The sequence below is a fragment of the Coregonus clupeaformis genome, chromosome 2 (assembly GCF_020615455.1).
Source record: "Coregonus clupeaformis isolate EN_2021a chromosome 2, ASM2061545v1, whole genome shotgun sequence".
Taxonomy (NCBI): Eukaryota; Metazoa; Chordata; class Actinopteri; order Salmoniformes; family Salmonidae; genus Coregonus; species Coregonus clupeaformis.
In genome coordinates, this window is record NC_059193.1 from 16,269,574 (window position 1) to 16,541,400 (window position 271,827).

A 271,827-nucleotide genomic window follows, 5' to 3' on the forward strand; every position below is an offset into this window, starting at 1 on the left:
AAGGTAAGGTTAGAGTTATTAAAGTCATATACAGCTCTGTACATTAGACATTGATATGACCTTTTTTTATCATCAGTACAAATAGTTTTATCGAAGAAAGTAAATGTCTTCTACGGAAGTTCAAGTAGTTTTGTTATTGGTGTGATTCTCATGAATCCCCAATGACATGATAATGATGCAATCAAAATGCATAGCTTGTAATATTTTGTCATACATACATTTGTCATACTATTTACACTGTTCTGTACCCGAAGTGAAATGTTGATTGGCTGTCAACAACATTCCACTCACTTCTTTTCTCCAAAACAATTCTGAATAGTCTAATTAACTCAATGTGCTACGAGGCTAACTCAGAACACGTTGAAATATTTGAATACATGAACTATAAATTACCATAAACAATACACTAATAAAACACACGTTAAAGTGTGACAGAGTCCCGGGGTGCATCCCAAATGGCACCCTATTCCCTACGTAGTGCACTACTTTTGACCATAGCCCTGTGAATATGGTGCCATTTGGGGACGCAAAATCCCGGGTTGGCTCATTATGTACAGTCAAAACTAGAGACTCTAACAGGGTTCAGTAGTGTCGGGTGAGGACAGGCACTGTCACAGAGCATATGTTATTACTGAGACTTTCTGAACAGAACTGGTGAAGAAACCTAGAATCACAACTGATACTCCGTTAATTAAGGAATCAGTGTCAATAACACCTGAGAAAAAACATATTGGAGTTTTAGGCTACTGATACATGTATTCTCAAAGTCGTGTTTGATCGCTGCCAATCAACACCTCACTATGGCTATAAATGATGCATTTCCATACTGCACCCTAATAAAAACAACAGGGCTAAGAAGTAAAGCATTATAATTATATTTTCTACAGGCCTATACCTGACACATACTGCAGTCTTCTTGAACAGGCTAAGCATATAAAAGTACAGACTAGACAAGCGTGTAATTGCTCACATACCATCTCATCATACATCCTTACATTACTATCAACAGATGACAAACTGTAGGTTAGAATGACAAGCGACACGTCTGTCTCCCCTCCGAGAGTGGGACAAGAAGTCTGAGGAGAAGGGGTAGGGAGATAGAAGAGAGACTTGTCTTTGCATGCCATCTGTCCGTGACTCCATCGTCTCTGACGCTTGGTCTAATTACTGCTTCTCTCTGGCTAATGCTGCCTCATTAGACGGGGGGAGCATGTGCAATCCACACAACGCGCTGAGAGAATCAGCACTGAGAACGTTAGCTGGAACCATAATGGGGAGACGGAAATCTGTCTGGTGCGAAAGGCAGTTCACACTAGCGCCTAAACGCTCATTTCGCTTTTCTTCTTACTGTGGCGCTCTGAAATCTGAGCATTGAGCATCATCCAACCACAACGGACCAGTGTTCTTCCGGTGTCCTGGCTTGGCAGGGTTCTGCTCCAAGATTAGGACTGGGACAGGAGGGGAGGGGGTGGGGGGTGGGTGGGTTTGGTCACACATACAGAGCCAACTACTACTAGAAGATCACACTGACAAAGACACATTTATACGGGAGGATTGGGAAGGGCATCAGGTGTGCAATATTGCAGTGCCTGGCCAGCATAGGTGTTTATTAACACATAAACACAACCACTGAACTATTATCAAATCTACAGTAGATTTTCAAACAATGTGACACAGGATGGAAGGTTTTCTGCTCTTTCCCGTCTGTTGTATCCAAAATGCCTTGTTCTTTCAACAGCTTCACTAGCAACCAATTAGTGCAGGGTTCTTCAATTCCGGTCCTGGAGGGCCGAAACACTTCTGTTTTTTTATTTCTACTGTTTTTTTTATTTCTACCTGGTAGTTAATTGCACTCACCTGGTGTCCCTGGTCTGAATTAGCCCCTGATTAGAAGGAGAGGATGAAAAACAGAGGTGTTTCGGCCCTCCAGGACCGGAATTGAAGAACCCTGAATTAGTGTATTCATGTGATGCAGTGTGAGGTTTAACTTTCTACTTTGTGGCTACATCATTTAGCTAAGAGACAGATGGACATGAAACTGGTATGACTAATTACTGTTTACACGTTACAACCTAATTTCTTGAAATCATATTTCAATCAGCAGGTGATTTTGAAGTGATGTTTTCAGAGGTTGTTCAAGACAATGTTGTGGCAACTGGTTAACCAAAACTCACAAGAGCTGGAGATTGTTATCTATCGATTAAAAATATATCAGGCTTGGGATGGTGTGTGTGAGAACAGACAGCTATTAATATCCCTATTACACACTGAACACAGAATGTTAAACCTCGGGTAGAACCATAGAGAATCTTCCTTCTTAAGAACATCCATTATGACATCACTAACTCCTGATAATTACTGATAATTATAGTTCCAGAGTCATTCAGCATCGGCTGATGTGGGAGCCAAACACAGGAATGAAAACAGAACTAAGACTAGACAGAATAATAACACAGATTGATTCACAATTTGGAATGATGTGTTATAAGATACTGTCCACACAGTAGGGTTACTGAGCCTAACTCTAACCCTCATCCCCTGCAGGATGTCATCAGGCCCTGTGGTGGAGAGTGAGGATAGTAGTGCACAGGCCAATCTGGCAGTGACTTCAGGGTACAGTGAAGGTCCCCCCTCCCACCTGGCAGTGACTGTGTTGAGGGCCACTGGCCTCAGAGCTAAGACCTTCCGTGGGGGCAGCAACCCTTACGCTATCCTCCAGCTGGGGAAAAAGGAGAATCACCACCCCTGTCATCCACGGTACCCGGACCCCCCGCTGGAACTGTGAGCTCACCTTCCCCCTGCCCTCCTCGGCCCCCCGGGATGGCACCACCGAAGCCCTGACCCTGACCATCCGCCACCGACGCACACTGCTGGCCCTGCCTGATAGGTTCCTGGGTACTGTGAGATTCAGGCTGGAGGATGTTATCAAGAAGCAGGACGGGAACAAAGAGTGAGTTGAGGAAAACTGATTTCCACTAATGTCATGTAAATACAGTGGGCTCCAAAATTACTGGCACCCCTGACTGGCAAAGCACAAACAATACTTTAAACAATATAATTATAGAGATAAACTCAAAATACCAACATGTGAGAAATACTGTACTATATTAATGTTTCAATGGAACCAACCAAAATCATACAATTATTTAATACAAAATAAATGTCACCAAAATCAAGGTTTCATAATTATTGGCACTCCTCATTTACATTTACATTTTAGTCATTTAGCAGACGCTCTTAACCAGAGCGACTTACAGTTTTAGTGAGTGCATACATTTTCATAATGGCCCCCCGTGGGAATCGAACCCACAACCCTGGCGTTGCAAACGCCATGCTCTACCAACTGAGCTACAGGGTATTTAGTACTTAGTGCAACCACCTCTGGCAGGGATAACAGCATGGAGTCTTTTCCTGTAATGTTTGACAAGGTTAAGGAACACATTTGGAGGGATTTTGGACCATTCCTCTATGCAGATCCTTTCAAGATCCTTCACATTCTTGGGTTTGCGCTTATCAACTGCCCTCTTCAACTCAGCCCACAGATTTTCGATTGGATTGAGGTCCGGTGACTGAGATGGCCATGGCAGAACATTGATTTTGTAGTCACAGAACCATTTCTGTGTGGATCTTGAGGTATGTTTTGGGTCATTATCTTGTTGGAAAGTCCACCTACGGCCAAGTCCCAGCCTTCTGGCAGAGGCAACCAGATTGTCAGCCAAAATTGCCTGATACTTGGTGGAATTCATTATGCCATCAATCTTAACCAGTGCCCCTGGACCTCTGGAATTAAAACAGCCCCAAAACATCACTGACCCACCACCATATTTAACCGTGGGTATGAGGTGCCTCTCTTTGTATGCATCTCTGTTTCGACGCCAAACATGCCGATGCTGTATCTGACCAAAACATTCAATTGTGGTCTCATCTGACCAGAGCACCTTCTTCCAGTCATAATTTAAATGACGTTTGGCAAACTCCAAGCACTTGCATCTGTGTCTTGGGGTCAGAAAGGGCTTTTTTCTGGCAACCCTTCCAAAGAGCCTGTGGTTGTGGAGGTGGCGTCTGATGGTGCTTTTTGAAACCTGGTGACCCCAAGACGCCACCAAGGCCTGCAATTCTTTCACAGTGATTCTTGGGGATTCTGTTGCTTCTCTCACCATCCTCCTCCCTATCCTGGGGGGGCAAAATGCATTTGCGTCCTCTACCTGTGAGGTTTCCAACTGTTCCATATCTTATACATTTTTTAAATAACTGCCCTGACAGTGCTATATTCAATCGTTTGTGGATCTTCTTGTAGCCATTACCAGATTTATGAAGGTCTACAATCATCTATCTCTTTTGAACTGCCAGTTCTTTTGTTTTCTTCATGGTGTTGGATGACAAAGGGATATTTTTATTTATTTATTTTACCTTTATTTAACTAGGCAAGTCAGTTAAGAACAAATTCTTATTTACAATGACAGCCTACACCGGCCAAACCCGGACGACGCTGGGCCAATTGTGCACCGCCCTATGGGACTCCCAATCACGGCCGGTTGTGATACAGCCTGGAATCGAACCAGGGGGTCTGTAGTGACGCCTCAAGCACTGAGATGCAGTGCCTTAGACCGCTGCGCCACTCGGTCTGTAGTGACGCCTCAAGCACTGAGATGCAGTGCCTTAGACCACTGCGCCACTCGGGAGCCCGAGTCCATATTGCATGCGTGTTACCTCATTTTTATACCCTAGTGAAACAGGAAGTGATGTAATGGCTCAATACAGTTCCTTAAGACTTAGATCAACTTAAATAAGTGGAATTTAATTCCTGGTTTAATTTTGGTAGATGTTATTTACAATAATCTTTAAGGGTGCCATTAATTGTGAAACCTTGATTTGGAGGACATTGATTTTTTATTAAATCAATAAATGATTTTGGTGGGTTCCATTGGAACATTAATATAGTACAGTATTTCTCACATGTTGGTATTTTCAGTTTATCTCTATAATTATATTGTTTAAAGTATTGTTTGTGCATTGCCAGTCAGGGGTGCCAGTAATTTTGGAGCCCACTGTACATGCCATTTAGCAGACTCTTTTATCCAAAGCAACTTACAGTCATGCGTGAATACATTGTTTACGTATGGGTTGTCCTGGTAATCGAACCCACTATCCTGAGAGCCATGCTCTACCAACTGAGCTACAGAGCACCAGTAATGTATCAAATGTAATGTACATGATGTAATGTATATGATGTACCCCATCTGGTGGCGTATTGTATACTGTAGAGATCATATTTCTATAGCTCATGCAAACATACATTTAAAGCTGTGATCTGTGAACTACTCACAAATGAAGAGCAGGAAACGCGTGTGTTTTTTTGCAGATGGTTTGTCCTCAATTCTGTGCCGAGGAAGAAGCCAAAGAAGCGTGGGCATGTGGAAGTGTCTTTCAGGCTGTACAGAGAGCATAGCAGCCTTCCCTCCCAGACCCACTCCCAACCCCTCACCCAGACCCACTCCCAACCTCTCACCCAGACCCACTCCCAACCCCTCACCCAGACCCACTCCCAACCCCTCACCCAGAACCACTCCCAACCCCTCACCCAGATCCACTCCCAATCCCTCTCCCAGACCCAATCCCTCTCCCACTCCCAACCTTGCACCCAGATCCACTCCAAATCACTCTCCCTCTCCCTCTCCCACTCACAACCCTGCACCCTTCTCTCCCACTCCACAAGCCTCTCCCAGCCCTCCAACCTTCCCTCCCACTCCCCAAGCCTCTCCCAGCCCTCCAACCTTCCCTCCTACTCCACAAGCCTCTCCCAGCCCTCCAACCTTCCCTCCTACTCCCCAAGCCTCTCCCAGCCCTCCAACCTTCCCTCCTACTCCCCAAGCCTCTCCAAACCCTCCAACCTTCCCCCCCCCACTCCCTCATCCAGCCTCACTCCCAATCCCACTTCCACTTCCAACCCTCCTCCATCTGCACCAAGAGTGACACACACTGCTCACCACCTTCTGTTCAGGGCAGTCCTTTCAGGCAGGAACATGACAGCAGTTCTAGGATAGAATAGAATGGTGTTGGGGGTTGGTGTGTTGAGTAGTGAGTGTCTGGCCCTCTCCATGGTGTTGGGGGTTGGTGTGTTGAGTAGTGAGTCCATTGTGTGTGCAGCCGGTGGTGGAGCGTCAGGAGCCAAACCATTCATCTTGTGGAGAGGAGAATTCTGGAGTGCTGGACTCAGTTCCACCGCCATCTGCACCAGCAAGCCCTCAGGAGCCAGCAGAAAGCCCAGACTGCATCAGCATCACTACTGCTGACAGCCCAGACTGCATCAGCATCACTACTGCCTGTATGATGTCCTTGTAATGGTTTTGTCTCTTTAGAAAGTATTTTTGTAAAAAATGGATTTGCTTGATCACTTCCGTAATTGTATACCTTCATATCATTTGATGGGGTTAAGGAGGGACAGTAGTGTAGTGTGTCTTGCATTAAATATATGTATTGAGCTCTGATGGAGGACAGAAAACAGAGCGCAGATCACCAGAATTACATCCAGACAATAAACAAGTGGAAAACTCTCTCTTTCCCACCTTCTCTCTCTTTCCCTTCAACCTTCTCTCTCTCTCTCCTCTTTCCCCCTCTCTCTTTCCCTTCAACCTTCTCTCTCTCCTCTTTCCCCCTCTCTCTTTCCCTTCAACCTTCTCTCTCTCTCTCCTCTTTCCCCCTCTCTCTTTCCCTTCAACCTTCTCTCTCTCCCTCCTCTTTCCCCATCTCTCTTTCCCTTCAACCTTCTCTCTCTCTCTCTCCTCTTTCCCCCTCTCTTTTTCCCTTCCATCTACCCAACCCAGATTGCAGCAATACTTTCAGAGCAGTATCCTATTTCCCTGCATCCATCGTCACCTGTGAGACTGGAGACCTGGAGGATGGCCAGGAGGCCAGTCTGCTGGACCCAGGAGGAGGACACAGCTCCCATCAGGGTCCACTGGAGGAGACATCTACAGCAGGGAGCACCATCGGGACTCAGACTTCCAGTAACTTCCAAATGTTCCCATTCCAACATTCCCAATCCCAAGGGAGGGTGAGGAGGGTCTCTTTCAGGTCCTCCTTCCGTTCCAGACTGAGGCGTCTCCGCTACAGGTTGGACAGCGGGGAGAGGCGGACTCTGAGACTCCCGGTCTGCTCCAGGGTGTTCTCCCGGTTGACCTCCCCACCTTATGACAGGTTCCCCAAGACAGATGTGTCAGAGAGGCCACAGGGTTTCTTGGCACGGCTCTTCCCCTGTCTAGGTAAAAGATAATGACAGTAAAGAAAGACAAGCCTTGACAGAAGGTATCCTGCTCCTTATAATACAACATTTCAGATGTACGGTGTCCATATTAGGACAGAGTCACACATCCATGAACGTTGGAAGAACTTTCAATTTTCTACCAAACTTCAGTTCTTCTTGTTGTAATTCACAGTTTGTTTACAGAACACTCGTGTTGTTTTGGAAAAGGGGGGGGTGGGGGGTGACAGAAAAGAAGCGACAATGTCTCCACACCTGAGGTGGCGAAGCTCTCACCTCCAGAGCGGCGCCAGGTGTGCCGGAGGGAGAGACAACAGACTGGTTTCAGCTCTAAAGCCAATCAGGGGAGTTTCAATAATAGTTAAAGAGTTATATATTTCTCTCTACATTATACACCACCCACGTCTATGCAGGTGAAGGTACAGTTAGGCAGGTAGAGGTAATTATACATACCAATAAGTAGGAATGGCAGATAGAGATGAACTTTTTGATAGTAGGTTTCTGAAGATGTGTTATTTTCAGAGGGGAAATGGGTGTAATAAAGTTTTTAACCGCACTCTGTCTGCTGTGGGGGGAGATACAGCACAACACCAAGGTCCCAATACAGACAACAGGAGGCACATGCAACGTCCTTCCAGACAGACAGGTGTTGTGTCCCAAATGGAACCCTATTCCCTTTTAAAGTGCACTACTTTTTTGACCAGAGCCTATCGGGCTAAATAAGCACTAAATAAGGAAAAGGGTGCCATTTGTGACAGGCTGTGTCCCACAGTCCATGTGGTGTGTGATGCATCTGAAGGTACCAGGAGAGCACAGTGAGGTTTATGCCTTTTCACACGTCTGATGAGTGATACGTAATTGAGGGTGGAAGCGGAATAATTGATTTGGACGACTGCCACCGTGCACCACACCTTCTGATGACATAGTACACACACTATAAATCAGGGGCCATATGCACATTAAATCTGGAATGTAAATAGCCTACATCTAAATCTTCAACAATTATAATATTGAAAGTGTCACAGGTGCAGTGGCGATTTTTATTATGTATATCTTGGTGGGGCAAAGTCAACAAAATAATGTTTTGATGCATGCCAGCAAAGCCACTACACAACACTAAAAAATACATTAATCGGACTATAACGGTGATAAACGGTGCCCTCAAACTGTTAGGGCCTACATAAAGCTGTCCCCAACAGCAGTCCCAACACCTTACCACCACTACACCTGGCTATCAGCGGAGCCTTGTCTGGCAGCGAAACAGTTCATTCAGCCTCATTTACTGCCTTTTAATAAAACATAGCTGATATGGCTGACTTGCTTAAACAAATGTGGTTTCTACTGACAATTGAGATGTACAAACTATGGCATAAGGGAACGACGAGCGGATAAGAGGCAATCCGTCATTTCGATGAAGACATTAATGAGCGAGCTAACGACAGAATTCAGAACATGGGCCGTTCTTACAGTATTCTCCCTGTACACCATGTCAGAACCGTAGGATAAATAAAGGGGGAATATAAGCAGACAATGAAAGCTCTTACAATATTCAATGATTACATTTCTCTAAAACAGGCTATAGGCTACATGTGCACCACCAAGTCAGAACAGTAGACTAAGTTATGAGGGGGAAAGGGACCGAATTATTAGGGTGAGGCACATGGGCTACTAACAGCTTACTACACAACATACACTTAGTATTACTTTCTTAGCTGCAGTATACATATCTCCCTGGCATATTACATCATTTATGCAGCAGCATACAATACATTTTTGGACTCACCTTGTTGTGCTGTGCTCACTTGAACAGGAAAGTGGCGCGGCAGTCCTTCGTGGGCAAATTTTGTCATGAAACTTTGTCATCAAAGTCTGGCATTCTCTGGATTTATGGTGCTTTCAAGACAACTGGGAACTCTGAAAAAAACAAGGTGATCTTCAGGTCGGAGCTCTAGAAAGAGGCCTGAGTTCCCGACTTGGAATTCGTAGTTGGATGACCGTTCAAAACGTATTTTCCCAGTCTGAGCTATTTTTTCCCCGAGTTCCCAGTTGTATTGAACTCACTGAAGTCTGAGATTTCCCAGTTCCGAGTTTCCAGTTGTTTTGAAAGCTGGATTGACAGCATGTTGAATGTTTATCATTTTAAGCTTGGAAAAGGGGGTATACTGAAGATAGCCCTATTTGGTAAAAGACCAAGTCCATATTATGGCAAGAACAGCTCAAATAAGCAAAGAGAAACGACAGTCCATCATTACTTTAAGACATGAAGGTCAGTCAATACGGAACATTTCAATAACTTTCAAAGTTTCTTCAAGTGCTGTCTCAAAAACCATCAAGCGCTATGATGAAACTGGCTCTCATGAGGACCGCCACAGGAATGGAAGACCCAGAGTTACCTTTGCTGCAGAGGATAAGTTCATTAGAGTTACCAGCCTCAGAAATTGCAGCCCAAATAAATGATTCACAGAGTTCAAGTAACAGACACATCTCAACATCAACTGTTCAGAGGAGACTGTGTGAATCAGGCCTTCACGGTCAAATTGCTGCAAAGAAACCACTACTAAAGGACACCAATAGGAAGAAGAGACTTGCTTGGGCCAAGAAACACGAGCAATGGACATTAGACCTGTGGAAATTTGTCCTTTGGTCTGAAGTCCAAATTGGAGATTTTTGGTTCCAACCGCTGTGTCTTTGTGAGACGCGGTGTGGGTGAATGGATGATCTCTGCATGTGTAGTTCCCACGTAAAAAATGGAGGAGGAGGTGTTATGGTGTGGGGGTGCTTTTCTAGTGACACTGTCTGTGATTTATTTAGAATTCAAGGCACACTTAACCAGCATGGCTGCCACAGCATTCTGCAGCGATACGCCATCCCATCTGGTTTAGCCTTTGTGGGACTATCATTCGTTTTTCAACAGGACAATGACCCAACACACCTCCAGGCTGTATAAGGGCTATTTTACCAAGAAGGAGAGTGATGGAGTGCTGCATCAGATGACCTGGCCTCCAAAGACCTCAACCAAATTGAGATGGTTTGGGATAAGTTGGACCGCAGAGTGAAGGAAAAGAAGCCAACAAGTGCTCAGCATATGTGGGAACTCCTTCAAGACTGTTGGAAAAGCATTCCAGGTGAAGCTGATTGAGAGAATGCCATGAGTGTGCAAAGCTGTAATCAAGGCAAAGGGTGGCTATTTGAAGAATATCAAATTAAAAATATATTTTGATTTCTTTAACACTTTTTGGTTACTAAATGATTCCATATGTGTTATTTCATTTTTGATGTCTTCACTATTTTTCAACAATGTAGAAAATAGTAAAAATAAAGAAAAACCCTTGAATGAGTAGGTGTTCTAAAACTTTTGACAGGTAGTGTATGCTTCAGAATACTCAATACCACACCTAGAACCTCTGTTTCACATTGATCAATACCACACCTAGAACATCTCACCTCTGATTCACACTGCTCAATACCACACCTAGAACCTCTGACCTCGCCTTCACAATGCTCAATACCACACCTAGAACCTCTGTTTCACATTGATCAATACCACACCTAGAACATCTCACCTCTGATTCACACTGCTCAATACCACACCTAGAACCTCTGACCTCGCCTTCACAATGCTCAATACCACACCTAGAACCTATCACCCCTGCTTCCTAATGCCTGCTCATTATCACACGTGGAACCTGTCACCTCTGCTTCCTGCTATCTGCTCAATCGCACACCTAGAACATGTCACCTCTGCTTCACGCTGCTTGCTCAATACCACACCTAGAACCTGTAACCTCTGCTTCACGCTGCTTGCTCAATACCACACCTAGAACCTGTAACCTCTGCTTCCTGCTGCTCAATACCACACGTAGAACCTGTCACCTCTACTTCCGGTTGCCTGCTCAATACCACACCTAGAACCTGTCACCTCTTCTTCACGCTGCATGCTCAATACCTCACCTAGAACCTGTCACCTCAGCTTCATGCTGCATGCTCAATACCACACCTAGAACCTGTCACCTCTTCTTCACGCTGCATGCTCAATACCCTCACCTAGAACCTGTCATCTCTTCTTCACGCTGCATGCTCAATGCCTCACCTAGAACCTGTCACCTCAGCTTCACGCTGCATGCTCAATACCACACCTAGAACCTGTCACCTCTGCTTCACGCTGCATGCTCAATACCACACCTAGAACCTGTCACCTCTGCTTCCTGCTGCCTGCTCAATACCACACCTAGAACCTGTCACCTCTGCTTCACGCTGCCCTCTCAATACCCCACCTAGAACCTGTCACCTTTCCACCTTGTGACAAAAGTATAACTTTAATACTACACAATCGAAAGAGAAGTAGCTGAAACAATATCATCCTGATCATTACTGAGCCATCCACAGCACATAGGAAGAGGCATGGCCATGTGCATGCCAATGGAAGCTCCTCAACAGCAAAGAGACACTGGCTGTGGCCCAATACCCATAGAGTACCACATTATGAGTCATAATTCCCATAAAACCTTGCTGTCAAACAAGGAAATGGTTCCAATCGTTTTTCCACCATTCATTTATCCCATAGGTGATTTTAGAAACACTTAAAATAAGGGCTGTGTTTGGTGTTGGCGTAACCCTGGCGTGACGTTTCGATAACCGTGTAAATCTCTCTAGGAAAAGGTGACATCAATATATTCATCTGTATTTTCCCCCAAAAAATGAAATGCTAAACTGGCTATCTCTTAGGGTTACCTGAACTGTACTCATATCCTTCCATATCCTTTTCTGTACATAATGCCCTGAATCTTTTCTACAACGCCCGGAGAACTGCCCCCTTTATTCTATGTACCCAACGCACTAGAAGACCAGTTCTTAAAGCCTTTAGTCGTATCCTTATTCTAGTCCTCCTCTGTTCCTCTGGTGATGTAGAGGCTAACCCAGGCCCTGCAGCCCCCAGTATCACTCCTACTCCCCAGGAGCTATCATTTGTTGACTTCTGTAACCGTAAAAGTCTTGGTTTTCTGCACGTAAATATCAGAAGCCTCCTTCCTAAGTTTGAGTTATTCACTGCGTTAGCACACTCCGCCAACCCTGATGTTCTAGCAGTGTCTGAATCCTGGCTTAGGAAGGCCACCAAAAATTCTGAAATTTCCATCCCCAACTATAACATTTTCCGTCTAGATAGAACTGCCAAAGGGGGTGGAGTTGCAATCTACTGTAGAGATAGCCTGCAGAGCTCTATCACACTATCCAGGTCTGTGCCCAAACAGTTTGAGCTTCTACTTCTAAAAATCCACCTTTCCAGAAATAAATCTCTCACTGTTGCCGCTTGCTACAGACCCCCCTCAGCCCCAGCTGTGCCCTGGACACCATATGTGAATTGATTGCCCCCCATCTATCCTCAGAGTTCGTACTGCTTGGTGACCTAAATTGGGATATGCTTAACACCCCGGCCATCCTACAATCTAAACTAGATGCCCTCAATCTCACACAAATTATCAACGAACCTACCAGGTACAACCCTAAATCCGTAAACATGGGTACCCTCATAGATATCATCCTGACTAACTTACCCTCTAAATACACCTCTGCTGTCTTCAACCAGGATCTCAGCGATCACTGCCTTATTGCCTGCGTCCGTAACGGGTCCGCGGTCAAACGACCACCCTCATCACTGTCAAACGCTCCCAAAAACACTTCAGCGAGCAGGCCTTCCTAATTGACCTGGCCCAGGTATCCTGGATGGATATAGATCTCATTCCGTCAGTAGAGGATGCCTGGTTGTTCTTTAAAAGTAATTTCCTCTCAATCTTAAATAAACATGCCCCATTCAAAAAATACAGAACTAAGAACAGATATAGCCCCTTGTTCTCCTCAGACTTGACTGCCCTTGACCAGCACAAAAACATCCTGTGGCGTACTGCATTAGCATCAAATAGCCCCCGCGATATGCAACTTTTCAGGGAAGTTAGGAACCAATATACACAAGCAGTTAGGAAAGCAAAGGCTAACTTTTTCAAACAGAAAATTGCATCCTGTAGCACTAACTCCAAAAGGTTTTGGGACACTGTAAAGTCCATGGAAAATAAGAGCACTTCCTCCCAGCTGCCCACTGCACTGAGGCTAGGAAACACTATCACCACCGATAAATCTACAATAATCGAGAATTTCAACAAGCATTTTGCTACGGCTGGCCATGCTTTCCACCTGGCTACCACTACCCCGGCCACCAGCTCTGCACCCTCCGCTGCAACTTGCCCATGCCCCCCCGCTTCTCCTTCACACAAATCCAGACAGCTGATGTTCTGAAAGAGCTGCAAAATCTGGACCCTTACAAATCATCTGGGCTAGACAATCTGGACCCTTTCTTTCTAAAACTAGCCGCCCGAAATTGTCGCAACCCCTATTACTAGCCTGTTCAACCTCTCTTTCGTAACGTCTGAGATCCCCAGAGATTGGAAAGCTGCCGCGGTCATCCCCCTCTTCAAAGGGGGTGACACTCTAGATCCAAACTGTTACAGACCCATATCCATCCTGCCCTGCCTTTCAAAAGTTTTTGAAAGCCAAGTCAACAAACAGATCACCGACCATTTCGAATCCCACCGTACCTTCTCCGCTATGCAATCCGGTTTCCGAGCTGGTCATGGGTGCACTTCAGCCACACTCAAGGTCCTAAACGACATTATAACCGCGATCGATAATAGACAGTACTGTGCAGCCGTTTTCATTGACCTGGCCAAGGCTTTCGACTCTGTCAACCACCGCATTCTTATTGGCAGACTAAATAGCCTTGGTTTCTCAAATGACTGCCTCGCCTGGTTCACCAACTACTTCTCAGATAGAGTTCAATGTGTCAAATCGGAGGGCCTGTTGTCTGGACCTATGGCAGTCTCTATGGGGATGCCACAGGGTTCAATTCTTGGGCCGACTCTTTTCTCTGTGTATATCAATGACGTCGCTCTTGCTGCTGGTGACTCTCAGATCCACCTCTATGCAGACGACACCATTTTGTATACATCTGGCCCTTCATTGGACACTGTGTTAACAAACCTCCAAACGAGCTTCAATGCTGCTTGCACCCGCCCACCCGACTAGAATCACTACTCTCGACGGGTCTGACCTAGAGTATGTGGACAACTACAAATATCTAGGTGTCTGGTTAGACTGTAAACTCTCCTTCCAGACTCACATTAAGAATCTCCAATCCAAAGTTAAATCTAGAATCGGTTTCCTATTTCGCAACAAAGCCTCCTTCACTCATGCTGCCAAACATGCCCTCGTAAAACGGACTATCCTACCGATCCTTGACTTCGGCGATGTCATTTACAAAATAGCCTCCAACACTCTACTCAGCAAATTGGATGTAGTCTATCACAGTGCCATCCGTTTTGTCTCCAAAGCCCCATATACTACCCACCACTGTGACCTGTACGCTCTTGTTGGCTGGTCCTCACTACATATTCGCCGCCAAACCCACTGGCTCCAGGCCATCTATAAATCACTGCTAGGCAAATCCCCGCCTTATCTTAGCTCATTGGTCACCATAGCAACACCCACCCGTAGTCTGCGCTCCAGCAGGTATATCTCACTGGTCATCCCCAAAGCCAACACCTCCTTTGGCCGCCATTCCTTCCAGTTCTCTGCTGCCAATGACTGGAACAAATTGCAAAAATCTCTGAAGCTGGAGACACTTATCTCCCTCACTAACTTTAAGCATCAGTTGTCAGAGCACCTTACCGATCACTGCACCTGTACACAGCCCATCTGAAATTAGCCCGCCCAACTACCTCATCCCTATATTGTTATTTATTTTGCTCATTTGTACCCCAGTATCTCTATTTGCACATCATCTCTTGCACATCTATCATTCCAGTGTTAATACTAATTGTAATTATTTTGCACTATAGCCTATTTATTGCCTTACCTCCATAACTTGCTACATTTGCACACACTGTATATATATTTATTTCTGTTGTATTTTTGATTTTGTTTTGTTTTACCCCATATGTAACTCTGTGTTGTTGTTTTTATCACACTGCTTTGCTTTATCTTGGCCAGGTCGCAGTTGTAAATGAGAACTTGTTCTCAACTGGTTTACCTGGTTAAATAAAGGTGAAATAAAAAATTAAAAAATCATAAAGAACTAAAAATGCCATGATCTGGACGAGACAGCGGAATCGAGGCAAAGGTAAGAAACTCTGGATGAACTATCTGTTAGCTAAATTGAGTGATTAATATTTTATTTAAATTGACAATTCTGTGAACTGTCTTCTGCAAGTTTTAAATTGACACAATACCGGTTAGTAAAGGTGTCAGCTAGAGATGACATGCAGGAGATTTCAGGGATTTGTAGTCTTGCATGATGTCTACTTTGTTGCTAATTAGTATTTTTGAATCTTAGAGTAAATAGAGCCAAATATATTGAGAAAAGTTACCTTGTCCGAGAGAGATTTAAATGGTTATCGAAACGTCACGCCAGGGTAAGCCTACACAAAACACAGCCCTTATTGTAAGTGTTTCTAAAATCCCCTATGGGATAAATGAATTGTGGAAAAACAATTAGAACCATTTCCCTGTTTGACCGCTAGGTTTTATGGGTATTATGACACCTGTGGGGCTCTGTATTTGTGTCCTGAATAGCCTTTTGAGTGAAAACAGATAGTTTAATAGCGAAATTTTGAAAATCAAGAATACTTTAAGTGCCGGGATGTCATACTCATTTTGGCTTTGACAACAGCTGATCAATTAGCTACCGAAATCAACAAGTAGATGGGAAAAAACTTAATAATTGTTATAACATTGGGAATTTTCTATTTTTTGTATGGTTTAAGTGGCAGGATGTTATACTCAATTAGATGCACACTTTTCCCACAATGCTTTGGAAGAGGTGGGGGCTGTGAGTGATAGGGCCCTAATTATTTTCAAGTAGCCAAACATCAAAACAATGCTACTTACAGTAATTGGGAAGATGCCGACTAGTGAAGCTTTTGCGGTGGTGTTCAAATATAAGTTAAGTATATATATATATAATATATGTATAATATAATATAATATAAGTACATAATATACAGGCTAAGTCGTTTTTATTCTCCTTAAACAATATAATATAATATATAACGAGTATCGATACATCTTTGAAAACAAGTATTTTTTACTTTTTTAAAGTGGATTTCTGTTCTCATTGAAAAGTGTTTCCTGTTCTCTTGGCCTTCGTCAGAGCTTTTAAACAAAAACACTAAACCATCTTTTGATTTCTTAACTTGTCGGCACCGGGGACTCGGGATGTGGCTGTGTTATTGATGTCATGTTAATCAGGCCTTTTGATTTTGAACATATGGACTGTTTTAGTTTTGTAGGCTAGGCTACCTATTTAATTATTTAAAGCAGTATCCAGATCCATCGGATGTAGTGATCACAATATACACTGCTCAAAAAAATAAAGGGAACACTTAAACAACACATCCTAGATCTGAATGAATGAAATAATCTTATTAAATACTTTTTTACATTACATAGTTGAATGTGCTGACAACAAAATCACACAAAAATTATCAATGGAAATCAAATTTATCAACCCATGGAGGTCTGGATTTGGAGTCACCCTCAAAATTAAAGTGGAAAACCACACAACAGGCTGATCCAACTTTGATGTAATGTCCTTAAAACAAGTCAAAATGAGGCTAGGTAGTGTGTGTGGCCTCCACGTGCCTGTATGACCTCCCTACAACGCCTGGGCATGCTCCTGATGAGGTGGCGGATGGTCTCCTGAGGGATCTCCTCCCAGACCTGGACTAAAGCATCTGCCAATTCCTGGACAGTCTGTGGTGCAACGTGGCGTTAGTGGATGGAGCGAGAAATGATGTCCCAGATGTGCTCAATTGGATTCAGGTCTGGGGAACGGGCGGGCCAGTCCATAGCATCAATGCCTTCCTCTTGCAGGAACTGCTGACACACTCCAGCCACATGAGGTCTAGCATTGTCTTGCATTAGGAGGAACCCAGGGCCAACCGCACCAGCATATGGTCTCACAAGGGGTCTGAGGATCTCATCTCGGTACCTAATGGCAGTCAGGCTACCTCTGGCGAGCACATGGAGGGCTGTGCGGCCCCCAAAGAAATGCCACCCCACACCATGACTGACCCACCGCCAAACCGGTCATGCTGGAGGATGTTGCAGGCAGCAGAACGTTCTCCACGGCGTCTCCAGACTCTGTCACGTCTGTCACGTGCTCAGTGTGAACCTGTGAAGAGCACAGGGCGCCAGTGGCGAATTTGCCAATCTTGGTGTTCTCTGGCAAATGCCAAACGTCCTGCACGGTGTTGGGCTGTAAGCACAACCCCCACCTGTGGACGTCGGGCCCTCATACCACCCTCATGGAGTCTGTTTCTGACCGTTTGAGCAGACACATGCACATTTGTGGCCTGCTGGATGTCATTTTGCAGGGCTCTGGCAGTGCTCCTCCTGCTCCTCCTTGCACAAAGGCGGAGGTAGCGGTCCTGCTGCTGGGTTGTTGCCCTCCTACGGCCTCCTCCACGTCTCCTGATGTACTGGCCTGTCTCCTGGTAGCGCCTCCATGCTCTGGACACTATGCTGACAGACACAGCAAACCTTCTTGCCACAGCTCGCATTGATGTGCCATCCTGGATGAGCTGCACTACCTGAGCCACTTGTGTGGGTTGTAGACTCCGTCTCATGCTACCACTAGAGTGAAAGCACCGCCAGGATTCAAAAGTGACCAAAACATCAACCAGGAAGCATGGGAACTGAGAAGTGGTCTGTGGTCACAACCTGCAGAACCACTTCTTTATTGGGGGTGTCTCGCTAATTGCCTATAATTTCCACCTGTTGTCTATTCCATTTGCACAACAGCATGTGAAATGTATTGTCAATCAGTGTTGCTTCCTAAGTGGACAGTTTGATTTCACAGAAGTGTGATTGACTTGGAGTTACATTGTGTTGTTTAAGTGTTCCCTTTATTTTTTTGAGCAGTGTAGTTGCCAGATCTAGAAAAACCAAAGTTCAAAAGGCTGGGACTAATATAGTGTATAAGAGGTCATGCAATAAGTTTTGTAGTAATTCTTATGTTGATGTAAAGAATATGTGTTGGTCCGTGGTGTGTAATGAGGAGCAACCAGACGCTACACGTGACACATTTATGAAATAGCTTATTCCAGTTACTAATAAGCACGCACCCATTAAGAAAATGACTGTAAAAACGGTTAAACCCCTTGGATTGATGAGGAATTGAACAATTCTATGGTTGAGAGGGATGAGGCAAAAGGTAGGGCAAATAAGTATGGCAGCACAAGCGATTGGCAAACGCACTGCAAACTGAGAAATCATGTGACCAAACCAAAAAGAAACTACAGTGCATTGGGAAAGTATACAGACTCCTTGACTTTTTCCCCATTTCGTTACATTACAGCCTTATTCTAAAATTAATTAAATTAAAACAATTCCTCAATCTACACACAATACCCCATAATGACTAAACAAAAACAGGTTTAGGGGTCTGAATACTTTCCGAATGCAATGTATACTATGAAACAGAAATAAAATATAAAGAATGATAGTAAAAAGCTTTGGAGCACCTTAAATGAAATTGAGCAAAAAGGCAAACTCAGCTCCTTCATTCATTAAATCAGATGGCTCATTCATCACAAAACCAACTGATATTGCCAACTACTTTAATGATTATTTCATTGGCAAGATTAGCAAACTCAGGCATAACATGCCAGCAACAAACGCTGACACACATCGAAGTATATCTGACCAAAATGAAAGACAAGCATTGTACTTTTCATAAAGTCATTGAATTCCATGAAGTCAGTTTGGAAGAGGTGACAAAAATAATTGTCTATCAACAATGACAAGCCACCGGGGTCTGACAACCTGGATGGAAAATTACTGAGGATAATAGTGGACGATATTGCCACTCCCATATCTTCAATTTAAGCCTACTAGAAAGTGTGTGCCCTCAGGCCTGGAGGGAAGCAAAAGTCATTCCGCTACCCAAGAATAGTAAATCCCCCTTTACTGGCTCAAATAGCTGACCAATCAGCCTGTTACCAAAAGTTTACTTAGTAAACTTTTGGGGAAAATGGTGTTTGAGCAGAAACAATGCTATTTTACAGTAAACAAAGTAACAGACTTTCAGCACACTTCTAGGGAAGGACATTCAATAAGCACAGCAATTACACAAATGACTGATTGGCTGAAAGAAATTGATGATAAAAAGATTGTGGGGGCTGTTTTGTTAGACTTCAGTGCGGCTTTTGACATTATTGAACATAGTCTGCTGCTGGAAAAACTTGTGTTATGGCTTTACACCCCCTGCTATAATGTGGATAAAGAGTTACCTGTCTAACAGAACACAGAGGGTGTTCTTTAATGGAAGCCTGTCCAACATAATATGGACATATGGTCCCATGTAGCTCAGTTGGTAGAGCATGGTGCTTGCAACGCCAGGGTTGTGGGTTTGATTCCCACGGGGGACCAGTACGAAAAAATGTATTAAAATGTATGAGCTCACTACTGTAAGTCGCTCTGGATAAGAGCGTCTGCTAAATAACAAAAATGTAAATGTAATAATCCAGGTAGAATCAGGAATTCCCCAGGGCAGCTGTCTAGGCCCCTTACCTTTTTCAATCTTTACTAAAGACATGCCACCGGCTTTGAGTAAAGCCAGTGTGTCTATGTATGCAGATGACTCAACACTATACACATCAGCTACTACAGCGACTGAAATGAATGCAACACTTAAAGAGCTGCAGTTTGTTCCAGAATGGGTGACAAGGAATAAGTTAATCCTAAATATTTCTAAAACTAAAAGCATTGTATTTGGGACAAATCATTCACTGAACCTAACTAAATCTTGTAATGAATAAAGTGGAAATTGATCAAGGTAACTAAACTGCTTGGAGTAACCCTGGATTGTAAACTGACATGGTCAAAACATATTGATACAACAGTCGCTAAAATGGGGAGAAGTCTGTCCATAATAAAGCGCTGCTCTGCCTTAACACTATCAACAAGGCAGGTCCTACAGGCCCTAGTTTTGTCACACCTGGACTATGTTCAGTAGTGTGGTCAGGTGCCACAAAGAGGAACTTAGGAAAATTACAATTGGCACAGAACAGGGCAGCGCGGCTGGCCCTTAAATGTACACGGAGAGCTAACATTAACAATATTCATGTCAATCTCTCCTGGCTCAAAGTGGAGGAGAGATTGACTTCATCACTACTTGTTTTTGTAAGAGGTGTTGACAAGCTGAATGTACCGATCTGTATGTTTAAACTACTAGCACACAGCTCGGACACCCATGCATACCACACAAGACATGCCAGAGGTCTCTTCACAATACCCAAGTCCAGAACAGACTATGGGAGGCACACAGTACTACAGTGCATTGCAAAAGTATTCATCCCCCTTGGCGTTTTTCTTATTTTGTTTCATTACAACCTGTAATTTAAATTGATTTTTATTTGGATTTCATGTAATGGAAAGATAACCCTGAAGGAGCTGCAAAGCTCCACAGCGGAGATTGGAGTATCTGTCCATAGGACCACTTTAAGCCGTACACTCCACAGAGCTGGGCTTTATGGAAGAGTGGCCAGAAAAAAGCCATTGCTTATAGAAAAAAATAAGCAAACACATTTGGATGATAAAAGGGGAAGCAACAGGTTACCAAACAAATGGACCAAACCAACGAAGGATGCACTGTCAAACCTGACATTACAAATGGACCAAACCAACCACTATCAAACCTGACATTACAAAAGGACCAAACCAACCACTATCAAACCTGACATTACAAATGGACCAAACCAACGAAGGATGCACTGTCAAACCTGACATTACAAATGGACCAAACCAACCAAGGATGCACTATCAAACCTGACATTACAAATGGACCAAACCAACCAAGGATGCACTATCAAACCTGACATTACAAATGGACCAAACCAACCAAGGATGCACTATCAAACCTGACATTACAAATGGACCAAACCAACCACTATCAAATCTGACATTACAAAAGGACCAAACCAACCAAGGAAGCACTATCAAACCTGACATTACAAAAGGACCAAACCAACCACTATCAAACCTGACATTAAAAAAGGACCAAACCAACCACTATCAAACCTGACATTACAAATGGACCAAACCAACCAAGGATGCACTATCAAACCTGACATTACACACGAGCTAATACAGTGTAGTGCTTTTACATCAAATGAAATAACAGCAACCCAGCTGTGATAAATCGATACACATGCAAGGGAATGTAAATTACAAAATAAATTAATCACCTCTTGAGGTGACCAATTGACCCAATCCTCTCTGCTCTATCAAAATAAAAGTCCTCTGCACAACTCCTTCAAAATAAAATAGCTGTGCATAATCTAGGGTAACAGCATCACTCTGCTACATTAGGAATCTATTTTACTTCAACTGATCAACTTCTAAAACAATAAACGTTTGCTCTGTTCAGGCCTTGTATTCTTGAGCTTTTCTTGTCTGGGAAACACAACCTAGCTTGTTTTCTCACCCTCCCATCCCTTTTTTACTTTAGAATCTGTTTCACCCAATAAATTGGCTCCAGCTCGGCTAGACACCCGTCCTCCTCCTCTCTACCCGGCTCTGTGGTGCTCTCATTTAAAACGTGAGAAATTATAATTATCAGAATTATGCTTTTAATGATGCGTTAATTAGACTACTAGAGTGAGATTAGCAAGCGCTTATGCATTATTAGCTGTGAAATCCTTCCAGATTCATAAGTTTTTTACAGACGAGACCACATAAATGTTGCTTTCCGCTTGGTGATTTGCGCGCCTCGACATAACAGAACAGATTTTGGTACATATGCTTATGATTACAACTTTTATAAATGCATCGATTTAACTCTGTGTTGTACAGGCAGTCTGGTAGCCTACTGAGGTTAAGTGACTATACAATTATACTCCTTGATGGCCTGGTTCACAGTCAGCTTTTGACACAACAGATGTTTGAGTTGAGTTTGATGTGTCTGCACAAAAATGTTTACACAACTAGCTGTTACGTCAAACCAGTATCCAGGTCCTTAGACATATTGTGTCTGTGTTAAACTAGGTCAGAATATCCTGGTATAGGAATGAGTCACATTGACCTAGTACACTCAGTTGTACAACCTGTAAAAGGCCATATTGAGAGCACTTCTCTGACTGTCACGACTCGAGAGACGACAAAAGGGAAAAGTTAACAGAGCATGCAGGGAGAATTTGGGTAATCCTTGCTTGTAATAACCACCTCTAGGTTGTTTTGAATCTGAGGCGGCCCCGGACGGCCATCCTTGTTCAACCACTGCGTCCGTGGCCATTCTCTTTAGGCCCTGGCGTTCCGCTCTGTCATCTGCTGTCCAAACTACGGGAGGGAAATGGATGGTAATGGAGCTGCTAATTTGCAGGATGTGGGGCTGGGAACATCCTACCTCCTCCTGCTGTTTAATATGCACGGTGGGGGAAGCTGGAGCTATAGAGTTAAAGGACTGGAGCAGCTTTGGAAGGGAAAAAAGGATCTCTGGACCTGTATTAACATAGAGTCCCAGAGTAAGAGCAGATCTAGGATCAGTTTGGCCTTTTAGATCGTAATGAATACAATTAAATGGAGATGTTGGACCTGATCCTAGATAAGCACCTACTCTGAGATGTTTGTTGAATACAAGCCCTGGATTTTAATGTGTCAATGGACAAGCACTAGACATCTTCACCTACTTTCGTCTCTAAACAAATAACTATCACCCCACCACCACCCCCACCCCCCACCATCCCCACCTCCACCAATATCACCACCACCACCATCTCCACCCCCACCCCCCACTATCCCCACCACCCCCCCACCCCCCACCATCCCCACCACCACCCCCCACCATCCCCACCACCACCCCCCACCATCCCCACCACCCCCCCACCCCCACCATCCCCACCACCATCTCCACCACCATCACCACCATCCCCACCACCCCCACAATCACCATCCCCACCACCACCACTAATTTAAGGGGTGTCCACATACTTTTGTGTACATAGTGTATGTGATCTACTATTGCCCTGAGGTGAATAGTACAGGATCAACCTTAATCTGATACCATAGTGTTCAAGTTTTTAATAGGTGCTCATAATAATACACCCATGAGGGATTCAATCCACAAAAAAATGTCATTTACACTTTCAGAAGAGCATAGGCATTAAAATCAACATACCATTGATACCAAATTTAGTCTTAATTTGCAGGTTGGTTTTTGTTGAGCGTGAATTATATAATGAGATTATTGTTTTCTCAATATCTCCTGCTGTATGCCTTGCCACCAAGGAGAGCTCCTAGTGGTGTTAGAAAGGCCTCAGTGTACAACACAACAACAGAGCACTGCTCAGCTTATATTACCCAGAGAGCCCTCCGACAAGGATATTGGATAGATGCTCACCAGACCTGGGTCCAAATACTATCTGAAATCCTTTCAATATTTCAATTACTTTATCTGTGCTTGATTGAGCTTGCCTGGCTTGACGGACAAATAGAATAGTGGCTCCAAGCAGGCTAGAGCTCAAAGTGTTGAGTGTTTGAACCCAGCCTGTATTAGAGACTCACAGCCAGGTAGGGGTTTGTGTTGTTGCACTTTATGCTAATGAGCTGACGTTGAACCCGTTGTCTCCTCTCGTTATAACATTAATTAACACACTGCTACCTTGCTCAATATTTGGTAACAGAATCGCTGTCTGCTTGCGGATGTAAACATTTACAGGATTCCACTTTTAATTAGGAAGCTCGTGCAGCACAGGTGTGTGCTAAGGAGGAAGCTTACCTCATTTGAATAAAAATCTTCCTGTTTAGAGGGAAAATTAATTAGCGATGCTGCTCGGAGTATAAACAATGTACATTATATTTCTGGGAAAGAATAGTGAAATAATGCCGAAATGCTAATTGAGATCCCAATAGGATTCTGGGTATTTGTTCTCCGCTTATTTAATGAGGTTTGTTTTTGATCTTATTATAACTTTTTTACATTACATTTTAGTCATTTAGCAGACGCTCTTATCCAGAGCGACTTACAGTTAGTGAATACATCTTTTTTTATACTGGCCACCCGTGGGAATCGAACCCGCAACCCTGGCGTTGCAAACGCCATGCTCTATCAACTGAGCTACATCCCTGCCGGCCATTCCCTCCCCTACCCTGGGCCAATTGTGCGCCGCCCATGAGTCTCCTGGTCGCGGCCGGCTGCGACAGAGCCTGGATTCGAACCAGGATCTCTAGTGGCACAGTTAGCACTGCGATGCAGTGCCTTAGACCACTGCGCCACTCAGGAGCCAACTTCAATTCGTTCTTCGTTTTACTCACCAACTAAATAATGTATATATAGTATATATATATATGTAGCCGGCCGCGACCGGGAGACCCATGGGGCGGCGCACAATTGGCCCAGCGTCGTCCAGGGAAAGGGAGGAAATGGCCGGCAGGGGATGTAGCTCAGTTGGTAGAGCATGGCGTTTGCAACGCCAGGGTTGTGGGTTCGATAAAATAATGTATGCGCTAACTGTAAGTCGCTCTGGATAAGAGCGTCTGCTAAAATGACTAAAATGTAAATGTAAATATATCAAAGAAGCTCTGGAAATCGCTCCACTTGGGATGTGTTATTGTGGAGCTCTCTTTACACTGTTTCACCACCGTAATTCCAAAGTGGAGTTGAAAATGAGCCCTTTAAACCCTTGTAATCTCTGAAGGTAAATTGACACGGTAAAACTGGGCTTCGAATAAATTATCCCTAATATTATGAATAGCTATATTGACTCCCAATGGTTTCTATTCTATTCCAGTCTGCTGTGTATCATGGTTCATCCATCAGTCTAAAGGATAATTTACTCAAAGCCCAGCTTTACCGTGTTAATTTACCTTCAGAGATTACAATGTTTAAGGGCTCATTTTCATCAGACATCGTTATACAAAATGACAGAATAATAACACTGTATTAAGTCTCATCGTGACGTGGAATTCACAGAGCTGCTGGTAAGGTAGCTTACTGTGGACAGGTTAGAAGGGGGAATACCAGGCTCTCCTCTTTTGGAACGATAGCTGCCTCCCAAATAGGTCCTGGTCAAAAGTTGTGTCCTATAAAGAGAATAGGGGACCATTTGGGACGCTGAGAGTGTTGAACGTTGGTTTAACCTGCATGCCTGACAATAAAATGTTCTCCTCGCCTGCTTAAAGCAGCAATTAGTGAGCGTTGTGAAACAAGTGTTAGACACAAAAAAACTGTCTCACACCATATCTCATGATCTCTCTACTTTGTAAATTCTAAGTCAATACCCACTTCGGGCAAATGCAAATGCTTTCCATATCTTAGATAGCTAGGTGCTTTTACCCCCTCCTCACATTTTAACATTGATAAAAAGAAACCACAAAGTTATGATGAGGTGGTGTTTTATCCCAATCATACAAACTCAAAAGACCAAAGACTTCTTCCCGACAAAGGCCTGACTAGACAGCAGTGGAACAAGCCTCTGCCTACAGCCATGAATAACTTACAGTAGCCTGTGTGTGTGGCATGTCTGTGAATTAATAACACAGTAGAGAACCTTGCCTTCAGAACTTTAACAGAGCTCACATCATCAAACTTCAACTGCAGTGAAACAACCAAGAACCCTCTTTCCTGTCTCACCCTCTCACCTGTCTCACCCTCTCACCTGTCTCACCCTCTTTCCTGTCTCACCCTCTCTCCTGTCTTACCCTCTCTCCTGTCTCCCCTCTCACCTGTCTCACCCTCTCTCCTGTCTAACCCTCTCTCATGTCTTACCCTCTCACCTGTCTCACCCTCTCACCTGTCTCACCCTCTCTCCTGTCTTACCCTCTCACCTGTCTCACCCTCTCACCTGTCTCACCCTCTCTCCTGTCTAACCCTCTCTCCTGTCTTACCCACTCACCTGTCTCACCCTCTCACCTGTCTTACCCTCTCACCTGTCTCACCCTCTCTCCTGTCTCACCCTCTCTCCTGTCTCACCCTCTCTCCTGTCGCACCCTCTCACCTGTCGCACCCTCTCACCTGTCTCACCCTCTCACCTGTCTCAGCCTCTCTCCTGTCTAACCCTCTCTCCTGTCTCACCCTCTCTCCTGTCTCACCCTCTCTCCTGTCTCACCCACTCACCTGTACACTGAGTCCACATCCTGGCTCAACTCTAACCCTGAATCTTCATCCTGGGTAGGCCTATACCCTCCCTAACCCTGAATCTCCATCATGGGTAGGCCTATACCCTCCCTAACCCTGAATCTCCATCATGGGTGGGCCTATACCCTCCCTAACCCTGAATCTCCATCATGGGTAGGCCTATACCCTCCCTAACCCTGAATCTCCATCATGGGTGGGCCTATACCCTCCCTAACCCTGAATCTCCATCATGGGTAGGCCTATACCCTCCCTAACCCTGAATCTCCATCATGGGTGGGCCTATACCCTCCCTAACCCTGAATCTCCATCATGGGTAGGCCTATACCCTCCCTAACCCTGAATCGCCATCATGGGTGGGCCTATACCCTCCCTAACCCTGAATCTCCATCATGGGTAGGCCTATACCCTCCCTAACCCTGAATCTCCATCATGGGTGGGCCTATACCCCCCCTAACCCTGAATCTCCATCATGGGTGGGCCTATACAGTCTATGGGTCATCTGAGGGGAGTACATGTAGTTCTTTTCCATCTGTCTTGATTTCCTGTTTTAGATAATGGTCAGATCATCAAAAAATTACCAAAGATTTAGACTTCCGTCTTACACATCCATGAAAGGATGAGCATCATCGTCAGTAGTTTCTATATACAAGCTATATAATATAACAAGGCCCTTCTAGGCCAGAGGAATGGAAAGGAGAGAAACTGAGAAACAGGCCGGTCCCTTTAAATACTAATGCGACAACAGAACACAAACAAGAGATGCGTGATCACATCGGACGAAACCTGCTGTCGAGTGTTGATTCTCGCTGTCTGTCTTTCTGTCTGCCTGTCTGTCTGTCTGTCTGTCTTTCTGTCTGCCTGTCTGTCTGTGAGAGAGGGAAGAAGTGCTAATGGGGAAGCGTGTCAGTTTAAAGGGGCAATCCGGGATTGGTACATCCATTTTTTGAGTTTTAAATTAATGCTATATAGCCATTGATTCCTGAATAATATAACTTATAAAGCCTCATGAGCTTAATTTAAATGTCCTACCCCCATCAGAACCCCAAATACTGTATATAATAATAATAATAATAATAATAATAATAATAATAATAATAATAATAATAATAATAATCGATCGCATGGATGGTCAGTCCTTGCAACCATGGCTCTGTCTATGAATTTGTGAGTGGTTACAGACCCATCCCTCAGCTGATTACAAAGAAAAGTGGTTGCTTTGTTTTTTTTTCAAATCCCAGATTACCCCTTTAACGGTGGAGTCTGCAGGAGAGGCGTTGGCAGGGGAAGAGAAGGCTCTCATCAATGTTTATTAATCATCAGCTAGATATGATACAGTAATAGCTGTGGTATTTTTACACCCCACCACAGCGAACATAACGCACAAAGTGGCTTTGGCTAAAAGTCTTGTAGCATTGACTTAATTAGTGGTAAGTCTGCGTAAAAGCCACGCAAAACTGTTGCTGGTATAACAGACAACATCCTTAATTAATCAACTGTCAGTCAAGGTCTGAGCCAAAAGTGAGAATGTCTGTTTCTCAGAGTTGTGATTGCAAACAAGTATTTGGTCTGGCATTGGTCAATAGTAGGCTACTGTATGAGAAACACTAGGACCCAGTCTGACCTAGACCATGAATAAATGAGCAACAGATAACATTGTGTTACTGTAATAAGAGTATAGAATTGGAGCAAAGTAAGAATATAAAGTACTCCTGAGTGGCGCAGTGGTCTAAGGCACTGCATCGCAGTGCTAACTGTGCCACTAGAGATCCTGGTTCGAATCCAGGCTCTGTCGCAGCCGGCCGCGACCAGGAGACTCATGGGCGGCGCACAATTGGCCCAGCGTCGTCCAGGGTAGGGGAGGGAATGGCCGGCAGGGATGTAGCTCAGTTGATAGAGCATGGCGTTTGCAACGCCAGGGTTGTGGGTTTGATTCCCACGGGGGGCCAGTATAAAAAGATATGTATTCACTAACTGTAAGTTGCTCTGGATAAGAGCGTCTGCTAAATGACTAAAATGTAAATGTAATAAAGTATTTACTTAAAACTGTGGCTTTCCATTTGAAGGAACCGCAGGTCCGGTTCTACAGAGTTTTCCAGCAGCAGGTGTTACTAAGGGTTGCTAAAGGTGATTCATTCTAGTCCAATCAGTGTTACTTCAATGATAGTAAACACACCTTTATTATGTCTGAAAGCGTTATAAGACATGTTTGTCAGGGTGATAAATAGCTAGGTGTTTTGTATTCTACATAATTGATGTTTATATCTCTTCCTTACGTTAAGATAGCACTTAAGTACACTTGTCTATCCGGTTGTGACATTCTGGGTCAATCCAAAATGTCAGTTACATACGGTACTGTATGCTTATCGATAGCTAAGATGACTGTCAGTCAGTGTGTTGTGTGTAGTGTAGACAGGTCGTGGTTGTTTCAATGGCAGTGATGAACATGTTTTGATAAGTCTGAATGGTGTTAGTCTGATCACAACTATACTCTATAGTAGAGCTTATTGCCAACGTAACACCCTGCTCCTGTGGAGATGGAAGACTCATCAACACACACACACAATCAAATCCAATGCTTATTTTGCTGACCATTTAGAATAGATTTTTCCGGATTTTTCCAAAGTGGCAAATTTATTTTTTATTTCCAACATTCATTACACTTTAATTAAAGATGCACCCCAAGACCTTAAGTACAACAAATGCGTAACGTATAGGACGAATTGCAAAATTAAAATAACCAAATGTAAAGTTTGCAGGACATAACATATCATACAAAATGGATGACGTGGTGCGCAATTTGATGACATAGTACACAAAAAACAGGGACCACTTTCAAAACTACTGGCTGAAATTAAACAAAAGTTAGATAGTGCGTCTTTAAAGCCTTTTCTTCTGATTCATGAAACCAATCAATTACGATCTGGGTCTGACTGGCAGCACCCTATAATTGGTTAAAGCTGCTGTCCTTTTCTCTAGTATCCTGCAGCCTATGACTGCAGACCAAACAGGTGTCAGGCGAGGAAACAGGCCCTTCCAGTCTGTAAAGCAGCTAACTAGCTCCCCGGGTCGTGCCAACCTGTAATTATCACATCATTTTGGTTTTAAATCACTCCCGCTCGTCATGGTATCATCACAGCAGCAATTTCTGAGCTACAAATCTAGCTTGTCATCTGGTCACAGACAGACAGAATGGAGGTGTCTGTCTCACGTGATGCTATGCCACAAGGTATAAAGACAGGCAGGATGGAGGTGTCTGTCTCACGTGATGCTATGCCACAAGGTATAAAGACAGGCAGGATGGAGGTGTCTGTCTCACGTGATGCTATGCCACAAGGTATAAAGACAGGCAGGATGGAGGTGTCTGTCTCACGTGATGCTATGCCACAAGGTATAAAGACAGGCAGGATGGAGGTGTCTGTCTCACGTGATGCTATGCCACAAGGTATAAAGACAGGCAGGATGGAGGTGTCTGTCTCACGTGATGCTATGCCACAAGGTATAAAGACAGGCAGGATGGAGGTGTCTGTCTCACGTGATGCTATGCCACAAGGTATAAAGACAGGCAGGATGGAGGTGTCTGTCTCACGTGATGCTATGCCACAAGGTATAAAGACAGGCAGGATGGAGGTGTCTGTCTCACGTGATGCTATGCCACAAGGTATAAAGACAGGCAGGATGGAGGTGTCTGTCTCACGTGATGCTATGCCACAAGGTATAAAGACAGACAGGATGGAGGTGTCTGTCTCACGTGATGCTATGCCACAAGGTATAAAGACAGACAGGATGGAGGTGTCTGTCTCACGTGATGCTATGCCACAAGGTATAAAGACAGGCAGGATGGAGGTGTCTGTCTCACGTGATGCTATGCCACAAGGTATAAAGACAGGCAGGATGGAGGTGTCTGTCTCACGTGATGCTATGCCACAAGGTATAAAGACAGGCAGGATGGAGGTGTCTGTCTCACGTGATGCTATGCCACAAGGTATAAAGACAGGCAGGATTGATGGGATGGTATGGAAGCTGCCAGGGGGATTTAGCATAAATAACTAATATCTTTTGTCCTATATCTAAAATTGGTTTTGCATGATCATGCCACTTCTCTTGATCAAATCATATTGTATTTTTTTTTAAAGGTTGAACTTATCAAAATGCATGTTATGTGCATTAAATATAATAAATGTTATCTCTAGCTTTCTGAGGGTCCAAATCTCCAAAACAAATGAGGTCATACTGTCTGTATTCAACTCCAGTATATCTATCCTCATCCGTGTCTATGTGGTCTGTGATTGAGGTTGGCCAATAGAAGACCCACCACTGCTCCAAGGTTAGACATTTGATCGCACTAGAAGAAATCCAACTATTCTGGAAGTTCCCTGCGTCAAGTCTTGACACCCTCGGTTACATGGTGCCCACCCATCTCCACTCTCCTGTCTCAACATAACTCTAGACACCCATCATTACACTCCCCTTCCTCATCAGCCCTATCAATCACAGAAACATTCCCTGGATTACTTCAGTCAATGTCAGACATCACAGAGCATGATTCTACTCTTACAGTCTAATCAAATCCATAATATATTGTTTTATACACTAACAAAATGATTACATTAACCTTTACTGTATACCGTATGCAAATGTACATTTTGTGCAATTCCTCCCAGACAAAAGACGTACCAAAAGAAAAAAGATGATATATACAGGGATGATACATACAGTGATGATACATACAGGGATGATACATACAGGGATGATACATACAGGGATGATACATACAGGGATGATACATACAGTGATGATACATACAGTGATGATACATACAGTGATGATACATACAGTGATGATACATACAGTGATGATACATACAGGGATGATACATACAGGGATGATACATACAGTGATGATACATACAGGGATGTTACATACAGGGATGATACATACAGTGATGATACATACAGGGATGATACATACAGGGATGATACATACAGGGATGATACATACAGTGATGATACATACAGGGCTGATACATACAGGGATGATACATACAGTGATGATATATACAGGGATGATACATACAGGGATGATATATACAGGGATGATACATACAGGGATGATACATACAGGGATGATACATACAGGGATGATACATACAGGGATGATACATACAGGGATGATACATACAGGGATGATACATACAGTGATGATACATACAGTGATGATACATACAGGGATGATACATACAGGGATGATACATACAGGGATGATACATACAGTGATGATACATACAGTGATGATACATACAGGGATGATACATACAGTGATGATATATACAGGGATGATACATACAGTGATGATACATACAGTGATGATATATACAGGGATGATACATACAGTGATGATACATACAGTGATGATACATACAGGGATGATACATACAGGGATGATACATACAGGGATGATACATACAGGGATGATACATACAGTGATGATATATACAGGGATGATACATACAGGGATGATATATACAGGGATGATACATACAGGGATGATACATACAGGGATGATACATACAGGGATGATACATACAGTGATGATACATACAGGGATGATACATACAGTGATGATACATACAGGGATGATACATACAGGGATGATACATACAGTGATGATACATACAGGGATGATACATACAGGGATGATACATACAGGGATGATACATACAGTGATGATATATACAGGGATGATACATACAGGGATGATACATACAGGGATGATACATACAGGGATGATACATACAGTGATGATATATACAGGGATGCTATATACAGGGATGATACATACAGTGATGATACATACAGGGATGATACATACAGTGATGATATATACAGTGATGATACATACAGTGATGATACATACAGTGATGATACATACAGTGATGATACATACAGGGATGATACATACAGTGATGATACATACAGTGATGATACAGACAGGGATGATACATACAGGGATGATAAATACAGGGATGATACATACAGGGATGATACATACAGGGATGATACATACAGGGATGATACATACAGGGATGATACATACAGTGATGATACATACAGTGTATATTCATACAATACATCAAATATGGATCAAGGCAGTAAGAATGACGTGTCAGTGGTAGAACTGTCACGTGTCAGGGAAACTTTCCACTCATTAACACGGTGGGGAAGATTTGGGGCTGATCATTTATTGGGTTGCAGGGTTTACATTTACATTTACATTTACATTTTAGTAATTTAGCAGACGCTCTTAACCAGAGCGACTTACAGTTAGTGAGTGCATACATTTTCTTTTTTTTATACCCCTGTGGGTTAACCTATCTTAACCTATCTTAACGATTTACCCTGCTGACCTATCTTAACCCTTTACCCTGTTAATCTATTTTAACCCTTTACCTGCTGACCTATCTTAACCCTGCTAACATATCTTAACCATGCTGACCTATCTTAACCCTGTTAACCTATCTTAACCCTTTACCCTGCTAACCTATCTTAACCCTGCTAACCTATCTTAACCCTTTACCATGGTAATCTATCTTAACTCTTTACCCTGCTAACCTTTCTTAACCCTTTACCCTGCTAACCTATCTTAACCCTGCTAACCTATCTTAAAACTGCTAACCAATCTTAACCCTTTACCATGTGAACCTATCTTAAACTGCTAACCTATCTTAACCCTTTACCAATCTAACCTATCTTAACCCATTACCCTGCCAGATCTCTATAGCATATCATGCTACATGATCCAAACACAACTAGCTTCATGCTCCCTTGTCTCTACTGCAGGCTGGTTGTATCTGAAGGACTTGAATAATCATAACAGCATTAATCATGTGTATATAAGTGTATAACTACTAGGTCTTCGGAGGAATTATATTGATTTGATTAATTTTAATTGTTGCACTTCAATATTTGCTAGATTATAAAATCACTACTAAAAGAGGAACACAGGAAACTCATTAAAGCAACTGAGTTGTGGTTACTCAAACATCTCCAACTGCCTGTAGATCTCAAATCATATAAGTGATACTCACTAGTCAATCAGATGTTCTATCACTTAATGTTTTGAGTTCTTAACAAATATTAGGTTATTGAGTAAATATAACTTTATTTATGTGTGTTCTGCTAATCTAAAGCTATAGATTTTAACAAGTTATGATTCTTTTTATTATTATTATTATTATTATTATTATTATTATTATTATTATTATTATTTTAAAGTCAATTTAACATATATTAAATAAGTTATTCTTACTTGATTCTATTATGTAATACCTCTTTAGTTGAAATAATACAATAGCAGTCAGACATATTGTTATTGGAGTAAGAAAATACCTGATTTATTGTGCTGTGTTGTGCTCATATAGAATTATTACGTTTTTGCAAGTTATGAATACTTAATAGTGCCACTTGTCTCTGTTTTTAGAGGATTGTGGGTAATTCCCAAAATTTGGACTTTTACACATTGATGTATGCATGTTTAAGGAAAGTAAAATTCTATTCTAAAATAGTATTAAACAGTTTGTTGTGCTATGAGGTGCAATTGATCATGATGAACGGATATCAAAACCGTCAAGCAAATTGACATTCAATAATGAGACAAGCCATTCCCACCATCAACAAGGTCATGTGCACCAATCTTAATGACAGAGGCTAATTCAGTATCCTGTAATGCTTGCAGCTTACTGGAATGAGTGTCAATCGAATCAAATGTTATTTGTCACATGCGCATGTCAAGCCCTTTGCTATGGCAAGCCTAAATAATTTCAGGAGTAAACATGTGCTCAATAAGTCACATAATAAGTTGCATGGACTCACTCTGTGTGCAATAGTATTGTTTAACATGATTTATTAATGACTACCTCATCTCTGTACCCCACACATACAATTATCTGTAAGGTCCCTCAGTCAAGCAGTGAATTTCAAACACAGACTCAACCACAAAGACCAGAGAGGTTTTCCAATGCCTTGCAAAGAAGGGCACCTATTGGTAGATTTGTTTTTTAAAAAGCAGACATTGAACATCCCTTTGAGCATGGTGAAGTTATTAAATACACTTTGGATGGTGTATCAATAGACCCAGTCACTACAAAGATACAGGCGTCCTTCCTAACTCAGTTGCTGGAGAGGAAGGAACCTACTCAGGGATTTCACCATGAGGCCAATGGTGACTTTAAAACAGTTACAGAGTTTAATGGCTTTGATAAGAAAAACAGGATGGATGAACAACATTGTAGTTACTCCGCAATACTAACCTAATTGACAGAGTGAAAAGAAGGAAGCCTGTACAGAATAAAAAATATTCCAAAACATGCATCCTGTTTGCAACAACGCACTAAAGTAATACTGCAAAAAATGTGGCAACGCAATTAACTTTTTGTCCTGAATACAAAGTGTTATGTTTGGGGCAAATCCAATACAACACATTACTGAGTACCACTCTCCATATTTTCAAGCGTAGTGGTGGCTGCATCATGTTATGGGTATGCTTGTAATCGTTAAGGACTGGGGAGTTTTTCAGGATGAAAAAGAAACGGAATGGAGCTAAGCACAGGCAAAATCCTAGAGGAAAATCTGGTTCAGTCTGCTATCCACCAGACACTGGGAGATGAATTCACCTTTCAGCAGGACAATAACATAAAACACAAGGCCAAATATACAGTGCAGCTGCTTACCCAGATGACAGTGAATGTTCCTCAGTGGCCGAGTTACAGTTTTGACTTAAATCTGCTTGAAAATCTATGGCAAGACTTGAAAATGGTTGTCTAGCAACGATCAACAACCAATTTGACAGAGCTTGAAGAATGATGAAAAGAATAATGGGCAAATATTGTACAATCCAGGTATGGAAAGCTCTCAGAGACTTACCAAGAAAGACTCACAGCTGTAATCGCTGCCGAAGGTGATTCTAACATGTATTGACTCAGGGTGTGATACTTATGTAAATGAGATATTTGCAAAAATGTCCAAAAACATGTTTTCAATTTGTCATTATTGGGGTGAGAAGAAAAATCAATTTAATCCATTTTGAATTCAGGCTGCAACACAAGAAAATGTGGAATAAGTCAAAGGGTATGAGGACTTTCTGAAGGCTCTGTACTTTGAATTGGGTTACTTGAATGGTTCTAGGCACCAAAACAAATTAGTAGGCAGAACTAATTACTTTTTACAGTGCACTAACGCACACACACACACACACTAAATCACACACACAGACACACACATACACACATAAACACACACAGAGGTACTGGAAGATGTGTAGTTGTCTGATTAATGCAATCACTCAGGTCATTATAACGACTGCTACTAATAGCCTACACTTCCGCCAGGTTTCAAAACACCATTACACTGTAATGTAAGGCATATTCATTTTCACACAACTCTTGTCTGCCTTTCAACAAAGGAACCAGACTTCTTCTCACTTTATGGTGTTCACCTCAAGCCTAACGGTTGAGAAAACTATTGATTAAGAAAGAACAGTTGTTTTTACTTGAGAAAAGCAAAAGGGAACTTTTCCATCCATCTATCGATGTCATGTCAGTGTGAGCTGTGTGTCTTTGTCTTTGACATTCAGACGTAATGGATGGCCTCATAATGGAGCCTTGTGGGACTGTCAGTCACTAATTAGTAATAGAGATGAATTACATCTTTCAATCAGCAGTAAGAAGATGAACACTCACAGCTCATATAACACGCAACTGAATCCTATATGACACGTACTATAAATGCTATGGATTTGATTGTTGCAATGCATGATGTCTGTTAGCTTGACAGTAAATATCCCCTTTTACGTCTTCTATTAGGGTCTCTGATTATCAGTCCTATGTCATTCTCTGGTTCTATCACTATCATTTTAGTCTCTAGTTCTAGAGTTCTAATATATCATTCTATAGTTCTTGAGTTCTAATATTTAATTACTTAGGTCTCAACTCTAGTTCTAGAGTTCTAATATTTAATTATATACAGTAGTTATATACTTCTTGATCAGCTGCTGCATACAACTACTCTGTTGTGTGCGTAATTTAAACCTACATAAAATTACATGTAAAATGGGATATGAACATAAGGAATCCAGAGATATGAAATACTTTAGCAGTCTAAATTATCATTGGAAATATCAACAGCATAACATCATCACAATAATAAAATATCTCTCTTTATTTTTCTTGAGATATGGTGGCTGCTGAATAAAGCTGATCATTTTGTGCACCTACATGCATTCTACCATCTGGTATTTTATTTGTGCATCTAAATGTCCAATTTCCATGGCAACACCAAGGAGGCAGGTAGCAGGAAGTGTCTAAATGTTTTCCCCTGAATATAAGAGGACCACTCACAGGGTTCATAAGGCTACAACTGAACTGAGGACATTTGGTACAGTACAGGACAGACCAGAGCCATATATTTAGACAGTTGGGACATTGAGGTTTCTGCATTATTATTTACATGACACTACAACATTGTGTGGCGGCCATGTTGGCTCCCCATTAATATAACAATTGAGGTTTCTGCATTATTATTTACATGACACTACAACAATGTGATTTTCTGGATTTTTGTTTTAGATTCCGTCTTTCACAGTTGAAGTGTACCTATGATAGAAATTACAGACCTCTACATGCTTTGTAAGTAGGAAAACCTGCAAAATCGGCAGTGTATCAAATACTTGTTCTCCCCACTGTATTGGTTATTACTTCCCCCTTATTACCGTATTAACCCCTCGTTTCATGTGTCTCTCCTCAGGCCGGTGGTAGCTGGTCCACTCCAGGAGGCTTCACCTCCTCTGGACATCGAGGGGGCCCCGGCGTACTCTGTCCGTTCCATCCTGGATTTGAGGCGTCGGGTGGGGGGCCTTCAGTACCTCGTGGAGTGGAAGGGGTACGGTCCGGAAGAACGGTGCTGGGTTCCGGTGAGGGATATCCTCGATCCCTCCATGTTACGGGATTTCCACCGTCGCCATTCGGCTCGCCCTGCTCCGCATCCTCCTGGCCGTCCCCGAGGCCGGGGTCAGCGCGCTGCTGGAGCCCTGCATCAAGGGGGGGGGGTTACTGTCACGACTTCCGCCGAGGCTGCCTCCCCTTCTTGTTCGGGCAGGTTTCAGCGTTCGGCGTCACCGGCTTACTAGCTACTGCCGATCCATTTATCATCACTCCATTTGTCTTGTCTTCAATCACACACACCTGGTCCTTATTCCCTCATTAGTCATGGTATAAGTGTTCCCTCTGTTTCCTTTTCTGTGTGGGTGATTGTTTATTGTGGAGGTTTGTGAAGCTCGGTGGAGCTCGTGTATTGTGTATCGACGGGAGTATTTTCCCGTGTGCCTGTTTTGTGCCCTGGAGTGTGTTTGACACATTTCTGCGTAAACCTGTATTTTGCGGATTAAAGCTTGTTATTCTGTGATTTACTCTCCTGCGCCTGACTTCTTCAACGCCCCCTCATCACAATTATACTGTACTGTACTATACTATATTGTACTGTACTGTAGTGTACTACTATACTATACAATATTATACTGTACTGTACTGTACTGTACTGTACTGTACTGTACTCTACTCTACTCTACTCTACTCTACTCTACTCTACTCTACTATAATATACTATCCTGTACTACACTATACTATAATATAATAAACTATACTATATAGGCTACTATACTATATACTAAATATACTATAGATTAATCCCCATTCCAACAGTACAAATAAGATTATTTAGGATTACTAAAAAAGAGCTGGTTTGCATTCCACTTATGCATCAAGCAGAACAGAAACAGTGGTATCAATTTAACAACAAACTCCTGGCAATCATGTAGCCTATAGGCCTTGGCTGTTTTTACCATACCTATTTCAGTGCTCATATCATTGAATGTGTCTGAAAGTATGTAATTGAGTATGTAATTGAACCCTGAAAAAATATTCAGCCCCAATTACGGAGAATATGAATAGGTTGCTCCTACATTTTGTTCACAGTTTATGTGCATATCTGCCGATAATGAGGCTGTCTATTGTAAAAAGGTGATGAAAATGACGCAATACTAACACCTCTCAATTGCTCGGGGCTTGAAGAATTAGCAGGTGTAAAATCACAACGCATAAAGGTGATTTGAATTAATTTTCCAGCTGGTAAAACCCAGAACCGAAGGCCCAGCAGAGGCCCTTCAAGCAATGTTTCGTCAATCTACATTAGTACAATGCTGAATATCAAACACACCAATGGTGATAACGTAGAATTAAATTCGGGACAGTTTGAGTATGAAGAACAATGGCCCTAAATGATTGACCACTCGGGGGGCCATGCTCCATATATCACTGATTATACTATATTGATATACGTGTTACAGAATAAGTACAGAATAAGCAAGCTATGTACTATTCCATGTTCTATTATATTCTGTTCTGTTACAGGGTAGGCTAATCGTCACCTATTGTCCAAGTTAAACACATATTGTAGGCCTATAAGCTGTTTGATTAGGCTACAGCATGACTCGAAATAAACGAATAACTATTAACGGCTCTCGCAAGACTTGTCTCTATTACTCAAAGAAAGTCGTTTTAGTAAGGAGGAAATGTCGTGTTAGTAGTAATAGCAGGGACGGGTTTTGACCTGGTTGATCATGTCCGTTTGGCCCGACACATCTCTCGCTATGATTGATTGTCTCTATCAGAGCTGTATTGACGGTGTTTTGACTTCATTCCCAAACAAGGTTCCTTAAGTGTGTGTCGGCATATCGGAAAAGTGAAGTTCTTTGCACATAGCAGCATATCCTCATCTCATGTATGTCAAAAGTCGGATTTAAAAAATGCTTTTGGTTCTGACATATCTTTTCTGAAACTATTTCGGCTGAAAGTATGATTTTAAATATTTTCCGAACGATTAGCGAAGGCTAATCAATTATATCTGTCGTTCTCTATTTTTGCGGTTGTAAGTGTTGCGTATGTCCTTCGGTGTGTCCGGAAAGAAAAGCATATCTGGCACAGTAAGATTTCTGGTGAAAGGTTCCTTTGAACAGAGTGTGTAGTGACACGGAGTTACGTTAAACTTGTTTTCATGTCGCTTTGAACGGATCATCGCATTTGGCCATGCACCCATGGCAACCTATCCAGTGTCTCATTGAGTTACAGATGTTTAGGCCCATAGGCACAAGTCCAGACGGAGAATACATTGAAAAACGTAATAGGCCTACTGCAGTCTAAAGAACCTCCTTGTGTTTTATGTTTTCGTCAAAAAGTAATCTAGGCTAATTGTTAATAACCCTATTATAGCCTATGTATAATTTAGAATAGTCCTAATAATAAAGACTATCCGCAGACTGAATAAAGATCAGTAAAACAGACGGTTGGGGTTTCTTATGGATAATATATATATATTTTTTTTACAAATAACAACATAAGATAAGATTTATAAACTATAACCTAGGCCTTCTGTTTTTATTTTTATTTAAAACAAATAAATGTTATTAATTTCACCAACATACGCTGATGCCTTGACGTGTAGCTAAGACTATTCAACTGCAGCTCGCAAAAAAAATATTAACAGATGTTCTACAAAGATGTAGACCAAAATAACAAATACCAAATCGTCCTGTATCAAATTACTTTCAGTTCTGTGTTATTGTCATTTAACCGATATGTGTTTGTAGTTTGAAGTGATGACATGTCGACATTTATAGATGTTGAAAATAGGTTAGAAAATTAACGCTTAGAAATACTCGCACATAATAAATATCAGTAGTAGATGTTTTTATTTTCCAAAGTCATCTGACCACACACAGAAAGTACAAAAACGTTCACTCTGGGGGCATAGGTTCAGAGAAAATCAAAGTGTAGGCCTACTAATAGTGCATTATTTCTAATCTACTTAAAACAAATACAAATATATATTTCACTACGAAGTGCTACATAACATTATATGTCAGGAATGGTAATGGTTGCTGAAATAAATGTAGTATTGAGGTACATTTCTTTTTTTTTGTCATTCTTGTGGACAAGTTGTAATGTGCCTGCACTGTACATTCTACATGGTCTCAATAGAATTTATCAAATATTTGTCAAAGGCAAAAACAAACGTGGAATGAATTTAAAGAGTAACAAACTAGACAAAAACAGTTTTTTTAAATCCAGAGGAAACAAAACAAGGACAAAAGATGCATAGAATACCTTTTTTAGATTTGCATAAATACTTTCAATTTAAATTGCCCAAACTATTCCAATGTGAGACTCAAAAACATATTTCAGGGGTAACATGGCATCTGTATGATTTAATGTCTGTAGTGGTGGTTGCCTACTTTTCAGTGAGACTGGTCTAAAGACAAACAAAATCCTAAACAGAATCAGCAGGTTCTAGAAGGTTCCTCTATAGCTATCATACCAATGGCTTATTTTTTACCACAAACATATTGTGCATTTTTAGCATTGTACAATTACACATCAACAAACTGAAAACGCTAAAACAATAATGATGTTTTGTTAAATGTGAGTAAGGACAATCTCAAGTTCGGGTAGACAATAGAGTAACAAACTGTATTGAACAATTCCTCCTAGTCAAACAGTCTCTCTTCAGTAGTTTGTGCTGCTACGGCAAGCAACATAGACCAAATGCAGATGTCCACCATGTTTACAGCAGTCAGAGCTGTGTAATAACTTGGCCAAAAACCCTTCAGCTACAAAATGTAAGATCTGTCTCTTTATTGATCAAACAAGAGTTCTTCTGTCCAACATAAAAGCAGTGATTGTGATCGTTTTCATTAAAAGTTGTTTCTCCGTTTGTTTGATCAACAACAGGTGGTGTCAAAGGTCAAACCAGGTGTTCAGAGGAGCACACGGACTGCCGATATTCAGTCAGCAGTCAGTCAGGCTGCGTTCATGTTGAAAGATTTATGATGGTTTTAATCAAGGTGACAACGACGTAACGTCAGTCCTCTGAGATGACGTCGATGTCCTCGGGGCCACTGCCCTGCTGAGTAGCCACCCTCCAGCGGCTGACGTGCTGGCTTCCTTTCCTCTTCTGCTGAGCCTCCGGTGACTCTTCCTCCAGCTTCTGTCTCTTGTGCTTCGTCCTCCTGTTCTGGAACCAAACCTTCACCTGGGAGAGAGTAAGGAGAGACGTCGTTTAGTACTGGAAGAAACAATGTCTATATGTGCTTGCTGTAAAAACTACCACCTACTCGCTCTTCCACTTCCATGAAATACTTTGAGACAGCTAAAGCAAGCAGACATATTTTCTTCAGTAAATCTACCTTTTCTAGTATAGAATAATTACATTTACATTTACGTCATTTAGCAGGCGCTCTTATCCAGAGCGACTTACAAATTGGTGCATTCGCCTTATAGCCAGTGGGATAACCACTTTACAATATGTTTTTTTTTTTTGGGGGTAAGGGGAGATAGAAGGATTACTTTATCCTATTCCAGGTATTCCTTAAAGAGGTGGGGTTTCAAGTGTCTCCGGAAGGTGGTGATCTCCCCTATGATTTTTTTCCCAAAGTGTAATAGCAACACTGATTTTGCCAAGACAATATTTCACAGCGTGTAAAACTGTTATCGCTTCCATATTCTTTCTGTAACACTGCCAAACATTGCGATGCCTAAGGATTCACACACTGTCGTTCTTTACAGCTTTTTGCCGTGCGAATAGCGTCACATTTCTATTTTATTTCTCAGGCTGGTTGTCATTTTTATGTCTTGTTTACAAGCGTGATTCAATTATTGGTCTAATTCCTTTTAAATTAAAAGTTCAGCACATCGCAATCCTCTATTCCCAATGTATGCTATATTGCGTGAGATGATTGCGAAAAGACTGAATTGCTGTTGATTAGCAGCGTGTTTCTGATGATGATTAGAGAAATTAGGTCATAAATAATAATTGTGAAATGAACTACATTATTTATTGGCATCATCTTGCCCATCCCCATAGCTACTGTAGGACAAAACAACTTGTGGTTGAGAAACCTGGTTTTGCCATACGTTGGTTGAGTGGGTGTTGTGGAGTTCTGACTAAGAGTCTACTCATATCCTGTTTCAGTGCTCTGGAATGCAGCCATGCCTTAAAGGCTCTGCATGGTAAATCCGCCTTCTGCAGTCTCCATACAGCGTTTACTGTGATACGGCCTCTGAAGTCAGGGCATTTAGACTTCTTGCGCTTCGCTGAGCAGAGCAGAGCTGTTTTGAAGGATGTTGTCAAGGAAGTGAGTTTGTGTTTATACAGGACCTCCAGCCCTCACCTACCGTCAACCAATCATGTCAATGCGGAGCTATACAGAGCCCTTCGTATTGTTCCAAATTTGGGAGGCGCACGGCGATGTGGTACGGAGCTCAATTTGGCCTCCGCAAGCCTATAGAGGCTCCGCAATTGCGTCACACCCTCCGACCATATTTTCGGATCAAGCATAAATTGGCTTTTAAGCCCTAGGGGTTTATGGGTGCGTTCAAAATCTTAAGGAGTTTAGGGTGCGTTAAAAAATATGTTACGGGTGTGTTCAAGATCACTGAGTCCCCTCACACTCACCTGCGTCTCGGTGAGGCAGAGGCCGCTGGCGAGCTGCTTCCGCTCTGCTCCCACCACATAGTGATTCTTCTCAAATGCCCTCTCCAGCCTGAGGAGCTGTGAGGGGGAGAAGGCTGTCCGGATGCGCTTCGGCTTGCGGGAGAAAGGTCCATGAAGGAGCAGGTTCTCTGGGCTGCTGTCCTCACCTGGAGAGAGGAGAGGAAGCGGAGAGGAAGCGGAGAGGAAGCGGAGAGGAAGCGGAGAGGAAGCGGAGAGGAAGCGGAGAGGAAGCGGAGAGGAAGCGGAGAGGAGGCGGAGGGTTAGACTGACAGGAACGACACCGTAGCAGCTCTTGTTGTGTGTGTAAAAAGAGAAACTATAGTATACTAACGGTTGTCAAACTCAGCAAACTGATACTAATGGTTTTTACTAAGTATTTTTGTTTGTAGGCCATGATGTTGTTTGTGATTAATAGCGTGATTAATAGCTGGTCCAATTATACCTCAAAAAGAGGGCAAAGCACTGACTAAGGAGGACATCAGTGTTGATACGTACACACACACACACACACACACACACAAACACACACACACACACACACACACACACACACACACACACACACACACACGCAGAGAGAGAGAGAGGTACATTTGAAAGAAAAAACACCTCCTTGATTTATCATGGTCATGCCCAATGTTCCCTCTACTAGCTCCCCCTGGGACTACCTATCAGCCTGCGCAGAGAAGCACAAGATTGAACTTCACTCAACTTTCTAGAGTTTTCCCCTTTAGTTAACACTATCAACGTTTCCCTTTACTGTGGGAATTGTGATCGAATCAACACAATATCAGCCACTTTCAATGCAACATACTGAAACAAAACGAACTATGCAAGACTTAGTATGTAAAACTAACTTTTTGTTGTAGGCAGAACGCATCTGAGTAGGATTTTATTGCAGTGACACACATGACTCAGCCAGTACTCTACACAGACAGGTCAGAGCCAATCAGAGCTACAATAGGCCTATATGCAAATAGCCATTGCCATATATGGATCTGTGCCATTCACTTTGAACTGGACTGTGTTTACAGTATAAGCGGTCGTGAGTAGATGTGCTTGTTCTGAGATCAAAGTGAGAGGTGCATGTAGCCACGTTTGCACATTTGTTCATATCCTTTGCTAGTTAGTGAGTTATTATCCCAGTTACAGATCATTTGTAGTCAGCAATGGGAGAGTGATTGCTTCCTACAAAACATGTACATTTCTAGACATCTTTGAAAAGTAAGTCAGGTAAAAAGCTTTTTTTTGTCTTAAAGGGGCAGTGTTGTATTTTGAGACAGGCTTGAATAAACTAAGTAGCCAATAGGCAGAGGGGAGCATAATTTGTCTGATTCTCTGTAATAATGGTATGGGAATAATAATGATTTTTATTTTGTAAAGTGTTTTTTTGCATCAAACAACAACAACCTTTTCAGTCACCTGCTTGTCTGAAGGACAAGTTGATAAACAGGTTAATGTCAAGCCCTTCATGTTTTTTTTTCAAAAGTGTCATGAATGTAGGCCTAGGTTGAACACCACACATTAGCTGCTACTGTACAGTCGTGGTCAAAAGTTTTGAGAATGACACAAATATTAATTTTCACAAAGTCTGCTGCCTCAGTTTTTATGACGGCAATTTGCATATACTCCAGAATGTTATGAAGAGTGATCAGATGAATTGCAATTAATTGCAAAGTCCCTCTTTGCCATGAAAATGAACTTAATCCCCCAAAAACATTTCCACTGCATTTCAGCCCTGCCACAAAAGGACCAGCTGACATTATGTCAGTGATTCTCTCGTTAACACAGGTGAGAGTGTTGACGAGGACAAGGCTGGAGATCACTCTGTCATGCTGATTGAGTTAGAATAACAGACTGGAAGCTGTAAAAGGAGGCTGGTGCTTGAAATCATTGTTCTTCCTCTGTTAACCATGGTTACCTGCAAGGAAACACGTGCCGTCATCATTGCTTTGTACAACAAGGTCTTCACAGACAAGGATATTGCTGCTAGTAAGATTGCACCTAAATCAACAATTTATCGGATCATCAAGAACTTCAAGGAGAGAGGTTCAATTGTTGTGAAGAAGGCGTCAGGGCGCCCAAGAAAGTCCAGCAAGCACCAGGACCGTCTCCTAAAGTTGATTCAGCTGCGGGATCGGGGCACCACCAGTGCAGAGCTTGCTCACGAATGGCAGCAGGCAGGTGCGAGTGCATCTGCATGCACAGTGAGGCGAAGACTTTTGGAGGATGGCCTGGTGTCAAGAAGGGCAGCGAGGAAGCCACTTCTCTCCAGGAAAAACATCAGGGACAGACTGATATTCTGCAAAAGGTACAGGGATTTGACTGCTGAGGACTGGGGTAAAGTCATTTTCTCTGATGAATCCCCTTTCCAATTGTTTGGGGCATCCGGAAAAATGCTTGTCCGGAGAAGACAAGGTGAGCGCTACCATCAGTGCTGTGTCATGCCAACAGTAAAGCATCCTGAGACCATTCCTTTGTGGGGTTGCTTCTCAACCAAGGGAGTGGGCTCACTCACAATTTTGCCTAAGAACTCAGCCATGAATAAAGAATGGTACCAACACATCCTCCGAGAGCAACTTCTCCCAACCATCCAAGAACAGTTTGGTGACGAACAATGCCTTTTCCAGCATGATGGAGCACCTTGCCATAAGGCAAAAGTGATAACTAAGTGGCTCGGGGAACAAAACATCAACATTTTGGGTCCATGGCCAGGAAACTTCCCAGACCTTAATCCCATTGAGAACTTGTGGTCAATCCTCAAGAGGCGGGTGGAAAAACAAAAACCCACAAATTCTGACAAACTCTAAGCATTGATTATGCATGAATGGGCTGCCATCAGTCAGGATGTGGCCCAGAAGTTAATTGACAGCATGCCAGGGCGGATTACAGAGGTCTTGAAAAAGAAGGGTCAACACTGCAAATATTTACTCTTTGCATAAACTTAATGTAATTGTCAATAAAAGCCTTTGACACTTATGGAATGCTTGTAATTATACTTCAGTATACCATAGTAACATCTGACAAAAATATCTAAAAACACTGAAGCAGCAAACTTTGAGAAGACCAATACTTGTGTAATTCTCAAAACTTATGACCACGACTGTATGCTGAATGATAGAACAACTATTTCCATGTTAAAATGTTATGGGATGCATTTTCTCCATTGTTTTTGATGGTAGGCCACTCTGACAGGCCTACATTATGATCAAATAGCCACAGTAGACTACTTGGCCACTGTTAAAACTGTAACTTAAAGCGGGTACAGCCTCAGTGTTCACAGTAAACGCGTGCCGGAAGTTGCACAGAATTTTCACAATGTTCAAGTTTGCGCTCAGCAGACCTGAAATTTGCTCAGTGCCAAAACAACATTTGAGAGAACATTTGTCATGACCCAACGAGAACACACAGAGGACCTATATAAGCATTTGTTTATTGTGAGAGAAACGTATCTTTGCTATTCAGATCAAAGTGTTTCAAAATAAGACACTTTAATTAGGACATTGCTTCGTTGCGCAAAATGTAACAAAGAGATGAATCACATGTTTTACTTTTTAATAGTACTGTAATTTAAAGTGAGTTATTATTCCATAAAGCTTTGTGAACACTTCTCTTAGGCTAGACTCAATAAAAACCTCTAGAATAGATTGTCTAGTTTCAATCCTGAATCCCATTTCATTCAGAAGCTATGGAAGGCAGGTTCCTTCAGAAGCTATGGAAGGCAGGTTCATTCAGAAGCTATGGAAGGCAGGTTCATTCAGAAGCTATGGAAGGCAGGTTCATTCAGAAGCTATGGAAGGCAGGTTCATTCAGAAGCTATGGAAGGCAGGTTCATTCAGAAGCTATGGAAGGCAGGTTCATTCAGAAGCTATGGAAGGCAGGTTCATTCAGAAGCTATGGAAGGCAGGTCCATTCAGAAGCTATGGAAGGCAGGTCCATTCAGAAGCTATGGAAGGCAGGTTCATTCAGAAGCTATGGAAGGCAGGTTCATTCAGAAGCTATGGAAGGCAGGTTCATTCAGAAGCTATGGAAGGCAGGTTCATTCAGAAGCTATGGAAGGCAGGTTCATTCAGAAGCTATGGGAGGCAGGTTCATTCAGAAGCTATGGAAGGCAGGTTCATTCAGAAGCTATGGAAGGCAGGTTCATTCAGAAGCTATGGAAGGCAGGTTCATTCAGAAGCTATGGAAGGCAGGTTCCTTCAGAAGCTATGGAAGGCAGGTTCATTCAGAAGCTATGGAAGGCAGGTTCATTCAGAAGCTATGGAAGGCAGGTTCATTCAGAAGCTATGGAAGGCAGGTTCATTCAGAAGCTATGGAAGGCAGGTTCATTCAGAAGCTATGGAAGGCAGGTTCATTCAGAAGCTATGGAAGGCAGGTTCATTCAGAAGCTATGGAAGGCAGGTTCATTCAGAAGCTATGGAAGGCAGGTTCATTCAGAAGCTATGGAAGGCAGGTTCATTCAGAAGCTATGGAAGGCAGGTTCCTTCAGAAGCTATGGAAGGCAGGTTCATTCAGAAGCTATGGAAGGCAGGTTCATTCAGAAGCTATGGAAGGCAGGTTCATTCAAAAGCTATGGAAGGCAGGTTCATTCAGAAGCTATGGAAGGCAGGTTCATTCAGAAGCTATGGAAGGCAGGTTCATTCAGAAGCTATGGAAGGCAGGTTCATTCAGAAGCTATGGAAGGCAGGTTCCTTCAGAAGCTATGGAAGGCTTTACTCTTATCCAGAGCAACTTACAGTTAGTGAGTGCATACATTATACTGGCCCCCCCCGTGGGAATCGAACCCACAACCCTGGCATTGCAAACGCCATGCTCTACCAACTGAGCTACATCCCTGAACATTCAGAACTAGACGTTTATTCTACCACTATCGATGGCAGGTTCAGTGACTTCTCTCTATATTGTGACATTAAGCTCATTTATATCCATGTAGGGCCTTAAGTGTATTCAACGCTGAGAATGAAACCTAAGCGTTTAGTAACGCCTCATATGACATCATACGTAAATATCTTGGGCTGGAAAATGCAAAAAAACAATTGTTGTGAAGACGAAGTGTTGTGCAATTAAGCAAATTGAATCAAATGCATATGCCTGATTTCATTCAACACAGGGCAATAGTAAAATGTCCTCTTTCAGTTTCATGTGTACGTGACTTTCTTCTCGCCACAGGCCCAACATCTGCACTTCTGGGATTAGGGTTTGTTTATTAAAATGACACATAAAAACGTAATATTTTACATAAGCAAATCCATCAATAAATTATTTGACCGCCGCATGAAAAGGTTGTGCCTGGCTTGAAAAGAACCTTGCAGCACAAATATAACCTCAAACACGTGTACGCAAAAGTCGGTTACAGCTCGGCAGTTGAGGGACAATATGTGGGATGCACCGAAGCTGTGAGCAATGACAGGTCGGTCAAACCAAATTAATTACATCAACGACAGTAGGGCTACAGTGTCCAGCCATATTCATTCACATGCAAAACATGGACCGAAGATGGAGCATCTCTGAAAGGAGATGGATACAGAGAAGCCATCAAACTGACCATGACCTTACTAGCAAATACTGTAGCAATGGTACACAAGCTGGAAAGCATCCAAAAGGTGTCCTGAATATAGGACTAATGTACTATGGAAATACTTTGTTGGTGATATTGCTATGATGAAACATTTTGTCTACAATATTTTTGAGATAATGTCATGCTAATATAAACATAGTTTGAAACTGACCTGATGCTCTCTGCTACAGACAGTTAAATTAGTTAAATGATAGCACTGTCTGTGGAAACAATTACAGTACCAGTCAAAAGTTTGGACACACCTACTCATTCAAGGGTTTTTCTTTATTTTTACTATTTTCTACATTGTAGAATATTAGTGAAGACATCAAAACTATGAAATAACACAAACGGAATGATGTAGTAACCAAAAAAGTGTTAAACAAATATATTTTAGATTTTAGATTCTTCAAAATAGCCTCCCTTTGCCTTGATGACAGCTTTGCACACTCTTGGCATTCTCTCAACCAGCTTCATGAGGTAGTCACCTGGAATGCATTTCAATTAACAGGTGTGCCTTGTTAAAAGTAAATTTGTGGAATTTCTTTCCTTCTTAATGCGTTCGAGCCAATCAGTTGTGTTGTGACAAGGTAGGGGTGGTATACAGAAGATAGCCCTATTTGGTAAAAGACCAAGTCCATATTATGGCAAGAACAGCTCAAATAAGCAAAGAGAAACTACAGTCCATCATTACTTTAAGACATGAAGGTCAGTCAATGCGGAACATTTCAATAACTTTTAAAGTTTCTTAGAGTGCAGTTGCAAAAACCATCACATGAAGCGTTGCCTGTATTGCGGGACTACAGGTCATTTTGTGTCCACCTGTCCACTAAAAGACCAGGCTCACCGGCAGGAGCGAGTACTCTGGTGGGCCATACGGATAACTTTTCCTCTGCCCTTACCCCTTAATTATGTTGTCTTGCCCATTCACCCTCTGAATGGCACGCATACACAATCCATGTCTCAATTGTCTAAAAGACTTCAAAATCCTTCTTTAACCCGTCTCCTCCCCTTCATCTACGCTGATTGAAGCGGATTTAAGTGACATGAATAAGGGATCATAGCTTTCACCTGGTCAGTCTGTCAGTGGTCTCCAACAGCTAGCAGCCTACCTATGAGTAGCTCGCCAAACAATTCTGAAAGTACATGCAATTTTTGTGTGTTCCACCGCAAACTGTCATTAACAAATCTCACAAACATCAGACACTGCAAGCTCCCAGCTACTATCTAATCAATGCAACTTTGACATTACACCCCTGGTTAGCCACTATTGGCTTAAAAAGCCAAACCTAACACAATATCTGCCAATTAATTTCCAGCAATATTGCCCCAGTCTGCCTGTGTGGTGCGCGCGTTTGTCTATCACTCCGTGAGTGGCCGTTTAATGTGATAACATTCTAGTGGGTTTACAGAAATACTTTCTCCAAAATGTTCTCAATGAAATGTTAACTGCAACTGGCAGAAGTATATCATGAGTAAATATATAATTTGTACCTATTATTTGTTATTTGCTAACTTTGGCATTAGAACCATCGCTAGACCTGCACATTAGATCGCACATTCCTCACTCGCTAGATGCGCAATTAAAGGGCCAGACGCGCAATTAAAGGGCCAGACGTGCAATTAAAGGGCCAGATGCGCAATTAAAGGGCCAGACGCGCAATTAAAGGGCCAGACGTGCAATTAAAGGGCCAGATGTGCAATTAAAGGGCCAGACGCGCAATTAAAGGGCCAGACGCGCAATTAAAGGGCTAGACATGTAATTAAAGGGCCAGATACGTAATTAAAGGGCCAGACGCGCAATTAAAGGGCCAGACGCGCAATTAAAGGGCCAGACGTGCAATTAAAGGGCCAGATGTGCAATTAAAGGGCCAGACGCGCAATTAAAGGGCCAGACGCGCAATTAAAGGGCTAGACATGTAATTAAAGGGCCAGATACGTAATTAAAGGGCCAGACGCGCAATTAAAGGGCCAGACGTGCAATTAAAGGGCCAGACGTGCAATTAAAGGGCCAGACGCGCAATTAAAGGGCCAGACGCGCAATTAAAGGGCTAGACACGTAATTAAAGGGCCAGATACGTAATTAAAGGGCCAGATGCACAATTAAAGGGCCAGATACGTAATTAAAGGGCCAGACGCGCAATTAAAGGGCCAGATACTTAATTAAAGGGGAATTACACTCATAAATCCGAATGTGTTCTTCAGGGCCTAAAAAATATTGTCTTCTGATGTGATTTCAGCATTGACATGGACTCAGAACATCGAATTTCGTTGTTTCTCTATGAACAATTGTAATTTTGATAGTGAAAAACCATAGCAATCAAAAACCAGGAAAAATGAATTTGGGAAAATATAAAGCAGAATTTGGGGGGGTCACAGATTTTATAGGGCCCCCTTAGAGTTGTTTACTAACCCCATTTTACCAGGTATATTGGCAGAAAACATAGTGCACTACTTTCTCTTGTACACTAAGGACCTGGGAAAGAGTTGCAGGGAGGAGGAGAAGATTGATTTAATGGCTAGAAAAAAAGGTGTAGCTCGCAACATGTTTCATTTTTTAGCAGTAGCTCTCATGCTAGAAAAGGTTGGAGACCCCTGCTCTATGTCATGGAAAGAACAGGTGTTCATAATGTTTTGTACACTCAGTGCCTTCAGAAAGTATTCATACCCTTTGACTTATTCCACATTTTGTTGTGTTACAGCCTGAATTCAAAATTGATTAAATATATATTTTTCTCATACCCCATAATGACGAAGTGAAAACATGTTTTTTGACATTTTTGCAAATGTATTGAAAATGAAATACAGAAATATCTCATTTACATAAGTATTCACACCCCTGAGTCAATACATGTTAGAATCACCTTTGGCAGTGATTACAGCTGTGAGTCTTTCTGGGTAAGACTCTAAGAGCTTTGCACACCTGGAATGTACAATAAAAATTCTTCAAGGTATGTCAAGTTGGTTGTTGATCATTGCTAGGCAGCCATTTTCAAGTCTTGCCATAGATTTTCAAGCCGATTTAAGTCAAAACTGTAACTAGGCCACTCAGGAACATTCAATATCGTCGTGTTAAGCAACTCCAGTGTATATTTTGCCTTGTGTTTTAGGTTATTGTCCTGCTGAAAGGTGAATTTGTCTCCCAGTGTCTGTTGGAAAGCAGACTGAACCAGGTTTTCCTCTAGGATTTTGCCTGTGCTTGGCTCCATTCCGTTTCTTTTTCATCCTGAAAAACTCCCTAGTTCTTGCTGATGACAAGCATACCCATAACATGATGCAACCGCCACCATGCTTGAAAAAATGAAGAGTGGTACTCAGTGATGTTTTGTGTTGGATTTGCCCCAAACATAACACTTTGTATTCAAGACATTTCTTAGCCAACGTTTTTTCTAGTTTTACTTTAGTGGCTTGTTGCAAACAGGATGCATGTTTTGGGATATTTTTATTCTGTACAGGCTTCCTTCTTTTCACTCTGTCATTTAGGTTAGTATTGTGGTGACTGGGTGTATTGATACACCATCCAAAGTATAATTAATAACTTCACCATGCTCAAAGGGATATTCAATGTCTGCTTTTTTTTTTACCCATCTACCAGGTGCAAGGCATTGAAAAACCTCCCTGGTCTTTGTGGTTGATTCTGTTTTTGAACTTCACTGCTCGACCGAGGGACCTTACAGATAATTGTACGTGTGGGGTACAGAGATGAGGTAGTCATTCAAAAATAATTTTAAACACTATTATTGCACACAGAGTGAATCCACTTATAATGTGACTTATTAAGCAAATGTTTACTCCTGAACTTATTTAGGCTTGCTATAACAAAGAGGTTAAATACTTATTGACTGAAGACATTTCAGCTTTTCATTTTTAATTAATTTATCAAAATGTCTAAAAACATAATTCCACTTTGACATTATGGGTTATTGTATGTTGGCCAGTGTCACAAAATCTATATGTAATCCATTTTAAATTCAGACTGTAACACAACAAAATGTGAAAAAAAGTCAAGGGGTGTGAATACTTTCTGAAAGTACTGTAGCACTCCTTACTGCCACAGTAAATAGGCTATAGCACTACAGTAGAGTATATTGGTGTCCACTCCAAATAGGGTATGCTCTTCAACACTTCAGCTGTGTTAGCTAACTAAAGTAATGTAAGAAATGTGTATTTTCTGTCACGGGACTGTCATTGACAACCATCTACAGCTGGCGCGCTGAAAACGCTTTGAACATCAGAGGGGCAAACGACAGAGACACCTCTGAAGAGAGGGAATGTGAGGAGCACAGCTCTGGTAGAACAGAAGAATGTCAATAGAGGTCCACTACAGCTGCAGGTGATGAAAGCTTTAGTCTTAATGCGTCTCAAGGGGCACTGAACACCAGCAAGCCACACTGTCCAGAAGTTATAGGATTTCCTGGTTTTAGGGTCCATGCCCTAAAATAATAACTAAATAGTGTCTCCATTTTGTGGTATATTTTCTAAATCTCAGCATCAGGATGAATGAAATAAATTGAGGAAATATGATGTAATATATCTCATGTTAAAATCTAAATTTTTTATCAGGAGTAACTATTGTAGTTTTCACCTAATGTAGTAATTTATTGATAAGGAAGAAAAAAAAACAATATGATTTTCCCTGAGAATTTTCCCTCCTATCGTACACTGGTGAGCACCATGCTAGTTCTGGCTGGTGGTTTAGCCGCTCAGATAGGCAGACAGTCTGGCAGCATCTGTCGTATGGCGTTAGTGGTGTCACCTCCACTAAGGTGGAGAAGACTGAGACTGGCGAGGAACTCACCAGGCTGAACACTAGGCCTGAACTCTGCTTCTGCTCAGTCCTCCGCTCAGTAAGAGTGCTGATCTAGGATCAGCCTTATAGATCTAGGATCAGCCTTATAGATCTAGGATCAGCCTTATAGATCATAATAAATATAATGATGTAGACTTGACTCTGAGACTCTTTGTGAATACTAACCCTAAACTGTCATGGTGGCTCAGCCCCAGCCACGGAGGGAATACCCTCCAGGGGATGAGCCTTCAACACTCTGGCCTGTACTCAGCGGGTGGCGGGAACATGGGGGGAACATGCCTCCAACACGACTACCAGGGAGCAGATGGCAGCGCCAGCCAGAGAGCTGTGTTCATCACCAGTAACACCAGTCCCCTGGCACCAACAAGACTGGTCTTGTCAGCAGTCAGCTACACACTGGGTGGTGGTGGTGGGGGCCAATCTCTCATTCTAACCCTGGATGGATGAATATGGAGGGGGTTGGATGGCGGTAAATAAGGGGGGAGGATGGTCTATTTCCGTATAAAGTATACCTATAGAGAAATAATAGCTTTTTCTTTCTCTTGAATATGAAAAGGAAACTATCAATTCCAGCATAAAGTATTATTTACATAAAAAAATTATTATCTACTATATTAGGATTTTACATGCAAGTAATGATGATGTTTTATCCTCCTCATGTAGTCCGTCTTTGTCTCTCTCTCTCTCTCTCTCTCTCTCTCTCTCTCTCTCTGTCTCTCTCTCTCTCTCTCTCTCTCTCTCTCTCTCTCGCTCTCTCTCTCTCTCTCTCTCTCTCCTCAACCCCTCTCTCTCTCTCTCTCTCATCCTCTCTCTCTCTCTCTCTCTCTCTCTCAACCTCTCTCTCTCTCTCTCTCTCTCTCAACCTCTCAGAAAGTGGGGGAGTAAGAAAATACATCTCCCATCCATCCATCTCTAACAGTAAGTGACAGTCATGATGGCTAATCCTCTCCTCTCAATCCTCCTGTCAGTAGTTAGCCTTGTCTAAACACTCGTTTTCATGGTTATTGGACACCATCAGTGAGTGGATCCGCTGTGTCTGTAAACAAATACACTTTTATCTGAGCTCCTGATCTGAGCAACAGTGACAACAATCTCTGACTCCAACTGATTCCCTGACTGAAGGTTACCTGGACAGGACCGTAAAGAGGAGGAGTGCTGATCTGGGATCAGATCCCCCCTTGTCCACATAATCTTATGCATTAATGATCTAAAATGCCTAACTGATCCTAGATCAGCACTAATACACCCGAGACACTGTGAATACGGCCCTGGGCTGGCTGGTCAGAGAGTAACGTACCTGAGAGCACACCTGATGTGGCTAACCACTGCTGTCCACTGAGTCAACGAGATGAGCGTTGAAAGTTATTGATCTGTCTGCTTTAACAAATTGCTTAGTTTTTGAGGACCGCCCAGCATCAGTTAGTAAGGATGTTAACCATGTATTGCATGTATGCACTGCAAATAGCTTGAGTGAGAAGATTTAAGGTTTTGGTCACCTGAATACTGAGATTTTCCAATATTACGTTTCTCTCGTGGCTTTATTTGGTTGCTAAAGACCTTTATATCTGGTCCATTTTCAAATAGTTATTGTCTTATCAGAAATGAGCAGCCTTTAAATCTAAAGTTGAACACAAAGCAAATGAATTGAATTAAATATTATTATTATTATTGTTATTATTTGTTTATTGTTTATTATTGCTGTTATTATTTGTTATATTACTATAATATTATTATAACCAACAATTTTACAATATTCCTGTCTTTTGTTACTTTTAATTAAAATTCCTTTCATGTTAAATAATTATTAGTTAATTATATCTACATATTTGAGAAACAAAAATCCTTATAATCTACTTAAGTAAAGATACTTTAAAGTACTATTTAAATATTTTTTTGGAGGGGCATTTGTACTTTACTATTTATATTTTTGACAACTTTTACTTTTACTCCACTACATTCCTAAAGAAAATAATGTACTTTTTACTCCATACATTTTCCCTGACACCAGAAGTACTAGTTATATTTCAAATGCTTAGCAGGACAGGGAAATGGTGCAATTTACTTACTTATCAAGGTAACAGCCCTGATCATCCCTGGCGGACTCACTAAACACAAATGTACCCCTGGCTAACCATACATCTGTTAAGGTATCTTTACTTTTACTCAAGTATGTCAATTGGGTACTTTTTCCACCACTGCTTATAATTAACTTTCTGAATAATGCAAAACCTAAAACGAACGGGTAGGCAAATGGGAAAGAAATCTTGATTATAAGCCTATTTGTTAGATAAATATTGTTCTTATTTTATATTATTTTATTTGTATAATTGCATACAGCTTACACATTTAAATCACAATTAATTTACCCTAGTATTATTATTATTCAATATATTAGACTATTGATCTCCTAACAACTTTTTGGGAACATACTTTATAAGAAAGTGCAATGCTTTCGATGTGCATTAAATAAATGAATAAAAATAAACAATATAGTCTACTTTAATTGATTTAAAACATATATTAATGTTCCAAAATTAAACTACTGAAAATGGGCGAAAAGTATGCATTTATGTTAATAAAATGTTACCGTTTTTTACAGGTTTTTTAGGCTACCGTCGGGTGCAAACCTGGGTGCGATGTTTTATGTTTGCTCGAATGTTCCAATGGAATTAATTTAAATTCCAATCTCTGAAAAATGTACCAATAATGCATAGACTGAAAAAGTAAAAATACTTTTTTTTTTTATTATAAAAGCTATAGTTGGATATTGAAACTTTTCCCTCTCCAAACAGATTTCAGTAGTTTTAATAATTTTTTTGGTCCTGTTTTTGTTGCTTTGTTTACTACCCTTTTTAGACATGATTTGTTTCCTGAATAAAATACCATCATGGGTCATAAGGACATTTCTTCCATCAGTGAACTATAGAGTAAGTTCTCATTTCTGATGCATACAGTCATTGTCATTTAGCTCGTGCGTAATATGTCCCTATATGTGTCTTCATCAAGCATGCAAGGATATGCAAGGATATGCCAAAACATCTGATATTATTGAAAATGACTTTGCAATATTCATTCAATTAAAGAACTTGTTCGCTTACCTTGGAACCTGTGTCCGAGATATCTGTTTCGAAGAACCCACGGGTAGAAATTCAACGTGTCTCTCTGATGCGGGTTGAAGAAAGGCTGCGATGGAAGCTGGAGAGGATGCAGGGGAAGACCGGAGTTCCCTGTGTGTGTACCCGGGTCAGGGAACATCATGTCTGGACTGCTGTATAAAGTCCTGCCGGAGTTCTGGAAACAACTCCCAAAGGGCGCCGGGTGAATTGATTCCGTGAACCTCAGCGCTGTGGGTCTGATCGGTTCGTCCCCGGTAGTCGAAGAGTTCACGTCTTTCCCAACCAGGGATTCGATGGTAAAACATTTCTTACTATGTTGGTACATGATCACAAATAGGCTATAGTTTATATATTTCTAATAATATATTCAATAACACTGTTATAAAACAGGGGATGCAAAAGAAAACCTCACAACAGTAGTAGTAGAAGAGTTCCCGGGAAATCCATAACTCGCAGTCCCTTGCGCGTGCAAACCTTGTTGCCAATATCCGTGGACCTCTGGAAGCGGATTGCCTGTAGAGCCAGTTCAGTTGTCTCCGACCCTTGTCTTCAATGGGTTATCGACCGGATTTCTCCGCTGTAACGATCTGCCCAAAATCAAGTTTCGGTTCCAGCTACCACTGCAGCGTCAGATTTATTAGTCTGTGATTACTTTATGTTTATGACAGTCTGGCTCTTGTTTCAGTCTCATCACTCCTGGAAACCATTTTTGGACTGTGCTGCATTAGGAGCGAGGATCAGTAGCCTAAGCCTTTGAGAAAGAGCCTGTCACTCGTCAGACTCAATACCTGCCCTCAACTGTCGCTGCCAGAGGTGTGGTGGGCATGCGCAGATAGGACGGTGTAGCCTAGCATAACAGCCATTTTCTAGTCTAAATGAGTTGCTTCTGCTTTATTGAATTGATTTGTGACTAATAGCCTATCCATATGCGTTTATTTCAATGTTACAAAGTGATATCATATTAAATCAGAAGCACCATAATTTGAAGAATGTTGTTGTTAATTATTTACTAATTATAACTTACTTATAACAAGTGTATTATGCCCCAAGTCCCCCCCCCCCCCGCCCCCCAATAGAAAATAATAAAAAAGGTTCTCACACAAATAAGTTATTCTGCTTTTTCCTATTTGCAAAGGAAATGTATCCTATAGCCCATAGCTGACAGTAGCACCTATAGGTTGATTGCACAACTGAATTCTAGGTCAAAGATCAGACTAGTCCTAACCTTTAAACCTTTAAAGCCACTTCTAACAATTTGAACATGATAATTCTCGGGATTAACTACAAAATATCTCTGAGGTTTACTATTATTTTTTATTTTTTTATCAAGGCATCCAAAACCACTGTGGACTGAAACTCCGTTACATAGGTCTGCAAAATGAAACACCTTTACAGAATAGGCCTATAGGTCTGCTAAATGAAAGTCCTTTACAGAATAGGCCTATAGGTCTGCTAAATGAAACTCCTTTCCAGAATAGGCCTATAGGTCTGCTAAATGAAACTCCTTTCCAGAATAGGCCTCTAGGTCTGCTAAATGAAACTCCTTTCCAGAATAGGCCTATAGGTCTGCTAAATGAAACTCCTTTTGAGAATAGTTCAGCTAAATAGGTATTTTTTTACTAAGGTCAAAGGTCTGGGAAATATGTCCTCTTTATGTTATGTCCAGGGTGCCTTCCCTCCCTCTTGGGTAGTTACCATCTTAGATGTTGTTGAGGGAGAGGAGGGGGAGGGGGGGGGGGTACCAGTAGATCAGAGACCCAGCCAGTCCCAGGAACCCAGGACAGATGTCAGTCCTTTCAGGGGAGAAATAATCAGGACGAACCACAAAAGCCCCCCTGCTTCCATCTTTCATGATCTGCTCTGTGGAAGCTGATGTGAACGACCAAGGGTCAAAGAGCCCTTTGAGTCCCAAAGGAGTTGTCTCCACCCCTCTTGTCCCCTATACCAATCCTATGCCGCCCAGTCCCCCTGTATAGAATTAATAGGTTTTACTGGCAGATCTAGCCCCGGAGCCTTTGATTCAGGCGGCCATTAACAACTATTAATTTTGCCTCTGGCAATTAATGACAGATTTTGCGGATCTGAAAGGAGGTATTAAGCAGTTGGAGTTTTTGTAGGTACACAGGGGTGTGAAGCTGAGTTAAAATGTGATTATTGTCCCCCTGCATGGTCTGTCTTGAATCAGCTAACTGGAGTTAAGTCCCTTTTACATGGAATGAGGTTACTCTATTCAGAAAGGAACAGACATAGGATGTGTTATAGTAAATGGCAGCCATTTACTTTATTCTATATAGTAAGCTATAAAGGACATGTAAAACATGAGCAGTTTTACAGAACTCTGTTGAATGGAACATTCATCTACACATCAGGTCATTACAGATTACCTTTATAGTTTCAGTACATTGAATGAGGAATGAAAACAGTCCCCTTAAATATACATCTTCGTTGATTATATTAATTCAGTATTTTAATAACAACTGTATTAATTCGAAGTTACAGTACAGGCATAGTTAAGTACATCTGTCAAAGGTAAAGCATCGTTTTGCCAACTCTTCTGCTGGCTTAATTATTTATTTATTTTAATTTACATTTAATTTTGGTGGTAAATTAATGATGTCAAGTGAATTAATTGGTTATCTGGGGAGCTCTATTTATGTGGTCAATGCCCTCTAGTGGATGTTGATGGTCTCAGTATAGGTCAGCGCCGGGATAGAATTCATGATATATCTATTTTAATAAAAAAATACAAGGCCTTCTATTTTTCATAATTACCTATTAGCAACATTTTTATTTTATTCAATTCAATACTATTCTTTTAAAAATGTACCCCGAATTACAATAAATGTATTAATTTCACGTGTATACTTTATTAATATCTACATAATGGAAACTTCTATATACTACCTAATTGAAATTGAACCGTAAAGCATATTTAGGCTCAAATTGTGGAACGTTTTGTGCGACTATAATTGCTGTCTCCCTCTCGGAGCTGTCTTGATTTATTTACTCTCGCGCACAAACATTTCCTGTCTCTGTCAGCTCGAGTCCATAAAGGTCAATTAGGAAGAAGAAGAATGTCAGTGTTGGGTCTGACTTTAAGCTTTTACCTCCACACACCTGGCTTCTAGGAACATAATACCTGGTTAAGTGAGGGCCAGTTTGCCTGGAGGGACTTCTTTACTCATTGAAGACGAATAAACAGACTGTAGTGGCCCATAATGCATCAGTCGCTCAGTTTGGGGCTATACCTGGAGTCTTGTGTCCATCACACTATTGTCATCCGAGTATATTAGAATGAGTCGATTTGGTATATATATATATTTATGTATAGTTATTTGCAGCAAATACATTTACATTTTAGTCATTTAGCAGACGCTCTTATCCAGAGCGACTAACAGGAGCAATTAGGGTTAAGTGCCTTGCTCAAGGGCACATCGACAGATTTTTTACTTAGTCGGCTTGGGGATTAGAACCAGCGACCTTTCGGTTACTGGCACAACGCTCTTAACCACTAAGCTACCTGCCGCCCCAAATAGCGTGTTCTTTAATAAATACACACTTTCTGTTTTGGACACGGCATTTTCTATATGAAAATGATTATACACCATTTCTCATCTATAGGCCAAAGTTTTATTATAAAAATTACAAGTGAATTGCATATCAAGTAGGTAAAAAAATAAGTCAAAACAAAAATATAGAGACAGTAATCAGTAGAAAATATTCCACATTAAAGAACAGAAAAAACAGCAGTATAGGAGGCCTATATCCTGGGTTCGGTACGTGGATAAATGCAACCACATAAACTGAAAATAAATCCAATAAAAAGTCCGTGTGAAAAGGAAGGGGTGAAAAAACTAAATCACATAAGGGATGTTGTGAAACAGGAATATAAAATACATTACAAAAATGACATGGCTAAATCTTCAGTGAATCATAGCCTAGTTGATAGCTGATTGATGAGCTAAAGCATCTCATGCCAGGCCACACAGTGGTAAAATACAGGCAAGTCTCTTGTTTGACAAGAACAAGAATTCAAGAATCATCGTGAATGTGTGTGATGGCCTCAAGGCATTTACTAATATAACTTTAAATCAAAAATACACCCATGACTCGTCATTGTCCACGGAAATCAACTCATCCTCCTCCCTGCTCGATGTTTCATTGTGCGCGTGCTTCTCCGGTACATCCGCCATGTCACCGTGGGCCTTCCTCCACCGCGTTCTCCTGTTCTGGAACCAGACTTTGACCTGTGTCTCGGTCAGTCTCAGCGCTGAGGCCAGAAGCATCTTCTCCGTCCCGGTCATGTACCGCTGCTTACTGAACACCTCTTCTAGTTTAGTCAGCTGGTCGTCGGTGTAGATGGTGCGGATTCTCCTGCCGGATCTCTGCACGAAGGTTCCCCTGGATAGACTGCCCGGTTGCCCTGCAGAGAAAACAAATATTAATTTCCAAACAATATTCTTCAATATACATCATCACAATGACACCTATTCCATATTCCATTTGGAATTAAGAGGAGTCAGATCATCAGTTTTACAAGACAATTCAACGCGAGACCTATAATGTAGGCCAGGGTTCTTCAATTCCGGTCCTGGAGGGCCGAACCACCTCTGTTTTTCATCCTCTCCTTCTAATCAGGGGCTAATTCAGACCTGGGACACCAGGTGAGTGCAATTAACTACCAGGTAGAAATAAAAAACAGAAGTGTTTCGGCCCTCCAGGACCGGAATTGAAGAACCCTGATGTAGGCTAATATCACTTGGGCCAAAACAATAAAAGTCGGAAACATTGACGACATAAATTGAACTCTTACGGTTATACAGACCTTGATTATAACCACTTAGTTGCTGGTAGTAAACTGGGTGAAGTGAATTTGTGTCTCCAAGATGCGCCCAAGTCAGCATCGCCGCAGGATGGTTCCTTGCGCCTCCGCCTGGTTGCTGGATGTGCATGGCTTGTTGTGCGGCTGCTTCCCGGGAAGGACCCACGGAAAGGATAACTTCAACACCGAAGCAGCACGCGTTCTTTGTCTTTGATAGAACCTTGTTTGGCAACCATGAAGAGATGTCCGTTGCTCCACCATAAAAGGGAAAGTATGATGGTGATGAGAAAGAAGATGTCCGGTTGAGGGAACTCGCGTTAAGGCTTCCTCTCGTCATGGTGCACCGTTGAGTGTGGCTCATTCTCCAGGCGGGAGGCAAGGACTTTATACCCCGCCTCAACAGATAGATCATAGGGCCTGAAAGGTCTTGTCCCATCGAGTCAGAAACTACTTTGAGGAGATTAGTGTAAACCTGTCCTGATAGGGCCGTCTTCTGGTCGACCGAGAGCCGATGACTCAATTATGACCTGACAAAGACTTCAGACTGGAGCTTTGCATGCGGGGCTGAAGTGACAAATCACCACAAAGGTAATCATTATTCAGTAGACAGGCCTAAAGGTTTTCATTGTGATATTCAAATGAAATAATGATATAATCGAAAACGAATTCCATTGGGTTTCGGCAAACGCCCGCCCCCAAAATAAGGCAAAATTGCCACTGAGTGCGACTCAGTTTGTGCTTATGAAATAAATGTGTTATAGTCTATTCTATCATTATTAGGCTATGAAGGCACACAACCATGATCGCATATGGACAGCGCATTACATATGATAGCTTGCTTCCTATGGTATTTAAATGCAATAATGACACTTCTCATTGTCATGAAGCAGAAATAGGCCTAACTGCTGCAGTCTTGAGCAGACTTTAAATGCATAACGAGTTATGACTGATTTTATAAACTTACCATGTCATATGCTAAATTACAGACACCGTCTATTGTACACTTCTTGGTAGTGGTACACTTATCTGTTGTTTGCATTTCTAGTGGATTCAAAAATCGGGCTTGTCTATAACCAGTGGGACAATGCAGGGTTGACTTCAAAGGTGTGTAAAAGCCCTCATTAATGGCCGTTTACAGGACCAGTAAGATTAAAGTCACACCTTGAATGACAGGCTAGTTATGCACCTTAATTTACACTCTCAAGCAAAGTGCCATCAGTTAACAATCCCTATATGCATTTCCTGAGTAGGTTTCAACTGCAACAAGTACTGTAGCATTTTCAATTATAGTGAGGGACATGAACATAACAAAGCTTAGGTACAACTGTCTTCTGTCAGACAGAACTTCAAATGGATCAAATAGATCATGTTAAGTACTGAAAATACAATACGTGTTAATCATATTATGTACAATGAAGACCTTTATAACGAGAAAAAGACTATGCATGTTTTTCCCAGGTTTGAGTCATAACTTCATATACATACTGAATATTGTACAAATACATCTACGGTACCATTGACTTGTCTAGTCATTCAAAAATACATTACAGCAGTATGGTATATGGCCACACTGTTGTAAACACAGCATCATTTACCCAAACATACTTTCATAACGTCTAGTCGGTCTCTGAAAACATTCTAAAGCGCAACTGTAAACCTTAAAAGCTGTTTTACCATCAACAACAAACCCAAAATGGTACCCTGATACTCAACTCACTACTAGTTGATCACATGATGGGTCACAGTGGATACCGGATGAGAATACAGCGCTATGGATCATGGAAATGCCAATGCAGTGCATTACAACGTCAGAAAGAAAACCCTTTCATCGTAAACTAACTCTGATGATAATACATTAAGACAGACAGTATAGCAGACTTAAATTGAAGGACAGAGAAGGGATTTCCTGAAAAGTGCAAATGGTCCATTGGGATCACACCCAGCAGCAGACAATCCCTGCGTCCCACTGCTGGCGTGCCTCTGAAGCTAGGCAGGGTTGGTCCTGGTCTGTCCCTGGATGGGAGACCAGATGCTGCTGGAAGTGGTGATGGAGGGCCAGTAGGAGGTACTCTTTCCTCTGGTCAAAAAAAAATATCCCAATGCCCCAGGGCAGTGATTGGGGACATTGCCCTGTGTAGGGTGCCGTCTTTCGGATGGGACGTTAAACAGGGGTCCTGACACTCTGTGTTCACTAAAGAGCCCATGGCACTTATCGTAAGAGTGGGGGTGTTAACCCCAGTGTCCAGGCTAAATTCTCAATCTGGCCCTCATACCATCATGGCCACCTAATCATCCCCAGCTTCCAATTGGCTCATTCATCACCCTGTAACTATTCCCCAGGTCATTGCTGTAAATGAGAATATTTTCTCAGTCAACTTACCTGGTAAAATAAGGGTAAATATTAATAAATAAACAGATACAAAGGCCATTGCTTATTATTTCAGTATACCCTTCCTTTCATGTATCCTCAATATTGGCAAAGTGTCTGTAGTTTAAAGCCCCTGCATGAGATCCAGTCACTCACAGTTCTGAACGCAAGTCAGACAGCTACGCTGCAGTTCTAAAGGATAACTTAATGTAGCTAGTTCAATATAAATACATTCCATCTCTCCAATGAGGGAAGGCGTTGCTGGGGTCAAAGGCCAAAGCCTCTTCTCTGGGTCGATTGTATGAATAAAAAAAATCAACATTTTATTTTTTTTGCCATGTCTTCCGGACCAGAAACTGTCCTGGCTAGCACAAGCAGGGGAAACATCGCCCTCTGTAGCACCTGGGTCATGTTCATAAAAGGCGCACAAAAACAAGTGTCTCATTGGAGAAGTTCAGGTAGTCCCTCCCTGTTTTAGTCTTGTTTTCTTCTGTTTGGAGGAGAATGAACATAACCCAGATGAGAGGCAGCAATGGGTCTATCATGGGGGGCCATCTTAGTTCAGCAGACACCAGGGAGTCTTGTCCGTGTCACACTCCAGTTTGGTGTTGAGGACAGTGACAGGGGCTCCGCTAATAGTCAGCTCATGTCTCGACTCCACCTTGTACTGCAAGTTAGTCAGCCCGCCCTCGGGGTCAACCTTGAATTGTTCCTTCCAAAAACGAGGAGAGAATGCAATAATGTCAGTACTGTGATTTAAAAATACAACCAAAGAGATGAATACAGTATCTGTCTATCTCTGAATGCAACACATAACAATCCAACATGGTAGTAGTTTCCAGTGAAAGCATCTCTACCTGTTTCTGTGCAGCCACTCTCTTCTGGTCTCTCTTCCTCCAGGCAGGGTCGTGGATGTGGCGAAAGGTTTCATACCCTGTTTTTATCCCACTGGGTCTGAAGAGCTGGCAAACAGAAAATGAGAGATTGATTATATTATTAATAGTATTTAGAGACGTGGCAGCAGCTTTTTTTGCTGGTCTACATGCAAACGTACTATGAGTTTTTCTAATATGTAGGTAGATGTGTCAGATACCAATGCTTATCATTCATTGGCTTGTCATTATTTTGGAGTAACTTGAGGGATTAGCCAAACTTCCTAGCTATCTCTGTCGCTTTGTGACACGCAAGGACAGTCCTGGTTTACCTGTAATCCAGCAGTTCTTAGTCTCCTGTAGAATTCATCGTCCTCTCTCCCCCACCCCCAGAACCGGTTGGACATGCCGTTGCACTTCCGGAACACAGAACATGACAGTTAAAACAGCACTTCAAGAACACAGAACATGACAGTTAAAACAGCACTTCCGGAACACAGAACATGACAGTTAAAACAGCACTTCCGGAACACAGAACATGACAGTTAAAACAGCACACCACCACCATGAACAATCGTGCAATTATTATTATCTATCCTGATGGCTAGTCACTTTACCCTGCCTTCATGTACATATCTACCTCAAATACCTTATTATTATCTATCCTGATGCCTAGTCACTTTACCCTGCCTTCATGTACAAAGATCGTACTTTTTGGAGAAATGTCCTCTGGTCTGATGAAACCAAAATAGAACTGTTTGGCCATAATGACCATTGTTATGTTTGGAGGAAAAAGGGGGATGTTTGCAAGCTGAAGAACACCATCCCAACCGTGAAGCACAGGGTGGCAGCATCATGCTGTGGGGGTGCTTTGCTGCAGGAGGGACTGGTGCACTTCACAAAATAGATGGCATCATGAGGAAGGAAAATGATGTGGATATATTGAAGCAACATCTCAAGACATCAGTCAGGAAGTTAAAGCTTGGTCGCAAATGGGTCTTCCAAATGGACAATGACCCCAAGCATACTTCCAAAGTTGTGGCAAAATGGCTTAAGGACAACAAAGTCAAGGTGTAGGCCGTCATTGTAAATAAGAATTTGTTCTTAACTGACTTGCCTAGTTAAATAAAGGTAAAATAAAAAATAAAATACAAGTATTGGAGTGGCCATCACAAAGCCCTGACCTCAATCCTATAGAAAATGTGTGGGCAGAACTGAAAAAGCGTGTGCGAGCAAGGAGGCCTACAAACCTGACTCAGTTACACCAGCTCTGTCAGGAGGAATGGGCCAAAATTCACCCAACTTATTGTGGGACGCTTGTGGAAGGCTACCCGAAACGTTTGACCCAAGTTAAACAATTTAAAGGCAATGCTACCAAATACTAATTGAGTGTATGTAAACTTCTGATCCACTGGGAATGTGATGAAAGAAATAAAAGCTGAAATAAATCATTCTCTCTACTATAATTCTGACATTTCACATTCTTAAAATAAAGTGGTGATCCTAACTGACCTAAGACAGGGAATTTTTACTAGGATTAAATGTCAGGAATTGTGAAAAACTGAGTTTAAATGTATTTGGCTAAGGTGTATGTAAACTTCCGACTTCAACTGTACCTCAAATACCCTGCACATTGATCTGGTACTGGTACTCCCTGTATATAGCTCCATTCTTGTGTATTTTATTTTATTCCTCATGTGTTACTATTTTTAAACGCTGCATCGTTGGGAAGAGCTCATAAGCAAGCATTTCACGGTAAAGTCTACACCAGTTGTATTTGGCACGTGACAAATCAAATTTGATTAGAATATGTGTATGGGTAAATAATGAATTTAATGTATTGGAGCTCTGAAATGCTGTCTTATTATTATTATTATTATTATGGATAATGAATGATTAACTTAACAATAGGCTAACCTACCATGTGATAATGCTGTTTGGTGAGCAGCAGGATTCCTCCCACGTATGTCTTGTAGTGATAGAGGGGGTGTAGTTCTGGTGAGGCCACGTGGAAAGGGCCCTCCTCTGGGAATCCATAGTCCAGCGCTTCATTCAGAGGTAACAAGTCCACATCGTGCATGGCGATGTAATCAGTGTCGTTACCACTCTCCATGTAACCAACGTTAATGAGAGAGGCTCTGTTGAACCTGTGGTGAGATATGGATGGAACTAATTATTTACTTCCAGTAGGAGACAATATTTATTTGGTAAGGCGCAAATCAACTAGGCACACATCCAGACTATAGTTCCCCTGTGCCAATCAGAATTCATCAACACCCACTGGACTGAAATAGAACAGAACATAACAGAATAGAACAGAACAGAACAGAACAGAACCGAATAGAATAATAGAACAGAACAGAACAGAACAGAACAGAATAGAACAGAATAGAACAGAACATAGTATAATATGTTGTGGCCTTCGGATTAGACAGTAACAGGACTTCTGTTGTAGGCCTAATGACTAACAAGGCAACATAACGTCTTGCATCACTTACCGATAGTGATCCATCTGGTTAATTACGAAGATCTTATGCAGTATTTTCTTGTTGTTTAAGAAGGTGTGCATGAAGGGGACAAACACCAGCAGCTCCTCAAACCTCTCCCTGAACGGTATCAGGAGGGCCAGCTTGTGAGGACCCCAGGAAGGGTTGTCCGCAGCAGATGCCTGTCTCTCCAGCGGACAGGGCTGAGGAGGGAGGCGTCCGTCATCCACTACAACCCGGCTCATGTCTCCTGTACAGCTGAGTTGGAGCCATAGGAGGGAGACCAGTACCAGCACCATACACATACCAAATAGTTTGTAGACTGTGCATTTCCCAGACCAGAATCTGAAAGTATAAGTAATAGCAAGTCTCATATTCAGCAATGTAGTGAAGTCAATCAATGTTATGTTGTACACCTTAACCATAAACTGACCAAGTGTCATGCATGTCAAAGTGAGAGCTTTAGTAGCAGTAACTCAGTTAGGCATTAGTATTGTACACTAAACGCTTGCACAACCAAACCCATACACACAGTATGCAATGGCTACGTCTAGAATATAAGGAATGGCTGCCTTAAAATACTATCATTAATTTTACCAGCAAACAAACAAAAATCAATCCACCAACATTATTTCACACAACAAAATCTGAGAACAACACACTTCTATTGTAGTCAACTACTCACTGATTACTCTCTTCTGGACGAGGTACTTTTGGTTTCTCATTTCTTTGAGGTTGTACAATACTAAGAAATTATGTGAAATATTTGAACAAGCTTAGTCATCTGACTGCAATCCATTTACACCAGCTGCATTCTTAAACGTTTTAGAGAGCTAGGTTTGTGTCCCAATGTAAGAGCCAGAGATAGAGGCTTTAGTGTATCTACAGTAGTAGTGTATTGGTATTATTAAATAGGCCTCGCTAGTAGTTCAAAATGAAACACATTTACTAGCTTGCTAATGTCTTGAAATGCATAGGTCTGTTCCCTCATCTAGACTAATCAATCTAGGATAGGATCATTGTGAACATCAGGGCTGCCGACTACCGTTACGTTTTACCTTCTGTCTTCTTTGAAATAGAGGACTGGTTTCCTTCTTGATGAATACATCATTTTCGAAGTTGCAAAGGACAACAGCTTGAAGATTGCACAGAAAAATACAGTATTGCTATTCCCCAGATTTGGACAGTAGCTACTCATGAAACAGATAATGTCGTCGTTATTCTACAATCGAACTTCTCCATTCTTCCCGGCTCTCTCCTTTTGCAGTCGGATTATTTTGATGTCCAACTGATGTTCTTGTCATATTCTTCCTGGAAATGTCACATTACGCCTTTGGTTACTGAACGTGAAATGCCGTGCCAATGTTTGGCAAAGCTTTGGCTTGACGCCGGCTAATAACAGAGCAACATTGATGCTCACTGCTAGATGTCTAGCAGGGGTGTAATCATTAGTCCAAACTGCTGCAAAACGTTTGCAACTAAAACGAGAGTTTCTATTTAACAAATTAAGGTAGGTCCCGCCTCGTTTCATTTCGTTTAAGAAACGTTTTGCAACAGAATCGGCGTAATGAAGACGCCCCGGGTGTACACGTAGCAACAAGGCAGAGCAAGGGAAATGTTGTTCCTATCCATGTCCTACTGCACAATGAGACCAAATATTGTTCTATCTGTGGTGAGACGCGTGGATTTCGGGAAACAAAAAAGTCTAGCAACATAAACTATACAAATATAATTTGTTTCAATAATTAAGTGTGTTTCACACACTACCATACGAAAGTTACATTGCCATAATTCGTTATTTCGCTAAATAGCTTCTACTCAAGAAAAGATCATCCGTTTTAATAAGGTCTGCCTACGATATTGCTCCGGGGGAAACACGTTATCAAGCACTGAACGTTCCTATGCATTTGCGGAACTATAGAATGCATTCCCTATGGATGGACCCACATCTGATCTAATATTTTTGTTTGGCAAAGTGTCGGTGGAAAATAGTAATTCAAGATGGCTAGCCAAAGGTGACAAAACTTTATTTTTTAGTGCAATTTAGACAGGTTTTTACATTTACAGAATCTAAACTTAACATCCCCCCACCAAAAACAAACCATCCCCAATTGATTCAAATCATACTCGAAATCTCTGATACTGTATCTAACCATATAAATGCAAAAAACCCGCCAATGATGAACTAATTGAATAAGGAACAGTTTTGGGAATATTAAGGAGAAACACACAAAAAACTGATTAACTGAACAAAAATATTTTTTTTGCAACAATGATCCAGTATAGTTCAAATTGTTTTATGAATGTCAAGAAGCAAGGACTGCTTTCTGGCTAAGTACTTTCCAAGTGTACAATTGATTTGATTTTGATTTGGATGTTTACCCAAGAATCAACTCCTTGTACATGATGAGAACTGGAGCAAACTGTTAACCTGGACAGCAGTTCTTTATTTAATTGAATTAAATCTGTGTCTTCAAAACTCTACCTGAGTATTTGCAGAAAGGAAATTGACAAAACAGATCCCCAAAACAGCATCTCTCTAGGTTCACTTAGATATGCAGTACAGATGAAAAAACAACCAATGTTCACTTGACCACATTCAAGCCAATGGATTGTGATAAGGGAACATCTTTGGCAGTGTATTCAGCAAGTTAGGGAGAAACTGTGTGAACTGATTTCGTACTTCAGCAAATGCATAGCTAGTATTTCACAACTGTTTTCCATAAAACTACCATATTAACAACAGACACTCTAGCACCACCCTTTAACCAAAATGTCATGTTTCTTGTCTCACTTTCCAGCTTTATAAATTGACCATTAAATAAAACACAGACAGAGCCCGTATTGAGAAAGTGTCTCAGAGTCCAAGTGCTGATCTAGGATAAATTTTGCCTTTTATTAACAAGGGGTAACAGATACTAGATCAGCACGCCTACTCCGAGGTGCTTTGGGAATACAGATACTGGTTAACAAGACAGGAGAAGGTTCCCAATTTTCAAGATCTTCATTTTAAAATTCTGCATATTCTGGATGTCTTTCTGTTTCTAAACACACAGACCACGACCAACACTGAATACATCAGGGGTTGAAATGTACATTCATTTTAAGCTAAATCAAAACGTAAAGATTAGTACGCACACATTACCAAAAATAAGTTTCATAAATCAAATCACATTTTCTGCTGTATGGCTCTAAACCAAAATAGATGATCTCTCTCGGCCAGTAAAAAAAACCCCATTACGATGCAAGTAGAGTGAGAACATTGTCTAATCAGTTTGAAAACACACCTGTTATTTTGAGAGAAGAGATGTGGCCTGTAATATGACTGACAGGTATTCTAGTCACAAAAAGTGCTACAGAAATATCTTATGGGTTGTCAAGGTGGTTTTAACCTTCGAAGAACAATGTTTGATATCATCAATAGCATAACCATGTTTGATATCATCAATAGTACAAGACAATTTTTTCCCAGCCAAAAATAAAACATATAGCATACTGTAGAGGATCATAAATAAAACCAATTGCAGACAGAGTTATCTTACAGAAACAGGGATGGGGAATATCAAAGTCACAAAAGGGTCTTAAAAATCCAAAAGCAGAGCCCTCTCAAAATAAAAATAATTGGGTGGTTTTCACTGATAGGATGGTAACCTCACCAGTCTACACACATACTTCTGAGAGCAAACTCGCATTCTGACTGATGTTTAAGTACTGCATTCAGACCAGGGTTGGGTTCAATTCACTTATCAATTCAGGAAGTTAATTCAAATTGATGAATGAAAAAAGCCTCATAGAAAACAATGGGGCAATTCTCAATTCAAGAATAGAGTTAAAGTTAACTTCCTGAATTTACTGATTTGAAACCGAATTGATCCCCAACCCGGACTCAGATAAACAACAAAATGAGAGAGCAGGTCTACACTAATTTCTTGGCCTCGAAGAAACTCTTGAGGTGTCTCATCTGCCAGAAGCCAATGGCCACCAGGATCAATGTCTGAACGATGGACCACCACAGAACCCTCTGGTTGGTGCTCTCACTGGTCTGCCTGAAGCGCTCCTCACGGTACTGAAAGAGACAGAGCAAAGCTTTCATAAAATACAAATAGTAGCACACAAGCCAATGCAACCAATTTCTGAATTCCAACTTGACCCCTACTCACTAGTAGATCTGACAGGATTGGATAGGTGGAAGCTATGATATTTCCACCCAGCCATTCAGAAGACTATAGTAAGCTGTTACTCACATGCTTATATCTATCCAATCCCCTCAGATCTACAGGAGTGGCTAGAGTGTGGGGGCTAGAGGTCGATTTGGAAATTTAGCAAATGTCTTAAGTTTGCCTTGAACAGACTATTATATTTTAAGGAGAAAACGTTGCACCAATGGCGGTCTGCTGTTCGTCTCGCGTTCATTCCGCTCTGTGTGTTTCAGGGACCATCCGTCAGTAGGTGTCTGACTGCAATTACTTTAGCCTTTTTCTACATCTAGAATCGATTAGCAAATTACAGCTGGCACTCTGTTCAGAGGTGCTAAGTAGTCTCGGCCGGCAAACACTACCGGTGTGTCCAGGGCTTTACGCAACAGGACAGCTGACCGGTGTGTCCAGGCCTTTACTCAGCAAGACAGCTGACCGGTGTGTCCAGGGCTTTACTCAGCAGGACAGCTGACCGGTGTGTCCAGGGCTTTACTCAGCAGGACAGCTGACCGGTGTGTCCAGGGCTTTACTCAGCAAGACAGCTGATGTACTCACCCTCTGATAGTTCTGCTCCTTCTGGATCTGGTCCACCTGCTCCACCAGCTGTCTCACTCTCAGCTGCAGCTCTGTCAGCTTGTCTTTGGCTGCAATCTCTGCATAGTTATTGGTGTGCTCTCCCACTTGGATGTCCAGGTGAACTCTCTGAGAAAACAAAGGGTGGTTCACAACAATTGAGAGGAGCATCAATGTGGGTATTTACTTGTTTTTGACTCCCCTCCCCCCCATTGCATCCTGCCATCAACTATGCATATTGTGAGTGCAATAGCTTTTTTCCCCCATTTGTCACACTAATGTACTTACAAGCATTCCTCCTGCGAAGAGGGCGAACTTGGAGGAATTGGAGTGAAGGCAGATCTGATGTTCTCCTGGGGTGTGAGAGGTGAAGGTGAATCTTCCCTCCGAGCCGTACTGACGAGACAGGATCACCTAGAGTCCAGACGGGATGCAACACCTTTTCAGTATCATCACTATTCACTTCAATGCAGCTTTGGTCATAATTATTCTCACAGGTTTCTCTCAAAGAATACCATATGAAGTGAATGATACTAGTTGCAGTGTGTAACATCCTACCTTCTCATCAGGATCTTTCACCTCAACAAACATCCCCAGACCCTGTGTGGCAGGAAGGTACTCTTCTTTCTGCTTGTCATACAATTGTGTACGATAGTTTCCTAAAAATAGAAAATACAATTGTTTACACATGCCAGCCAATGATTGCTTCTACCGGTCCTGTCCTTACAAGTGCCTAGTTAGAGGGGTAAACTGTTAGGGCCAAGGGTTGTTTCTGTGCAGGACCTACAGTATGTTAACAGGAAGTGGATATGGACATGGATGGTACGACAGTAAAATATGATGTAGTTACATGGTTTATATTTATGAAAGTATCAAAAGCATGCGTGACATATTTCAAATATGATAGCTGTAGCTCGCCGAGGACATCAATATGACAGGTGTCTGCTTGTTCTGTTCGGTATTACTGCACTGTTGGAGCTAGAAAAATAAGCTTTTCGCAGAACCTGCGATAACATCTGCAAATATGTGTACGCGACCAATACACTGTATTTGTATAGCTAACGTTGGCTAGCTGGTTAGCCTGCTCATGAATTTGAGTAGCTAGCTAGCCAAGTATGTCAACAAGTCAACTGAAAAGTAAGTTTACAGCCCCCTGTACAGACAGGTTTCATGTTGGCTGGCTAGATAACTACCGAACTAGATTGTTGGCTAAATGTTAGCTAACTCGAACTCGGAAGCTAGTTTGACGAGCTAGCAAGCTAGCTAGCTGTTAGCTGACTTCTCATGGCTAAATAGCATAGCAATCCCAATGGACACAAGATACTGACCGATGATCATCGTTTCATCCGGAATTTCCTCTATGAAGCATTTCTTCTCAGTTTCTCCGATGTGAAAGTACAGCGAGGAGACAAAGGTGTAATAAACGTTCAAAAGCAAAACTGACAGCACACAATACTGCATTTTGACAGCCACCATCTTCCAGCCGGTGATAGACGAAGGATGTTGTGATCTGAGTCTGCGCAGACACCAATGCCACGTAACCTATCGCTTACCATCGTCCAATCAACACTCGAGTTAGACTTCTGGTTGTAGTTCGAAGTAATGTTCTTCCGGTATAAACTATGCAGGGGTTCGTTTCAACCCAACACTAACAAAACGAATGAAAATAATTAACTGATCATGGTCTTCAATTTAGACATCAATTAGTTGAATCAGTTGTAGAGCTTTGCTGGAAGAAGTCCAGGGCTAACATGTGTACTGTCTGTCACACAAACACCAAATGATATGGAAGCATTAGGACTACACATTAGAAGACACTGACTTTACTCATTTGGGGAGACCAGTTTTATTGAGTCTTACAGCATAACTAAACAATGGCTTTGTTCAGTTTGAGTCATTCAATCACAGTAAAGGGATATTTCCACTCAAATAATCAGTGTATAAGCAGCCACCTCAAAAGGAAATAAACACTTTTGCAGAACTATCAGAAACACAATTCCCATCGATCTAATGCAAGATGAGTAAGGTGGTGCTATCTCACAGTAGAGATTTGTAATGCATCCAGTAGGTCTTACCAAATTAGAATGTTCCTGAAATCCTTCCCAACACCCACATGGTATAATAACGTCAAAACCTAAAATGTAACTGTAGTCGGTATAATCGATCGCTGCATTATTAGTAGCCAAATGATTCTTCATATAGGGCATCTGATGGTGTGGATATGGTAGTTGTTCTCCCAAAATATTATTGTCTAAGTCAACAAAGAAAACTTCACACAGAGAGAGAGAAAATGGCAAAGGCCAGATAAAGAAGCCTTAGCATATCAGCATCAGAAGTGCAGCAATCATATTGAACCCAAAAGTAAAGAGCAGTCAGAGTTTAAAAAGTAAAAAGTCAATAAAATCCGATTCAACCGTCTAAACTAGCCCAATCAGAACCCAATGGTACAAAAAGCTAAATGAGGTGAAAACAAATCTTTAAGCATCTTATACAGAATGTTTTGTGAAAATAAATCTCCTTTGAAAGTTATTTAACTAATCAGTGTTTTACAGATCGATCCAAATCAACAACAATTATCCCCTGTACTGTACAAGGGTGAATAAAAACAAAAATGTCAAACTGCCTCCATCAAAAGGTCACTCATATACATGTGGTAGTAACCATTAGTCATGGTTATTTCACAAACATTGGAACGATACCATAAGTGACTGTCATCGTCACAGTGCTTCAGCAGATATAAACATTTGTACAATCTTTAGAAAATTAACGTTTAATGTGTTGTTGAATCTGTATTCTTCGCAACAGTCAATTTCACAAATACCTCTCACATACAGAAATATGATTTTCCTCTTAGTAAAACCTCCTGTTTCTTTCCTGGCGCTTCTGAAAGACTACAGCCCCTACAACACCACAAACTACAATTCCCAGTAGAGCACATAGCAGAAGCAGGAAGACCTTCCAGCCAGTAAGAGGTGTGCTTCGGAAGTTACCAGTAGGATCATCAATATTGTCTGTGAAAGAGAAAAATGAAAGAAGAATGATCATGGTTAACTCTTACTCTAACAAGCCTACTCACCTAACTGTACATTATCTACAGTAAGATGACATACCGGACTGTAGTCAAATAGAATACAATCTTTATTGTCTATTTGATTAGAGGCGGCAGGTAGCTTAGTGGGTAAGAGCGTTGTGCCAGTAACCGAAAGGTCGCTGGTTCTAATCCCCGAGCCGACTAGGTGAAAAATCTGTCGATGTGCCCTTAAGCAAGGCACTTAACCCTAATTGCTCCTGTAAGTCGCTCTGGATAAGAGCGTCTGCTAAAATGACGTAAATGTAAAAAGAACGGAAATTGTTTTTGTTTTTCTTTATCAAAAATAAATAAAATGGACCAACCTTTGGGGGACTTCAGCAGGCTGACGCTTGGCTCAATCTTGGTCCAGTCCATACTGTCCTCATCAGGTGTGTGATCTACCATCAGCTGGTACATCTTCATGGAGATGATGTCATGGTTATCTGTAACGCGGGAGAAAAGTTGTGTTAGTTGTAAATCTGAAGTCTATGGTGATTTTATGCTGACAAAGCCAGACTGAAACGACAAACTAAGTAATTGGTTCAATCTGTACGTACTCCTCTGCACAGTGAGATTTTTAAAAATAAGAATTGAATCAAGGTCAGTCATTATCATTCTCAGTGTGCAGTTTTTACATTTGTGTTCGAGTCCTAAAAAAAATAATTAGATCTACATCTTGAAAGAATCAGTCTATTTAATCCACCCTGACCCAACCTACCAGAGATCCCATGTAGCAAGAATCAGTCTCTACAACCTGACCCAACCTACCAGAGATCCCCTCTAGCAAGAATCAGTCTCTACAACCTGACCCAACCTACCAGAGATCCCCTGTAGCAAGAATCAGTCTCTACAACCTGACCCAACCTACCAGAGATCCCCTCTAGCAAGAATCAGTCTCTACAACCTGACCCAACCTACCAGAGATCCCCTCTAGCAAGAACCAGTCTCTACAACCTGACCCAACCTACCAGAGATCCCCTCTAGCAAGAATCAGTCTCTCCAACCTGACCCAACCTACCAGAGAGATCCCCTGTAGCAGCAGAAGCTCCAAAGTAGTACCCTGTGGGGAGGTGGACACCCCCGATGTCAATGCACTCTTTCCATTCATTTTTATCATCAATGTCAATCATCACCTGTAGAGATCAGAATGGTACAATTCAGCAATTGCCATTATTTGAATAGAAATGTAACACGTCGATTACATAACATGTACTCTATAACATTGAAATTCATCAATTTCATAACACAAGAGGCCAGTTTCCCGGACAAAGACTAAGAATAGTCCTGGACCAAAGAGAATCCTCCAAGGAGCATCTCCATTAAGCCTTTTAATCCAGGACTAGGGTTAGCGTCATCTGTGTTTAGGAAACCCGTCCAAGATGTCTGGACTGGAGTCATTTATATCATTTAAAAAAAGGGATTCCTACCGTGAGCCTGCTCTTGGAGTAGCGAATGGCCAGGTAGGTGTCATGGTCTTTGTTCCTGATCTCAGAAGAGCAGCCTCCCAGTTCAGAGTTACGTCCATCCTTCCCATGGTCATAGGGCAGAGAACCATTATTCACCATGGCAGAGATGTAGGGGAAGGACCGCTAGTGGAGAACACAAGGGATGTAAGGACAGAAAACTGGAAAATGTTCGTTATAGACATCCTGACTCAGTCCTGACTCAGTTACCAATCAATCCATCTTACGCTGTGATGCAAAAAATATTTGTACACGTAATTCAAAATGTGTAATAAGCCGAATGCAGCATATTAAAAGGTGATGTTCATGGTGTTACAAAAAAGGTCCTTCTCAGAAAGCAACAAAGGCAACTCAAAAGCTTCCTATGACAAAAGAACACAAAGAAACTCAAAAGAAAATACATCACATTAAAATCCTTCCATAACATTATAATCCTTCCATCACATTAAAATCCTTCCATAACATTATAATCCTTCCATCACATTAAAATCCTTCCATCACATTGACATGAAACACATCAGAATAATGATAAATGTAGCTGCATCAACTCACGTCAGCCGCCTCATCGTTATGGTACGTGTCTATAAAAAGGGCGAGGCCGTGGAACTTAGCATTGCTGCCAAACACAGACCCTGCAAGGGAAGAATCACGTCAAGTCAACCAGCCAGACGCTGCACTTACATCCATCCCAAGGAGATCATTGCGGAAGGTATCCACAAATAAAGCCAGGCCAACAAAATGATCTTGGTTTCCAAAGACTGGGCCTGAATGGAAGGCAAAGAGGCGAGATATGATGAGCACATGACTGAGACCTAAAGTGCTTACGGGAAATACAACCCAGTGCTACCACATCACATAGACTAGTCTACTAATTTGATTGCCAAAGCTTTGTAATGGAATAAGGAAGTGATTTATGACAAAGATGTTATTTTGGCAAGATGATGCATTACCTGGATGAAGTCTCTCCTTAGTGTACCAGATGGCGATGCCATCTCCATGGAGATCTTTCTTCCCAGACCCGTGAATCTTGTACTGCACGTGCATCTCCCAGTCTTTCAGATAAACAGGCTGCACAGAGAAAGCACAATGACATCGGATCATCAATTTAACCATCAATTGGACCTATTCAGTTCAAAATGTAGATATTCTCCAATCAAGCTATAATGGATTTGGGAGTGGAGTCTATTGTTTGTGTATCTGTCTGTAATGTCTAACAATGCATTTCATAGAAGCTAGTTCCTTACTCACCACCGTGTTCCAAATGGATCCCTGTTTACTTCTCTCATCAGGTGTCAGACGCACATACGAGCTGGTGACTAGCGTGCTCCCCCAGAAGTCCCACTGACTGGATGGGCTGCTTCCAACACCTGTACAACATTTTGGTGAAGAGTCAAGCAGGATTTCAGGGAGACATGAGAGAAACAATGTGAAGAATTCCATTGTGCATCAATTACTCATTGCCACCCCTAGCCCAGCTCTCGAGAACCCAAGCGGCCAATGTACTGCAATGGAATTGGAGTCATGAATAAGGTTAACCCCTAGCCTAGCCGACTAAACTGAGTTGAGTCGGCTACCCCAAGCCTGACCCAAGATGTACTCTTACGGAGCCTACCATCACTCCTTACGGTCCAAGGAACTTGTTATTTTCAGAGGTAGACCGGCTCTGGCAGCCAAAACAGCCAAACACTCCATCTAAACGTGAATCAATTCTCAATTGCGATATACACTGCTCAAAAAAATTAAGGGAACACTTAAACAACACAATGTAACTCCAAGTCAATCACACTTCTGTGAAATCAAACTGTCCACTTAGGAAGCAACACTGACAATAAATGTCACATGCTGTTGTGCAAATGGAATAGACAACAGGTGGAAATTATAGGCAATTAGCAAGACACCCCCAATAAAGGACTGGTTTTGCAGATGGTGACCACAGACCACTTCTCAGTTCCTATGCTTCCTGTCTGATGTTTTGGTCACTTTTGAATGCTGGCGGTGCTTTCACTCTAGTGGTAGCATGAGACGGAGTCTACAACCCACACAAGTGGCTCATGTAGTGCAGCTCATCCAGGATGGCACATCAATGCGAGCTGTGGCAAGAAGGTTTGCTGTGTCTGTCAGCGTAGTGTCCAGAGCATGGAGGCACTACCGGGAGACAGGCCAGTACATCAGGAGACGTGGAGGAGGCCGTAGGAGGGCAACAACCCAGCAGAAGGACTGCTACCTCCGCCTTTGTGCAAGGAGGAGCACTGCCAGAGCCCTGCAAAATGACCTCAAGCAGGCCACAAATGTGCATGTGTCTGCTCAAACGGTCAGAAACAGACTCCATGAGGGTGGTATGAGGGCCCGACGTCCACAGGTGGGGGTTGTGCTTACAGCCCAACACCGTGCAGGACGTTTGGCATTTGCCAGAGAACACCAAGATTGGCAAATTCGCCACTGGCGCCCTGTGCTCTTCACTGATGAAAGCAGGTTCACACTGAGCACATGTGACAGACGTGACAGAGTCTGGAGACGCCGTGGAGAACGTTCTGCTGCCTGCAACATCCTCCAGCATGACCGGTTTGGCGGTGGGTCAGTCATGGTGTGGGGTGGCATTTCTTTGGGGGGCCGCACAGCCCTCCATGTGCTCGCCAGAGGTAGCCTGACTGCCATTAGGTACCGAGATGAGATCCTCAGACCCCTTGTGAGACCATATGCTGGTGCGGTTGGCCCTGGGTTCCTCCTAATGCCAGACAATGCTAGACCTCATGTGGCTGGAGTGTGTCAGCAGTTCCTGCAAGAGGAAGGCATTGATGCTATGGACTGGCCCGCCCGTTCCCCAGACCTGAATCCAATTGAGCACATCTGGGACATCATGTCTCGCTCCATCCACCAACACCACGTTGCACCACAGACTGTCCAGGAGTTGGCGGATGCTTTAGTCCAGGTCTGGGAGGAGATCCCTCAGGAGACCATCCGCCACCTCATCAGAGCATGCCCAGGCGTTGTAGGGAGGTCATACAGGCACGTGGAGGCCACACACACACTACTGAGCCTCATTTTGACTTGTTTTAAGGACATTACATCAAAGTTGGATCAGCCTGTTGTGTGGTTTTCCACTTTAATTTTGAGGGTGTCTCCAAATCCAGACCTCCATGGGTTGATACATTTGATTTCCATTGATCATTTTTGTGTGATTTTGTTGTCAGCACATTCAACTATGTAAAGAAAAAAAGTATTTAATAAGATTATTTCATTCATTTCAGATCTAGGATGTGTTGTTGAAGTGTTCCCTTTATTTTTTGGAGCAGTGTAGTTCTAGAAACATAAAAGCCCTTTACTTTCATATCACATCAAAATTATTTCACAAATGCAAAATATCCACTTTCACAGTTTTAAACCGGCTTTAAAATCACAGTTGCAGCTGACAGTATTTTAACAACACGTTTCTGGCGGCCTTCTTCCGTTACACACAGGTGTTCCGAGCATGCTAGATAGCTAATACACGTACTGTAACATGGAGATATGGCCATGTGGGAACACCAACCCTACGTAAAATAACATTTGATTTGATCAAGGGCTGGGGTCGTCACTAGTTACCACAGCCACAAAGTCAGAAGGCCCGCCTACCAGTCTCATTTTTCGAAATGGCATATCTCAAGTTCAAGTTTGCGCACCAAATAACTAAATAGTCGTGAACAAAAATTGGCAACGTCACTAAAATTCAATACACTGAGAAATAACAAAAGTTTTGGGCTAAAGGGTAAGTTGTCTTTTCTTTTTTAGATAACTAGTAGCTAACTTTTGCTAATCTCATCTAAAATGAGCTAGCTAGCTAGCTAGCTAGCTAGCTAACATAAGGGATTCCATTCCAAGCACAGAAGAGTTAGTCGTATGAAAAAGTTTGGCCACCCCTGATAATTTCCATGATTTCCATTTATAAATAATTGGGTGTTTGGATCAGCAATTTCATTTTGATCTATCAAATAACTGATGGACACAGTAATATTTCAGTAGTGAAATGAGGTTTATTGGATTAACAGAAAATGTGCAATATGCATCAAAACGAAATTAGACCGGTGCATAAATTTGGGCACCCCAACAGAAAAATCACATCAATATTTAGTAGAGCCTCATTTTGCTAAAATAACAGCCTCTAGACGCTTCGGATAGCCTCTAATGAGTGTCTGGATTCTGGATGAAGGTATTTTGGACCATTCCTCCTTACAAAACATCTCCACTTCAGTTAGGTTTGATGGTTGCCGAGCATGGACAGCCCGCTTCAAATCATCCCACAGATTCTCAATGATATTCAGGTCTGGGGACTGGGATGGCCATTTCAGAACATTGTACTTGTTCCTCTGCACAAATGCCCGGGTAGATTTTGAGCAGTGTTTTGGGTCGTTGTCTTGTTGAAATATCCAGCCCCGGCGTAACTTCAACTTTGTGACTGATTCTTCAACATTATTCCCAAGAATCTGCTGATATTGAGTGGAATCCATGCGACCCTCAACTTTAACAAGATTCCCAGTACCGGCACTGGCCACAGAGCCCCACAGCATGATGGAACCCCCACCAAATTTTACTGTGGGTAGCAAGTGTTTTTCTTGGAACGCTGTGTTCTTTTGCCGCCATGCATAACGCCCCTTGTTATGACCAAATAACTCAATCTTAGCTTCATCAGTCCACAGCACCTTATTCCAAAATGAAGCTGGCTTGTCCAAATGTGCGTTTGCATACCTCAAGCGACTCTGTTTGTGGCATGTGTGCAGAAAAGGCTTCTTCCGCATCACTCTCCCGTACAGCTTCTCCTTGTGCAAAGTGCGCTGAATTGTTGAACGATGCACAGTGACACCATCTGCAGCAAGATGATGTTGTAGGTCTTTGGAGGTGGTCTGTGGGCTGTTTTTGACCGTTCTCACCATCCTTCGCCTTTGCCTCTCCGATATTTTACTTGGCCTGCCACTTCTGGCCTTAACAAGAACTGTGCCTGTGGTCTTCCATTTCCTCACTATGTTCCTCACAGTGGACACTGACAGCTTACATCTCTGCAATAGCTTTTTGTAGCCTTCCCCTAAACCATAATGTTGAACAATCTTTGTTTTCAGGTCATTTGAGAGTTGTTTTGAGGCCCCCATGTTGCCACTCTTCAGAGGAGAGTCAAAGAGAACAACAACTTGCAATTGGCCACCTTAAATACCTTTTCTCATGATTGGATGCACTTGTCTATGAAGTTCAAGGCTTAATGAGCTCACCAAACCGATTGTGTGTTCCAATTAATCAGTGCTAAGTAGTTACAGGTATTCAAATCAACCGAATGACAAGGGTGCCCAAATTATTATGCAGCCTCAGAGGGGTGCCCAAACTTTTTCATACGACTGTATTCTATTTGACAGAGCAACGTTGTTAGAATGAAAGGCTTGTAGGGAAACTAAAAGTAAAATCATATTCTTAACCTGCAACAAATGCACAGGCTTTGGCAGTCTCCCATTCAATGGCGTTCCGTTTCAAGTTGTGGGCACAAAGACGTATGAACGCCACCAGGGGAAAGAAAGACTGCTGCTGAAATGAACAAAGACAGATCACAGTCATTTATGCCACACACTTTTACAACATTACATTTCATTTTAATATAATGTTGAAGTACTAATTAACAACGTCACTTCCTGTTAAACGCGGAACGAGGGAGAGCTCGGTTTGTTGTCTTGGAAAGTTTTGAATGTCTAGCTACCTTTTGAGTTTGGATCCCGTGACATCAGTTGCTGGGACCGCTACTATCTGTCCAGTGATCCTGCTGACCAAGGCCGGGTCTGAGGAGCTGTTTGGCATAGCAGCTAGCCTAGCTACTAGCTAGCTGCCTATCAAGCTAGTAGGGTTTTCTTGATGGCTTGACAAAGACCAAAGCCGGAGGGAGTACCGTTGAGGACAGTCGTGTCGCTCTGTCACAGTTGAAGAATCGTGTATATATATCCTTTTTATGATCTTGTCTTATCACTGCATCTCCCCAACGGGCTCAGGAGAGGAGAAGTTCGAGTCATGCGTCCTCCGAAACATGACCCGCCAAGACGCGCTTCTTAACACCCGCTCGCTTAACCCGGAACCAGCTGTGTCGGAGGAAACACCATTCAACTGACGACTAAAGTCAGCCTGCAGGCGCCTGGCCCACCACAAGGAGTCGCTAGAGCGCGATAAGCAAAGTAAAGCCCCCCCCGGCCAAACCCTCCCCTAACCCGGATGACGCTGGGCCAATTGTGCGCCGCCCTATGGGACTCCCGGTCACGGCCGGTTGTGACACAGCCTGGGGTCGAACCCCAGGCTGTAGTGACGCCGCAACACTGCGATGCAGTGCCTTAGACCGCTGCGCCACTCTGGAGGCCGGTGAATAATATTTTAAACGATCAAAAAGAGTTCTACAAGCAGTTGTTACAACAACAAGAAATTAGCTTCAAGTGTTTTGTCCAAATACTGGTGGAGTCAACTAATAAAAGAATGGACGACCTGAGCAGAGGTCCAGGACCTGAAGAACAGTTTGCTGTTCTCCCAGGGTCAGCTCGATGAGTTTAAACAGGAGAACGGCAAGATGACAGCAATCTGTAAGTCATTGAAAGAGGACATCAGTTCTGTATGGGAATCCATGATAACAATGAAGGACAATCAAGGCAGAACAACATTGTTGTGGGTGGAATTGCAGAATCTCCATGAGACCTGGACAGAGTCTTGAGGACAAAGTGAGGGAAATTATCTCTGAAAAATTGAAGATGGACCACAGGAAGATTGAGGTGGAGCGCGAACTGGAAAACCCACCACCGGCCCAGGTGACAGGCCCAGGTCAATAGCGTTCAGGTTCCTGAGGTTCAAGGACAAGGGAGCTGTTCTGGACAGAGCCAAGAACTTGAGAGGAACGTATATATCTTCCTCAACGAGGACTATCCGGAAGCTGTGCACCAGAAGAGGAAAGAACTTATCCCAGCCATGAAAGCTGCCGGAGCGCGTGGGGACATTGCTTACATCCACTATCACAGGCTCATTGTCCACCCTCCCTCCCAAAAGCCTGGAAGGGATGAGAGCCAAGCCTATGGGTTCGTAGCATCAACCCCACAGCACACTTGCACACCAACTGATTAATGGACTGCTGAAGGTATATTTTTTTATCTTGCTTGGTTTGCTCTTTTCCATATTATGTCTCTCTCTGATAAGCTACCCAGGAAAGGGATGAAAATAGCCCATATTAATATATGTAGCCTTAGAAATAAGGTTAGTGAAATCAGTAACTTGCTAACGACAGAGAACATTCATATATTAGCGGTTTCTGTGACTCACTTAGATAATTCATTTGATGATACGATACAGCAGTAGCAATACAAGGATATAACATCTATAGAAGATACATGAATGCTTATGGGGGAGGTGTTGCTTTACATATTCAGAGCCATATCCCTGCAATGCTTAGAGAAGATCTTATGTCAAGTGTTATTGAAGTGTTGTGGTTGCAGGTTCACCTGGCACATCTAAAGCCTTTTATTGTGGGGTGTTGTTATAGGCCACCAAGTGCTAACAGTCAGTATCTAAATAATGTGTGTGAAATGCTTGATAGTTTATGTGATGTAAACAGAGAGGTCTACTTTCTTGGGGACCTAAATATTGACTGGTTTTCATCAAGCTGTCTGCTCAAGAGGAAGCTGCTCACTGTAACCAGTGCCTGTAATCTGGTTCAGGTTACTAAATTAACCCACCAGGATGTTTACAAACGTGCATTGATCACTTTTTACTAATAGTGTAGAACTTTGATCTAAAGCTGTATCCGTACCCATTGGATGCAGTGATCACAATATAGTGGCTATATCCAGGAAAGCCAAAGTTCCAAAAGCTGGGCCTAAAATAGAGTACAAGAGATCATACAAAAATTTTTGCTGTGACTCTTATGTGGATGACGTTAAAAATATTTGTTGGTCTGATGTGATTAATAAGGAGCATCCAGATGCTGCACTTGATGAATTTATGAAATTGCTTCTTCCAATTATTGATAAACATGCACCTGTTAAGAAACTGACTGTTAGAACTGTTAAGGCTAAATGGATTGATGAGGAATTGAAAAACTGTATGGTTGAAAGAGATGGGGCAAAAGGAGTGGATAATAAGTCTGGCTGCACATCTGTCTGGCTGATTTACTGCAAATTGAGAAATGATGTGACTAAACTCAACAAAAAGAAGAAACTGTATTATGAAGCCAAGATCAATGATATAAAGAAGGTTAGTACTTTAAATGAAATTATTGGCGGAAAGTCAAATTCAACTCCATCTTTCATTGAATCAGATGGCTTATTCATCACAAAACCATTTGATGTTGCCAATTAAGTTAATGATTATTTCATTGGCAAAGTGGGCAAACTTAGGCAGGAAATGCCAACAACGAACAGTGAGCCATTGTTTTCATGCATAAAAAAACAAATAATTAAAGAAAAGCATTGCAAGTTTAAATTTTGTAAAGTTAGTGTGGGAGAGGTGGAAAGATTATTGTTATCGATCAATAATGGCAAACCTTCTGGCATTGACAACTTAGATGGAAAGCTACTGAGGATGGTAGATGACTATATCCACTCCTATCTGTCATATCCTTAATCTGAGCCTAGAGGAAAGTCTTTGTCCTCAGGCCTGGAGGGAAGCCAAAGTCATTCCGTGACCCAAGAGTGGTAAAGCTGCCTTTATTGGTTCAACAGCAGACCTATCGCTTGCTGCCAGCTCTTAGCAAACTGTTGGGAAAAAATTGTTTGACCAAATAGCATTGTATTTCTCTGTAAACAAATGAAGAACAGAGTTTCAGCATGCTTATAGAGAAGGGCACTCAACATGTACTGCACTGACACAAATGTCTGATGATTGGTGGAAATAAATTGATAAAAAGATTGCTGTACAGTTAGATTTTACTGCAGCCTTTGATATTATTGACCATAACCTGTTGTTGTGAAAACGTGTGTGTTATGGCTTTTCAACCTCTGCCATATTGTGGATTCAGAGCTATCTAGCTAATAGAACTCAAAGGGTTTTCTTGAATGGAAGCTTCTTTAATGTGAAACAAGTAAAGTGTGGTGTACTGCAGGGCAGCTCTCTAGGCCCTCTATTTTTACCAATGACCTGCCACTGGCATTAAACAAAGCATGTGTGTCCATGTATGCTGATGATTCAACCATATACGCATCAGCAACCACAGCTAATGAAGTCACTGAAAGCCTTAAAGAGTTGTAGTCTGTTTTGGAATGGGTGGCCAGTAATAAACTGGTCCTGAATATCTCTAAAACTAAGAGCATTGTATTTGGTACAAATCATTCCCCAAGTTCTAGACCTCAGCTGAATCTGGTAATGAATGGTGTGGCTGTTGAACAAGTTTAGGAGACTACATTATTTGGTGTTACCTTAGATTGTAAACTGTCATGGTCAAAACATATAGATTCAATGGTTGTAAAAACATGTGGAGAGGTCTGTCTGTAATAAAGAAATGCTCTGCTTTTTTGACACCACACTCCACAAAGCAAGTCCTGCCGGCTCTAGTTTGATCTTATCTTGATTATTGTCCAGTCATATGGTCAAGTGCTGCAAAGAAAGACCTAGTTAAGCTGCAGCTGGCCCAAAACAGAGCGGCACGTCTTGCTCTTCATTGTAATCAGAGGGCTAAAATAAATACTATGCATGCCAGTCTCTATTGGCTAAGAGTTGAGGAGAGACTGACTGCATCACTTCTTGTTTTTAAAAAGAAACATTGTGTTGAAAATTCCAAATTGTTTGCATAGTCAACTTACACACAGCTCTGACACACACACTTACCCCACCAGACATGCCACCAGGGGTCTTTTCACAGTCCCCAAATCCAGAACAAATTCAAGAAAGCGTACAGTATTATATAGAGCCATTATTACATGGAACTCCCTTCCATCTCATATTTCTCAAATGAACAGCAAACCTTGTCTCAAAAAACTGATAAAGCAACACCTCACGGCACAACGCCTCTCCCCTATTTGACCTAGTTTGTGTGTATGTATTGATACGTAGGCTACGTTTTTAAATTGATGTAGTTCTGTCCTTGAGCTGTTCTTGTCTATTAATGTTCTGTATTATGTCATGTTTCATGTTTTGTGTGGACCCCAGGAAGAATAGCTGCTGCTTTCGCAAACAGCTAATGGGGATCCTAATAAAATACCAAAATACCAAATGGAATGTTCCGCAATAAAATGGAAGATGGGACTTTAAACAGGTGTCCCAACTCTGTGGTCACTAAAGATCCCATGGGTGCTTATATTTGTCACTGCATGTGCATGTCAAACTGTATTCCTATCATGTAATACTGTTTATAAAAGTACCATGTATGTCAAGTGTATGAATAATGTATGTCACAAAATATCTGTAAAAAACTAAAATGTAAAACAAAGTTACCTTTGGCCTCCAAAGAGCGGGGTGGATGGGCCAATAAACTAAATACAAATAAAGAGTATGTAAGTGGGGTTAGGGTGGTGAGTTTCCCCTTACACTGTAAAGAGCTTTGGGTGTCTAGAAAAGAGCCATGTAAGTCCAATAAATTATTATTAAAATGTTTTCCCATCTTCCATAGCTTGAAGACTATGCCTTTGTACAGAGACGGAAACTGGTACAAAATACCAGAAAGGTGGACTGCAAGGCTATGTTAAGTTAAATAAACTACTAAAGTAAGTGCCTAGGTGCCAAATAAAGTAACAGGGTTGAAGTTTATCTTAAATCACCCCCCAAAAAATCTGCCTAAAAAATAGAAATTTCTGTGAACATTTGTGAAACTCACTGTGTACGTTTTACCTTTGGATTATGAAAATAAAAATCTAAACTCAAGATGAGTCAATTTGTTTGGCTACATGCCATTTTAAAAACAATGCAGATATTGGAGTAAACCTATTTTGGGTTAAGACAAGTAACTATGAGTTAGGTCAAACATAAGCGAGCAAGCGGAGTTTGAATAAGAAATCTGATTAACACATTGCACTTATAAACGGTTGGTTTTACTATAACTAATAAATAAACAAATAATTGATGGTTCAGTAGATGAAATAAAAAGTCTCTCGTCAGCCCCAAGCAAGCCGGTCAGCGTTATCACACTCCCTCATCTGATTGGTAGAGTAGGCAGGCTTCTGACTTTGTGGCTGTGGTAACTAGTGACGACCAGGGCTAGGGCTACCACCAGCCCAGAACTGGACCTCAAAACTCTGTCCACCTCTGGCTACACCACACCTTCCAAAACAATAGACAATGTAGGTATGACTTTCAGGAGTTCCAACTAGACAAAATAAAGTAGCTAGCTAACGTTAGCTAGCTAGCTGAAGTATCTGCTCAACTTGTACACTTGACTTACATAATTTGCATTACAACCACAAATTATTTAGGCAATTGGCATAACAGCAAAAAGGGGGGGCTAGCTGAGAAGAGTGCAACTGCAGCCCGTAATTCGGGGGCATTCCTGCATCTGCAGGAACCCCTCTCTATACACAACATAACCAAAAGTATGTTGACACCGCCTCGTCGAACAGCTCATTCCAAACTCATGGCCATTAATATGGAGTTGGTCCCCCATTTGCTGCTATAACAGCCTCCACTCTTCTGGGAAGGCTTTCCACTAGATGTTGGAACATTGCTGCGGGGACTTGCTTCCATTCAGCCACAAGAGCATTAGTGAGGTCGGGCACTGATGTTGGGCGATTAGGCCTGGCTCGCAGTCGGCGATTCATCCCAAAGGTGTTTGATGGGGTTAAGGTCAGGGCTCTGTTCAGGCCAGTCAATTTGACGAAGTGACTTGTTGGAAAGGTTGCATCCTATGACGGTGCCACGTTGAAAGTCACTGAGCTCAGTAAGGCCATTCTAGTGCCGATGTTTGGCTATGGAGATTGCATGGCTGTGTGCAACGATTTTATACACCTGTCAGCAACGGGTGTGGCTGAAATAGCCGAATCCACTCATTTGAAGGGGTGTCCACATACTTTTGTATATATAGTGTACTTTTATTGGTCCATTTCTAAGTGATGACTCCAGTACAGTACGCAGGCCATGGAAGAACTGGGACATTTTCAGCTTCAAGGAATCGTGTACAGATCCTTGCAACATGGGGCCGTGCATTATCATGCTGAAACATGAGGTGTTGGCGGCGGATGAATGGCACAACAACGGACCTCAGGATCTCGTCACGGTATCTCTGTGCATTCAAATTTCCATCAATAAAATGCAATTGTGTTCATTGTCAGTAGCTTTTGCCTGCCTGCCCATACCATAACCCCACCACCACCATGGGGCACTCCATTCACAACATTGACATCAGCAAACCACTCGCCCACGGGACGCCATGCAAGTGGTCTGTGGTTGTGAGGCCGATTGGACATACTGCCAAATTCTCTAAAACAATGTTGGAAGTGGCTTATGGTAGAGAAATTAACGTTCAATTCTCTGGCAACAGCTCTGGTGGACATTCCTGCAGTCAGCATGGCAATTGCATGCTCCCTCAAAACTTGAGACATCTGTGGAATTGTGTTTTGTGACAAAAGGGCACACTTTAGAGTGGTCTTTTATTGTCCCCAGCACAAGGTGCATTTGTGTAATGATCATGCTGTTTAATCAGCTTCTTGATATGCCACACCTGTCAGGTGGATGGATTATCTTGGCAAAGGAAAAATACTTACTAACTGGGATGTAAACAAATGTGATTTTTTTTTGGGGGGGGGGAAATAAGCTTTTTGTGCGTATGTATAATTTCTTGGATCTTTTATTTCAGCTCATGAAACCAACACTTTACATGATGCGTTTATATTTTTGTTCAGCGTAGCATGACTGGCTCCTAGCAGCTAGCGTTACTGACAACAAGATAACAGTTAGCTAGCTAGCTATTAATTTCACATGCCGTTAGCGTACTTACCCTGGTACGGTTTCATGAGCGAATGCTCCCGCTTCAAGTGCTCTGCATTGCCGTCTGTTATATCGCATTGCACTAGAGTAAAGTGAAGTAATAGGAAAAGCAGTGTTCTGCTGATAAATGTACCAAAACCTCTCATTTTGCTAACTCGGCCTCGGCAAGACGCCATCTATCCTGGATAACCATGTTCCTGATCCGGTTAGGAAACAGCAACTCCCACTAAAATGGTTCCTATGTTACTTTTCAGGAACTTTGACCGTGTCCTATTTTTTGTTGTTGTTGAAATAACCGTCTATATGAAAATAATATTTACATTCTTACCTTTCAAAGTTCAAACATTATTTTGGTTGATTATCTCCTTCGACGTCACATGTTGTTGTACGGAATGTTTTCATAGTTGGTCATCTTAGCTTTGGTGATGACCATAGAATACGTGTTTACCTTTCTGAACACTACCCATGTTTCTGACAGGAAGGATATAATATGTTACTATTGCAATGATAACAAGACCATTTAAATTATTGTGATTTTTTTTAAATTCTTGCTGCCGAATACTATATACACAAACAGAAATTCCAGTGTTCAATACCAAAATTACAAATATTTTTGATTGAATTTAATCATCTTGTTAAGACATTATCCATAGTGAACAACAAAAATAATAATATATTCCATATCATTATAATGAGATTTTTTCTGAGTGAATACAATTGTATTGTATGTATTTAATATTTTCTTGTTTATACCTGTGTGTTGTTTTGTTAGACATGTTTGATGTAGGGATGTAAGTTGTTGATTTTTTTGTGTAATAAAATAAAAAGCAATATATATATATTATAGTTGGTCAAACGTACTATAGCCAATCATAGACGAGCACATAGTTAAAAGCAACGAAAACGACCAATCAGGGGCTTGCCTACACTTGAAACGTTCGAAGTATGCAAATATAAACAACTTTGCAAATGGCACTACTGACGTTTCTCTCTTTCTCCACTGGATGGTGCCACTACATCAGTTTATGTTTCTTTGAAGTGTTCCTAACTTCCTACTGTGACCGCCCACAGGGTTGGATAGTAACGGACTACATGTAATCAGTTACAGTTACAAAAAAAAAACTTATTAAATTACTTTTAAATACAGAAAGGAAGATGGCGAAAAAACACATTATGACACCTTTCTGTTTTTTCAATGACATTCAATTCAACACTGAAAAACACGAAAGTTTGTTTGTTCCACCTGAACACATCTGATTACAAGTCAAAGAAACCACTATGATAACACACCAAATCCGTTTCATGGATCCTTTTGGTTTCTTCTAATGCCTCTTCAGGGGAAAGTAATCCAAAAGTAACTGAACATACCCAGCCATCACCATGTCTTGAGATGTCTTAAGACATGTCTTGAGAAGTTTTAAGGCATGTCAGTAAAGACATCTTAAGACATGTCTTTAGAAGTCAAGACATCTTTAAGATGCATCTATAGATGGTCTCAAGATGTCTTGAATATAGAAGACGTCTTAAGACATCTTAGAAATAATAAGACGTTTCAAGGCTCTATAAATAGTCTTTCTATGGTTCAGTTATTTACTTACTTTGTCTTGTAGCCATTTGGCAATCACTTACTAATTTCTAGGATAAACTTTACAAAACACAGATTAAAACAGTTAATCAACACTCCATTTAAGTTCACCCCCCTCCATAACCCCCACTGCACTCCCCTACAGATGGGCTATTTGGACTGACCACCTTATCCCTCCAACAGCACTATCGAAGGCTGGGATAACTGAAAGCGCTTCTCCCACCCCCACTGCACTAGTCTCTACAGATGGTCTGTGTGACTGGTGTCTTCACTAGTCTCTACAGATGGTCTGTGTGGCCGGTGTCTTCACTAGTCTCTACAGATGGTCTGTGCGGCTGGTGTCTTCACTAGTCTCTACAGATGGTCTGTGTGGCTGGTGTCTTCACTAGTCTCTACAGATGGTCTGTGTGGCTGGTGTCTTCACTAGTCTCTACAGATGGTCTGTGTGGCTGGTGTCTTCACTAGTCTCTACAGATGGTCTGTGTGGCTGGTGTCTTCACTAGTCTCTACAGATGGTCTGTGTGGCTGGTGTCTTCACTAGTCTCTACAGATGGTCTGTGTGGCTGGTGTCTTCACTAGTCTCTACAGATGGTCTGTGTGACTGGTGTCTTCACTAGTCTCTACAGATGGTCAGTGTGGCTGGTGTCTTCACTAGTCTCTACAGATGGTCTGTGTGGCTGGTGTCTTCACTAGTCTCTACAGATGGTCTGTGTGGCTGGTGTCTTCACTAGTCTCTACAGATTGTCTGTGTGGCTGGTGTCTTCACTAGTCTCTACAGACGGTCTGTGTGGCTGGTGTCTTCACTAGTCTCTACAGATGGTCTGTGTGGCTGGTGTCTTCACTAGTCTCTACAGATGGTCTGTGTGGCTGGTGTCTTCACTAGTCTCTACAGATGGTCTGTGCGGCTGGTGTCTTCACTAGTCTCTACAGATGGTCTGTGCGGCTGGTGTCTTCACTAGTCTCTACAGATGGTCTGTGCGGCTGGTGTCTTCACTAGTCTCTACAGATGGTCTGTGCGGCTGGTGTCTTCACTAGTTTCTACAGATGGTCTGTGCGGCTGGTGTCTTCACTAGTCTCTACAGATGGTCTGTGCGGCTGGTGTCTTCACTAGTCTCTACAGCAGGGCAGTGTGGCTGGTACCTTCACTAGTCTCTACAGATGGTCTGTGCGGCTGGTGTCTTCACTAGTCTCTACAGATGGTCTGTGTGGCTGGTGTCTCCTGCTACTTGACCTCACTACATCATCCTCCAGTGATCCCATGGGAAGCTGAAGTACATGTGCATTTTTACATTGCACAATTATTTTGGAAGGAATTAATTGGATGGTAACGGACGGTAATGTGTTTCACTGTGTGACAAGAGTGTGTGCTAAATGTGTGTTCATATTCATAACACACTCTTGTCATTGATAGTGAGGACTTGATTAGTAGAGAAATGTCTGTGGGACAGTTTTCATATTCCTCCCCCTCGTTTTCAGTCAGCTAGGCCAAGGTCCTGTTTGAATAATGTGAAAATGTATTGTTGTTGAATGTTTACCCTCTTCCATGAAACAGATCAATGACCTGACATGACTGGATTGGTGTAAGATATTTAGTGTAAGATTTAAAAAAATTGGAGGCCCCTTACACTTCAGTGTTGTGATGCAAAAATTCTAGCAAAATGTATAGCGCATAGAATTAAAAAGGTATTGTCGGACATTATTCATTCTAATCAGACAGGTTTTTTACATGGGCGATACATTGGAGATACTATAAGGCAAGTACTGGAAACAATAGAACACTATGAAAAATCTGGGAAACCAGGCCTGCTATTCATAGCAGACTTCGAAAAGGCATTTGACAAAGTACGACCGGGGTTTATATATAAATGCCTGGAGCATTTCAATATTGGAGAATCTCTTATAAAATGTCAAGAGGAGTGAAACAAGGTTGTCCACTATCGGCATATCTATTTATTATGGCCATCGAGATGTTAGCTATTGAAATCAGATCCAACAATAATATCAAAGGATTAGAAATACAGGGCTTAAAAACAAAAGTGTCATTGTACGCTGATGAATCATGTTTTCTTTTAAATCCACAACTTGAATCCCTCCACAGCCTCATAGAGGATCTAGATACATTTTCTAACCTCTCTGGTTTACAACCAAATTATGACAAATGTGCTATATTACGTATCGGATCACTAAAAATAGAAATGTTACATTACCATGTAGTTTACCAATAAAATGGTCTGATGGTGATGTGGATATACTCGGAATACATATCCCAAATGAAATAAATTATCTCACTCCAATGAATTTTAATAGAAAGTTAGCAAAAATAGATAAGATCTTGCTACCATGGAAAGGTAAATACCTGTCAATTTGTGGAAAAATCACCTTGATTAACTCTTTAGTATTATCCCAGTTTACCTATTTGCTTATGGTCATGCCTACGCCTAGTGAACAGTTTTAAAATTATATGAGAAAAAAAGATTCCATTTTATTTGGAATGGCAAGCCAGACAAAATTAAACGGGCCTATTTACATAATGAATATGAATTCAGAGGACAGAAATTATTAAATATTAAAGCATTAGACTTATCACTAAAAGCTTCAGTCATACAAAAGTTATACTTAAATCCGAACTGGTTCTCTAGCAAATTAGTAAGATTGTCTCACCCAATGTTCAAGAATGGCCTTTTTCCCTTTATTCAGATTACAACCTCACACTTTCAGTTATTTGAAAAGGAAATAATCTCCCAAATATCACTATTTCTAAAACAAGCCATAGAAAGTTGGTTGCAATTTCAATTTAATCCTCCAGAAACGACAGAACAAATAATGCAACACATTTTGTGGTTAAACTCAAATATACTAATTGATAAAAAAAAAACTTTTTTTTTTTTACAAAATTTAAAAAAAAGGTATAATCTTTGTAAATGATATCATCGATAGGACTGGTGGAGTTATGTCGCACATGCAGCTAACAAAAACATATGGAAATGTCTGCTCTACTCAAAATTACAACCAAATAATTGCAGCATTACCACAAAAATGGAAGAGGAAAGTGGAAGGGGAAAAATTTAAGGAACTTGTCTGTCGGCCTTGCATTAAAGAACATAATTGGTTAAAGAAAACTGTGATAAATAACAAAGTACACCAGTTTCATTTAAGGACCAAAGGATTGACAGCCGTCCCATATAGATTGCAAAATAGTTGGGAAGAGATTTTTTACGTACCGATCCCATGGCATAGTGTTTATGAACTGATACGCAAATCGGCGCCGGATTCAAATAATATTTCAATTAAAATTATTGTATAAAATTCTTGCTACCAATAGAATGTTATTTATATGGGGGATACAATCTTCCCAACTCTGCAGATTTTGCTGCGAAGAGACAGAATCATTAGATCATTTGTTTTGGTACTGTCCATTTGTAGCTTGTTTTTGGACACAGGTCCAGGAATTACATTTACATTTTAGTCATTTAGCAGACGCTCTTATCCAGAGCGACTTACAGTTAGTGAATACATATTTTTTTATACTGGCCCCCGTGGAATCGAACCCACAACCCTGGCATTGCAAACGCCATGCTCTATCAACTGAGCTACATCCCTGCCGGCCATTCCCTCCCCTACCCTGGACGACGCTGGGCCAATTGTGCACCGCCCATGAGTCTCCCGGTCGCGGCCGGCTGCGACAGAGCCTGGATTCGAACCAGGATCTCTAGTGGCACAGTTAGCACTGCGATGCAGTGCATTAGACCACTGAGCCACTCAGGAGACTAATGGCTAAAGGAATGGCTAAAGGATTGCAATATTTACCTGGAGCTAACCCTGCAGATAGCATTACTGGGTGATCTGAAAAGTCATAGTCAATCGATCAATAATATAATAATACTTTTAGCAAAAACATTTATCTTCAATTTACAATCTGTAGAAACAATGAGAATTGAAAGGTTTCAGAACTTTTGTAAAACATCACAGTACAGTTGAAAAATATATGGCAAATAGAAATCCAATACGGATGGTGTTAAGAGATACTGTAGATGGGTGGTGTTGAATGGAGTTGAAGGATGGGACTAATAACAACTAACAACAACTAATAACAACAAGATAACTAATAATGTAAGCATACTGTGTCCATAAGAAGTATATAGGTTATAGGTTGAGAGCTTTTGTGAAAGAGCACAGTTAGAAAGATATGGCATATAGAAGCAAACCGGATGGACATCATGGGAATGATCGGAGAGGTTGAGGGTAGAGGAAGTTCAGGAATAAAAACAAACAAAATATAATTATTGTAAAATTGACTGTGTCCATAAAATGTATATAGTATGTATAAGCTGGAAGTAGAGGCCTAAGCATTGTTGTTCACTAGTTTACTCCAATTAGGGAAGGGGTGGTGGGGTTGGAAAGTAATAAAGGGAAATATATTTTAGAAAAGGAAATGTATATGTATTTGTATATATATGTATGTATATATACAGTTGAAGTCTGAAGTTTACATACACCTTAGCCAAATACATTTAAACTCAGTTTTTCACAATTCCTGACATTTAATCCTAGTACAAATTCCCTGTCTTAGGTCAGTTAGGATCACCACTTTATTTTAAGAATGTGAAATGTCAGAATAATAGTAGAGAAAATGATTTATTTCAGCTTTTATTTCTTTCATCACATTCCCAGTGGGTCAGAAGTTTACATACACTCAATTAGTATTTGGTAGCATTGCCTTTAAATTCTTTAACTTGGTTCAAACGTTTCGGGTAGCCTTCCACAAGCTTCCCACAATAAATTGGGTGAATTTTGGCCCATTCCTCCTGACAAAGCTGGTGTAACTGAGTCAGGTTTGTAGGCCTCCTTGCTCGCACACGCTTTTTCAATTCTGCCCACACATTTTCTATAGGATTGAGGTCAGGTCTTTGTGATGGCCACTCCAATACCTTGACTTTGTTGTCCTTAAGCCATTTTGCCACAACTTTGGAAGTATGCTTGGGGTCATTGTCCATTTGGAAGACCAATTTGCGACCAAGCTTTAACTTCCTGACTGATGTCTTGAGATGTTGCTTCAATATATCCACATAATTTTCTTTCCTCATGATGCCATCTATTTTGTGAAGTGCACCAGTCCCTCCTGCAGCAAAGCACCCCCACAGCATGATGCTGCCACCCCCGTTCTTCACAGTTGGGATGGTGTTCTTCGGCTTGCAAGCGTTTCCCTTTTGCCTCCAAACATAACGATGGTCATTATGGCCAAACAGTTCTATTTTTGTTTAATCAGACCAGAGGACATTTCTACAAAAAGTACGATCTTTGTCCCCATGTGCAGTTGCAAACCGTAGTCTGGCTTTTCTATGGCGGTTTTGGAGCAGTGGCTTCTTCCTTGCTGAGCGGCCTTTCAGGTTATGTCGATATAGATACCTTTGTACCTGTTTCCTCCAGCATCTTCAGAAGTTCCTTTGCTGTTGTTCTGGGATATATTTGCACTTTTCGCACCAAAGTACGTTCATCTCTAGGAGACAGAACGCATCTCCTTCCTGAGCGGTATGACAGCTGCGTGATCCCATGGTGTTTATACTTGCATACTATTGTTAGTACAGATGAACGTGGTACCTTCAGGCGTTTGGAAATTGCTCCCAAGTATGAACCAGACTTGTGGAGGTCTACAATTCTTTTTCTGAGGTCTTGGCTGATTTCTTTTGATTTTCCCATGACAAAGAGCAAAGAGGCACTGAGTTTGGAGGTAGGCCTTGAAATACATCCACAGGTACACCTCCAATTGACTCAAATGATGTCAATTAGCCTATCAGAAGCTTCTAAAGCCATGACATCATTTTATGGAATTTTCCAAGCTGTTTAAAGGCACAGTCAACTTAGTGTATGTAAACTTCTTACCCACTGGAATTGTGATACAGTGAATTATAAGTGAAATAATCTGTCTGTAAACAATTGTTGGAAAAATTACTTGTGTCATGCACAAAGTACACCTGCCAAAACTATAGTTTGTTAACAAAAAATGTGTGGAGTGGTTGAAAACGAGTTTTAATTACTCCAACCTAAGTGTATGTAAACTTCTGACTTTAACTGTATATATATATATATATATATATATATTTGCAAGAAAGAAAAAAAACATGGGTGATTGGAAGTGATGCAGACAATTACATTCATGGAAGTTACAATCCATCTGCAATATTAAAGCTGATCTACCCCCTAAAAAAAGTATATATATATAGAGAGAGAGAGTGCATCCCAAATATATAGTGCACTCCTTTTGACCAGAGCCATATAGGCAATAGGGTACCATTTGTGAAGCAGCATTGTTTCAGTAAGGCCATGCCTATATCTCAATAATACCGTACAATAACTTGTATGCTACTTGTAAACGATAAATCAAGCCTAAATATCATCAAACAAAAGAACACACCGACTCAGTGAAGATATTCAGTTGATTTTCAAAATTTTTTATTTAAATGGCTCATCTGATAAAAGAAACCCCCTTTATCTTTCCGTGTCACATCAACAAAGACTACAAAAAGATCTTTACAAAAATAGAGGTGGGACATTTCTGGTGTCATTTCATTGGACAAGTAGTGTGGTTGTCTGGTATGTGTTGTTCTCAGCACAGTTCTGTGGATATAGAAAAATGCACAGTATCGCTATAGCAACACGTACGCCAGTCAAGGCTGCAATATGCAACATGGTCACAGTGTTCAGAGCTCTCTGCTTTCTGGAAGCAAAGATCAAGGTTGAGTCAAATCACACAATAATGTCAAAGAATAAGTTATAAAAGATGAAGCAGTGGTGAGGGCTATACACAAGACAGTGATGGCTGTGAGAGAAGAGTTCTAGCCATAGAAATAGAAGGAATCATTCTATGGTTCTACCAACAAAAACATATTGCACATTGAGACCTCAGGGAGAAGTAGCTTTATAGTGAGGGAAGAGCAAGTTCTTTATCTAAAACAGGGTCGTATTCATTAGGTCACACCGTAGCAAAACGTTTTGCAACAGAAAACAAGCTTTCTTATTCTTAAGTTCATATAGTCCCTCTCTGTTTGTTCGTTTGGTGCCTAATGAATATGACCCTGTACTCCACACCGACTGCATCCATCTTTATGAACACAGGAAGAACAGGAGTAAATAAAATCCACCTAAAATAATATTAATATAAAATAACTAACTGTAGTTAACAAAAAGACAGAATCGTTTTGTCTATAAAAAGTAGTGATGACCGTACAGTGAGTGGGTCTGGGTAGATTGACAGTTCAGAAGAGATCAGTCAGATGCATTTGGTTGCTAGTAACAACATACAGTAGTCTACAAAGGTATGTTTACTACAGTAAGGTATGTTTACACTATAAAAGGTTTAGACACATTTCAGATGCTTGACAGAACTTGCTTAAGCAGGCTTCATACAGCGTTCAATTAAATAATCTCTGATATCTAAGCCTAGAACATTGAGAATCAGAACATGTTCTGAGAACCAGAACACTGCCTTAGTAGTATCGGCATAGTTCAAGTCTGAAAACTGCTGTGGACAAGGTACAACCATAGTAAAATATACACATTCAAAAGGATACAGACAGAGAAAAGGACCAGAAGTTAACACCGTTGCAGATAGAAATGTGATTTATAGAGCTTCCATTATTCCCTGCTCTACAGATACCCATAGCTGATCTTAAACAGCACATTCTGTAACGTTCCAACTAACTCTCCTTCTGAGTGTGACTGATTTAGATATTTTGGCCATCGCCACGGTAACCAGCGAGAACCCCTGTGACCCAGAAGGGGAATCTGGATGTGTTTACGTTCCAACAGGAAGTGGAAGTTTTGGGAAATGCAGCGCTGGAAATGTGGGAAGCAATTAGTGATGACAAGCTGCAGATGGGCTGTGTGTTTCATCGTTCGCAAGGTCACGGATTACACCAGGATGTAAACGTACTGCGTTTATATATCTTAGTATATTATTTAAAAAGGCAGGTCCTCTTCCTCTGAGAGACGTAGAGACGTGAGAAACCCTCCTGGGTGCCATGCTAGAACCTACTTAAAGCACACTCAACAGCACAGAGTAAGACGACAGCTGATTGGGTCACCTCAGCAATAGGAGACGGCTGATTGGATATTCTCAGCCTAACAACCTGAGCCTGAATATACAGTTGCTATACAAGGGCACTTTAAAAAATAAACAATGTTTATAGAGTGTTTACGCGCTGGTATAACAAAGAAAACTAAACTAACTTAACCAACAATACTAAATAAAGCAACAACAAATGTATCAATTTAAATAAAAAGCTACGGCCCGTTTCAATGGCATCGTATTCAAGTAATCTGTTACATCAAGTCCCTGATATACACTGTGGTTCATGGAAACAAGTCTGGTCTTCAGCTCACACAGAACCATCAGTTCATACAGAAGGCAGCAGCATTTTATTATGTACACTTCAACAAAGTTCCAAGCATAGAATTAGAATTCAAATAATTATATTTCTATGTTTCCAAGTCTCCTTTACCATGAGCATTCCATGTCAGTTCAGTTCCATTTGAAGTCTTTGAGTTGAGGGACATGGAAAACAAAGCTTTACTTTTTAACCCTCACTATGAGACTTGGTGGTTGGAACCCCCCGGAAACAAAGACCCAGGTATGAGGCGAGCTCCACCACAAGAGCAGACTTTGTAAAAAAGAAGAAGTGAAAAGGAAGGAGGAACGGAGAAGAAAGGATGGAGGGAGGAACAGGCCAAACATGACAGCTATGTTAAAACTGTGGATTTCCCCTGCTGTGACAGAACAATGAACTCTGTGGCCTCCCCTCCCCAGCCAGAGAGGATTATGGGTAGGAATTCTCAGATGGCCCCTGTAGCACTTAGTGACATAATCCCTTTATTCACTGGCATAACAGTGATATAAGGCCTTTATATATTGACACAGCAAGTGACATAGCCTCTTCAACTCACTGGTATGTCTGCTTATAACACTTCATACCACTGTTCCCAAGTCAGCAGCTCAAGATGTCACTTTACGGACCTATTTCTCCTCTTCAGTTGAGTTCATATTTTTGGAATACAGTGAGAGAGATCCAGCAGCACTTCATCTTCAACCAGCTGAATTCACAGACAGCCATCACTCAAGTCAAAACACAGGAGGCACTGAGGAGGAATCATGCTGCATAGCCTCTGGTTCAAAGTGATAACAACAGTATCATAACCAGGGACATACTGTGACCATTCCACAGTGTTAATGCTACTGCCTTGGCATCATGTTCCTGTGACGTGATCGGAACACAGTGTTCAACATCAGGTCAGTGACATCAGGTGTCATGTCAGTGTGATGACCTCCACGGGATCATCGGTGCCCTTTGACCTTTGCTTGCGTTTGAGCCGTCTTTCTCTCTGTCTCTGTCTGATGGCGGGGGGCGCAGGGCGCGGGGCGGCCGAGGAGGGGGACGGGGTGCTGACGGAGAGAGAGAGGAGGTCCGCCAGGGAGCGGAGAGGAGGAGGAAGAAGTGATGGAAGAGGAGTGCAGCGCTCCCCGTCCCTGGCTCGGGGTGGTTTGCTGTTCATCCTCTCCTCTGTCTCCTGGCGTCACCTGTCGAAGCAGCCCGCTGCCGTGAAGCCCACGCCCCCCAAGTACCCCCCACTGTAGGCCATGCTGAGGCAGTGTCGCGGCTCCGCAGCCAAGGCTACCTGCATGGAGATGGGGCCCTGCAAGGCCAGCGGTGCCACCCGAGCCCCAGGCTGGAGCCCCGAAGTCAGGCTAGGATAGGAGGGGAAGGCCCCTGCTGTGGAGGTCATGGTGGTGGCCCCAGTGAGCAGCCCCATCCTGTGGCTCTGGAGGAAGTTCTGAGACATGTTGACCACAGCAGGCCCCAAAGCCTGGGAGTCGGCTAGCGCGTGGAGCTGGGACAGGGAGGGGGAGTGCTGGGAGAGGTGTGGGAAGCCCACTGGGCCGGGCTGGAAGAGGAGCTGCTGGGCGGTGGAAGTAGCTGGTCTCTGGATGGCTGGGACCAGGGAGAGGTGGGACTGGAGGGAGGAGGTACAAGACAGCGGAGGGGGGGATTTGGGTTTGTTGGCCTCCTTCACATCGTTGTCATGGGCACTGTGGAGAACAAAGAGAGAGAGAGCGAGAGAAAGAGCGAGAGAGAAAGAGAGAGCGAGAGAGAAAGAGAGAGCGAGAGAGAGAAAGAGAGAGCGAGAGAAAGAGAGAGTGTGAGGGGGGTGGAACAAGACATTTGTTATTATCTGACAAACCAGACAGTGGATTGTCATGTGTTTACAGTTAACCTACATGAGCAACGAGAGAATTAGCATGGAGTCTGGCTCGGTCAAACGCATATGAGTGTGTCTGTGCATACAAGCATGCAATTGGTCCCAGGTCTGTGTGTCTGGCCTGTGTGAGAGACTTAATGCAGCATTGTGAGGTGGTCTCAGGTCTGTGTGTCTGGCCTGCGTGAGAGACTTAATGCAGCACTGTGAGGTGGTCTCAGGTCTGTGTGTCTGGCCTGCGTGAGAGACTTAATGCAGCACTGTGAGGTGGTCCCAGGTCTGTGAGTGAGTGAGAGACTTACAGCAGCATGAGTTTGATGCAGTGTGTGAGGTGGTCCCAGGTCTGTGAGTGAGTGAGAGACTTACAGCAGCATGAGTTTGATGCAGTGTGTGAGGTGGTCCCAGGTCTGTGAGTGAGTGAGAGACTTACAGCAGCATGAGTTTGATGCAGTGTGTGAGGTGGTCCCAGGTCTGTGAGTGAGTGAGAGACTTACAGCAGCATGAGTTTGATGCAGTGTGTGAGGTGGTCCCAGGTCTGTGAGTGAGTGAGAGACTTACAGCAGCATGAGTTTGATGCAGTGTGTGAGGTGGTCCCAGGTCTGTGAGTGAGTGAGAGACTTACAGCAGCATGAGTTTGATGCAGTGTGTGAGGTGGTCCCAGGTCTGTGAGTGAGTGAGAGACTTACAGCATGAGTTTGATGCAGTGTGTGAGGTGCTCCCAGGTCTGTGAGTGAGTGAGAGACTTACAGCAGCATGAGTTTGATGCAGTGTGTGAGGTGGTCCCAGGTCTGTGAGTGAGTGAGAGACTTACAGCAGCATGAGTTTGATGCAGTGTGTGAGGTGCTCCCAGGTCTGTGAGTGAGTGAGAGACTTACAGCAGCATGAGTTTGATGCAGTGTGTGAGGTGGTCCCAGGTCTGTGAGTGAGTGAGAGACTTACAGCAGCATGAGTTTGATGCAGTGTGTGAGGTGGTCCCAGGTCTGTGAGTGAGTGAGAGACTTACAGCAGCATGAGTTTGATGCAGTGTGTGAGGTGGTCCCAGGTCTGTGAGTGAGTGAGAGACTTACAGCAGCATGAGTTTGATGCAGTGTGTGAGGTGGTCCCAGGTCTGTGAGTGAGTGAGAGACTTACAGCAGCATGAGTTTGATGCAGTGTGTGAGGTGGTCCCAGGTCTGTGAGTGAGTGAGAGACTTACAGCAGCATGAGTTTGATGCAGTGTGTGAGGTGGTCCCAGGTCTGTGAGTGAGTGAGAGACTTACAGCAGCATGAGTTTGATGCAGTGTGTGAGGTGGTCCCAGGTCTGTGAGTGAGTGAGAGACTTACAGCAGCATGAGTTTGATGCAGTGTGTGAGGTGGTCCCAGGTCTGTGAGTGAGTGAGAGACTTACAGCAGCATGAGTTTGATGCAGTGTGTGAGGTGCTCCCAGGTGTGTGTGTGTGTGTGTGTGTGTGTGTGAGAGACTTACAGCAGCATGAGTTTGATGCAGTGTGTGAGGTGGTCCCAGGTCTGTGAGTGAGTGAGAGACTTACAGCAGCATGAGTTTGATGCAGTGTGTGAGGTGCTCCCAGGTCTGTGAGTGAGAGAGAGACTTACAGCAGCATGAGTTTGATGCAGTGTGTGAGGTGCTCCCAGGTCTGTGAGTGAGTGAGAGACTTACAGCAGCATGAGTTTGATGCAGTGTGTGAGGTGCTCCCAGGTGTATCCAGTCAGTAGGTGTAGAGACGTGGTCCAGCTTGGAGAAATCTGGAGACAGATACGAGACGCCGCTACGCATGCCGCCGCCACCTGAGACGGACGGAAACTCAGGAATGCATGGTCTAGAGGAACACAGACAGACTGTTAGAAATGGTCTAGAGGAACATAGACAGACTGTTAGAAATGGTCTAGAGGAACATAGACAGACTGTTAGAAATGGTCTAGAGGAACATAGACAGACTGTTAGAAATGGTCTAGAGGAACATAGACAGACTGTTAGAAATGGTCTAGAGGAACATAGACAGGCTGTTAGAAATGGTCTAGAGGAACACAGACAGGCTGTTAGAAATGGTCTAGAGGAACACAGACAGACTGTTAGAAATGGTCTAGAGGAACATAGACAGGCTGTTAGAAATGGTCTAGAGGAACACAGACAGACTGTTAGAAATGGTCTAGAGGAACACAGGAGGCTACACATATTTCATAACAGTCCCTCTATTTCCCCCCCCCCTCCATCTTGAACCTTTCCCCCTGCGCTCTCATTCCTTCACCCCATCCATCACCTCTACTTCAATCCCTCCATCCACCTCATCACCCCTCACCTTGCAGTGACACCTCCAGGAAGTAGTGTGTGTACTTGTCCATAAAGCCTTTGGTCTTGGAGAGGGAGGAGAGAGGCCAGCCGTTGTACAGGTCTCCCTCCTGCACCGAGGCCTGGAGGTAGTGGTCTATGAAGTGGGCTGGGGTGGGCATACACAGGTTCCAGCTGAACGTCTCCAACAGCAGCAGCTCCATCTTAATGAGGTCTCTCTTGTTGAGAACAAGGTTCAGAGAACACATGAAGCCCAGGGAGTTCAGCTGCTCCAGCTTAGGTACCCGATCCTCCCTCTCCTCAAACTTACCTACGGGGGAGAGAGGGGTTAGAAGGTAGGCTATACAAAAACCTTTCCTAATAAATAAAACACTGTAGTTTTATGCGGGGAACTTGTCAAATCAAATTGTATTAGTCACATGCTTCGTGAATAACAGGTGTAGACTAACAGTGAAATGCTTACGGCTCCTTCCCACCAACGCAGAGAGAAAGAAAATAGAGAAATAATAGAAAAGTAAAACATGTAATAATAAAAGTAATAATAAATCCACAGTGAGTAACAATAACTTGGCTATATACACGGGGTACCAGTACTGAGTCGATGTACAGGGGTACGAGGTAATAACTTGGCTATATACACGGGGTACCAGTACTGAGTCGATGTGCAGGGGTACGAGGTAATAACTTGGCTATATACACGGGGTACCAGTACTGAGTCCATGTACAGGGCTACGAGGTAATAACTTGGCTATATACACGGGGTACCAGTACTGAGTCGATGTACAGGGCATACGAGGTAATAACTTGGCTATTTACACAGGGTATCAGTACTGAGTCGATGTACAGGGGTACGAGGTAATAACTTGGCTATATACACGGGGTACCAGTACTGAGTCCATGTGCAGGGGTACGAGGTAATAACTTGGCTATATACACGGGGTACCAGTACTGAGTCGATGTACAGGGCTACGAGGTAATAACTTGGCTATATACACGGGGTACCAGTACTGAGTCCATGTGCAGGGGTACGAGGTAATAACTTGGCTATATACACGGGGTACCAGTACTGAGTCGATGTACAGGGGTACGAGGTAATAACTTGGCTATTTACACAGGGTATCAGTACTGAGTCGATGTACAGGGGTACGAGGTAATAACTTGGCTATATACACGGGGTACCAGTACTGAGTCCATGTGCAGGGGTACGAGGTAATAACTTGGCTATATACACGGGGTACCAGTACTGAGTCGATGTACAGGGCTACGAGGTAATAACTTGGCTATATACACGGGGTACCAGTACTGAGTCCATGTGCAGGGGTACGAGGTAATAACTTGGCTATATACACGGGGTACCAGTACTGAGTCGATGTGCAGGGGTACGAGGTAATAACTTGGCTATATACACAGGGTACCAGTACTGAGTCGATGTACAGGGGTACGAGGTAATAACTTGGCTATATACACGGGGTACCAGTACTGAGTCGATGTGCAGGGGTATGAGGAAATAACTTGGCTATATACACAGGGTACCAGTATCGAGTCGATGCGCAGGGGTACGAGGTAATAACTTGGCTATATACACGGGGTACCAGTACTGAGTCGATGTGCAGGGGTACGAGGTAATAACTTGGCTATATACACGGGGTACCAGTACTGAGTCGATGTGCAGGGGTACGAGGTAATAACTTGGCTATATACACGGGGTACCAGTACTGAGTCGATGTACAGGGCTACGAGGTAATAACTTGGCTATATACACGGGGTACCAGTACTGAGTCCATGTGCAGGGGTACGAGGTAATAACTTGGCTATATACACGGGGTACCAGTACTGAGTCGATGTGCAGGGGTATGAGGAAATAACTTGGCTATATACACGGGGTACCAGTATCGAGTCGATGTGCAGGGGTACGAGGTAATAACTTGGCTATATACACGGGGTACCAGTACTGAGTCGATGTGCAGGGGTACGAGGTAATAACTTGGCTATATACACGGGGTACCAGTACTGAGTCGATGTGCAGGGGTACGAGGTAATAACTTGGCTATATACACGGGGTACCAGTACTGAGTCGATGTACAGGGCTACGAGGTAATAACTTGGCTATATACACGGGGTACCAGTACTGAGTCCATGTGCAGGGGTACGAGGTAATAACTTGGCTATATACACGGGGTACCAGTACTGAGTCGATGTGCAGGGGTACGAGGTAATAACTTGGCTATATACACAGGGTACCAGTACTGAGTCGATGTACAGGGGTACGAGGAAATAACTTGGCTATATACAGGGGGTACCAGTACTGAGTCGATGTGCAGGGAGTGCGAGGTAATAACTTGGCTATATACACGGGGTACCAGTACTGAGTCCATGTGCAGGGGTACGAGGTAATAACTTGGCTATATACACGGGTACCAGTACTGAGTCGATGTGCAGGGGTACGAGGTAATAACTTGGCTATATACACGGGGTATCAGTACTGAGTCGACGTGCAGGGGTACGAGGTAATAACTTGGCTATATACACGGGGTACCAGTACTGAGTCGATGTGCAGGGGTACGAGGTAATAACTTGGCTATATACACGGGGTACCAGTACTGAGTCGATGTGCAGGGGTACGAGGTAATAACTTGGCTATATACACGGGTACCAGTACTGAGTCGATGTGCAGGGGTACGAGGTAATAACTTGGCTATATACACGGGGTACCAGTACTGAGTCGATGTGCAGGGGTATGAGGAAATAACTTGGCTATATACACAGGGTACCAGTATCGAGTCGATGCGCAGGGTACGAGGTAATAACTTGGCTATATACACGGGGTACCAGTACTGAGTCGATGCGCAGGGGTACGAGGTAATAACTTGGCTATATACACGGGGTACCAGTACTGAGTCGATGTGCAGGGGTACGAGGTAATAACTTGGCTATATACACGGGGTACCAGTACTGAGTCGATGTGCAGGGGTACGAGGTAATAACTTGGCTATATACACGGGGTACCAGTACTGAGTCCATGTGCAGGGGTACGAGGTAATAACTTGGCTATATACACGGGGTACCAGTACTGAGTCGATGTGCAGGGGTATGAGGAAATAACTTGGCTATATACACGGGGTACCAGTATCGAGTCGATGTGCAGGGGTACGAGGTAATAACTTGGCTATATACACGGGGTACCAGTACTGAGTCGATGTGCAGGGGTACGAGGTAATAACTTGGCTATATACACGGGGTACCAGTACTGAGTCGATGTGCAGGGGTACGAGGTAATAACTTGGCTATATACACGGGGTACCAGTACTGAGTCGATGTGCAGGGGTACGAGGTAATAACTTGGCTATATACACGGGTACCAGTACTGAGTCGATGTACAGGGCTACGAGGTAATAACTTGGCTATATACACGGGGTACCAGTACTGAGTCCATGTGCAGGGGTACGAGGTAATAACTTGGCTATATACACGGGGTACCAGTACTGAGTCGATGTGCAGGGGTACGAGGTAATAACTTGGCTATATACACAGGGTACCAGTACTGAGTCGATGTACAGGGGTACGAGGAAATAACTTGGCTATATACAGGGGGTACCAGTACTGAGTCGATGTGCAGGGGTACGAGGTAATAACTTGGCTATATACACGGGGTACCAGTACTGAGTCCATGTGCAGGGGTACGAGGTAATAACTTGGCTATATACACGGGGTACCAGTACTGAGTCGATGTGCAGGTGTACGAGGTAATAACTTGGCTATATACAGGGGTACCAGTACTGAGTCGATGTGCAGGGGTACGAGGTAATAACTTGGCTATATACACGGGGTACCAGTACTGAGTCCATGTGCAGGGGTACGAGGTAATAACTTGGCTATATACACGGGGTACCAGTACTGAGTCGATGTGCAGGGGTACGAGGTAATAACTTGGCTATATACACGGGGTACCAGTACTGAGTCGATGTGCAGGGGTACGAGGTAATAACTTGGCTATATACACGGGGTACCAGTACTGAGTCGATGTGCAGGTGTACGAGGTAATAACTTGGCTATATACAGGGGGTACCAGTACTGAGTCGATGTGCAGGGGTACGAGGTAATAACTTGGCTATATACACGGGGTACCAGTACTGAGTCGATGTGCAGGGGTACGAGGTAATAACTTGGCTATATACACGGGGTACCAGTACTGAGTCGATGTGCAGGGGTACGAGGTAATAACTTGGCTATATACACGGGGTACCAGTACTGAGTCGATGTACAGGGCTACGAGGTAATAACTTGGCTATATACACGGGGTACCAGTACTGAGTCCATGTGCAGGGGTACGAGGTAATAACTTGGCTATATACACGGGGTACCAGTACTGAGTCGATGTGCAGGGGCAGTACGAGGTAATAACTTGGCTATATACACAGGGTACCAGTACTGAGTCGATGTACAGGGGTACGAGGTAATAACTTGGCTATATACACGGGGTACCAGTACTGAGTCGATGTGCAGGGGTACGAGGTAATAACTTGGCTATATACACGGGGTACCAGTACTGAGTCCATGTGCAGGGGTACGAGGTAATAACTTGGCTATATACACGGGGTACCAGTACTGAGTCGATGTGCAGGTGTACGAGGTAATAACTTGGCTATATACAGGGGGTACCAGTACTGAGTCGATGTGCAGGGGTACGAGGTAATAACTTGGCTATATACACGGGGTACCAGTACTGAGTCGATGTGCAGGGGTGCGAGGTAATAACTTGGCTATATACACGGGGTACCAGTACTGAGTCGATGTGCAGGGGTACGAGGTAATAACTTGGCTATATACACGGGGTACCAGTACTGAGTCGATGTGCAGGGGTACGAGGTAATAACTTGGCTATATACACGGGGTACCAGTACTGAGTCGATGTGCAGGTGTACGAGGTAATAACTTGGCTATATACAGGGGTACCAGTACTGAGTCGATGTGCAGGGGTACGAGGTAATAACTTGGCTATATACACGGGGTACCAGTACTGAGTCGATGTGCAGGGGTGCGAGGTAATAACTTGGCTATATACACGGGGTACCAGTACTGAGTCGATGTGCAGGGGTACGAGGTAATAACTTGGCTATATACACGGGGTACCAGTACTGAGTCGATGTGCAGGGGTACGAGGTAATAACTTGGCTATATACACGGGGTACCAGTACTGAGTCGATGTGCAGGTGTACGAGGTAATAACTTGGCTATATACAGGGGGTACCAGTACTGAGTCGATGTGCAGGGTACGAGGTAATAACTTGGCTATATACACGGGGTACCAGTACTGAGTCGATGTGCAGGGGTACGAGGTAATAACTTGGCTATATACACGGGGTACCAGTACTGAGTCGATGTGCAGGGGTACGAGGTAATAACTTGGCTATATACACGGGGTACCAGTACTGAGTCGATGTGCAGGGTACGAGGTAATAACTTGGCTATATACACGGGGTACCAGTACTGAGTCGATGTGCAGGGGTACGAGGTAATAACTTGGCTATATACACGGGGTACCAGTACTCTCTTTCCCCCCCTCCATCTCTCTCTTTCCCCCTCTCCATCTCTCTTTCCCCCTCTCCATCTCCCTTCCCCCCTCCATCTCTCTCTTCCCCCCTCCATCTCTTTCCCCCACATATCTCTTTCCCCCACTCCATATCTCTTTCCCCCCTCTCCATCTCTCTTCCCCCTCCATCTCTCTTCCCCCCATCTCTCTCTTCTCTCCCCCCTCCACATCACTCCCTTCCCCCCCTCCATCTCCCTTTCCACCCACATCCATCTCTCTCTTCCACCCCTCCATCTCCCTCTTCCCCCCACATCTCTCCACCCCTCCATCTCCCTCTTCCCTCCACCCCTCCATCTCTTTCCCCCACACATCTCTTTCCCCCCTCATCTATCTTCCCCCCCTCCATCCCTCTCTTTCCCCCTCTCCATCTCCCTTTACCCCTCCACATCTCTCTCATCTCCCCCTCCACATCTCTCTTCTCCCCCACATCTCTCCCCCCTCCACATCTTTCTTTCCCCACCTTCATCTCTTCCCCCCTCCACATCTCTCTTCTCCCCCACATCTTTCTTTCCCCACCTTCATCTCTTCCCCCCTCCATCTCCCTTTCCCCCCTCCACATCTCTCTTCTCCCCCACATCTCTACCCCCTCCACATCGCTCTCTTTCCCCCCCTCCATCTCCCCCCTCCACATCTCCCTCTTCTCCCCAACATCTCTTCACCCCTCCACATCTCTCTTTCCCCCCCTCCACATCTCTTACCCCCCCTCCCTCCCTCCATCTCTCTCTTTAATCCTTGGTTTTTCCTTGCCTCTCACTCTTTCCCACACTGTTGCAATTTCATCACTCACATTTATCCTCATTCCCTCCCTCCAAGGCCAACCAATCACCCCAGCAGGCCATAGCAGGCCAACCAATCACCCCAGCAGGCTATAGCAGGCCAGAGGAGGCAGTTAACACACAGGCTGTAATGGCGTCTAACAACCAGAACAGGAAACAACTGCTGTTCTGTTCACTCCCACCCACCCACTACTCCAGCTGCTTTAGTATAGGACAGGCCCAGCCCACTCCAGCCTAGACCCAGTCTCAGTCCACACTTTCCCATTCACCCTAATATTCTATAAGTTAGTAGTCTAGACTCCTGTGGCCACAGGCGCAGCCATAAACGGCCATGAATACCACCCCCCACCATCTCTACAAAACCGCCTCTTTCATCCTGGTAGGGACATTGGGTTGTCAGTCTTCTAATTTTCTTCCATGACGTCTCTTTGGTTTACTCCTTGTATTGGCTGTTGATTGGGAGTGTGTTTAACACAAAGTGATACAAAAAAAACCTATTTAAACTGAAATGACATTTCTGGTAAGAGGTAGAACTCATAGGGACATATACAAAAGTGTGATTTAGTACTGCAAGCTGCTTTTTAGTGTTTATGTTAATTACAAGTAGAACCTGTCCTGTTTCATGACAACACAGTGGGGGGGGGAGCGAGAGATCGTCCAGTCAGTGCTTCCTCTGCTGAGCCAAGTGCATGCCTGTCCTCTTCAGAAACGAACCGCCCTCAGGAGTACTGGGGCTGTGGGTCGACCCTGTGGACGTGGGCTGAGAGGCTGTAGAGGTGTGCTGCTGAGGGATTAGACTACTGCTCAAGGAGTTTAGAAACCTGAGAACCTGCTGGGGGATTAGACTACTGCTCAAGGAGTTTAGAAACCTGAGAACCTGCTGGGGGATTAGACTACTGCTCAAGGAGTTTAGAAACCTGAGAACCTGCTGGGGGATTAGACTATTGCTCAAGGAGATTAGAAACCTGAGAACCTGCTGGGGGATTAGACTACTGCTCAAGGAGATTAGAAACCTGAGAACCTGCTGGGGGATTAGACTACTGCTCAAGGAGTTTAGAAACCTGAGAACCTGCTGGGGGATTAGACTACTGCTCAAGGAGATTAGAAACCTGAGAACCTGCTGGGGGATTAGACTACTGCTCAAGGAGTTTAGAAACCTGAGAACCTGCTGGGGGATTAGACTACTGCTCAAGGAGTTTAGAAACCTGAGAACCTGCTGGGGGATTAGACTACTGCTCAAGGAGTTTAGAAACCTGAGAACCTGCTGGGGGATTAGACTATTGCTCAAGGAGATTAGAAACCTGAGAACCTGCTGGGGGATTAGACTATTGCTCAAGGAGATTAGAAACCTGAGAACCTGCTGGGGGATTAGACTACTGCTCAAGGAGTTTAGAAACCTGAGAACCTGCTGGGGGATTAGACTACTGCTCAAGGAGTTTAGAAACCTGAGAACCTGCTGGGGGATTAGACTACTGCTCAAGGAGTTTAGAAACCTGAGAACCTGCTGGGGGATTAGACTACTGCTCAAGGAGTTTAGAAACCTGAGAACCTGCTGGGGGATTAGACTACTGCTCAAGGAGTTTAGAAACCTGAGAACCTGCTGGGGGATTAGACTATTGCTCAAGGAGATTAGAAACCTGAGAACCTGCTGGGGGATTAGACTACTGCTCAAGGAGATTAGAAACCTGAGAACCTGCTGGGGGATTAGACTACTGCTCAAGGAGATTAGAAACCTGAGAACCTGCTGGGGGATTAGACTACTGCTCAAGGAGATTAGAAACCTGAGAACCTGCTGGGGGATTAGACTACTGCTCAAGGAGTTTAGAAACCTGAGAACCTGCTGGGGGATTAGACTACTGCTCAAGGAGATTAGAAACCTGAGAACCTGCGGGGGGGATTAGACTACCGCTCAAGGAGTTTAGAAACCTGAAAATGCGCTTCACCAGAGTTTCAGAGAGGAAGAAAAAAACGAACTACTGTTACAATCTTCACTAAAGTCACAGAGAGGAAAGGATCCTACTATTACAGTCTTCACTAAAGTCACAGAGAGGAAAGGATCCTACTGTTACAGTCTTCACTAAAGTCACAGAGAGGAAAGGATCCTACTTTATCTTCACTAAATCACAGAGAAATTCTTCCTAGTCCGAAAAGGATCCTACTGTTACAGTTTTCACTAAAGTCACAGAGAGGAATGGATCCTACTGTTACGGTCTTCACTTAAGTCACAGAGAGGAAAGGATCTTACTGTTACATTCTTCACTAAAGTCACAGAGAGGAAAGGATCCTACTGTTACAGTCTTCACTAAAGTCACAGAGAGGAAAGGATCCTACTGTTAGTGTTTCTCTCTACCTCATCCACAGACATACTTTGATTTCTATGAATGACCACACTGCTAGATCCTGTCAATGCACTCTTCATTAAAATAATCATCTCTCCTATTTTAGCACTGCTAGCCTATAAAACTAGACATTGAATAATCTAAAAGAACACACTTCTACAGTCACAGACAGTATCAATAAATCAAACTACAAAAACCTACTCAACATCCACCAACCCCTTCAGAAAGTATTCATACCCCTTGACTTATTCCACGTTGTTTTGTTACAGCCTGAACTCAGAATGGATTATATATACTTTTTTCATCACCCATTTACACACAATACCCCATAATGACAATGTGAAAACATGTTTAGATTTGTATTTATTTACATAAGTATTCACACCCCTGAGACATTACTTGAAGCACCTTTTGGCCGCGATTAAGAGCTTTCCACACCTGGATTGTGCAACATATGGCCATTATTATTTTCAAAATCCTTCAAGCTCTGACCAATTGGTTGTTAAATCATTTTCAGGTCTTGCCATAGATTTTCAAGTAGATTTAAGTGAAAACTGTAACTCGGCCACTCAGGAACATTCACCGTCTTCTTGGTAAGCAACTTGTGTAGGTTTGGCCTTCTGTTTTAGGTTATTGTCCTGCTGAAAGGTGAACATCTCCCAGTGTCTGGTGGAAAGCAGACTAAACCAGGTTTTCCTCTAGGACTTTGCCTGTGCTTAGCTCCATTCCGTTACTTTGTTTATCCTGAAAAACTCCCGTCTTTAATTATTGCAAGCATACCCATAACACTTTGTATTCAGGACAAAAATAGAATTGCTTTGCCAAATATTTTGCAGTATTACTTCAGTACCTTGTTGAAAACAGGAAGCATGTTTTGGAATATTTTTATTCTGTACAGGTGTCCTTCTATTCACTCTGTCAATTAGGTTAGTGTTGTGGATTAACTACAATGTTGTTGATCCATCCTCAGTTTTCTCCTGTCACAGACATTAAACTCTGTAACTGTTTTAAAGTCACCATTGGCCTCATGGTGAAATCCCTAAGCAGTTTCCTTCCTCTCTGGCAACTGAGTTAGGAAGGTAGTGACTGGGTGTATTGATACACCATCCATAGTGTAATTAATACCTTCACCATGCTCAAAGGGATATTCAATGTCTGCTTTTTTATTTTTTTTACCCATCTACCAATAGGTGCCCATCTTTGTAAGGCATTGTGGTCCTCTGTAGCTCAGCTGGTAGAGCACGGCGCTTGTAACGCCAAGGTAGTGGGTTCGGTCCCCGGGACCACCCATACACAAAAAAATGTATGCACGCATGACTGTAAGTCGCTTTGGATAAAAGTGTCTGCTAAATGGTATTATTATTATTATTATTATTATTATTATTATTATTATTATTATTATTAAAACCTCCTTGGTCTTTGTGGTTGAATGTGTTTGAAATTCACTGCTCGACCTTACAGATAAATGAATGTGTGGGGAACCAAAAATGTTTTACTCTATTATTGCACAAAGAGTGAATCCATGCAACTTATTAAGCACATTTTTACTCCTGAACTTATTTAGGCTTGCCATAACAAATGTCTTGAGTAAATAGGTATTCAACCCATTTCAGCTTTTCATTTGTTAATTTGTAAAAATGTAGATAAACATAATTCCACTTTGACATTATGAGTTATTGTGTGTAGGCCAGTGACAATAAATAGCAATTGAATCCATTTTAAATTCAGGCTGTAGCGCAACAAACATTTTCTGAAGTCCATCTCTCCCTCCCCCTCCCTCTAATTTGCCGGCTCGTCTTTCATTCAGATGAAATTGGTCACAGCTCCACCACAAACCCCACCCCCAATGAGTGAGTGTGTCCGTCCTATAGGCTCTGCCGGTTCACACAATGTAGACGCATACTGACCTCTGACCTCTAGTGCCTAACGCTTATGTGACCAGGAAGAATCCTCGGCCCTCTCATCTTGTGTCCTGTCCAAGGCCTAGGGGTGTGGAACACTTTGGGGGAGAGGAAGAAGGGAAGGGTTGCCATAGCGCTCCCTAAAGTGAAACACTAATCAATAACAAAACTAAACTAAAGTGAAACACTAATCAGTCCTAAGAAACAAAATACCTCTATCGAACCAGAACACAAAGTCATTAAATACATCAATGGCATTAAATCAAAATCAAATGGCATTAAATAATAAACTAGCCTACATTATTTTGGAAGGGGAAAAAAGCAGCATTGAAGAAATCACTGTCCTAGATCACAGCCATTTTACCGTCGACTCATAATTCCTTTATCAGACCACGGATGAATTCTCTCAGAATTACAATCAAGCATCAGAGAGACAGACAGCGAGAGAGGGGAGGAGAGGGGGGACTGCGGGGGTCCCCTGTTAATCTACATATCGAGTGGCTCAGTTCAAACATGTGCTGTTTTGCATGCCCCCCTCCCCATTCCTCCCTGTTTAACAACAGCGGTCGACATCTCTTTGAAGCACCGCTCAGCTCGTTTCCGACCCCCCCAGGGGTGGAGGTGGAAGGGGGGGTAGAGGTGCTTTAGGGCCCCCAGCCTTGTCTCAGGACTGGTTGTGCCTGCCTGGGCCCTGACAAGGTGAGTGGGACACAGAGGAAACACTCCTAGCAGTGGGGCTATGGTGGGGGATAACTCCATCTGGAACACTCCTAGCAGTGGGGCTATGGTGGGGGATAACTCCATCTGGAACACTCCTAGCAGTGGGGCTATGGTGGGGGATAACTCCACCTGGAACACTCCTAGCAGTGGGGCTATGGTGGGGGATAACTCCATCTGGATCACTCCTAGCAGTGGGGCTATGGTGGTGGATAACTCCATCTGGAACACTCCTAGCAGTGGGGCTATGTTGGGGGATAACTCCATCTGGAACACTCCTAGCAGTGGGGCTATGTTGGGGGATAACTCCATCTGGAACACTCCTAGCAGTGGGGCTATGGTGGGGGATAACTCCATCTGGAACACTCCTAGCAGTGGGGCTATGGTGGGGGATAACGTAATCTGGAACACTCCTAGCAGTGGGGCTATGGTGGGGGATAACTCCACCTGGAACACTCCTAGCAGTGGGGCCATGGTGGGGGATAACTCCATCTGGAACACTCCTAGCAGTGGGGCTATGGTGGGGGATAACTCCACCTGGAACACTCCTAGCAGTGGGGCTATGGTGGGGATAACTCCATCTGGAACACTCCTAGCAGTGGGGCTATGTTGGGGGATAACTCCATCTGGAACACTCCTAGCAGTGGGGCTATGGTGGGGGATAACTCCATCTGGAACACTCCTAGCAGTGGGGCTATGGTGGGGATAACTCCATCTGGAACACTCCTAGCAGTGGGGCTATGGTGGGGGATAACTCCACCTGGAACACTCCTAGCAGTGGGGCTATGGTGGGGGATAACTCCATCTGGAACACTCCTAGCAGTGGGGCTATGGTGGGGGATAACTCCATCTGGAACACTCCTAGCAGTGGGGCTATGGTGGGGGGATAACTCCATCTGGAACACTCCTAGCAGTGGGGCTATGGTGAGGGATAACTCCATCGAACACTCCTAGCAGTGGGGCTATGGTGGGGGATAACTCCATCTGGAACACTCCTAGCAGTGGGGCTATGGTGGGGGATAACTCCATCTGGAACACTCCTAGCAGTGGGGCTATGGTGGGGGATAACTCCATCTGGAACACTCCTAGCAGTGGGGCTATGGTGGGGGGATAACTCCATCTGGAACACTCCTAGCAGTGGGGCTATGGTGGGGGATAACTCCACCTGGAACACTCCTAGCAGTGGGGCTATGGTGGGGGATAACTCCATCTGGAACACTCCTAGCAGTGGGGCCATGGTGGGGGATAACTCCATCTGGAACACTCCTAGCAGTGGGGCTATGGTGGGGGATAACTCCACCTGGAACACTCCTAGCAGTGGGGCTATGGTGGGGGATAACTCCACCTGGAACACTCCTAGCAGTGGGGCTATGGTGGGGGATAACTCCATCTGGAACACTCCTAGCAGTGGGGCTATGGTGGGGGATAACTCCATCTGGAACACTCCTAGCAGTGGGGCTATGGTGGGGGATAACTCCACCTGGAACACTCCTAGCAGTGGGGCCATGGTGGGGATAACTCCATCTGGAACACTCCTAGCAGTGGGGCTATGGTGGGGGATAACTCCACCTGGAACACTCCTAGCAGTGGGGCTATGGTGGGGGATAACGTAATCTGGAAGACTCCTAGCAGTGGGGCTATGGTGGGGGATAACTCCATCTGGAACACTCCTAGCAGTGGGGCCATGGTGGGGGATAACTCCATCTGGAACACTCCTAGCAGTGGGGCTATGGTGGGGGATAACTCCATCTGGAACACTCCTAGCAGTGGGGCTATGGTGGGGGATAACTCCACCTGGAACACTCCTAGCAGTGGGGCTATGGTGGGGGATAACTCCACCTGGAACACTCCTAGCAGTGGGGCTATGGTGGGGGATAACTCCATCTGGAACACTCCTAGCAGTGGGGCTATGGTGGGGGATAACCCCATCTGGAACACTCCTAGCAGTGGGGCTATGGTGGGGGATAACTCCATCTGGAACACTCCTAGCAGTGGGGCCATGGTGGGGGATAACTCCACCTGGAACACTCCTAGCAATGGGGCTATGGTGGGGGATAACTCCACCTGGAACACTCCTAGCAGTGGGGCTATGGTGGGGGATAACTCCATCTGGAACACTCCTAGCAGTGGGGCTATGGTGGGGGATAACTCCATCTGGAACACTCCTAGCAGTGGGGCTATGGTGGGGGATAACTTCATCTGGAACACTCCTAGCAGTGGGGCCATGGTGGGGGATAACTCCATCTGGAACACTCCTAGCAGTACCACTATAATGGCTAATGATTTAGTGAGGTGTTGTGATCTCATATCTGGTTTATCTGATAAACTAAATACCCCTGGAAATTGAGTTTTAGTCAGATAAGATATTAAGTAGAAGCATGAAGCCTCGACACGTCAACCTTGCTTGCAGCCAGTCACAAAAATACCCAATTGCACGGACAAACACACGTCAACCTCCAACCCCGTGTCTCTGCACCCCTCCCCCACCCTGGGCCAGGGCTGGCTTCTCCTGTTGACCGGCTTTTGTTTGGCCCCGACTCAGGGAGCATATGGCAGGTGCCCCTCTCCCTCCCTCCACACACAGTCCCTCCCCACCCTCCAACACACCAACACCCCAGGCAGGCCTGCCACAGTGTGTGTATGGTGGGGGGAGTAGTTGCTCTTTTTAAAAGCCCCTTCTCTGTAACGCAAACCGTTAGCCACCCTATTGCAGGTCATCCACAGCCGGTACACACAATGCAACAACCCACACAACATCCAGACAACCATTAGAAAACATTCAAACACACCCACTGAACCAATGCACCACTAGCATACTACGTGGTTCCAGCTACTAGGCTCCATGTAGCAGGACAGCAGCATGGGACACATACAAAATAACACACAGCTTAGAACTAAAATGTCAGCAGCCATCTGCGCTCATTGAGGGGGAACAGATGGATACACCAAACCAATACAATGTTGCAGAAACACATGACCTGAGCTCAATGAGATTGCATGAACATAATGCTGTATATCTACTGGAAAGACGCCACTTCTGACCTCATCATGCAACAGACTGTTTAAATGGAGAGACGACTACACTGAGAGAAAAAAATAAAACAGAGCCAAACTCACTAAGTGACTCGGGGAGAGAGAGAGAGAGAGAGAGAGAGAGAGAGAGAGAGAGAGAGAGAGAGAATGAGTCACAAGTCTATGATTTCATTAGTGAGGACAAATAGCTGCTATGCAGAGCAGTGGTCCGACTTCAGGGACAGAAGAGAGGGATACCAGGAAGAGTAATGTTGAAGTCACTGGGCCACTGGGCATGAGATCACACACAATGTGCATCCCAAATGGCACACTATTCCCTATATAATCAAATCAAATGTTATTTGTCACATGCGCCAAATACAACAGGTGTAGACTTTACCGTGAAATGCTTACTTACAAGCCCTTAACCAACAATGCAGTTAAGAAAATAGAGTTAAGAAAACATTTACTATATAAACAAAACCAAAAACCAAAACATAACAATAATGAGGCTATATACAGGGGGTACCGGTACCGAGTCAATGTGCGGGGGTACAGGTTAGTCGAGGTAAAATGTACATAGGGCTAAAGTGACTATGCATAGAAAATGGGGGGGTCAATGCAAATAGTCCGGGTGGCCATTTGATTCAGGCTTGGGGTTAGAAGCTGTTTAGAAGCCTTTTGTACCTAGACTGGGCGCTACGGTACCGCTTGCCGTGCGGTAGCAGAGAGAACAGTCTATGACTAGGGTGGCTGGAGACTTCACATTTTTTTTGGCCCATCCTCTGACACGCCTGGTATAGAGGTCCTGGATGGCAGGAATCTTGGCCCCAGTGATGTACTGGGCCATACGCACTACCCTCTGTAGCGCCTTGCGGTTGGAGGCCAAGCAGTTGCCATACCAGGCGGTGATGCAACCAGTCAGGATGCTCTCGATGGTGCAGCTGTAGAACGTTTTGAGGATCTGGGGACCCATGCCAAATCTTTTCAGTCTCCTGAGGGGGAAAAGGCGTTATCGTGCCCTCTTCACGACTGTCTCGGTGTGTTTGGACCATGATCGTTCGTTGGTGACGCGGACACCATGTAGCGCACTACCTTTGACCTGGGCCAATGGGGTCCAGACTTTTGGCATCTACGAGCACCATTGAAATGATCCGACAATTCGAAGGGTAAGGATTCCTTTAGGAAAAGGCTTTGGTGAAAGGATGTTAAATGTGCAGAAGGACTTTATACAATAGGTCTCCTGTCCCTGTGGTTCTGAAGGGGAAGAATATTTCCTTCCTCTCACAAATGAACAAAAATACCACCATTTTTCTTTACCTTGCTTTCTGTGAATGTCTATGAAAACACACACACACACACACATCAATAGATTACACACATAGTTCAAACACAGGGAGAGAGAGAGGTGGAGGAGAGACCAGAGAGCGATATTACCTATAGGCTAACAGGATTATGTGCTGACTTGAGAGGCACAATGGAGGTAGCGATTAATTAACCCAGTGCGGAAGCCCGTGGAATTTTAACAAAGACGATGTGTGCCTTTCAAAGGCTAAGTACCAAACAACAACCCTATTCCCTATATAGTGCACCCTTTTGGGTCAAAAGTAGTGCACTATATAGGGAATAGGGTGCCATTTGGGACACACAGAACGAGCCCAGAGCAGAGCGGGCATCAGACCTGAAACCCAGGGGGACCTGAGTACTGAACAACCAACCACCAACAGCCAGAGAAGTTCAGTTACTTAATTAGGCCAGATTCCAGCACCTCAGGAGATTAAAACAGCAAACCCAACCAGGACAACCTTGAATCAAACAGGCCTTTCAAGCCTTCATCAATCACACAGAGCTGATCCCTAGAGGAACCTAACAGGTGGGGGAGGGAGGCAGCTAAGAGAAGAGTTTGACTCTGTTCTCTCACTGAAAGACTCAATCAAAAGATTACATAAAAAGGCTTAATTCGTCTAGTAAGAGAATCCTCTGGTCTATATATTTTCATTTAGTCTTCCAATGAACTCTACAAGCTCCCCCTAAAAAAGCCACACACACACGTCTCCCAGGGAGCAGGCCACGTCCCAGACTCCCAGTTTGACGCCATCATTAGTGTAATTACCCATGATGCTCTGTGTGGTGTTAATGTACAGACTCACAGACTAGCCGTTAATCACCACACACACTTATAGCAACTACTCCTACACAAACTAGGCTACATAGTAACAGCAGTAGAAGCCTAGATCATGGTATAATCTGACTCCAAGATCACAATCAGCTATCTGACAAAACCCAGGTCCAAGTTTCCTTTTACGTCTTTATTCCTGCTCTAGTGGGTTTCATACACTTTGCTGTGTAGGCTAATCCTCATAAAGTCACAGACAGACTGGGTGAAAAGCCACAGCACCACAAATGATATACGGTTTTCCAGCCAGCCATCGTCTGGAAACTGGAGTACATTATCACTAAAAGGTACTGGATGGGAACTGAGAGGGTTAGGCTGTGTGTAATAGCACAGTTTTTACATATCTTATAACCATTCATGACAGTTTTTTTGAAACATTATGACACATGTAGTGAAGGTTCAATAACATGCTGTGAGAACAAGATGGCGCCAACAGACATTGCAGCTCTGCTTCGAGCTCCTAAGCAACTTTTTTGTGTGTCATTTCTTACATTATTAGCCCAGAACGTTTGTGTTATTGCATACAGACGGAAATAACTTTTGGATATCAGAGCAGCGGTCACTCACCAGCATTACGACCAGGAATACGACTTTCCAGAGAATTGGATCCTTTGTTTCTTACCCCCGAGGGCAATTTAACTTATCCCAGATGCTGCTCCAAGACGCCACCGGCGGAGAAGAGGTATTCGGAGTGGACTTCTAGTCCGACTCAGGAGGCGTGCACGCCACCCACCGCTTCAGAGTACATTACTCACTAATGTTCAGTCTCTGGACAATAAAGTAGACAAGCTCAGGACGAGGATCTCCTTCCAGAGACACCTCAGGGACTGTAACATACTCGGTTTCACGGAATCATGGCTCTCTCCGCATACACTGTCCCCTTCCATACAGCCAGCTGGGTTCTCAGTACATCGCGCAGACAGGAATAAATAACTCTCCGGGAAGAAGAAAGGTGGTGGTGTGTGTTTCATGATTAACCCCTCATGGTGTGATTGTGATAACATACAGAATCTCAAGTCCTTTTGTTCACCCAACCTAGAATACCTCAATCAAATGCCGACCGTATTACCTCCCAAGAGAATTCTCTTCAGTTATAGTCACAGCAAGCCGATACCACGATGGCCCTCAAGGAACTACACTGGACTTTATGCAAACTGGAAACCGCATATCCTGAGGCCGCATTTATTGTAGCTGGGGATTTTAATAAAGCAAATTGGAGGAAAACGCTACCGAAGTTCTATCAACACATTGACTGTAGTACTCGTGCAGGAAAAAACACTCGACCACTAATACTCCCCCTTCCGGGATGCCCACAAGGCCCTCCCCGCCCTCCCTTCGGCAAATCAGATCACGACTCCATTTTGCTCCTCCCTTCCTATAGGTAGAAACTCAAACAGGAAGTACCCGTGCTAAGGTCTATTCAATGCTGGTCTGACCAATCGGAATCCATGCTTCAAGATTGTTTTTATCATGCGGACTGGGATATGTTCCGGGTAGCCTCTGAGAATAACATTGACGTATACACGGAAATGGTGACTGAGTTCATCAGGAAGTGTATAGGGGATGTTGTTCCCACTGTGACTATTCAAACCTACCCAAACCAGAAACCGTGGATAGATGGCAGCATTTGCGCGCAAAACTGAAAGCGCAAACCACCGCATTTAACCATGGCAAGGTGACTGGAAATACGGTTGAATACAAACAGTGTAGTTATTCCCTCAGAGCATGCGCAGACCAGCTAGCTGGAGTGTTTATGGACATATTCAATCTCTCCCTGTTCCAGTCTGCTGTCCCCACTTGCTTCAAGATGTCCACCATTGTTCCTGTACTGAAGAAAGCAAAGGTAACTGAACTAAATGACTATCGCCCCGTAGCACTCACTTCTGTCATCATGAAGTGCTTTGAGAGGCTAGTTAAGGATCATATCCCCTCCACCTTACCGGTCACCCTAGACCCACTTCAATTTGCTTACCACCCCAATAAGTCCACAGACGATGCAATCGCCATCACACTGCACACTGCCCTATCCCATCTGGACAAGAGGAATACCTATGTAAGAATGCTGTTAATTGACTACAGCTCAGCCTTCAACACCTGGCCCTCCTGTAGCTCAGTTGGTAGAGCATGGTGCTTGCCAGGGTTGTGGGTTCGATTCCCATGGGGGGCCAGTATGAAAAATTTATGCACTCACTAACTGTAAGTCACTCTGGATAAGAGCGTCTGCTAAATGCCTAAAATGTAAATGTAAAATAGTACCCTCCAAGCTCATCATTAAGCTCGGGGCCCTGGGTCTGAACCCCGCCCTGTGCAACTGGGTCCTGGACTTCCTGACGGGCCACCCCCAGGGGGTGAAGGTAGGAAACAACACCTACACTGCGCTGATCCTCAACACAGGGGCCCCACAAGGGTGCGTGCTCAGCCCCCTCCTGTACTCCCTGTTCACTCATGACTTCGTGGCCACGCACGCTTCCAACTCAATCATCAAGTTTGCAGATGACACAACAGTAGTAGACCTGATTACCAACAATGACCAGATAGCCTACAGGGAGGAGGTGAGGGCCATGGCGGAATGGTGCCAGGAAAATAACTGATCTGAGCTGATCGTGGACTTCAGGAAACAGCAGACGGAGCACGCCCCTACTGCTACGGCAACTGCATCGCCCACAACCGCAGGGCTCTCCAGAGGGTGGTGCGGTCTGCCCAACGCATCACTGGAGGCACAATGTCTGCCCTCCAGGATACCTACAGCACCCGATGTCACAGGAAGGCCAAAAAAGATCATCAAGGACATCAACCACCTGAGCCACGGCCTGTTCACCCCGCTATCATCCAGAAGGCGAGGTCAGTACAGGTGCATCGAAGCTGGTACCGAGAGACTGAAAAACAGCTTCTATCTCAAGGCCATCAGAATGTTAAATAGCCATCACTAGGGCTATGGCGGTCACGAAATTGCGTCAGCCGGTGATTGAACTAAACCGGCTCCGACGCTCGTCGGATGTGGCAGGGCTTGCAAACTATTACAGACTACAAAGGGAAGCACAGCCGCGAGCTGCCCAGTGACACGAGCCTACCAGACGAGCTAAATTACTTCTATGCTCGCATCGAGGCAAGTAACACTGAAACATGCATGAGAGCATCAGCTGTTCCGGATGACTGTGTGATCACGCTCACCGTAGCCAATGTGAGTAAGACCTTTAAACAGGTCAACATTCACAAGGCCGCAGGGCCAGACGGATTACCAGGACGTGTACTCAGAGCTTGTGCTGACCAACTGGCAAGTGTCTTCACTGACATTTTCAACCTCACCCTGTTTGAGTCTGTAATACCAACATGTTTCAAGCAGACCACCACAGTCCCTGTGCCCAAGAACACTTAGGTAACCTGCCTAAATGACTACCGACCAGTAGCACTCACGTCTGTAACCATGAAGTGCTTTGAAAGGCTGGTCATGGCTCACATCAACACCATTATCCCAGAAACCCTAGACCCACTCCAATTTGCATATCGCCCCAACAGATCCACAGATGAAGCAATCTCTATTGCGCTCCACACTGCCCTTTCACACCTGGACAAAAGGAACACCTATGTGAGAATGCTATTCATTGACTACAGCTCAGCATTCAACACCATAGCTCATCACTAAGCTAAGGACCCTGGGACTAAACACCTCCCTCTGCAACTGGATCCTGGACTTCCTGATGGGCCGCCCCCAGGTAGAAAGGGTAGGTAACAACACATCCGCCACGCTGATCCTCAACACGGGGGCCCCTCAGGGGTGCTTGCTCAGTCCCCTCCTGTACTCCCTGTTCACTCATGACTGCATGGCCAAGCACGACTCCAACACCATCATTAAGTTTGCCGATGACACAACAGTGGTAGGCCTGATCACCGACAACGACGAGACAGCCTATAGGGAGGTGGTCAGAGACCTGGCCGTGTGGTACCAGGACAACAACCTCTCCCTCAACGTGACCAAGACAAAGGAGATGATTGTGGACTACAGGAAAAAGAAGAGGGCCGAGCACGCCCCCATTCTCATCGACAGGGCAGTAGTGGAGCAGGTTGAGAGCTTCAAGTTCCTTGGTGTCCACATCACCAACAAACTAACATGGTCCAAGCACACCAAGACAGTCATGAAGAGGGCACGACAAAACCTATTCCCCCTAAGGACACTGAAAAGATTTGGCATGGGTCCTCAGATCCTCAAATGGTTCTACAGCTGCACCATCGAGAGCATCCTGACTGGTTGCATCACTGCCTGGTATGGCAACTGCTCGGCCTCCGACCGCAAGGTGCTACAGAGGGTAGTGCGTACGGCCCAGTAAATCATTGGGGCCAAGCTTCCTGCCATCCAGGACCTCTATACCAGGCGGTGTCAGAGGAAGGACCAAAAAATTGTCAAAGACTCCAGCCACCCTAGTTATAGACTGTTCTCTCTGCTACCGCACGGCAAGCGGTATCGGAGCGCCAAGTCTAGGTCCAAAAGGCTTCTAAACAGCTTCTACCCCCAAGCCATAAGACTCCTGAACATCTAATCAAATGGCTACCCAGACTATTTGCATTGCCCCCCCTACCCCTCTTTTATGCTGCTGCTACTCTGTTTATTATCTATGCATAGTCACTTTAATAACTCTACCTACATGTACAAATTACCCCAATTACCTCGACTAACCGGTGCCCCCGCACATTGACTCGGTACCGGTACCCCCTGTATATAGCCTCGCTATTGTTATTTTTACTGCTGCTCTTTAATTATTTGTTACTTTTATTTCGTATTATTTTATATTGTATTTTTTTGTTTTTTTTTGTTTTTGTTATTCTTTCTTAAAAACTGCATTGTTGGTTAAGGGCTTGTAAGTAAGCATTTCACTGTTGTATTCGGCACAATTTGTCAAATAATTTTTATTTTTAAATAACTGCCTGTCTCACGGTAATTGACCGTTAATTAACATAAACACATTCAGCATTTCCTGTATTCCACACATAGCCTACAAGCCACTGATGCAGATCTTTGGAACATCTACATTTAAAAAAGTCTAATAAATCCATGTAATATAGCCTACACCATCACAATAAATCCATTATTTATTTTAGACAGGTCTAAAGAAGCATGATATGAAGATAATGTAGTCTATTTCAGAAGAACATAATAGCATACTCTGAGTTGTCCTTATGTAAAGTCCTGATGTGGCTATGCCAAATGGCTGTGGGCTACACCAGTTCATTTAGCAGACAAGATGTGCTTATAATTCCGTGGCATTATTTTATAGTATGAAGAATATAATTGAACAAAGCTGAATAAAATAGAAAGGATATTTTCTCCAAACGATTTGAGGGAGTGCGCACGTGTGGCTATTCTGAGTTGAGCGGTTAACAAAGAAATAGGTATTCCTATATGCTTAGAGTTATTAATGTAACTTTAGTTGTTCTACAAACGTTGGGCTATATGTTTTTTGATTTTGAATACATTGTAAGGCTGCGTGATGAGACTTATGATGATTTGAAAAAAGTCGCTTGAAAAGGCATGAGCTCTGCTTTGTTTTTTGCACAGGCTGTACACACTCCAAGTCACTCATTCACAATTTGACAAGCACTTGATAACGGCTCGAATTTCACGGCAGCATCCCCCTTGTGGCCGTAATGTACCCTAAAAAAATCCATGCCTTTTGCAGCCCAGAGTGCTGCATTGTGCCCTTCTCCCTGAGCGTGCTGTGAAATCCGAAGCGCATCTCACTCAAATGGCTCTCCGTCACGTGATCAGGTCTTTCTCACAGGCTACAAGTGAAGACAGACACATCGGGGACGCAACTGCGCGTGTCCTTATCCAATTCCAAGGTGCATATTGAAGATATTGGAAGAACTGTCCACGTGTACTTTTCGTCAGCCAACAAGATGAGTAGGCCTAACGAAGAGCAAAAGCACTGGCCTATGTCAATCTACTATCCCCCATAGTACAAAGGTTAACCTATTCCATTCTGCGTGAGAAATAAATATTCCAAACATAGTCTGGAACAGTTGTGGGACGTGATAGATCCCAAATTAATACAACCGCTATCATCAAAAAACCTTTTTTACACAATGAGGCTGACGCAACAGATCAGAACATTTAGCTTAAAATGTTGATAAGCTATTTCTTTACATTATAAGAGCAGCAATGTGAATGTTCCATTAGCAGGAAAAAAAAACATTATCAAAAGTGACCACAAATGCAAATATGCATTTCATGCTTTTATTATAAAAGGTGAATTTTTACAGTGAAAATCATCTTCCCCAAACTTGAAACTCACGCGCTGCTTATGTATGCCAGTTAGGCTCTACACCCCTTGTAAAGCAGATTAATGTGCTTAATTTAAAAAAGTTATTTGGCCACTTTAGTTGTGATAAAAACCCTATTAAAAAATATAGGCCTATGGATTAGGCTACATGAGGTGTGCGACTATGATTCAAACAAGTCGCAAAAAAAAGGCATTGTTTCTTATGCTGGGCATCATTCACAAGTGATAATATATCATTCACAAGTCATAAGCTAATATTGATTTAGAATGGACCGTTACCATGCACCTGTATCGAAACAGGGGCAGGGGGAAAATCCATGTAATCTATGCACTTAAATAGCGAATGGAGGACGCTTTTCCCCGTGGTTTATTTTCATGCCAGCCAGGTAGGCTATACTCCTGTTGTAAATATAAGCAATGTGCTTAATATAATATAATATCTGTAGCTCAATTGGTAGAGCATGGCGCTTGTAACGCCAGGGTAGTGGGTTCGATCCCCGGGACCACCCATACGCAAAAATGTATGCGCACATGACTAAGTCGCTTTGGATAAAAGCGTCTGCTAAATGGCATATTATGTTTTTTTTTTTTATTATTATATATTACATATATTATAAATATAGTAGGCCTAGCCTATAGAAAGCTGATGGGATCCTCATCTTTTTAGTAGAGGCCATCACTCTGTTTTCCCGCGCTATTGTATAGCCTATAGAAATGTTGCGCAACATGAGCTCATGGGCTCTCATGAAGTGTTTGATTAGATTTTCAAATACATTTGCATTGATGTCAGAGTAATTAAAAAGGGACAATCAAATGCTGAGTACCAGGTAGTTAGCAAGTTTGGTAGGCTACTAATGACCAGCAGCAGCATCAGAGCTTGGAAAAGCCTAATTACCGTGACTAAACGTCACGTGAAATTTGACTGCCTTCATGACTCGTGACTGCCGGTGTGGCGGTAATACGGTCACCAAAACAGCCCTAGCCATCACTAGCCGGCTACCACCCAGTTACGCAACCGTGCACCTTAGAGGCTGCTGCCCTATATACATAGAATCACTGGTCACTTTAATAATGTTTACATACTGCCTTCCTCCTTTCATATGTATATCTGCTAAATGACTAAAATGTAAAATGTAAATGTATATATTCTATTCTACTGTATATTAGTCAATGCCACTCCGACATTGCTAATATTTACTTATTTCTTAATTCAATTAGTTTACTTTTAGATTTGTGTGTATTGTTGTGAATTGTTAGATACTACTGCACTGTTGGAGCTAGGAACACAAGCATTTCGCTACACCCGCAATAACATCTGCTAAATATGTGTATGTGACCAATACAATTTTATTTGAATTCCACCGTGTCAGCTGAAAGAAAATGACAGAGCTTTAATTCTGTAAAGCCTCATGGTACTTACTGGCGAGGAGCAGGCAGGACAGAGCGATGACGTAGAGCTGTTTGACGGCTACGTCGTAGTGGTCCATGAACAGGTCCAGTAGGTAGACGGCCAGGTGTCTGGCTGTAGGGCACAGCTGGTAGCGGTTAGACAGTATGGCCAGCAGGTCTGCAAAGTACCGACGCATCCCTATCTGAGGGGAGTGGGCCCGGTACACGGGCAGCTTCAACTCCTAGAGGGAGAGGAAGATGGGAGGAAGAGGGAAGGAGAGGTAGAATTAGAGGGAAGAGAGAAGGTGGAGAATGAGGTGGAGAATGAGAGAATTTATATAATATAGGTTAACACACAAACATCAAATCACATTTTATTTGCCACATGCGCCGAATACAACAGGTACATTACAGCGAAATGCTTAATTACAAGCCCTTAACCAACAACACAGTTAAGAAAAGGTGGTAAGTAAAAAAAAAATTGATAAGTAAAAAATAAAATATAGCTAATAATTAAAGAGCAGCAGTAAAATAAAATAACAGTAGGGAGGCTATATACAGGGGGTACCGGTACAGAGTCAATGTGCGGGGGCACCGGTTAGTCGAGGTAATTGAGGTATATTGTACACGTGGGTAGAGTTAAAGTGACTATGCATAAATAATTAACAGTAGCAGCAGCGTAAAAGATGGGGGTGGGGGTGGGGTTGGGGGGGCAGTGCAAATAGTCCGGGTAGCCATGATTAGCTGTTCGGGAGCCTTATGGATTGGGGGTAGAAGCTGTTAAGAAGCCTTTTGGACCTAGACTTGGCGCTCCGGTACCGCTTGCCGTGCGGTAGCAGAGAGAACAGTCTATGACTAGGGTGGCTGGAGTCTGATCATTTTTAAGGCCCTCCTCTGACACCGCCTGGTATAGAGGTCCTGGATGGCCATGTCTGACACTAAAAAACTACAGTACAGGCCTAAACAGTACATTTCCACAGAGAACCCAATTCTACATTTCAGACATTTCAATTTAGGTCAGCAGGGGGACAGGGAGGGGGTGAGAGGAGGGGGACAGGGTTCCCCATGGTGGGTGAGAGGAGGGGGACAGGAAGTAGTGGTGGCTGTAAGAAGTAGTGGTGGTTATTCAGCATGATAAATGTCCATTGGGGTGGGGGCAGGGTAGTAGCCTGTTGGGGGGAGGGGATGTCCAGAGAGGGAGCAGCGGGTGGTTATTCTAGTGGTGGCTATTCAGCAGCCTGGGGGTAGAAGCTATTGGCCAGTCAGGTTTAGCCATGATGCTCCTGGACTGCCTGTGTCTGAGGGATGGAAGCGGGGAGAACAGGCCATGGCTCGGGTGGCTGGGGTCCCTGATGATCTTCATGGCCTTCCTGCAACACCTGGTGTTGTAGGTGTCCTGGAGGGCAGGCAGTGTGCACCCCCAATGGTGCGTTCAGCTGTGTGAGGGCAGTGTGCAGTGCAATGGCGATTGCAGTCAGTATCACATCTATGCATTTTTTTTTATGAATCCGGTGACTGAGTCGGCGTATTTATTGATGTTATCCCCAGAGGCGACACGGAACATATTCCAGTTCATGTGATCAAAACAGTCTTGGAGCATGGATTCCGATTGGTCAGACTAGTGTTGTACAGATGTGACCACCGGAACGTCCCTCTCGAGTCTTTGTTTGTAGGAGGGGAGGAGCAAAATGGAGTCCTTGTCAGATTTGCCGAAAGGAGGACAGGAGAAGGCGCATAGCATTGGTCCAGCATAGAATCTCTGCGAGTTGGACAGTCAACGTGTTGATAGTAATTCGGGAGCACGGTTCACTTTTCCACTTTTCAAGTCTTCCGCTACAATGAATGCTGCCTCCGGGTACGCGGTCTCCAGTTGGTTCAGTGTCACAATTAAGATCATTGAGATCGGGATGTACACAGCCATGCCGATAATCCCTAAAAACTATCTCGGAAGGTAAAAAGGGCAACATTTGATGACCAAGTATTCCAAGTCAGAAGAGCAGCAGCCCGCAAGTTCCTGTACGTTTCCTCCGTTGCACCACTTGTTATTGGTAAGAGGAGGGGGACAGGGTTCCCCATGGTGGGTAAGAGGAGGGGGACAGGGTTCCCCATGGTGGGTAAGAGGAGGGGGACAGGGTTCCCCATGGTGGGTAAGAGGAGGGGGACAGGGTTCCCCATGGTGGGTAAGAGGAGGGGGACAGGGTTCCCCATGGTGGGTAAGAGGAGGGGGGACAGGGTTCCCCATGGTGGGAAAGAGGAGGGGGGACAGGGTTCCCCATGGTGGGAAAGAGGAGGGGGACAGGGTTCCCCATGGTGGGTAAGAGGAGGGGGGACAGGGTTCCCCATGGTGGGAAAGAGGAGGGGGACAGGGTTCCCCATGGTGGGTAAGAGGAGGGGGACAGGGTTCCCCATGGTGGGTAAGAGGAGGTGGAATGGGTACCCCTCATGGTGGGTAAGGGGGACAGTGTTCCCCCATGGTGGGTAAGGGGGACAGTGTTCCCCCATGGTGGGTAAGGGGGGCAGTGTTCCCCCATGGTGGGTAAGGGGGGCAGTGTTCCCCCATGGTGGGTAAGGGGGGCAGTGTTCCCCCATGGTGGGTAAGGGGGGCAGTGTTCCCCCATGGTGGGTAAGGGGGGCAGTGTTCCCCCATGGTGGGTAAGGGGGGCAGTGTTCCCCCATGGTGGGTAAGGGGGGCAGGGTTCCCCCATGGTGGGTAAGGGGGGCAGGGTTCCCCCATGGTGGGTAAGGGGGGCAGGGTTCCCCCATGGTGGGTACGGGGGACAGGGTTCCCCCATGGTGGGTAAGGGGCATGTTTCTTCTTCATGCCACAAATAGATAGATATTTTACATAAAAAACAAGGGCTTTATAATGTGGATTTATTTAATATCAGACTGAGTAGGGGTGGATTAATATCTTTAGGTAGTGCTGTACCCGTTTGTGGTTTGCTGCTAGAGGCACACCAGAAACATCCACCCCTACTGAAAACACAGGTTACTATTGTTGACAACAGCAGAGACAGAGAAAGCCTACTTCCCTTCCCTAAGGGTTGTCCAAACAACAAACACTGTCCCACCCGTAAACCTAACCTCTTTACTGGATACTGACTTGCTGTAGGTTGATGAAGAGTGACGCTGCGGTGCCTGTCAGCATGTCCAACATACTGAAGACCAAAATCTATGGCACACATGTGCCTCACATATTTAAATCTGTGAGTTTATCAATTGTCTGTTGAGTTTGTTGTATGTAGGCGATACAGAAACAATGGTGATCACTAAGGTGATAGGAAGCTAAAGGGCAATATAAACAGTGTTAAAACTTGCACACAGACACCCCCATAAACACTACCCACGCCTTGAGTTCTCCACCCCCCTCCTTGTCTCTGGTCCATCTGTCTGTCTGGGGGGGGGGGGGGGCATTGTTTTTATTTAATTTTATTTAACATTTATTTATCTAGGCAAGTCAGTTAAGAACAAATTCTTATTTACAATGACGGCCAAACACGGACGACGCTGGGCCAATTGTGGGGAACCGCAGTGTAATAAATGCAGTGGAAGGCAGGGGGGATATGGATGCAGAGAGGAGGGGGCTATGGATGCAGAGAGGAGGGGGCTATGGATGCAGAGAGGAGGGGGCTATGGATGCAGAGAGGAGCAGACTAGCCTGCTGAAGGACTACAGGTATTTAGAGCGAGGGTTAATGTCTGGGGCATTGTTTTGGCTTTCAAAGACACTGGAGAACTTACATCAGCACAATTGCTTTTTACACAGACTTTCTGTCCGTGGTCTGCAGATTGGTTAAAAAGGGTTGGCGGAGTCAGAATAAACCAGAAGGGAGGGCCTAATCTACATAGCCCCTGGTTACAGACTTCATACCCCCTGGTTACAGACTTCATACCCCCTGGTTACAGACTTCATACCCCCTGGTTACAGACTTCATACCCCCTGGTTACAGACTTCATACCCCCTGGTTACAGACTTCATACCCCCTGGTTACAGACTTCATACCCCCTGGTTACAGACTTCATACCCCCTGGTTACAGACTTCATACCCCCTGGTTACAGACTTCATACCCCCTGGTTACAGACTTCCAACTCATAGTGAGTCAGACATGAGTAAATAAAGTGACTGTGGGGTAGGCTAAGTGAATGACTTGTGATGAGACTGCCCGGTTGTAACAGAGCGGGGGGCAGCTGCTTGCAACAGTGCTATCTACTATCCAAATACTCCCCCTACACGTGACGTGCGCGTAGACACACACAAACCCCTACTCCATATTGTCCCTCCTATAAAGAATCAAATTAGCTGTGATATTCTTGTTGCTCCCTATAAGGAGACTGCAGTCCAGTGACAGATGCTGCCATTAACGGGCCACACAGTAAAAAAAAATATAACATCACACTGGAGGTTTGCCTAATTACTGCAGCAGCCAATTGAGCCTCAACCCTTCTGTGTCATCTAAATTAGATCACTTTCAAATAGATGCCAGTCATGTAATTATATCTGCCAGCATTAACTACACTATATAGAATATAGCTAAATATAACATTTGAGGAGTGACTATCAAGTCACCAATGCACTACAGTACGTGAACAAGAAAACATACATTTTACATTTAAGCCATTGAGCAGACGCTCTTATCCAGAGAGACATACAGGGGTGGCAGGTAGCTTAGTGGTTAAGAGCGTTGTGCCAGAAACCGAAAGGTCGCTGGTTCTAATCCCCAAGCCGACTAGGTGAAAAATCTGTCGATGTGCCCTTGAGCAAGGCACTTAACCCTAATTGCTCCTGTAAGTCGCGTCTGCTAAATTACTAAAATATAATGTAATTAGGGTTAAGTGCCTTGCGCAAGGGCACGATGGCAGATTTTTCACCTAGTCGGCTCAGGGATTCGAACCAGCAACCTTTCAGTTACTGGCCCAACGCTCTTAACCGCTAGGCTACCTAGATTAGTTGCCGTTTAGGTTAAGCTACATTTAAGCACAGGTGAACTGCAGGCCACCAAGCTTTCTCCTTGGCATTGAGAACATCCCCAAAATACACACTTCACCATGCAGTTGAGATTCTTATCACATTAGTTGATGATAAGAGGAAAGTGGAACTCAGGGAATGAACCAAAGAGACCCAGAGAACTGGATTCATAGAATCGGAATTCAGAATTCTATTAATTCTAAACTCTATTAATTCTGATTCTATGACTGGCTGGTCTTACCTTGATGCGGAGGGACTGATGGATATCCCCTGCTAGCTGTCCTTTCCACCATTGTAACTCCCTTTCCATCTTTCCCATTCAGAGAAGGCCACAAGGATGAAGTTCAACCCTGCAGACACACAGAAATATGGGCTAAGTCAAGAGACATCCTGTTATGGTTGTTGGTGTCTGATCACAACTTAAAGTATTTGATATCAAAGGACAAGGACTTATGGAATAAGTTGTTTAAACAAAATTGTAATATCCTTTATTCATACAGGTGATTAAAAATATATTGTATAAGAGAGATGAAGTTCCAGCCAATGAACAAATAAGTGTTGATTTCTAGCAAAAAATATTTTCTATTCATTTGCACTATGAATTTATAACAAATCAAATTGTAGAGATGAGTGGGTTATGGGGGGGAAGTGACATGCCTTTGATATTAATTAAGCGATCAATTGAAATCGATTGCTGTTAACGATCAGCATTTAATCAAATAAACCACTTAAATAATAAAACACATCCAATAGCCTTTCGAAATGTTTACAATGCAATATTCTGGGAAAATATTGAAAATAGTCGGCTGTTGTTTTGTAAGCTTAAACATTTCATTGAGTTCATTTCCTCCATGTGTTCAGTAAACATTGGTCACTGGCACCGCATAGCCCTTGATCATGACTCTCAGTTCCACTGCAATACGCATCAAGGGTCATTTTGTTAAGAGCAGTGACGCTCTGTCTGAACATTAGCCCGCATCGCTTGCTGTACGGTTCTGGAAGCACAAGGATCTTATCTTTCATATCTGCGAGAAATATATATATATATTTTTAAAAATGTTAAAATTGATACACACCTTTACAGGGTTAGGGTTCCCACACGGCCATATTTCCATGTTACAGCGCTTGTTTACGGAAAACAGACGGAAGAGCGAGTGGACTACCTGTGCTAAATAGCTATCTGCATCTCCGAACCTGTTTGTAAACGGAAGACAGACGCCACAAACGTGTCACTGAAAAATACTGTTGGCTGCAACTGTGTTAAAAAACGGTTAAACCCGTGTACACTAAGTGTGCATTTTGCATTTGTTAAATGATTTTGATGTGATATGAAAGTACAGGGATTTATGTTTCTAGAACCGTACCCGCAATTGAGAATTGATTTACGTTTGGCTTGAATATTTGATTGAGTTTTGGCTTTCAGAACCAATTCGCCCTTTAAACAGAAAAATGTAAGGTCCTTGGACTAAGGAGTGACGTTAGGCTCCTTTAGTCCAATATTGGGCTATGGTACTGCACTGCATTCCCCCATGCATGTGGGTGTGATTTAAATGCCCCCTGCAGTGGAAAAAATGATGGGGAATTATAGCACTGGGGTAACAAAGTAACTTTTTTGTAGGCCTAACCACAAATCTGTTAAGAGAAAAAAAAACAATACGTTGATAATGGGAACATTTGTGAAGACTGTTTCTCTCTCATTCAGCGGTGTCAACACCACGAGACGAGAGTTTCTCCAACAGTGTTTTTAACAGAAAAGTAGACAGCTCTTGCGGTTCTAATACTCTTATTTATAGGCCTATACCTCAAACTTAGACAAAGATCGCACCTGACTATTGCCAGCATTAAATCATTCATACACACATTTAATAAACTTTTAAATTCGCAAAATGTCCATGATCGCATGTGCCGCTCACCCTCTCCGACATGAATGCCCCCAGACCTCTTTGTTTCACTCCGACATCCTGAATGAGAGAATTCCTCTTTGAGAAGTTTTGTACTATCCTCCGTACCGGCGAAAAGCGATGACGGTTTCCGTTATTCAGTTGACAAAGTAACAATGCTTCAGAGCAGTTTAATTCCGCAATTTTCTCGTCTGTTTCCACTTTTCCAACGATTTTTTTATCCGGCAGTCTCTTTCCAACGGGTTCCCGTTCAACAAAGTGGTTAGCTGCCCCAGCTGCTGTCTACGAGGAGCTCGTGAACCTGCATACGCGAAACACCGAGTGTGAGATGGGAAATGTAGTCCAGAAAACCGTGACTAAAATGGGCTAATTACGGCAATAACTCTTTCTCTAATTGATTTAAATTAAATTAAACACGTCTCTCTTAGATATGAAAAACTTCACAAAAGCTGGCATTTAAAAAACGTTTAAAAAAAGTTTTATTGCAAATCACTTTATCAACTTTCTCAAGTGACGTGTGTACAAAACGTTTTCCTTAAACACACTGTAAAATGTACTATAATATGATTTATAACACAAAATAAACAATTTTAACAGAGAGGGATAGTTGCATGTAGGAACATCTCCTTATTGCTGAATATAAACAGCACCAAAAATTCTGAAAATAAAATCCTTTCACTCATTTCCCTCCACCATTAACAATCCAATCAGCCATAACATGCACTGCAATTCCGTTTATAAATACTAGCTGGGCAACAGATGACTCAGTGCCACCTGGTGTCAATGTAGGGCATAGCTTTTTCAATAATATGCAAAGATAATACAGTAGGCCTATTACAAATTCACTTTTTTAGAGAACATTTTATCATTGACCAAAACTCAGTATAAATAGGCTGAGCTATGATTGCAATGATAACTAACAGACATCATTTTCTTCCCAAATGGGCAAGGAAGCAAAAACTGGTGCCATCTTAGTTCAACCCATCAGGATGAAGGCGATGAATCCTCATTGGCTTTCCTGTCCGCCTCGTTCACATACTCCTGGTCTGCGTAGATCAGGAACCCGGTAAACAGACTATCTGTCCAGAACGGGTCATAGAACAGCCCATTCTGTTCTGAGTAGAAGATCTGCAGCCAAACCTGGTCCTGACGCTCTAACCGGAGAACCGTGGAACCGGACGCCACATCGTGGTTCCCAGTGTTGGCGTCAAACGTCTTGATCTTGTACTGCCCGTTGTGCACCAGCCCGATCGCCAAGTGCTTGTTGGCCAGTGTGATGTCATAAGTGAAGTAGTAGACTCCTGGGACAGAGCAGACAAACTTCCCGGTCGTGGCGTTGTAGTGGTTCCCCTCGTTCAGTAGAATACGTTTGAACCGGATCGGGAGACGCTCTTTGGGGTAACTCTTGGTCATGGCTACAGAGAAGGCGGAGCGGGCTGAGTTGGTGCCGCAGTTACAGCCCCCAGGAGCCCCTGTCTCACCCGCGTCCCCCATCTCCCCCTTGATGCCCCCCAGTCCGGCCAGACCTGGGGCCCCACGCGGGCCCTTCAGCCCTCGGGGTCCATGCTTACCCACCACGCCCTCACGACCTTTAACCCCGGGTTTACCTGGGTTCCCGGGCCTGCCCTGTTCACCTAAAGATCAGAAAGAGACAGAGACAGGTCATGGCTAATTCACGTTCATATATTCACACCAGACAGCTCACAATACAGTGTACTGCATAGGAACACAACATTATAGCTAACACAGGAAGCAATATCAAGGACTACAAGAGTGGTGAAGTGTTTAGCGTGACACGCAACCTTACCTGAGACCTAAAGACTCATGTTAGCTCCCAAATGTAATGCCTCTAGGCTTCAGCTCAGTGGGCTAACTAACAGGTAATGCCTATACTGTAGGCTTCAGCTCAGTGGGCTAACTAACAGGTAATGCCTATACTGAAGGCTTCAGCTCAGTTGGCCAACTAACAGGTAATGCCTATACTGAAGGCTTCAGCTCAGTGGGCTAACTAACTCAGCCTTGAGTTGTACTACAGCACTCCGTTTCAGACCCAGGCCAGGCTACTACCTGGATGCTTCCATTATGCTTCTTACCTCTGTCACCCCTCTCCCCCTTCTCTCCCCCTTCTCCCCACCCCTGTGTACCTGTCACCCCTCTCCCCCTTCTCCCCACCCCTGTGTACCTGTCACCCCTCTCCCCCTTCTCTCCACCCCTGTGTACCTGTCACCCCTCTCCCCCTTCTCTCCACCCCTGAGTACCTGTCACCCCTCTCCCCCTTCTCCCCCCTTCTCCCCACCCCTGTGTACCTGTCACCCCTCTCCCCCTTCTCTCCCCCCTTCTCCCCCACCCCCTGTGTACCTGTCACCCCTCTCCCCCTTCTCTCCCCCTTCTCCCACCCCCTGTGTACCTGTCACCCCTCTCCCCCTTCTCCCCACCCCTGTGTACCTGTCACCCCTCTCCCCCTTCTCTCCCCCTTCTCCCCACCCCTGTGTACCTGTCACCCCTCTCCCCCTTCCCCCCTGAGTACCTGTCACCCCCTCTCCCCCTTCTCCCCACCCCTGTGTACCTGTCACCCCCTTCTCCCCCCTTTCTCTCCCACCCCTGTGTACCTGTCACCCCTCTCCCCCCTTCTCTCCCCCTTCTCCCCACCCCTGAGTACCTGTCACCCCTCTCCCCCTTCTCCCCTACCCCCTGAGTACCTGTCACCCCCTCCCCTTCTCCCCCCTTCCCCCCACCCCTGCGTACCTGTCACCCCTCTCCCCCCTTCTCTCCCCCCTTCTCTCCACCCCTGAGTACCTGTCACCCCTCTCCCCCTTCTCCTTACCCCTGAGTACCTGTCACCCCTCTCCCCCTTCTCCCCCCCCCTGAGTACCTGTCACCCCTCTCCCCCTTCCCCCCACCCCTGCGTACCTGTCACCCCTCTCCCCCCTTCTCTCCCCCTTCTCTCCACCCCTGAGTACCTGTCACCCCTCTCCCCCTTCTCCCCTTACCCCTGAGTACCTGTCACCCCTCTCCCCCTTCTCCCCCACCCCTGCGTACCTGTCACCCCTCTCCCCCCTCTCTCTCCCCCTTCTCTCCACCCCCTGAGTACCTGTCACCCCCTCTCCCCCCTTCTCCTTACCCCTGAGTACCTGTCACCCCTCTCCCCCTTCTCCCCACCCCTGCGTACCTGTCACCCCTCTCCCCCCCTGTGTACCTGTCATCCCTCTCCCCCTTCTCCCCACCCCCTGAGTACCTGTCACCCCTCTCCCCCTTCTCCCCACCCCTGCGTACCTGTCACCCCTCTCCCCCCTGCGTACCTGTCATCCCTCTCCCCCTTCTCCCCACCCCTGAGTACCTGTCACCCCTCTCCCCCTTCTCCCCACCCCCTGCGTACCTGTCACCCCTCTCCCCCTTCTCTCCATCATGCTTACCTCTGTCACCCCTCTCCCCCTTCTCTCCATCCCCCCCATCCAGGCCATCCTTCCCTGGGATACCCATGGAGCCCATTGTCCCTGGAGATCCAGGGGCCCCTGGGTTGCCACCGGGCCCCTGAGGGCCGGGTAGACTACACACCAGCTGGGAGGAATGGATGGTGATGTTGTGGCCCTTCTTGTACGAGGGGTTTGTAGTCTGGAACAGGGACTGGGAGTCAGTGATGGATTGTAAGCATACCATCAGAGACAGCTGGAGCATGGTAGGAGCTGAAAAGGTAAGGGGGCATTCAGAAATCATCAGTTGGAATGCTGTGGTTGTATAGATCATCGATACATTACACAGCTGGCTTATAGCCAAAACGGAGATTTCATAAACATTTATGAGGCAGTGTGCTGATAAGGCTAATTTACTCGGCTATACAATTTGATGTTAATTGACATGCATTCAAATGCATAATGTGATGTCTACAAACCAAAACACACGAGTAAACCTTGCTGAAAAATACAGTTGAACAACAAAGTATGTTAGCTATGTCTTCATCAAAATTGCATATCATTGCCTGTTCAACTATAAAACAAAGTGATCTCTCATACATTATGCCATCGTTAGGGAACATGCTGAAAGCATAGAGAAAGAGAAAACATATCGGCTACTCACCAACTGAAGAGGTAAACTTGATAAACAGCAGCATTTTTATGGGTTACCCAACCCTTGAGTTCCAAAGAACGGAAGCGCAATATTACCGCCTACATAATACTCCAATGTCAGGTCGAAATACCATCTTTGACGGGCATTATTGTAAAGAAATCCTGCATATTTGATCCTCAAACGCAAAACATGAACATCCACCCTGTTTCAGCAACAGCTCTCTCTCTGCCAACAAATACTTTCACCATGAGGTAATTCTTTCCAACCAACTCAACAAGACTCCCCTCTGACAACCCCAGTAATGTAAATAAATAATGTAAGCGAAGTCTAAGATGAAAGCTGAATGTATTGGTTTTGTGGTTTTTCCCTCACCAGTTTAGTGAAATTTAATCTGACACTTGGAGATTCCCTAGGCTCGTGATTGATTGACAGCCCTGGATAGTTGTGCCAAGGGACCAAATTGCGTTAGGGGATGTTTTGATAGGCACTACACCCTCAATTTATCACCATAACCTGAGAAATCGGAAAACAAACATCATACAAGGCGGCCCCATGCAAAAACTTGAATTGAGTAGTGCACTATGAGAATTACCAGATGTGTCCAGACAAAGCGCCAAGAACCAGAGAAAACCCATAAAAATCTCACAGCTGGAAGAATAGGGTGAAGCACTGTGTTTGCAATGCTTCACAAAATAAAACCATGACATAAACTAAAGTTGTGATTAAGCCCTCACAATAATGGAAACAGTTAATGTGTAACTATTCCAGAGAGAGATGGGGACCATTGAACAATGACATTTATTGTGGTTTTGTGAATCGGAAGATGATGCATGTAGAGTTGTCTCCCTCGCCCCTGTCCCGTTTTAGGTTCCACTGATGAGCCAAACCCAAACCAGACATGGGCCAAGCTAAATATTTTAAATTTTTTTACATTTTAGTCATTTAGCAGACGCTCTTATCCAGAGCGACTTACAGTTAGTGAATACATTTTTTTTTTATACTGGCCCCCCGTGGGAATCGAACCCACAACCCTGGCGTTGCAAACGCCATGCTCTATCAACTGAGCTACATCCCTGCCGGCCATTCCCTCCCCTACCCTGGACGACGCTGGGCCAATTGTGCGCCGCCCATGAGTCTCCCGGTCGCAGCCGGCGGCGACAGAGCCTGGATTCGAACCAGGATCTCTAGTGGCACAGTTAGCACTGTGATGCAGTGCCTTAGACCACTGCGCCACTCAGGAGTACTGCATGGGTGCTGCATTTTAGCAGCACCCATTTGTCTGCAGTGCTTTGCACTTCTTAGGTACCAAGAGTTTTAAGCCAACTTATTTTCTTTACGCATCTCTTACATCAGCCATACTTTCAGTGATATGACAAGTCTTCTCTATTTTCAGTGCGTACTGAGATAAAATAATTCACAAACCGAATGGTAATACAATTTGGTTTTCAATCAAATTTCTTTATTCCACCAAATGTCTGAGATAACCAAGGGATGTCTTTCTTTTTATTGGATATACAGTCGTTTGAAAGTTCAAAATGCATTCTATATTTACAGATATGAAAGAAAATTACATTTTACCACATTGATACTTAATATTAAAAACGGACTATAATGATCTTATGGGGAAAAGTAGACTTGAGGAGTAATCACAAAATGAAGAGGAGAGGGTTGGCTCCCAGTTGAGAGGAGGGTGGGAAGAGAGGGTAGGGTGGTACAGGGGTGGTACAGGGGTGGGAGGAGAGGGGGTACAGGGGTGGGAGGAGAGGGGGGTACAGGGGTGGGAGGAGAGGGGGTACAGGGGTGGGAGGAGAGGGGGTACAGGGGTGGGAGGAGAGGGGGTACAGGGGTGGGAGGAGAGGGGGTACAGGGGTGGGAGGAGAGGGGGTACAGGGGTGGGAGGAGAGGGGGGTACAGGGGTGGGAGGAGAGGGGGTACAGGGGTGGGAGGAGAGGGTAGGATGGTATAGGGGTGGGAGGAGAGGGTAGGATGGTATAGGGGTGGGAGGAGAGGGTAGGATGGTACAGGGGTGGGAGGAGAGGGTTGGGTAGAGGGCACAGGGGTGGGAAGAGAGGGTAGAGGGTATAGGGGTGGGAGCAGAGGGTAGGGTAGAGGGTATAGGGGTGGGAGGAGAGGGTAGAGGGTACAGGGGTGGGAGGAGAGGGTAGGATGGTAAATGGGTGGGAGGAGAGGGTTGGGTAGAGGGCACAGGGGTGGGAAGAGAGGGTAGAGGGTATAGGGGGTGGGAGCAGAGGGTAGGGTAGAGGGTATAGGGGTGGGAGGAGAGGGTAGAGGGTATAGGGGTGAGAGGAGAGGGTAGGGTAGAGGGCACAGGGGTGGGAGGAGAGGGTAGGGTAGAGGGTATAGGGGTGGGAGGAGAGGGTAGGGTAGAGGGCACAGGGGTGGGAGGAGAGGGTAGGGTAGAGGGTATAGGGGTGGGAGGAGAGGGTAGGGTAGAGGGTATAGGGGTGGGAGGAGAGGGTAGAGGGTATAGGGGTGGGAGGAGAGGGTAGGGTAGAGGGTATAGGGGTGGGAGGAGAGGGTAGAGGGTATAGGGGTGAGAGGAGAGGGTAGGGTGTATAGGAGAGGGTATACTGTAGGTAGGGGCGAGAGTATGGGGTTGTCACTCTCACTGTCCCAGCTCCAGGAAGTTGGCCATGGGGTCGTCTTCCCTGGAGCGTTTCATCCTGAAGGCCTCCATCTCCTCCTCCGTGGGCTCCTTGATCTCCTGCAGGCTGTTGTACTTCCTCTTCCTCTCATCCACCTTCATCATCTCCTCGACCTGCTTCAGACGCACTTCCTCTGCAGCCAGGGCCTGGGGAGAGAGGGAGGGGTGGGGGAGAGGTAGGGGAGTGAGAGAGAGCGAGGGGAGTAGGGGGTATAGGAGTGCGAGAGAGGGAGGGGAGTGAGAGCGGGATGGGAGTGAGGGAGAGAGGGAGGGGAGTGAGGGAAGAGAGAGAGGGGGGATTGAGAGCGAGAGAGGTGGGTGAGAGAGGGAGGGGAGTGAGTGAGGGAAGAGAGAGAGGATTGAGAGCGAGAGGGGTGGGTGAGAGAGGGAGGGGAGTGAGAGCGGGATGGGAGTGAGGGAAGAGAGAGAGAGGGGATTGAGAGCGAGAGAGGTGGGTGAGAGAGGGAGGGGAGAGAGGGGGTAGAGTGAGAGAGAGGGATGTAGGGGGAGAGAGGGGGAGGTTTTGGGGGTGAGATATAGTACATTTACATTTTAGTCATTTAGCAGACGCTCTTATCCAGAGCGACTTACAGTTAGCGCATACATATTTTAAAAAGAAATATATATATATATATATATACCCCCTGTGGGAATCGAACCCACAACCCAGGCGTTGCAAACGCCATGCTCTATCTACTGAGCTACATCCCTGCCGGCCATTCCCTCCCCTACCCTGGACGACACTGGGCCAATTGCGCGCCGCCCCATTGGTCTCCCGGTCGCGGCCGGCTACGACAGAGCCTGGATTCGAACCAGGATCTCTAGTGCCTTAGACCACTGCGCCACTCGGGAGACTAGTCAGGTAGGAGTACTGACTACCTAATATCATATACATAAACACACAAAGAAAATAAGTTCACCTTGTTCAGTTTCAGTTTCTTCTTCTCTTCCTCCTCAGAGTCGCTGCTGTCTGAGCCATGCTTCTTCTTCTTCTTCTGCTTCTTCTTCTTCTTCTTCTTCTCTTTTAGCTTCTCCCTGTGCATCTCCAGTAGAGTCTTCGGCTCCTCCTCTTCCTCCTGCTCAAGTCCCTCTTCAAACGGAACACAGGCCGAGGAGCTCTATAGGGGGAGACACCTGTCAATCATCTCATCCCAACAAAACAAAAACAGTGTTTATAATTGACTATGGAAATCACATTACCCAAAGGCTCAAACACTATTGATGATTAGTAGAATACGGACCGTAGTTTTGATGCCAGCCTCTCCGGTGCAGTAGCTCTGTTTGACCATGGAGTGGCAGCACTTGAAGCCCCAGCAGCCTTCTCTCCAGTAGGACCCCCAGATACACTGCAAGACAAAAGCACAGAAACCCCTGTAAGTATCTGAATAGATGCTACTGTACAGCATTAATACTGTCCTTTACTCTTTTTTAGTTGGCACAGTTCTTGCAGACTCAAATTGTTATTGTCTGACAAAGTCATTGTAACAGCGGCACTGTGCTCCTCCACAAGGGGGCTGTTCAAGAACACTCCAAAAAGGTTCCTGTCTGACTGGACACTATTCTGACTGTGCTCATCTTTCCGGGGTTAGTCAGTTCTAGAAGCCTGACCGTGTGGTTCTGGATGAGTACGTCCTCTTCGTATTTGGAGCGTGCCACAGCCTTCTCCTGTCCCTTCAGCACGGCACCGTGACGACTGTACTCCACGTAGTCCTCAGTCTGGGCCAGAAGCAGCTCTCTGGGCGGGGCATCCAGGTGCTCCTCACCCCCGTACTGAGACACACACAGTTAGAACACACAGGAATAACAGTTAGAACACACAGGAATAACAGTTAGAACACACAGGAATAACAGTTAGAACACACAGGAATAACAGTTAGAACACACAGGAATAACAGTTAGAACACACAGTTAGAACACACAGGAATAACAGTTAGAACACACAGGAATAACAGTTAGAACACACAGGAATAACAGTTAGAACACACAGGAATAACAGTTAGAACACACAGTTAGAACACACAGGAATAACAGTTAGAACACACAGGAATAACAGTTAGAACACACAGGAATAACAGTTAGAACACACAGGAATAACAGTTAGAACACACAGGAATAACAGTTAGAACACACAGTTAGAACACACAGGAATAACAGTTAGAACACACAGGAATAACAGTTAGAACACACAGGAATAACAGTTAGAACACACAGGAATAACAGTTAGAACACACAGGAATAACAGTTATTCAATAGGACCATCAACAAACAAGAATGAAACAGTTATTCAATTATATCATTAACTACTGTATGACAGGGTTGGGGTCAATTCAAATTTAATTTGAAATTCCAATTCAATTCTTGAATTCACGCATGAAGTGAATAATTTACATTGAATTCAATTTCAACAATCTTTACGTTATGGAATTGAAATTAGACTTGTTTGGACTGTTTGAGTTGGAATAGTAAAAACATTTAATCTTTGGAATTGAAATTGAAATTCAATATTTGTACATTTCCCAGTTAAAGGAATGAATGCACTTAGTATCAAAAATGGACTGCAGGATATGTTTTTAATTATTTCAACTTGTATTTCTATATTTCCAGTATAGCTAGGCTGTCTAAACAGTGACTGGATTTGAATTTGTGGAATTGTTTGGAATAATATTACATTGTGAATTGAATTCTTGGAATTTACCTAACATTGGAATTGAGAGGATTTGAATTCTCTGAAATCATTGACTGACCTGGAATTAGAAATTAATTTACAGGGAGAGGGAACTGAATTAGTGGAATTAATCCAAACCCTGCTGTATGAGGAACTTGAATTCATGCTTATTACATTGATGACACTTCTTATGGGCTACACAACTTTCTGCATGCAGTTTAAAATGTTAATTGAAATCCTAGGTCTCTAACGACAAAAAGAGGCTGGTGAGGACGGAGCGCAGTGTATTTATTCAGTACCCTATCCAGAATAGTCTCCTTCTGTTTGTCCTTGAAGTCCTCCTTCTTGACCTTGAAGGACTGGTGCAGCAGCTCCAGCTTGGTAGGGTCGGCTTGGAGGTGCACCTCAGAGCCCTTATCATAGGCCTCCCACGCAAACACTGGACAGATGGAGGAGAGGGCAGGACGTGTGTTTAGTTCCATACAACCCCTTTCCTAAACTAACTATGAAGAATATTGGCATTAGGATGCCATCTCTATGGATACCATTTTAATGTGCCACTAATTCTCCTGGGAGATATTGAGAAAATATGAACAAAGATGGTTTAGTATGAAGACATGTAGAAACTGGTTTTTCAACAGAAATCCCAGATCACACTTGTAGGCGATGTCATGGCGACGTTAGCTAGCTAAGGTCAATGCGCAGAAACACACAATCGGGTCTAACGGCCGTGTCGCGCATGTACATGCCGTCAAATCAAAAGCACTACTTTCGATATAAAAATGTGTCAGTTTGTAACTTTCACAAGGTTAGAGTAAAAACATGTTCAGCTCCTTAAAAGGGATACATCGGGATTTTGGCAATGAGGTCCTTTATCTACTTCCCCAGAGTCAGATGAACTCGTGGATACCGTTTTTATGTCTCTGAAGAAAGTTGCAATTGCTAACTAGCGTTGACTGGAAGTCTATGGGAACAGCTAGCATTACGCCAGTTAGCATTGGCTCTCGATACTACCTCTAGACCAGGGTTCTCCAATTCCGGTCCTGGAGGGCCGAAACACTTCTGTTTTTTTATTTCTACCTGGTAGTTAATTGCACTCACCTGGTGTCCCAGGTCTGAATTAGCCCCTGATTAGAAGGAGAGGATGTAAAAGAGAGGTGTTTCGGCCCTCCAGGACCGGAATTGGAGAACCCTGCTCTAGACTCTGAGGAAGTAGATAAAGGGCTTCATTGCCAAAATCCTGAAGTATCCCTTTAAGACATTATCTCAAATCAAGGTTGTGGCTTTAGAAATCGAGAAAATGTACAATAAAATAAGATTTTTTTCACTCCTCTAATTGACTTCTCAAAACCCGGTCTGGTCTGCCGAGTCTGCTTTGCAAGCGTTCCCGGAAGTCTTGCGATGTTGAGTCTCTGTGTTTAGAAACTCTGTGATATGAATGTATTTCAGGAAGATTGGGTTGTGTGCAGGAAAGAGACTGACTCACGCTGTGTCTGGGCCATGGTGACGGTGTCTCCAGAGTAACGTACAAAGTTGTCTCCTGCGAATCCCACACTGCCAAACAAACATGACGGAGAGTGACACATTTAGGAACACAGGCGATCTCAGTGACGGCAAAGCATTCTCTCAGACACGTCACAAAGAAAGAAAAGATTAGCATTGTCACTTCAGCAATCCATGACATGTATTTAGTGATTTGGAACATGTAACTACAAAATCATAACATGTAGTTTAAGACTCATGATATGTAATTAGAGATTCATGACATGAAGTTACAGACTGTTAGTTAAAGGAACAGTGACCTACTCTTCAGACACCATGCCAGTGTTCTGGTAGGGGTTGTCTCATGTAGTTTACAGAACATGAGTTAAATAGTGCTGAGAGATTAGTGCTTGTTGAGGTCGGTTCGGTTTTGATTTAGATGATTAAAAAAGAATCATGGTTTTCGATTTCTAACATTAAATGCACTATGCATTATGTGGGTTGAATGCTGTAACACAGAATAAAACAATGAATAAAAGTCCCATGATGGTAGTGACTGTCCATTACTGCTTATCACTTATTAAACATCATTTATTCACATTACTAAAATATTTCAGTTGCTGTGTATATTACCTTTGTTTTATTTGATGGCTTTATTATTTCATTCCAAGTCTGCATTTCATTGAGCTCACACAAAAGAAAAACGAACGAAATAAAATTCAAATAGTTTAACCAATTTTGGAAATCTTGGTTAGCCGCTCAGCACTATGGTTACGGACTGTTAGTTAAAGGAACAGTGACCTACTCTTCAGGGACCATGCCAGTGTTCTGGTAGGGGTTCTCTCTCATGGCTCGAGTCTTGGGGTCGTAGTAGGCCGAGTCTGGATCCAGATTTCTCAAGTACTACGGGGCACAAAGTACACAGACGCATAAATTAACAAATACTTCTTCATCAAAACTTGTCATAATTACAAATGTGTAACTTCTTTGGATGAGGGGAAGAACAGATTGAGAAGCCCAATGTAGCTTCAACATGTATGATTGGACTCACTTTAGCAATGCCTTACATTTAACATTTTAGTAATTTAGCAGAAGCTCTTATCCAGAGCGACTTACAGTTAGTGAGCGCATACATGTATATATTTTTTCCCCCTACTGGTCCCCCGTGGGAATCGAACCCACAACCCTGGCATTGCAAGCTCCATGCTCTACCAACTGAGCCACACGGGACCTGTCTTCTCTGATACCCAGGTAACATGTATGACTGGACTCACCTTAGCGATGTCTTCTCTGATACCCAGGTAACATGTATGAATGGACTCACCTTGGCGATGTCTTCTCTGATACCCAGGTAACATGTATGAATGGACTCACCTTGGCGATGTCTTCTCTGATACCCAGGTAACATGTATGAATGGACTCACCTTGGCGATGTCTTCTCTGATACCCAGGTAACATGTATGAATGGACTCACCTTGGCGATGTCTTCTCTGATACCCAGGTAACATGCATGACTGGACTCACCTTGGCGATGTCTTCTCTGATACCCAGGTAACATGTATGAATGGACTCACCTTAGCGATGTCTTCTCTGATACCCAGGTAACATGTATGACTGGACTCACCTTGGCGATGTCTTCTCTGATACCCAGGTAACATGTATGAATGGACTCACCTTAGCGATGTCTTCTCTGATCCGCAGGTTTCTGACTGTGATTCGTCTCTTGGAGTCAAAGTTCTGTCCCGGCATGTCGATGTCATCAGCATACTTATCTTCATCTTCATCCTCACTGTTCTGCTCCTGTGTGCGTTCGCCATCATCCCACTTCCTGGAGGAGCTCTACAGGAAACAGAGACGAGCATATCAACACACGCACCACCAGAAAACTAAATAGTAATAATCAGCGGTATTCAACACAGCCACGTGAGAAGATCCAACGGCTTACTGCTTGGTCCGTGAGTTTCCCTGAAGCTAGCTCCTCGTGGAGTTTCTGGGATTTCAGTGTTTGTTTGGCCTGGTCTACTTTGGCATACTCCTCCACAATACGCATGTGATCCTCAGGGTCGTAGCCGTTCCAGCGGTCCCTCTTCCCATCGTAGTCCAGATCCAGGTAGATCTGGCTGTGTTCGTCGGGGGCCATGCCGTTACCCGTGAACTTTGCCCCCACCTTTCTGGGCCGCTGAAAAGGGGTGAGGGTAGGGACGGATGAATGGAGCATCATCATTGATTCCAAACCAAACACATAACACTGGCTACATCCCAAATTGCACCCTATTCCCTATATAGTACACTTCTTTTATAAAGGCAATAGGATACCATTTGGGATACAGACAAATACAACTAAATGCTGTAAGCACCTCCAAGCAGTCCTTCTTCTTGTGTGTCATGGCACCGCAGTTCTCACATGCTCCCTTCCTGAACTTGGTGCTGATGGCTTTCTGTAGAGGGATACAGGGTCAGGGATTAGGCATACATTTAAGGCTTTAGAACAGAAAACAACTGAATCATGCCTTAACTCAGCTCGCGGCTTTAATTGCAACATGCACAACACTATTTATTGTAGTTAAGGCTTTACAATGGAAGACAGCTGAATTACAACACTGAATCAGCTCTTTTTACTAAATGCGGATGAGCAAGGCCTGCTCACCTCTTGCACCCCTCTCTTGTACCACTCCTCTATGGAGGAGAACTGTTGTTGCCTCTCCTCCTGGGGCCTCTGGTGCTTTAGGGTGGGTCTCTTAGAGGGGTCGATGTACCAGGGCACTGACGAGATGTACTGTGGAATGTGAGGGTTGATGTCCCTGGAAACAAGAGGAAGAACAATTAGTCAGCACACTATGCGTCTAGAAAAGGAGAACATCACTGGCCCGCTGGTTTCTTCTGTGTGGAAAGGTGTGACTAGCTAGCCCAAAGGCCTGGAAAACAGTGAGGATTCCCTCTCTTTACATACAAACAGACAGACAGAGAGACTATGATGTCCAGTTATGGGCTGTGTGTGACCAAACATCTTGTCACAGGTTGTTTACATGCATTTAAATGTTCCTCTGGCTGTCTGCCCCACTCTGATGTGAACTGGATCAGCTAACTTCACTTACTTTCCCTCTTCATCTACCTCAGCAGGAGCATTTCCCAGTTTTCTCTGCTCCTCTAACTCCTTCTTCTTCCGCCAGTCCTCTCTGGTCATCTTCTTGGGCTCTTCCAGACCCACCACCCCCTCGGCGTTGGTTGCAGCCGTCGCTGCCTCTTCTTCCTCCGGCATGATTACTGTGATTGGGTCACTAGTTGGAAGAACACACGACACATAGCTGGAGCAGTCACCTAGCTACCATTAAACGAAAACGTTGCTTTCATAAAGTGCTGCATATTCCTGTAGGGAAATGTGGCTGATGGTGTAGCTAGCTGGCTTGAAGTTATTGACAAAAACAAAGGTTTCAACACGCTGGTTAGCTAACGTTAGCTAACTTTGGTGCGTCCCTATTCATAATTCAGGGAAGCGACGAAGGTATGACGAGAAAACCTAGACCGTACAACTCACTCTAGATAAAAATGCATGTTTTGCTTACCTTGGTAGGATCACCAAAATTAGAGAACTTTAGAGACGTAGACTGGAATCCTGGCTGTCGACTTACAACATGAACGTCGCCATTTCACAAACCAGGAAGTGACGTCATATCAACTTATACTTCTGGCAGAGACGAAGAGGAAGAGAGGCCCAACTCGGCGGAAAATCTGTCTCCCTCCAGCAGGTGGCGTTCTTTTCGTTGTTTCGCCCACCAAGCAAGGAGTTTTTGTATGGAGGTCGAATTTGGTAAACAAATAAATATGGTTTATTTTCTACATGAGGTTTATTTGATCGAATAGAACTTTCGTAATGCTTAAGTTGTTACGAGTGTATTGATATAAGTAGGACACGTGACATCCCGGAAACGTTGAGAAAAAAACACTTTATATCGGCGTTGCCTCGATGGCTGTGCGTATTCATGTCATGAGGCTCGTAGCATAGCGTCTCTCTCCATTGAATACAGGCGGTTGACGTAAACAACCCTCACCAAATATTCAAAAAAGGAGATAGTACGCCGTGCCGCTTTGTGGACAACAACTCCCATTGTTAGGGCGGAGAGACATGTATCTTGTCAGTATATCAATAATCTTTGCATCGGACTTCTCCAACCCGTAGCGCTGAGCCAGTTAGTTGTATTACATCTTCGCCACTGAGTAGAAAGTTTATAATGACACATTTGTCCTTTGATTAATTTAATAAGCTGAAAATAAAATAGCTGCTTATTTTACAATGATTATCAGCTTTTTTTTTCAAAACTGGATAAAAAGTCAGTGATTGAAAAAATGACAAGAACAACATTTTCTATTGTAAAACTTTACTTATAATATGTATTATACACAAAGGAGTACAGTACAGTTCAGATCATGAGTCTTAACATGGCAGCAATAAACATATCCCCCGTTTCTTCAGAAAATCTATTTCTGTGTTTTTTCTCAAAAAAAAAAATAAAACAGGAGGGGCCAGAGAACTCTTCGAAGTAGACCTGTTGGCATAAACATCACAAAACACACAATAGAAGAAATACAATTTAAAATAAAAAACATAAGGAAAAAAAGTTAATATAGGTTTGATAAATACAAAACTAGGCAACAAAAAACATATCTATTTCTCTGCCCAGATGTTAAGTCAAGAGTGAGGCAGAAAGATGTTGTTGTTGACACATTGATGGGCAGGCCATGTAAAAATGGTAGTGCTTCTGTTTGGGAATTCAGTACATTATTTTCTCATTTAGTTGATATGTGTTGGACCCAATTGATTGTTTTAAAAGGCTGAATATTAGGGATTGCAAGGCCAATTGTACAGTGTTTCTCATAGTTTACATTCTAATTCTAAACATCAATTTAACCAATTCTAAAATTCATGAAAGATGTTCTCATTTCATTTTTAAAAAAAACATTGGATGAGACTCATGGGAAGGATTGTTATTTCATGGAATTTAACCATAACCAGAAACCAAACAAAATGGACCCGTGTGTTTTGTGCGTTGGAATTGTTTGAATGCAGAACATATACAGCAGAACATTACACAAAATGTATGAACTGAAAGTCTCGGTACAACCTTTCTAGAATGTACAGACGTTTCGGAACACTTCACAGCTTCAGAGTGACGATAAACCACCCTGTTGGAAAAGCTGCCCGATGAATCAACATTAGTTATGACAGAAAACATGAGACATTCTGCTTGGCTCTTCAGTTAATCAACAGTGATGATAAACCATGTCTTTTAGTGATGCAAGCAACCAGCCTTCCAGCCAGACGACGTAGAGTCTATACTATGGGGTTTGTGTTAAAAGGTTTACAGCACCACAACACTCAATTCAGAGGTATAAAACCCTAAAACACTGTTCTTTAGGCCATGAGTCAATACATGACTAGTATCGCTTGATTCTATAACAGCAGACAGGTGCGTGCGTGCCTCAAACATACACCACGTTCACTCACAATATAAATTTTCGCACCATCTCCCAAACAGACAATACATTTTCCTGCCAGATGTGACCGTCGAATGACCTATGATGATGGAGCATGGTGATGGAATCATCTAACTAGAATTTGTTTAATTTCATTCTAATTCTGTGGATGGAACGGTAACGCAAGACATAAAGTGAGGTCAAAACATGGATGTGGGCATAACTAACAGGTGTGATGTTCTGAACTCTTGGAATGTTTCTGCTTGTCCAGCCATAACCATTTTAACATAATGAGCAAACAATCTGGGATCTTAATCAGGGATTGAGTTTTATCACCATAATATTTTTCTCTAGACAATTGTTTTCTTTACCGTTTACAAAATATGCACTTTAGATTTCAAGATTGGGTTGATTTGTAACAACGTTATAAGTCCAAACAAGTAGTTGGTTATGCCGTTTTATAATCAGTGATCATTGAGAGCATATCGTTGATTATTCTTGATAACTGGTCGAGCTCCTAACTCGAACACCATGCTACACCAGCCCCGCGCGTGTTGATTTTGTCTACTCGAACCAGACGCGATCATGACATGCAGGTTAAAATTACAAAACCAACTGTGATCCAACTATATTAACTTTGGGACAAGGCAAAACATGAAACATTCATGGCCAATAAGATAGACAGCTGTTGTTAGCGGTTTTTCCTGGGAGATGAACATTGAGTTATTATTTTACCTGATCATGCATGTGGTCCCATTCTTAGGTGGTCCTTTGGAGAACCTTGACAACAGATCATACAAAAATTGTGCGTATCTCCATTCCGACGAATTATCCACAGATAAAAAGGGAAACCTAGTTAGTCATCTTTGATTCATATCTCCAGGTTTCTCCTTTCAAGCAAACGTGGGGATGTAAATGAAAACCATTAAGGAGATGGGAGACGTGGGATTTACAGCGCATCGAGTGTCTCAAATAGAACCAAGTTCTATTTTAGCGTTTGTCATCGAAGACGTTAGTTGACGCGCGCAGTGTGAATGAAATGATTGAATAACATGTATTTGTCCATTTATTTTGCAATGCTCGCACACGCAACATGGCCGGTATAGTCGGGGTGTGACTGAGTGAGGCTGACAATCCTTTTTTTTTTTTTTTCAATCATAAAAAAAGCATCAACAAAAATGTAAACAACGTTTGAGAGGAAGAAAACAGCACCAGACACTAATAACATATCAACAGAAGGACCAGAGGCTGACCAGACACTAATAACATATCAACAGAAGGACCAGAGGCTGACCAGACACTAATAACATATCAACAGAAGGACCAGAGGCTGACCAGACACTAATAACATATCAACAGAAGGACCAGAGGCTGACCAGACACTAATAACATATCAACAGAAGGACCAGAGGCTGACCAGACACTAATAACATATCAACAGAAGGACCAGAGGCTGACCAGACACTAATAACATATCAACAGAAGGACCAGAGGCTGACCAGACACTAATAATGTATCAACAGAAGGACCAGAGGCTGACCAGACACTAATAATGTATCAACAGAAGGACCAGAGGCTGACCAGACACTAATAATGTATCAACAGAAGGACCAGAGGCTGACCAGAGCAGACACTAATAATGTATCAACAGAAGGACCAGAGGCTGACCAGAGCAGTCCTCCCAGCCCCTTAGCACCAGTTCCTATCCCTTACACAATGTTAGTCCACTCTGTGCTGTGCTGTGCTGGGGATAGGAAGGCAATGCAGTATGAACACAAAGGCAGCTTCGTATTTCGCTTGGTACCACCAGGACAATCTCTCGCTCTCTCTCTTTTCCATTGTCTGTCCATCTGAATGTCACTCTAGAGATGAGAGCTAGACAAAAAAGTATTTTGGTAGAGATGGATAGATGGAAGAAGGAATGGAAGACACAAGGGGGGGGGGTCTAAACAGAGTTCATTTCTCTTCGTCCTCCACCCTCCCCCACTCCGCCTCCTCTTCCTCTACCTCCGCCTCATCGTCTGGCTCCTCCTCCATGTAGTCCCCCCAGGTGTCATACACATCTCCCCCTTCCTCCTCCCCTAGTCCGCCCTCATACTGATCATCTTCCTCCTCCTCCTCCTCTACCTCCATCGCCTCTCCTTCCTCCTCGTCCTCTCCTCCTTCTTCCTCTCCTTCTTCTTCTTCCTCTTCTTCCTCCTCCTCCGCGTCCTCTTCTAACCCACCCACCTGTCCGTTTTCCAGCTCTCCATCCTCCTCCTCGTTCTTGTAGGAGGAGGGGGGAGAAGGAGGGGAGAAGTGCATTATTTCACCATCAGACATGTAGGGACTGCTAGGGGGTCCGTAGGAGGAGGTGTTGGAGGTCTGGGAGGTGTTGAGGAACAGGCTCCCTGTAGGGGGCAGTAGCGAGTCCTGGGCCAGGCCTGGGGCAACCGTGGAGGGGATAGAACCAGCAGTGGTGGAACTAGGCCTAGGTGGGACCAGACCCAGAGGGTGTGTGAGGAGGTGGGGGAGAGGCATGCCCCCAGGAGGTACGTACTCCCTGATCTCCCCTGGTTCCAGGGGCTCGGGTCCACAGGGGTCGTGATCGTTGCAGGCGAGCCGCCCGTCTATTTTAGAGATGAAGAGCAAGCCCTCACGGTGCTGCTTGCAGAAGGAGCTGGGACACATCTCACAGAAGGAGGCTGCCTCGTGACCGCAGATGTCACACTGGTGCCAGGGGCACTCCCAACGGCCTTAGAATACAGACACAGAATCACTGTTACAACAGAGAGCACCAGACACATTCCTGTAGTACAGATCCTTACAGTCCTTCAGGAAACTCCAGCTCTGAGGTTTGAACAAAAGCTAAAACTACTACTATGCTTTCTTTCCTTCTCCATTGTACTAAATCAATCTAACCCACTGGGCACAATCCGGTTGAATCAACATTGTTTCAGTGTAATTTGTTGGTGTATTGTGACGTGGAATCTACGTGGAAAAATAGTAAATCAACGTAAAATGTTGTTTTGAGGGTGACATTTCAACCACAGGATTATGTCATCATGGTAGCCAAATTTCAACATAGACAAACCTTGTATAAAATGTGTTGAATTTATACCTTTAATACAACGTCAAATCTTCAACATTATATCAACTATCAGAAAAAAAATAAAGGCTGGGCAGCGCCTCCTACTGGATAATTTATTTATCTACAGCTACCCTGCCTGCTTAGCTATGATGTCACTGACTACTACCACTTTTAAAAAAAAATAGATTCACTGTTGCTATCGAAGTCATTCCAAAGGGTAGGCTTAACAGAGCAAATTAAATGTGACCATACTTTATCACTAATATATCATCAATGATGAGATTTAGGCCTATACAGCATTTGCAAAGTCATCAACAGATATTATTTCAATTCAACTAACAATAGACAATACAATAGGTCTAGGGTTTCAGGCTCTGGTTGATTTCATATTTAATTTTATTTAGTGATATTGAATTGTGTTTGGTTGTCAAAGCAACCAAATATGAACATTTGAAGGAGATGCACCTTCTGCTTGGATAGTTCCATCTGTGCCACCAGTCTGGCTTTAATTTGAGTTGGTCTACAAATTAACAATTGATATGTTGGATTCACATCTCCATCTCAACCAAATATCAAAGTTAAAGAATTAAGCCAGACTAAGTCAGTGGCACAGATGGAACTATCCAAGCAGAAGATACATCTCCTTCAAATGTTGATGTTTGGTTGCGTTGACAACTAAACACATTTCAATATCACTTTTGGAATACGGTAAATAGACTATTAACTTTTCGACAAGTTAACAAATGATATGTTGGATTCATGTCTCCAACTCAATCAAAAATAAAAGTTAAAGAATGGGATTAAGCCAGTGGCTCAGATGGTACTATCCAAAAAGTAGATGCATGTCCTTTAAAATGTTGATATTTGGTTGCATTATATCTTTATGGCTATCTTACAAACTAATGTAAGATTCTACCTTAAAATGAGTAACACATCCATGGTCACATTGAGGTTACTGTAACTATACATTTCTTCTTATGTAATCATATAAAGCGTGCATGTTCAAGATAGTGTGCAAAGGTCATCGCAGGTCTGTGGAGATCTTCACAATTGCTGTAATAATCTGCGCAGAATCTCAAAACGGCACTGGTCACTTGCACAATGTAGGCCTTTTTTTATTTAACTTAATCTCAACTGCAATCCAGGTCATCTGGTCCTGCTCACAGATGAAGCACAGTGATAACACAATCATCTGTTGTATGAATAAACTAAATATCTGACCTTTGAACTTTACTCTTCTTTTAAATGGTTGAATGTGATAGAAAACTAAACTAAACTAAAACTCAGAAATGGTTTTTCCATCGGAATGTTGGTTGTGCTTTTAGATGGTTGAAAGCATAGTGATAACACATTGGAAATTCAACTACCCTTTGGCTGTCTTTTTGAGTGGGTGAATATAGGTTTTAATCTCATTGATCAACGTCTCAACCAAATATTACCCAATTATCCACGTTGAAATGACGTGGTGTGCCCAGTGGGAAGTTACTTTTCCCAAATCCCTTGCTGACGAATTCTAAGGACACAAAAATCTACAGACTACAACCTCTTAGGCAAGTCCCATACATAATCACACACAATATAACAGCCATTTTGGGTCAAAGAGCCTCCATGTGGGAGGTGGTTTCTCGCCCCTTCACCCACCTGCAGGTCTCTTGGCCAGGTTGAGACAGTCTGCGTGGTAGACCTTGGGACAGCCTGGCTTCTTACAGGACACGATCTGTCCTCCGTCCCCACAGCTGAAACACTCGTCCTCCCGCTCCTTCGTCACCTCCAGTTGAGGCTTCCTCTTCACCAGAACCTTCTTCTTGCCCTCCTTTAGTTCCTTTCCTTCCCGTGCTTTAGATGGCTGGTTCTGGGAGACAGACAGACAGACAGACAGACAGACAGACAGACAGGTCATTACTTTAGACAGCTATATTCACCAGTCTACCTTTCCTTTTTATAGTATAACTCAAATCAAATCAAATGTTATTGGCCACATGCGCCGAATACAACAGGTGCAGACATTACAGTGAAATGCTTACTTACAGCCCTTAACCAACAGTGCATTTATTTTTAATTTAAAAAAGTAAAATAAAACAACAAAAAAGTGTTGAGAAAAAAAGAGCAGAAGTAAAATAAAGTGACAGTAGGGAGGCTATATATACAGGGGGGTACCGGTGCAGAGTCAATGTGCGGGGGCACCGGCTAGTTGAGGTAGTTGAAGTAATATGTACATGTGGGCAGAGTTAAAGTGACTATGCATAAATAATTAACAGAGTAGCAGCAGCATAAAAACATGGGGTGGGGGTGGGGGGGCAGTGCAAATAGTCTGGGTAGCCATGATTAGCTGTTCAGGAGTCTTATGGTTTGGGGGTAGAAGCTGTTGAGAAGTCCTTTGGACCTAGACTTGGCACTCCGGTACCGCTTGCCGTGCAGTAGCAGAGAGAACAGTCTATGACTAGGGTGGCTGCAGTCTTTGACAATTTTGAGGGCCTTCCTCTGACACCGCCTGGTATAGAGGTCCTGGATGGCAGGACGCTTGGCCCCAGCCTTGCGGTCGGAGGCCAAGCAGTTGCCATACCAGGTGGTGATGCAACCAGTCAGGATGCTCTCGATGGTGCAGCTGTAGAATATTTTTAGGATCTGAGGACCCATGCCAAATCTTTTCAGTCCCCTGAGGGGGAATAGGCTTTGTCGTGCCCTCTTCACGACTGTCTTGGTGTGTTTGGACCATGATAGTTCGTTGGTGATGTGGACACCAAGGAACTTGATGCTCTCAACCTGTTCCACTACAGCCCCGTCGATGAGAATGGGGGCGTGCTCAGTCCTCTTTTTTCTCCTGTAGTCCACAATCATCTCCTTTGTCTTGGTCACGTTGAGGGAGAGGTTGTTATCCTGGCACCACACGGCCAGGTCTCTGACTTCCTCCCTATAGGCTGTCTCATCGTTGTCGGTGATCAGGCCTACCACTGTTGTGTCGTCGGCACTTACTGTACATTTCTCTAGATACATTTATATGTTTTGTATGTTGACATTTGTCATTCTCAGAGCCTTACCTTTGGTCGGACGCCCAGGAACCCAGAGCAGTTGGGCGCTCCACATTTACACACCGTCTTCCCGTTACCGAGACACTCCAGGTTGTAGTTGAAGGTCAGCTCCACACCTGCACACAAATAAAAATACACCGTCAGGTACTTTACCGGGAGCTTTATTCCTATTCTAATAAGGCCAACAGATTTGATATCATGGTCCATAATTAAGGAACAATTAGGTTTGTTTCTTCTTATTCTTCACAGTTACCTTTTGAATCTTTACAAATGACAAAGACACTTTTGGTCACTAGCCCTAGTGCCCGAGGTAGAGCTAATTACAGAAATGGAACCAGGCTCCAGGAGATAGTTACAGAAATGGAACCAGGCTCCAGGAGATAGTTACAGAAATGGAACCAGGCTCCAGGAGATAGTTACAGAAATGGAACCAGGCTCCAGGAGATAGTTACAGAAATGGAACCAGGCTCCAGGAGATAGTTACAGAAATGGAACCAGGCTCCAGGAGATAGTTACAGAAATGGAACCAGGCTCCAGGAGATAGTTACAGAAATGGAACCAGGCTCCAGGAGATAGTTACAGAAATGGAACCAGGCTCCAGGAGATAGTTACAGAAATGGAACCAGGCTCCAGGAGTTAGTTACAGAAATGGAACCAGGCTCCAGGAGTTAGTTACAGAAATGGAACCAGGCTCCAGGAGTTAGTTACAGAAATGGAACCAGGCTCCAGGAGTTAGTTACAGAAATGGCACCATTTACATTTTACATTTTAGTCATTTAGCAGACGCTCTTATCCAGAGCGACTTACATTATCTTTTTATTTTATTTTTCATACTGGCCCCCCTGGCGTTGCAAACGCCATGCTCTACATCCCTGCCGGCCATTCCCTCCCCTACCCATGTGCGCCACCCCATGGGTCTCCTGGTCGTGGCCAGCTACGACAGAGCCTGGATTCGAACCAGGAACTCTAGTGGCACAGCTAGCACTGCGATGCAGTGCCTTAGACCACTGCGCTACTCGGGAGTCCAGGCTCCAGGAGTTAGTTACAGAAATGGAACCAGGCTCCAGGAGTTAGTTACAGAAATGGAACCAGGCTCCAGGAGTTAGTTACAGAAATGGAACCAGGCTCCAGGAGTTAGTTACAGAAATGGAACCAGGCTCCAGGAGTTAGTTACAGAAATGGAACCAGGCTCCAGGAGTTAGTTACAGAAATGGAACCAGGCTCCAGGAGTTAGTTACAGAAATGGAACCAGGCTACAGTAGGTTTGTTGATACTTCCTCTGACCTTTGGGGATGTCCTCCAGGGCGAAGAGCCCCACCCTGGTGTCTCCGTTTACTGTCCACTTCTGGGTCTCACAGTTGGGCTGGCAGCAGTGATTCATGAACCTCGCCTGGTTCCCCTTGGGTCCAGCGTCTATGATCCGGTCCTTGTCCAGAGTGAGCATGTAGAAGTTACAGATGTCGTTCTCTTGAGCATGTCTGATCCTGGCTCTGCACTCCTCCTCGTCTATCACCTCCCCCACGTACTCATTCACAAACGCACCCTGAGAGAGGGGGGAGAGTACAGACTCAGGTTATAGTCCGGCAGATACACAACCCCTTTTACACCACAGACACAGTGGTATGGAGGCTAAATATACTACTGTATGTCCACATCTAAAAACAGAGACAAACAAAGAATACATCGGGTGAAAAGGGCAGTGGAATTCAATTCAAAATACTTTATTTATCCCACAAGGGGCAATTATGTAGGCAGCAATGCAGATCCGTAGTGGGACAAGATTCTCTAAACACAAAAAAAAACACAAGGGCAACTGTTGGTGTTCTAGTTTGATGTCTGTACCTTCTTGATGTCGGAGACGCCCCGTAACCCCCAGCCTCGTGACAAGGTCCTGAAGATCTCCACCTGGGTGTACTGTCTCTTGGTGTAACTCTGGTTCTGGCACCTCTCCCCTGCCAGACACACCTGGGGATGGCACTCGTACATCAGCATGCGGTTGATACACTCCGAGTCGATGCCACACGGGTTCTCATCAGACGCCTTGCAGTTACAGCGCGGTACCTCCGATAGGTCCGCCGTGATGATCTGGACCTTGCCGATTGGACGGTTCACCTGAGGGGAAGAATAAGCACTTAAGATCAGCAGATGCAATTCAGACTTCTGCGTATGGAGGAGGTATAAAGGGGCAGTACCTTGATGTGTCTGTAGGGAGGAGGTATAAAGGGACAGTACCTTGATGTGTCTGTAGGGAGGAGGTATAAAGGGGCAGTACCTTGATGTGTCTGTAGGGAGGAGGTATAAAGGGGCAGTACCTTGATGTGTCTGTAGGGAGGAGGTTTAAAGGGACAGTACCTTGATGTGTCTGTAGGGAGGAGGTATAAAGGGGCAGTACCTTGATGTGTCTGTAGGGAGGAGGTATAAAGGGGCAGTACCTTGATGTGTCTGTAGGGAGGAGGTATAAAGGGACAGTACCTTGATGTGTCTGTAGGGAGGAGGTATAAAGGGACAGTACCTTGATGTGTCTGTAGGGAGGAGGTATAAAGGGGCAGTACCTTGATGTGTCTGTAGGGAGGAGGTATAAAGGGGCAGTACCTTGATGTGTCTGTAGGGAGGAGGTTTAAAGGGACAGTACCTTGATGTGTCTGTAGGGAGGAGGTATAAAGGGACAGTACCTTGATGTGTCTATAGGGAGGAGGTATAAAGGGGCAGTACCTTGATGTGTCTGTAGGGAGGAGGTATAAAGACGCAGTACCTTGATGTGTCTGTAGGGAGGAGGTATAAAGGGGCAGTACCTTGATGTGTCTGTAGGGAGGAGGTTTAAAGGGACAGTACCTTGATGTGTCTGTAGGGAGGAGGTATAAAGGGACAGTACCTTGATGTGTCTGTAGGGAGGAGGTATAAAGGGGCAGTACCTTGATGTGTCTGTAGGGAGGAGGTATAAAGGGACAGTACCTTGATGTGTCTGTAGGGAGGAGGTTTAAAGGGGCAGTACCTTGATGTGTCTGTAGGGAGGAGGTTTAAAGGGGCAGTACCTTGATGTGTCTGTAGGGAGGTTTAAAGGGGCAGTACCTTGATGTGTCTGTAGGGAGGAGGTATAAAGGGACAGTACCTTGATGTGTCTGTAGGGAGGTTTAAAGGGGCAGTACCTTGATGTGTCTGTAGGGAGGAGGTTTAAAGGGACAGTCCCTTGATGTGTCTGTAGGGAGGAGGTATAAAGGGACAGTACCTTGATGTGTCTGTAGGGAGGAGGTATAAAGGGGCAGTCCCTTGATGTGTCTGTAGGGTGGAGGTATAAAGGGACAGTACCTGGATGTGTCTGTAGGGAGGAGGTTTAAAGGGGCAGTACCTTGATGTGTCTGTAGGGAGGAGGTTTAAAGGGGCAGTACCTTGATGTGTCTGTAGGGAGGAGGTATAAAGGGGCAGTACCTTGATGTGTCTGTAGGGAGGAGGTTTAAAGGGGCAGTACCTTGATGTGTCTGTAGGGAGGAGGTATAAAGGGGCAGTACCTTGATGTGTCTGTAGGGAGGAGGTTTAAAGGGGCAGTACCTTGATGTGTCTGTAGGGAGGAGGTTTAAAGGGGCAGTACCTTGATGTGTCTGTAGGGAGGAGGTATAAAGGGGCAGTACCTTGATGTGTCTGTAGGGAGGAGGTTTAAAGGGGCAGTACCTTGATGTGTCTGTAGGGAGGAGGTATAAAGGGGCAGTACCTTGATGTGTCTGTAGGGAGGAGGTATAAAGGGGCAGTACCTTGATGTGTCTGTAGGGAGGAGGTTTAAAGGGACAGTACCTTGATGTGTCTGTAGGGAGGAGGTTTAAAGGGACAGTACCTTGATGTGTCTGTAGGGAGGAGGTATAAAGGGACAGTACCTTGATGTGTCTGTAGGGAGGAGGTTTAAAGGGGCAGTACCTTGATGTGTCTGTAGGGAGGTTTAAAGGGACAGTACCTTGATGTGTCTGTAGGGAGGAGGTTTAAAGGGGCAGTACCTTGATGTGTCTGTAGGGAGGAGGTTTAAAGGGACAGTACCTTGATGTGTCCATAGGGAGGAGGTTTAAAGGGACAGTACCTTGATGTGTCTGTAGGGAGGAGGTTTAAAGGGACAGTACCTTGATGTGTCTGTAGGGAGGAGGTTTAAAGACACAGTACCTTGATGTGTCTGTAGGGAGGAGGTTTAAAGGGACAGTACCTTGATGTGTCCGTAGGGAGGAGGTTTAAAGGGACAGTACCTTGATGTGTCTGTAGGGAGGAGGTTTAAAGACACAGTACCTTGATGTGTCTGTAGGGAGGAGGTTTAAAGGTGCAGTACCTTGATGTGTCTGTAGGGAGGAGGTTTAAAGGGGCAGTACCTTGATGTGTCTGTAGGGAGGAGGTTTAAAGGGACAGTACCTTGATGTGTCTGTAGTGAGGAGGTTTAAAGGGGCAGTACCTTGATGTGTCTGTAGGGAGGAGGTATAAAGGGGCAGTACCTTGATGTGTCTGTAGGGAGGAGGTATAAAGGGGCAGTACCTTGATGTGTCTGTAGGGAGGAGGTATAAAGGGGCAGTACCTTGATGTGTCTGTAGGGAGGAGGTATAAAGGGGCAGTACCTTGATGTGTCTGTAGGGAGGAGGTATAAAGGGGCAGTACCTTGATGTGTCTGTATGGAGGAGGTATAAAGGGACAGTACCTTGATGTGTCTGTAGGGAGGAGGTTTAAAGGGGCAGTACCTTGATGTGTCTGTAGGGAGGAGGTATAAAGGGGCAGTACCTTGATGTGTCTGTAGGGAGGAGGTATAAAGGGGCAGTACCTTGATGTGTCTGTAGGGAGGAGGTATAAAGGGGCAGTACCTTGATGTGTCTGTAGGGAGGAGGTTTAAAGGGGCAGTACCTTGATGTGTCTGTAGGGAGGAGATATAAAGGGGCAGTACCTTGATGTGTCTGTAGGGAGGAGGTATAAAGGGGCAGTACCTTGATGTGTCTGTAGGGAGGAGGTTTAAAGGGGCAGTACCTTGATGTGTCTGTAGGGAGGAGGTTTAAAGGGGCAGTACCTTGATGTGTCTGTAGGGAGGAGGTTTAAAGGGGCAGTACCTTGATGTGTCTGTAGGGAGGAGGTATAAAGGGGCAGTACCTTGATGTGTCTGTAGGGAGGATGTTTAAAGGGACAGTACCTTGATGTGTCTGTAGGGAGGAGGTTTAAAGGGGCAGTACCTTGATGTGTCTGTAGGGAGGAGGTATAAAGGGGCAGTACCTTGATGTGTCTGTAGGGAGGATGTTTAAAGGGACAGTACCTTGATGTGTCTGTAGGGAGGAGGTTTAAAGGGGCAGTACCTTGATGTGTCTGTAGGGAGGAGGTATAAAGGGGCAGTACCTTGATGTGTCTGTAGGGAGGAGGTTTAAAGGGACAGTACCTTGATATGTCTGTAGGGAGGAGGTATAAAGGGGCAGTACCTTGATGTGTCTGTAGGGAGGAGGTATAAAGGGGCAGTACCTTGATGTGTCTGTAGGGAGGATGTTTAAAGGGACAGTACCTTGATGTGTCTGTAGGGAGGAGGTTTAAAGGGGCAGTACCTTGATGTGTCTGTAGGGAGGAGGTATAAAGGGGCAGTACCTTGATGTGTCTGTAGGGAGGAGGTTTAAAGGGACAGTACCTTGATATGTCTGTAGGGAGGAGGTATAAAGGGGCAGTACCTTGATGTGTCTGTAGGGAGGAGGTATAAAGGGGCAGTACCTTGATGTGTCTGTAGGGAGGAGGTTTAAAGACACAGTACCTTGATGTGTCTGTAGGGAGGAGGTATAAAGGGGCAGTACCTTGATGTGTCTGTAGGGAGGAGGTATAAAGGGGCAGTACCTTGATGTGTCCGTAGGGAGGAGGTATAAAGGGGCAGTACCTTGATGTGTCTGTAGGGAGGAGGTATAAAGGGACAGTACCTTGATGTGTCTGTAGGGAGGAGGTTTAAAGGGACAGTACCTTGATGTGTCTGTAGGGAGGAGGTATAAAGGGACAGTACCTTGATGTGTCTGTAGGGAGGAGGTTTAAAGACAGTACCTTGATGTGTCTGTAGGGAGGTTTAAAGACGCAGTACCTTGATGTGTCTGTAGGGAGGAGGTTTAAAGACACAGTACCTTGATGTGTCTGTAGGGAGGAGGTTTAAAGGGGCAGTACCTTGATGTGTCTGTAGGGAGGAGGTTTAAAGGGACAGTACCTTGATGTGTCTGTAGGGAGGAGGTTTAAAGGGACAGTACCTTGATGTGTCTGTAGGGAGGAGGTATAAAGGGACAGTACCTTGATGTGTCTGTAGGGAGGAGGTTTAAAGACACAGTACCTTGATGTGTCTGTAGGGAGGTTTAAAGACGCAGTACCTTGATGTGTCTGTAGGGAGGAGGTTTAAAGACACAGTACCTTGATGTGTCTGTAGGGAGGAGGTTTAAAGGGGCAAACCTTGATGTGTCTGTAGGGAGGTTAAAGACGCAGTACCTTGATGTGTCTGTAGGGAGGAGGTTTAAAGACACAGTACCTTGATGTGTCTGTAGGGAGGAGGTTTAAAGGGGCAGTACCTTGATGTGTCTGTAGGGAGGAGGTTTAAAGGGGCAGTACCTTGATGTGTCTGTAGGGAGGAGGTTTAAAGGGGCAGTACCTTGATGTGTCTGTAGGGAGGAGGTATAAAGGGGCAGTACCTTGATGTGTCTGTAGGGAGGAGGTTTAAAGGGGCAGTACCTTGATGTGTCTGTAGGGAGGTTTAAAGACGCAGTACCTTGATGTGTCTGTAGGGAGGAGGTTTAAAGACACAGTACCTTGATGTGTCTGTAGGGAGGAGGTTTAAAGGGGCAGTACCTTGATGTGTCTGTAGGGAGGAGGTTTAAAGGGGCAGTACCTTGATGTGTCTGTAGGGAGGAGGTTTAAAGGGGCAGTACCTTGATGTGTCCGTATGGAGGAGGTATAAAGGGACAGTACCTTGATGTGTCTGTAGGGAGGAGGTTTAAAGGGACAGTACCTTGATGTGTCTGTATGGAGGAGGTATAAAGGGACAGTACCTTGATGTGTCTGTAGGGAGGAGGTATAAAGGGGCAGTACCTTGATGTGTCTGTAGGGAGGAGGTATAAAGGGGCAGTACCTTGATGTGTCTGTAGGGAGGAGGTATAAAGGGGCAGTACCTTGATGTGTCTGTAGGGAGGAGGTATAAAGGGGCAGTACCTTGATGTGTCTGTAGGGAGGAGGTATAAAGGGGCAGTACCTTGATGTGTCTGTAGGGAGGAGGTATAAAGGGGCAGTACCTTGATGTGTCTGTAGGGAGGAGGTATAAAGGGGCAGTACCTTGATGTGTCTGTATGGAGGAGGTATAAAGGGACAGTACCTTGATGTGTCTGTAGGGAGGAGGTTTAAAGGGGCAGTACCTTGATGTGTCTGTAGGGAGGAGGTATAAAGGGGCAGTACCTTGATGTGTCTGTAGGGAGGAGGTATAAAGGGGCAGTACCTTGATGTGTCTGTAGGGAGGTTTAAAGACGCAGTACCTCGATGTGTCTGTAGGGAGGAGGTTTAAAGACACAGTACCTTGATGTGTCTGTAGGGAGGTTTAAAGACGCAGTACCTTGATGTGTCTGTAGGGAGGAGGTTTAAAGACACAGTACCTTGATGTGTCTGTAGGGAGGAGGTTTAAAGGGGCAGTACCTTGATGTGTCTGTAGGGAGGTTTAAAGACGCAGTACCTTGATGTGTCTGTAGGGAGGAGGTTTAAAGACACAGTACCTTGATGTGTCTGTAGGGAGGAGGTTTAAAGGGGCAGTACCTTGATGTGTCTGTAGGGAGGAGGTTTAAAGGGGCAGTACCTTGATGTGTCTGTAGGGAGGAGGTTTAAAGGGGCAGGACCTTGATGTGTCTGTAGGGAGGAGGTTTAAAGGGGCAGTACCTTGATGTGTCTGTAGGGAGGAGGTATAAAGGGGCAGTACCTTGATGTGTCTGTAGGGAGGAGGTTTAAAGGGGCAGTACCTTGATGTGTCTGTAGGGAGGTTTAAAGACGCAGTACCTCGATGTGTCTGTAGGGAGGAGGTTTAAAGACACAGTACCTTGATGTGTCTGTAGGGAGGAGGTTTAAAGGGGCAGTACCTTGATGTGTCTGTAGGGAGGAGGTTTAAAGGGGCAGTACCTTGATGTGTCTGTAGGGAGGAGGTTTAAAGGGGCAGGACCTTGATGTGTCTGTAGGGAGGAGGTTTAAAGGGGCAGTACCTTGATGTGTCTGTAGGGAGGAGGTTTAAAGACGCAGTACCTTGATGTGTCTGTAGGGAGGTTTAAAGACGCAGTACCTTGATGTGTCTGTAGGGAGGAGGTTTAAAGACACAGTACCTTGATGTGTCTGTAGGGAGGAGGTTTAAAGGGACAGTACCTTGATGTGTCTGTAGGGAGGAGGTTTAAAGGGACAGTACCTTGATGTGTCTGTAGGGAGGAGGTATAAAGGGACAGTACCTTGATGTGTCTGTAGGGAGGAGGTTTAAAGGGGCAGTACCTTGATGTGTCCGTAGGGAGGAGGTTTAAAGACACAGTACCTTGATGTGTCTGTAGGGAGGAGGTTTAAAGGGACAGTACCTTGATGTGTCCGTAGGGAGGAGGTTTAAAGGGACAGTACCTTGATGTGTCTGTAGGGAGGAGGTTTAAAGGGACAGTACCTTGATGTGTCTGTAGGGAGGAGGTTTAAAGGGACAGTACCTTGATGTGTCTGTATGGAGGAGGTTTAAAGGGACAGTACCTTGATGTGTCCGTAGGAAGGAGGTTTCTTGTCGTTCCTCCTGTCCTCCTGAAGCTGTCTCATCTCCTTCTCAGCCTGAAGCGCTATGAACCGCTCAGCTGTTTCATTCAGAGCTGAGAGGAAACAGAAGTTAGCGTTATCAGCTAGCTAATATATCTCAAATGGCAAGCTTTCAGCCCTGCCATGTGGTACCTGGAAACATCTCTATTGTTTAAGACTGTTTAAGGTGCCAAAATAGGCAAGCTTTCATTTTAATGCACTAAATAGGAAAGGTTCTTTGGTATTGTTTTCTAAAATTAAGTATATTGTTTGTTATACAGTCAAAAGTTTGGACACACCTACTCATTCAAGGGTTTTTCTTAATTTTTACTATTTTCTACATTGTTGAATAATAGTGAAGATATCAAAACTATGAAATAACATATATGGAAGCACGTAGTAATCAAAAAAGTGTTAAACAAATCCAAATATATTTTATATTCTTCAAAGTAGCTACCCTTCACCTTGATGACAGCTTTGCACACTCTTGGCATTCTCTGAACCAGCTTCACCTGGAATGCTTTTCCAACAGTCTTGAAGGAGTTCCCACATATGCTGAGCACTTGTTGGCTGCTTTTCCTTCACTCTGCGGTCCAACTCATCCCAAACCATCTCAATTGGGTTGAGGTCGGGGGATTGTGGAGGCCAGGTCATCTGATGCAGCACTCCATCACTCTCCTTCTTGGTAAAATAGCCCTTACACAGCCTGGAGGCGTGTTTTGAGTCATTGTCCTGTTGAAAAACAAATTATAGTCCCACTAAGCGCAAACCAGATGGGATGGCGTATCGCTGCAGAATGCTGTGGTAGCCATGCTGGTTAAGTGTGCCAGCACACAATCTCCTCCATGCTTCACGGTGGGAACCACACATGCGGAGATCATCCATTCACCTACTCTGCGTCTCACAAAGACCCGGCGGTTGGAACCAAAAATCTCATTTGGACTCATCAGACCAAAGGACAGATTTCAAATCAAATCAAATCAAATTTTATTGGTCACATGCGCCGAATACAACAAGTGCAGACATTACAGTGAAATGCTTACTTACAGCCCTTAACCAACAGTGCGTTTATTTTAAACAAAAAAAGTAAGAATAAAACAACAACAAAAAAAAAAAAAAAAAAAGTGTTGAGAAAAACAAAGAGCAGAAGTAAAATAAAGTGACAGTAGGGAGGCTATATATACAGGGGGGTAACGGTGCAGAGTCATTTCCACCGGTCTAATGCCCATTGCTCCCGAGTGGCGCAGCGGTCTAAGGCACTGCATCTCAGTGCTTGAGGCGTCACTACAGACCCCCTGGTTCGATTCCAGGCTGTATCACAACCGGCCGTGATTGGGAGTCCCATAGGGCGGCTCACAATTGGCCCAGCGTCGTCCGGGTTTGGCCGGTGTAGGCCGTCATTGTAAATAAGAATTTGTTCTTAACTGACTTGCCTAGTTAAATAAAGGTTAAATAAAAAAAGCAAGTCTCTTCTTCTTATTGGTATCCTTTAGTAGTGGTTTCTTTGCAGCAATTCATCAATGAAGGCCTGATTCACGCAGTCTCCTCTGAACAGTTGATGTTGAGATGTATCTGTTACTTGAACTCCGTGAAGCATTTATTTGGGCTGCAATCTGAGGTGCAGTTAACTCTAATGAACTTATCCTCTGCAGCAGAGGTAACTGGTTCTTCCTTTCCTGTGGCGGTCCTCATGAGAGCTAGTTTTCATCATAGCGCTTGATGGTTTTTGGACTGCACTTGAAGAAACGTTCAAAGTTCTTGAAATGTTCCGGATTGACTGACCTTCATGTCTTAAAGTAATGATGGACTGTCGTTTCTCTTTGCATATTTGAGCTGTTCTTGCCATAATATGGACTTGGTCTTTTACCAAATAGGGCTGTCTTCTGTATACCACCCCTACCTTGTCACAACACAACTGATTGGCTCAAACGCATTAAGAAGGAAAGAAATTCCACAAATTAACTTTTAACAAGGCACACCTATTAATTGAAATGCATTCCAGGTGACTACCTCATGAAGCTGGTTGAGAGAATGCCAAGAGTGTGCAAAGCTGTCATCAAGGCAAAGGGTGGCTACTTTGAAGAATCTCAAATATGTTATTTCATAGTTTTGATGTCTTCACTATTATTCTACAATGTAGAAAATTGTAAAAAATAAAATAAAAAGAAAAACCCTTGAATGAGTAGGTGCGTCCAAACTTTTGACTGGTCCTGTATATTCTATTGTAACCAAGTAAAGGAGGTTTCTTTCTAACCTTTCTTATAGATGGCGTCACAACCCTTCCCCATCTTGTCCTTGTTGTTGGCATCTCCCTCCGTGTAAAGGAAGACTCGGGCCTGGTAGGTCCAGGCGAAGTCCTTAGAACCAAAGAACTGAACGGGGAACTCCCCCACCTCGTGTTTCATACGGAGGATCTTCTCTGGGACGTTCTTAGGAAGACACACCTCCGCAGGCCACCACCTGAACAAAGGAGAGGAGATACAGATTTTACATTATACATTGACTAAACACATTATGAACACCTGCTCCTTCCACGACATAGACTGACCAGGTGAATGAAGGTGAAAGCTATGATCCCTTATTGATGTCACTTGTTAAATCCACTTCAAATCAGTGTAGATGAAGGGGAGGAGACAGGTTAAAGAAGGATTTTTAAGCCTTGAGACAATTGAGACATTGATTGTGTATGTGTGCCATTGAGGGTGAATGGGCAAGAAAAAAAGATTGAAGTGCCTTTGAACAGGGTATGGTAGTAGATGCCAGGCACACCGGTTTGTGTCAAGAACTGCAATGCTGTTGGGTTTTTCAGGCTCAACAGTTTCCCGTGTTTATCAAGAAAGGTCCACCACCCAAAGGACATCCAGCCGACTTCACACAACTGTGGGAAGCATTGGCGTCAACATGGGCCAGCATCCCTGTGGAACGCTTTCGACACCTTGTAGAGTCCAAGCGTGATTCATCACTCCAGAGAACGTGTTTCCACTGCTCCAGAGTCCAATGGTGGCGAGCTTTACACCACTCCAGCCGACGCTTGGCATTGCGCATGTTGATCTTAGGCTTGTGTGCGGCTGCTCGGATATGGAAACCCACTTCATGAAGAACCCGACGAACAGTTATTGTGCTGACGTTTCTTCCAGAGGCAGTTTGGATCTCGGTAGTGAGTGTTGCAACCGAGGACAAACAATTTTTACGGGCTACGCGCTTCAGCACTCGGCGGTCCCGTTCTGTGAGCTGGTGTGGCCTACCAGGCTGAGCCGTTGTTGCTCCTAGACGTTTCCACTTCACAATTACAGCACTTACAGTTGACCGGGGCATCTCTAGTAGGGCAGAATTTTGACAAACTGACTTGTTGGAAAGGTGGCAGCCGGCCGCGACCGGGATACCCATGGGGCGGCGCACAATTGGCCCAGTGTCGTCCAGGTTAGGGGAGGGTTTGGCCGGCAGGGATGTTCTTGTCCCGTCGCACACTAGCGACTCCTGTGGCAGCCCGGGCGCAGTGCACGCTGACACGGTCGCCAGGTGTTTCCTCCGACACATTGGTGAGGCTGGCTTCCGGGTTAAGCGGGCATTGTGTCAAGAAGCAATGCGGCTCGGTTGGGTTGTGTTTCGGAGGACGCACGGCTCTCGACCTTCGCGTCTCCCGAGTCCGTACGGGAGTTGCAGTCATGGGACAAGACTGTAACTACCAATTGGATTCCACGAAATTGGGGCGAAAAGGGGGTAATATTTTTTTAATAATAATAACTGCCTTGTTGGAAAGGTGGCATCCTATGACAGTGCCATGTTGAAAGTCACTGAGCTCTTCAGTACGGGCCATTCTACTGCCAATGTTTGTCTATGGAGATTGCATGGCTGTGTGCTCGATTCTATACACCTGTCAGCAACGGGTGTGGCTGAAATAGCCAAATCCACTGATTTGAAGGGGTGTCCACATACTGCTGTATACAGTTGAAGTCGGAAGTTTACATGCACTTAGGTTGGAGTCATTAAAACTCGTTTTTCAACCCCTTCACAAATTTCTTGTTAACAAACTATAGTTTTGGCAAGTTGGTTAGGACATCTACTTTGTGCATGACATAAGTAATATTTCCAACAATTGTTTACAGACAGATTATTTCACTGTATCACAATTCCAGTGGGTCAGAAGTTTACATACACTAAGTTGACTGTGCCTTTAAACAGCTTGGAAAATTCCAGAAAATGATGTCATGGCTTTAGAAGCTTCTGATAGGCTAATTGACATCGTTTGAGTCAATTGGAGGTGTACCTATGAATGTATTTCAAGGCCTACCTTCAAACTCAGTGCCTCTTTGCTTGACATCATGGGAAAATCAAAAGAAATCAGCCAAGACCTCAGAAAAACAATTGTAGACCTCCACAAGTCTGGTTCATCCTTGGGAGCAATTTCCAAACGCCTGAAGGTACCACGTTCATCTGTACAAACAATAGTACGCAAGTATAAACACCATGGGACCACGCAGCCGTCATACCGCTAAGGAAGGAGACGCGTTGTCTCCTAGAGATGAACGTACTTTGGTGCAAATCAATCCCAGAACAACAGCAAAGGACCTTGTGAAGATGCTGGCGAAAACAGGTACAAAAGTACCTATATCCACAGTAAAACGAGTCCTATATCGACATAACCTGAAAGGCCGCTCAGCAAGGAAGAAGCCACTGCTCCAAAACCGCCATAAAAAAGACAGACTACGGTTTGAAACTGCAGATGGGGACAAAGATTGTACTTTTTGGAGAAATGTCCTCTGGTCTGATGAAACAGAAATAGAACTGTTTGGCCATAATGACCATCGTTATGTTTGGAGGAAAAAGGGAAACGCTTGCAAGCCGAAGAACACCATCCCAACTGTGAAGCACAGGGGTGGCAGCATCATGCTGTGGGGGTGCTTTGCTGCAGGAGGGACTGGTGCAATTCACAAATAAGATGGCATCATGAGGAAGGAAAATTAAGTGGATATATTGAAGCAACATCTCAAGACATCAGTCAGGAAGTTAAAGCTTGGTTGCAAATGGGTCTTCCAAATGGACAATGACCCTAAGCATACTTCCAAAGTTGTGGCAAAATGGCTTAAGGACAACAAAGTCAAGGTATTGGAGTGGCCATCATAAAGCCCTGACCTCAATCCTATAGAAAATATGTGGGCAGAACTGAAAAAGCGTGTGCGAGCAAGGAGGCCTACAAACCTGACCCAGTTACACCAGCTCTGTCAGGGGGAATGGGCCAAAATTCACCCAACTTATTGTGGAAGCTTGTGGAAGGCTACCCGAAACGTTTGACCCAAGTTAAACAATTTAAAGGCAATGCTACCAAATACTAACTTCTGACCCACTGGTAATGTGATGAAATAAATCAAAGCTGAAATAAATAATTCTCTCTACTATCATTCTGACATTTCACATTCTTAAAATAAAGTGGTGATCCTAACTGACCTAAGACAGGGAATTTTTAGTAGGATTACATTTTTACATTTGAGATTTTAGTCATTTAGCAGACGCTCTTATCCAGAGCGACTTACAGTTAAGTGAGTGCATACATTTTCATACTGGCCCCCCCGTGGGAAACGAACCCACAACCCTGGCGTTGCAAGCGCCATGCTCTACCAACTGAGCTACAGGGATTGTGAAAAACGGAGTTTAAATGTATTTGGCTAAGGTGTATGTAAACTTCCGACTTCAACTGTATATAGTGTGTATGGGCTGCATGATGCGACTAAAGGCTATTGACGATTTGAGAAAGTAGCAAAGAAAGCTCGCTCTCTGTCCCTTGCATCAGGCTGCACAGCTGTTCTCTCATCAAGTTATCATATTTTCACTATTCTCAATTTAATCTCCTCATAATATGCGGTAATAATAATAATAATACAATATAACAATCATTATTTTAATTTAATTGTATAACAATCATTATTTTAATTCAGGCATTTTTTAGGGGGCTTGGGCTCATAGGCCTATGCATAAACTCGAATATGCATATGAGTGCTTTGAATTAATCATCACCGTAGAAAGCGTTAGTCCTTGTGGATGTTGTTTCAAAGCCTGTTTTTCCACTCAGTTTCAACCTGTTGTTGAGCTTCTTTCTTCAAAATCAATCCCAGTGAGGTGAGTTTTAAAAGCAAGATACTGTTTTGATGATTAGTGTCTGATGTGATTTTTGATTGCATTTGCATTGATGTCAGAGGGACAACAGAGTCCTGAGTGCCATTAGGACCTGATGGTCATTAGCAAGTTAGGTACTACCAACGCATGTCTAGAGATTACCGTGAATCAATGGTCACGTAGAATTTTACTGCGGTCATGACTCATGACTGCCGGTGTGGTGGCAATTGGGGCTGTGGTAACTATGATTAGAAAAAGTCGTACAAAAAAAAAGGCTTTGTTTCTTGCCTTATGCTGGGCATCATTCACAAGTGATACTATATAATTCACAAGTGATAGGCTAATTTTGTCACCCATCAGACTATTCTTGATTTAATCTTGTCTTTACATACACTACCGTTCAAAAGTTTGGGGTCACTTAGAAATGTCTTTGTTTTCGAAAGAAAAGCATTTTTTTTGTCCATTAAAATTACACAAAATTGATCAGAAATACAGTATAGACATTGTTAATGTTGTAAATGGCTATTGTAGCTGGAAACGGCTGATTTTAATGGAGGACGCACGGCTCTCGACCTTCAGCAACCATCAGTCCTGTGTTCCAATGGCACGTTGTGTTTGCTAATCCAAGTTAATCATTTTAAAAGGCTAATTGATCATTAGAAAACCCTTTTGCAATTATGTTAGCACAGCTGAAAACTGTTGGGCTGATTAAAGAAGCCCATCTTAATCTTTTCTTTTTATTGTCCAGTCTGAGATATGGCTTTTTCTTTGCAACTCCGCATAGAAGGTCAGCATCCCGGAGTCGCCTCTTCACTGTTGAGACTGTAGTTTTGCGGGTACCATTTAATGAAGCTGCCAGTTGAGGACCTGTGAGGCGTCTGTTTCTCAAACTAGACACTCATGTATTTGTCCTCTTGCTCAGTTGTGCACCAGGGCCTCCCACTGCTCTTTCTATTCTGGTTAGAGCCAATTTGCGCTGTTCTGTGAAGGGAGTAGTACACAGCGTTGTATGAGATCTTCCGTTTCTTGGCAATTTCTCGCATGCAATAGCCTTCTTTTCTCAGAACAAGAATAGACTAACGAGTTTCAGAAGAAAGTTATTTGTTTCTGGCCATTTTGAGCCTGTAATCGAACCCACAATCGCTGATGCTCCAGATACTCAGCTAGTCTCATGGCGGCCAGTTATTATTGCTTCTTTAAAATCAGCCCAACAGTTTTCAGCTGTGCTAACATAATTGCAAAAGGGTTAAGATTTTCGATTACATTTGCATTGATGTCAGAGTGATTAGAGGGACAAAGGAGAGCTGAGTACCAGGCAGTTAGCAAGTTTGGTAGGCTACTAATGACCAGCAGCAGCATCAGAGCTTGGAGAAGCCTAATTACCGTGACTAAACGGTCACGTGGAATATGACTGCCTTCATGACTCGTGACCGCCGGTGTGGCGGTAATACGATCACCGTAACAGTAATAGCGGCAACTCAATATTAGAAAAGGTGTTCCTAATGTTTGGTATACTCAGTGTAGATGCAGATTATACACACAGAGATTCTGATCAATAACAATATGACTGGGTTTCAGGTACTGCTCTTGAGCTATTATTTTTTTTATATGTTGACACGGGCGAAAAGTATCACTGAGTTGGTTCTGCCCAAAAGCATGGATATTATTTCTAAAAGACCAGTGTTTCTTACTTGTATCTTCCCACTTTAACCCAGAGGATGTCCTTGAAGTGTGGTTTCTTCCCGGCCTTGCAGTCGTTGCAGAACCAGCTCCCCTCGGGCATCTCGATGTTCAGACACTCTCGGTGGAAGGCAGCAGGACAGGACTCGCAGCACAGCAGACTGCCCCCTGCAGGGAGACAGGAGGAGGTGCAGCTCAGACACCAAGTCAACCAGATCTGACCCAATGACCTCAGGATGGGAGGCTGAATGCTTCATTTCACTTTATGTTTCACTTCAACCTTTTTACTCTGTGAGGAGCGAGCGTAGGTAGGGCTGTGGCAGTCACGAAATTTCGTCAGCAGGTGATTGTCAAGCAAATAACTGCCGGTCTCACGGTAACTGACCGTTAATTAACATAAACACATTTAGCATCTCCTGGCTTCCACACATAGCCTACAAGCCACTGATGCTGACCTTTGGAACATCAACATTTTAAAAAGTCTAATAAATCCATGTAATATAGCCTACACCATCACAATAAATCCATTATTTATTTTAGACAGATCTACAGAAACATGATATGAAGAAAATGTAGTCTATTTCAGAAGAACATAATAGCATACTCTGAGTTGTCCTTATGTTAGGTCCTGATGTGGCTATTCCAAATGGCTGTGGGCTACACTAGTTCATTTAGCAGACAAGATTTGCTTAGAATTCCGTGGCATTATTTTATAGTATGAATTGAAACAGGTACTCCTATATGCTTAATTTAGAGTTATTAATGTAACTTTAGTTGTTCTACAAACGTTGGGCTATATGTTTTGATTTTTAATACATTGTAAGGCTGCATGATGCGACTCTAATGATGATTTGAGAAAAGTCGCTTGAAAGGCATGAGCTCTGCTTTGTTTTTTGCGCAGGCTGTACACACTCCAAGTCACTCATTCACAATTTGACAAGCACTTGAAAAAAAGCTAGAATTTAATGGCGGCATCACTTTTGTGTGGCCGTAATGCACCCTAAAAAGATCCATGCCTTTTGCGGCCAGTGGCCGTTGTGCCCTTCTCCCTGAGTGCTGCGCACTCCATCACGTGATCGGGTCTTTCTCACAGGCTACAAGTGAAGACAGACACATCGGGGACGCAACTGCGTACGTCCTTATCCAATTCCAAGGTGCATATTGAAGATATTGGAAGAACTGTCCACATGTACTTTTCGTCAGCCGACAAGATGAGTAGGCCTAACGAACAGCAAAAGCACTGGCCTATGTCAATCTACTATCCCCCATAGTACAAAGGTTAACCTATTCCATTCTGCGTGAGAAATAAATATTCCAAACATAGTCTGGAACAGTTGTGGGACGTGATAGATCCCAAATTAATACAACCACTATCATCAAAAAACATTTTTTACACAATGAGGCTGACGCAACAGATCAGAACGTTTAGCTTAAAATGTTGATAAACTATTAGGCTATTTCTTCACATTATAAGAGCAGCAATGCGCACACGGCAGTAGGCTATAAGCGCAAATGTTCCATTAGCAGGAAAACACCATTATCAAAAGTGACCGCAAATGCAATTATGCATGTAATGCTTTTATTATAAAGGTCATTTTTATGGTGAAAATCTTCCCCAAACTTGAAACTCACGCGCTGCTTATGTATGCCAGTTAGGCTCTACACCCCTTGTAAAGCGGATTAATGTGCTTAATTTTAAGAAGTTATTTGGCCACTTTAGTTGTAATACAAACCTTATCAAAACATATAGGCCTATGGATTAGGCTACATGAGGTGTGCGACTATGATTCAAACAAGTCGCAAAAAAAAGGCATAGTTTCTTATGCTGGGCATCATTCACAAGTGATATATAATTCACAAGTGATAAGCTAATATTGTCACCCATCAGACTATTCTTGATTTAATCTTGTCTTTACATATACTAAATAATATACTGTATGTGTGGAATTTGTTTTGATTTAGAATGGACCGTTACCATGCACCTGTATCGAAACAGGGGCAGCGGGAAACAATACATGTAATCTATGCACTTAAATAGTGAATGGAGGACGCTATTCCTCGTGGTTTATTTTCATGCCAGCCAGGTAGGCTATACTCCTGTCGTAAATAAACTCAGAAAAAAAAGAAACGTCCCTTTTTCAGGACTTTCAAAGATAATTAGTAAAAATCCAAATTACTTCACAGATCTTCATTGTAAAGGGTTTAAACACTGTTTCCCATGCTTGTTCAATAAACCATAAACAACTAATGAACATGCATCTGTGGAACGGTCGTTAAGACAAACCATAGACAATTAATGAACATGCACCTGTGGAACGGTTGTTAAGACACTAACAGCTTACTGACAGTAGGCAATTACAGGTCACAGTTATGAAAACTTAGGACACTAAAGAGGCCTTTCTACTGACTCTGAAAAACACCAAAAGAAAGATGCCCAGGGTTCCTGCTCATCTGCGTGAACGTGCCTTAGGCATGCTGCAAGGAGGCATGAGGACTGCAGATGTGGCCAGGGCAATAAATTGCAATGTCCGTATTGTGAGACGCCTAAGACAGCGCTACAGGGAGACGGGACGGACAGCTGATCGTCCTCACAGTGGCAGACCACGTGTAACAACACCTGCACAGGATCGGTACATCCAAACATCACACCTGTGGGACAGGTACAGGATGGCAACAACAACTGCCCGAGTTACACCAGGAAAGCACAATCCCTCCATCAGTGCTCAGACTGTCCGCAATAGGCTGAGAGAGGCTGGACTGAGGGCTTGTAGGCCTGTTGTAAGGCAGGTCCTCACCAGACATCACCGGCAACAACGTCGCCTATGGGCACAAACCCACTGTCGCTGGACCAGACAGGACTGGCAAAAAGTGCTCTTCACTGACGAGTCGCGGTTTTGTCTCACCAGGGGTGATGGTCGGATTTGCGTTTATCGTCGAAGGAATGCGCGTTACACCGAGGATCGATTTGGAGGGTCCGTCATGGTCTGGGGCGGTGTGTCACAGCATCATCAGACTGAGCTTGTTGTCATTGCAGGCAATCTCAACGTTGTGCGTTACAGGGAAGACATCCTCCTCCCTCATGTGGTACCCTTCCTGCAGGCTCATCCTGACATGACCCTCCAGCATGACAATGCCACCAGCCATACTGCTCGTTCTGGACGTGATTTCCTGCAAGACAGGAATGTCAGTGTTCTGCCATGGCCAGCGAAGAGCCCGGATCTCCATCCCATTGAGCACGTCTGGGACCTGTTGGATCAGAGGGTGAGGGCTAGGGCCATTCCCCCCAGAAATGTCCGGGAACTTGCAGGTGCCTTGGTGGAAGAGTGGGGTAACATCTCACAGCAAGAACTGGCAAATCTGGTGCAGTCCATGAGGAGGAGATGCACTGCAGTACTTAATGCAGCTGGTGGCCACACCAGATACTGACTGTTACTTTGATTTTGACCCCCCCCCTTTGTTCAGGGACACATTATCCCATTTCTGTTAGTCACATGTCTGTGGAACTTGTTCAGTTTATGTCTCAGTTGTTGAATCTTGTTATGTTCATACAAATATTTACACATGTTAAGTTTGCTGAAAATAAATGCAGTTGACAGTGAGAGGACGTTTCTTTTTTTGCTGAGTTTATAAGCAATGTGCTTAATATTAGGAAAGTTGAGAAATAAATATAGTAGGCCTAGCCTATAGAAAGCTGATGGGATCCTCATCTTTTTAATAGAGGCCATCACTCTGTTTTCTCACGCAATTGCACAGCCTATTGAAATGTTGCGCAACATGAGCTCATGGGCTCTCGTGAAGTGTTTGATTAGATTTTCAAATACATTTGCATTGATGTCAGAGTGATTAGAGGGACAATAGAGTGCTGAGTACCAGGCAGTTAGCAAGTTTGGTAGGCTACTAATGACCAGCAGCAGCATCAGAGCTTGGAGAAGCATAATTACTATGACTAAACGGTCACGTGGAATTTGACTGCCTTCATGACTCGTGACCGCCGGTAATATGGTCACCCCAACAGTCCTAAGCATAGGTCATCCACATATTACTCCACCACACTCCTACTCAAATTATTACTCCACCACACTCCTACTCAAATTATTACTCCACCACACTCCTACTCAAATTATTACTCCACCTCTAATAATAATACCACCACATTTGTATAATGGACTCTGCAAGACTGACAACACTCAACCAATCAACCCACCAATCAATAACCAACAGCAACCCAACCAGTCACCAACCTTCTGAGCAGACGAAGCACCAGCTGACGTTGATGTGTTCGTGGTTCTTGTAGTTCTTGCGGGGGGTGAAGTGGTTGGGACACAGGAAGCTGTTGTTGGCCAGGACTACGCTGCCCGCCGCCATGCAGTAGTCGTTAGCGTGGTACGCCACAGGGCAGCGCACGCAGCGGGTCAGACGACCTAGAGGAGGGAACACAGGTCAAAAACAACACACACACACACACACACCAAAACATCTCCACAGCCATGTTAGAAACTAGGATCCCATCCCAGACAAACAGAGAATCTGCAGTGATGTTTGTAGCTAATCTTAGTCCTCCAATCACATTACAGGTTTTCAGCCCTACTTGTTATGTTTCAATTCTACTGTAGCAATCGGTTTTCCATCCCATAAAAAGAAATCACACAACTCTACTCTAATCGTGTCACTTCCAATTCCAAACAAAACCTATAGCCTAGGTCTATTTCTATTCTGCCAGGGGTGAAAGTAAGGCGGTCCGGTCCGGTCCGGTGTCCCTGCACCGTACCAGTAAAACATGAGCCTATCACAATAATTCAAACAAAATGTCAAGAACCGTCGGCTATTACACCATTTCCTATCATTACTGCATGTCAGAGGCGTGACAAATGGGCGAATGGCCTTGAAAACGGGTGGTAAAGCCTACGCTCCAAAATGTGATGTGGTTCGACGAGATCACGGACAGTTTGCCAAGGCAGAGATGAGTGGCTCGACACAGAGACGCGCGCAGACAGCTGTAGACGCAGAAATTCTGGCCTAATGACAATCGCCAAATGTCATTACACTTTTTTGGTGTTTTGTGTAACAGATGTCTCTTTCCTTTCACCACTGTTTGGAGGCTGGGATATGTTTCTAGTGGATGAATGTGTGCAGGTAGCCTGGTAAAGGAGCCTTCTGAAGTGATTGTTTGACAATCAGATGAAAACATCATGACTGGTTGTGTTTATGCCACAATAAAAAGGTAATCCATTTGACTAGTTAAATTACTAATCTTTACGACTAGGCCCACAGAGATCCTATTGAATTAATAGTGCACAAATGTTGGTGCACTCGTGCACATATAGGAGGTCTCGTACCGGGAAGAAATGAATTCTACTTTACCCCTGGTTCTATCAAAGCAGAGTGGAAGTGGAACCTACTTTTGGAATTGCAGGGGTTGAGGGGGTTGGTGATGTGGCAGGACAGACAGACGTGGAGGGAGCAGCGAACCCCTTTATTCTGGTGCTGGGTGGGTGTGTGTTTCAGGATACACTCGTTGTGGTAGAACTTCCCACAGACAGGCACCATGCACCTCTTCACACCGTCACCAGACTTCTTACACACAAAGCACGTGTGGACCCCTGCAACGGAAAGGATACACTCTTAGCTTTGTGATACACCAAAGCAGCTTACATACATTGTGGGTATAGATACAGAGTACCTCTGTCAGATGCAGAGACATGCTCTATGAGCATGGCAGTATCACTGTACAGGTGTAAGACCTTAGTAACACAGTGTTAAGTCAAGGTGAATATGTATATAGGTGAGGCTGCACCAGGTGTAAATGGCTCCTGTAAGATTAGAATGGTGCCAGGCAGCCTTACCTGTTTTGGATAAGAGCGTCTGCTAAATGACACAAATGTACAGTGGGGGAAAAAAAGTATTTAGTCAGCCACCAATTGTGCAAGTTCTCCCACTTAGAAAGATGAGAGAGGCCTGTCATTTTCATCATAGGTACACATCAACTATGACAGACAAAATGAGATTTTTTTCTCTCCAGAAAATCACATTGTAGGATTTTTAATGAATTTATTTGCAAATTATGGTGGAAAATAAGTATTTGGTCAATAACAAAAGTTTCTCAATACTTTGTTATATACCCTTTGTTGGCAATGACACAGGTCAAACGTTTTCTGTAAGTCTTCACAAGGTTTTCACACACTGTTGCTGGTATTTTGGCCCATTCCTCCATGCAGATCTCCTCTAGAGCAGTGATGTTTTGGGGCTGTCGCTGGGCAACACGGACTTTCAACTCCCTCCAAAGATGTTCTATGGGGTTGAGATCTGGAGACTGGCTAGGCCACTCCAGGACCTTGAAATGCTTCTTACGAAGCCACTCCTTCGTTGCCCGGGCGGTGTGTTTGGGATCATTGTCATGCTGAAAGACCCAGCCACGTTTCATCTTCAATGCCCTTGCTGATGGAAGGAGGTTTTCACTCAAAATCTCACAATACATGGCCCCATTCATTCTTTCCTTTACACGGATCAGTCGTCCTGGTACCTTTGCAGAAAAACAGCCCCAAAGCATGATGTTTCCACCCCATGCTTCACAGTAGGTATGGTGTTCTTTGGATGCAACTCAGCATTCTTTGTCCTCCAAACACGACGAGTTGAGTTTTTACCAAAAAGTTCTATTTTGGTTTCATCTGACCATATGACATTCTCCCAATCCTCTTCTGGATCATCCAAATGCACTCTAGCAAACTTCAGACGGGCCTGGACATGTACTGGCTTAAGCAGGGGGACACGTCTTGCACTGCAGGATTTGAGTCCCTGGCGGCGTAGTGTGTTACTGATGGTAGGCTTTGTTACTTTGGTCCCAGCTCTCTGCAGGTCATTCACTAGGTCCCCCCGTGTGGTTCTGGGATTTTTGCTCACCGTTCTTGTGATCATTTTGACCCCACGGGGTGAGATCTTGCGTGGAGCCCCAGATCGAGGGAGATTATCAGTGGTCTTGTATGTCTTCCATTTCCTAATAATTGCTCCCACAGTTGATTTCTTCAAACCAAGCTGCTTACCTATTGCAGATTCAGTCTTCCCAGCCTGGTGCAGGTCTACAATTTTGTTTCTTGTGTCCTTTGACAGCTCTTTGGTCTTGGCCATAGTGGAGTTTGGAGTGTGACTGTTTGAGGTTGTGGACAGTTGTCTTTTATACTGATAACAAGTACAAACAGGTGCCATTAATACAGGTAACGAGTGGAGGACAGAGGAGCCTCTTAAAGAAGAAGTTACAGGTCTGTGAGAGCCAGAAATCTTGCTTGTTTGTAGGTGACCAAATACTTATTTTCCACCATAATTTGCAAATAAATTCATTAAAAATCCTCAATTTGTCTGTCATAGTTGACGTGTACCTATGATGAAAATTACAGGCCTCTCTCATCTTTTTAAGTGGGAGAACTTGCACAATTGGTGGCTGACTAAATACTTTTTTCCCCCCACTGTAAATGGACAGAGAGGTGTACACGGACAGGTAGAGACTCACCTTTAGTGCATTCACAACAGATGAACTTCCCTCTGGGGGCTTCTGATAGGCCGATACACTGCAGATGGAACGCCCCACAGCACTGGCCCTCACACAGCAGCAGCTCGCCTGTCCTCTCACACACCTGCAAGACACACACACACACACACACACACACACACACACACACTGTCACGGTTCCCTCAGACAGAACCCAGAAGCAGACCAGGACAAGGAGAGTTGAACGAAGGTGAGGGTTTATTACAGATTCAAAAAAGGTGCAGGATAATCCAGGGAACAGAGCGGGCGGCGTGGATGAGTTGTTGAGGGTGCAGGTGTTGGTCCAATGATGGCTCGGCAGCCGCCGACCATCAGGCAGAGGTAGGGTGAGGGTTCCGGACGAGTGATGTTCATGGCTAACGATCCGGCAGGAACTGGATGTTTGGCCAGAGCCTAAGAAGGGTGATGATCAGGACCAGGTGTGCAGATTGCTGATGGGATGCAGGTGCGGAAAACAAGAGAGCTCCCCGGAGCGTTCCCGAACCCTCGGGAAACTGGAGATCACGAACAGGAAAAACTAGTCACCAGACAGGACCCGACTCAGACTGCCGGGATCGTTACAGTACCCCCCCTCCGACTCAGACGCCACCGGGCGGACCTCCCGGAGCGCCAGGATGGAGGCGGTAGAAATCACTGATGAGGTCAGCATCTAGGACCTGTCGCCGCGGAATCCAACTCCTCTCTTCAGGACCATACCCCTCCCAGTCCACGAGATACTGGAAACCCCGGCCCCGCCGTCTGGAATCCATGATGCGACGCACCGTGTAGGCAGGACCACCTCCGATCATCCGAGGAGGAGGAGGAGGAGGCGGAGGAGGCAACAGAGGACTGAGGAAGACAGGCTTGAGGCAGGAGACATGAAAGGTGGGATGGACTCTGAGCGTCCTCGGTAGTTTGAGTCGAACTGCCACTGGATTGATCACCTTCTCCACCACAAACGGACCAATGAACTTCGGTAACAACTTCCTAGACTCAGTCCGTAAAGGAAGATCCCGTGTGGCCAACCAGACCCTATCTCCGATGGTGTAGGTGGGAGCGGGGATCCGGCGACGATTCGCCTGGAGCTGATACCGGTCCGAAACTCTAAGGAGTGCCTTTCTGGCCCGATGCCAGGTCCGGTGGCAACGACGAATATGGGCCTGAACGGAAGGCACTGAGAGCTCCTTCTCCTGAGAAGGGAACAAGGGAGGTTGGTAGCCATACAGGCACTGGAAGGGAGACATCCCAGTGGCAGATGTAGGGAGAGTATTGTGGGCATACTCAACCCAAGGCAACTGAGAGACCCAGGAGGTGGGGTTGGAAGAGACCAGACAGCGTAGCGTGGATTCCATCTTCTGGTTGGCTCTCTCCGCCTGACCATTGGATTGGGGGTGAAAACCAGATGTGAGACTGACTGTAGCTCCAATGGCCAAACAGAAGGACTTCCAGACAGCAGAGGTAAACTGAGGGCCACGGTCGGAAACGATATCACTGGGCAAACCGTGGACCCTGAAAACCTCCCTAACCAGGATCTCGGACGTCTCCGAGGCAGAGGGAAGCTTGGCAATTGGCACAAAGTGGGCGAACTTGCTGAATCTGTCCACGATAGTCAGAACGACCGTGTTCCCCTCAGAAGCGGGCAACCCAGTGACGAAGTCCAGGGCCAGATGCGACCATGGTCGCGGGGAATAGGAAGGGGGTGAAGTAGTCCAGAGCTGGGCCGATTGGTACTCTTATTCTGCGCACACACTGGACAGGCAGCAACAAAACCCCGAGTATCCTCGGCCATGGCAGGCCACCAAAAACGTCTGCGAAGAAACGCCATTGTCCGAGCCACGCCAGGGTGACAAGCCATCTTGCTGGCGTGGGACCATTTGAGGACAGCAGGACGAACCGACTCAGGCACAAACAACCGACCGGGTGGACCGTTACCGGGACCGGGCTGAGTCCGAAGGGCCGCCAGCACCTCCTCCTCAATCTTCCACATAACTGCTCCCACGACGCAGTTCCGGGGGAGGATTGTCTCGGTCTTGGACCCACTCTCCTCCGTCTTGGAGAACATCCGGGACAAGGCGTCCGCCTTGCCGTTCTTAGATCCAGGTCGGAACGTCAGGGCAAACTTGAATCGTCCGAAAAACAACGCCCACCTGGCCTGACGGGAGTTGAGACGTTTAGCCGATTGCACGTAAGCAAGATTCTTGTGGTCAGTCCAGACAATAAACGGTTGCTCCGCCCTCCAACCAGTGGCGCCACTCCTCCAAGGCAAGTTTCACCGCGAGAAGCTCCCGGTTACCCACATCGTAATTCCTCTCCGCAGGCGAAAGGCGACGAGAGTAGTAGGCGCAGGGATGGAGTTTACTGTCCGTGGAGCATCGCTGCGACAGGATGGCGCCAACTCCCACATCAGACGCGTCCACTTCAACGACGAACTGACGGGCCGTGTCCGGTTGAGAGAGAATCGGTGCGTTGGTGAATCGCCTCTTCAAATCCAGAAACGCTCGATCCGCCTCCGGATTCCACTTGAAGGTCCTGATACTGGAAGTCAAGGCAGTTAACGGAGCGGCCACACGGCTGTAATCCCGGATGAATCTGCGGTAGAAATTCGCAAACCCCAAAAATCTCTGGAGCTGCAATCTCGTACCGGGCTGGGCCCATTCCAGAACCGCTCTAACCTTCTCCTGGTCCATCCTAATCTCTCCCCTGGAGATGATGTACCCGAGAAAGGATGTCGTGTGGGCGTGAAACTCGCACTTCTCGGCCTTCACGAACAGGCGATTCTCCAACAATCGCTGCAGAACCTGCCGGACATGCTGGACGTGGTCGGAAGGTTCCTTCGAGAAGATCAGAATGTCATCCAGGTAAACAAACACAAAGAGACCGATCATATCTCTCAGGACGTCGTTCACCATACTCTGGAATACCGCTGGAGCATTGGTCAGTCCAAACGGCATCACCTGATACTCGAAGTGACCCATCGGTGTATTGAAACCCGTCAACCACTCGTCCCCCTCTCTGATCCGGACCAGGTGATACGCATTGCGTAGGTCTAGCTTGGTGAACACCGTAGCACCCTGTAAGGAGTCGAAGGCAGAACTCATCAAGGGCAGGGGATACTTGTTCTTGACCGTGATGTCATTCAACCCCCGATAATCAATACACGGTCGAAGAGAGCCATCCTTCTTACCCACAAAGAAGAATCCTGCCCCCCAGGGGTGATGACGAGGGACGAACGAGACCAGCAGCTAGGGACTCCTTGATGTAGGTCTCCAACGCCTCACGTTCAGGTCGGGAGATACTGTATAACCTTCCCTTGGGGTAGACAGCTCCAGGAACCAGGTTGATGGCACAATCATATGGTCGGTGGGGAGGGAGTGACAGAGCCTTCTGCTTACTGAAAACTTCCCCCAAATCGTGATATGTCTCGGGAACCAGGGACAAATCTGGGGGTTTAGCCTCAATCACCTGACTGGGAACCGAATGGGGGCAGGCAGTCTTGAGACAGTTAGCATGACAATCAAGGCTCCAACTCGTTACCTTGCCCGTCACCCAATCGAACGTGGGATTGTGTTCCTTCAGCCAGGGGTATCCAAGGACCAGAGGAACATGGGAAGACGGCAGAATGAAGAATGAAATCATCTCAGAATGATTCCCCGACAACCGCATCTTAACCGGTTCAGTCCTCATCGTGATACGTGCCAGACTACTGCCGTTCAGAGTGGTCGCTTCAATGGCTTCCGGCAATTGCTCCTTGGAAAGCCCCAGCTGTTCCACCAACTCGGCATCAAGAAAGCTTCCATCGGCACCTGAATCGATAAAAGCGTTAAGCGCTAAGCTCTGATTCCTGTTCACAAGGGTAGCCGGGAAACGGGGTCTGACAGAGGTACTGAGAGGTTGAAACTGGCTCGCTAAAAGTCCTCCCAACTTTAGCGAGCCGGGCAGTTTGACGACCGCCGGGAACAAGTGGAGATGTAATGTCCCGAGCTACCACAGTAGAGGCAGCAGTTGGTCTTACGTCTATGTTGACGCTCCTCCTTGGTTAACCCGTGCCGCCCCACTTGCATGGGTTCAGAATCGGGAGAGAGGACCTCTCCACTAATCCATTGTGGTGGAGAATGATCGGCGTGTTCTGGTCCACCACCCGACCCGACTGGGAACTGAGAAGCTGATCGATTGGACGGACCCCATTGCTTCTCCCTCCTTCGCTCTCGGACTCGATTATCCACCCGAATAGACAAGGCTACCAAGCTGTCCAGGTCACTAGGCTCCGGATAGGAGATCAACTCATCCTTGAGCGGCTCCGACAGACCCTGGTAAAAGGCCGCTTGCAGAGACTCCTCGTTCCATCCACTCTCCACCGCCAACGTCTTGAACTCGATCACGAAGTCGGCCACGCTGCGAGTTCCTTGGTGAAGCGAAAACAGGCGCCTAGCTGCGTCCCTCCCTCGGACGGAATGGTCGAAGAGCTTCCTCATCTCGGCCGTGAACCCCTGGTATGAAGCCATGCAGGGGTCTTGTCGTTCCCAAACGGCTGAAGCCCACTCCAGCGCTCGACCACGCAGCAACGCAATCACAAAGGCTATCCTAGCCTTGTCTGTGGCATAAGAGTAGGGCTGTAGATCGAACACTAATCCACACTGCATAAGGAAGGAACGGCATCTTCCCAGCTCCCCCTCATATCTATCCGGCGTCGGAACCTCGGGCTCACGGAAGGACACAGCTCCAGAAGCGGCAGGCGAGATGGGTGAAACCGGTAGTGGATCCTCCACCGGAAACTTGCGTTGGTTCTGGACCTCCGTCAGACCGGTAGAAAGGTTCCGAACTGACAACGCGATCTCCTGTAGTACCGTGCTATGATGGCCCAACATCTTCTCCTGATGGGTAATGGCATGGCGAACAGAGTCCAGGTCCGCTGGGTTCATTACTGGCCGGATCGTTCTGTCACGGTTCCCTCAGACAGAACCCAGAAGCAGACCAGGACAAGGAGAGTTGAACGAAGGTGAGGGTTTATTACAGATTCAAAAAAGGTGCAGGATAATCCAGGGAACAGAGCGGGCGGCGTGGATGAGTTGTTGAGGGTGCAGGTGTTGGTCCAATGATGGCTCGGCAGCCGCCGACCATCAGGCAGAGGTAGGGTGAGGGTTCCGGACGAGTGATGTTCATGGCTAACGATCCGGCAGGAACTGGATGTTTGGCCAGAGCCTAAGAAGGGTGATGATCAGGACCAGGTGTGCAGATTGCTGATGGGATGCAGGTGCGGAAAACAAGAGAGCTCCCCGGAGCGTTCCCGAACCCTCGGGAAACTGGAGATCACGAACAGGAAAAACTAGTCACCAGACAGGACCCGACTCAGACTGCCGGGATCGTTACACACACACACACACACACTTTAGTCTTGCGTTACGATACTCCCAAACCTCATTCATCACTCGGCTATTGGGAACGGCTATTTCTATACTGATGGGTTGAAAGCCTGGAAATCGAGGTTAGAGCTATTTTGACTGATTCTGCCACTACAAAATAGAGCGGTTGTGGCATGTTGTCGGTTGACCTACCTGACAGACATTCTCCTTCATGGATGCAGCTCCTCCTTTCTCTCCTGTGTTCTTCTTAGTGCCGGAGAGCAGGGACCCGTCACCAGGTAGGGAGAAACTGTCATTCAGACCAGGAGAGAACACCTGGAGGAGAGGAGAGGTGTTATTACACAACATATTGGTTAAGGTGTGGGGGGGCTTACAGCACTAGTACAATTCTACCTCAGGGTGAATGCTGGCATCATAGCATGAAACGAGTCATCTTTTCACACAGGTTGAAAAAGGTGTTTATGCTGACCTCAGGTTTGGGTGTTCGCTCTCCGTTGGTGTGGCTCTCTCCTCCCACCCCAGGACTGATGTTCTCGGTCTCTGCCTTGGGGGTGAGGAGCACTGTAGGGCTAGGGGTCCGGGCAGGGGAGGAGGCCTGCAGTGAAACCATGCTCTCTGGAGTTGTCAAGCTGGATACAGGCACTTCTTTCTTCACAGACTTAACCTGTCAAAGAAATGACATAATTAGACCCGTTTCAGAGTGGTACTGTAGCAGTATAGTTGTGTTAATATGGCTGTTGGTTAGTTGATTCAGCCTTACCTGAGTGTCCCTGACGTCAGTCCTCTCCTCTGTCTGTGCACTCTGCTTCTTCAACTCCTTCTTCTTTGGAGGACTGAGTGACATTTCTTCTATGGTGCATTCCAGGACCTTGTGAGACAGCTTCCTTGGCCTCTTCCTCTCCAGGGATACTGGGGCTGGGGAATGACCAGACATTTAAATACCCAACATCTACTGTATCTGAAAATATGAGGAGGATTTGTTTTCATTATCATAACTACTTCCCCCAAATGGAGCTACTTCCCCCAAATGGAGCTACTTCCCCCAAATGGAGCTACTTCCCCCAAATGGAACTACTTCCCCCAAATGGAGCTACTTCCCCCAAATGGAGCTACTTCCCCCAAATGGAGCTACTTCCCCCAATGGAGCTACTTCCCCCAATGGAGCTACTTTCCCCAATAGAATATATCTGTCTCTTGTATTACATAAGACAGCATTGCCGTATGAGAGATGTTTTTGGATATGTTTTTTTTTTGACTGTCTGCTTACCAGAGAGCAGAGGAGGGTTTGTCCCATCTGATGATGATTCAGTAGAGAAAGAGGTCACTGCTGGGGGTTGTTTGGATAATGATTCTATAACACGGTGGAGGACATCTTGAGACAGACTCTGTTTCAGCCCTGCTGGGGCCTTGGTGATGGCTGGCTCTCCAGAGGTAGGGCCAGTGGTTGGGCCAGTGGTTGGGCTGGCTGACTCCCCAAAGGTAGGGCCAGGTGTGGGGTTGGCTGACTCCCCAGAGGTAGGGCCAGGGGTGGGACTGGCTGGCTCCCAAGAGGTAGGGCCAAGAGTGGGGCTGGCTGGCTCCCCAGAGGTAGGGCCAGGGGTGGGGCTGGGGGTAGAGGTGTACTTTAGCAGTGCTGGGGATGTAGAAGGGCTCAGAGGGGTTTTGGAAGATTCCAGAGGTTTCTTTAGTTTTTTCTTCGGGGAGAAGAATTGTTCCTCCTCTGTGGATTCCAGGAGTCTTTTGCTCGGTTTCCTCAGCCGTTTGTTTTCAGAATTTGCTGTGGGAATAAATAATCAATCAATCAAATCAATCTCTAAAACTAAAATAAAAAGCTAACTGTTGACATAAAACACTGCTGGTACTGAAACCCATTCAAGTCTTACCTGATGTGTCATCTTGCTTCTCCATCCCCAGGTTCAGATCAGGGGACCTGATGGGGTCTGGTGTCCCTCCCTGGCAGTCTCTGTAGACCCCATTCACCTCTGCAGGCCCCTGCGGTGAGGCCACCCCACCCAGGGCCCCTGCATCCTTCCCTGGCTTCACTGGGCCCTGCTGCGCAAACGTCTGCCAGCGCTTCTTAGGGGCCACTTTGGTACCCGGGCTCTTGTCGAGGTAGGATGAGGAGTCAGCAGCGGAGGGGACAGGAGGAAGAGGACGAGGCTCAGCCAGGTCAGCGTGCCCAGAGACAAACTCCCTCCCCCAGGCTAGGTCGGCCATCTCGGGAGAGAGACCAGCGATGGTGGCCCGGAGCTTGGCTGGAGGCCTCTGCTTCCTCCGCTGCTGCTGCTTCTCCACCGCGTTCGCCACCATCTGAGCCAGGACCGTTTTCCCTTCCAGTTTGTACGTGTCGTTTTTCATGATGGGTTTAGTTCTGGACTTGGGTTTGGCCGGTGTGCTCTTGGGTGTTGGCGAGCTCGGGCGTTGGCCGTTTTGGATTTTGGTCCCCGCTGGTGTCCAGTCCCCGCCAGCAGCAGTGTTCAGGGGGTCGTCTGGTGCTCTGGCGGTGGGTATAACCATGGGCTCCTCCTGGATGAGGGCTGGCGAGGGAGGCATGGTCAGGGCCTGGCCCTCTTTCTCCCTGGTATCATGCATGTCCTTCAGGAGCATCAGGAAACTACTGAACTTGTAATTAGGCTCAGGTTTAAAGTTAGCGTTAGAGTCCCCAGAGTCACTCTCCTCCTTCACTGAGGATTTGAACGACAGCTCCTTGACAACCTGGAAAGCGTCCATGGGAGAGAGAGAGGAGGTGGGGGAAGTACAGGAGGATATGTCTGAGACAATGTTCTCTTCCTTGACCTTAATAGGGGGTATGGCAGGCTTACTGGACCCTGGAGTCACATCTTCAGAATGTTTCCATGAGCCGTTGTGGAGGTGCTTCCAATCAGAATTGGGGTGTTTTTTCGGAGAGCTGTGACTTACAGAGGATATGGTTTTGTCTGGTGAAGAATCCCTGCTAGTAGACGACTCTGTTTTGATTGGAACATTATCGCTCACATCATCATCATCATCATCATCATCATCAGAAGAAGAATGCACATTAAGCCTATCGTTTGTCAAGTTTTGGCTTGAGGCCAGCAGGGCCTCTTTGAGTTCTGTCTCTTCCTCTGCTTTCAGGGCCCTGGTCATCAGACGTCTGCTGGCAGGGAGATGCAGAGAGCTGAGCTTATCAAGAGCATTTTTATTCTTCAGTTCAGAAGAGCTGCCCAACTTCTGTTTTGACTGTAAAACATTTGTGTTTTTCGTAGTTCTGTAATTGAAAAGGGATTTGTTTGCTAAAATGCTTGGGGATGGGGAGATGGGAACTACATGCCTAGGGACCACCACGACCACATGCCTGTCCTTTTCAGGAGGAGTCGCCCGCTCCTTTTCAGGAGGAGTCGCCCGCTCCTTCTTGCCCACTTTCTCTGCCTCCTCTTTTGAGGGTTCAGACGGTTTCTCTGTGTCTTCTTTAGCAAGTTTCTCAGACCGTTTGGGACGTACAATGGTCGGTACAGAATCCAGGTCTGCGTATGGAGAGTCCTTGGGATCTCCTTCTTTCAGTGGATCAGCTGAGGCAGCAGGCATTTGGTTGGCCAGGTCTAGGATGCTAAGTGACTCTGTGGGACTTCCAGCTATATGACCAAAGATCTCCGCCAAACCCTTCCTCTTCCTCTTCTTTTTGCTGCTACTTTCGTTCACTACGGTCGGATGTTTGTTTCTACTGGGGTGAGGGCTGAAGGAGGAGGGTGCAGTGAGGTTAGAGGAGGAACAAGAGGGGGCCTCGGATGGTTTTTTATCAGGCAGCGGGGAGGACACCCGCTCTTCACCGTTAGAGGCCATGGAAGAAGAGACAGCAGTATTCTTCAGCAAGTCAGGTAGGAGAAACTCAGCTTCAAGCACACTGACTTTCCACGACTCCAACAGACGCTTGGGTATCTACAGGGGAGAGACGACAGCCATCAGGACAAAAGCTGCCACCTGTCAAAGATGTCCTTCTTTCTAAACTATATGGAGTTGTCGTCTTTGTGGAATAGACAGTATTTGAGTATAATCTTCCAAATCTTCCAGACATGCAATGAAACTATTCTGCACCTTTACAACGACAAAAGCGATTTGGGACTTGAAACATATCACTACTAACAGCAACACGCAATGTGAGCTAAATTAAAAGCAACAGGAGTTGACAGTTGTCTGTAGTCAGTTACTGTGTATTAAAAGCAACAGGAGTTGACAGTTGTCTGTAGTCAGTTACTGTGTATTAAAAGCAACAGGAGTTGACAGTTGTCTGTAGTCAGTTACTGTGTATTAAAAGCAACAGGAGTTGACAGTTGTCTGTAGTCAGTTACTGTGTATTAAAAGCAACAGGAGTTGACAGTTGTCTGTAGTCAGTTACTGTGTATTAAAAGCAACAGGAGTTGACAGTTGTCTGTAGTCAGTTACTGTGTATTAAAAGCAACAGGAGTTGACAGTTGTCTGTAGTCAGTTACTGTGTATTAAAAGCAACAGGAGTTGACAGTTGTCTGTAGTCAGTTACTGTGTATTAAAAAGCAACAGGAGTTGACAGTTGTCTGTGGTCAGTTACTGTGTATTAAAAGCAACAGGAGTTGACAGTTGTCTGTAGTCAGTTACTGTATATTAAAAGCAACAGGAGTTGACAGTTGTCTGTAGTCAGTTACTGTGTATTAAAAGCAACAGGAGTTGACAGTTGTCTGTAGTCAGTTACTGTGTATTAAAAGCAACAGGAGTTGACAGTTGTCTGTAGTCAGTTACTGTGTATTAAAAGCAACAGGAGTTGACAGTTGTCTGTAGTCAGTTACTGTGTATTTGTAGTCTTTTTCCCTCTGTTTCCCTCTCCGTCTCAGCACAGGCAGGTCTGTAAACTGCTCTCCTCCTGTGAAGGGGTAGGTAACTTTCCCAGGTACCCAGGCATGGTCAGCTATCTCCCCCACAGTCTCCACGTAATACATACGACAAGGACGACGACTGGGGACTGGAACAACGGAAAACACAAAGACAACTCATTTCAACATTGATACAAAATATTATAAAAAGGTAAATTATGATATTAACAAGATCAAAAGAACAGGGCTCAAAAGCTTCTTAAATGCTCGTCACAAAGACGAACTAGGCCGTCAGGCTGAGAGCTGATACATTGAGTTGAAGTAGTTTATAGATAACTGTCTGAAGATGACCCCATGCTATATGCCCTTATATACCACCACCTATATCATCTTTGGAGTGATAATCAACAACACATTTTGGAGCCAAGTGGTTCATTCTTCTTTCTAAGTGTCATACCCCCCCACAGAACCCAGATGGGAGCTTCCCTTCCTTCCTACTTTTCATCAATGCTTATTGCCCTGACATCATAATAATACACCCAACCTGTGACCACCTGGTGATCAGTTTACACCCAACACCAATGATACTACTGCCCACCTTTCATGTGTGTGTGTGTCCCCTCCAGTGGATCTATGGTGACGCTACAGGGCCACCAGGGGCGGCGGTTGAACTTGGCCCAGACCAGATCTCCCTCCACGTACTGAACTGCTGGGAGAGGCTTCTTCTTTGGGCTGTTGGGCTGAACGAAAACAAAACAAAGACTTTATTACACGTATAGGATCATCACTTGGACAGTTCAAAACTCTGATGGTAAAAGGGATTTCTTGCATCTTATTATATGTTGTTTAACATTTATTTTTAGCATCTAAAATTCAAATGTAAAACAAATATACTCTTATCAAATCAATATTATGTTGCTGAATATAAAACTAGCCTATATGGTCGATCGGCATATAGTGTATGCAAAATCTAAACGATCAATTAAGAATAGCTCCTTGACAAATACTGTTCCAGGAGATTACACAGTATTTACAGAACTGGATATAACGTCAGATATCTTTTGAGAACTACCCAGGATGCATCTGTCCCAAGGGCTATTATTATTATTATTAATATTATTATTATCAGTAAGAGAGGGAACTCACATTAGAGTTGGTTCCAACAGGTGATATGAGACCATGGTCAAGTGTATCTCCTGTCATCTCACTGTCACTGTCGGAGTCCTGGTCCATACTCCAGCCATCCCCCATAGACATGTCAGGCAGGGCACTGGGGCTCAGAGTAGGGTCCAGCTCAGATAGACTCTTGGACATCAGGTTGAGAACAGAGGGTTTGTATGTGCTGTTATGGCCTAGCCCTGAACCAGAGGTGCTGTTAGAGTCTGTGACAGTTCTGTCTCTGGTGGACTTAGAAGAGTGTTGTTGAAAAGGAACCAACTCGTCCTCCTCCTCCTCCTCATCCTCCCTGTCCCCACTGTCAAACAAGGTGGACTCAAAATGCAAGTATCCATTGGGGATGGGGGAGCAGCGCTCCAAACTATCAGAACTAACAGGAGAGAAACCATTCTGATCCCGGATGGAATCCTCGTAGGGTTCTGTCTCCTCGTTACTGGGAGAGGGGGGCAGTCGGACCTGGGGAGCCTCAAAACTAGAGCCTCCCACTGGGCTGTGAGAGTGCAAATGGTTCCTGGCGTCGAGGTCCTTGGGCTGGGGCCCGGGTCCCATATCACACCCAGGTCTGTGTACCATAGTGGAGAGGTCCTGGAGCCTCAGCAGAGGACTATAGCAGTGGGGCCTCTCCCTCTCTGCCTGGTTATACATGTAGCTAGGTGCCTGTTTGAGGGAGGAGGTTGACAGTTGCATGGCCGCCGACGGTTGGTCTGTTGAGCCACGCTTGGCGCTGCTGTTACACTGGTTTCCATAGGAAGTGGCAGAAACTGAGAGGCCATTGGGGGGCCTCAGCTCTGGCTGGCCTGTGCTGTACACTGTGGCTGAGCCTGAGCGGCCCCGAACAGCCCGTCTGTATGACCGATTCATGTTGTCATGGCTCCTTCCTGTCATAGTAAAAGGAAATGCACATTAGGGTGGTTGAGGTTACAAAAGGTAAGTCTTCTAGTAAACAACCTGGTTTTTCCTATCCAGCTACAGTGAAGTCAATTCATATGGTTCAGGCTCATGCACTGTTTGAAATAGCTTCAATGTTACAAAACAAATTGTAAAAAATAAAATAAAACGCTAGAATTTATATAAACCATACTTTCTGTCTGTAAATAACAACTCCCATTCCACGCGACAATAACAGAAAAAAAGACTAGACGTAATAAGACGACATTGCATGGCTTCCCCTGTGAAGGCCCTCCGTAGCAGCAGCAGAGAAGACAAAAAGCTCAGGAAAACACAGCGAGCGACCGGTGTGCTCTGCCCCGTTCACAAACGAATCATATCTACTCGTTCTGTTTTTGATATCAAAATAGAACGATAGCGAACACAAAAATTATAGAAGTGTGCAACATTGCTCACGCTGACAGCCTGACTGACTGTAGGGGAGTCAATACAGGCAGATCCATCATATAGAATGGCTCACACAAATAGCCTACACAGAGCCTATAAACCGACATAGGAAGCTCCCATTGTAACTCACAAAAGGACGGCTCAAAACGTTTAAAAACATCGTCTGTATTAAAAAACGCAAGAATCTTACCATTTGGAGGTCGGTCACAATAAAACCAACTGCGGGTCTTTCAGATTGGGGCATGAAGCGTGTGTTTTTTTCGATTTGTGAAAGCGGATCTGCACAATCCCAGCAGTAGCAGCAGTAGTAGGCCAAGAAAGACCCACAGCTCTCATTCTCTACCCTTCACCTCCTGTCCTATCTCATCAGCGGCGGCCTTAACAAAACAGAGTCACCAATGGACAAAATAGAATTAAAACCTTCCATTTTAGTGCATCAAAAGTCAGTGTAGCCTACACCACCGTAGTCCCTAGCAATTACAATATTTACTACATGATTGTTTTGCGGGCTGTCGAAATGTCCCTCTGGTTATGTTAAAACAAAACCCTGCTAGACTAACTGGCTGTGCTGGCGAGCAGAGCTGAGCAACCAATCCGCACAGGCACCCAACCCCCCGTCTGCGGAGCCGCGGAACACAGCACACAGCACATCGGGCCGGGGCACTCTCACCCTATCAGTCCTCACTCACTAGAGCACACTGCTCTACAGTCACACTGACAAATCCAGGTGCACCATCTCAAATAAAAGCGGGGGCTATGATGTAGGCTACTATATCCCCTCATGTGTTTTTAGCCAACATACAGGAAACCCGTGGCTAGATAATGTAAGACTATTTATTATGGGGTTATGTGAGGGGAAGGTATGTCACACTGATAAACGATTGCGCCATTGGTTTCCTTATCCCAACAAAGGAGTAACTTCTTTCCTCCATTTTGGATAGCAGAGAGAGAAGAATCTGTGTCCAAAACAGATACGGTTCAATAGTTCGAATGTGCTCGACGGGAAAACAGCGCACGCGGATGAGGCCTGGTAAAAGTTTTAAAATAGACCATGCGCCATTTTGCCTGACAGCAGAGAAAATAGGTCATGGCGCGTCAAAAACATGTCGGCGACAATAAACATGTCAATGGTGGGGGCAAAGCCCCAAATAAAGTCGATCCACTGGACACCATGCTGTCAATGAGATGCAATGTAATAGATTATTGTTAATTAGGCTAAGTACCTAACGTTATCAGTTTTTCCCACGTATCCTACAATAAGTTCACATTGAAATAACAACAGCAGCCTATAAGGAGAATGCTCCTTGCATAGTGGCAACACAAAAGGTTCGCCATACTTGCAGTGGTGGGCTACTGCAACTGTCATAAAGTCGCTTCGCACAATGACCATCACTGCTACATCGAAATGACAGTGGTCAAATAGGCTACAGACATGCTTTTATAGCCAATTCTAATTAACCATATTACCTGATAGGCAAGCTGCTCTTCATTGATGACCAATCTGCCGATTTGTAACCTTATGAGGCCGTCACTCAGGAGAAGGTTGGGCGAGGAGAATGCACATGCAATGGCAGGGGCCGCGACAATAAGAAGAAAATTAGATAATATTTTTTTCAAAGTGGCCCAATGTTTTTGTGTTGAAATTATATGAAATGTGTCTTTATTTCTCATTCATTATTGGTTTCTCAGTTCGATGAGATTCACAATACAGGCCATATGTAATTCTAGGCCTATGTAATACACTTTACCCATGTTTATGTACAGTGGGGAGAACAAGTATTTGATACACTGCCGATTTTGCAGGTTTTCCTACTTACAAAGCACGTAGAGGTCTGTAATTTTGTATCATAGGTACACTTCAACTGTGAGAGACGGAATCTAAAACAAAAATCCAGAAAATCACATTGTATGATTTTTAAGTAATTAATTAGCATTTTATTGCATGACATAAGTATTTGATACATCAGAAAAGCAGAACTTAATATTTGGTACAGAAACCTTTGTTTGCAATTACAGAGTTAATACGTTTCCTGTAGGTCTTGACCAGGTTTGCACACACTGCAGCAGGGATTTTGGCCCACTCCTCCATACAGACCTTCTCCAGATCCTTCAGGTTTTGGGGCTGTCGATGGGCAATACGGACTTTCAGCTCCCTCCAAAGATTTTCTATTTGGTTCAGGTCTGGAGACTGGCTAGGCCACTCCAGGTGTTTTTCTGCTAAGGGGACAGGACAACCTCACCGCATCAAAGGGACGATGGACGGGGCCATGTACCGTCAAATCTTGGGTGAGAACCTCCTTCCCTCAGCCAGGGCATTGAAAATGGGTCGTGGAGGGGTATTCCAGCATGACAATGACCCAAAACACATGGCCAAGGAAACAAAGGAGTGGCTCAAGAAGAAGCACATGAAGGTGCTGGAGTGGCCTAGCCAGTCTCCAGACCTTAATCCCATAGAAAATCTGTGGAGGGAGCTGAAGGTTCGAGTTGCCAAACGTCAGCCTCGAAACCTTAATGACTTGGAGAAGATCTGCAAAGAGGAGTGGGACAAAATCCCTCCTGAGATGTGTGCAAACCTGGTGGCCAACTACAAGAAACGTCTGACCTCTGTGATTGCCAACAAGGGTTTTGCCCTAAGTACAGTCATGTTTTGCAGAGGGGTCAAATACTTATTTCCCTCATTAAAATGCAAATCAATTTATACAATTTTTGACGTGTGTTTTTCTGGATTTTTGTTGTTGTTATTATGTCTCTCACTGTTCAAATAAACCTACCATTAAAATTATAGACTGATCATGTCTTTGTCAGTGGGCAAACGTACAAAATCAGCAGTGGATCAAATACCTTTTTCCCTCACTGTATATCTTCTTAGAAACATTATTATAGGATGCGAATGTCAGGATTAAAACAGAATTCCTTATATTTATCTTGAAGAGTGGTTGGACATGCAATCAGTGTTTTATAAAGGTGGGTTCCACTGGCCCATATGGGACCTGGACCCCATGATATGATAAGATATATATACGTTTTTGTCTGCACTTTACAAATGCAATTGTCTATACTATTGTCTATAAACTATACACCATTAAAATATCAGTCAAGACAATATGATCATTTTGGAATGACCATTTCATTTTATTATTTTTTTTGGTCATACATACAATACAATATTGTTACACATACTCCACCACATAGCATTTAATCTGTTGGTTAAAATGACAGCTCCTACAACATTTCATTCTGGGTTTGCTTTTATCAAGTGATAGTTACCTTGTGAGAACAACATTTCATTCTGGGTTTGCTTTTATCAAGTGATAGTTACCTTGTGAGAACAAAGAATAAAGGATAATACATTACATTGAGAAGACAAAACCATTAATATTCACAAAGTGTTAGAAATAACAATTGCTATGTCGTCAAATAAGTATCATGAGAGGTTTTCAGATGCACTTGTGTTCGTGTCAGTTCAAGCGAAAATGACAACAAAAAAAAAATGTGTTATAACAATATTATATCACATTGAATCCAGTCCCGTGTCTCATAATGCTCACTTAGTCGTCCCCGAGGGTCTCCCTCTACGGCCGGATTTGCGTGTAAATACAAATGAAATACATGTCATACCAGACAACACAAGACACAGCCACATGCACTCTGGGAGAAGCTTAAGATTCATGTTTTGCTACTGTGTTTTGTGTTGTTTTCTACTCAGATGCATTTTTCAATGTGGAAAACATCAAAAGGACAGGAAGACTTCTAATAATAAAGCACATTTATATCAGAGAATAAAATAAACTGATGAATAAAACAGATCACATATTTAAACATTTGAACAAAACATCAACCCTTCTCCAGACAGCGAGCATTTCAACAGATTAAGACGAATAATAAGCTATTTCTCTCATTCCTGTTTAGCTAAAGTATACTGATTGTATTTATTATATGCCTCATCATGCAATCTCTGTAAAAAGAAGATAAAATACTTATTGGGGAAAAAAAAAAAAGAGAGCGATTTCAGTCTTTGGATAGGGTACAGAATAAATGGTGACGATATTAGCACAATACATTGAAGAGAGGAGGAGCCATTCGTAGGTAGCCATGTCCAGACATATCCAAAAGTCAACCCACATTTTGGCTACACAAGTCCCTGCTGGTCATCTACATCCTTTAGGACAAGCACTCAAATTTGAGTTCCAGGCAGTAGATAGAGATGCAGGCAGAACTACTCGTTAGTTTCCTCCACTTTGCCAGTTGGCTCACACAAGCCTCGTTTCTGCATCATGGTGTAAGGGAAAGGGCCCACTTCGCAACTGGCATAGTCCAGTTTCTTGGCTCCGCCGCCGCAGTTACTGAAGTCTAGTTTCTTGGTACCGTCACAGCTCCCGTACTCCAGTTTCTTGAGCCGAGCCAGAGTCTTGATGCTACCAGGAGGCCTGCCAGGGCTAACCTTGTAGCCCGCCGCTTTGGTCGTACCCAGGGGCCTGCCGGGACTGGTCTTGAACCCCGCAGCTTTCGTGGTCCCCAACGGACGTCCGGTGCTTGTCCGGTAACCGGCTGACTTAGTCGTCCCCGAGGGTCTCCCTCGGCGGCCGGATTTGACGACGCTTCCTTTCTTCTTCTTGGAGCTCTCTGGCCCAGTTGGAGCCTCACTGGCCCCTCGGATCCTCACTGTCTGAGGGTTGAACTCATTCTGGGTCTCTTGCTGCATTTGACAGGGCATGGGCTTGTGCATGCCATGTGGCAGAGGGGGTAGGTTAGGGAGAGGCAGCTGTAGAGTAGGGGGTGGGGGCGAAGGGTAGAATTTGTTGGATTGCGAGCTACATAAGTCGAAGTGGCTGGTTGGGTGTTGACATTCCTCTGCGAGGCCACTCATGCAATAGTCATTGCTGCTGCTAGTGACTTGGTGCATCATTTTCTGTTGAGAGGTACATAGGAAAGGGAAACAGGTTCAGAATCATTGAATTGGTATGTGTGACACAGAACTACGTGCATGAATGCACGCACACACACACAAAATAAAAACCTAATTTGGTGATGCACATCACAACACTATGTGATAAATATGTTATAAAGTATCTATTCTATTTGCAACCATCTTGTCCAACATTAATTAGAACAGGCTATTGTTGCAAAACCATATAGGCGGTGCTAATGCAATATACAGTAGTAGAGTCTCGCTATTATGCGTTTACAACCCAATAATACAACAGGCGTATAATGGGGCAATGGGCGCTACTATAATGCAATACAAGAAGAAAACTGCTGCATTTGCAAGTACATTTTGAGAACATATAAAACGAGAAAAACACAAACCTCATTTGTAGGCGGATCATGGAATGCAAAGGGTTAAATATGAAGCGGATAGATTTTCCATTCTTGACAGCCACAACATTATGATAAAAACGGATGCATTCTACGCCCTATATACCATGGATATTGACTTCATGCTGAATTACACTATGCGCCGGGTATTTCATGTTTATTTATTCTTCTAGGACAGAGGTTTAAATGAGAAAGGCAGCCATTTTAGTCTTCTTTTTTTTTTTTTATAAAATAGGAGGGGCTCAAAGCGCATGCGCGCGAGACTTCAAGGAAACGGAGCTCTATAAAGGCATTCACGATAATAAAAAAACATGGCATGTAATCCATCCATAATGCGATCAAGAATATAGGATATTATGCATTTTTGTTGTTAATCCTGGTTTTGAAATCGTGGACATTGTGTCCAGGAAATGAACGCAGATGTTTTAGAAACGGTCGTCACTAGTTACCACAGTCACAGTCATAAACCACGCCTATTTCTACAATTTATCTTCTTCAAATGTTATTTTAAACCTAACATTAACCACATTGCTAACCTTATGCCTAACCCCAACCTTATAATGAGACTAAAAAGCTAATTTGTGTTTATGCATTTGTACGATATAGGCCATTTTGACTTTGTGGCTGGGGTAACTAGTGGAAACAGAGGTTTATGAATACTGTACTTTCAGTAGGTGGTAGTATAAATACAGGATTAAAAACTTGCTTGATCTACTAAACCGTGTAATCTAACTAAAATTGACCTGACGTAAGTGGGAAAGCAATCTAATTTACAGAACTCACATCAGTTTTTCTGTAAAGTATGATATTGGACTGATTGTAATTTTAGGTAGGCTAATTAACTTGAAGCTTACGTGAGCTTACTCAGAAACGCTTTAATTAACTAGTATAGGCCTACTATTTATTTATTTTATCTCATACTTGTATAGCTTACTGGACTAATAGAGAGCTACTCTCAAGTTATCTTGTTGGGGCTGGTGACTCTTTGAACTTACAATGGCTAGCCCCATGTCATTATATATTTTTCTTGTGCTTTATGCTATTTGCCTCATGACTCCTGTGTGCTTTGTTGACTATGAACTTGCTTGTTTACCCAACCGTGGGACAGTCTGTTTGTTCCCACACTCGGGACTCTGACTCTCTATTGGTTACATAGACTCTTGGCCTCCCATCCTATTCTAACCACCTCTCGCCGGCTTTGTATTCATGTTACCTGATGAAATTGCTGTACAATATGATCTTGTTGCCATCTGATGCATATTCAAATGTCATAAAAAAACAATACTGCAGAGCTCTCCCTGTCCTCGGCCGTGCCCTGATTGTATTACTGCTGATGATATCTGGAAATGTGCATGTACACCCTGGCCCATCTACTGTTGCTAGCCCCAATTCTTACTTGTGCTCTGATATCTGTTTCACTGATTTCTGCTCTCATAAAAGCCTGGGTTTTCTGCACGTTAACACTAGAAGCGTATTACCTAAAATGGATCAATTTAAAGTGTGGGTTCACAGCTCCAATCCAGATGTGTTGGTCATTACTGAGACGTGGTTAAGAAAGAGTGTTTTGAACACTGACGTTAACCTTTCTGGTTATAACCTTTTTCGGCAAGACAGATCTTCCAAAGGCGGTGGAGTAGAAATCTTTACCAAGGAACACCTTCAGTGCTTGGTTCTCTCCACCAAGTCTGTCCCCAAACAATTTGATTCTCTGGTTTTAAGCATTAAAACTTTCAAATAGCTCTTTGTTGACTGTTGCTGGGTGTTATCGTCCACCGTCAGCACCGGCCTGTACCCTACCTGCCCTAAGCTCTCTCCTGGCCCCTTACACTAAGTCTGAATTTGAAGGTTGAGAGCTTTTGTGAAAGAGCACAGTTAGAAAAATATGGCATATAGAAGCAAACCAGATGGACATCATGAAAATGATCGGAGGAAGTTCAGGAGTAAAAACAAATAAAATATAATTATTGTAGAATTTGACTGTGTCCATAAAATTTATATACTGTAGTATGTATGGGCTGGAAGTAGAGGCCTAAGCGTTGTTGTTCACTAGTTTACTCCAATTGGGGAAGGGGTGGTGGGGTTGGAAAGTAATGAAGGGAAATATCATTTAAAAAAGGATATGTGTATGGATGTATGTATATATGTATGTATATATATATATATACACAAACAGTGGGGAGAACCAAGTATTTGATACACTGCCGATTTTGCAGGTTTTCCTACTTACAAAGCATGTAGAGGTCTGTAATTTTTATCATAGGTACACTTCAACTGTGAGAGACGGAATGTAAAACAAAAATCCAGAAAATCACATTGTATGATTTTTAAGTAATTAATTTGCATTTTATTGCATGACATACAGTGGGGGAAAAAAGTATTTAGTCAGCCACCAATTGTGCAAGTTCTCCCACTTAAAAAGATGAGAGAGGCCTGTAATTTTCATCATAGGTATACGTCAACTATGACAGACAAATTGAGAAAAAAATCCAGAAAATCACATTGTAGGATTTTTTATGAATTTATTTGCAAATTATAGTGGAAAATAAGTATTTGGTCACCTACAAACAAGCAAGATATCTGGCTCTCACAGACCTGTAACTTCTTCTTTAAGAGGCTCCTCTGTCCTCCACTCGTTACCTGTATTAATGGCACCTGTTTGAATTTGTTATCAGTATAAAAGACACCTGTCCACAACCTCAAACAGTCACACTCCAAACTCCACTATGGCCAAGACCAAAGAGCTGTCAAAGGACACCAGAAACAAAAAATTGTAGACCTGCACCAGGCTGGGAAGACTGAATCTGCAATAGGTAAGCAGCTTGGTTTGAAGAAATCAACTGTGGGAGCAATTATTAGGAAATGGAAGACATACAAGACCACTGATAATCTCCCTCGATCTGGGGCTCCACGCAAGATCTCACCCCGTGGGGTCAAAATGATCACAAGAACGGTGAGCAAAAATCCCAGAACCACACGGGGGGACCTAGTGAATGACCTGCAGAGAGCTGGGACCAAGTAACAAAGCCTACCATCAGTAACACACTACGCCGCCAGGGACTCAAATCCTGCAGTGCCAGACGTGTCCCCCTGCTTAAGCCAGTACATGTCCAGGCCCGTCTGAAGTTTGCTAGAGTGCATTTGCGATTATTCGCAAATGGAAGAAACACAAAATAACTGTCAATCTCCCTCGGCCTGGGGCTCCATGCAAGATCTGACCTCGTGGAGTTGCAATGATCATGAGAACGGTGAGGAATCAGCCCAGAACTACACGGGAGGATCTTGTCAATGATCTCAAGGCAGCTGGGACCATAGTCACCAAGAAAACAATTGGTAACACACTACGCCGTGAAGGGCTGAAATCCTGCAGTGCCCGCAAGGTCCCCCTGCTCAAGAAAGCACATATACAGGGCCGTCTGAAGTTTGCCAATGAACATCTGAATGATTCAGAGGATAACTGGGTGAAAGTGTTGTGGTCAGATGAGACCAAAATCGAGCTCTTGGGCATCAACTCAACTCACCGTGTTTGGAGGAGGAGGAATGCTGCCTATGACCCCAAGAACACCATCCCCACCGTCAAACATGAAGGTGGAAACATTATGCTTTGGGGGTGTTTTTCTGCTAAGGGGACAGGACAACTTCCCCGCATCAAAGGGACGATGGACGGGGCCATGTACCGTCAAATCTTGGGTGAGAACCTCCTTCCCTCAGCCAGGGCATTGAAAATGGATCGTTGCCAAGGCAACAAAGGAGTGGCTCAAGAAGAAGCAAATTAAGGTCCTGGAGTGGCCTAGCCAGTCTCCAGACCTTAATCCCATAGAAAATCTGTGGAGGGAGCTGAAGGTTCGAGTTGCCAAACGTCAGCCTCGAAACCTTAATGACTTGGAGAAGATCTGCAAAGAGGAGTGGGACAAAATCCCTCCTGAGATGTGTGCAAACCTGGTGGCCAACTACAAGAAACGTCTGACCTCTGTGATTGCCAACAAGGTTTTTGCCACCAAGTACTAAGTCATGTTTTGCAGAGGGGTCAAATACTTATTTCCCTCATTAAAATGCAAATCAATTTATAACATTTTTGACATGCATTTTTCTGGATTTTTTTGTTGTTATTCTGTCTCTCACTGTTCAAATAAACCTACCATTAAAATTATAGACTTATCATGTCTTTGTCAGTGGGCAAATGTACAAAATCAGCAGGGGATCAAATACTTTTTTCCCTCACTGTATATATATATATATATATATATATATATATATATATATATATATATTTGCAAGAAAAAAAACATGGCTGCCTCCCCTCCTTGTTCGGGCAGGTTTCGGCGTTCGTCGTCACCAGCTTACTAGCTACTGCCGATCCCATTCTCATCACTCCACTTGTCATGTCTTGTCAATCACACACACCTGGTGCTCATTCCCCTAATTAGTATGTGTATAAGTGTTCCCTCTGTTCCCCTTGTCTTTGTGAGTGATTGTTTCATTGTGAGAGCAGGGAGCTCGGTTGAGCTACTCTTCCATTTGTTATTGCCAAGGTGGAATATTTCCCTTGTGATAGTTTCGTTTTGACGCTTGATGCGTTTTATTTATGTAAACGGAATAAACTCGGGACTTCTGTGTTTTACCTCCTGCGCCTGACTCCTTCATTCACACCTCATCACATAGGATCACCACCCCCACAGCATGATGCTGCCACCCCCGTGCTTCACGGTTGGGATGGCATTCTTCGGCTTGCAAGGCACCCCCTTTTTCCTCCAAACATAACGATGGTCATTATGGGCAAACAGCTCCAAAAATAACAATCTTTGTCCCCATGTGCAGTTGCAAACCGTAGTCTGGCTTTTTTATGGCGGTTTTAGAGCAGTGGCTTCTTCCTTGCTGAGCGGCCTTTCAGGTTATGTCGATATAGGACTCATTTTACTGTGGATATAGATACTTTTGTACCTGCTTCCTCCAGTATCTTCACAAGGTCCTTTGCTGTTGTTCTGGGATTGATTTGCACTTTTCGCACCAAAGTACGTTCATTTCTAGGAGACAGAATGCGTCTCCTTCCTGAGCGGTATGATGGCTGCGTGGTCCCATGGTGTTTATACTTGCGTACTATTTTTTGTACAGATGAACGTGGTATTTTCAGGCATTTGGAAATTGCTCCCAAGGATGAACCAGACTTGTGGAGGTCTACAATTTTTTTTCGGAGGTCTTGGCTGATTTCTTTTGATTTTCCCATGATGTCAAGCAAAGAGGCACTGATTTTGAAGGTAAGCCTTGAAATACATCCACAGGTACACCTCCAATTGACTCAAATGATGTCAATTAGCCTATCAGAAGCTTCTAAAGCCATGACATCATGTTCTGGAATTTTCCAAGCTGTTTAAAGGCACAGTCAACTTAGTTTATGTAAACTTCTGACCCACCGGAATTTTGATACAGTGAATTATAAGTGAAATAATCTGTCTGTAAACAATTGTTGGAACAATTATTTGTGTCATGCACAAACACACACTCCATCGCTTGCCAAAACTATAGTTTGTTAACAAGACATTTGTGGAGTGGTTGAAAAACAAGTTTTAATGACTCCAACCTAAGCGACTGGAACAAGCTGCAAAAAACACTCAAACTGGACAGTTTTTTCTCCATCTCTACATTCAAAGACTCAATCATGGACACTCTTACTGACAGTTGTGGCTGCTTCGCATTATGTATCGTTCTCTCTACCTTTTTGCCCTTTGTGCTGTTATCTGTGCCCAATAATGTACCATGTTTTGTGCTGCTGCCATGTTGTGCTGCTGCCATGTTGTGTTGCTACCATGTTGTTGTCATGTTGTGTTTCTACCATGCTGTGTTGTCATGTGTTTCCTGCCATGCTGTTGTTGTCTTAGGTCTCTCTTTATGTAGTGTTGTGGTGTCTCTCTTGTCGTGATGTGTGTTTTGTCCTATATTTTTAATCCCAGCCCCCGTCCCCGCAGGAGACCTTTTGCCTTTTGGTAGGCCGTCATTGTAAATAAGAATTTGTTCTTAACTGACTTGCCTAGTTAAATAAAGGTTATCTAAAATAAAAATATTAAAGAAGTCAAGATGACCCCAATAGACATGGCCACCTTGTTTCAGGCTCCTAAGCAACTTTGCAGTATTTTATTTTATTTTAAACATTATTTCTCACGTTTTTAGCCCAGAACGTTCTTTGCATTATTACATACAGCCGGAAATAACTTTATGATATCTGGACTCCGACATTGTTCGTCCAAATATTTATATATTTCTTAATTCCATTATTTTACTTTTAGATGTGTGTGCATTGTTAGATATTACTGCACTGTTGGAGCTGCATTTCGCTACACCCACAATAACATAGCTAAATATGTGTATGCGACCAATAAAATTTGATTTGATATTCACATTTCAGTCACGTCCCTAGTTCTTCAATGTCTGATTGTCAAACAGTTTGCCTCTGTGAAACTGTAAACAAATATTTTAGTGCAATATTTTCCACACACATTTCTTTGACTGCATCCGCAAATCAACTAGCCTCGCTATGGCTTTGCAAATCAACACCAACAAACAAACAAATCCAGTGGTTTTTATAATACATAATATTTCATGTGAACAAGACAACAGAAAGACTGGCTTTACTGTAATAATTTGTACTGTTAAGATCGAAGCTGGGAAGCAATAATATATAGTGACATTAAAACACATATACACCCAGTCACTACATACAGTGCATTTGAAAGTATTCAGACCCCTTGACTTTTTCCACATTTTGTTACGTTACAGCTTTATTCTAAAATGGATTAAATAGTTTTTTCCCCCTCATCAATCTACACACAATACCCCATAATAACAAAGCAAAAACAGGTTTTTAGAAATTTTTGCAAATGTATTAAATATAAAGAAACGGAAATATCACATTTACATAAGTATTCAGACCCTTTACTGAGTACTTTGTTGAAGCACCTTTGGCAGCAATTACAGCCTCGAGTCTTCTTGGGTATGACACTACAAGCTTGGCACCTGTATTTGGGGAGTTTCTCCCATTCTTCTCTGCAGATCATCTCAGGCGGTCAGGTTGGATGGGGAGCGTCGCTGCACAGCTATTTTCAGGTCTCTCTAGAGATGTTCGATCGGGTTCAAGTCCAGGCTGGGCCACTCAAGGACATTCAGAGACTTGTCCCGAAGCCACTCCTGCGTTGTCTTGGCTGTGTGCTTAGGGTCATTGTCCTGTTGGAAGGTGAACCTTCGCCCCAGTCTGAGGTCCTGAGCGCTCTGGAGCAGGTTGTCATCAAGGATCTCTCTATACTTTGCTCCGTTCATCTTTCCCTCGATCCTGACTAGTTTCCCAGTCCCTGCAGCTGAAAAACATCCCCACAGCATGATGCTGCCACCACCATGCTTCACAGTAGGGATGGTGCCAGGTTTCCTCCAGATGTGACGCTTGGCATTCAGGCCAAAGAGTTCAATCTTGGTTTCATCAGACCAGATAATCTTGTTTCTCGTGGTCTGAGAGTCTTTAGGTGCCTTTTGGCAAACTCCAAGCAGGCTGTCATGTGCCTTTTACTGAGGAGTGGCTTTCGTCTGGCCACTCTACCATAAAAGGCCTGATTGGTGGAGTGCTGCAGAGATGGTTGTCCTTCTGGAAGGTTCTCCCATCTCCACAGAGGAACTCTGGAGCTCTGTCAGAGTGACCATCGGGTTCTTGGTCACCTCCCTGACCAAGGCCCTTTTCCCCCGATTGCTCAGTTTGGCTGGGAGGCCAGCTCTAGGAAGAGTCTTGGTGGTTCCAAACTTCTTCCATTTAAGAATTATGGAGGCCACCGTGTTCTTGGGGACCTTCAATGCTGCAGAAATGTTTGGTTCCCTTCCCCAGATCTGTGCCTCGACACAATCCTGTCTGTACAGACAATTCCTTTGACCTCATGGCTTGGTTTTTGCTCTGACTTGCACTGTCAACTGTGTGACCTTATATAAACAGGTGTGTGCCTTTCCAAATCATTTCCATTCAATTGAATTTACCACAGGTGGACTCCAATCAAGTTGTAGAAACATCTCAAGGATGATCAATGGAAAAAGGATGCACCTGCTCTCAATTTCGAGTCTCATAGCAAAGGGTCTGAATACTTATGTAAATAAGTTTATATTTTTTTATATACATTTGCCAAAATTTCTAAAAACCTGTTTTCACTTTGTCATTATGGGGTATTGTGTGTAGATTGCTGAGGAATTTTTATTTATTTAATCCATTTTAGAATAAATCTGTAATGTAACAAAATGTGGAAAAAGTCAAGGGGTTTGAATACTTTCCGAATGCAATGTACATAAGCATTTCTCCTTAACATTGTTCCACTACCCATTCATTCCCTACTGAGTCCACAGGACTTAGGTCCAGTTGATTATGCATAAGTACAAAACATTTTGGTCATTTAGCAGACGCTCTTATCCAGAGCGACTTACAGGACCAATTAGGGTTAAGTGCCTTGCTCAAAGGCACATCAACAGATTTGTCACCTAGTTGGCTTGGGGATTCAAACCAGCGACCTTTCCGTTACTGGCCCAACGCTCTTAACCGCTAGGCTACCTGCTGGGGCTCCCGAGTGGCGCAGCGGTCCAAGGCACTGCATCTCAGTGCTTGAGGCGTCACTACAGACCCCCTGGTTCGATTCCAGGCTGTATCAAAACCGGCCGCGACCGGGAGACCCATGGGGCGGCGCACAATTGGCCCAGTGTCGTCCGGGTTTGGCCGGTGTAGGCCGTCATTGTAAATAAGAATGTGTTCTTAACTGACTTGCCTAGTTAAATAAAGGTAAAATAAAATATAAAATAAAATATATAGTGCACTACCCTATGGGCCCTGGTCAAAAGTAGTGCACTATAATAGAGTGTGCCTCCCGAGTGGCGCAGTGGTCTAAGGCGCTGCATCGCAGTGCTAGCTGTGCCACTAGAGATCCTGGTTCGAATCAAGGCTCTGTCGTAGCCGGCCGCGACCGGGAGACCCATGGGGCGGCGCACAATTGGTCCAGGGTAGGGGAGGGAATGGCTGGCAGGGATGTAGCTCAGTTGGTAACGCCAGGGTTGTGGGTTCGATTCCCACGGGGGGTATAAACAATTAATAAATAAAAAACATTTTAAAAATATATATATATATGTATGCACTCACTAACTGTAAGTCGCTCTGGATAAGAGTGTCTGCTAAATGACTTAAATGTAGGTGTAGGGAATAGGGTGCCATTTGGGACACAAATCTTAGGTCTCCCTAAGGTCAGTTTCTGGATCTTAGTCTTGGTAGACTTTTCCCTGATGCTGACTGTCAGTCCACCCAGGATGGAGGGGTCAGACTGGGCAGAGAGAGAACAGAGAAGACGTTCAGACTTGTAGCAGCATGTACAAACCAGCTCATAGTCACTATATTTCGCTGACTTTATGGTGAGGATTGTAGTCTGGGGTAACGGAAATATAAGTCTAAAATGTCAACGTTTCTGATTCTGTAGGTGATTCCATTCTTCTTTCATCCACTGTGGCTTGTTTTTTCTTTTTACATTTTTAGTCATTTTAGCAGACGCTCTTATTCAGAGCGACTTACAGTTAGTGAGTGCTTATATTTTCATACGATGTCTATTCAGTATTAGCTATTCAGTAGCCTCCTCTGTGAGTTCCTAGTTCCCACCTTAGTCTCCAGCTCGAGCGTCTCTCCTCTGGCCAGGAACCCATTCAGAGCAACTCTCAGGTCTTTGAGGTTGTGAAAGACACACAGGATTAGGAAGACGTCAAATAATTCACCTGCAAATGATCCAAGTCCTGTAAATGTAAACGTAAATTACATTTTAGTGTTGATTAATGTACGTCTTGAGTTGGCTGATCTGGGATTAGATTAAATCTGTGTAATGATGGAGTGTGTGTGTGTGTGTGTGTGTGTTAGATCTCACCTGTGTGGTGCTGACAGTACAGATGACCTCTCCACGGTGGGCACTCATCATCTTACTGAAAGCTGAGATGACGTCAGAGGTCAGGAGGTCAGACAGCCTTTATCAGCCAATAACATCTGAGGAATGGAAGTAAAGATACACTATTATTCAATTCAATACAAATGTAGTTAATCTCCTGTGATGGAAAATGTCTATGTTTGTGCTTTTCTAATAACCAATTTCTGTGTTCATGCAAGTGACTGATTGAACGAATCCTCACTGTCAGTATCTGCAATTTGGGCAGTACGCCCAGAACCTTGTTTTGAGAACGAAAGGATATCTCAGTTTCAAGGTCTCAGCTTAGAGAGAAGAAGCCCTGTGAGGTATTGGTCTGTCACATGCATGAACCAGGATTGGTCGGTCACATGAATGAACCAAAGGTTAATGATGAATTAAATACGAATGATAAATAAGCTAAATCATGCAAATATAACTTGTATGTAACAAGTATATAAGAGAACAAAACGGGACTGCCCCAATGGAGCCCACTTCAGACCGGTACTTTATGCATCTAAGTTTGACTGTGACCTCTCCAGCTTGCTGTTAATAAACAATGATTCATTTCAGATTGACTTTGTGTGTCCCTGTGTTACTGGCTACATCAGGGCATCAGATACAGGCACGTAAACATCACACTGTTATACATTACACAGTTATCACACACAACTTTTGTAACACTATCTTTCATTCACCTGTCTGTCGAGACAGATACACAAGTCTGACATACAGTGCCTTGCAAAAGTATTCATCCCCCTTGGCGTTTTTTTCCCATTTTGTTGCATTACATACCTGTAATTTAAATGGATTTTTATTTGGATTTCATGTAACGGACATACACAAAATAGTCCAAATTGGTGAAGTGAAATGAAAAAAAATAACTTGTTTCAAACAAAAAATAAATAACGGAAAAGAGGTGTGTGCATATGTATTCACTCCCTTTGCTATGAAGCCCCTAAATAAGATCTGGTGCAACCAATTACCTTAAGAAGTCTCATAATTAGTCAAATAAAGTATACCTGTGTGCAATCTAAGTGTCACATGATCTCAGTATATATACACCTGTTCTGAAAGGCCCCAGAGTCTGCAACACAACTAAGCAAGGGGCACCACTAAGCAAGGGGCACCACCAAGCAAGCGGCACCATGAAGACCAAGGAGCTCTCCAAACAGGTCAGGGACAAAGTTGTGGAGAAGTACAGATCAGGGTTGGGTTCTAAAAAAATATCTGAAACTTTGAACATCCCACGGAGCACCATTAAATCCATTATTAAAAATTGAAAGAATATGGCACCACAACAAACCTGCCAAGAGAGGGCCGCCCACCAAAACTCACTGACCAGGCAAAGAGGGCATTAATCAGAGAGGCAACAAAGATACCAAAGATAACCCTGAAGGAGCTGCAAAGCTCCACAGCAGAGATTGGAGTATCTGTCCATAGGACCACTTTAAGCCGTACACTCCACAGAGCTGGGCTTTATGGAAAAAAATAAGCAAACAAGGCATGTGGGAGACTCCCAAAACATATGGAAGAAGGTACTCTGCTCAGATGAGACTAAAATTTAGCTTTTTGGCCATCAAGGAAAACGCTATGTCTGGCGCAAACCCAACACCTCTCATCACCCCATCCCCACAGTGAAGCATGGTGGTGGCAGCATCATGCTGTGGGGATGTGTTTCATCGGCAGGGACTGGGAAACTGGTCAAAATTGAAGGAATGATGGATGCCGCTAAATACAGGGAAATTCTTGAGGGAAACCTGTTTCAGTCTTCCAGAGATTTGAGACTGGGACGGAGGTTCACCTTCCAGCAGGACAATGACCCTAAGCATACTGCTAAAGCAACACTAGTGGTTTAAGGGGAAACATTTAAATGTCTTGGAATGGCCTAGTCAAAGCCCAGACCTCAATCCAATTGAGAATCTGTGGTATGACTTAAAGATTGCTGTACACCAGCGGAACCCATCCAACTTGAAGGAGCTGGAGCAGTTTTGCCTTGAAGAATGGGCAAAAATCCCAGTGGCTAGATGTGCCAAGCTTATAGAGACATACCCCAAGAGACTTGCAGCTGTAATTGCTGCAAAAGGTGGCTCTACAAAGTATTGACTTTGTGGGGGTGAATAGTTATGCACGCTCAAGTTCAGTTTTATTGTCTTATTTCTTGTTTGGTTCACAATAAAAAAAATATTTTGCATCTTCAAAGTGGTAGGCATGTTGTGTAAATCAAATGATACAAACCCCCCAAAAATCTATTTTCATTCCAGGTTGTAAGGTAACAAAATAGGAAAAATGCCAAGGGGGGGGTGAATACTTTCGCAAGCCACTGTAAGGCTGGCTACCCACTGATGAGGTTAATGATGACGGGAGACATCCCTGTCTTTGTCATGACATCAGTGTTGGTGTGTTTGATGCTGCGTTTAACATGGGGGTTCATCATGATGCCAGATAGCTTGGGGTCCTTGACTAGGGCTTGGAGGAACAGAAATATGCCTGTTTACTATAGCTATGGGGCAGTAGCTGGGTGCCAGTCTGAAAAGAGAAAAGTATCCAGGTTCACGGGACAGATGACAGTCAGCAATTCCCATGTATGTATGTGTGTGTGTGTGTGTGTGTGTGTGTGTGTGTTTGTGTTGGAACCGAATGGGACTGACATACAGACACTGTGACCACTTGCTCCAGTCTGCCCTGCTTGCTGGCTTCTGAGGAGAGAGGTATAGCGACCCTCAACTCCCTACACCTGGACGGGAGGCTAAAATAAACAGGGATAAACAGGTTGCAGAGAGGTTTTCCTTGTCATTGCACCCATTAGACATTTTGGGATTATCTTGAGATATTTTGCTTAATTTTTTGACCATCTGTGACGGCTACATCTTTCGACTAGACACCTGTGTTTGATAATATCGTTCTCAAGTCGTCAGACATCATTGAGCCCTTCCAGTAGCTTGTTCGTTCTGCTTTTCTTACCTTGACCAGCACTTGCCTGGTCAGCCAAGCGCTGAACTGACGGACCTGCGAGAAGAGAGAGAGCATTGCTTGGATAAAACTGGCATTGATTTGACAGCGAGTGAGCAGTGTTGCCAATTTAGCGACTTTTTCCGCTATATTTAGCGAGTTTTCAGACCCCCTCTAGCGACACATTTTTTAAAAATCGACTAGCGACAAATCTAGCGACTTTTTCTGGTGTTATTGGAGACTTTTGGAGACTGACGTGAAAGCACGTATCGTTCTTACTCTTCTCAACGAGCAGCGGGTGCTGCCGTCCCACCCACGTCCCAAAGCACTCACAGGCGGCCGAGTCTCCTCTCAATTCAATTCAATTCAATTTAATTCAATTCAATTTAATTTAAGGGCTTTATTGGCATGGGAAACGTGTGTTAACATTGCCAAAGCAAGTGAAGTAGATAGTAAACAAAAGTGAAATAAACAATAAATATTAACAGTAAACATTACACTCAGAAGTTTCAAAAGAATAAAGACATTTCAAATGTCATATTATGTATATATACAGTGTTGTAACAATGTGCAAATAGTTAAAGTACAAATGGGAAAATAAATAAACATAAATATGGGTTGTATTTACAATGGTGTTTGTTCTTCACTGGTTGCCCTTTTCTTGTGGCAACAGGTCACAAATCTTGCAGCTATGATGGCACACTGTGGTTTTTCACCCAGTAGATAAGGGAGTTTATCAAAATTGGGTTTGTTTTCGAATTCTTTGTGGATCGCTGTAATCTGAGGGAAATATGTGTCTCTAATATGGTCATACATTTGGCAGGAGGTTAGGAAGTGCAGCTCAGTTTCCACCTCATTTTGTGGGCAGTGTGCACATAGTCTGTCTTCTCTGAGAGCCAGGTCTGCCTATGGCGGCCTTTCTCAATAGCAAGGCTATGCTCACTGAGTCTGTACATAGTCAAAGCTTTCCTTAAGTTTGGGTCAGTCACAGTGGTCAGGTATTCTGCCACTGTGTACTCTCTGTTTAGGGCCAAATAGCATTCTAGTTTGCTCTGTTTTTTTTGTTTGTTCTTTCCAATGTGTCAAGTAATTATCTTTTTGTTTTCGATGATTTGTTTGGGTCTAATTGTGTTATTGTTGTTGTTGTTGTCCTGGGGCTGTGTGGGGTCTGTTTGTGTTTGTGAACAGAGCCCCATGACAAGCTTACTTAGGGGACTCTTCTCCAAGTTCATCTCTGTAGGTGATGGCTTTGTTATGGAAGGTTTGGGAATCGCTTCCTTTTAAGTGGTTATAGAATTTAACGGCTCTTTTCTGGATTTTGATAATTAGCGGGTATTGGCCTAATTCTGCTCTGCATGCATTATTTGGTGTTTTACGTTGTACACGGAGGATGTTTTTGCAGAATTCTGCATGCAGAGTCTCAATTTGGTGTTTGTCCCATTTTGTGAATTCTTGGTTGGTGAGCGGACCCCAGACCTCAGAACCATAAAGGGCAATGGGTTCTATAACTGATTCAAGTATTTTTAGCCAGATCCTAATTGGTATGTCAAATTTTATGTTCCTTTTGATGGCATAGAAGGCCCTTCTTGCCTTGTCTCTCAGATCGTTCACAGCTTTGTGGGAAGTTACCTGTGGCGCTGATGTTTAGGCCGAGGTATGTATAGTTTTTTGTGTGCTCTAGGGCAACGGTGTCTAGATGGAATTTGTATTTGTGGTCCTGGCAACTGGACCTTTTTGGAACACCATTATTTTTGTCTTACTGAGATTTACTGTCAGGGCCCAGGTCTGACAGAATCTGTGCAGAAGATCTAGGTGCTGCTGTAGGCCCTCCTTGGTTGGTGACAGAAGCACCAGATCATCAGCAAACAGAAGACATTTGACTTCAGATTCTAGTAGGGTGAGGCCGGGTGCTGCAGACTGTTCTAGTGCCCTCGCCAATTCGTTGATATATATGTTGAAGAGGGTGGGGCTTAAACTGCATCCCTGTCTCACCCCACGGCCCTGTGGAAAGAAATGTGTGTGTTTTTTTGCCAATTTTAACCGCACACTTGTTGCTTGTGTACATGGATTTTATAATGTCGTATGTTTTTCCCCCAACCCCACTTTCCATCAATTTGTATAGCAGACCCTCATGCCAAATTGAGTCAAAAGCTTTTTTTGAAATCAACAAAGCATGAGAAGACTTTGCCTTTGTTTTGGTTTGTTTGTTTGTCAATTAGGTGTGCAGGGTGAATACGTGGTCTGTCGTACGGTAATTTGGTAAAAAGCCAATTTGACATTTGCTCAGTACATTGTTTTCACTGAGGAAATTAACTAGTCTGCTGTTAATGATAATGCAGAGGATTTTCCCAAGGTTGCTGTTGACGCATATCCCACGGTAGTTATTGGGGTCAAATTTGTCTCCACTTTTTGTGGATTGGGGTGATCAGTCCTTGGTTCCAAATATTGGGGAAGATGCCAGAGCTAAGGATGATGTTAAAGAGTTTAAGTATAGCTAATTGAAATTTGTGGTCTGTATATTTGATCATTTCATTGAGGATACCATCAACACCACAGGACTTTTTGGGTTGGAGGGTTTGTATTTTGTCCTGTAGTTCATTCAATGTAATTGGAGAATCCAGTGGGTTCTGGTAGTCTTTAATAGTTGATTCTAAGATTTGCATTTGATCATGTATATTTTTTTGCTGTTTGTTCTCTGTTATAGGGCCAAAAAGGTTGAGAAGTGGTTTACCCATACATCTCCGTTTTTGGATAGATAGCTCTTTGTGTTGTTGTTTGTTTAGTGTTTTCCAATTTTCCCAGAAGTGGTTAGAGTCTATGGATTCTTCAATTACATTGAGCTGATTTCTGACATGCTGTTCCTTCTTTTCCGTAGTGTATTTCTGTATTGTTTTAGTGATTCACCATAGTGAAGGCGTAGGCTCAGGTTTTCTGGGTCTCTATGTTTTTGGTTGGATAGGTTTCTCAATTTCTTTCTTAGGTTTTTGCACTCTTCATCAAACCATTTATCACTGTTATTACTTTTCTTTGGTTTTCTGTTAGAGATTTTTAGATTTGATAGGGAAGCTGAGAGGTCAAATATACTGTTTAGGTTTTCTACTGCCAAGTTTACACCTTCACTATTACAGTGGAACGCTTTTGTCCAGGAAGTTGTCTAGAATGGATTGAATTTGTTGTTTCCTAATTGTTTTTGGTAGGTTTCAACACTACTTTCCTTCCATCTATAGCATTTCTTAATATTATTCAGTTCCTTTGGCTTTGATGCCTCATGATTGAGTATTGCTCTGTTCAAGTAGACTGTGATTTTGCTGTGGTCTGATAGGGGTGTCAGTGGGCTGACTGTGAACGCTCTGAGAGACTCTGGGTTGAGGTCAGTGATAAAGTAGTCTACAGTACTACTGCCAAGAGATGAGCTATAGGTGTACCTACTATGTGTGGGGCCTCTCTCTCTCTCTCTCTCTCCCCCCTCGCTCTCTCTCGCTCTCTCTCTCTCTCTCTCTCTCTCTCTCTCTCTCTCAATTCAATTTCAATTTAATTCAATTCAATTTCAATTTAAGGGCTTTATTGGCATGGGAAACGTGTGTTAACATTGCCAAAGCAAGTGAAGTAGATAGTAAACAAAAGTGAAATAAACAATAAATATTAACAGTAAACATTACACTCAGAAGTTTCAAAAGAATAAAGACATTTCAAATGTCATATTATGTATATATACAGTGTTGTAACAATGTGCAAATAGTTAAAGTACAAATGGGAAAATAAATAAACATAAATATGGGTTGTAATATTGTTCTTCACTGGTTGCCCTTTTCTTGTGGCAACAGGTCACAAATCTTGCAGCTGTGATGGCACACTGTGGTTTTTCACCCAGTAGATAAGGGAGTTTATCAAAATTGGGTTTGTTTTCGAATTCTTTGTGGATCGCTGTAATCTGAGGGAAATATGTGTCTCTAATATGGTCATACATTTGGCAGGAGGTTAGGAAGTGCAGCTCAGTTTCCACCTCATTTTGTGGGCAGTGTGCACATAGCCTGTCTTCTCTTGAGAGCCAGGTCTGCCTACGGCGGCCTTTCTCAATAGCAAGGCTATGCTCACTGAGTCTGTACATAGTCAAAGCTTTCCTTAAGTTTGGGTCAGTCACAGTGGTCAGGTATTCTGCCACTGTGTACTCTCTGTTTAGGGCCAAATAGCATTCTAGTTTGCTCTGTTTTTTTTGTTTGTTCTTTCCAATGTGTCAAGTAATTCTCTTTTTGTTTTCTCATGATTTGGTTGGGTCTAATTGTGTTGTTGTCCTGGGGCTGTGTGGGGTCTGTTTGTGTTTGTGAACATAGGCCCAGGACAAGCTTACTTAGGGGACTCTTCTCCAAGTTCATCTCTCTATAGGTGATGGCTTTGTTATGGAAGGTTTGGGAATCTCTTCTCTCTCTCTCTCTCTCTCTCTCTCTCTCTCTCTCTCTCTCTCTCTCTCTCTCTCTCTCTCTCTCTCTCTCTCTCTCTCTCTCTCTCTCTCTCTCTCTCTCTCTCTCTCTCTCTCTCTCTCTCTCTCTCTCTCTCTCTCTCTCTCTCTCTCTCTCTCCAGTCTGAAAGGCTGACCTCATTGATAATAGAAAGGGAGAATGCAGCATAATCTGCTCTCTTCAGCAGTGACTGGGAGTAATGAACATATAGTTCAACTAGTAATGTAACTACATTTTGCAGTAGCTTGGTGGTAGTTGAACTACATTCAAATATGGGTAGTATTTTTAGTAGTTAATCACTTTTTGGCGGTGTAGTGGTGTAGTTAACTCCTGGAACTCCACACTACTTTTTTGCTCAAATCCAATCAAATATTGGTGAAGTAGGCAAGAATGTTCTTTTTTTTCCCAGCATCAGACATAGTTGTTGTGCTTTTAAATTACACATTGTGTAAACATCCGACTCCTGTTCTTGTAATTTGTAGTCAATTACATTTTAGATTTAGATATGATAATTTTTCACTAAGTAGTTTGGATGTAGTTAACTACTTTTTCAAAGTAATTTATAATAGTAAACTATATATTTTTTAAAGGGTAGCTTTAGTGTAGCTTAACTTCTTCCAGTTTGAAGTAATTGGTAGGTTGGTAAACTACATTTTCAGAGTAACTTCCCTGACACTGGTTGTTACATTATATCAACCTTCATCATTCATTCAATTAGTTTTGGTACTGCTACATTGTATCAGACACGTCTGTCAAAACCAATGACTGGTCAAAACATAAGTAATCGTGGACGCGAACTGCATTCAGTGACAATGTACATAGGGTTTAGGTGAAGAGGTTCAGCTAACTATGTTATTTTACAACAGAAAATAAACGTTGCATACTGAATGTCTTACCTGCTGTCCTCCTAGCCTCAAAAGGTGCTGCCATTTTCTCATGGTTAGTGCTATCTGGAATCTTTGGGACGTCCCTACCATAAACCCTTACCATATCCCTTACCTTAACCCTTACCATATCCCTTCCCTTAACCATTTTAAACGTCAACTTCAATGGGGTAACGTCAGAGTTGGGATGTCCCAAGGATCCAGTATTGCACAGACCATTTTCTTCTACTGCTGTATAGGATGAAACTCAATGCGCATGCGTGTGTCTTGAACCTGAGGAGCCGCCTCAAATTCTGGGAAGTTGCACTTGCATCCTGCCAGTCCGTTGTATTTATTCACTGTGAATGCACAGTAGTCCTATGCATTTGAATAACAGTAGATCTATTTACACTATTATCCACAATATTCATGATATTTATTTTGATACCGAGAGCACAGTGTAGTTCCCATTTGCAACCACACGGTGGCAGCAAAGCCCAGGTGAAGGGGACCAGTGAAGTACATCGGCCAATGACGTAAACGCAGCAAGACCAGGGGGGGTTAGTTTATCTGACTCGGGTTACCCCGGTGGAATACATTTTAATCGGGTGAAAAGTGATTGCATTGTTTTGGAACTGGGCTGATGAGTAGGATTCTGTGTTTTCACATGCAAAAGTGATTGCTTTTGATTTTTTTTAAAACAGATTCGGTAACCTAGCTAGCTAGTGGGGGGGTTGAACCCATTTAAAACAGAGTCGGTAACCTAGCTAGCTAGTGGTGGGGGGGTTGAATCCATTTAAAACAGAGTCGATAACCTAGCTAGTGGTGGGGGTGGGGGGTTGAACCCATTAGAAACAGAGTCGGTAACCTAGCTAGCTAGTGGTGGGGGGTTGAACCCATTTAAAACAGAGTCGGTAACCTAGCTAGCTAGTGGTGGGGGTTGAACCCATTTAAAACAGAGTCGGTAACCTAGCTAGCTAGTGGTGGGGGGTTGAACCCATTTAAAACAGAGTCGGTAACCTAGCTAGCTAGTGGTGGGGGGTTGAACCCATTTAAAACAGAGTCGGTAACCTAGCTAGCTAGTGGTGGGGGGGTTGAACCCATTTAAAACAGAGTCGGTAACCTAGCTAGGTCGTGCGTTCATTTTCGACGAAAGCAAAAAGAGTGCGAATGACGAGAAAGCGTTAGCTATCCAGCTAGCATTAGCTAAATTCGTTTTCAATAGGTAACCTAACTAGCTAGCTGAAAAATATCTAGACATGGACGACAAGTCATTCACTAAGGAGTTGGATGGGTGGATTGAGCAACTCGGCGAATGCAAGCAGCTCTCGGAAAACCAAGTCAAAGCCCTTTGCGAGAAGGTAATTGTAACCCATTTCATTCGAATGATCTTGTAAGCCCGTAACTAAGCTAGTTTGCCGGCTAGCATTAGCTAACTGTTAAACAACTATCTTAAATTGCTCATTGGTCTGAGCACGGTTAATTTCTCCAACGACGTTTGTATGCTACTGCTAGTTAGTTATCACTAGCTAACTAGCTAACTACATTATTCTGAAAATGGCGGCGGAGCTGCCTATTGCCATTGCATTCACTGTGGAGTTGGCAGACATGCATTGACTGAGTACTGTAGTTTACTTGTAGGATGTAAGGAGCATTGATGTTGTATTTTTATATGAATGTGTTTGGACATTTCAGTTTGATATCCTTGCTGATCTTACTCTCTGTTCTTGCTTGTTGCAGTTGCCCCTTGGGTATCAACTACTGTATATAGTTACAGCTTAAAAATATGCATCATATGCATTTTGTAAATACTCAAACAAGAAATAACATACACACACCCGAACTTGTGCTCTGTATCCCTCTGTATCCCTGATTTCCCCCATCCTCTGACTAAAGCCCTAACCCCAAACTCCTCTCCTCCTTTCCAGGCCAAAGAGATCCTGACGAAGGAGTCTAATGTGCAGGAGGTGAGATGTCCGGTCACTGTGTGCGGAGATGTCCACGGTCAGTTCCATGACTTGGTAGAGCTGTTTAAAATCGGAGGGAAGTCTCCGGACACCAACTACCTCTTCATGGGAGACTACGTGGACAGGGGCTACTACTCTGTAGAGACTGTCAGCCTCCTGGTATCTCTCAAGGTAAACATAGCCAAATGTTTTAGAGCAGGGATTTTAATGGGTGTGAATCCAAATTCATCATGAGGGGCTGCAGTGGCCTTGCCTGACGACTCAAATGGGAATTCTTCCGCTGCTCTAAAGTTCGCTACATACTTCAGTCTGAGACTGCCGTCATTGAAGTTGTTTGTGGTGACATCAAAATGAGAAGTATTGTACAAAACAAAGTAATCAGCGATTGGATCATCTCTAACCAATTCGAGTAGCAAAACCAATGATACATTTTCAAACCTCCACTTTACCCGCTTGTGTTCTGGCTCTGGCCCAACCCATCCGTTTCTGGGACCAATCAGAACAGTTGGAATGTTTTTCCGTTCTAGAATTCGTTGTGGAGGTACTCGGATCCAGACCCATTGCAGAGGAAAACGCGCATCCGTGGGCGTGGCGTAGCGTTTGGGTAGCCAGGCAAGCAGTGTCTTGCAGCTCTGCATACCCACATCCATACCCACACATGTAGTCAGAGCCGGCCCTAGCCTTTTGGAGGCCCTAAGTAAAATTTTGTTTTATATAGATTTTATGGAGGTGGGTGGATTGAAACGCGGGCCTACAAAATACCCTCGGTCCGCCAGCTGCCCATCCCTGTTTTAGAGTACACTCTGAAATAGCTTTGGCCGATTCCTCTCTGATATTGCCTAGTTTTTCCACAGGGAAAAACCACAACGAGGTTAAAACTCAAACGGGTAGAGGAGGACAGTAAGTCTACAGGGAGGACAGGACAGCCTTCTGATATAACACAGGATAAGATTTACTGCTGCTACTGTAAATGTCATCGTCAACCTTAAACCATGTCTGGTTTGACATGAGAACAGAAGGTGCAGTCACCTGATTGTAATGTGTGTTGTTATGCGCTTGTTGTCCCACCCAGAGATGTGTTAATCATTTTGTTTTGTTTTTCAGGTTAGGTACCGTGAGCGAATCACAATCCTTCGAGGGAACCACGAGAGCAGACAGATCACCCAGGTGTACGGCTTCTACGACGAGTGTTTAAGGAAATACGGAAACGCCAACGTCTGGAAGTACTTCACAGACTTATTTGACTATCTGCCCCTCACTGCCCTGGTAGATAACCAGGTGAGATATTAGTTGTTAAAGGTGCATTATGCAGACATTTCCTGGTTGCAAAAATTCTAATAGTTTATTTGACAAAACAAGCAGTCATTGTGTAGAGAATCATTGTTCCATCTAAACCACTGTGAAATATATTTTCCATAACCAAAAATATTGTATTTTCAGCTGTTTGAAGCCGAAAATAAAAGACGCAAAAGCTAAACTTAAGAACAGGAAGCATAGAAATAGTGCACATAGAACAGATCTACCGCTTCTTAGACTCTGTGAATTTGGTCAGGTCGCCCAAAAAGTTACATATTGCAGCTTTAATGTATCACTTTAATTTATTTATTAGTGGAAGCGTTACATAAGTGTCTTTGTTTGGGTCCTTGAAGAGCGCTATATAAAACTAATGTATTATTAGTATCACTTATGAAAGAGAGAGGAGATTCAGCAATACTTGGGAGGACAATGGAATTCAATAAAAAAGCTTATTTATTGCTAAAAGTAGAACCAACACTTTTGACCATCAAAACCACTATGAAGGCCAAAAGCCGAAACACGTTGGTTCTACTTTTAGCAATAAATAAGCTTTTAAAAAAAAAAAAAAAAATCCATTATCCTCTCAAGTGTTGCTGAATCTCCTCTCTCCTTCAGTTTGTCCTCAATTCATGCACCTTGGTTGGAAAGAGAGGTAGTGGCAGTGATCCCTTCCCTTATCAGTATTGTTATTAAAAAACCATGCCATTCAGCAGCAATGGGCTGTAGAGGACAGGTCTTAAAAGTAATTGATTTGGACATTTACAACACAATGTTCATATGCATCTGTTACTGATGTTTTTATAGCAATAACACAATGTCAGATGGAAATGTAACCCTAAATGATTTTTGTTCTAACCATCACATATTTTAGATGGAAATGTCTAATGGACTTGTCGTTCCTCTGCAGATATTCTGTCTCCACGGTGGGTTGTCCCCCTCAATAGACACACTGGAACACATCCGAGCGCTGGATCGCTTACAGGAGGTTCCTCATGAGGTCAGCTCACTTCCACGTGCCTAGAAACCACGTCCAATCTCCATACTACCGTGCCAGTTAGAATGCATGCCCAATGTGTTGTTTCATAGTATTGACTTAAACCTCTTGGGCCCCCCTTGGGAGCGTAGGGTGTCAACCATGGCTCTCCACCTCACTCACTTCTGTGTGAGGGCTTTTGCCTCTAGCCAAGAGATGCCTGCTTTCTTCAGTTCCTGTAGAGTGGAGCGTCTCCAGTGGTTTAGCGTTTCATAGAATGCTAGTGTGGATATTGAACCAATGGAGTCTGTAAGCCCTGACATTGTATATCAGCTAGTTAATCGGTTCCATGGATTTCTGGCCAACCAGTCACTACTCATCTCACAGTTGTAATATGCGCACACACACAACGCCTTTGATCACATCATGTGGTGACGCTCCAAGTGTTACAGCCTGACCTCACCAATATGGCCACCTTATTCACATCATGTGGTGTTCACAGTATTGTTGACCTTACTAAAATGGCCACCGTCTCCCTCCCTCCTCCAGGGTCCGATGTGTGACCTGCTGTGGTCAGACCCTGATGACCGTGGTGGCTGGGGCATCTCTCCCCGCGGTGCCGGCTACACCTTTGGACAGGACATCTCAGAGACCTTCAACCATGCTAACGGACTCACCCTGGTCTCCAGAGCTCACCAGCTGGTCATGGAGGTACATTGGGACATTTCACCCTCTAAGGACTCATTAAATGCACATTTAAAATGTACACCAGTTAGCCTGATGAAGATGGGCCGTGGTTGAGTCATTGCTACGTTGAAACTGAGTCTGAGGGCAGAAAACAGCGTGCAGGTATTCTCATGTTTCTTCATAATGAAATGTGCCAATATGCACAATCCCTTCAGTGCAGGGTGATTTATCAAGCCTCGCATTCACAAAGATCCACAGCATATAACTGTTTTGACTAGCCTTGTCCCAAGATGTCTATCCTTTTTTCTAAAATACTGAAAATTATATAATCTTTGACCAAAATGTAGACATTGTCCTGTTTGCATGATGTAATGATAGTTTTGCACTTTGTGTCTTGTTCCTAGATTTACTGAATGTTTGTTTTGGCAGGGTTATAACTGGTGCCATGACCGTAATGTAGTGACCATCTTCAGTGCACCCAATTACTGCTATCGCTGTGGAAACCAGGCCGCCATCATGGAGCTGGATGACACGCTCAAGTACTCCTTGTAAGTATTCACTTCAAAATGTGTTTACTAAAAAATAAATCCACTTCTGAATAAAATTCCAGTTGACAATGCTTTTACGTGTAGCTTTATTGTTAAACTCCAAACGTTGGAAATTGTTACAAGTAGATAAGAAAAGGAAGCTTGCTAACTTATTTATCTTGATTCATGAAATAAAACGAACCCTCCTATTAGATCTAAAAATCGCTCAAAAGCATCATATCAGATATAAATGTGACTGTCTTTTTGTTTCTGGTCCAGCCTTCAGTTCGACCCCGCCCCTCGCAGAGGAGAGCCCCATGTGACCCGCCGCACTCCTGACTACTTCCTGTAAAAGATCCCACTTCCTGTAAAGCATTGCTGTCGAATCTTCTTAGTCAAGAAGGTGGGAAAAGGGAGCGAGCCACCATCGGTATAGAGTTGTGACAAATGAAGCATCCATCTATCCATGGACCAAAATGTGTGCCATCATTAACCAATGCAAAATGAGAAAAAAATGTCACATTCATCTTTAAAGAAGACCACACAACCTACACCCACCACAGTCCCGTTCCTACTCTCTGTGCATGACGTTGTATTTATATCTCTGAAAATGATTCTTCATGATAAAGATTACAGTGGCTGTGTAGTGCACTATATAGGGATAGGGTGCCATTTTGGAAGCAGACAGTCTCTCAGTACCTGCTGGTTTTGTCAGGAAAAATATCTGCTTTGAATGAATTAATCTGCTGAGATTAATTCTTAAATGTAACTGTTGTGTTAGGACCGTAATTATGAAATAGATAGGTTCGCCTAAACTCGGCATGGCCTCTAACTGGAAGATTGCGGTAAATATGATATGTTGTGGGGGGGGGAAATTGAGCAGAAATTCTATGGCTTTTTTTGTGTGATTTGAAATCATTGTTTTTCAGGGTTGGTTGGGCATTGGATGGAATTGAATTCTTCTTTCTCTTTGCACTTTTGTATTTAATTTTTATCACATGACCATGACAAACTACAGCATTCTGTTTTATATTTCACCCCCAGCAAATAGCTTTTCTGTCACTCACCTGTCCGTTACGTGAGTCAAATCTATTTCAGTTGAATAGAGGAACACCTGTACAAAATTACATCCCTTGTTATACACTGAACAAAAATATAAATGCAACATGTAAAGTGCTGGTCCCATGTTTCATGAGCTGAAATTAAATATACCAGAAATGTTCCATATGCACAATAACTGTATTTTGCTAAAATTTTGTGCACAAATTGGTGAGCATTTTATCCTTTGTCAAGATAATCCATCCACCTGACAGGTGTGGCATACCAAGAAGCTGATTAAACAGCATGATCATTACACAGGTGCACCTTGTGCTGGGGACAATAAAAGCCCACTCTATAATGTGCAGTTTTGTCACATAGCGCAATGCCACAGATGTTTTGAGGGAGTGTGCAATTGGCATGCTGCCTGCAGGAATGTCCACCAGAGCATTGAATGTTCATTTCTCTATCATAAGCTGCCTCCAACGTTGTTTTGGAGATTTTGGCAGTCGCGTCCAACCGGCCTTACAACCACAGACCACGTGTAACCACGCCAGCCCAGGACCTCCACATCCGGCTTCTTCACCTGCGGGATTGTCAGAGGAGGGAGGGGTGCTGAGAAGTATTTCTGTCTAATAAAACCCTTTTGTGCGGAAAAACGTTCTGATTGGCTGGGCCTGACTCCCAAGCGGGTTGGCCAGGCTCCCAAGTGGGTGGGCCTATGTCCTCCCAGGACCACCCATGTCTGCGCCCCTGCGCAGTCATGTGAAATCCATAGATTGGGGCTGAATTTATTTCGATTGACTGATTTCCTCATAAGAACTATAGCTCAGCAAAATCTTTGAAATTGTTGCGTGTTGCGTTTATATTTTTGTTCAATATAGATACCGGTTTTCTCAGCCTCCGCTATATAATAAAGATTGAAGTTGCTCCTTCATTGATTTGTGGTGTTATTTTAGTTGGTTTTATTTCACGATTTACAGGCATGCAAGGCAGTCTTTTTGATCTAAGGAGTTCTGCATGGCACAGAGGCAAGTGTGCTGAAAATGTAAAGGCAAATGTGACCTCTCAGAAGTTTCCCCTTGATCCCTAGTTGTTTAGGGATTCCTTCAAGGAATGAAGGGGAATAGAGGATACATTTTTAGTGTATTTGAACAGGGCCCAGATTCCGTCATGCAAAATTGTCAGCCCTGTGATGTTCCATAATGTTGCACTAATTTGTATAATGGTGCTTTCATGACAACTGGGAACTCGGGGGAAAACAAGGTCAAATGATGACGTTAGTGATAGAAAGATGCTTGAGTTTCCGACTTGGAATTCCGAGTTGGATGACTGTTCCAAATGATTTTTCAAAGTTTGAGCTCGTTTTTTTCTGAGGTCCCAGTTGTATTGAAAGCAGCATATGCCCAAAGTATTATAAGGACAGACACTCTAGAGCAGCGGTGTCAAATTCATTCCATAGAGGGCCTATGTCTGCAGGATTTTGGTTTTTCCTTTCAATTAAGACCTAGACAACCAGGTGACAGGAGGTCTTTACTAATTAGAGACCTTCATTCATCAATTATGTACAAGGGAGGAGTGAAAACCCGCAGACACTCGGCCCTCTGTGGAATGAGTTTGAAGTGCTCTAGAGTCTAATGTCACCTCTATAGAGTACCACAGTATGAGTCATAATACCCATAAAACCTAGCGGTCAAACAAGGATATGGTTCCAATTGTTTTTCCACCATTCATTTTTCCCATAGGGTATTTTAGAAACACTTAAAATAAGGGCTGTGTTTCGTGTTGGCTTACATTTACATTTTAGTCATTTAGCAGACACTCTTATCCAGAGCGATTTACAGGAGCAATTAGGGTTAAGTGCCTTGCTCAAGGGCACATCGACAGATTTTTCACCTAGTCGGCTCGGGGATTAGAACCAGCGACCTTTCGGTTACTGGCACAACGCTCTTAACCACTAAGCTACCTGCCGCTTACTTGGCGTGACGTTTTGATAACCGTGTAAATCTCTCTAGGACAAGCTGACTTTTATCAATATATTTGCCTGTATTTACTCCCCAAAAATGAAATGCTAATTAGCTGCTAATGTGGCTATCATAAAGAATTTCAAATACCATGATGATCTGGATGAGCCTACCGAATCGAGGCAAAGGTAAGAATCTCTGGATTAACTATCTAATGTTAGCTAAATGTAGTAATTAATAAATTGGCTGCATTTCCTTAAATGGACAATTCTATTAACTGTCCTGTGCAAGTTTTAAATTGACACAATACCTGTTAGCAAAGGTGTCCGCTAGAGATGACGGGCAGGGATTTGTAGTCTTGTATTATGTCTACTTTTATGCTAATTAGCATTTTTGAATCTGGGAGTACATAGAGCAGAATATATTGATGAAAGTCACCTTGTCCGAGAGAGATTTACATGGTTATCATAACATCACGCCAGGGTAAGCCTACATGAAACACAGCCCTTATTTTAAGTGTTTCTAAAATTCTCTATGGGAAAAATGTATGGTGGAAAAAACGATTGGAACCATTTCCCTGTTTGACCGCTAGGTTTTATGGGTATCATGACACCTCCACTGTGGGGCTCTATTACCAACGACTAACCAGCTGATGGTTTGGCCTACTTCTGAGTGAGAATTAGTCATCTATACTCCCAAAACGGACCACTAGATGGCAGTAAAAGTCCCTAAATTCTTACCTGTAGTTTTTTTTTTTTGCGCTACCACGACACTAGTCTAATCTCTAGATAGGCATATGATTTGAATGGCTGCAAAGATTGGGTGGATAAATTAGGTTTATTAGAGGGCATTTTACATATGATTGATAATATGTTTGTTAATGTTTCTCTATGGTTCCATTTAATTTGTATTTTGTCAAATCAAAGGCCCAGTGTACAGCAGCCTACAACTGATTTACAATCCATTAGGTCTGTGTTAAAAGAGCTGACTATTGGAAAACCAGCTTTCCTTCTGCTGCCCTTGGAGTTGAACATGACCCCTCCATTATCTGAGCTAAAAGTGAATCATTCATGGAAATTCTACTTACAAGCCGCCATGCACTCTAGCAAACCGTATATTTATTTTTAACCAGGCAAGTCAGTTAAAAACAAATTGTTATTTACAATGAGGGCAGCCTACTTGTAAAGCCCCCCCAACAACAAATTCTTATTTACAATGACGGCGGCTGTGGTGGCCGAACAACGATGCTGACATGCTGTGTTGACAAGGAATCTGCTGACACTGTACTTTGATTATAAAGGTTTATTATATCAAAAGATTTCAGCGTCAATTTACAGATTTCTGCAGAATCTGGAGAACAACTAACCCAATCTCAAATATGATTATTTTCCCCGTCCTTTGTTGAAAACCTGGTATATATCCTATGTAACATAAGATGGTTGTTTTGAATAGACCAATCCCTGGCTTCCACGTATCCAAGTCTCCTCTGTTTCAGGGGGCCCCTATAGTAATGCTTTCCAGATGTTTCAGCAAGGCGGAGTAAAGTTCATCTAACACACCATTTGCAAACGTCAGCCAAAATTATAAACTGTTCAGATATTACACGGCCTACTTGTAAAGCCCCCCTTCCCTAACCTAACCCGGAGGGATCGAACCCAGGTCTGTCGTGACGCCTATTAGCATAGTGATGCAGTCAGAAAAAGCAGTCAGAGAAAGTCGCTAGATTTTAGCGAGTATTCAGACCCCCTCTAGCGACACATTTTCAAAAAAGCGACTAGCGACAAATCTAGCGACTTCTTCTGGTGTTATTGGAGACTTTTGGAGACTCTGACGTGAAAGCACGTATCGTTCTTACTCTGCTCAACGAGCAGCGGGTGCTTTGTTTCCCCCGTTATGCCCCTCTCCTACAGCGTCCATCACAATTACATACACATGGCCAATTATGCAAATTAGGTGATGACGTCATTTAGCGACTTCTAGCCACTTTTAGGACAGCCAATAGCTACTTTCCTTACTGAGGAGTTGGCAACACTGGATGCAGTGCCTTAGACCACTGTGCCACTCCGGAGCCCCCGAGTCAGGCAGGCAGCCCAATTCTGATCATTTTTTCACTAATTTGACCAATCAGATCAGCTCTGAAAAGAGCTGATGTGAAACGATCTGATGTGACTGGTCAAAAGACCAATTAGTGGAAAAAAATATCAGAATTGGGCTGCCTGTGTAAACGCAGCCTAAGAGCTTTTTGTTGTCTATGTAATGTTTCCTCTTCTACATTTTATATTTACATTTCCATTTTAGTCATTTAGCAGCCGCTCTTATCCAGAGCGACTTACAGTTAGTGAGTGCATACATTTTCATACTGGCCCCCCGTGGAGCAAGCCCCAGTCTTGTATTATCAGTGCACCTTTATATTGCTTCAAATATAGGGAGTCTACTGATGATGTGCTTAATGTAGTAATTCTGCTTCTGATATTCTCTAAAGCAAGCTTATGGAGAAAAGGCTAATATCTTTAAAAGTGATGCAACATGCAACAATTTAAAAGATTTTGGTGAGTTACAGTTCATATAAGGAAATCAGTCAATTGAAATAAATAAATTAGACCCGAATCTATCAATTTCACATGACTGGGCAGGGGTGCAGCCATGGGTGGGCCTGGGAGGGCATAGGCCCACCCACTGGGGAGCCAGGCCCAGCCAATCAGAATGAGTTTTTCCCACAAAAGGGCTTTTTTTACAGACAGAAGTACTCCTCCACACCCCTTTCTCCCCCCTCTGATGATCCCGCAGGTGAAGAAGCCGGATGTGGAGGTCCTGGGCTGGCATAGTTACACATGGTCTGTGGTTGTGAGGCCGGTTGGACATACTGCCAAATTCTCTAAAACAACGTTGGAAGCAGCTTATGGTAAAGAAATTAACATGAAATTATCTGGCAACAGCTCTGGTGGACATTCCTGCAGTCAGCATGCCAATTGCAAGCTCCCTCAAAACTTGAGACATCTGTGGCATTGTGTTGTGTGACAAAACTGCACATTTTAGAGTGGCCTTTTATTGTCCCCAGCACAAGGTGCACCTGTGTAATGATCATGCTGTTTAGCTGTTTAGTCAGCTTGTTGATATGCCACATCTGTCAGGTGGATGGACTATCTTGACAAAGGATAAAATGCTCACTAACAGGGATGTAATCAAATGTATGCACAACATTTGAGAGAAATAAGCTTTTTGTGCGTATGGAAACATTTTGGGATCTTTTATTTCAGCTCATGAAACATGTGACCAACACTTTACATGTTGCGTTTATATTTTTGTTCAGTTTATTTGTCTTTTCCGCAAAAAGAATAAGGTGAAGTTAGCACACATAACCAAACACTAGTGACTAGTGGACAGAAACCACGTAAAAAAGAATTTTGCTAATAAAAGTCATTGTCTGAGAAAAAAACGATTAACTGTCATTGACTTTTAATTTATGATAAACCTGGCCATGAAAATATTTGGGTATAGATCAAGAATATATTACATTCATATGGTTTGGACTCCCATAAAAATCGAGATATTAATATTATTTTGGTCTGTTTAATTGCATTTATTTGATGTTGGGCTTGTATTGTGAAAGGAACTCCGGGCCCGCTGCTGTTCGCCTATTGGTGCTGACCTGCCGCTGCATACATGTCAAATAAGCATCGTTGAGCTAGCTATTCAGGGACGTCTCTGGCGGCGGACTGCTGTGACCGTGGCAGACCAGGATCGGAGCTTAGTGCAGAGCTTAGTGCAGTAAGTGGCTGGATACCTTTATAACACGTGTTTCCACATGTTGGATTTGATATCACTTATTTTAGAGTCGTGCATCAGGTTTGGATGGTCAACGGGGGATGTGGGAGGGGGGGCAACTAGATGACTGAATCTGAGGATGTGGCACGCAGAAAGCTAGGGCTGTAGTTGAAACAGGGGCGCACAGCTGGGCTGAAACAGATGCTTTGAGTAATAGGCTATTAGCAGAGATATTACATGTCTTTGGGCGTTTGCACGGTGTTGGACGTTGACTGTGTATCCAGATGTAACGGTCTATATGCAGCGATTTGCTCCAGATCAAGCTGGTCTGCGTCGGTTGATACATTTTTCCGATCCAGCCAATGGTAGGGCATTTGCACGGTCGGTTCATCTGACAAAATGGTGAGAAATATTGTAGGCTATGTTTCACTGAGCCACTCTCAAACCAGAGCTGGCTGGTTCTTGCACAATGTTATCCAGCTGTGTGACTAGCCTATGCTATGGGAAATCCCATTGTAGCATAAGAAAAATGTTACAATGTAGTTAATATGGGTTAATATGTAGCCATTGAGGCCAGAGATTGGTGAAAACGTGGGGCTGGAAGAGCGGTCTAAGAGAACCGTCCCTTGTCAAGAGTTCAGATGTTATAATGGCTTAACAAAGATGATCAAATCAATGCTGCCGTTGTATTAGGCCATTGGATTTGACCCACAGGCAGTCTGACTGATTGCCATTTTGTCAGAGGATGACATTTATAACAACTGTTGTTGTTTGTGAGTGACCAACAAGTCACATTTGCTACAGACTGATGTGTTTGTGTGAGAGAGACCGCGATAAGGGGGCACCCATCAGTCGTGCTTATGCAATGAGTTATTATGGCCTGTATCCATTGAATTGAGTTATCTCGTGAGAACCCCATGAGCCTTAATTCAATTTAAAGAGACAGTAGCGTCTCTCATAGACATTATACAGCCGCCAGCCCGAGTCTACGGAATACCTGTGTTTTATTGTTACTCCTGCAGCCATCTTTGGTGCAATTTCATCATCCAGTAGTAGACCAGCTACACAAATAACTTTGCAGTTTCTCACATAACGGTTTACAGACAGAGACATGCGTTTCAAAATGTCCCCTGTTACATCTGCAGCAAACTGGAACCGGATGGATACAACACTGGATCCATTGTAACAACGGGTTAATGGAATCCAGTTCAGACTGGGTTACATTGTATCTCGGGAATGTCGTGATTCTTGTTCCTCTCTGTGATTAAAAACAAACATGAAATCCATTTGATAGGAAATAAAAAATGCAGTAGCATGGCTTAGTGCAGAAGTTCTCAAATTAAAGGGATTTTCTCCAGAACCTTTCTCTGTTCTGTCACACATACCCAGCCCTATGTGGTGCTAGACAATGTGTGGTCTTTCTTGCCTTGTCTAGGCTAGGATAGATTATTTTAACATAGCCTACTGTAGTCTAATGTAGTTTAAATGAGCTATTAAGCATTTTTTAATTGACTTGCCCATATAAATATAGCCTATGTTGATTAGGCCTAATTAGATTAGAATGAAGATGAGTGATAGCCTATCAACCTGTGTCTATGAGTAGGATGTTAAAACACAATTCATCCATTCATCTAGCCAGCCACACAATTCATCCATTCATCTAGCCAGCCAGCCAGCCACACAATTCATCCATTCATCTAGCCAGCCAGCCACACAATTCATCCATTCATCTAGAACAGCCAGCCGCACAATTCATCCATTCATCTAGCCAACCACACAATTCATCCACTCATCTAGCCAGCCAACCACACAATTCATCCATTCATCTAGCCAGCCAACCACACAATTCATCCATTCATCTAGCCAGCCAACCACACAATTCATCCACTCATCTAGCCAGCCAACCACACAATTAATCCATTCATTGATTTCAGAGAGAGAGAGAGAGAGAAAGGGGTAGGAGGGCAGGATGTGGGGTTTGGGGCTTTTGAAGAGACTCCTCGACTCCGTCCACTGGTCTGTGGTTGTGGGGATGTGAGGTTCAGGACAATTTAGTGCTTCAAAACCCCTGTGTCAGGTCAGCCAGGCCATCTCCATAGCAACATTATACTGAATCAGCTATCCTATTTTGTGATAACATAAGAGACGTTACCTAGTAAGGTGTGATTTCTGGCTGATGTGTGAGTAATACAGGCCTATAGAATGTGTAATCAACTCAACAATGTGTGTGTGGTTGAGAGACTACGTCTACTCTAGTCTCAGAATTAAATAGAATTACTGGAATGCTGTTTCAGGGTTCGTCTTGTCCCAGGAAATACAATAGTCAAGGCCTCTAGTTTTGCTTTTTCGTGTTTTGTGTTGCATTATCCCCCTTGTCTCTAACTCGTAACGTAATGCTGTTTAGAACTGTGCCTGTGAGTGCCACACTTTTGGGAACTAATCTTGTGGAAAGAAACGTATCGTAGGACACCTTATTACAGTTTTCCCAAAGTTTTTATTCAGGGGGATGTTATGAATTTCACCGCCTCTGACAATAGCTAGGATAATTTATGAATTTTGGTCGAGCGCGGGTAGATAAATCAGCTGGGGCAATATAATTAATCTGTGTTATGAATGTTTTACAGGGTAGATAAACAAGGACAAAATAATGAATATTTGCTATTAAAATGTTGTTGTGTCCTTTCAGATAACCATGACGACAGAAATCTCCACCTCCATAAACATAAAGGAGCCTCGATGGGACCAAGGGACGTTTATGGGCCGGGCCAAACACTTCTTCACCGTTACCGACCCCCGCAACATCCTGCTCACCAACGAACAATTAGAGAATGCACACAAGGTCATCAGTGACTACCGGTAGTGTATTCTGAGCCTGGTTCTCCTTAGTTCTCCTTGGTTCTGGTTCCTCTTGGTGCTCCTTAGTTATCCTTGGTTCTGGTTCTCCCTAGTTCTTCTTGGTTCTGGTTCCTCCTGGTTCTCCCTAGTTCTCCTTGGTTCTGGTTCTTCCTGGTTCTCCCTAGTTCTCCTTGGTTCTGGTTCCTCCTGGTTCTCCCTAGTTCTCCATGGTTCTGGTTCCTCCTGGTTCTCCCTAGTTCTCCAAGGTTCTGGTTCCTCCTGGTTCTCCCTAGTTCTCCAAGGTTCTGGTTCCTCCTGGCTCTGCTGTATGGAAACAACCTATAACTGAGCTGAGAGCTCCTGTTAGAATTGGCCTCAGGCTTATTGGCATAGGTCTAGAATCAGTTTACCCTTAATTAACTCTTGATTAACCAGAAAGGCTGCAAATGGTTGCATTCTATGATGCATCATTGAATACAATGAACAATGTGGCTAGGGAAGAGACTGAAGGCTTCTACACTGATGCATTTGGGACCATGTTTATCAAATACAGGTTGTGTGCAACTCACAGAGTTGTGTTGGTACAAAGTAAACAGGCTCAGCTAATCACTTGTGCTTTGTCTTTGAACCCCTCTCCCCCCCAGGCAAGGTGTGATGACCCCCGGGCTGACAGAGGACGAGCTATGGAAAGCCAAGTACATCTTCGACTCCGCTTTCCACCCAGACACCGGAGAGAAGATGATCCTGATTGGCCGCATGTCGGCTCAGGTCCCCATGAACATGACCATCACTGGCTGTATGATGACCTTCTACAAGTGAGCAGCAGTGTTCTATTAGAATGATAGAGTGTTATAAGACTGTTCTATTTGAATGATAGTGTTACAGTGAGGGGGGAAAAAGTATTTGATCCCTTGCTGATTTTGTACGTTTGATCACTGACAAAGACATGATCAGTCTATCATTTTAATGGTAGGTTTATTTGAACAGTGAGAGACAGAATAACAACAAAAAAATCCAGAAAAACGCATGTCAAAAATGTTATAAATTGATTTGCATTTTAATGAGGGAAATAAGAATTTGACCCCTCTTCAAAACATGCCTTAGTACTTGGTGGCAAAACCCTTGATGGCAATCACAGAGGTCAGACGTTTCTTGTAGTTGGCCACTAGGTTTGCACACATCTCAGGAGGGATTTTGTTCCACTCCTCTTTGCAGATCTTCTCCAAGTCATTAAGGTTTCGAGGCTGACGTTTGGCAACTCAAACCTTCAGCTCCCTCCACAGATTTTCTATGGGATTAAGGTCTGGAGACTGGCTAGGCCACTCCAGGACCTTAATGTGCTTCTTCTTGAGCCACTCCTTTGTTGCCTTGGCCTTGTGTTTTGGGTCATTGTCATGCTGGAAAACCCATCCACGACCCATTTTCAATGCCCTGGCTAAGGGAAGGAGGTTCTCACCAAAGATTTGACGGTACATGGCCCGTCCATCGTCCCTTTGATGCGGTGAAGTTGTCCTGTCCCCTTAGCAGAAAAACACCCCCAAAGCATAATGTTTCCACCTCCATGTTTGACGGTGGGGATGGTGTTCTTGGGGTCATAGGCAGCATTCCTCCTCCTCCAAACACGGCGAGTTGAGTTGATGGCAAAGAGGTCGATTTTGGTCTCATCTGACCACAACACTTTCACCCAGTTCTCCTCTGAATCATTCAGACGGGCATGTATATGTGCTTTCTTGAGCAAGGGGACCTTGCGGGCGCTGCAGGATTTCAGTCCTTCACGGCGTAGTGTGTTACCAATTGTTTTCTTGGTGACTATGGTCCCAGCTGCCTTGAGATCATTGACAAGATCCTCCCGTGTAGTTCTGGGCTGATTCCTCATAGTTCTCATGATCATTGCAACTCCACGAGGTGAGATCTTGCATGGAGCCCCAGGCCGAGGGAGATTGACAGTTATTTTGTGTTTCTTCCATTTGCGAATAATCACACCAACTGTTGTCACCTTCTCACCAAGCTGCTTGGCGATGGTCTTGTAGCCCATTCCAGCCTTGTGTAGGTCTACAATCTTGTCCCTGACATCCTTGGATAGCTCTTTGGTCTTGGCCATGGTGGAGAGTTTGGAATCTGATTGATTGATTGCTTCTGTGGACAGGTGTCTTTTATACAGGTAACAAGCTGAGATTAGGAGCGCTCCCTTTAAGAGTATGCTCCTAATCTCAAATTGTTACCTGTATGAAAGACACCTGGAAGCCAGAAATCTTTCTGATTGAGAGGGGGTCAAATACTTATTTCCCTCATTAAAATGCAAATCAATTTATAAAATTTTTGACATGCGTTTTTCTGGATTTTGTTGTTATTCTGTCTCTCACTGTTCAAATAAACCTACCATTAAAATTATAGACTGATCATTTCTTTGTCAGTGGGCAAACGTACAAAATCAGCAGGGGATCAAATACTTTTTTCCCTCACTGTATAAGACTGTTCTATTAGAATGATAGTGTTAAAAGACTGTTCTATTAGAATGATAGACTGTTCTATTATTATGTCACGGTTCAGACAGACGACAAGAGGACCACAATTGCGTCACACCAGAAAGTTTATTAAAACGGGGTCGAAGAGTAGTCAGGAGTCGTAATGGCAGAAAGCAGGTCTGGTTTTCCTGGGGCAGAAGAGTATCCAAGAATCAGGCAGGTCCGGGGTCACAAAACAAGGGTGAGCCAGAAGCGCGAGCACACAGGTTCCGGGTGTGAGCTTTGCAGACGATCTGACAAAGGAGAGCTGAAAGACAGGACTTTAAATACTGGGAGAGGTTAGTGGGTAATGCAGCGCAGCTGGCAGAGTAATTAGAGCCGAGCAGAGCAGGGACAGGTGGAGCTAGTTAGGCTGAGTAGAGAGAGAGAGATGAGCAGAGTGGAAGATAGTGGAAACACATTAAGGTGGTAACCCGGTGGAGTGAGAGGGCTCATGACAGAACCCCCCCAAGGGACGGCCCCAGAAGTCCCAAGAGCAACACCACGCCGGGCGGGAGGAGGGGAGCCGGAGGAGGGCTAGAACTCCTCCGAACGGTCCGAGCGAACGCCCTCATCCTCGGAGGAAGCCGGAGGGCCGTGGGTCGGGAGATGGGACAGGTCCCGAAACAGGATCAGGCACAGGACAGGAAGCCGAGCGGGCAGGACGGTTAGGGATCCCTCTGGGGCGGCCCCTACGGATTGCAGGTTGATCAGGATGCCGTTGGTGGAAGGCGGTGATGAGAGTCCTATCCACAATCCGACTAGCTGGCACCCAGGTCCTTTCCTCAGGTCCATAGCCCTCCCAGTCAATGAGGTACTGGAGACCCCTACCCCTCCGTCTGGACCGAAGCAGGCGGCGGACGGTGTAAACCAGACCACCATCGACGAGCTGTGGAGGAGGAGGACAAGGCGCAGCAGGGACCAGCGGACTCTCATGAATGGGCTTAATCTTAGACACATGGAACGTGGGGTGCACCCTCATGGAATTAGGCAGTTGGAGCCGGACAGCAGTTGGGCTAATCACTCTTATGATAGGGAATGGGCCAATGAACCGAGGTGCCAACTTCTGCGACTCCACCCTGAGTGGCAGGTTCCTTGACGACAACCACACCCTTTGACCAACATGGTAGGTGGGAGCAGGGATTCTCCGACGGTTGGCCCCGGTAGTGTAGCTGGCAACGGATCTGAGAAGTGTGGCTCGGGCCTGTGACCAGGTGCGGCGACATCGACGGGCAAACGCAAGTGCAGATGGGCAAGTAACCTCCCCTTCCTGACTGGCAAATAGAGGAGGCTGGTATCCATACACACATTGGAAAGGGGACATACCGATGGCAGAGCAGGTCAGAGAATTGTGTGCGTACTCCACCCATGTCAATTGCTGCGACCAGGAGTGGGGGTTGCGTGAGGTCATGCATCGCAGTGCCTTCTCGAGCTCCTGATTTGCCCGCTCTGACTGCCCATTGGATTGGGGATGGAATCCGGAAGTCAGACTGACTGTGGCTCCCAGCAGGTGACAGAACTCCTTCCAAAAAGCGGAGGAGAATTGTGGACCACGGTCAGAAACTACATCCTTTGGCAGTCCGTGGATCCGGAAGACGTGTTCCAGGACCACCTGGGCGGTCTCCTTGGCGGTTGGGAGCTTGGGGAGGGGAATGAAGTGTGCCATCTTGCTGAATCGGTCAACTATGGTGAGAATGACGGTCTTGCCCCTTGAAGGGGGCAGCCCCGTGACAAAGTCAAGGGCGATGTGAGACCAGGGACGTCTGGGCACAGGCAGGGGCTGCAGCAATCCGGCTGGGGGCTGGCAGGACGACTTGTGTTGGTTGCAGATGGGGCAGGCTTGGACGAATTCCCGTACATCCTTTCTCAGAGCGGGCCACCAGAACCTCTGGGCGAGCAGGTTGTAAGTGCGGGTGGAGCCAGGGTGACAAGCTAGGCGGGAGTCATGTCCCCACTGAACGACCTGGGACCTTAGGTTTTCGGGGACAAAAAGGCGGTCAGCTGGGCAAGTGCTGGGACCGGGCTGGTTACGGAGAGCTTCCAGCACCTGTTCCTCAACAGCCCAGGTCAGAGCTGCTACGATGCAGGGACTTGGCAGAATCGACACAGGATCCTTGGAGGGGTTGTCATCCTTCTGGAATTGACGGGAGAGGGCGTCTGGCTTGGTGTTGCGTGATCCAGGCCGGTATGACAGAGTGAAATTAAACCTGGTGAAGAACAGGGCCCAGCGGGACTGCCTGGAGTTCAACCGTTTGGCCGTGCGGATGTACTCCAAGTTCTTATGATCGGTCCAAACGAGAAATGGAATGGTGGACCCCTCCAGCCAGTGACGCCACTCCTCCAAGGCAAGCTTCACAGCCAGCAGCTCTCGGTTCCCTATGTCGTAATTGCACTCAGAGGGGGACAACCGACGTGAGAAAAAGGCACAGGGATGGAGCTTCCTATCCTCCGCAGCCCACTGAGAAATCACAGCACCAACTCCCACATCCGAGGCGTCCACCTCCACAATGAATTGCCGGTCCACGTCAGGCATCTGGAGGATGGGAGCGGAGGTGAACCTTACCTTGAGGGTACTGAAGGCCTTGTCGGCTGCTGGGGTCCAGGTGAAGGGTTGCTTGGTGCTGGTTAGAGCAGTGAGAGGGGCAGCAACGGTACTGTAGTTCCGGATAAACTTTCTATAGAAGTTAGCAAACCCCAGAAACTGTTGCAGCTTCTTTCTGTTCTCCGGAACTGGCCATGAAGTGACTGCTGATACTTTGGCAGGATCCATTTGGATACTTCCCTCTGCCACTATGTACCCCAGGAAGGCCACTGTCTTGACGTGAAACTCACATTTCTCTGCCTTGGCGTAGAGGGAATTCTCCAGAAGACGATGAAGGACTTGCTGGACATGGCGGGTGTGTTCAGACAGGTTTCTGGAGTAGATTAAGATGTCATCCAGGTAAACGAAGACAAACTTGTTTAACATGTCCCGCAGTACATCATTCACTAGAGCCTGGAACACAGCAGGAGCATTGGTGAGGCCAAAAGGCATAACCAGATACTCGTAGTGGCCTGTTGGTGTATTGAATGCGGTCTTCCATTCATCTCCCTCCCGGATCCGCACTAGGTGGTAAGCGTTTCTGAGATCCAACTTGGTAAAAACAGTGGCTCCCTGGAGCAACTCAAAAGCAGAGGTGAGCAGAGGGAGAGGGTAACGGTTTTTCACTGTGATGTCGTTGAGTCCCCTGTAGTCGATGCAGGGGCGAAGAGATCCGTCCCTCTTCCCCACAAAGAAGAAGCCAGCACCAGCCGGAGATGAAGATGAACGGATCAATCCTGTGGACAGAGAGTCATTGATGTAGTCCTCCATGGACCTTCTTTCAGGAGCAGACAACGAATAAAGACGGCCCCTAGGAGGGGCTGTTCCAGGGAGGAGGTCGATGGCACAGTCGTACGGTCGGTGAGGGGGGCAGAGATGTGGCTCTTGCTTTGTTAAACACTTCTCTGAGACCATGGTAGCATTCTGGGACATGGGAGAGGTCAGGAGCGGAGTTAGTAGGTACTGGCCGAGGGGGGTAGTGCGGCAGCAAGCAGGCAGGTTCGGTGGCAGTCCTCTCCCCCACTCCCCTGATCACCCCCGGTCACCCAGTCGAGCTGAGGGTTGTGCCGGCGGAGCCATGGGTAACCCAGGATGAGGGGTTGGCCTGGAGAGGGGAGCAGGTGAAACTGGATAGTTTCTTGATGGTTTCCGGACAGACCCATCAAGACCGGGGCCGTGACATGAGTGACCGATCCGAGTAAGTGTCCGTCCAGTGCCCGGGCAGGAATAGGAGGTGTCAAACGGAGGTTCTCCAGTCCCAGTTGGCGTGCCAGCTTGATGTCCATTATGTTGGCTTCGGCGCCCGAATCCACCAGAGCAGCCAGGGTGTGAGTTGAGTCAGAGAGGCGGAGGTGAACTTGCAGCAAGGGGTTTGCGGTCGGAGGACTGGATGGTCATTGAGCTCAACCGGACTCTCCCTATGCCCGGTGAGCTTCGGCTTTAAAGGGCAGGTTACCACACGATGTCCATCACCTCCACAATAGAGGCAGAGGTTTGAGGTGAGCGGCGCTGGCGCTCTGCAGGAGTGAGAGAGAGGCTCGCCCAATCTCCATAGGCTCAGACTGATCAAGCTGACTTGGGTGAGTGGCAGTAGCTGACAGGAGCCCAGTCGGATCTCTCCGAATGCCGGTAGTTGGTGGACCTTGGCGCCCCCTCTCACGACGACGGGTCTGTATCCTTCTGTCGATCCGGACAGTCAGTGCGATGGCTTCATCAAGAGTGGAAGGCAGTTCATGGGAGACCAACTTCGTCCTTGATATAGTCAGCCAAGCTATGGAAGAACGCGTCCACCAACGATGGTGTGTTCCAAGAACTTCGTCTTGCCAGGGTTCGGAAGTCGATGGAATGGTCTGCGACTGTACGTCTGCCTTGTCGAATACTGAACAGTTCACGAGACGCCTCTGCGGTTGGTGAATCCAGGTCAAACACCTTCAGCATCTCCTCAGCAAACAGGTCGAAGGTTGCACATGCGGGGGTTTGACGTTCGAACTCTGCTGTTCCCCAGAGTCGAGCTCGGCCCGTCAGGTGAGTGATGGCATACCCGACCCTAGCTCCCTCCGTGGCGAAGGTCCTTGGCTGCAAGGAGAACTGAAGTCGGCAGCTAGTCAGGAATGGCCGGACCTGGGTAGAATCGCCGTTGAACCGCTCGGGTTTCCAATCTTGGGTTCCGGGGCAGCGGCTGCAATGACCGGGGCAGGTAACTCGGAGGCAGGGCTGGTGGGCAGACTGGCTGGGGTAAGGTTGGTGAGGAGTTGGATGATCCTGGCGAGTTGTTGTTGCTGCTGCTGGGACTGCTGCTGGTGCTGCTGGAACTGCTGATGCTGTTGGTGGCCGACCTGAAGCAGAGAGGTGATGTCGCCGCTCATGCGGCCTAGCTCTCTCTCAGTGTGTTCCAGGCGTAGCATGGCGGTGGGTTGCTCAGGTTCTTCGGTTTCCATGTCGGGGGAAGTGTGCGCTGAGTCCATGATGGTCAGATCGTACTGTCACGGTTCAGACAGACGACAAGAGGACCACAATTGCGTCACACCAGAAAGTTTATTAAAACGGGGTCGAAGAGTAGTCAGGAGTCGTAATGGCAGAAAGCAGGTCTGGTTTTCCTGGGGCAGAAGAGTATCCAAGAATCAGGCAGGTCCGGGGTCACAAAACAAGGGTGAGCCAGAAGCGCGAGCACACAGGTTCCGGGTGTGAGCTTTGCAGACGATCTGACAAAGGAGAGCTGAAAGACAGGACTTTAAATACTGGGAGAGGTTAGTGGGTAATGCAGCGCAGCTGGCAGAGTAATTAGAGCCGAGCAGAGCAGGGACAGGTGGAGCTAGTTAGGCTGAGTAGAGAGAGAGAGATGAGCAGAGTGGAAGATAGTGGAAACACATTAAGGTGGTAACCCGGTGGAGTGAGAGGGCTCATGACATATTATGATATATGGAAATGTCTGCTCTATCCAAAATTACAACCAACTAATTGCAGTATTACCGCAAAAATGGAAGAAGCAAGTGGAAGGGGGAGAAAGTAAGGAACTTGTCTGTCAGCCCTGCATTAAAGACTAAAATTGGTTAAAGAAAATTGTGATAAATAAAAAAAGTATACCAGTTTCATTTAAGGACCAAAAAATGGACAGCTGTGCCATACAGATTGCAAAACAGTTGGGAAGATATTTTCGATGTATCGATTCCATGGCACATGGTTTATGAACTGATACACAAAACGACGCCAGATTCAAAATGTAGAGTTTTTCAATTTAAATTATTATACAAAATTCTTGCAACCAATACAATGTTATCTATATATATATATATATATATATATATATATATATATAATATATATATGGGGGATACAACCATCCCAGCTCTACAGATTTTGCTGCAAAGAGACAGAATCATTAGATCATTTGTTTTGGTACTGTCCATTTGTAGCTTGTTTTTGGTCACAGGTCCAGGAATGGCAGAAGAATTCCAATATTTACCTGGAGCTAACTCCGCAGATAGCACTGCTGAGTGATTTGAAAAGTCAAAGTCAATCAATCCATAAAATAATAATACTTTTAGCAAAAAAATTGTATATTTAATTAACAATCTGTAGAAACTATGAAAATAGAAAGGTTCAGGACTTTTGTAAAACATCACAGCACAGTTTAAAAAATATGGCAAAAAAAAAGACTGTTCTATTAGAATAATAGTGTTATAAGACTGTTCCGGACGACTATGTGATCACGCTCTCCGTAGCCGATGTGAGTAAGACTTTTAAGCAGGTCAACATTCACAAGGCCGCAGGGCCAGACGGATTACCAGGACGTGTACTCCGAGCATGTGCTGACCAACTGGCAAGTGTCTTCACTGACATTTTCAACATGTCCCTGACTGAGTCTGTAATACCAACATGTTTCAAGCAGACCACCATAGTCCCCGTGCCCAAGAACTCTAAGATAACCTGCCTAAATGACTACCGACCCGTGGCACTGACGTCTGTAGCCATGAAGTGCTTTGAAAGACTGGTCATGGCTCACATCAACAGCATAATCCCAGAAACCCTAGACCCACTCCAATTTGCATACCGCCCCAACAGATCCACAGATGATGCAATCTCTATCGCACTCCACACTGCCCTTTCCCACCTGGACAAGAGGAACACCTACGTGAGAATGCTATTCATTGACTACAGCTCAGCATTCAACACCATAGTGCCCTCAAAGCTCATCACTAAGCTAAGGATCCTGGGACTAAACACCTCCCTCTGCAACTGGATCCTGGACTTCCTGACGGGCCGCCCCCAGGTGGTAAGGGTAGGTAACAACACATCTGCCACACTGATCCTCAACACGGGGGCCCCTCAGGGGTGCGTGCTCAGTCCCCTCCTGTACTCTCTGTTCACCCATGACTGCATGGCCAGGCACGACTCCAACACCATCATTAAGTTTGCCGACGACACAACAGTGGTAGGCCTGATCACCGACAACGATGAGACAGCCTATAGGGGAGGAGGTCAGAGATCTGGCCGTGTGGTGCCAGGACAACAACCTCTCCCTCAACGTGACCAAGACAAAGGAGATGATTGTGGACTACAGGAAAAAAAAGAGGACTGAGCACGCCCCCATTCTCATCGACGGGGCTGTAGTGGAACAGGTTGAGAGCTTCAAGTTCCTTGGTGTCCACATCACCAACGAACTATCAGGGTCCAAACACACCAAGACAGTCGTGAAGAGGGCACGACAAAGCCTATTCCCCCTCAGGAGACTAAAAAGATTTGGCATGGGTCCTCAGATCCTCAAAAAATTCTACAGCTGCACCATCGAGAGCATCCTGACTGGTTGCATCACCGCCTGGTATGGCAACTGCTTGGCCTCTGACCGCAAGGCACTACAGAGGGTAGTGCGTACGGCCCAGTACATCACAGGGGCAAAGCTCCCTGCCATCCAGGACCTCTATACCAGGCGGTGTCAGAGGAAGGCCCTCAAAATTGTCAAAGACTCCAGTCACCCTAGTCATAGACTGTTCTCTCTGCTACCGCGACGGCAAGCGGTACCGGAGTGCCAAGTCTAGGTCCAAAAGACTTCTCAACAGCTTCTACCCCCAAGCCATAAGACTCCTGAACAGCTAATCATGGCTACCCGGACTATTTGCACTGCCCCCCCACCCCATACTTTTTACGCTGCTGCTACTCTGTTAAGTATTTATGCATAGTCACTTTAACTCTACCCACATGTACATATTACCTCAACTACCTCAACTAGCCGGTGCCCCCGCACATTGACTATGCAACGGTACCCCCCTGTATATATAGCCTCCCTACTGTCACTTTATTCTATTGTATATATAGCCTCCCTACTGTCACTTTATTTTTACTTCTGCTCTTTTTTTCTCAACACTTTTTTGTTGTTGTTTTATTCTTACTTTTTTGTTTAAAATAAATGCACTGTTGGTTAAGGGCTGTAAGTAAGCATTTCACTGTAATGTCTGCACCTGTTGTATTCGGCGCATGTGACCAATAAAATTTGATTTGATTTGATTCTATTAGAATGATAGTGTTATGAGACTGTTCTATTAGAATGATAGTGTTATAAGACTTCTATTAGAATGATAGTGTTATAAGACTTCTATTAGAATGACAGTGTTATGAGACTGTTCTATTAGGATGATAGTGTTATGAGACTGTTCTATTAGAATGATAGCGTTATAAGACTTCTATTAGAATTATAGTGTTATGAGTGTCACGAACCGGCTCAAGTTCGTAACAAAAGGGAGACACGTGGAGACAAGGAATACTTAAAGTATATATTTATTAACTAAAGTAAACTAACTGAAATAACAATGGGGTGTGTAATCAGTAATCAGTAGTGTAAGTGAGTGTTTGCTTGCATAAATGTAATATGGAAAAGTGTTGAGAAGTGCCAAAGCAAACAACCAAAAAGGCCACAAAAATACCACAACCAAAGTCAAAGTATCTGCCTGGAGAGAGTCTCTTTCATGAATGTGGAAGAGGTCCATTTATGCTGGGACACACCCGGCCCAGGTGTTTCCCATGTAGCTGACGACCCTCCCAACTCCGCCCACCGGCATCCTAATAAGGAAACAAGAGCAAAGAGAGAATACGGCAGACAGAGTGGGAGGGTCGTCACACCCCCCCATAAGACCGGGGACCAACAAGGACCCCGGACCAACGTACCAGCCCCTGCGTCCCAAACCGACAAATTGTACATGTTCACACCTCCACTTGCCCCCCCATCATCCTCCTCTCCAGACCTCAGCAACCTTTACACAGGAAGCAACCTTTAAGAGGAAAGAAGAACACAAGACTAGGAAGGGACAAACAGGAAAGATAGAACATGACAAACTCAAACAATGGTCGGTCACATCAATATTCATGAACAGGGCGCACGAGAGAGCGCATCAGCAATCACGTTATCAGTCCCCCGGATGTGCCGCACATCTAGATGGAAGGATTGTAAAAATAAACACCATCTCATTATCCTCTGATTAGGGCACCTCATGGACCTCAAAAAGGTGAGAGGGTTATGGTCGGTGTAGACCACAATAGGTACTACACCCGACCCAACATACACTTCAAAGTGTTGTAGCGCCCATATAAGTGCTAATGCTTCTTTTTCAATGACCGAATAGTTCAACTGATAATGGTTAAACTTTTTGGAAAAGAAACTAACAGGCCTCTCAACCCCAGCCACATCTGCTTGCAGCAAAACTGCACCCGCCCCCACATGACTAGCATCCACCTGCAAGGTAAATGACAAATCCACACGAGGAGCAGCCAGTACCGGAGTTGAAGTAAGCAACCTCTTTGCATCTTCGAAAGCCTGTTGACAATGAGAAGACCATACGTACACAGCCTTAGCTTTCAGCAAATATGTCAAGGGATCGACCACAGTAGAGAAGTTCCTACAAAAACCACGATAATACCCAATCATTCCCAAGAAACGCATCAGTTCCTTTTTAGTAGCTGGTAGTGGAAAAGCATCAATAGCTACCACTTTAGCCCGAACAGGACGCACTTCACCCTGCCCAACCACCTTTCCAAGGTATGTAACAGTCGCCTGAGCAAACTCACATTTAGCCAAATTTATCGTGAGGCGACCCGCAGCCAGACGTCCAAACAAGGCTTGAATACGGGACAGATGTTCCTCCCAAGTATCTGCATATATCACTACATCGTCCAGATAAACAGCGCACCCGGCCAGACCAGAGACAACCCTGTTCATAAGTCGCTGAAAAGTGGCAGGCGCATTACGCAGTCCGAAACTCATAACCGAATACGAGTACAGACCAAAAGGTGTAATAAAGGCAGAGATTTCACGTGCCCTACTCGTCAGTGGCACCTGCCAATAGCCCTTTAACAGGTCAAATTTGCTCACAAACTTAGCTGCGCCGACTTGATCAACGCAGTCCTCCATCCGAGGAAGAGGAAATGAATCCGGCTTAGTGACATCGTTTACCTTACGGTAGTCCGTACAAAATCTATTTGTTCCATCCGATTTACTGACCAAGATACAGGGAGAAGCCCAACTGGAGAAAGAAGGCTCTGCTATTTTACTCTCCAGCATGTACCGGACCTCAGCATCCAGACAACGCAGTTTCTCTGAAGAAACTCTATAGAACCGTTGACGAATGGGGTCAGCATCTCCAATGTCAATATCATGTTCTATTAAGTTTGTAGGTGTATCAGAAAACAACCCTGGAAATCTCCGAATCAAACCAACTCTCTATTTCCGCCCATCAACAGGTAGATGAGTAAGAAGGCTATCTAAAATCTCCAGTGTCTCTGAATTTTTCAATCTACCCTGCAGTATGCAATCGTCGGGACCAGAAACATCTTCCTGCTCCTGCACAGACCTAGCATGACCAGAACTCTTGGAATAAACAGTATCAGCCAAAAGAACAGCCTTACCGTCCTCTGTAGACTCCCACTGTTCAGTCTCAGAGGAACGTGCATAATAGGGTTTTTAACAAATTTACATGGCACAGTTGGTGTGCTTTCCTCCGTTCTGGAGTGGCAACTAGATAATTTTGCTCAGTGTACTGGCGCACCACTGTATATGGACCTTGAAACTTGGCTTGAAAAGGAGAACCAACAATTGGCAGCAGAGCCAGAACCTGATCACCTGGACTAAAGTGACGAGGCTCAGCTCGCGATCATATATGCTCTTCATCCTGTCCTGTGAAGATGATAGCTTCTCTTTAGCCATTTCACCAGCGGCATACAAGCGTCGCCGAAAATCACACACATATGATAACAGGGACTGAGGAGGCTCGGGAGACTTCCAGTCATCCTGGAGAACAGATAAAAGCCCACGCACCCGATGTCCAAACACTAGGTCATTTGGGCTAAAACCCGTGCTCTCCTGTGAAACCTCCCTAGCAGCTAACAATAACCAAGGCAACCCCTCCTCCCAATCCTTTTCCATCTCAGTACAATAAGCTCTCAACAAAGACTTAAGTGTTTGATGGAAACGTTCCAGTGCTCCTTGACTTTGGGCATGATAGGCGCTAGACAAGTTGTGTTTAATATGGAGTTGTTGGAGAACCTGACCAAAGAGATTAGAGGTGAAATTAGATCCTTGATCACTTTGAATGACCTTAGGGATTCCAAACAGTGAGAGAAACTGAGTCAAAGCTTTTAACACAGCCTTAGTCGTGATAGACCGGAGAGGATAGGCAGCAGGAAACCTAGTGGTCTGACACATCACAGTCAACAAATAATTACTACCCTTCCTAGAACGAGGCAGAGGACCAACACAATCAATAATCAAATGGTTTACTGAGTACAGGAATAGGGAACAGTGGTACCGGCTTAATAGCTTGATTAGGTTTACCAGTTAATTTTTTTTACATTTACATTTTAGTCATTTAGCAGACGCTCTTATCCAGAGCGACTTACATGAGCAATTAGGGTTAAGTGCCTTGCTTAAGGGCACATCGACAGATTTTTCACCTAGTCGGCTCGGGGATTAGAACCAGCGACCTTTCGGTTACTGGCACAACGCTCTTACCCACTAAGCTACCTGCCGCCCTTAATTGACAGGTGTGACAAGTTTTGATGAAATCAGAAACATCCCTCTTTAATCTTGGCCAAAAGAAATGTCGTAATATACGATTGTAGGTTTTTCTCACACCCATATGCCCAGCAACGTCATTGTGAGAAGTTGTTAGCACCAACTCACGAAGCTTAACTGGTACCACCACCTGACTAATCGCCTCCCCCAGAAAACAACTACCATGAGACATCCACTTTCTCATCAGGACCTCTTCTTGGAGAAAATAGCCCTGTGCGACATCTCCCAACTGTTCCACAGGCACAATTTGGTCCCGCAACTCTTCTAATGTAGGGTCAGTCCGTTGCGCCTCGATTAAATCGGAGCGGGATATAGATAACAGGATAACAGGGAAAACAGTAACAGACTTCTTTGTGGTATTCTCGTTAGCCAGCTCCGTGACCAGGTCGTCATGGATCATAGAACGCGTCACTGCACACGCAGAAAACACCTCTGGGAAATTCTGCGCACTCTCATCAGGAATCCCTACAATTGACGGCTTAGTGGAAACCACTAAAGATGGAAACGCGATAGGCCACACGCGCTCCCCAGCCAAGTTATTTCCAAGGATCACGTCAATACCCTCAATAGGCAATGAAGGACGCACCCCCACAACAACCTCACCTTTCACCAGTCCACAATCCAACATCAGTTTATGCAATGGAACTGACAGAGTGTTCAAACCTATTCCCCTAATTAGAACACTATTCCCCGAATCAGTCTCCGCAGAGAAGGGTAACACAGATTCCAAAAACAAATGATTCAGAGGCACCTGTGTCTCTTAGGATCTTTACTGGCACTAGGTTCTTACTTCCTACCATAGACACAAAACCCTCCGTAACGAAAGGTAAATAGTCGGGATCAATATAACCTTTCACCTGGCTCTGGGCATGAGACAATGCGTCAGGAGTGAACTGATGTGGAACAGGCGCTGCTAACGCTGCAGGCCTCGATTTACCATAAGCACCTGTACTGAATTTACCCCTAGACCTAAGAATCGGACATTCATTTTTCCAATGACCTAATTCTTGACAGTAGTGACACTCTTGACCAACGTCAGTTTTACCACGGGTATCAGGCTCAACCCTAGTTGAATGAAACTCTGCCCGGGAACCGAAGTATCTCGGCAGCGAGGCCCAAATCTCTGCGAACGCCCCCCACTCACTCCGAATACGGGGTTCTGCAAAAACATTTTTGTGAGTCAACACATATTCATCTGCCAAAACCGCAGCTTCAGCGACAGTCTTTATTTTTCGTTAGTTAATGTACGTCGCTGTACGATCAGGGATTGTGTCCTTAAATTGTTCTAACATAATCAGATCACACAGCCCTTGGAAAGTCATAACTGCAGAGGCGGAACACCAGCGATTGAACTGTGAAGATAATATTCGCGCAAACTCAACATGAGTCTGCTGATCATCCCTTTTTAAAGTTCTAAATCGTTGGCGGTAAGCCTCAGGGACCAATTCATAACTCTGTAACACAGCCGTTTTAACCTTCTCATAACTAACACTGTCTGCTACACTAAGAGCTGAAAATGCTTCTTGCGCTTTACCAGTCAGCACACACTGCAACATCAAAGTGCGATCAGAATCAGGCCAACTCCTAGCGTCAGCAACACGCTCAAACAACGAAAAGAATGTCTCCGGGTCCTTTTCATTAAACTGGGGCAACAACCGTAAATTCCCAACAATATCAAATGTGTCTGGATTATGACCAAAAGAGGAACGACCCCTAGGTAACTCTGGGTCACCTTCCCAGAGCAAACTCTCCCCTGAGAGCTTTCCTTCCCTAACCAACTCTAGTCGCTCTTGTTGCAGCTTGATTTTAGCACGCTCCATATCCTGTTTAAATTCCAATTCCCTTTCATATTTTACACGATCATGCTCCATTTTAGCTCTTTGTCCATTTTGTTCATGCTCTAGCTGTAACAGAAGCAGTTCTTTCTGCTGTTCAAAAAGAAGACTACTATGACTAACCGATGGAGCGGTCATTGTAACATATCGGGGAGACAATGTGTCCTCAGCAGAGGCTGCCCCAGTGGTAACATCCAGAATACCACTCTCCATCAAATTGGCCTTCAATATTAACCTAATATAATTTTTTGGCGTTTATCACTAATTTCAACCTTGTAGTGTTCAGCAACCTTCAACAGCTGTTCTTTAGTACATAATTCTAACAGTTCTTCTGATGGAAAGCGAATGAACTCGTCTACATTAGACGCCATAATCAGGAAAAAAAAAAAATATATATATATATATCATAATAATCTTGCTCAACCCCTCTGCTGAGCACACCAGACACAAGAGAAATGACAATCACACCGAGCACCACAGAAGAGAGCTGGGATATGGAGCTTCCCCATAACCTACAATAACTCAACCCTAGTCTTCGTGTAGATTCGCGGTGGGTAATTACGCACTGTAGCCCGCTGGCAAGAATTAAACCCCCAGCACGCTGGTAGATTCCGCCAAGCCACGGATGTGCCCCCGAGACAACTGCTCAGTCCACAGACACCACACAAAAATAACAAACATTTAACCATGCCCAACGTATCCCAAAACAGAACACGTCACTAAGCCTATCAGGGGAAAAAGCTATAACTCCGGGTAGAAAATGTCACTACCCTACCCAATCTCCCACTGAGGTACACAGCCGATTGTACTCACCTCCTCAGACCGATGCCCCAACAGCCGAGTAGAGCAAGAGTTTCCAGGCTGGGCAGGGACTGGAAACTAACCAATGTACTCTCTCCAACGTAGTACACAACCCAAAGGAAACCAATACTGGGCCTATCAAACTCAAACAAACTAACAAAATTTACAAAAAAAAACCTACAGAATTGGACATTAACTCTACGTTCTCCCAAACACAACCAGTTCAAGATCCCGGACGAACCCCCACTTGTCACGAACCGGCTCAAGTTCGTAACAAAAGGGAGACACGTGGAGACAAGGAATACTTAAAGTATATATTTATTAACTAAAGTAAACTAACTGAAATAACAATGGGGTGTGTAATCAGTAATCAGTAGTGTAAGTGAGTGTTTGCTTGCATAAATGTAATATGGAAAAGTGTTGAGAAGTGCCAAAGCAAACAACCAAAAAGGCCACAAAAATACCACAACCAAAGTCAAAGTATCTGCCTGGAGAGAGTCTCTTTCATGAATGTGGAAGAGGTCCATTTATGCTGGGACACACCCGGCCCAGGTGTTTCCCATGTAGCTGACGACCCTCCCAACTCCGCCCACCGGCATCCTAATAAGGAAACAAGAGCAAAGAGAGAATACGGCAGACAGAGTGGGAGGGTCGTCACATGAGACTGTTCTATTAGAATGATAGTGTTATAAGACTGTTCTATTAGGATGATAGTGTTATGAGACTGTTCTATTAGAATGATAGTGTTATAAGACTGTTCTATTAGGATGATAGTGTTATGAGACTGTTCTATTAGAATGATAGTGTTATGAGACTGTTCTATTAGAATGATAGTGTTATGAGACTGTTCTATTAGAATGATAGTGTTATAAGACTGTTCTATTAGGATGATAGTGTTATGAGACTGTTCTATTAGGATGATAGTGTTATGAGACTGTTCTATTAGAATGATAGTGTTATAAGACTTCTATTAGAATGATAGTGTTATAAGACTTCTATTAGAATGACAGTGTTATGAGACTGTTCTATTAGGATGATAGTGTTATGAGACTGTTCTATTAGGATGATAGTGTTATGAGACTGTTCTATTAGGATGATAGTGTTATGAGACTGTTCTATTAGAATGATAGTGTTATAAGACTTCTATTAGAATGATAGTGTTATGAGACTGTTCTATTAGAATGATAGTGTTATAAGACTTCTATTAGAATGACAGTGTTATGAGACTGTTCTATTAAAATGACAGTGTTATGAGACTGTTCTATTAGGATGATAGTGTTATGAGACTGTTCTATTAGAATGATAGTGTTATGAGACTGTTCTATTAGGATGATAGTGTTATGAGACTGTTCTATTAGAATGATAGTGTTATGAGACTGTTCTATTAGGATGATAGTGTTATGAGACTGTTCTATTAGGATGATAGTGTTATGAGACTTCTATTAGAATGATAGTGTTATAATACTTCTATTAGAATGACAGTGTTATGAGACTGTTCTATTACAATGACAGTGTTATGAGACTGTTCTATTAGAATGATAGTGTTATGAGACTGTTCTATTAGGATGATAGTGTTGTGAGACTGTTCTATTAGGATGATAGTGTTATGAGACTGTTCTATTAGAATGATAGTGTTATAAGACTTCTATTAGAATGATAGTGTTATAATACTTCTATTAGAATGACAGTGTTATGAGACTGTTCTATTACAATGACAGTGTTATGAGACTGTTCTATTAGAATGATAGTGTTATAAGACTGTTCTATTAGGATGATAGTGTTATGAGACTGTTCTATTAGGATGATAGTGTTATGGTCCTCTGTAGCTCAGCTGGTAGAGCACGGCGCTTGTAACGCCAAGGTAGTGGGTTCGATCCCCGGGATCACCCATACACAAAAATGTATGCACGCATGACTGTAAGTCGCTTTGGATAAAAGCGTCTGCTAAATGGCATATTAATTTTTATTATATTATGAGACTGTTCTATTACAATGACAGTGTTATGAGACTGTTCTATTAGAATGATAGTGTTATGAGACTGTTCTATTAGGATGATAGTGTTGTGAGACTGTTCTATTATGATGATAGTGTTATGAGACTGTTCTATTAGAATTATAGTGTTATGAGACTGTTCTATTAGAATGATAGTGTTATAAGACTGTTCTATTAGGATGATAGTGTTATGAGACTGTTCTATTAGAATTATAGTGTTATGAGACTGTTCTATTAGAATGATAGTGTTATAAGACTGTTCTATTAGGATGATAGTGTTATGAGACTGTTCTATTAGAATTATAGTGTTATGAGACTGTTCTATTAGAATGATAGTGTTATAAGACTGTTCTATTAGGATGATAGTGTTATGAGACTGTTCTATTAGGATGATAGTGTTATAATAATCTGTTCTACTACAGGATGTGATAGAAAGGGAAATCGGGTCATCCCATGTGTCACTGATAGTTCATACTGTAGCTGGTGGGTAATGCAGGCAGAGTACCAGTAAGATTTTGACACCAAAAGGATGTAACGTTCTCATCATTCATTCTCATCAATCAAAACAGGGTTGCAGTGTTTTTGAGATGAGTGTAATTGAAAAGATGAGTAGATCAGTTGTTGTGTGATGTGGTGTCACTGCTATGCCTGCTATTACCTGATGGCTTCCCATCTCTCTCTGATATCTCTCTATACTCCCTTGTTTTGTACACAAAGAAATCCCCATTTGTCAGGGTTAGGTGCTTTATCTTATTAATTGTCATCTCTCTCTCTCTCTCTCTCTCTCTCTCTCTCTCTCTCTCTCTCTCTCTCTCTCTCTCTCTCTCTCTCTCTCTCAATTCAATTACATTTTACAATTCAATTCAATTCAAGGGCCTTCATTGACATGGGAAACGTATGTTAACGTTGCCAAAGCAAGTGAAATAGATAATAAACAAAAGTGAAATAAACAATAAATATTAACAGTAAACATTACACTCAGAAGTTCCAAAAGAATAAAGACATTTCAAATGTCATTATGTATATATACAGTGTTCTAACAATGTGCAAATAGTTAAAGTACAAAAAGGGAAAATAAATTAACATAAATATGGGTTGTATTTACAATGGTGTTTGTTCTTCACTGGTTGCCCTTTTCTTGTGGCAACAGGTCACAAATCTTGCTGCTGTGATGGCACACTGTGGTATTTCACCCAATAGAGATAGGAGTTTATCAAAATTGGATTTGTTTTCGAATTCTTTGTGGGTCTGTGTAATCTGAGGGAAATATGTGTCTCTAATATGGTCATACATTTGGCAAGAAGTTAGGAAGTGCAGCTCAGTTTCCACCTCATTTTGTGGGCAGTGTGCACATAGCCTGTCTTCTCTTGAGAGCCAGGTCTGCCTACGGGGTCAAATACTTATTTCCCTCATTAAAATGCAAATCAATTTATAACATTTTAGACATGCGTTTTTCTGGATTATTTTGTTGTTATTCTGTCTCTCACTGTTCAAATAAATCTACCATTAAAATTATAGACTGATCATGTCTTTGTCAGTGGGCAAACATACAAAATCAGCAGGGGATCAAATACTTTTTTCCCTCACTGTATATATGTTGAAGAGGGTGGGGCTTAAGCTGCATCCCTGTCTCACCCCACAGCCCTGTGGAAAGAAATGTGTGTTTCTTGCCAATTTTAACCGCACACTTTTTATAATGTCGTATGTTTTTCCCCCAACACCACTTTCCATCAATTTGTATAGCAGACCCTCATGCCAAATTGAGTCAAAAGCTTTTTTTTAAATCAACAAAGCATGAGAAGACTTTGCTTTTGTTTTGTTTGTTTGTCAGTTAGGGTGTGCAGGGTGAATACGTGGTCTGTCATACAGTAATTTGGTAAAAAGCCATTTTGACATTTGCTCAGTACATTGTTTTCACTGAGGAAATGTACAAGTCTGCTGTTAATGATAATGCAGAGGATTTTCTCAAGGTTCCTGTTGACGCATATCCCATGGTAGTTATTGTGGTCAAAACCCCAATCCACAAAAGTGGAGACAGATATAAGTCCTTGGTTCCAAATATTGGGGAAGATGCCAGAGCTGAGGATGATGTTAAAAAGTTTAAGTATAGCCAATTGGAATTTGTGGTCTGTATTTTTTTTATCATTTCATGTAGGATACCATCAACACCACAGGCCTTTTTGGGTTGGAGGGTTTGTATTTTGTCCAGTAGTTAATTCAATGTAATTGGAGAATCCAGTGGGTTCTGGTCGTCTTTAATAGTTGATTCTAAGATTTGTAATTGATCATGTATATGTTTTTGCTGTTTGTTCTTTGTTATACAGCCAAAAAGATAGGAGAAGTGGTTTATCCACACATCTCCGTTTAGGATAGATAACTCTTTGTGTTGTTTTTGTTTGTTTATTGTGTTCCAATTTTCCCAGAAGTGGTTAGAGTCTATGGATTCTTCAATTACATTGAGTTGATTTCTGACATGATGTTCCTTCTTTTTCCGTAGTGTATTTCTGTATTGTTTTAGTGATTCACCATAGTGAAGGCGTAGGCTCAGATTTTCTGGGTCTCTATGTTTTTGGTTGGATAGGTTTCTCAATTTCTTTCTTAGGTTTTTGCATTTTTTATCAAACCATTTGTCATTGTTGTTAATTTTCTTAGGTTGTCTGCTTGACATTTTTAGATTTGATAGGGAAGCTAAGGGGTCAAATATACTGTTTAGGCTAACTACTAAGTTGTCTTGTCACGATCGTCTAATGAGGAGGACCAATGCGCAGCGTTGAAGGTGAACATGACTTTATTCAATTAAAGCCTAAACACGAAAACCACAAAACAAATGACGATACGTGAAGTCCACAGTGACAATGACTGTACAGGAACAAAAACCCACAAACACAAGGTGAAAACACACAGTTTAAATATGGCTCCCAATCAGAGATAACGAGCCGACAGCTGACACTCGTTACCACTGATTGGGAGTCACACGACCAAACAAGGAAACAACCACATAGACAACCCAACCAAACAGAACACAACGACACGAACACACCCTGGCTCAACATACAAAGTCCCGGAGCCAGAGCGTGACATGTCTTAAAGGGATTGAATTTGTTGTTGCCTAATTGTTTTTTGGTAGGTTTCTACACTACTTTCCTTCCATCTATAGCATTTCTTAATATTGTGCAGTACCTTTGGCTTTGACGCCTCATGATTGAGTATTGCTCTGTTCAGGTAGACTGTGATTTTGCTGTGATCTGATAGGTGTGTCAGTAGGCTGACTGTGAACGCTCTGAGAAACTCTGGGTTGAGGTCAGTGATAAAGTAATCTACAGTACTACAGCCAAGGGATGAGCTATAGGTGTACCTACCATAGGAGTCTCCTCTAAGCCTACCATTGACTATGTACATACCCAGCGTGCGACAGAGCTGCAGGAGTTGTGACCCATTTTTGTTGGTTGTTTTGTCATAGTTGTGTCTAGGGGGGCATATTTGTGAGGGAATACTGTCACCTCCAGGTAGGTGTTTGTCCCCCTGTGTGCTGAGAATGTCAGGTCTTGTCCAGTTCTGGCATTTAGGTCGCCACAGACTAGTACATGTCCCTGGGCCTGGAAATGGTTGATCTCCCCCTCTAGGATGGAGAAGCTGTCATCGTTAAAGTATGGGGATTCTATTGGGAGGATATAGGTAGCACACATGAGGAAATTTTTCTCTGTTGAGATAATTTCCTTTATTAATTTCTAGCCAGATGTAAAATGTTCCTGTTTTGACTAATTTAATAGAGCGGGTTAGGTCTGCTCTATACCAAATTAGCATACCCCCTGAGTCCCTTCCCGGTTTCACACCTGGTAGTTTGGTGGATGGGACTACCAGCTCTCTGTAACCTAGAGGGCAACCAGTGGGTCCGTCTCCTCTATACCATGTTTCTTGTAGGATGACAGTCTGTTTTTCCAATGTATTTTATGAAGTCTGGGTTCCTGCTCATTAGGCCAAAGGCAGATGACCTCAGACCTTGTATATTCCAGGATGAGATCGTAAAAGCTTTGTGTTCCATAGTGTCTCTCGCTCTCTCTCCCTCTCTCCCTCTCTCTCTCTCTCTCCCTCTCTCCCTCTCTCTCTCTCTCTCTCTCTCTCTCTCTCTCTCGCTCTCTCGCTCTCTCGCTCTCTCTCTCTCTCTCTCTCTCTCTCTCTCTCTCTCTCTCTCTCTCGCTCTCTCGCTCTCTCGCTCTCTCGCTCTCTCGCTCTCTCTCTCTCTCCTCTCTCTCTCCTCTCTCTCTCTCTCTCTCTCTCTCTCTCTCTCTCCCTCTCTCTCCCTCTCTCCCTCTCTCCCTCTCCCTCTCCCTCTCTCTCTCTCTCTCTCTCTCTCCTCAGGACAACTCCAGCCGTAGTCTTATGGCAGTGGATCAATCAGTCCTTCAATGCAATAGTCAACTACACCAATAGGAGTGGAGATGCTCCTCTCTCAGTCAAGTAAGTTGGTGTTATAGTTTCTATATCAGGGCTATTTAACTACTGTATATTCTTACAGGGGCCAGATGAAAAAAAGGTTTGATTGCATGGGGGCCGGACATTTTCCATGTGTGATTATTCTTCGGAAGAACTGTATAAAAAAGCAACGCACCAATAAATAACTTTTCTTTAAATTAAATGTTGATAAAAGTAATTAGGAAATAAATGGAGGGCGCTCAACCAAGTCGAGGTGGCAACCAAAACATTTGATAATCATTGAAAAGGAAAAGGCACAAAGCTCACCATTTTTATTTATTTAAACAACTATTAAAAGCGTCTTAAAAGTACAGCCTCCACTTTTCTGTGAAGGCTTTCCACTAGATGTTGGAACATTGCTGAGGGGACTTCCTTCCATTCAGCCACAAGAGCATTTGTGAGTTCGGGCACTGATGTTGGACAATTAGGCCTGGCTCGCAGTCGGCGTTCCAATTCCTCCCAAAGGTGTTCGATAGGGTTGAGGTCAGGGCTCTGTGCAAGCCAGTCAAGTTCTTCCACACCGATCTCGACAAACCATTTCTGTATGGACCTCGCTTAATGCCCGGGGTCATTGTCATGCTGAAACAGGAAAGGGCCTTCTCCAAACTGTTGCCACAAAGTTGGAAGCACAGAATCGTCTAGAATGTCATTGTATGCTGTAGCGTTAAGATTTCCCTTCACTAGAACTAAGGGGCCTAGCCCGAACCATGGCATTGCGAATGGTAATCTTAAGATTGTGTGCGGCTGCTCGGCCATGGAAAACCATTTCATGAAGCTCCCAACTAACAGTTCTTGTGCTGACGTTGCTCCCAGAGGCAGTTTGGAACTCGGTAGTGAGGTTTGCAACCGAGGACAGACGATTTTTACGTGCTACGCGCTTCAGCACTTGGTCCCGTTCTGTGAGCTTGTGTGGCCTACCACTTCGCGGCTGAGCCTTTGTTGCTCCTAGACGTTTCCACTTCACAATAACAGCACTTACAGTTGACGGGGGCAGCTCTAGCAGGGCAGAAATGTAACAAACTGACTTGTTGGAAAGGTGGCATCCTATGATGGTGCCACGTTGAAAGTCACTGAGCTCTTCAGTACTGGCCATTCTACTGCCAATGTTTGTCTATGGAGATTGCATGGCTGTGTGCTCGATTTTATACACATGTCAGCAACGGGTGTGGCTGAAATAGCAGAATCGACTAATTTGAATGGGTGTCCACATACTTTTGTATATATAGTGTGTGTCAAATCAGGTAATGCCAAATTCCAGTCAGAAATGTCCCTCAGTCATTAGGTGTTTTTTTGTCACCCTCCCTTCTAACGAGGGGAAAACAGCAGGTCCGTGTTCCTAAGAGTCATAGCTTTCAGGAATGGGCTCAGAATATTTTGTAGCTTAAGCTGTTCAAACGCTAGAGACAAATTCATATGAAGAAGAAATCAACATGCCACATAGGCGCTAGAAACCACTAGAAACCGCTAGAAACCACACCATATACAACCACCATAGTGCTTGTAATTTTGCCACTGAACGTCGGATTTTGGCTGGGATTTTTTTGCAGATCTTTTACTAATGTTCAGAATTGAATAAAGGACCAGTCTAAATTAATAAACGGGCTGGATCTGGCCTGCGGGCCGCTAGTTGAATAGCCTGTTCTATATCGTTTTTTGTTGATGTTGGCCTGTAGTTTTTAGTTCATGGTGGCCTGTAGTTTTTAGTTCATGGTGGCCTGTAGTTTTTAGCTGATGGTGGCCTGTAGTTTTTAGTTCATGGTGGCCTGTAGTTTTTAGTTCATATGGTGGCCTGTAGTTTTTAGTTCATATGGTGGCCTGTAGTTTTTAGTTGATGGTGGCCTGTAGTTTTTAGTTGATGTTGGCCTGTAGTTTTTAGTTCATGGTGGCCTGTAGTTTTTAGTTCATGGTGGCCTGTAGTTTTTTGTCTGGTGTGTTTCTGGTACCTATTAACCCTTTTCATGTTTTGCGTTTTGGATAATATGTGAATGAGTATGAATATGTGAATTGATGAATGCATCTCTCATTCGCAGTCAGCTTGGCACAGCCTATGTTTCAGCTACCACAGGGGCAGTAGCCACCGCTCTAGGGCTAAATGCACTAACAAAGGTATTAACCCATATAAACCCTGTTCCCATTCATTCATTTACCATCAACCACATCGCATGGCAGTGTTATCAAACCTAGCTACTCACAAGTCATATCATGAGTGGTTATCATGTCCAGAATAGTTATCATGTCCAGAATAGTTATCATGTCCAGAATAGTTATCATGAGTAGTTATCATGTCCAGAATAGTTATCATGTCCATAATAGTTATCATGTCCAGAATAGTTATCATGTCCAGAATAGTTATCATGTCCAAAATAGTTATCATGTCCAGAATAGTTATCATGAGTAGTTATCATGTCCAGAATAGTTATAATGTCCAAAATAGTGAATAGAAGTGAATAGTAACCATGAATAGAAGTGAATAGTAACCATGAAGTAGTCTACATATTTTGCCTGCTGCCTGCTTTGCTGGTTAGTCAATGTGTTGAAAGATAAATAAAATGTTGTGTATTTCATACAGTATTCCCACTGTGGAACCAAATGTCACTCATAATACCTGTCATGACATGCACAAAGAGCTTTCAGCTTTGGAAAAATAAGCCTTGCCGAATAATTCTATTAGAATGTATAGATCAATTTCACCCCCTGCCTGTCTGTTTACTCCAACCTGTGTTGTTGTTGTCCAGCACATATCTCCCCTCGTAGGGAGGTTAGTTCCCTTCGCTGCTGTTGCTGCTGCTAACTGTATCAACATCCCTCTCATGAGGCAACGGTAAGACCAACTAGTCTGTACCTCCTCCTGTTTGAAAATGTGGCTTTGCAAATATGCACTCACCATTTTAAGTGGTTTTTATTCAAAATTCTCTACTAAAATGTAGTGTGAAATGTTTGAAGTGTTGATTAGGTGTCTCTACAATTCCCTCGTTTTTAAACGCTTATTTCCATCTTTCTTTCCACAACTTGGAACGAGGTCTTTCAACAGGAAGCGTCTTTACCGTCAATGCCAGTTGTTTTTCTTCTACTTCTACTTCTACTTCCTCCTCCCAGGGAACTCAAACACGGCATTCCGATAACAGACGAGAACGATAACCGGTTAGGAGAGTCAACGACCGCCGCTAAGCAGGCTATCTCCCAGGTGGTGGTGTCTAGAATCCTCATGGCCTCTCCTGGAATGGGTATGTATTACGTAATATGCTTTAGGAGACCCAATCTGGCAACCCAATGGGATCTTTGGCTCCAAACTGGCAACTCAAGATGATACATTGGAAATGATAAAAGGTTGAAATCCACCATGTTGTCAAGTGAAATGTAATGTTTGATTATGATGTATGAATAAACGTTTATAAAGGATTAACATTTTATTTCACTATTTTGTTTTCAGCTATCCCTCCATTTTTAATGAACACCTTGGAAAAGAAAGCCTTCCTGAAGGTATTATTCACACCATTTTATCATTTTATTTGTTCACGTATGATGTATTGTATATTCACTTACTTTCTCATATTAATGATGGCAGTCAGCCTTACTTTTTCATATCTAAATGATATCTATTCTTTTCTCATATATATGATAGCACTAAGCCTTTTGATAAGTGGCTATACTAGAGACAGTATATATAATGGCCTGTCGTTGTGTGAGCACGCCATCGAGGGACTCCAGTATTCACATGGTCCTCCATAGCAGTCTTCTAGACACAGTCAGCGGCTAAATCCAAATGCTCTGAAGTAATTTCCTTTCCTATGTGGCCTATTTCCTCATCCTGATCCAAACTAACTGGATAGGTAGAAACATAATAGTGCCTACTAAGCTATAGCCCTCAGCCATATTGCCTATAGCTCTCAGCCATTTTGCCTATAGCCCTCAGCCATATTGCCTATAGCCCTCAGCCATATTGCCTATAGCCCTCAGCCATTTTGCCTATAGCGCTCCAGCCCTTTCAGTGATCAGTGAGTGTGAGGAAACAGGGACAAACGAAGTCAATCTTAAATGAATCATTCTTTATTATCAGCTCGCTAGAGAGGTTCCAACCAACTCAATGCACCAAGTACACATGTCGATCAGGAGCTCTACCCGGGGCAGTCCCGTTAGTTCAATTACATACAGACAAGTTATATTTGCATGATTTAGCTTATTCATCATTTATAATTAATTCATCATTAACGTTTGCTTCATTCATGTGACCGACCAATCCTGGTTCATGCATGTGACAGACCAATACCTCACAAGGCTTCTTCTCTCTAAACTGAGACCTTGAAACTGAGATATCTTTCGTTCTCAAAACAAGGGTCTGCCAAATTGCAGATACTGATAGTGAGGATTCGTTCAATAAGTCTCTTGCATGAACACAGAAATTGTTTATTAGAAAAGCACAATCATAGAACACAGAAATTGGTTAATAGAAAAGCACAAACGTACAATTTTCCATCAGATATCCCTTCCTTTGTTTTTCTCATTGTTTCTGGTATTTTCAGAAGTTCCCATGGATGAGTGCACCTATTCAAGTGGTCTTGGTGGGATTCTGGTAAGTGGCCAGCAAGGGACTGTTGATAAACCACCATTTGGACTGTTGATAAACCACCATTTGGACTGTTGATAAACCACCATTTGGACTGTTGATAAACCACCATTTGGACTGTTGATAAACCACCATTTGGACTGTTGATAAACCACCATTTGGACTGTTGATAAACCACCATTTGGACTGCTGATAAACCACCATTTGGACTGCTGATAAACCACCATTTGGACTGTTGATAAACCACCATTTGGACTGTTGATAAACCACCATTTGGACTGTTGATAAACCACCATTTGGACTGTTGATAAACCACCATTTGGACTGTTGATAAACCACCATTTGGACTGTTGATAAACCACCATTTGGACTGCTGATAAACCACCATTTGGACTGCTGATAAACCACCATTTGGACTGTTGATAAACCACCATTTGGACTGTTGATAAACCACCATTTGGACTGTTGATAAACCACCATTTGGACTGTTGATAAACCACCATTTGGACTGTTGATAAACCACCATTTGGACTGTTGATAAACCACCATTTGGACTGCTGATAAACCACCATTTGGACTGCTGATAAACCACCATTTGGACTGTTGATAAACCACCATTTGGACCCTATTACAGTATATCAGTCAGGACATAAACGCTGTGAAGAACCCGTGACATATACTGTAAACGCTGTGAAGAACCTGTGACATATACTGTAAACGCTGTGAAGAACCTGTGACATATACTGTAAACGCTGTGAAGAACCTGTGACATATACTGTAAACGCTGTGAAGAACCTGTGACATATACTGTAAACGCTGTGAAGAACCTGTGACATATACTGTAAACGCTGTGAAGAACCTGTGACATATACTGTAAACGCTGTGCAGAACCTGTGACATATACTGTAAACGCTGTGCAGAACCTGTGACATATACTGTAAACGCTGTGAAGAACCCGTGACATATACTGTAAACGCTGTGAAGAACCCGTGACATATACTGTAAACGCTGTGCAGAACCTGTGACATATACTGTAAACGCTGTGCAGAACCTGTGACATATACTGTAAACGCTGAGAAGAACCCGTGACATATACTGTAAACGCTGTGAAGCACCCGTGACATATACTGTAAACGCTGTGAAGCACCCGTGACATATACTGTAAACGCTGTGAAGAACCTGTGACATATACAGTGGGGAAAAAAAGTATTTAGTCAGCCACCAATTGTGCAAGTTCTCCCACTTAAAAATATGAGAGAGGCCTGTAATTTTCATCATAGGTACACGTCAACTATGACAGACAAATTGAGAAAAGAAAATCCAGAAAATCACATTGTAGGATTTTTAATGAATTTATTTGCAAATTATGGTGGAAAATAAGTATTTGGTCACCTACAAACAAGCAAGATTTCTGGCTCTCACAGACCAGTAACTTCTTCTTTAAGAGGCTCCTCTGTCCTCCACTCGTTACCTGTATTAATGGCACCTGTTTGAACTTGTTATCAGTATAAAAGACACCTGTCCACAACCTCAAACAGTCACACTCCAAACTCCACTATGGCCAAGACCAAAGAGCTGTCAAAGGACACCAGAAACAAAATTGTAGACCTGCACCAGGCTGGGAAGACTGAATCTGCAATAGGTAAGCAGCTTGGTTTGAAGAAATCAACTGTGGGAGCAATTATTAGGAAATGGAAGACATACAAGACCACTGATAATCTCCCTCGATCTGGGGCTCCACGCAAGATCTCACCCCGTGGGGTCAAAATGATCACAAGAACGGTGAGCAAAAATCCCAGAACCACACGGGGGACCTAGTGAATGACCTGCAGAGAGCTGGGACCAAAGTAACAAAGCCTACCATCAGTAACACACTACGCCGCCAGGGGACTCAAATCCTGCAGTGCTAGACGTGTCCCCCTGCTTAAGCCAGTACATGTCCAGGCCCGTCTGAAGTTTGCTAGAGTGCATCCAGAAGAGGATTGGGAGAAAGTCATATGGTCAGATGAAACCAAAATAGAACTTTTTGGTAAAAACTCAACTTGTCGTGTTTGGAGGACAAAGAATGCTGAGTTGCATCCAAAGAACACCATACCTACTGTGAAGCATGGGAGTGAAAACATCATACTTTGGGGCTGTTTTTTCTGCAAAGGGACCAGGACGACTGATCCGTGTAAAGGAAAAATGAATGGGGCCATGTATCGTGAGATTTTGAGTGAAAACCTCCTTCCATCAGCAAGGGCATTGAAGATGAAACGTGGCTGGGTCTTTCAGCATGACAATGATCCCAAACACACCACCCGGGCAACGAAGGAGTGAGCTTCGTAAGAAGCATTTCAAGGTCCTGGAGTCTCCAGATCTCAACCCCATAGAAAATCTTTGGAGGGAGTTGAAAGTCCGTGTTGCCCAGCGACAGCCCCAAAACATCACTGCTCTAGAGGAGATCTGCATGGAGGAATGGGCCAAAATACCAGCAACAGTGTGTGAAAACCTTGTGAAGACTTACAGAAAACGTTTGACCTGTGTCATTGCCAACAAAGGGTATATAACAAAGTATTGAGAAACTTTTGATATTGACCAAATACTTATTTTCCACCATAATTTGCAAATAAATTCATTTAAAATCCTACAATGTGATTTTCTGGAATATTTTTTCTCATTTTGTCTGTCATAGTTGACGTGTACCTATGATGAAAATTACAGGCCTCTATCATCTTTTTAAGTGGGAGAACTTGCACAATTGGTGGCTGACTAAATACTTTTTTTCCCCACTGTACTGTAAACGCTATGAAGAACCTGTGACATATACTGTAAACGCTGTGAAGAACCTGTGACATATACTGTAAACGCTGTGAAGCACCCGTGATATATACTGTAAACGCTGTGAAGAACCTATGACATATACTGTAAACGCTGTGAAGAACCCGTGACATATACTGTAAACGCTGTGAAGAACCTGTGACATATACTGTAAACGCTGTGAAGAACCCATGACATATACTGTAAACGCTATGAAGAACCCGTGACATATACTGTAAACGCTGTGAAGCACCTGTGACATATACTGTAAACGCTGTGAAGAACCCGTGACATATACTGTAAACGCTGTGAAGAACCCGTGACATATACTGTAAACGCTGTGAAGAACCCGTGACATATACTGTAAATGCTGTGAAGAACCCGTGACATATACTGTAAATGCTGTGAAGAACCTGTGACATATACTGTAAACGCTGTGAAGAACCCGTGACATATACTGTAAATGCTGTGAAGAACCTGTGACATATACTGTAAACGCTGTGAAGAATCCGTAACATATACTGTAAACGCTGTGAAAACCCGTGACATATACTGTAAACGCTGTGAAGAACCTGTGACATATACTGTAAACGCTGTGAAGAATCCGTAACATATACTGTAAACGCTGTGAAAACCCGTGACATATACTGTAAACGCTGTGAAGAACCTGTGACATATACTGTAAACGCTGTGAAGAACCCGTGACATATACTGTAAACGCTGTGAAGAACCTGTGACATATACTGTAAACGCTGTGAAGTACCCGTGACATATACTGTAAACGCTGTGAAAAACCTGTGACATATACTGTAAATGCTGTGAAAAACCCGTGACATATACTGTAAACGCTGTGAAGAACCTGTGACATATACTGTAAACGCTGTGAAGAACCCGTGACATATACTGTAAACGCTGTGAAGAACCTGTGACATATACTGTAAACGCTGTGAAGAACCCGTGACATATACTGTAAACGCTGTGAAGAACCCGTGACATATACTGTAAACGCTGTGAAGAACCCGTGACATATACTGTAAACGCTGTGAAGAACCCTTGACATATACTGTAAACGCTGTGAAGAACCTGTGACATATACTGTAAACGCTGTGAAGAACCCGTGACATATACTGTAAACGCTGTGAAGAACCCGTGACATATACTGTAAACGCTGTGAAGAACCCGTGACATATACTGTAAACGCTGTGAAGAACCTGTGACATATACTGTAAACGCTGTGAAGAACCTGTGACATATACTGTAAACGCTGTGCAGAACCTGTGACATATACTGTAAACGCTGTGAAGAACCCGTGACATATACTGTAAACGCTGTGAAGAACCCGTGACATATACTGTAAACGCTGTGAAGAACCCGTGACATATACTGTAAACGCTGTGCAGAACCTGTGACATATACTGTAAACGCTGTGCAGAACCTGTGACATATACTGTAAACGCTGAGAAGAACCCGTGACATATACTGTAAACGCTGTGAAGCACCCGTGACATATACTGTAAACGCTGTGAAGCACCCGTGACATATACTGTAAACGCTGTGAAGAACCTGTGACATATACTGTAAACGCTATGAAGAACCTGTGACATATACTGTAAATGCTGTGAAGAACCTGTGACATATACTGTAAACGCTGTGAAGCACCCGTGATATATACTGTAAACGCTGTGAAGAACCTATGACATATACTGTAAACGCTGTGAAGAACCCGTGACATATACTGTAAACGCTGTGAAGAACCTGTGACATATACTGTAAACGCTGTGAAGAACCCGTGACATATACTGTAAACGCTATGAAGAACCCGTGACATATACTGTAAACGCTGTGAAGCACCTGTGACATATACTGTAAACGCTGTGAAGAACCCGTGACATATACTGTAAACGCTGTGAAGAACCCGTGACATATACTGTAAACGCTGTGAAGAACCCGTGACATATACTGTAAATGCTGTGAAGAACCCGTGACATATACTGTAAATGCTGTGAAGAACCTGTGACATATACTGTAAACGCTGTGAAGAACCCGTGACATATACTGTAAATGCTGTGAAGAACCTGTGACATATACTGTAAACGCTGTGAATAATCCGTAACATATACTGTAAACGCTGTGAAAACCCGTGACATATACTGTAAACGCTGTGAAGAACCTGTGACATATACTGTAAACGCTGTGAAGAATCCGTAACATATACTGTAAACGCTGTGAAAACCCGTGACATATACTGTAAACGCTGTGAAGAACCTGTGACATATACTGTAAACGCTGTGAAGAACCCGTGACATATACTGTAAACGCTGTGAAGAACCTGTGACATATACTGTAAACGCTGTGAAGTACCCGTGACATATACTGTAAACGCTGTGAAAAACCTGTGACATATACTGTAAATGCTGTGAAAAACCCGTGACATATACTGTAAACGCTGTGAAGAACCTGTGACATATACTGTAAACGCTGTGAAGAACCTGTGACATATACTGTAAACGCTGTGAAGAACCCGTGACATATACTGTAAACGCTGTGAAGAACCCGTGACATATACTGTAAACGCTGTGAAGAACCCGTGACATATACTGTAAACGCTGTGAAGAACCCGTGACATATACTGTAAACGCTGTGAAGAACCCTTGACATATACTGTAAACACTGTGAAGAACCCGTGACATATACTGTAAACGCTGTGAAGAACCTGTGACATATACTGTAAACGCTGTGAAGAACCCGTGACATATACTGTAAACGCTGTGAAGAACCCGTGACATATACTGTAAACGCTGTGAAGAACCCGTGACATATACTGTAAACGCTGTGAAGAACCTGTGACATATACTGTAAACGCTGTGAAGAACCTGTGACATATACTGTAAACGCTGTGAAGAACCCGTGACATATACTGTAAACGCTGTGAAGAACCCGTGACATATACTGTAAACGCTGTGAAGAACCTGTGACATATACTGTAAACGCTGTGAAGAACCTGTGACATATACTGTAAAGTAAACATAAACATATACATTTAGATATCACAACAGCTGTTTTAAAGCAACATTTTGTCTTAAAGGGTCACACATTATAGCTATGGTATCTAATCTACTAGATCTATTTAGTAGATGTGCTGCTGACCCTTTTGTGTGCTTGTCTTTTAGCCTGGTGTTCGCCACTCCACTGTGCTGTGCACTGTTCCCCCAGAAGAGGTAAGTGAATCATCATTGCTAGGTGTGTTGATCAGGAATGGTGCATAACGTTGGATTCTCTCTCTCTCTCTCTCTCTCTCTCTCTCTCTCCCATCTCTCTCTCTCGCTCCCATCTCTCTCTCGCTCCCATCTCTCTCTCTCCCATCTCTCTCTCTCTCTTGCTCCCATCTCTAACTCTCTCTCTCTCGCTCCCATCTCTCTCTCGCTCCCATCTCTCTCTCGCTCCCATCTCTCTCTCTCTCTCTCTCTCTCTCTCTCTCCCATCTCTCTCTCTCTCTCGCTCCCATCTCTCTCTCTCTCTCCCATCTCTCTCTCTCGCTCCCATCTCTCTCTCTCGCTCCCATCTCTCTCTCTCCCATCTCTCTCTCTCTCGCTCCCATCTCTATCTCTCTCTCTCTCGCTCCCATCTCTATCTCTCTCTCTCTCTCTCGCTCCCATCTCTCTCTCGCTCCCATCTCTCTCTCGCTCCCATCTCTCTCTCTCTCCTCATTCTCTCTCCTCATTCTCTCTCTCTCCTCTCTCTCTCTCCTCTCTCTCTCTCCCTCTCTCTCTCTCTCCCTCCCATCTCTCTCTCTCCCATCTCTCTCTCTCTCTCTCGCTCCCATCTCTCTCTCTCCCATCTCTCTCTCTCTCACTCCCATCTCTATCTCTCTCTCTCTCTCGCTTCCATCTCTCTCTCGCTCCCATCTCTCTCTCGCTCCCATCTCTCTCTCTCGCTCCCATCTCTCTCTCTCGCTCCCATCTCTCTCTCTCTCTCTCTCTCTCTCCCTCTCTCCTCCAGCTCTATGTCAGTAAGCCGATTGGAGCCAGAGCTTCAGGAGAAGATCCGTGTGAGCCACCCCGGGGTGGAGAGGGTCTACTTCAATAAAGGACTATGAGTGTCCAACCCAACAGTAGCCTCCTTGCACTGCCATACTACCCTCACAGCAGACACCACCCCCAGCCTCCTCATTCTGTGTGCCAAAGTTTAGCCTTTCATCCTCAACTCTCCTCTCCGTCTCCCTCCTCCCCCCTCTCCCTCCTCTCCTCCTCCCTCCTCCCCTCTCTCCGTCTCCCTCCTCCCCCTCTCCTCCCCTCTCCCTCCTCTCCGTCTCCCTCCTCCCCTCTCTCCGTCTCCCTCCTCCCCTCTCCCCTCTCTCCGTCTCCCTCAGTCTTTTTGAGTTGTTTGCCTTGTCGCTGTTATGTTTGATTTATTTTTAATTGTAGAAAGATATTGTCTCATTGTTATTGTGGCGCTGTGATGATGGTGGTTTGGGTCTCCAGTAAGAGAAGCTTCTAACATAGACGTTTGTTAGTTTGTATTCCCATGCAGTCCTATTGTCAGTTATTGTTTTTGGGGCAATATTGGTGCCAAAACATTTTCATATTAAAAACAGTTGTTTGTGTTCAGTGGGGAACCAAGCAAAATAACAGGGACTCTATTCCTGTATTTGTAACAATAGCAGTAATCAGTATTATTCAGTCTTAATCTAACAATGATGCCTACTCCAAAATTCAATTCAAGTATTTGCCAAATCTCAACAACGGTTTGTGAGACCTCTCAACAATACACAACCTCTTAATAGTAATATATTAGCGCCATTTCAGATAATAACAATACGACATCCAGTGCATTTGAATGAATTCATATTTGCCAAATGAGTGAACTTCGCCAGGGCTACGTCTCAAATGGCACCCTATTCCCATAGGGCTCTGGCCAAAAGTAGTGCACTATGTAGGAAATAGGGTGCCATTTGGGATGCTGTCTACATTGGTTCCATGACCAGGGTTTTCTCCGTCTAACAATGTGAGATCTTATAATGGTCTACAATAACCATTGTTCCGTATGTTACTGGTGCTTTTGATGCAATATCTTCATATCATTTACGTTTATTCCTGACTATTTATTCTGCTTCCCAAACCATGCATGAACAAACCACTCCTCATAAGTCTGATAATATGTCATATGGTTGGTTACAGGTGTGTTTCAGACAGAGTCAACTAGTCTGTCTGTGTAGTCACTTCAGGGCTACATTCAGGGTGGCATCCGCTGCAGCTCTGTTTCAAAACAATGACAAATCTTACGTTCTACAAATACCTTCTACAGTTTGATATGTAGGGGTGCCAAATCTCCCCTTAAAGCAGAATCCGCCATGCCGTCTTGCCTTGAAATGAAAGTAGTGATCTATTTCAAGGTGTTAAGAAGTGTTCAGAGTGGTATTCCTTGTTAAGAGCAAAACCTTGCGGTCCTGAATGCAACCCAGTCATGAGACACCCACAGACCTTGCTGACCCATGTGCCAAAGAGCTGATGGTATGTTCGTTTATTGTGCTACTCTGCTGTCTCAGGCTAAACAAAAGCGCAGCATGTCTTATGCGTATTTGTCAATCCCTAATTTAAAATCTATATGACAATGAATTTGAGGAATAGTGAATGATTTCCTGCTGGAAGATTCACTCAAATTCACTGTCATGTTGTTAAACAAGGGACCACAGAAACATCAGTTAATAATAACAAAAATAACTCTAGATAATAGCATTACCAGTACCTTAAAAAGTGACGCATACAGAGAAACAATAGAGAAATTGATAGTTTCAATCCTGTTTATTCCAAGAGTTTATGTCTGAAAAGAAAATGGAAGTGTAATTTAAAAAAAATGTTTTAAATCATTACTGTGAACATTCTGTTTGGTTGATAATAGTATCCTCCTTCTTCATCGCATTATGTGATTTTTGTAAGGTGTTTCAATGTTTAAGTATGAAAAATATCTACAGTATTGACTTGTACGGTTCTATATAAGTCTTTTCAGAGAGAATCCTGCTATAGACGTTGTTCTTACAGATGGTATGAAGAGGCTCTGGATAATGTTTCCGTGTATTTCAGTAGTTAAATGGAGCATCGGCAGGTCTAATTCAAACTGAGGCAGGGATTCAATCTAAGGCGTGTTGTAGAGCAGTGCATTGGACTGAGAATGCACCTTTTTTAAAGGCAATTTCTCTGACGTTCACAGAGATCACATTCACGGTAAACGCTGCACGTTGGCTCAAGTGTAAATTATGTTATAGTGTGCTGCTCTATAACGCGCCTTGGATTGAATCACGGTCTGAGCATCTGTTCATTGTTTGATGTTTTTCATATGTAAAACTGTGAATGCGATGTTTGGAAAATACAACATGAAAAAGCACAATATTGTGATTGATGGTTGATCTGAGATAATGCTTATTTCTAATTCTCAGTATTTCAAACTTCAAGTCCAATACATAATTAATGTGACAAAGCACATTCATTAATCAAGTAGATTAATGTAACTTTGAAAAACCAACAATTAGTGAGAGATAAGCACAATGGATTCTAATAACTGAATATTTGCAACCAGCGGACAATGTATGAGTGTCTCTTTACCGTAGTCTTTAACTTGATGTATTAAACCCCAAGAAATGCCACACAAACCTGCCCGAACAAACCTTAATTATTACAAAATAAAAATCTTAGGTAAATAACAATAAATGTTTCACAGGCCTTCAGTCTATCTGCCAAATCAATCTGCTGCAATGTCAATCTAGCCAAAGTGATACAAATCCACTGGAGGAATAAGTCATGACAGTTTACAGTAATCTAAATAAAATTGGTATTTTTAAGAAAGGGTATTATGGAATACTGTTAATAGTATTTAATAGTTTTTTTGCAGTAAATTTGGGATGTTGTAATGTCTAGACTAACTGGATGAAATAAAAAATTATGAAATCTCAAAGGGTTGTACTGTTTTTACTAATAAAACTAATCAAAGTTTATTGGTCATGTACAGATTCTCAGATTTTTATCGCAGGTGCAGCTAAATGCTCATGTTTCTAGCTCCAACAGTGCAGTAATATCTAGCAACACAATAACAATACACACAGAATACAAAAAATTCAATACAAAACATGAAATGAAGAAATATCTATATAAATGGTATGCATGGACAGTATATGAATATAAAAGTTGTGTACAGAAGTAGTTTTATATAGGATGAGCCTTGACTAGAATACAGCATATACACTGAGTGTACAAAACATTAGGAACACCTTCCTAATATTGAGTTCCACCCCCCTTTTACCCTAAGAACAGCCTCAATTCGTCGGGGCATGGACTCTACAATGTGTCGAAAGTGTTCCACAGGGATGCTGGCCCATGTTGACTCCAATGCTTCCCACAGTTGTGCCAAGTTGGCTGAATTTTCCTTTGGGTGGTGGACCATTCTTGATACGCACGGGAAACGGTTGAGCGTGAAAAACCCAGCAGCGTTCCAGTTCTTGGCGCAAACCGGTGCGCCTGGCACCTACTACCATACCCTGTTCAAAGGCACTTAAATGTTTTGTCTTGCCCAGTTACCCTCTGAATGGCACATACACAATCCGTCTCAAGGCTTAAAAAAAAGTCCTTTAACCTGTCTCCCCTTCATCTACACTGATTGAAGTGGATTTAACAGGTGACATCAATAAGGGATCATAGCTTTCACCTGGTCAATCTGTCATGGAAAGAGCAGGTGTTCATAATGTTTTGTACACTGTGTACATATGAAGTGGGTTAAACAGTATGTAAACATTATTAATGTGACCAGTGTTAAATGTCTCTAAGGTACCGGGTGGTAGCTGGCTAGTAACAGTGACTAAGGTTCAGGGCAGGGTACTGGGCGGAGGCCGGCTAGTGGTGACTGTTTAACAGTCTGATGGCCTGGAGATAGAAGCTGTTCATCAGTCTCTCGGTCCCAGCTTTGATGCGCCTGCACTGTCTCCACCTTCTAGATGGTAGCGGGGTGAACAGCCCGTGGCTTGGGTGGCTGAGGTCCTTGATGATCTTCTTGGTATTCCTGTGACACCGGGGCCTGTAGATGTCCTGGAGGGCAGGACTGGAGCCTGGAGCCTGACTAGAGTTTCCCCTGGTCAGGTCACATGGTTTATTCCGTCTCCATGTAACAAAATAATCAAATATGAAAAAGTCTATAAAATAAAGTTTTCCTCATCTTTCATCATTGCTCTCATTCAAACCCAGACAGGCAGAACCACTGCTTGCCTACTGCCATCTACTGGTCAAGGTTGGACACAGCAGAGGCCTTTTCCACCACAGTGCATTTTACTGCAATAGGAATGTTTTAACCATTTAAAAAGCTAATCAAGTGGGTTTGATGTGCCAGAATGATCCTGTGTTTCTCAACAAAAAATAATAAACAGAAGAACAACGTCAAAGCAGTTTATTCCAAGAAGAATTATAGAACCTATATAAATACAAACACTAATGCCTTCCACACACAACACCCTCCTGGATGGCTAGATGCATATTCTGACTGACACTGTGTTATGCATATAAGAGCACAATGAAACTGGCATCTAATGTGGAGGAACCAGTAGGTGACTACATTGTGTTGCATGATTACATCATTCACGGTGAAAGTGCAGCAATGCAGATGAATGAAACGCATGCCAAGCCTCTACTGGACAGTTCAGCTAACAAGCAGACTTCTGGCATGATCAGACATGACCGCAATATGAATGAAGATGACTTACAATCTACTATCCTTCATCTACCAAAAACCCATTTGTTACTGACCCAAGTCTTCCTGGTGCTCCCTGAGACCCAGTTGTTACTGACCCAAGTCTTCCTGGTGCCCTCTGAGACCCAGTTATTACTGACCCAAGTCTTCCTGGTGCCCTCTGAGACCCAGTTGTTACTGACCCAAGTCTTCCTGGTGCCCTCAGACCCAGTTGTTACTGACCCAAGTCTTCCTGGTGCCCTCTGAGACCCAGTTGTTACTGACCCAAGTCTTCCTGGTGCCCTCTGAG

The 271,827-nt window shown here is 44.0% G+C and overlaps 14 protein-coding genes and 1 pseudogene across 21 annotated transcripts; 2 read left to right on the forward strand and 13 right to left on the reverse strand.

Annotated features, from left to right (window-relative positions):
- Nucleotides 1-40,218: 40,218 nt before the first annotated feature.
- Nucleotides 40,219-57,254, reverse strand: LOC121536362 (homeobox protein EMX1-like). Its single transcript, XM_041843636.1, has 3 exons — nt 56,502-57,254; nt 42,998-43,182; nt 40,219-41,575 (listed from the first exon to the last, which is right to left on the reverse strand). The coding sequence occupies exons 1-3, from the start codon at nt 56,842-56,844 to the stop codon at nt 41,405-41,407; spliced, it is 699 nt and encodes a 232-aa protein (XP_041699570.1). The 5' UTR covers nt 56,845-57,254; the 3' UTR covers nt 40,219-41,404.
- A 2,857-nt stretch (nt 57,255-60,111) lies between these two features.
- On the reverse strand, nt 60,112-63,406 carry LOC121530863 (homeobox protein EMX1). The gene is made up of 2 exons (XM_041836163.2): nt 61,345-63,406; nt 60,112-60,942 (listed from the first exon to the last, which is right to left on the reverse strand). Exons 1-2 carry the CDS (start codon nt 61,775-61,777, stop codon nt 60,611-60,613), a joined length of 765 nt encoding a protein of 254 aa, XP_041692097.1. The 5' UTR covers nt 61,778-63,406; the 3' UTR covers nt 60,112-60,610.
- A 280-nt stretch (nt 63,407-63,686) lies between these two features.
- Nucleotides 63,687-68,908, reverse strand: LOC121530869 (beta-1,4-galactosyltransferase 7). Of its 3 annotated transcripts, none has more exons than XM_041836186.1 (6): nt 68,126-68,908; nt 67,080-67,412; nt 66,503-66,728; nt 64,914-64,997; nt 64,567-64,671; nt 63,687-64,421 (listed from the first exon to the last, which is right to left on the reverse strand). In XM_041836186.1, exons 1-6 carry the CDS (start codon nt 68,263-68,265, stop codon nt 64,266-64,268), a joined length of 1,044 nt encoding a protein of 347 aa, XP_041692120.1. In that variant the 5' UTR covers nt 68,266-68,908; the 3' UTR covers nt 63,687-64,265. The 3 variants fall into 3 exon arrangements, with proteins under 3 accessions (XP_041692120.1, XP_041692110.1, XP_041692126.1); XM_041836176.1 differs by having other exon boundaries at nt 63,687-64,424; XM_041836192.2 differs by lacking the exon at nt 68,126-68,908 and adding an exon at nt 67,753-68,107 and having other exon boundaries at nt 63,687-64,424.
- Nucleotides 68,909-69,077: 169 nt separating this feature from the next.
- On the reverse strand, nt 69,078-73,349 carry LOC121530883 (transmembrane emp24 domain-containing protein 9). The gene is made up of 5 exons (XM_041836205.1): nt 73,165-73,349; nt 72,395-72,495; nt 72,125-72,250; nt 71,819-71,965; nt 69,078-71,133 (listed from the first exon to the last, which is right to left on the reverse strand). Exons 1-5 carry the CDS (start codon nt 73,310-73,312, stop codon nt 70,984-70,986), a joined length of 672 nt encoding a protein of 223 aa, XP_041692139.1. The 5' UTR covers nt 73,313-73,349; the 3' UTR covers nt 69,078-70,983.
- Nucleotides 73,350-73,658: 309 nt separating this feature from the next.
- On the reverse strand, nt 73,659-89,468 carry LOC121530887 (vesicular integral-membrane protein VIP36). Of its 2 annotated transcripts, none has more exons than XM_041836231.2 (8): nt 89,268-89,468; nt 77,618-77,736; nt 77,320-77,437; nt 76,922-77,001; nt 76,334-76,495; nt 75,925-76,039; nt 75,230-75,349; nt 73,659-74,847 (listed from the first exon to the last, which is right to left on the reverse strand). In XM_041836231.2, exons 1-8 carry the CDS (start codon nt 89,431-89,433, stop codon nt 74,687-74,689), a joined length of 1,041 nt encoding a protein of 346 aa, XP_041692165.1. In that variant the 5' UTR covers nt 89,434-89,468; the 3' UTR covers nt 73,659-74,686. The 2 variants fall into 2 exon arrangements, with proteins under 2 accessions (XP_041692165.1, XP_041692155.1); XM_041836221.2 differs by lacking the exon at nt 76,922-77,001 and adding an exon at nt 77,051-77,133.
- A 9,766-nt stretch (nt 89,469-99,234) lies between these two features.
- Nucleotides 99,235-134,699, reverse strand: LOC121530894 (cyclin-J). 2 transcript variants are annotated; one of them, XM_045226763.1, is made up of 7 exons: nt 134,432-134,699; nt 133,595-133,712; nt 132,760-132,868; nt 127,584-127,794; nt 103,388-103,687; nt 102,748-102,907; nt 99,235-100,923 (listed from the first exon to the last, which is right to left on the reverse strand). In XM_045226763.1, the coding sequence occupies exons 3-7, from the start codon at nt 132,835-132,837 to the stop codon at nt 100,410-100,412; spliced, it is 1,263 nt and encodes a 420-aa protein (XP_045082698.1). In that variant the 5' UTR covers nt 132,838-132,868; nt 133,595-133,712; nt 134,432-134,699; the 3' UTR covers nt 99,235-100,409. The 2 variants fall into 2 exon arrangements, with proteins under 2 accessions (XP_045082698.1, XP_045082689.1); XM_045226754.1 differs by lacking the exon at nt 133,595-133,712.
- Nucleotides 134,700-134,874: 175 nt separating this feature from the next.
- Nucleotides 134,875-138,705, reverse strand: c1qtnf2 (C1q and TNF related 2). Its single transcript, XM_041843645.2, has 3 exons — nt 138,494-138,705; nt 137,833-138,102; nt 134,875-136,053 (listed from the first exon to the last, which is right to left on the reverse strand). The coding sequence occupies exons 1-3, from the start codon at nt 138,525-138,527 to the stop codon at nt 135,404-135,406; spliced, it is 954 nt and encodes a 317-aa protein (XP_041699579.1). The 5' UTR covers nt 138,528-138,705; the 3' UTR covers nt 134,875-135,403.
- Nucleotides 138,706-141,016: 2,311 nt separating this feature from the next.
- Nucleotides 141,017-148,959, reverse strand: slu7 (SLU7 homolog, splicing factor). Its single transcript, XM_041836268.2, has 13 exons — nt 148,860-148,959; nt 148,392-148,574; nt 147,944-148,097; nt 147,654-147,734; nt 147,242-147,475; nt 146,971-147,135; nt 146,102-146,199; nt 145,301-145,368; nt 144,114-144,253; nt 142,758-142,919; nt 142,391-142,495; nt 142,070-142,267; nt 141,017-141,296 (listed from the first exon to the last, which is right to left on the reverse strand). Exons 2-13 carry the CDS (start codon nt 148,553-148,555, stop codon nt 141,111-141,113), a joined length of 1,755 nt encoding a protein of 584 aa, XP_041692202.2. The 5' UTR covers nt 148,556-148,574; nt 148,860-148,959; the 3' UTR covers nt 141,017-141,110.
- A 696-nt stretch (nt 148,960-149,655) lies between these two features.
- On the reverse strand, nt 149,656-194,250 carry LOC121530909 (histone-lysine N-methyltransferase, H3 lysine-36 specific-like). Its single transcript, XM_045226719.1, has 20 exons — nt 193,810-194,250; nt 192,255-193,162; nt 191,707-191,848; nt 191,085-191,257; nt 188,172-190,203; nt 187,556-188,065; nt 187,049-187,203; nt 186,758-186,952; nt 186,481-186,603; nt 180,911-181,034; nt 178,809-179,009; nt 177,651-177,830; nt 173,421-173,577; nt 167,873-168,078; nt 165,580-165,692; nt 158,710-158,979; nt 158,152-158,410; nt 156,877-156,983; nt 155,480-155,690; nt 149,656-153,503 (listed from the first exon to the last, which is right to left on the reverse strand). Exons 2-20 carry the CDS (start codon nt 193,143-193,145, stop codon nt 152,725-152,727), a joined length of 6,828 nt encoding a protein of 2,275 aa, XP_045082654.1. The 5' UTR covers nt 193,146-193,162; nt 193,810-194,250; the 3' UTR covers nt 149,656-152,724.
- A 2,477-nt stretch (nt 194,251-196,727) lies between these two features.
- On the reverse strand, nt 196,728-199,333 carry LOC121536382 (UPF0461 protein C5orf24 homolog). The gene is made up of 2 exons (XM_041843653.2): nt 198,927-199,333; nt 196,728-198,528 (listed from the first exon to the last, which is right to left on the reverse strand). Exon 2 carries the CDS (start codon nt 198,523-198,525, stop codon nt 197,836-197,838), a length of 690 nt encoding a protein of 229 aa, XP_041699587.1. The 5' UTR covers nt 198,526-198,528; nt 198,927-199,333; the 3' UTR covers nt 196,728-197,835.
- A 6,243-nt stretch (nt 199,334-205,576) lies between these two features.
- LOC121585815 (ATP synthase subunit O, mitochondrial-like) lies at nt 205,577-217,218 on the reverse strand. The gene is made up of 6 exons (XM_041902104.1): nt 217,185-217,218; nt 211,219-211,348; nt 208,848-208,943; nt 208,588-208,675; nt 208,160-208,258; nt 205,577-205,588 (listed from the first exon to the last, which is right to left on the reverse strand). The coding sequence occupies exons 1-6, from the start codon at nt 217,216-217,218 to the stop codon at nt 205,577-205,579; spliced, it is 459 nt and encodes a 152-aa protein (XP_041758038.1).
- Nucleotides 217,219-217,688: 470 nt separating this feature from the next.
- On the forward strand, nt 217,689-223,694 carry LOC121530915 (serine/threonine-protein phosphatase 2A catalytic subunit alpha isoform-like). Its single transcript, XM_041836291.2, has 7 exons — nt 217,689-218,512; nt 219,080-219,289; nt 220,223-220,396; nt 221,322-221,411; nt 221,937-222,098; nt 222,504-222,622; nt 222,881-223,694. Exons 1-7 carry the CDS (start codon nt 218,411-218,413, stop codon nt 222,951-222,953), a joined length of 930 nt encoding a protein of 309 aa, XP_041692225.1. The 5' UTR covers nt 217,689-218,410; the 3' UTR covers nt 222,954-223,694.
- Nucleotides 223,695-229,265: 5,571 nt separating this feature from the next.
- On the forward strand, nt 229,266-267,088 carry LOC121530927 (sideroflexin-1). Its single transcript, XM_041836314.2, has 11 exons — nt 229,266-229,371; nt 232,055-232,224; nt 232,848-233,018; nt 255,335-255,433; nt 257,479-257,554; nt 258,184-258,269; nt 258,545-258,672; nt 258,879-258,928; nt 259,969-260,018; nt 265,982-266,029; nt 266,811-267,088. The coding sequence occupies exons 2-11, from the start codon at nt 232,061-232,063 to the stop codon at nt 266,905-266,907; spliced, it is 969 nt and encodes a 322-aa protein (XP_041692248.1). The 5' UTR covers nt 229,266-229,371; nt 232,055-232,060; the 3' UTR covers nt 266,908-267,088.
- On the reverse strand, nt 260,025-265,967 carry LOC123493057. 4 transcript variants are annotated; one of them, XM_045226741.1, is made up of 2 exons: nt 262,809-265,967; nt 260,025-261,191 (listed from the first exon to the last, which is right to left on the reverse strand). In XM_045226741.1, the coding sequence occupies exon 1, from the start codon at nt 264,381-264,383 to the stop codon at nt 263,022-263,024; it is 1,362 nt and encodes a 453-aa protein (XP_045082676.1). In that variant the 5' UTR covers nt 264,384-265,967; the 3' UTR covers nt 260,025-261,191; nt 262,809-263,021. The 4 variants fall into 3 exon arrangements, with proteins under 4 accessions (XP_045082661.1, XP_045082668.1, XP_045082676.1 ...); XM_045226726.1 differs by having other exon boundaries at nt 264,311-265,967; XM_045226733.1 differs by having other exon boundaries at nt 260,025-260,871.
- A 4,651-nt stretch (nt 267,089-271,739) lies between the features above and the next one.
- The window catches only part of LOC123492711, a 1,568-nt pseudogene continuing 1,480 nt past the window's right edge, over nt 271,740-271,827 (reverse strand).

What these genes read in the sequence shown, in the direction of transcription:
- LOC121530915 (XM_041836291.2), top strand. Translation starts at nt 218,411, where the DNA reads ATGGACGACAAGTCATTCACTAAGGAGTTGGATGGGTGGATTGAGCAA. An exon ending in CTGCCCTGGTAGATAACCAG is followed by an intron (nt 220,397 to 221,321) that starts GTGAGATATTAG and finishes GTTCCTCTGCAG; the next exon opens with ATATTCTGTCTCCACGGTGG. An exon ending in TACAGGAGGTTCCTCATGAG is followed by an intron (nt 221,412 to 221,936) that starts GTCAGCTCACTT and finishes TCCCTCCTCCAG; the next exon opens with GGTCCGATGTGTGACCTGCT.
- LOC121530909 (XM_045226719.1), bottom strand. Translation starts at nt 193,145, where the DNA reads ATGAATCGGTCATACAGACGGGCTGTTCGGGGCCGCTCAGGCTCAGCC. An exon ending in CTGACGTCAGGGACACTCAG is followed by an intron (nt 186,953 to 187,048) that starts GTAAGGCTGAAT and finishes TTTCTTTGACAG; the next exon opens with GTTAAGTCTGTGAAGAAAGA. An exon ending in CCTGGAGGACATCCCCAAAG is followed by an intron (nt 156,984 to 158,151) that starts GTCAGAGGAAGT and finishes ATTTGTGTGCAG; the next exon opens with GTGTGGAGCTGACCTTCAAC.
- LOC121536382 (XM_041843653.2), bottom strand. Translation starts at nt 198,525, where the DNA reads ATGATGCACCAAGTCACTAGCAGCAGCAATGACTATTGCATGAGTGGC.
- LOC121530894 (XM_045226754.1), bottom strand. Translation starts at nt 132,837, where the DNA reads ATGGGAAAGATGGAAAGGGAGTTACAATGGTGGAAAGGACAGCTAGCA. An exon ending in GTCCTGCCTGCTCCTCGCCA is followed by an intron (nt 103,688 to 127,583) that starts GTAAGTACCATG and finishes TCTCCCCCGTAG; the next exon opens with GTAAGTTTGAGGAGAGGGAG. An exon ending in TGCATCAAACTCATGCTGCT is followed by an intron (nt 100,924 to 102,747) that starts GTAAGTCTCTCA and finishes TGTTCTCCACAG; the next exon opens with TGCCCATGACAACGATGTGA.
- LOC121530883 (XM_041836205.1), bottom strand. Translation starts at nt 73,312, where the DNA reads ATGGTGGCTGTCAAAATGCAGTATTGTGTGCTGTCAGTTTTGCTTTTG. An exon ending in TCTTCGCAGGAGGAATGCTT is followed by an intron (nt 71,966 to 72,124) that starts GTAAGTACATTA and finishes TTGTTTTCTCAG; the next exon opens with AGAGTTCACCTGGACATCCA. An exon ending in AGGAGCAGAACTATCAGAGG is followed by an intron (nt 71,134 to 71,818) that starts GTGAGTACATCA and finishes TGTCTCTTTCAG; the next exon opens with TACCGTGAGGAGCGCTTCAG.
- LOC121530869 (XM_041836176.1), bottom strand. Translation starts at nt 68,265, where the DNA reads ATGAGTAGCTACTGTCCAAATCTGGGGAATAGCAATACTGTATTTTTC. An exon ending in CCAAACAGCATTATCACATG is followed by an intron (nt 64,998 to 66,502) that starts GTAGGTTAGCCT and finishes GTGTTCCGGAAG; the next exon opens with TGCAACGGCATGTCCAACCG. An exon ending in TAAGAACTGCTGGATTACAG is followed by an intron (nt 64,672 to 64,913) that starts GTAAACCAGGAC and finishes TCTGTTTGCCAG; the next exon opens with CTCTTCAGACCCAGTGGGAT.
- c1qtnf2 (XM_041843645.2), bottom strand. Translation starts at nt 138,527, where the DNA reads ATGCTGCTGTTTATCAAGTTTACCTCTTCAGTTG. An exon ending in CAAGTTTACCTCTTCAGTTG is followed by an intron (nt 138,103 to 138,493) that starts GTGAGTAGCCGA and finishes TTACCTTTTCAG; the next exon opens with CTCCTACCATGCTCCAGCTG. An exon ending in GGGGGAGAGGGGTGACAGAG is followed by an intron (nt 136,054 to 137,832) that starts GTAAGCATGATG and finishes TCTGATCTTTAG; the next exon opens with GTGAACAGGGCAGGCCCGGG.
- LOC123493057 (XM_045226726.1), bottom strand. Translation starts at nt 265,851, where the DNA reads ATGTATATGTTTATGTTTACTTTACAGTATATGTCACAGGTTCTTCAC. An exon ending in GTTTACAGTATATGTCACGG is followed by an intron (nt 261,192 to 264,310) that starts GTGCTTCACAGC and finishes TATATGTCACAG; the next exon opens with GTTCTTCACAGCGTTTACAG.
- LOC121536362 (XM_041843636.1), bottom strand. Translation starts at nt 56,844, where the DNA reads ATGTACCAACATAGTAAGAAATGTTTTACCATCGAATCCCTGGTTGGG. An exon ending in TCTCGGACACAGGTTCCAAG is followed by an intron (nt 43,183 to 56,501) that starts GTAAGCGAACAA and finishes TCCTCTCTCCAG; the next exon opens with GTGAGGACAGCAGCCCAGAG. An exon ending in TCTGCCTCACCGAGACGCAG is followed by an intron (nt 41,576 to 42,997) that starts GTGAGTGTGAGG and finishes ACTCTCTCCCAG; the next exon opens with GTGAAGGTTTGGTTCCAGAA.
- LOC121530887 (XM_041836221.2), bottom strand. Translation starts at nt 89,433, where the DNA reads ATGGCGTCTTGCCGAGGCCGAGTTAGCAAAATGAGAGGTTTTGGTACA. An exon ending in TGCTACAGGGGATCTCTCTG is followed by an intron (nt 75,350 to 75,924) that starts GTAGGTTGGGTC and finishes CCCGCGTTACAG; the next exon opens with ATAACCATGACATCATCTCC. An exon ending in CCTGCTGAAGTCCCCCAAAG is followed by an intron (nt 74,848 to 75,229) that starts GTTGGTCCATTT and finishes TCTCTTTCACAG; the next exon opens with ACAATATTGATGATCCTACT.
- LOC121530863 (XM_041836163.2), bottom strand. Translation starts at nt 61,777, where the DNA reads ATGGGACAAGACCTTTCAGGCCCTATGATCTATCTGTTGAGGCGGGGT. An exon ending in ACTAAGTGGTTATAATCAAG is followed by an intron (nt 60,943 to 61,344) that starts GTCTGTATAACC and finishes TTTTCTCTGCAG; the next exon opens with GGCAACCGGGCAGTCTATCC.
- LOC121585815 (XM_041902104.1), bottom strand. Translation starts at nt 217,218, where the DNA reads ATGGCAGCACCTTTTGAGGCTAGGAGGACAGCAG. An exon ending in TGAGGCTAGGAGGACAGCAG is followed by an intron (nt 211,349 to 217,184) that starts GTAAGACATTCA and finishes TGTTCCTCCAAG; the next exon opens with CCCTAGTCAAGGACCCCAAG. An exon ending in TGTACTGTCAGCACCACACA is followed by an intron (nt 208,676 to 208,847) that starts GGTGAGATCTAA and finishes CGTCTTCCTAAT; the next exon opens with CCTGTGTGTCTTTCACAACC.
- LOC121530927 (XM_041836314.2), top strand. Translation starts at nt 232,061, where the DNA reads ATGACGACAGAAATCTCCACCTCCATAAACATAAAGGAGCCTCGATGG. An exon ending in GATGCTCCTCTCTCAGTCAA is followed by an intron (nt 255,434 to 257,478) that starts GTAAGTTGGTGT and finishes TCTCATTCGCAG; the next exon opens with TCAGCTTGGCACAGCCTATG. An exon ending in ATCCCTCTCATGAGGCAACG is followed by an intron (nt 258,270 to 258,544) that starts GTAAGACCAACT and finishes TCCTCCTCCCAG; the next exon opens with GGAACTCAAACACGGCATTC.
- slu7 (XM_041836268.2), bottom strand. Translation starts at nt 148,555, where the DNA reads ATGCCGGAGGAAGAAGAGGCAGCGACGGCTGCAACCAACGCCGAGGGG. An exon ending in ACTGGCATGGTCCCTGAAGA is followed by an intron (nt 145,369 to 146,101) that starts GTAGGTCACTGT and finishes TTTGTTTGGCAG; the next exon opens with TGTGGGATTCGCAGGAGACA. An exon ending in TACTCATCCAGAACCACACG is followed by an intron (nt 142,496 to 142,757) that starts GTCAGGCTTCTA and finishes TTTGTCTTGCAG; the next exon opens with TGTATCTGGGGGTCCTACTG.